Below are 285,721 nucleotides of genomic sequence, written 5' to 3' on the forward strand. Positions count from 1 at the left end.
CTCTACTAAAAATACGAAGAATTAGCTGGGTGTGGTGGCGGGCACCTGTAGTCCCAGCTACTCAGGAGGTTTAGGCAGGACAATCGCTTGAACCCAGGAGGCGGAGGTTGCAGTGAGCCAAGACTGTGCCACTGCACTCCAGCCTGGATGATAAAGCGAGACTCCCTCTCAAAAAAAAAAAAAAAAAAAAGAAAAGAAAAGAAAATTAAGGCTTAGAGAACTTAAAGATCTTGCTCTAGATCATACGGCCAGTAATGGAAATAATTAATTAAAAAAACTAATTTATGTCTTTTTAAAAAAGTTTTAGATTACAGAAAAATTGAGTGGAGAATGGCTGGGCACGGTGGCTCACGTCTGTAGTCCCAGCACTTTGGGAGGCCGAGGCGGGTGGATCATGAGGTCAGGAGATTGAGACCATCCTGGCTAACATGGTGAAACCCTGTCTCTACTAAAAATACAAAAAAAAAAAAAAAAAAAAAAAGCCAGGCATGGTGGCACGTGCATGTAATCCCAGCTACTCGGGAGGCTGAGGCAGGAGAATGGTGTGAACCTGGGAGGCAGAGCTAACAGTGAGCCGAGATCGTGCCCCTGCACTCCAGCCTGGGTGACAGAGCGAGATTCCATCTCAAAAAAAAAAAAAACAACAAAAAACCGACTTGAAAAATTGAGTGGAGAGCACAGGGAATTCCCACATACCCCTTCATCCCCCAACTCCCAATTTCCCCTATTATTAACATCTTGCATTGGTGTAGTACATTTGTTATAATTGATAAGCCAATACTGATATAGTAAAGTCTATAGTTTACATTAGGGTTCACTCTTGATCTTGCACATTCTATGGGTTTTGACAAATGTATAATGACATGTATCCACCATTGTAGTATTATACAGAATAATTTCACTGCTCTAAAACTCCCCCAGGTTCCACCAATTCCCCCTTCCTTCCCCCAAACCTCTGACAACCACTGATCTTCACTGTTTCCATGCATTTTCTAGAATGTCATGTAGTTGGAATCATATGGTATGTAACCTTTTCAGATTGGTTTCTTTCACTTTGCAATGGGCGTTTAAGGTTCCTCCATGTCTTTCTGTGGCTGGATAGCTCATTTCTTTATATAGCTGAATAATATTCCACTGTCTGAATGTACCACAATTGTTTTATCCATCCACCTTTTGAAGGACATCTTGGTTACTTTCTGATTTTAGCAATTGTGAATAACGCTGCTATAAACATTTGTGTGTAGGTTTTTGTGTGGACACAGTTTTCAGCTCATTTGGGTAAATACCAAGTAGTGGGATCACTGAATCATATGGTGGGAGTATGTTTAGGTTTGCATAACTGCCAAATTGTCTTCCAAAGTGGTGTACTATTTTGCATTCCCACCAGCAATGAACTACCTTTTTTTTTTTTTCCACACAGGATTTTATAAATTATAAAGCACTTTTCTCTGTACTGTTCTTGGATCACAGAAAGTCATATTTCTTCAAAAGTAAAGCTACATTATTCTTAGGTATGCTCTGGACTTTTCCGTGTAATTATTACTGCCAAATAAACACTGCCACTTATTCAGAACTATGCCAAACCTTTAACACTCCTTTATATGTTTATCTTATTTATCTTTCATGACAACCTGGAAAGGTGGGTATTATCATCCTCATTTTACATCTAAGGAAACAGACTCAGAAAAGTCAAATATTAATATATTGCTTGAGGCCGGGTGCGGTGGCTCACACCTGTAATATCAGCACGTCGGGAGGCCAGGGCGAGCAGATCACTTGATGTCAGGGGTTCGTGACCAGCCTGGCCAACATGGTGAAACCCCGTCTCTACTAAAAATACAAAAATTAGCCAGTTGTGGTGGCGGGTGCCTGTAATCCCAGCTACTTGGGAGGCTGAGGCAGGAGAATTGCTTGAACCTGGGAGGTGGAGGTTGCAGTAAGTCGAGATCATCATGCCACTGTACTCCAGCCTGGGCGACAGAATGAAACTCAGTCTCAAAAAAAAAAATATATATATATATATATACACACACACACACACACACACATATATATATATATATATATATATATATATAGCTTGAGGTGACAAAAATCTAGGGCTGCCCGTTGCCATATCCTGTTTGTTGCCCTCCACCATATTACATTCCCTTAAAGTGAATTGTCAGGAAAAATTGTGAAAAACTTTGAAGGAGGGGGATAAAAAAAGAAGAGGATTACTGAGTGTCCTCTCTAGTGAACCCTTCTGAGTTATCTCTCCCTTTCATTTTCTTGAGCTATTTTACAACTCTGTAAATGGTAGACAACTAATAATAATGTAGATGACTCTTGTCCATAGAACTGCAAATTATGTGTGTCTGGTGAAGGGCAATTGATTATTGCCCTGTAGATAGACTGCTTTTTGTATCTATTTGTGAATTCATGTCAGCATTCCTTATCTGCCTATACCTGTGTATGTTAATTTGCATTTTCCTTTGAACAGGCTGAAATATCTTATTGGCTTCACTCATTAATTAATGAGTTAAATAAATTCCTTGACAGGTGTTTATTTCATATTTTTTCCTTTTTTTTTTTTTTTTTTTGGAGGCAGAATCTCACTCTGTTGCCCAGGCTGGAGTGCAGTGGCTCAGTCTTGGCTCACTGCAACCTCCGCCTCCCAGGTTCAAGTCGTTCTCGTTCCTCAGCCTCCAGAGTAGCTGAGATTACAGGTATCCATCACCCCACCTAGCTATTTTTTGAGATGGAGTTTCGCTGTGTTGGTCAGGCTGGTCTTGAACTCCTGACCTCAGGTGATCCACGCTCCTCACCTCCCAAAGTGCTGAGATTACAGGCATGAGCCACTGCCCAGCCTATGTGTTTATTTCATATGTGTATGAGAGTCATAATTTTACCCGTAAAACGATCTTTTAGCAGAATGTATTTTGTATGTGTATGTCAATATAAGCAGAAACAAATGTTAGGATGGGCGTGGTGGCTCACACTTCTCTAACCCCAGCACTTTGGGAGGCCCAGGCGGGCAGATCACTTGAGGTCAAGACCAGCCTGGCCAACATAGTGAAACCCCGTCTCTGCTGAAAATACAAAAATCAGCTGTGGTGGCAGGCGCCCGTAAACGTAGCTACTTGGGAGGTTGAGGCAGGAGAATCGCTTGAACCGGGGAGGCAGAGTTTGCAGTGAGCCGAGATCACACCACTGCACTCCAGCCTGAGCGACAGAGTAAGACTCCGTCTCAAACAAAAACAAAAACACACAAATGTTAGTGTTACTTCACTATCACGATTCCTTAGGTGTCCACAGCAGCAGCATATCAAGCAGTAGGAAAATCCCCACCCCTCTGTACTTCCCCTAAACCCACTTGGCTGACTAGTTGCCCTTGAGATTGATGGTTGGGAGAGTCCTTCTCTCAATTCCTTTTCCGATGCTACACCTTCATCACTTCTCATTTCCCTCTGTACATTTTTTGTTCCTTTTCCTGCAAAATTAAGTCTCTGCTCATCAGTGCAATATAAACAAGGTATTATTAGAGGGGGAATATAGGGAATATACAACAGCAGCATGCCTAAGAATTTTACAACTGAATTTGCTTGCAGTATTTCACACAGCTGATTGTATGACAGATTATTACTTTTTTTGTGGATTATTCAGGCTACTGGTTTTCTCTACTGCCAGCTTTAGGCCATATGTAATTTTTCCTACTCTGACTTGGCAGGGGACGCATTAGAAATATATCTTTCTCTGGGTGAGAAGTACCGTCAAAACGTGTTTGGTAGAGCAGAAAGTTGACATTGTTGATCAAACTGTAATTTTGAAAGTTAACGAAATCTCAGAGAAAAAAGAGATTTTAGGCACACACTACTCACTCCCTTTATTTGACAAATGTGGAAATTGAGCTCCAAATAATCTAAATGACTTAGCCACAGTAACACAGCTGGCTGCTGGCCTTGCTGGAAATAGGGCTGTATCTTCCTCATTCCCAGTTCAATTATCCTTCCATTACACATAGTATTTAAATGACCTTGGCCTTCAAGAACTCTAATTAGCACAGTAGTTAAGAAATAACTATAGCATGCATTATTCTACTGAACTTTTGTGATCTTATGAAATCATGCAGTTTATAAAAGCTTATTATTTTACTCATTTGAAGGAAACACCAAGGGCAAGGTCAAAAAGAGCAAATTTGCATGTAAATTACAATTCGCAAAAATATATTTTAAGTTAATGCCAGATCTACTATTCTCACTCACTGGACTAGGTCAGATGGCAGCTACACATTCCATTTTCCCCCATGTGTAAAAGCCCTCTCGGTTTTCCTCTTGGCTCCCTGAAGTTTTGCAGGGGTGGGCTAATGAATGCGGAACACGTATTTGTTTGCCTACTTAATTCAATAGTTAATGACTAAAAGAAGAGTCAATTATTAAGAGCGCTGCATTTAATATCTCTTATTTGCATTCCAATTATTTTTTAAAATAAAAGGAAGTTTGAAAGGAGAAGTAAATAAGAGCCTGGCCTCATTTTTAGAAAACCATAAGCCTGGACCATCTCTTGGACTTTCAAATATGATAAAGTGAAACAGATATCGCTTAATGCAGCCCTCTGGATCCAAACAGTCCCATTTACAAAAAAGGCACATATAATTTGAAATGGTGAGTGAAAAACAGGGTAACATAATATGTAGCAAGGACCTGAAAGATGTGTGACTCTCTCATATCAGATTATGAGGCTACTATCCACTGTCTGGGGGATCTGAAATTTAAGGTTCTCCCATCTCTCACTCCCATCCCCATATTTACACACTTCAGTGTCAACCACACAAGGTAATCTACACGCTTACCAGTTTCCCATCTAACGAAGTGTGAAAACAGAAAGCCCTGCTTCTGTTACAGGTATCTAATGTGATTTTCTGACATCAGGTGTCACAAATTTCTTTCCCCTCCTCCCTAACTCACTGAGCAATCTGGAGCCCCTTGGGGGATGGTGCTGAGTGAAAATCCAGTTAATGTAGCCAATAAACTCAATAGTAAAGCCTTGGCCTCCTGATTTTTCACTTAAAGGAGTAATGGGTTGTTTAATTAGATAATATCTATTCCTGTGTTGAAACAACTTGAGCTACTCTAAATTCTAGGTATATGGAAGGTGATGGATGACTTAAATGTTACCCAAACACATTTACGCCATTTGCCACAAAAGCAGCCTAGAGTAAAAGGAACTCAGTATCCTACTTGCAGACTCATGCAAGGGATGCCTTGTGTCATTAGGAAGTGAGCCACACACCGGGCAGCCGTGCTGTTCACGAGGGCAGGCCTGTGCCCCAACCGGTAGGTGGGTGGCCATTCCCTGCTGTTGACATATGGTGTCCCATCATTAGCCAGATGGCAGAAACACTGCAAAGGGCCTAAGCACACATGAATAATCTAACCTGGCCATGGGAGGCGATCAGAAGAGGCTGGGTGAGGATCAAGACAAGTAGTGCGTAGCCATGGAGGCTGAAAGGGGGAGTTTAAAGTGTTAAAGATGGGCCTGGGGTCAGCACGGATGACCTTTCCTCATCAGCACCACCTCAACTAACCCCAACCGCTACGCATGCGCTGGAAGACAATTCTAACATCACACAATTCCTTCTGTGCCCAAAGGAAATATCAGAGGTTTAGGAGAAAACAACTTGTTGTAAGTAAAACATAGAATATTTTCTGAGATAGTCTCATGGAACTAACTAAACTAACTACTTCTCTCAAGATGTTTTTTCAACAGGGAAGATTTGTTCAGAGTCAGAGTTGATTATATGATGCTTGACCAGCCCTCGAGGGTTCAGAGAGTCTCTAATACCTTTGAAATTGTGTAAAAAACAGTATGTGTAGGATATAGCGTTAATTTTTCTGGGGAGAGGCTACATCGCTCGTCAAAAATCTTCAAAGGATTTGTCACTCCCCCAAAATATTTTGCAGCTGCTGGTCTAGAGATTCAGGGAACCCAGCCTTTCTGATTATGGCAGAAAAGATCCTGAAAGGTCATTACATGAAGTAGACCAGCTAATCATGGCCTTGTATTATGCCTGGACTTTGGGTACTCACATTGCCTCTCAGCTTATCCAGGGTACAAGGCCTGTCCTGTCCCAGAGACAACTAGTCAAAGCATCTCATGTCCCTTGGACCAGCTCTGACCACAGTTCTTACCCAGCATCAGCCCTGTATGCCAGCACCCTAGAGCACAGCCCTTTAACCAGCTACACTCAGAGTGAAAGCAAATGAACCACTGATGGAAGGACACAAGCAGATCCCCAAGCATGGCAGGTAGTGACATAATTGGTGACTTCTATTCCCACTAAGAGGGACAAAGAAAAAACACTGTGTAGGAAATAGACATTTGAGTTTTAAGCAACATTTTGCACTGGCCAGCTGCATGACATTGGGTAATTCACCTTCACGCAAATTTATTCCAGTTTCCCAATCTGTAGTATAGGGAAGCTGGGCTAGATTCCTTAGGCCTCCCTGGCTGAGGAGTCGACAGGCTGTGTCTGAACTCTGGTGTGTCCCTGTCTACAGAAAGGTATTTGGAGACAACTGGTCTCTTCTTAGGAGCCAGTTAATTTTTCTATCTTAAACACCAAGTTATATGTTTTAGAGGAGTATTTAGTTTTGCAGTCGATAGAAGTATGAGCAAATAAGCACACTCAAGAGGAAAAACAGCATCAATAATTCAGGGACAGGTTAATATGCTAATTAGGGCGGAAAACTAAAGATTAAATATTTCTGAGTACAACGGGCACCTGATCTGTGGTTTCCGGTGTGAATTGTTCACAAATCTCCCTTCCCATTGCCAACCTCCTGTTCTGCTCTTAGCAGATGGGTTATATTCAGATTCTCGGCCCATCAGCATACAGTCTCTAAAGTGTCTGAATTGTTGCTTTGGCATATTAGTGTTCTTACTCAGGTCTCCTGATCTTTTAAATCCAGGATCAGAGGAGGCACCTGAATCCTTCTCATCTCCTTTCTTTCCCTGGATGTCTCACCTGTGAGTGTCCAGTCCATCCTTATCCCACTTTCTCTTCCTGGACTCTCCAATCTTACCTTCTCCACAGGCCTTTTCTTTCGTTTTCTCCTTTCAAATCTTCTCAAATTTTCCCCATCTTAAAAACTAAACCTGTTTTCTCTGCTTTATTTGCTTTTTAGTCAACTATTAATCTTTTTCTTTCCTCTAGCCCCCAAACACTTCGAGTAAGTAACTTACACCTACTCTTTTTACTTTCTTTGCCTTCTCCCTACCTCTGCAGTTTGGATGTTGATAAACTGTCCTGGAACTATTCTCTCAAAGACAGAGGATTTTCGGTGTCCCCAAGTCTTTGTGTCTTGCATTTACTATTATTGCAGGACAAGGACAGAGCTCTCTCTGTTGCAACTCCAGCACCAAACATTGCCTGTGAGTTACAAGCAGTTCAGCAAATCTTTGTTGAATGCTGACTCTGTTGTCTTTCCTTTCAAAAACTTCTTGTCCATCCATCCTTCTGCATGCCCTGTGCCTCATCCTAGTCCAAGCACCCTTTGTCACACCTCATATCCCTGTTAGCACTATTCTGGCTTGTTTCTTCAATTCCAATTCATCCTGCAGAGTATCATTTCATTTACATCTTCCTTGGGACTCACCCATGACTTCATTGACTATTGCTGCAAGCTCAGTCTTCTGAGTTAGTATTTTTAAAATGTAATTAATTAACTGCTTTATTATTATATTGATTAATTATAGATGCACAAGGTAAAACTGAAGAAAAAGGTATCAGAGAAAGAGAAGTCTTTCTCTCATCCCATTCTACCAGTTTTCTTTCCCATAAGCCATCACTGATAGCAGTTTCTTGTCCCTCCTTGCAGAGACTTTCTGTGCTAGACAATTGCTTCCTGATGGGACTCTGGCTCACCATCGTGCCTGGGGCCCTGTCTTGAATCCTAGCCAGTTGGGCTAGGGTTTTGTTTACCTCCTGGGCATTCTCCCATTGTGGGCTGTGCCCTACATCCCCCAGGCACTGATTTATGATTTGCTTCAACTTGCATAGTCTGAAACGAACCTTGCTCTTTTTTTTTTTTTCTTTTTTTTTTTTTGAGACGGAGTCTCGCTTTATCGCCCAGGCTGGAGTGCAGTGGCGTGATCTCGGCTCACTGCAAGCTCCGCCTCCAGGGTTCACGCCATTCTCCTGCCTCAGCCTCCAGAGTTGCGGGGACTACCGGCGCCCGCCACTATGCCCGGCTAATTTTTTTGTATTTTTTAGTAGAGACGGGGTTTCACCGTGTTCGCCAGGATGGTCTTGATCTCCTGACCTCGTGATCCGCCCGCCTCGGCCTCCCAAAGTGCTGGGATTACAGGCGTGAGCCACCGCGCCCGGCGGATCCTTGCTCTTAGAAGAGTTATCTGGGACTCCAGCGGCTGTGACCAGACCTGCAGGTAACACTCCCCTGTGGGTATTATGAGGTATTCCAACACTGTTCACCCTCACCGGGGTGAACTTCCTTTCCGGTCAGTCCTTTATCCCGACCGCACTAATTCTGGCTTCACTCTCTCTGCAGCAACCAGAAATCGAAGAAAGTCCTAACTGGTTTGACTTCTGAACTGTGGTGGGTTGTGCTACCTGCTGACCTGATTTGCCAACAGATAGAATGAGATGACCATGCTCCTTTGCTTCTGCACTATTGCTTCATTGTCCAGCCTTATTTCCTACGTCCAGGTAGGACCTCTCTTTAAATGTCGCACGGGCAGGATTTGAGAAATAACTTGGGGCTTTAGACAGCTAATGTTTAAACGCTGTGTATGTGAATAGTGACAGCATCTGGGTATGGGAAGCTTAACGCCATTGTAGCCAGAGGGCATTTTCTGCTAAATCTGGAGAGAACAACCACTCTGGGAGCCTCTGACTAGCCCCTAATGACAGCCTTAGGTTCAGAAAATATCCCTGTAATGATATCAAGAGTCTTAAAAACGGCCTCTGGGGAACATGAAAATTACTGTTTTAGTTTGATGCAAAGTACCTTAAATACAAATAGGAAGACTTTTTTGTTCTTTTAAAGTCCACCTAATGAACAACAGGCCTGAAGAGGTACTTAAAATATTGATTTAGAGGTACATTTTGATCAGTTGAACTGCAATATAATCAGCAATCGAAAGATGACACATCCATGAGAGAGATGACCCCAGTCCAGGGTCTCTCCAAGTGTCAGCCACGGATAACAGTCTTGCAAGATGAGATTGGCCAAGTATATAGGAAAAAACTGCAGTGAATCATCTTTCCTTCTTCCATGTTCACAATGTAAATAAGCATATCAAGGATTCAGAGAATTCTGATAGTAAAACAACTTCTAAACTTTTAAATTAACCCTTTGTCTCCCAAACTTATTTGGCAAAAAAAATCTTTTATGCATAGTGCCTATTAGCAGCCTAAGGAACTAAGGTTCAGAGGCACACACACTGGATAATGCTGCTTCAGTTTATTCACGCAAGTTAAATGATTTATGGTCATGCAACGCATAATGATGTTTTGGTCAGTGACAGACTATATGGAATGATGGTCCCATAAGGTGATAATACCAAATTTTTACTGTACTTTTTCTATATTTAGATATGTTTAGATAACCAAATGCATACTTATCACAGTGTTACAATTGCCTATAGTATTCAGTATAGTAACATACTGTACAGGCTAGCTGCAATAGGCTATACCATACATAGCCCAGGTGCGTAATAGGATATACCATTTAGGTTTGTGTAAGTATACTCTATGATGTTCACACAACAAGAAAGTCACCTGAAATGTATTTGTCAGAATATATCCCCATTGTTAAGGGAGGCATGACTGTATTAATAAACAAATAACTGGTTCCTCGAAATTCACATATTCATCATATTACAAACCAATAATGCAATATCCCTATGTTACAAACCAATAACATAATATGATGAACTGGTGAAACATTTAGGCAAACCAGTCTCAGGAAAGCTATTTTTTAGTATTATCTGTTATCTAACATTTACATTCGCATTTTTTACAAGCCAGGTATTTATTTATTTATTTATTTATTTATTTTTTTGAGACGGAGTCTCGCTCTGCCGCCCAGGCTGGAGTGCAGTGGCGGGATCTCAGCTCACTGCAAGCTCCGCCTCCCGGGTTCACGCCATTCTCCGGCCTCAGCCTCCCGAGTAGCTGGGACTACAGGCGCCCGCCACCTCGCCCGGCTAGTTTTTTGTATTTCTTAATAGAGACGGGGTTTCACTGTGTTAGCCAGGATGGTCTCGATCTCCTGACCTCGTGATCCGCCCGTCTCGGCCTCCCAAAGTGCTGGGATTACAGGCTTGAGCCACCGCGCCCGGCCACAAGCCAGGTATTTAAAAGTCTATTTCTTTTTTTTTTTTTTTTGAGAAGGAGTCTTGCTCTGGTGCCAGGTTGGAGTGCAGTAGCACGATCTTGGCTCACTGCGACCTCTGCTTCCCGAGTTCAAGCAATTCTCCTGCCTCAGCCTCCCGAGTAGCTGGGACTACAGGCACACACCACCATGTCCAGCTAATTTTTCATATCTTAGTAGAGACAGGGTTTCACCGTGTTAGCCAGGATGGTCTTGATCTCCTGACCTTGTGAATCCGCCTGCCTGGCCTCCCAAAGTGCTAGGATTACAGGTGTGAGCCACCGCACCTGGCCTAAAAATCTTTCTTTATAAGTTAAAGTCTTATTAGCTGATGCCTTTTGGTCCTTATTTTCTACTGAATTCACCTGGAAGCCTCTTTCAAACCTCTGGCAGGAATCAGAAGTTTTGCTACTACTCAGTGATTTTTTTTTTCCTTACAACTTATTTAAGGAGATCTCAACCTCCTTAAGCCAAAATATTCTTTTATTATTATTATTTTTATTTCAATAGGCTTTTGGGGAACAGGTGGTGTCTGGTTACCTGAATAAGTTCTTTAGTGGTGATCTCTGAGATTCTGGTGCACCCATCACCTGAGCAGTGTACACTGGACCCAACGTGCAGTCCTTTCTCCCTCACTCCTTCCCTCCCTTTCCCCCAAGTCCCCAGAGTCCATGTATCATTCTGGTTTTTCTTGTTTTAGACAGAGTCTCACTCCATCGCCCAGGCTGGAGTGCAGGCGCACAATCTCAGCTTACTGCAACCTCCGTCTCCCATTTCAAGTGATTCTCGTGCCTCAGGCTCCCCAGAAGCTGGGACTCAGGCGATCTCCCACTTCGGCCTCCCAGTGTGCTGGGATTATGGGCCTGAACCACCATGCCCGGCCGTTGTATTATTCTTATCCCTTTGCGTCTTCATAGCTTGGCTCCCACTTATAAGTGAGAACATATGATGTTTGGTTTTGCATTTTTGAGTTACCAAAATATTCTCTTCATTACAATCAGCTTCTAATCCACAGTGGTCCAAACCAAATTTTCCTCAGGTTTTTTCAAAATCCTATTATCACTCATAAGTTCTAGTCAGAATGTTGTCTCTCCATTATACAATTGGTTATATTATTTCATATAATTTCTTTAAAAGCATTGATTTAAAAACAAAAATCACACATAAATGAAAATTGACATTTCATAAGACCATGTATATGTATTTATGAAGATAGAACAAGGACTAAAGTATAGATTATTGATTTATGACAGACTGCTCCCCTATTGTCATTCAGAGAATGGTCAAGAAGCCAGCTTCTCTGAGAATCCTATCTTGAGGCATAGATTCTGCAGTTTCTTTATTCCGCAGGAACTGCTATAGAAAGGAGTACTTAAATAAAGTCTCCCTGGTCTAGGAGCCAGAACTCCACTTTAATCTGGGAGAAAACAGGGAAATAAAGTGGCCAGAGGCTAGAAGCTACTGCTTCTTTGCTCCAAGAGAAGGAAGCATGAGCCTCTAGGAGGGGGTTGAGGTTTTTTGTTGGGGAGTTTGGGGCACAGAGTGTAAAAAAACTGGGTCTGGACAATAGTTAGCTATGAAGTATTTAAAAATGTAAAGGGGCTGCGTGCAGAGGCTTATGCCTGTAATCCCAGTACTTTGGGAGGCCGAGGCTGGTGGATCACCTGAGGTCAGGAATTTAAGACCAGCCTGACCAATATGGTGAAACCCTGTCTCTACTAAAATGCAAAAATTAGCTGGGCGTGGTGGTATGCACCTGTAGTCCCAACTACTTGGGAGGCCGAGATAGGAGAATTGCTTGAACCTGGGAGGCAGAGGTTGCAGTGAGCTGGGATTGCACCACTGCACTCCAGCAAGGGCGACAGAGCAAGACCCCGTCCCATAAAAAATAAATAAATAAATAAATAAATAAATAAATAAATAAAATGTAAAGGGGCCAGGCACAGTGGCTCATTCCTGTAATCCCAGCGTTTTGGGGAGGCTGAGGTGGGTGGATCAGCTGAGGTCAGGGGTTTGAAACCAGCCTGGCTAATGTGTTGAACCTGCATCTCTACTAAAAAAAAAAAAAATTAACTAGGCATGGTGGCGGGCTCCTGTAGTCCCAACTACTCGGGAGGCTGAGGCGGGAGAATCCCTTGAACATGGGAGGCGGAGGTTACAGCGAGACTCCATCTAAAAAAAAAGAAAAAAAAGTAGAAGAAAGTAAAGGCAGACATATTCTTTTCAGACTTACGGTCAGTTCTAGAATGAGAACCGAGGCAGGAATGAAGACACAAACCAACACTCCTCCAAAAATATGTAAGCATCACATTAAATTATAGTTGGTGTGAGCACAGCTTAAGAAAATACTTGAAGGCAGGTGACTGGACTTATGTATGACTAACTCCCTTTTAAGAAAACCAAGGGTCTCAGCAAGTACAGTAGTTCCCAGAGTTTTTGATTTCAGAGATAAATACATTAAAATAATTGGTAACTGACTTCAGTAACCTCTTTTTGTTATTTTTTGAAAAAGGATACTTAAAAAACACTACAATTTATTGTTACCATTGTTTTAGTTTTTTTTTTTCACTAGAAAAAAAAAATAGTAAAGGCACAGCCTCACAATTATATACAATTCTTGAAATTAAGTACATTCAGGTTTATGAAAAACTCAGGACATTGTCCTATTTTTTTTCCTCCTTTTATCAGGGTCATTTTTTCATCAACTAGCTGATTCACATAGAAAAATCCTGAAACACATATTATTTATCTTCAGAGAAATTCATGTTGATGTTATTAGTCACATCAAATATCTCAGCCAGACAACATCATTTGTTGAATCTTCTAGGCAGTAGATTTTTTAAAAAGGGCCTGATTCCTGCCCTTAATAGAAAAAGGGTACTGTTTTCAGAAAAAGTAAACAAGGTATTAAACAAAAGAGAGATGTCCATCTTCTTGAAGAAACAGTGAAGAAGCAAGACAGCAAGGGGAAATGGCTTGTTGAGTTTCTTGAATATTTAGAAATAATCAAGATCATTTTCAAGGGTCAGGTACTCTCCCCCATTTTAAGAAAAAACTCCTTCATTCAGGGAAATCATTTGAAACTTTAAAGATGTATGAACAATTACCCCATAAATTTATACAAACAAAAAAGGACATATCAACAAGTGGCAAACCTGTTAAACACATGGTCTATTATGCAATACTTAATTGATTACTAATAGTAATTGTGCACTCATTATATACAAAGTACTCCTCTCAATTCTGAGGTATGGGGAGAGAGCTGCAAAAAATAGGTCCCTATTTCATGGAATTTACAGTTTAGTAATTTGTAGATGGGTAAACAAACCACAATGACTAGGTCAATCTGACAGAGGCACTGATCATTTGTTAAAAAGCAAATCGTGAGCTCATATTCAATCCATTTTCTTTAAAGAAGAATTTGTGGTCTTTTAAAAAAAATATTTATGCTTCCTATGATGCATCATAGAGACTCTGTCTGAAGTAAATTTGCAGTCAGCCAGGAGACGTCCCAAATCATGTCTTGGCTGCCGATCACACAGACTACCACCTGGTTTCAGCTGAAGATTCTTTTAATTGGATTTTTTTCTGTGTTTCTGTTTTTCACTGGAGTTTGTTTTTCTCTGTTCCTCTCCCTCGAGGAAAGTGGATATTTGGTTACTTTTTTGTGATGAAAGTATACTTTCGTTTATTATTATTGTCATTATTGTTATGAATGTTGAAGCCTGGCTTTTTACAAGCCTGGAAGGCTGCGGCGAATGGCATGTCAGAGGGGAGGTTTGCGGGAGGATACCAGCAGGTGGCGCGTGTCTCCTCCGAGCAGATTAGAATGCTTTGCTCAGGGCCAATAATCTCGTAGGAATTAAGGGCGACTATCTGTGCAGTCAATTCAAGTGACACAGATCATGCCATACTTAAGTGCCGAGTCCGTGAAGTCACCAGTTTCAGCCTGTTGCCTAGGCCATCACACTTCTGCATTACCACTTAAAAGACCAGCTCCCCTACTCCAAGGGTTGCATTGCTTTCGTGCTTGACACCCCGCCTCCCCCCCACCCCCACCCCCGACTCATTTTCCCCAAACCAAGTCGCTCATAGCTGACAATCAAGCCTTAAGAATAGAGCAAAAATAAAGGCCCTGGAAAGTTGGACATGAAGCTTTAACTTCAGGAAAGGAATGGTACTTTATTAGTCTTCCAGCTGGTCTTGCCCTTAGGGTGTCAGATGTTCTCTGTCGCCCCTGGTGTGCTAGCATCGGCCTGGGTGCCACTGGGTGGCTGATGGCAGAATGTGAATTCACTTGCAAGCGGACATGTTCGTTTCCATGCCCCAAAGCGGGAAGAAGAAGGGCACAAGGACACTTCGATGGTTCTTTCAGCTCAGACTCGAGCTGTGACTGGTTTGCTGGTTGGGGTCACTGGCTTTCTAGCCTCTCCTGGCACCACCCAATTTCGGGGAGCCAGCTCATCTTTCCCCTATGACAATGTCTTCTGTCCTCCATAAACACTGCCCTCATTTTGAGTTTTTCTTTCCTATATCTGTAGCTTTCTTCTACCGCTTAGCAAACACTCTGTCCCACTCGTATTCGTCCCTTGCCGCTGGCGTCTGGTCCAGGGGTACACTGTGAAGGAGGGCAACCCTAGATTCTGAGGGCCACTAGCTCGAATCTAGCGCCCCTCTAACTGCAGGGGTGACCTTAGATACATTTCTTAACTTCCTCTGTAGACTGAGGGGAACCATTTTTGCCCTCCTGGGGTCCCTGGATTAATGAGATAACTTACGTAGGCTCCCTAAACCAGCGCCTGGTTCATCGTAAGCGCCCAAATGCCGGGGGCATCCGCAGGGATGACCCCATAGTGAAACTGCCTCTTGGAGATCTCTGGGTTAAACAGCCAGAATAACTCGCAGAATTGAGAGAACCCTCTCCTTTCCCAAACCTCGCTGTACTTCAAATCCCATTCATTGCCGCTAGCCGTTTTATCCGTGTTCTCAGATCACCCCCCGCTACCCCGGCAACCTCCAGTCCCCTAAAGCCTCCTGGGCGGCAAAAGGACGCCCAGAGAGAGGTTCGGCGCCTGAGTTGCCCCAGAGCAGGCGTCCAGCCCCGCCCTGTACCCCGATTGCGGGGCGGATCGCGGCAGGGCGGCGGAGGCCGGCGGAATAGGCGCGGAGGAAGGCTCGGGCGGGACAGACTGCGTGGGGGAAGGAGGAGGAGAGAGCAGACGGCGGAGGAGGGCAGAGCCGCCGGGAGGAGGGCGCAGGGGCGGGAGGAGACACATGCGCGCTGCCGCCGCCGCCGCCGCCGCAGTCCTTAGCTTCCCGGGGACAGGAAACCTTCAAGACCGAGCTACCACGGCCGCCTCCCCGCCCGCCCCCATTCTACGCGCCTGCCCACACCCTCCTCCCCTCCTTCCAGCGCCTTTCGGTGGAGCACTGCGGCACTCAGCCCGAGCTGCCGTTTTCCCCTCGCGGGGAACGCTGTGACCCCCCCGCAGGAGCGGCGGGGCGGGGTGGGGGGGCCCGGGAGAAGATGGCGACGCCGGGAAGCGAACCCCAACCTTTCGTCCCGGCCCTTTCGGTAGCTACTCTGCACCCACTTCATCATCCCCACCACCATCACCACCACCACCACCACCACCACCATCAGCACCACGGAGGAACCGGCGCCCCCGGCGGGGCGGGCGGTGGCGGCGGCGGCAGCGGGGGCTTTAACCTGCCCTTGAACCGGGGTCTGGAGCGCGCGCTTGAGGAGGCGGCCAACTCCGGGGGGTTAAACCTGAGCGCCAGGAAATTGAAGGAATTTCCCCGTACCGCAGCCCCCGGGCACGACCTCTCGGACACGGTGCAGGCAGGTGAGTGAGGGCCGAGGGGGCGGGCAGGGGTGTGGGTGCTGTCTGGGTGTCTGTCGTGCGTTCCCTAACGCGGTGGACAGTCGGAGATCTTGTCTTGCTTGGGGAGGGGGGGTTCCATCGGCCCGTTGTCTCCCGAAGAAGGGACTCGCGTGGGCGCGGAAGAAGCGGGCCCTGGAGAGGGTATGGGGGCCCTGCCTCGTCCGGCGGTGCAGTGCCAGGAGGGCAGGGGTGCGCCGGGCCTCTGCGCCTACGAGCCAGGGGTCTCCGGCTCTCCACCCTGTGGCTGTTGCGCCGGGGAAGCAGCCACGGGGCTGGGACTTGCAGGCGCGCCGCGTGCGCGCAGTGTAAGTGGGAGGTTTCAGGCGGCCGCGTCGGCTTCCTGGGCCCCGCGCAGGGCTGGGAACTCGAGCGCGGACAGCGGCGTCGGCGCCTCCAAGCAGTTCAAGCCGTCTTTGCACCAAGGCGTCGCCCATCCTGGTGGGGAAACCTAGACAAAGGTGGCACGCCCTCGGCCGAGCCAGGGGCATCGGCGCAGTGCCGCGAGCCCCCTCGGCGACATCGCCGAGCGATCAGGTAACTCGGTGCCTCCTGAGAGGTGCCCAGGCTTCCTCTTCCTGCGCCTGTGCGGGAAAAGAGCCGCCGGGCTTGTAGTGAATCCGAATCAGCTGCCGCTTCGGAAGCGATCGGCTCTCTTCCTTCCGTGCCTTTCGCTCACCGCCCACACAGTTTGGGTCCTACCACCGAGGGTACGTGGTTCTCAGTTACCCAATCTTTGTGGGGGCCCCGGGAAAGGAAGGCATGGCATATTAAAAGCAAAGTAATTAACGTGAGCCTGTTTTCCTGTGTGAGCCCGGCAAGTTGTAACTCGCGCCAATAAGCAGCATAACTTTTTCAAGTTACGTCATGTGTTACATACTTCTAAAACGTCTGCTTTCTCTTTGGTAGTTGGAGTTCCAGGAGCGGGATCTATAAACAGGAAGGAGGGTGGTGGAATGGGATTGGGGCCTTAGGGTCTATACAGAACTGACTTGATTTCCGACCATCCGGTTCCACTCCCTGGGGGAGGGTTTGTGTCATAGCAAGCGCCCAACATTTCCCAGGGCAGTGGGTGCTCCGTTTTGGAGCCGCTGCCCAGACCTCTTGGCTGTCATCGCCTCATGGCCTGGGATCAGACCCCCTTGGATGGGTTGACTCTCAGCACTGGAGCACCCAGTTTAATCTTGTAGTGGGAAGGGAGCAGGCGGTGGGTTTTTGGAGGCTAGGTTTCCAGTGTCTTTTCCCCCCTTTAATTCAGTAAACATTAATCTAGAGCTTTAATCAATATTAAGATAGAGTTCTGAGTTCACTGGAGGCAAAGATGGCTCTCCAGGGTCGTTAAACTTTGTAATTTGGATTTAGGGATAGTCAGGAATCGGCAAAAAAGAGGGAATTTCCAAAGTTGAGCTGTCAACAGCTGGGGAGTCTCTTTCAATAAGACATCTTAGTTACATCTTCTCAAGTGGAAGTTATTCCAAGAATTGCCTGAATCATTAACTTAAAAAAATACATTAACTTTTACTTCCTTTCTGCCATAGAGTGTACCGTGACCTAGCTATGCAATGGTTGGATTTATCTGCAGAAAATAGAGCTGGCATGACCAATAATAATAAGTTTGTGTAGTTCAGTAAGGGAGTTTCATAGTTGTTCTACTTCAGTTATGCTAAGGATTATTTACAAAGGTAGGTGAACTTGATGTGTCTGCTGTGTAGACCAGTGCTTTTAAAAGCAGGGACCACATCTTTCAGCTAAGACCTTGCCATGTGAAGTGGATGCTGAAAAGCGTTCTTGTTCTCCTCTTGGCTTGTTTATGACAAGCTTAAGTTGTGAGTTTTGCAGGTTTTTATTTATGAGCTCACTTGCACATGTTTTATGCTCAGGAAAATCTAGCTGGTTAAAATTCAGAGGCTTTATGTTAATTTCTCATCCAAAAATACAATATTATTTGGGGGAAGAGGAGTGGAGGGATATAACCTATGTTTATAGAAACTTAAGTCAACCCCATCAGAAAAGTATTCATTGTAGCTAGTTATTTTTTTTTATTTTTTTATTTTTATTTATTTATTTATTTATTTTTTTTGAGACAGAGTCTCGCTCTGCCGCCCAGGCTGGAGTGCAGTGGCGTGATCTTGGCTCACTGCAAGCTCCGCCTCCCGGGTTCACGCCATTCTCCTGCCTCAGCCTCCCGAGTAGCTGGGACTACAGGCGCCCGCCACCTCGCCCGGCTAGTTTTTTTGTATTTTTTTAGTAGAGATGGGGTTTCACCATGTCAGCCAGGATGGTCTCGATCTCCTGACCTCGTGATCCGCCCATCTCGGCCTCCCAAAGTGCTGGGATTACAGGCTTGAGCCACCGCGCCCGGCCTGTAGCTAGTTATTTTACATGAAATTAGAATACCCAAATGTATTAAATATTTGCTTCTGCAAAACGTCTTTACCTCAGGTCAAAAGCTAGGTGTAAACCACAGGTATTCTTTGTTCTAAAGATATATTTAATTGAGCACCGTTTCTTATTTGAAAGACCAAAAAGCAAAGAGTTAAAGTTACCTCCAGTGTACACAGTGTTGACACAGCCTACATGTAAGAGTTCTCGTGGAGTTGAAAGTTTGAGTAGTAACATTTAAAATAAAGATAGTGGTTTCTCCTTGACTCATATTTACTTTAAGAATGTCTCTTAAAATTAGAATGGCATATGAAGATCCTTAAAGGCCTAAGAGGCAAATTGCATTTTTTTCCCATACATTTTCTAAGTCAGGGAGTGGTGGAGCAAGCTTTTTCTCACTGTTTTGTTGTATAATACAGGCCATTTGGTTTACACCTTGTAAAAAGTCAGGCTTCTGGCAGCCACCTGTGCAGAACTGCACTCCTGGGCAATGTGGCCTATCTGAACAGGGTGCATAGGCTACATACATAAACAAAAACGTAGAATAGATGTCTAAGCTGTCACTCAAGTGCATATACTTTATTGATAGGAAAAAAATCCAAGCTCTCATTTTGAGCCTATTAATTTACTTCTATTTGAATCAAAATAAGTTTTGTTGTCAGCGTCTAGTCTTTTAATAGTTAAAACGGGGAAAGACTGATCCACGAAGTGCAGTGACACAGGTGTCACTGATGGAAAGGGACAAAACAGAAGAGCCACTATCAGCACTGGGTGCGCCTCTGTATACGTTACCTGCGTGATCTTAGTCCCCACTAGGAGCCCAGTCATACCCTCATTTACACATGGGAAGATTGAGATGGAGACAAGTCAGGTAGTATGCTGCAGATTATACCTCTACTGAGATGGTCAGCCAGTGACTGGAACCCTGATGGCCTCACGTTAATTCATGTTCTTGACCATATTCTCATCAAGCAGAGGGAAGGGGTTGAGAGGTAGAATGTGGGAGGCTTCCTGGAAATTCATTCAACCAGCATTGATTCCACCAGAATGTATGGAGCCCTACTAAGTGCTGGCCATTGATCTAGGCACTGGGGACACAACAGTGTGCAAAAAGAGAATTCCCAGTATCCCTTCTCGTGGAGTTCATTCTAGTTGGAGAATGGGGAGATACACGAATAAATTGATTTTGCAGGGTAAGTAGGATGAGTTATAGGATGGATATAATATCTTTGTTTTATAAATACAGAGATTGCTTTGTATCAACTTGAGGTGGCTTGTAGCAAGAGCATAAATGATGACTAGTAATACATATAATCTGAAGCATTCAATTGGGCCAAAGAAAAAGAAGTACACAAATTTGCACATGAGTAAAGCAAACTTTTTGGTGCTGATTTATTAAGTAGTGTCATTTTGGATGAAGAAGTTCAAAAGGATATTTTGTACAATTGAAAGTGAATTGAAAAGAGGAGTAAGAAAAGAAAGTGTCTGCCTCAGGATGATTGCAGGAGGTTCTAGACAATGAAAAAGAAGCCCTTAGACTTGACATGCAGGACACCTGTTGTAAGTTAGTCTTGTTAAGGAGAGGCGGGAATATTTCATTGCTAGTATCATTTTGAGTTGGCTCTAAGCAAGAAAGACTGGGCCCGGCACTGTGGCTCACACCTGTAATCCTAGGACTTTGGGAGGCCTAGGTGGAAGGACTACTTGACCCCAGGAGTTTGAGACCAGTCTGGGCAACATAGTGAGACCCTGTCTCTACAAAAAATAAAAAGTTAGGCCTGGCGTGCTGGCTCACACCTGTAATTCCTGCACTTTGGGAGGCCGAGGTGGGTGGATTACCTGAGGTCAGGAGTTTGAGACCAGCCTGACCAACATGGTAAAACCTCGTCTCTACTGAAAATACAAAAATTAGCCAGGCATGGTGGCGCATGCCTGTAATCTCAGCTACTCAGGAGGCTGAGGCGGGAGAATTGCTTGAACCCGGGAGGCGGAGGTTGCAGTGAGCTGAGGTCGTACCACTGCATGCCATCCTGGGCAACAGAGGGAGACTCCGTCTCAAAAAATGAATAAATAAGTAAATAAATTAAAAAATTAGCTGGGTGTGGTGGTGCATGCCTGTAGTTCCAGCTATGTGGACGGCTGAGGTGGGAAGCCCATAGGTTGAGGCTACAGTGAAAGCCATGATCGCACCACTGCACTCCAGCCTAAGCGACAGAGTGAGACCCTACCTTAAAAAACAAACAAACAAAAAACAAAGACTATATGGGAAACAAAGAGCTTACTCAGGGAAGAATATTGAAGTGCACCATTAAAAATACCCATTTATGTGTGAGGGCAGAGTTCTGTAGGAGATGCAAAGTATAAGACAATACAGGAATCCGTAAGATGCTAAGTAACAGTTCCAGGAAGCTGCTGAGGCCCAAGGCAGGTCAAGATGAGGTGCCAAGTAGCACTGATGGACGTCGTGTGTAGAATTCAGAGGAAAAGGTCATTTTCATGAGGATGCTTAGGAAAGGCTTTGATAGCAGAGGTGGGATTTGGATCAGGTTTCCTAGGATGGATAGGATTTAGATAGAAGTGCCCATGAATATTCTGTGACTGGAAGGATGGTTCCAATATGTGGAGTAAGAACCTGACAGTTGGCTGGGTGTGGTGACTCACGCCTGTAATCCCAGCATTTTGGGAGGCTGAGGCGGGTGGATCACTTGAGGCCAGGAGTTCAAGACTGGCCTGGCCGACACGATGAAACCGTGTGTCTACAAAAAAAAAAAAAAAAAAAAAAAAAAAAAAAAAAAAAAAAAAAAGAGCTGGGTGCCTATAATCCCAGTTACTCGGGAGGCTGAGGCATGAGAATTGCTTGAACCTGGGAGGTGGAGGTTGCAGTGAGCTGAGGTCGTGCCATTGCACTCCAGCCTGGGCGACAAAACGAGACTCTGTCTCAAACAAACAATCAAATGAACCTAGCAGTCTGAGATTCTGTGAATAAAAGAAACACAGAGGACATTTAAGCCTGTCTTTCTGGTCATATTCTTCTACCCTACTCCTACCTTATAATGGAGTTAAGACTACAGGGCTCTTATGACCCATTAATTGAGGACTCTGGAAATGGCTGCAGCCTAGGATTTGTCAGCCTGTGGGAATAACACCGTAGCTGTGTGTGAACTGGCTCTCTCAACTGTCTGTACAGATTCAAAGGATCTTCTCTGAGATTTGTGGGTGGGTTTATCTCTTGAAGGCTGACTTCCACACCCTATTCCCATCCTATAGCAGTGGAGTCCTTGGGGTGTTAGCACTCTTTAGTCGTTGGAATTCACAGAAGACCTGATAATGAAATCTAGTCATTTTCAACAACTTAACTTTTATTTCATAATTTGGCCATCAATATGTTTCATTATAAATATAATAAAATTTTTGAAATCACATGTTTCCTTAAAATGTATAGTTATATACATTTTATAGTTATATCTAGTTTTTAATTATCGTTCTGCTATTGAATTAAATTTGGTAGTTTTTAACATATCTCTCTTTTTGTGGTAGTTACTATCAGATAAATGCCTTTATTTATTATATGTATTCTAAATATTCTTCCATTCATAAACTATGATTCATAACCTTTTCTGTCCTATTACTATCATTTTTTCTTCCCGGTTAAGGTATAGATACATTCCAACATCAAATAAAAGCTTTTAGAACATCTCAGACAATACCTGTAGTGGTTCTGAATCACGTAGGTGGACTCTTCCACATGTCTGTGGTATATGCCAAAAACAGTCTCCGCAAACCTACATGCTATTCTCATTGCTTGCATTACAGGCTGCTTTCTTGAAAAGGCAAGGACATGCTAATCATGCTTCTAGAATAATAGCATACAATTATAGGCCAGGGAACCTCTGGGAATTTTTGGTCTGTGCCAGTTTATAAAGGAACAGCCCAAGGTTTGACCTTCGTCACTGAAATGACTCTCCTGGAGAGTTTGTCAGTCACTGAGACATCTGATTTGATTTTTGGTGGGTGTTTGATATTAGGCCACAAATTAGCACACCCTGTCATTTAAAAATTTTTATTTAAATTATTGACTAAGACTTGTGTGTGTTTGTGTTACTGTAATGAACTGAAATTTCCTATGGCATGGCATAATAATTCTTTGGAATAAACATTTAAAGGGTAGACGCCTTTTGAAATCCATGTTGACGTCGATCAATTCAGAAGTCAAATTCCTTTTGCCCATGCTGTCCATCTGGTATATGTACATAGACTTTTTCTGTTATATTGTTGAACTTCATCATTGCTTTTTAAACATAAGCTGTTTCCCTCTTTTGTGTATACATTTCTGTTGCCCCATCTCCCTCTCTCTCTCTCTCTCTCTCTCTATCTATCTCTATCTCTATATCTATATATGTCTATCTATCTATGTATATCTATCTAAGGACTTTTCATATTTCAGCTGGGCAGCATTTACTTACTCTTAACGTCTGCCCGTAATTTCCCTTCAGGTGTGGTATTGCATGTGCTTTTTCAAAGCCTTGGTAATGTAAATGGCAGAAATGCCATTATTAACTCCATATAAGGTGGTTAAGGGTTTGTCAGTCAGGCCACGGGTAACTGGAATTTTTGTCTAAGCCTCAGAAAAACCTGTTTGTGAAGCTACTTTTCAGAATTTCTTGGGCTTTTTGGAAAACTTCTGTCTTGGATATTGGCCTGAGCTTAGATATGGCAATTCCACCAGTTTATGAACTATTTCAGTGATTGTGTGAGTTGTTAGAATTAAGAGAATTTGGTGTTAATTGCAGTGATTATTTCAACTTACAAGATTATAATCTATTATAAACACATTAAGGATGTAAGGCACAAAACCCAACTATTTTTCCATAGTGAATAATCTTTTTTAATGCCCAACTCATAGGAAGCCTAGCTTCTGTTATTGCTACTAGTCTTTTGTTGCATGAAAGTTTTTTTTGCATCAGAATTTTGCCATGATTTTTCAGATAGTAAGAAAAGAAAAAAAGTAAAGAAAGTTCAGGATTCCAAGTAAGACTTAATTTAGGAAAATCAGGCATTCTAACATAGACTCAAACATGAAATATGCCTGTGTTATTCTTCATCCTAATTTAAGGGTTTAGTGATACTGCTTCCATATTCTGCAGCAAGAAATAGTACATTTGGAAACCATCTCCTCCCATAAAGTAATTCAAAAATAAAGCGAGGTTGTTTACATGAATAGAAAGTTGACGAACTGTGCAAATTTGGCTTCCCTTGCTTATTCCAGCCATGCAATAGAAGAGAAATGCTTTTATAGTCAGGTTTCTGTTCATTGTTTTTCCTGACCGTATGCTCCTTCAGTGGCCATAAAGGAGGATATAGCTGCGGGAAAAAAAGAACAATATGTTTGATTTGCATAACAGAAATACTTCCTATTTTCCTTGGGAAGAAATTATTGCTTCTGTGTTAATATGATGCTGATACCAAGGCAGCTCAACTGACTGCACCTGAAATTCTTATGGAACATTTTGAAGTCATCAGGGGCAGGTTATTTGATTTTGGGATCTTCCTAGATGTTTACTTTTCTTCCTTCTGCTGTTTGCTTCTTTCCCTCAGTCCCTCTGCTGGGGGTGGGAACCTAACACGGGTGTGGGATGAAACCGGGCAGGAGCCTCCAGCTCAGTGTCTTGAATTTCCTCTCCACTCTTCTCGCCAAATGGGCAGAAAGCAGCGCACATCTTAGTGTTTCTAATCTTCTGGCTTCCCATGTGGACTTGCTTTTGACAGCTGACCCCTGCAGTGTGGTGTGTATAGCTTTGGCACACGATGTGTTCCTCTGTTATTCTTCCCTATTTTTGATGTTTATGCCATACAGCGTGAGGAGTAGCATCAATATTTCTGATCTGGTTCAGTCAGCTTAGCTCTGATTTAACTCACTTTATCTCTGCAGGCAACGGTGGCAATTGAAAGACAGCACCATCAACGCACTGCCTGGCTTGCCCTTCCTCTAGATGGCCTTCATTTTGCTTTTCCGAGTTATTTACCTCGTGTCCCTTCTCCTCCCCATTCTGTAGGATTCTACTGACCCCACTCTTATTTCATCTGGGCCCCAAGCGTGCTGGAAACAAACAGGCTCCCTATCAGCCCATTCTTGCAGATCTCAGCACTGAGTCATACAGGACCTGAAGCCGTCTTTGCATTATTTCCTTATGGCATTTTTTGTTTTATTGCCTTCCTCTGATGCTTTCCCTATGTTTAACCTTTTTGCTCCTTCACTGGCCTGTGAGATTTAGCTAGACAGGACTTTTCCTAATTTTTGTATGCCTTCCATGCCCAGTACAGAAAATGCTAGAAAAACATTGATGGATTGCTCCCTTTCCTCTTTCCTACACTTGGTCTCTGCATTTTTCATCCATCATCTTGGATCTACCCTGAAGCTATCCGCTACTTGTGCGTAGTTGGCTGATCTGCTCAGATTTTCCTGTGAGACCTGATTTTTCTCACACAGCATCTTTTTACTTCTCAGCGTCATCCACTGTATTAGCCTGCTAGGGGCGCCATGACAAAATTCCTCAGACTGGGTGGCTTAGACACAGAAATTAATTTTCCCATAGTTCTGGAGGCTGGAAGTCCAAGATCAAAGTGTTGGCAGGTTTGATTCTCCTGAGGCCTCTCTCTTGGCTTACAGGTGGAGGTTGTCTTCCTGGGACTTCACAGGCCATTCCTTTTTATGCACAAATCCTTGTTGTCCCTTCGTGAGCCCAAATTTCCTCTTCTTATAGGGACATCAGCCAGATTGGATTGGGACCCTCCCATAGGACCTCATGTAATCTTTATTACTTCTTTAAAGACTTTGTCTCTAAATACAGTCACATTCTGAGGTGCTAGGGTTTAGTGCTTCCATTACTTTTGGGGGTCATAATTCAGCCCATAAGAGCCACCGACTCACCCCTGCTGTAGGTGGTAGCTGCAGTTCCTACCCCAGCCTGTGTAAACTGATCTTGGACTTGTGTGAGGCTGCCCTCAATGCTGCTCTTGCAGGAGGCTCAGGACAGGTCTGTTTGTTGGAATCTGGCCTGTCCTTGGAATCTAGCCCTGCACTTGCTACCTGTGCCTGTGCCCATGATGAGAGTCCTGGTAATGCTCCTGAGCCCTCGAATGTGCTGTAAAACCGGGAATGAGCCACATGTACACTTACAAATGGATGACTCTGGCTCCTCTGGACCCGTCCTCCATCTCTCATAGATTTAGAATCTTTTTGGTAGTTGGTGGGTCCCTAGAGTCACACTTTTTCTTAGCTAAGGTGGGGTCACTTCTCACCAACATTGGCAAGTGTTTGATAAGCAATGTTACATCTAAAATCCAATGAGTTATAATGAATTCTGAGGGAGATGGGCAAGTGTTTTATAATATCAAATATCACTTGAAATTAGCAAATGAAAAACTAATCAACATCTTTTGAGCACTTATTGTGTAAGAAGCATAGCCAAAAATATAAAGGCATAGTTCCACCTAGTTTGAATTGGATGAGGATTCAATAAATTTTGTATTTGAAAATCCCTTACACTTATAGTACTCTGATTAACAAGTATTATTTCACTAAAGCCTTTCAGCCCTTAGCTAAATGGACTTTCCTCCTTTTTCTTTTTTTTTAAGTACAGCTGAGTGATTAAAAATGGGGTTTCCTGAGCTTCAAAGACCTGGGTTCAAATCTTGGCCTTCTTATAAACTGTGTCACTTTGGCCAGGTGACTTAAACCCTATGCATCGGTTTCCTCACCTGTCAAATGGGGATAATAATAGCATTTGTACCTAGTAGAGTTTTATGAGGATATTGGTTATAATAACAACAGTTAACATTAGCAAACAGTTATTCTATGTCAGGTATCGCTCCAAGTGCTTTATATGAAAATGTTTGTATGAAATGTATGTAATAGATGTTTCACCTCATTTAATGCTTGCTACATGGTCTGTTTTAACCAGAATAGGGGCTCAATAACTCCAAGCAATGCCTTTCTATTGCAACCTGAAGAGGGAGATTAGAAATGTAGAAACCATCCATTCATCTCTCTCCCTTGACACCAAGGCCCAGAGAGTATAATCATTTGGCCAAGGGTACACAGCATGGCAGTAGGTGCCAAAGCCAGGGCAAAGTCTTCCAGCCTCACATCAAGGGGTTGTTTTTGTGGAGCCAGGATGTCACATTGGGATGAAGGGAAGGCCTTCCCTCATCCATAGGGTTCTCAGGTCAAACCCACCCAAACCAGCCAGGTTGTGGGCCTCCCAAAGAACAAATGCTGTGACACCTTTAATAACAGATGGTCCAAAGCTGGGGAGAATAAGATCAAGTTAACGCTAGTTACAAATGAGACGTGTTAGTGTAAGATTTGACTGTGGTGTGGGGGACGTGCACGGGCCTCTTGTCAATTGGATTCCACATACTAAAGGAGCGTGCTAAGCAGCCCCTGACTCACAAATGGGGGCCGTCAGCCTTTCCTAGCAAGGCTTTGTTTCACAACTTGGCATGCATTTTCCTATAAAAACAAGGTAGTAACCTGTGATTTGGTTCTCCCGCCAACCCACGAAGGCCTGTTTAACCCTAGCAGACATGGGCCTTCCTATTAATGGTGGTTTCTTATTGTTTCTTTGGAAAAAGGCAACCCCAGTTCCAACGTGAAATCCCGAATCTGGAGAACTTGGCATCAGGCTGTGAGTAAGGCCTCTGCCTCTTGAAAATAATTCTCTCCCCTCTGGCCATTCTGGCCAGGGGTCGGCGGTTCCCCACCCCTCTCCCAGACCGCTTGGTCAGGGAGGGCAGCGGCTGGGCAACAAGGACTGGCGTAAGTCAGGGATCCACTTGGACCTCAGGAAGGCCACCGGGCCAGGGAGGAGTGGGCCCAGGAGCCATCCACCTGAGGGAGGTGTACAGGAATTTAGACACTTCTCTATTTAATTTTTACATTTCTTCTATATTATCTCCCCAACTTACTAATTTTGGAATTGGAGGCAAGTTAGTGAACTTTTCTGAACATCAGGTTTGTAATTTGTTAGAAGCGAAAATGCTCTTTATCCCGTGGGTGGTTGTCTTGATTCACGGGGTAATGGATGGTACGGGAGCAGGGCTCAGGGCTGGCGAAGAGTGAGTGACTAGTAGAAAACCTGTCACTTTCTGTCTGGAATTTCCATGGGGCTGTGTGACATAGTCTTCTTCAGTCAAGTAAATAATTGGAAGCTGTCAGCCTACCATTAGCATAGAGGCTAAAGCACAAACTGTGGCTGGGTCCTTGTCCCTGCTGTGCCAGGACATGGCTACTACTTCGCTTCCCTGAGTCTTGGTTTCCTCGTCATAAAATGGGGATAATAATTATAGAATTATTGTGAGGAACAAATGAATACATATATCAAGTGCTTAGATCCATGCCTGGCACTGATTTTGCCATTATGATTATTCTATATCTTTAGAAAAGAGATTCAATGTTATAAGGCACAGAAAGACTAAATTCCTAGAAATACTGTGACATTAATAAAATAACTTCAATATCCAGCAAGCTTAGGTGTACATGTTTTCAGTGTGTGTGCATGTTATTGATATCCTTTTGGCAGTCGTGGGAGGATGGTAGCGTGGGTGGTATTCATTATTCCATATTGCATGGGGGGAAACTGAGGCTGGATGGTGAAATGACTTTCCTTGGGTTATGCTGCTAGTCAGCAGTTGAGACAAGCCCACATCTGGGTTTTCATGCTGTTTTTATTCCTCAATTCAATGGCATTCTTAGGTTTCATTTAATTGCTACTGGGGCCGGGCGCAGTGGCTCACGCCTGTAATCCTAGCAATTTGGGAGGCCAAGGTGGGTAAATCACTTGAGGTCAGGAGTTCGAGACCAGCCTGGTCAACATGGTGAAATCCCGTCTCTACTAAAAATGTAAAAATTAACCTGGCGTGGTGGCAGGTGCCTGTAATCCCAGCTACTCGGGAGGCTGAGGCAGGAGAATCGCTTGAACCCAGAGGCAGAGGTTGCAGTGAGCTGAGATCACACCATTGCACTCCAGCGTGAGTGATAGAATGAGACTCTGTCTCCAAAATAATAGTAATAATAATAATAATAATAATAATTTCTACTGGGCCAGAGGAGCTTTGAGGGGACTGAGCCTGGCAGAGAAGAGTGCGTTCGGGATTCTCACAGTAGGGAATGGGGAACCTGCTCCTGTACCGCATTATGTATTCGGGTGAAGGGTGCTGGGACCAGCTCTTGTTTTGGCCTCCAGATTGGAGGGGTGAGGAAGTGGTGGCTGGGGCCTCAGAGGAAGGCCTGGGGTGCCTGTCTTCAGTCTCTACGGAAGTCTTGTCATTGATTTAGAAGCTCTTCCAAGTTAAAAAACAAGCAAACAAACAAAAAACCATTGACAGTCTCTTCATGTTCTTGGCAAAAAACACTTTGTGAATAATTTTATGTTCTTGACGTGCTCTGAAGATGAATAGCAAACACTTCTACCAGAAGTGAGGACGTGGCTACCAGGAGGCTGAGCTTTAGGAATAAATATCTAGTAGATTCAGTTGTTATCTTTTTGCCCCTCACTCTTTTACTGGCATCCAGCATTTATTTTGAACTTCAGTCAGAAGTTATTTCACTAAGAACCTTGTGATAGCTTCAACATCTCCCTGAGGATACTGATATGGTAACTCGGAAGGGGGAATAATGTTTGTCAAGGCAGACTCACGTCTGGGTTTAGGGTCTTCTGGAATGTTCCTCGTTCAGTTCTCAGAACACCCTTGTGAGGCTGGGAGGATCATTGTTACTGAGAAGGGGACTTACCATAAGTTAGGCAGTCAGAGTATATTTGTAAGCCAGTAAAGACGGAGCCGAAATTGGAACCCGAACAGTTGTTGAAGAAGTGCAGGATCCTCCTCTATTTTAGTGTCACTGAATATTTAGAGCTGGAGACGAGACCAGAGAAGGAGATTCTGCAGATGAGAATCAAGCCTACGGCATTTCTACAGATGGTCCTTGGGGTGACACAGAGATTTGGGAGTTCATGCCCGAGTAGGATCCAGATTCCTGACTAATGTGATTTCTCCCACTGATCCGAAAGTGAGCTCAGAGATCCCAAGTGTATGCATGGGGAGTTCCAGCCCGGATCCTCACTTGTTTGTGATGACCAGCTATCAGCTCCATTTCTAAGAATTGTGTTTTAAAGCAAGTCACAATTCCTAGTTTTAAAAATTCTTCAAGGTGTCTGTTATTAAAAATTGTAGATACACATTTGGGTTTTCAGCTTTGGTATAAACTTTTCTTGTTAGACTTTGTAACACATGACCTAATTGAACAGTTTACTGATATTTTCTGTAAAGAGTTTACTGATATTTACTTTCCCTCCAATGAGAAATGAATGAATTTCATCGAGTGCAAGACCAAGTTTACTTTCTAGAACATTACCTATAGAATACAATGTTTACATTCCAAAGACTGCTTTATTATGTAATAAGAATCATCAATTTGACATATGAAAATATGTTTTATTTTGTAATGAAGATCTTTCTATACATTAATTACATCTACAATTTTATAGATTAAATAGGACAGCGCAAGATTATGGCTAAAAAACAGATTTTTTTTGAGTGTATGCAATAAAATCCAACTTAAAGGAATCTGTGCAATTGAGGGCAAATAGATCTCTCTTTGTGCAGTTCCCTGGGAGGGGACGATGATAATCTCTGCATGCAATTTTTAGGCAATTTTGTGTGTGTGTGTGTGTTTTTTTTCCTGGTGTTTTAGAAAGCCTAGATAAGTCCAAGTTAATTTTAGTTGTAGCAGTCATTCCATTGGTTGTAGGCTTGTAATTAACTCTTAGCTGTGGTTTCAGATATTTACAATGAATACTTCCTTGTATCTATACAGTACTGTAAAAGGTGCTATGCTGTAACTTTGTAAGTACAAATGTGCCTAAATCTGATAGATTTTAAACAGTTCAGTTGGCAGCTGTGAAGGCTTGCTTCTGCCTCTTCCTCCCCTGCACAGGCTGAGTCCTTGGAATCAGTATGTTAATGAAGACTTGGTATCTCAGGATGAAATTCGCACCATGGGAGTTCTGAGATAATGTGTCCTGATAGAGCGCCTAATGCTCTCCTCTTAGGAGGGCGAGTGACAAAGACAGTATAACTCAGCTGAGTGCTTTCATCATCAGGCAGCCTTGGTCTTTCTCAAGTGGTTCCATAGTTTCCATGTGCGTGCTTTCTTGTGTTTCTGTGTCTCAGACCCCTTCTCTCCTTGGGCAGTCTGTCTGTTATCTTTTTTTTTTTTTTTTTTTTTTTTTTGAGACGGAGTCTGGCTCTGTCGCCCGGGCTGGAGTGCAGTGGCCGGATCTCAGCTCACTGCAAGCTCCGCCTCCCGGGTTTACGCCATTCTCCTGCCTCAGCCTCCCGAGTAGCTGGGACTACAGGCGCCCGCCACCTCGCCCGGCTAGTTTTTTGTATTTTTTAGTAGAGACGGGGTTTCACCGTGCTAGCCAGGATGGTCTCGATCTCCTGACCTCGTGATCCGCCCGTCTCGGCCTCCCAAAGTGCTGGGATTACAGGCTTGAGCCACCGCGCCCGGCCTGTCTGTTATCTTTTAATACTGCATGGTAGATTGGATTGGATGAGCCCCATCACCTTTGGATAAAAAAAGGCTTTTGGACGTAAGTCTGTGCAACACTCTTTTCTTTAAAGAACGTAATAGATCCCTGGGAACATCACAAGAGGTGCTCTCAGAGGGTGCTTATAAGTGGCACCATCCTAAATCCAGGTTTACCAGGGACAGCCTGGGTTTATAACTCTTAATAGCACCCTCTTTTAGCACAGCATGATTTAGATATGTTCTATGGTCACCCCATGCACATGGGATGTGGTGGATGACACCTTTTAAGAATAAAGCGAAATGGAGACAAGTGAAGTGACTTACCTACCCGTGTCCAGTTGTGTCAGATTGAATCCAGAATTGGTCCAGCTTGTCCTGGTCATTTCACCAGCTACCCATACTGCCATCCTTTGAAGGAATTACAATGCTTGGCTGGTTTCTCTTTTTAACTTTCATGCCAAGAAACCCTCTCAGTAAAGTCTTTGGCATTTCTTGTTCATTTTAGCTGGTAAAATACAGCATTAATTTAAAAATGATAAAATACTGCATACATAGAAAGGAGTCCATACCCTATGCAGACGTGATTTAAATAATGATGATAAAACAGGCATAGTGACAGAAGCATATAGAAAGGTGATCGCCTGGGAAGGGGTGCAGAGAAGAAGGAAACATTCTGTGTCTTAGAATGGTGAGAACATAGGTGTATGCATTTGTCAGAACTCAGTGAACTCTGCACTTGGGTGCATTTTACTGTATGTAAATCATACCTTGATACAGTAGACTAAAAATTTACCTATGTACCCACTATCCAACTTAAAAAGAAGAACATTTCCAATACCTTTTTGGCTTTCTGCCTGGTGCGGATTCCTGACTGACAAGCTGTATTAAAACACAGAGTAACTGAGGCTTGATTGCTAAATCAATGCCTCCTATTAGAACACTGATATTTCTATTTTAGTGGACGTTCTTTAATCTTTATTTTCCTTATTCCGAAACATCTTGTTAACCCTCTTTACATAGTCTTACTCATAAACTCTTCTAATTCTGTATTTAACAAATGGCATTTCATTTTAGTGATAGAAAAAAACTGTTGCTGAACCAAGTTTTCTGGGATCACTGGGACGATGTTGGCTAATGGAGTCCAAAGTTGAAAGCATTTGTTGTGCACCTACTGGATGTCAGACACTTTGCAGACATGATCTTATTTCTCCTCTGAGCCTAATAATAGGTATCATTTCCCTTAAATTTCCTTATGTGCAGAATTGAGGCCTATAGATGTTAAGAAGCTTGCCTAAGATCCTCATGCAAAAGTAATTAGGAGAATTAGGAGTCAGGGTTTGAGCCTCAGTGATCTAAGTACATTGTTAATGTAGAGAACTGCCCTTTGCTGGGGAAAGTGAAGCACTTGGCTGGCTCCCCTGGTTGTATCCTGTAGCACCGGGACCATGTGGCGTATCACTTCCAAATTTCCTAAATCACCATGATCCTGCATACTCACTGCCCAGATCCCCTCCTGTGGCTCTCTCCTGCCTGCCCACTGAGGCTCGGCTGCCTAGCAGCAGATCCACAGGGCCTCTGGTATCTGGCGCCACCCTGCTTATCCTGCCGGGTTTTCCTCTCTCCCCCTTCAAGGGCCTGTGTGGCTCCAGCTGCCTTTTCCATTAGTGTTCCCATATGTTCCAGGTTAAGGCCTCCGCTTTGCCTTCGATTGTACCTTTTCTGCCTTCATGGCACTTGCCAAATAAAATAAACAAAACAACAACAGACCCCAGCTTTCCAGTCCCTGTCAAGCAGTCATCTCAAAATTTTAATTCCTGCCTCTTCTAGGATGTCCCAAATGCCAGCCTCCCTCTCTGCAACTCTGCTCATCTTTTCATCTAAAACAGAATTTGTAATGATTGAGTTAGTTGGTCCTTAATTGTTCTTTAATTTCATGTCTTTTTTCTCTCGTAAGAATGATAATAGCTTCATTTATTGAGTCAGATATTGTGTTCTCCACTTTATGTGGCTTCCCTCAGCTAATTCCTAGAGCAATCTTAGGAGGTAAGTACACATTTTCTTCCCATCTGACAGATTGGAAAATTGAGGCTCAGAGAGAAAGGCCTGAGATCACATGGCTACTAAGCAACAAGACTGGGATTTGGTTTGACTTGAGTTTGACTGCTCTTTGCTGACTCCTTGCAAGTGCCTTGAGGAGAGTAGAAAAGAAAGGAAACTGACATTCACTGTGCTTTTGCTATGGCTTGGCACTGAGATGGTTTAGCTTATTATCTCACAGGGTCCTTATCGTGTGCTAAGAATCAGATCTCCAAAAAACTGAGAATTAGATCTCTAAAAAGTGGAGGCTCTGTGTACATAATTTGTTCAAGGTCACAGTGCTGATTAGTGGAGAGAGAAAAATTAAACCAGGTCTTTCTGCCGCTAGAGATGCTCCACTGTGTGCATGAGGAACACTTTATTTCTTTTTCTTATTCTCTGCAGGGCCTAGCATAGAGGTGGATATTAGTGAAACTTTTCAATTAGTTATAGGTTATTAAAAAGCAACAAAAAAGTTCCTTTTATTCTGTTAGAAGCATGAACATATCACACATATTCCAGTAGGGAAGAGGAGAAACCATAAATAAAGAATGTTGGATTTTTAGAAGAGACAATGTAAAAGCAAAGGTGAGGTGAGACAGATACATGAACAGAATGGCAGTCACAGAATTTCTTATCTTTTGAGAGATTTACTTGAGGGATTATACCTTTACTGTAGTAGAGGAGTGTCTAAAATTAAAAGACAGGAGAAGATGACATAGTATTCCCATTCACATTTTTAAATTGCTGTGTGGTTAGCTGTCTCCAGTCAGGTAGCTTCACTGCTCCTTTCTTTAACTGCCTTTCTCAGGCATAGAAGTAAAAAGAAGTAAAAGGTAATGGCCAGTTGCCCTGGGCCCTTCCACTGGTGGATTTGCAGAGCACTGAAATTCACCCTAGAGCTTACCCTTCAATGTAACTAAGTATTAAAAAACTCAAACCTATAAAAAAGGAACTCCTTTGTGTTCCAACAATTGTTACAATAGGTTAGACTTTTGGTGATCAAAACACATCTCCATTAACTGCTCCAGCATCTCCTGCATCTCAGCTGTTTGTGGGAGTCATCCAGCAGGAGGGAGGATGGGTCTGCATCAAATGCAGTTCCTGGGCCTTGGAATATGTCCTCCACTTTTGTTTCATCAGCAGAGTGTTTGCATTGAGTGTGCTGTGTGCCAAGAGAACAGTTGTCAGTGGTATTCGCAGTGATGCACATTGGCATGAGTGCCAGAGATTCAAGTGGCGACGAGCACCAACTCTGCCTTCCACCCGTTGCTTTTTGTGCTCCCAGAAACTGGAGAAACGCTAGCTTTGCACACCGGGTTTTCTCGAAGTGGGCTAGGCGTATCGTTTCCAAGGGCTATGGAGCTTCCTGGAATTGTGTGTGCAATGAACACGCTCCCAGAATGATGAAATGCCAAACTGCTCAAGTCACCATGCCTTTGTTCACTGGCTCCCATGCCTTTCTTGCTGTGACCATCCATGAGGTTTAGAACCATCACAGCTGTTTAGGTAATGGTCTTGGAGTCCAACAGATCAAGGTCAAATTCTGGCTCTGTCACTTAGCAGTTGGGTGACTTTAGGCAATTCATGCACCTCTCTGAACTTCTTATTTCTCATCTGTAAAGTAAGTGAGAGTAATAACACTTACGGAGTTGCTGTGATGCTGTGATGACTAAAATAACAGATTCTAAGTATGTGGCACTTGGGGGGTGTGTGTGTGAGAGAGAGAGAGAGAAAGAGCGGGAGGGAGGGGGAGAGAGAGAGAGAGAGAGAGAGAGAGAGAGAGAGAAAGAGAGAGGCAGGCAGGCAGTAGCTGTTTTTTTGAACTGTGATGCCCACAGAGGGGGAGCTATTTTTGGAGGGAAAGGGGTCTTCTCACTGCTCCCAGTTCTCATCCATGCTGGGGATGTGCATCTGTCTCTGTCACTACTCTGGGAACATATCTCTTGTCAGATACAGCTGTCTTTCTGTTGTTCCCTTGGTCTGCCAGCACAGGGCTGAGGCCACTCCCTGTACTCCTCTTCCTCCTTGTACCCCCATTGCAGGCCGTGCCTGGGGACTCCCTGACCCTGCTGTCCTTCCCAGCCTGGAGCTTGCTGCTCTTTATGGGGAGGACTTTGATTCTCTTTGTCAGGCTGCCTGAGAAACAGGCGTAGGGGGTCTGAAGTTAGAATCCCCAGACCAAATATGTTTATCATCTTATTTGAGCCATCCTGAGACTTACTGCAACACAGCTTTAAGCTCGGTGACTTTAATTTGGACCACAGCCTATTATACATATGGCGTGGTGTCAGCTTTTAGTAAAAGATAAAATAGGTGAGTGAAAAGAAAGATACATAGAGGCCAGCTGGAGAACAGAGTGATCTAAAAGCAAATTCTGCATAGCAATGTGAATACTTCAGAGTGGACGGGGGTATAGTTTCAAAGAAGCTACTTATAACGACTGTTTTCATTATATTGACTGAATTAAAAAAAAAAAAAAACCTCAACAAAATCTCCCTAACTTGTGCAGTCACGTGGAAGATAGAATAAGAGGGTAGTGCACAATCGTGGGCAAAAGGAGGTAAGCAAACATTGCAAAGACGTTAAAAAGCTTTTTTTAAAGTTCTATATTCACAGCCACATTTTGTAAACTTAAGAGGTGCTGTATTATTTTTTTCATTCATTCATCCATCCAGCAAATATTTATTATCTAGTGTGAGTAGCTTGCCCATGAGCCCATCCCTTTCCACGGCCTGTTACTGTATGTGACAAGGATAGCAGCGTGCAGAGTAGCTTGTAACCACGTTGTCCGGGTGAACTACTCCTCCATCTACTAGCCCAGTGACCTTGGGTAAGTTCCATCACCTCTCTATGCTCTAGTTTCCTCATTTGTAAAAGAGAAATGATAATAGCACCTGTCACAGAGGGCTTTGGGGAATTGAAAGTGCAAGGAGTGCAGAGCAATGCCTGACATCTGAGAGACACTCAATACATTTTAACTCTTACTTGTTTTCTGACTTATTCGTTTGTTTCTTTATTGTCACTCTCCCTTTCCATCATTAAATGCTGAGAGAAACCTTGTTTTCTCTTTTGTCGTGTAACTACTATCCTTGGTTCCTAGGACAGTGTCTGCCCATGGTAGCAGCTTAGTAAATATTTGAGCTGAGTAAGTGAATAAATGGCTAGATGAATGAATGGAATGCATGAAGGCCAGACTCTATGCTGGGTGCCTCCTAGACAGGAGTGAACAAAACTTGGTGCCTGCTGGATATATACCCAAAGGAAAGGAAATCAGTACAGCAAAGAGGTATCTGCACCCCCATGTTTGTTGCAGCACTGTTGACAGTAGCCGAGATTTGAAAGCAACCTAAGTGTCCATCAACAGATGAATGGATAAAGAAAATGTGGTACATATGCACAATGGAGTACTATTCAGCCCTAAAAAAGAATGAGATCTTGTCATTTGCAACCATATAGATAGAACTGGACATCATTATATTAAGTGAAATAAGCCAGGCTCAAAAAGACAGACTTCACATGTTCTCACTTATTTGTAGGAGCTAAAAATTAAAACAGTTGAACTCATGGACATAGACATAGAGAGTAGAATGTTGGTTACCAGAGGCTGGGAAATGGAGGGATGGGAAGGAGGTAGGGATGGTTAATAGGTATGAAAAATAGTTAGAATGAATGAATAAGATCTAGTATCTGACAGCACAACAGGATGACTATACTCAATAGTAATAATAATTATATATATGTGTGTATATATATATGTATATTTTTGAGATGGAGTCTTACCTCTGTTGCCCAGGCTGGAATGCCAGTGGCATGATCTCAGCTTACCACAACCTCTGCTTGCCTGGTTCAAGCAATTCTCTCACCTCAGCCTCCCAGATAGCTGTGATTACAGGCACACACTACCATGCCCAGCTAATTTTTGTATTTTTAGTAGAGACGGGGTTTCACCATGTTAGCCAGGCTGGTCTCGAACTCCTGACCTCAGGTAATCCACCTGCCTCGGCCTCCCAAAGTGCTGTGATTACAGGCGTGAGCCACCGTGCCCGGCCATATAGTTAATAATAATTTAATTGTACATGTTAAAGTAACCAAAAGAGTAAAATTGGATTTTTGTAACACAAAGGATAAATGCTTGAGGTGATGGATATTTATTTACCCTGATATGATTATTGCATGTCTGTATCAAAATATCTCATGTACCCATAAATAAATATATATATACCTACTATGTGCCCACAAAAATTAAAAAATTAACATTAAAAAATACAAAACAAGCGGTGCTGCCTGCATTTTAGAGCTTCCAGCTAGTCAAGTGAAGGAGAAACCTAGAGATCTGTAATGACCAAAGGTGCTAAGTATCAATGCAAGGGAAGAATGGGGACACCATGCTGGATGGCATCAAGGAAGAAGCGCCATTTTCCAACTATGTTGGGTGGTGGACTGATAAACAAGACCACTTTTTTTCTTTATCCATTTGAAGACTTAAAATAATTATTTGTAGATCCTCTTTCCCCACTTTTTAAAGCATTTCCTTCTAAATTATTCCCTCTTCAAACATATAAACTATTATATGCATGTTCTAAAATTTCTAAAAGGAAGGTAAACACATTTTAATCATTTAAAAGGTTTTTTTAAAAAAGTCAACACATGTAACTTAAAAATGATTATGAAGCACTTGTTTATTTTTGGTTGCCTGGAATTTATTTGTGTGTAGGGTTTTTTTTTTTTTTTTTTTTTCCCTTTTTTTTTGTGTGTAGGGTTTTTTTTTTTTTTTTTTTTTCCCTTCATTTTGGTGTATGGGCTATTTATTGCTTTTTCTTAATCTTTTCCTTGTCTGTCTGGATGAAATCAGACAGCAGAATCCTTTTTGGCAGTGGTAATAATAAATATTCTGTTTAGTCTTTGGATGAGGTTTACATGAAATATCTATAAGTACATTCTGGAATATTGGAATAAAAGTTTCCAATCCTTTTAGTCAATGGATAGTGGGATAGATGAAAAGTTCAAACCAAAATATACCTGCTGGACAAGAACCATCATCTTTTAATAGGTAGAAATCCTCCTGAGGGTCCAGTCTTCCTTTCATTCCTGTTCTACATTGTCAATGACTCTGACCATAGGAGCAGGGAACTTCTGGATAGGAGGCAGTGCTGCTGGTCCCCTCTATCATCGCCAGCACAAAGGATCTTATTATTATTATTATTTTTAGGAGTGGAGTTTAAGCTCAGCTGGGCACCCCAAACATTGATGGAGGTAGCCTATCGTATGGCTTAGAGTCACAGAACCACAAGACGCGTGTGTGATGATCTAAATAAAGAGCTCTTCTCGCAACCTGGTGGCTCTGGCGACAGAACTGGGCGTGGGAGGGCTTTCTCATTCATGTGTTGTGAACACAAATGATTCTCTAAGTTGAAGGACACATTGCTCTGCAACATAACTGAAAAAAGCTGTACATGAATGTGTGTGTGTGTGTGTGTGTGTGTGTTGTGGTGGGGAGTAGTCTCATTCCTACTTGCAAAAATCCTCCGGAAGGGGTTTTCAAAGCATTGCACAGAGCTGTTGCTTGTCAGCTTCTTGTGCTGACTAGATGTCAGCAACACTTCCTCAACTTTGGACAATGCCTTGAAAACAGAGATCAGTGTGCTCGTGGGATGGATTTAAATGGAACTGAATGATAGAGAAACCATTGCCGAATTTATAGTTAGGTAAGTCATGTTTTCTTTCTCTCTCTCTCTAAATTTTTCCTGAAATGCGTATATGAAGCTCTTTTTGGCTGAAATGAGAGAGTGAAGCAGGCTCCTGAGTCCTTGAGTGAAGAGGATCCATTGAGAAGTTCAGAGGGACAGAGAATGAGCATGAGTAACGGCAGCACAGGATTGGCAGGAGTGATATCAAATAGTACATCATCTCAGAGTGACCTACTATTCGACTTTGGAATGCATTTTTATTTTTGGCAGTGGATTTACCTCCCTGTGTCCTGCCTGGACAAACGTTGGAATTAGTCAGCATTCCTTAAGCACATGCTGATTATGACCAAAGAAAGTGGCAGGCTTGAGGCCTGCTGGCGACCAGGAGAAAGCCAGCTGGATTAGACATTTGCTCTGAGCCTTGTGTTCATGTAACTTATGGGGCAGCCTTCTAAGCCAGAGAAACAAGAAACTCAAAGGCACTTTCAGCAAGGTTCTCATGCACGGCAGCGTATTTTAATACTCGTGCTCCCTTTAGGCAGGCCCTAAATAAGAATGTCTTGTTCTAATTTTTTTCCATAGACTTAAGGTTGTTGGGGGAAAACTTGTTAGAATTCCCAAGTGAAACCATTTAAATGCCTTGGCTTCTGATAACTGGGAGTCCTGAGTGAAGTTGTCAGTTGCTGCTGAACTCAGCAGAAATAATTGCGCTCTCTATGCGGATGATCTGTGTATATTTTGAGACCATTCTGAGACCGACGAAGGCTATCGCAGCATGTTCACATTGCTATTGTTGATTAGAGCTCTGAGCTTTACACATTGTCTCCTTTGATGTCATTTGGAACATTGGAGAGCCATGCTTCTTTCCTTTCAATATTCTCAACTTGGCCCAGCCATGATTAGAGGCTTCCTTCTGAGGTTCAGTAGAATTTTGTATTTACCCTTTATCATTATTCACCTTACTGTATTGCACTTCTCTGTTTACAGTCTCCAGCATTGCGTTACAGTGCTAGGACGATGTTGGCATTTGTATTAGTTTTTCATTACTTCATAAGAAATTGCCCCAAATTTGGTGGCTTAAAATAATGCACATTTATTATTGCACAGTTTCTACAGGTCAGGAGTCCAGACACAGTTTGGCTGGATTCTCTGCCCTAGGTCTCACAAGGCTGTAGTCAAGGAATTGGCTGAGGCTTCTCATCTGAAGCTTGGAGTCCTTTTCCAGGCTCTCGAGGTTGTTGGCAGGATTCAGTCCCTTGTGACTGTGGAACTCATGGTGGCCTTTTTTTCCTCCAGGCCAGCAGGAAAAAAAGGTCTCTGATTTGAGGGTGGGCCCCAGTCCTTCTTTTCTTTTAATTTAATTTAATTTAATTTAATTATTATTTTTTGAGACAGAGTTTCATTCTTGTTGCCCAGGCTGAGTGTAGTGGTGCCATCTTGACTCACTGCAACCTCCACCTTCAGAGTTCAAATGATCCTCCCACCTCAGACTCCCAAGTAGCTGGAATTACAAGCATACGCCACCATGCCCGGCTGATTTTTGTATTTTTTTGTATTTTTTTTTTTTTTTGGAGACAGTCTCCCTCTGTCGCCCAGGCTGGAGTGTAGTGACGCCATCTCGGCTCACTGCAAGCTCCGCCTCCCGGGTTTATGCCATTCTCCTGCCTCAGCCTCCCGAGTAGCTGGGACTACAGGCGCCCGCCACTACGCCCAGCTAATTTTTTGTATTTTTTAGTAGAGACGGGGTTTCACTGTGTTAGCCAGGATGGTCTTGATCTCATGACCTCGTGATCTGCCTGCCTCGGCCTCCCAGAGTGCTGGGATTATAGGCGTGAGCCACCGCGCCCGGCCTAATTTTTATATTTTTTTAGTAGAGACGGGGTTTCATCATGTTGGCCAGGCTGGTCTTGAACTCCTGACCTCAAGTGATCCACCTGCCTCGGCCTCGCAAAGTGCTGGGATTACAGGTGTGAGCCACTGCACCTGGCCCCCAGTTCTTCTTTTAAAAGCATCACCTAATTAGGTCAGGCCCACTCAGGACCACTCAAAGTCAGTTGATTAACCTTAATTATATTTGCAAAATCCCTTTGCCATTTAAGATGACACGATAATTGGAGTGGTATCCCATTATATTCACAGGTCCCACCTATACTCAAAGGGTGGAGGGTTATACAGGATGGATATAGTGTTGAAAGAAGGAATGAATGAAATGAATGAATTCTGATAGCTGGAAGCACCGGCAACTAGCTTTTTTTTTGTAGCATGAGTGAGAGAAGGTATTGAGTTTCTTATTGCAAAATGCTTCTTGGTAACTATAAGACATAAGCAGACAAGAAACAGCAAGAAAGGAAGGAAGGAGAAAAGAGAAGGAGAAGGAAATCATTATTTTGGGACTGATTTTCAGTGGTGGTTTCAAGGCATTCTCCCCACCCTCCGGTCTACTGTTATTTACAATTGCTAGAGAACAAGAGCTGGGAGCCTTTCCTTGGTTCTGCTCCTGTGGCATAGCCATGGGGGATGTGGAAGGGCAGTGGTGCCCAATAAAGGGAATCTCCATCAGCTTTGGTTTTAGTTTCCAGAGATTGAGCCTCTGCCTTAGGCTGAGAGAAAAACTTAGTGTCTTTATTTGCTGCCTAATAATCACAGGCACATGTGGCACCTCCTCCCCCATCCCTGCCCCTCCTCATCCAACAGTGAGATGCATTAGGTGTGGAAAGGAAGCCTTCATTTTAAATCTCCTGGCTGTGGTTAGCTTTAAAAATCAAATGGAACTGTGGCCGTCTGTGTTTAATTTGGAAGAGCAGAAAGGATGCGTGCTTTGTGGCGCCTGCATAGTGAAAGCCTCCATGACTTAATACCACTGCCCAGCCTTAGAAGCTTCCCATGCAGACAATGGCCCTGCTTCCCCATCCGTTCTTGGGCTTGGGTGCCACCTTATATAAACATTGCTGCTTTTAGTGCATCACAGAAGCAAAAGGATGACACATTAATAGCAGCTGGAGGATCTCATTAAAATTCGGAGGAAAATATGAAGGCTGGAGCCTGGTAATGTACAGACAGTAAGTCTTTGTCTTGTCTATTTAACAAATGCATGCATTCTAAGTGCCTTGCTGGATTTTAAGAACCAGCATTTCAGCCAGAAGTACCATGTTCTTCTCCTTAAGAGTAACCTATTTCTGTTTTTCAATTCCCTTATCCCTTCTAAAAATAATATGCTGGTCTTTTGGACTCCCTTGAGAACTGAAACAGCTTAGCGACTGGGGCAGTCCCTGAGAGCTGGTACAGAAACAACTGTTGCTAGCTTGGATTTGGAGACGTTTGAATTATGCAGTCAGATGCTTACATTGTGGGAGGGGGATGTACAGGGTGTGTGGCCTTCGTGCCAGAAAGGACAGGGAAGCACGCCCTGGGGGGCCTTCCTGGGGTTGAGGGGAGAGGCATTCTCTTACCTTTATTTATGTTGTTCACTGGTACAGCCAGACTGCAACCTCTCAACTCTTCAGAGAAGACCTAAGGCTGACAAAATTCACTCCCTCATGAAGAACACTGGACTGTTTCTCTCTGGTGTGTAGGTGGTGGGAGTGAAGTAGAGGGGCTCGCTGTGTGCAGGGAAAGGGCTGCCTTCTCAAGAATTTGTATGTAGCCCTTGGACTAAAACCAAACTATTCCAAAGGAATGCTTCTTTTGGAACCCTGGTCCAGTCCCTCGTTCAAGCAGGAGTGCCCTTACTCTGCTTGACTGTGGATGGCATCTGATTATGTGCAGAAGGTTGCACCGGATTGCCACCTGACGTGGACCCACAGAACACAGTTTAACCCTGGCTCTGTCAGCAAACATCAGTGTTTATTTTTCCAACTCTTCAGAGAGATATGAATCATTATGAAAAGTGTACCATCTCAGAACTCCATGGAACAAGCTGCCAATAGAAGATAGGTTGAAATTATTGTGTCTTTTTGCCTACAGTTACTTTTTCTTTCTTGGAATTTCTTTTCTTTTCTTTTCTTTTTAGCCATATATGCCAAATTTGCAGCTGGTGGCAAAAAAGAAAAGATTATTTTCCCTACATTAATGACTTCTTCAGCTGACTTGAGGAATAGGGTCACCAGGTCCTTTTTCGGAGTTTAACACTCAGTCTGATAATATGAATAACACCTCAATAATCACAACAAGAGCGGGTAATCTTCAGTATCTTTCCTGAATTACCTTTTGGCTTTTCGCCACCTTGTGTGTACGTTTCAGAGTTTGTCTTGCTGTAAAATCATGGGAAGGCATCCGATTACTTTGTTCTTGATGTACCTGAGTAATGTGAACATCTGAATAATTGAACAAAAGTCTTGTTTGAACAAAAATCTTGTTTCAGAAGCATCTGTCAAATTGTTAGTCATCTGACAATTTAAAATGTCAAAGCATGAGTTGGCTGATCTTAACCTTAGCCTGTAACATTGTTAATTTCATGGAGCTTCAGAGTAACTTGAGAAGGCTTGCAGTCTGTACCTGAAAAAGCCAGGTTTAGAAAGTGGCTCATGAAGAAGTAAAACCTCTCAGTCAAGTGGAATGTGCAAGGGAACCCCTAGGAGCATTTTGGCATGAACATTTATTTTGAGTTTTCTAGCCCAAGACCCCTTTATAACATTTGTTCCTCTCCCAGGTCCTCCTACTACTGCCTCTAATTTTTAAATAAGTTCTGTTAAACTCATTTTTGGATAATAAGCTAGCTCTGAGAAAGCTTGGTAGAACTATTTTCAATGAAGGAGTTCTAAAATTGATCGTATCTCTTGTCACCAAATTATAGCCTGACTGTTGCCTGTATCTGAAATTCTAAGAGAGCGAAGAGAGTTATTTGACTTTTTCTTGTAGGGCCTTTCTCTCGTTACTTCCTTGCTAGAATCCTATGTGCGATAATGAGGGAATGAAATTATCCAAAGGGTAATTGGCAGTATGCATCTTACCCAGCAGTGCAGTTGAAACGACTGCAGCAAAACTGCAGGGAAACAAAGGAACCCATGTTTTCTTGTAATGCTACCGTTTGGGGGTCATGCACGCTGCTTTCTGCTCCAACAGCCTTAACATGGGAACTGGGGACACTTTCTTTTTGACCTTGAACAAATCTTTAAGACTTGCAAGCCACCAGTTGATTCACCTTTTGTAGTAGGGCTTGTATGGTAAACTCTTTTGTGAGAACAAAAAGAAAGTTCCTTCCCTTTTTACCATTCTTGTTCTGTAGATTAATTAGCAAAGATGAAGTGGAGAAACCTGTCACTTGCAAGACATTTCTGACATGGAGTGGACCAAGTGGAAATGCTTAAATGTGTTGCAGGGATATCAAAGGGACTGAGCTTTTGGAACAAAGAGAAACACAGCCCAAAGGGAAATTGGTACAAATTATACAATTTTCAGTGCTGGGTTGGTTCTAATACAGTTCTAGGAAAAGGGGCTTATGCACAAAGGCCGAGCTCTTGTCTCTGTTGTTCTTCAAATCCAAAATGTCATTAAAATACTAGTAGTGGTTGTAGTTGTATTTCAATAACATTTTGGATTTGAAGTGTGTAGCTAGAACTTACTCTTTGTTAATGGATGTATCACTGGGTGAGCTTCTAGACTGCCTCATCAATGGATCTAGCATTACCTTGGTTAATGAAATAAGGTAAAACACAGTCCCTGTGTACCAGAAAGCAGGTTCATGTGTCCAATGCACCGTGTCATTTGGAACTTTGCAGGTGTGGTTTTCCTTTGCTCCTTCAATCTCCTTATTTCTTTCATTGCCTGGGTGAAGCCTCTGCAGGAGGAGAGCTTTTGCCTCCTCTCTCTCACCTCAGCCCCCTAGACCTCTGTGTGCAGTTGCAGGATGGTGTTGACTGAGCCTGGAGCAGTCTTAGGAAAAGACTTCAAGTGAGGCTAGGTGGGAAGGCCCGGGACAGAAATAAATTCAAAACAACAACCAAAGAACTGATAGGTAGAATAAAGGAAGTGGGACAGAAAAGATTCAAAGGTGGGAATTGAAAGAGAGAGGTACAGTAAGAATAGCTAGCGTCCAGTGAACATGTACAGTGGACCATGCTGGACCATGCATGGTTCCAAGCACATTCAATTTATTACTTCATCTCAGGCTCACAAGAACTCTATAAGGCAAAGGTGTGACATTCTCATTCCCGTGTTAGATGTGAGGAATCTGGAGCACAAATGTGTAAGTAATTTTTCAGTTGAGAAGTGGACCTATCAGGGGTTGAACCCAAGCAGTTTGACTCCAGTTAATGTCCTTCGCCCCTTTATATTGAACTGAGAAAAGGCGGGACAAAAGTCACAACAAAGGTGGCTTTGGCCTTCAGAATATTCCACCTACCGCCATTAATATTCCACCTCCTCAAGCCCACATGCTCCTGTTTTTTTTTCCCCCCCATTCCATAATTAATCATCCTTGCGATAAAAAAGAATTTTTGAAAATTAATTTAGGAAAATTAAGTCTTTGGGAGACTGAGACAGGTGGATCACTTGAGGTCAGGAGTTTTAGACCACCCTGGCCAATATGGTGAAACCCTGCCTGTACTAAAAATTCAAAAATTAGCCGGGCGTGGTTGCGGGTGCCTGTAATTCCAGCTACTTGGGAGGCTGAGGCAAGAGAATTGCTTGAACCCGAGAGGCAGAGCTGGCAGTGAGCCGAAATCATGCCACAGCACTCCAGTCTGGGCGACAGAGAGAAACTCCATCTCAAAAAAAAAAAATAAATAAATAAAAAAAAATAAATAAATAAAAGAAAAGAAAAGAAAATGAAGGTCATAACTGAAATCTACTCATTTCATGATCTTGACAGTCTAAAAAACCTGATTGCTATTGCAGTAGGACTGTTTAAAGAAGGAAGGATAAAAATATACTTTAAAAAATCTGAGCATATCGAAAGACACAAAGGACCTTTGTTACCAGTCACTTCTACCAATGGAAGAACAACTGTTGCTCTCATCTTTTTTTTTCATCATTTCATCTCCCCAGTGGCTGAGATCGATAAGAGATGCTCCACGGTTGCTTTTGAGTTCCTTTGGATGTGTTAATGAAGAGGTAAACATAATGTTTTTTTTTTTTTTTTTTTTTTGACACAGGGTCTCATTCTGTTGCTCCCGGCTGGAGTGCAGTGACACAATCTTAGCTCACTGCAGCCTCGACCTCCCAGGCTCAGGTGATCCTTCCACCTCAGCCTCCTCAGTAGCTGGGACCACAGGCATGCACCACCATGCCCAGCTTTTTAAAAATTTTTTTTGTGTTTTTAGTAGAGACGGGGTCTCACCATGTTGCCTAGGCTGGTCTCGAACTTCTCAGATCAAGCCATCTGCTTGCCTTGGCCTCCCAAAGTGCTGGGATTAAAGGTGTGCACCACCGTGCCCAGCCACATACTGCTTTTGATGGAGCTAAACAGTTAACTGCTACCAAGCTCTTCACAGAGGTTACTGGGCTCAGGAATAAAAGGCGTCTACTCCAAATCTGGTAGCACCTTACACCACAAAGACTTCCTCTCTCAGTAAGAAAACAAACGGCAGTTCTACATATAGTCGAGGGTGGAGGCAGGAAAAGAATACATTTCTGAAAAATGTGTTCCCAAGAAATCCATGTTAATGCCAGAGACCATCCAGTTTTTATATATTGCAATCTCAAGAAATATTCTGCCACAGATTCTCTAAGGACTGATCATAACACACAAAACCTTTTTATCTTTTGTAAGTTTGTCAGTTCTAACATTAAATGCTTAATTTTGACAGTTATCAAGACAAGTCGATTCCAGCTTTCCTTTTTTAAAGTTTCAGGTGAAATTTGCTATAATCTCATGCCCATCTTCAGGCATTGCTGAAAGTACTAATATTCTGTTTGCTTTTGAGTGCTAAAGAAATATAGCCCATGAGATTACTGGCCAAACTGAAAAGAATGAGGCTCATTGTACCAAAATGTCTTTCTTGATAAATTAAGTCAATGATCTATTTCCTGCACTAGAGGTCTTGACTGGGTATGTCACAGTGTAATTTTGTTCTCCTTCTGAGGCACACCTATTCTCCTGCTCTTTAACTTGGAAAGCTCCTAACTCAGAAACCACTCTGTGAACATATGGCTCCAAAGATAGCTTCAGATTCCTGGCTGCCTATGCTAATGTCAGTACTCACCTCTGGACAGGATATCTAATTTTTAGATTCTAGGCAATTGAAAGTAACTAACCTCTCTAGGTTTTTCTTCTGTTGCATAGAGTAAATGTTATCAATGTGATTTAATCTGAGTAGATTACTGCAAAGTTTTGAACATAATCATTTATTTGTGTTTGTGTTATTTGCTATTGTTTCAACTGAGGAATTTTTCTTTTCTTTCTTTTTTTTTTTTTTTTGAGATGGAGTGTCACTCTGTCTCCCAGGCTGGAGTGCAGTGGCGCAGTCTCCACTCACTGCAACCTCTGCCTCTCAGGTTCAAACAATTCTCCTGCCTCAGCCTCCCAAGTAGCTGGGATTATAGGCGTGAGCTACTGCGCCCAGCCAAGGAATTTTGCTTTCTTTAGTTACCTAGATTTTGAACTCCTTGAGGTCAGCAAACTTACTTTTCACGTGTTTTTCCTTCTTACAGAATAATATTTTCTCGATATGTTTTAGAGGTGATATTTTATAGGCAGTGGTTAAAAACTGAAAACTTTAACTGCTTTAAACTCTGAAATTCTAGGCAATGGGATTTGTACTCAAAGACATAGGAAAATTATGACACTTTAATTATAGTCTTGTTCAGTTCACCACTGAGGTGGTCCTAATTTTAGTCCATGGTGGCTTTCTCCCAGGAAATCTAAAGTACTTTACACATACAGTGTCATTGTTTCTCATAGCATGCAACCTTACCCCAGTGTTTTCACATGTGATTTGAGAGCTCGCTACCCAAATTATGGTCCATGCACCAGCAGCACTGGCATCACCTGGGAGCTGGTGGGACATGCAGGCTCTCAGGCCTCACCCAAGACCTCATGAATTAGAGTCTGTATTTTAACAAGATTTCGGGTGATCTGTGTGCACATTACAATTTGAAGAGATAAGGCACCAAAGTTAACTATTTTTCCTGTTATCACATGACAAGTAGATCTCTAGGCCTGAGTCTGGGTTGCGTAGCTTGTGATGCTGATGTTGCAAAGATGCAGGCGCCTTCTTTTCCCTTGATGATGCAGAGTCCCCTCAGCTCCTGTCGGAGCCTGTGATGGTCTCTGCACTCCGTGTTTTTCTTCTTAGGCTCTTTATCTGTACCTGCGTTGCTTTTGTCCCTTAAGGTTTTGTCCCTTTGATTTCCTCTTAAGTGCTCTGAACTTAATCATTTTTTTGTTTCTTAATTTTAACATGGCCATTTCAGTCTGATGACAGTTTTATAATCAAAACCCACATGGAATCTGTTAATAATGTTTTCTAAAGCAGCAGTTGTTACGAAAAAAAAAAAAGTGGATCTTCCTGAGATGAGGCTATATGTAAAATAGGGATGGAATTTGTATGCCAATTGGGAACTGATGGAGAAGTGTATTTTGGTCTGCCATAGAAGTTCCTTCTTCAAACTACTTTTGCACAACTAAGCAATGAAAGAGCAGAGAATTCTCAACGTGCTTCACTACTGGAAAGTAAAGGGAAATTTATGGGGTAATAGTGACATTGAGAAGTAGTTCTTTAAAGAACTGCATTTTTCATAGGTAACTGGAAACATTTCCAACTTTGAAAATGAACAGATGTCTTTTTCTCTCATGTTTCATAAGGCTTTAGAAATGAGTAGGAACAATTTGGTAGAATTTCTTACCTATATTTCAAAACATTTTGAGTCTGCTTGTTAAGATGTTTTAAAAGCATTAGGTCCTTACAATTCTGCTACTCAGAAGAATGCATTTCTATACCTGCACCAACTTTGTAGAAATTAGTGTGATCTGAAACTAGTTGTTCTGAATGTGCTTTACGTAAATATGTGTGGCTCACTCAAGTAATTTTCATTCTTTAGATTACATCTCTCGATCTTTTTGGATGTAACTGGATTTGCTGGAGTTAAGAATGAACATTGTCATTCCTCCTGCCCACCCCCGCCTTCCTCAGCTATTGATGTAATAAATGTAATTACGGTACTAAGAAATCCTTTCCAGCTGAAGGAACAAACCACAAAGACTGTGCTTTAAGTCTTTGTAATTTTTTTTTCCTTTTAAAATCTAAGCCATGTATTCAGATTTGGGCGTGATTTTTGCAGGTGTCTATTTTTAGAGTTTTCCCTGTTTTGTAATTTCCCAGTTCTCAGTCATGAGTATTGGGGAAAAATGCACATTAAAATTGGTTTTTACTTTTGTTTTACTTTAAAATTTGTTTTGAGTTTTATAACCTTAAAAGCCCCATGCATTCTTTTCACAGCTTCCAACCCCAAGAACATGGCAATGGAACATGTTTATTGCCAGTCTAGCATCTAGAAAAAGTTAATGCCTGGATGACACAAAGTAAATGATTGTAAAAAGAAAGAGAGAGAAGAAGAAATGATGACAGGCAGGGGGAAGGATCAGCGGGTCTGACCACAGAGGTGGCGCATTTTCCTGAATTTAGCAAGATAGTTGTTGCCCAGGAACGTCTCAAGAGGGCCACATGTGGGGTCAGAGGTTGCCTGTCACATGTGGTTGGCAGCCAAAAACAGTCACAGCAAGGCTGAGGGGAGCGTTATTCATTTCTTCATTCGGTTAGGTTTTTGTTTTTGTTTTTTGAGACAGGGTCTCCCTCTGTCATTCAGGCTGGAGTGCCGTGGTGCAATCTTAGCTCACTGCAGCTTCCACTTCCCCAGGCTCAAGGGATCCTCCTACCTCAGCCACCTGAAAAGCTGAGACTATAGGCACGGGCCACCAACGTCCAGCTGATTTTTGTATTTTTAGTAGAGATGGGGTTTTGCCATGTTGCCCAGGCTGGTCCCAAACTCCTGAGCTCAAAGCAATCCGCTGGCCTCAGCCTCTCAAAAGTGCTGGGATTACAGGCATGAGCCACCATGCCCAGCTTCAGTTAATGTTTACTGAGTTCCCTCCCTGGGTTAAGGAATGATACTGTAGCTTTAACAGTGAGGGTTAGGGGCCAGGATCAGGTCCTGGGATGTGTGGCTGTATTTTTCTAGCATGAGCAGCTTTCTCTGGCATTGGTTCTTTCCAAGCAGGAAAGTTTATTAGACTTTTGCACAGATGTGGTTCATTTCACCCAGGATTTTGACTTAGTTTTAGCAGCAGAGACAGTGAATCTCACTGGGTCTTAATCAGGAAAAGAAGTTGGCCGTTCAGTGACCTCAGGAGTGGCTTCTGGCTTAGACCCTGGAGATGCTGTGTGGTTTGCTAAGGATCAACTAGCTCATGACAAATACGAGAAGAGACTTAGTAAATCTGGACCTTTTTTACCAATCCAAGTTGCTTGAGTTGTAAATGATCTAAAAATAGCACCCTATAGACACTACTTGTTCAGGGTGAAATCTCTTACTTCCATTAGCCCTGATTCTAGAGAAGAGTGGAGAGATGGCCTTAGGTGCCCTCTTTGTCTTTGACTGTATATGTGGCACACTTTCTTCAGCCAATGGAATGACATACATTGTATGCGATCTGCAAGAGCCTGAAAAGTTGCATTACAAATAGAGTGTGCAAACAATAGTACTGATTAAGTGAAAAATGTTGAGGCCTGGGAACTGATTTTTGGCACTGACAAATTAAGGCAGATTAGACAGCCTTTCAGGACACTTTTGATAACGCTACGTGTGTGTGAAAGAAGAAAGTATCAGAAAAAACTTTAATAGAGTTTCTTACTAAGAGTACTCTTAGAGTACTGGAACATAATTGTGGATGCCTAAGAGGAAGTGTTTGAGTCAGAAAAAATTCAATTGTCCTGAATCGATGAACAAGTCTCTTTTTAGTAAATGCTTCTTTTAATAGTCATGATTAGTTAGGACTTAGAGACAAATTACAGAGTAGCTTATTGTTATTGCTGTTGTTTTATAATAAACTTTTGGAGATGAACTTCATTAAATGCCCCTGCTCTGGTTTTGTTGGTGAAAAGCTGAAATAAATCTGTTCTTAACATCTGTGGTGATATAGACTTGAAATTATAATCTTAGCATGAGTTAGAGGAGCTGTGAGAAACAGTGAAAATTCATATATCACTTTTTATTATACACAGTGTATGAAATTAATAATCTCTGCATTCTCCTCCCAATTGCTGAAATTATTCTTACTGTTTCCATTTTATTGTGGTACCACAGAGTATATAAGGGATGCTGGGGCTAAGACTATTAGCATTATGGGAATATTTAAATATAATTTAATATGAGAAAAATCAGAGGAATGTTCAAACTCTAGGCTGTATTTCTCTCCCTAATGAGTAAATCCCATCATATATCTCTGACAGAATTGTAAAAACACCGAGTTATTTGATCTTTCCTGACTGACTTATCTTGGAGTCATTTATATTTACAACATGCTGTGCACCAAAGCATGAAAAGCAGAAGCATACAGTTTTGCTCTCATCTGAAGTCATAAAATATTTTCTATTTACATAGTAAATCTGGGATAGATTATACTAGAAAACCTCTACAAACCTGAGATACTGAAAGTGGTAGCCATTTTCAGAGACAAATAAGTAACCTATTAGCCTAATTAGATGTCTTTGCTACTTACATGATAAATACGGCATAACTTCCCTTGTTTACTCTTTTAAATTTCCCTATAGATGTTCTTACTTTCTTTTTATATGTTTAAGATCTTAGTAGCATTTCATCCCCTCCTCCAGCTTTTTATGGTATAAAATGTTAAACGTGGAAAACTTGAAGAATTTATGTAGCACATCTGTATATCTACTACCTAAATTGATTAACATGGTGCTATATTTAGTTTCTCTCTCTCTCTCTCTCTCTTTTTTTTTTTTTGAGACAGTCATCTCGCTCTGTCACCCAGGCTGGAGTGCAGTGGCGCCATCTCAGCTCACTGCAACCCCCGCCTCCTGGGTTCAAGTGATTCTCCTGCCTTAGCCTCCCAAGTAGCTGGGATTACAGGCGCCAGCCACCACATCCAGCTAATTTTTTTGTATATTTAGTAGAGACGCGGTTTCGCTATGTTGGCCAGGCTGGTCTTGAACTCCTGATCTCAGGTGATCTGCCTGCCTCGGCCTCCCAAAGTGTTGGGATTATAGGTGTGAGCCACTGGGCCCGGCCTGCTTTTGCTTTATCTAGTTGTGTGTGCATATATGTGTGTATGTGTGAAGGTATGTGGATATGTATATATATATGTTTTTTGCTGAACAGTTTGAGGTTAATTGGGGTAAGCAGATGTCATGATGCTTACCCTCTACATTCTTTTTTTTTTTTTTCCTTAAGGCAGGGTCTCACTGCGTCACCCAGGCTGGAGGGCAGTGGTGCAGTCATAGCTCACTGCAGCCTCAAACTAATGGGCTCAATTAATCCTCCCACCTCAGCCTCCCAAGTAGCTGGAACTACAGGCACATGCCACCACACCTGGCTAATTTTTATTTTATTTTTATGGAGACAAGTCTTACCATGTTGCCCAGGCTGGTCTCAGACTCAAGTGATCCTCCTGCCTTAGCCTCCCAAGTGTTCAGATTATAGGCATGAGCCACTGTGCCTGGCCTAAGTTCTTGAACATCTGTCTCCTAATAATAAGGGCATTCTCCTATATAAAGATGCTAACATTTCAAAATATGAAAAATTAACGATAATTTTCTCATTATATATGGTATGCAGTCCATATTTAAATTTATTCAGTTGTCTCCAAATTGTCTTTTATGGCTATTTATTTTTTTCCCTAAATTCAGAGATACACAGTGTGCATGCATTGCAATTCGTGTTATAGTCCTAAACTCTTTTATGTTTAATTTAGCATCTAGAACACTTCTCTCACTTTTTTTTTTTTTTTTTGAGATGGAGTTTTGCTCTTGTTACTCAGGCTGGAGTGCAATGGTGTTGTGTTGGCTCCTCTGCCTCCTGGGTTCCATTCTCCTGTCTCAGCCTTATGACTAGCTGGGATTACTGGTGCCCACCACCACGCCTGGCTAATTTTTGTATTTTTAGTAGAGACAGGGTTTTACCATGTTGGTCAGGCTGGTCTGGAACTCCTGACCTCAGGTGATCCACTGGCCTTGGTCTCCCAAAGTGCTGGGATTACAGGTATGAGCCACTATGTCCGGAATTTTTTTTTTGACATTGACTTTAGAAAGAGACCAGGCCACTTGCCTTGGAGGACATCCCACATGGAGGATGTGCCTGATTGTTTCCTGTTGAGGACATTCAGTTTCGCTCATTCATGATTTCCTGTAAACTGGAAGTTAGGCCAGAAGTTTGGAGTTTATTAGTTCAATTAATCTTTTTTGGAAAGGTGAGGTAGAGGAGACTAAGAAAAAGTCATTGTCATCTTTGCAGAGTGATTTTCCTTAAAACTCTGTCCTCTGTGATATTGAGAAAGTCACAATATTGGAAGGTGATACTTGTCAACTTCTGATTAGAGTCCCTTCCTTATTTAAAAAGACATGAACTAGAAGTTGACTGGGTTTCCTGTCCTCCCCCCTTCACGCCATCTCTTTCTATCTCCTCTTCTTTGTTCTTCCATGGCCATGAGTATGTGCCACTAATAGGACATTTTCTTACAATGTGGCAATTTCCTTGTATATGTTTATGTCTAGCCCACCATTCTGTGAGCTGCTGACCACAGGGAGGTGTTGCTTTTTCTGTGATTTCTTGAAACCCAGTATAATTCAGTGTTATCACAGGCCAATTTATTAACATTTAAAACTCTCTTCTTGGCCAGGCATGGCGGCTCACCTGTCATCTCAGCACTTTGGGAGGCTAAGGCAGGAGGATCACTTGAGCTCAGGAGTTTGAGGCTGCAGTGAGCCATGATTGCAGCACTACACTCCAGCCTGGGTGACAGAGCAAGACCCTATCTCAAAAATAAAATAAAATAAAATAAAATAAAATAAAATAAAATAAAATAAAATAATAAATAAATAAAAGTCTCATCTTAAACTTAATGGGGAAAGGAATTTTCTGAATCTACAACTGAATTGTCTGTGCTTGGCCAGCAGGTGTTTTCTCAAACGGTGAGTGGATTCACCTTCTCGGTCTTCCCTAGTTGAGCTACTTTCACTCCTTTCTGGTCTTCATATATTCCCAAATGAAGTGAGAAGATAGGTCTGTATATCAATGACTATCCTTTTTTTTTTTAATCTTTTGGATTTCCCTTTTAGGAGCTGTGATGTGTCTTCTCTAAACTTAATTTTTCATTGCTTATGGCTTTTTTTTTTTTTTTTCCCCCGTGTAAGTGCTCTGCGAGCCATACACCTGTGGAAATATAGGGACTCTCCTTCACTTACAAAAAGCTCAGAATATCGATTAGACAAAGTCCCTTCCTGCCTGGACATTCAGATTGGCCCTGTGGACTGAAACTGTCAAGCAAGTATACTGTTTTGTGTGCCCTGCAACTTGGCCTAAACTTTGCTATAAATGGCAAAGTTACTGAATTGCCTTGGCTCCATACCAAATGCTGGAAATAATTTTAGGATATAAAAACACATCTTTCATACGAAAGCATTTCTTTTAGGGTCCCTTGATGAGCATGTATGTGTGTTACTCATTTTCCTAATGAATTAGTTCCTTTCTTCAATTGTAAGGATAAACCTTCATTAATATCTCATTCGTTGGAATGAAAATGATTCCAATAACATTTTTATGACTTCAATGTGATTCCTTTCTGAAAAAGCATAATGGAATGGCTCCTTTAACCACATTTGAAGAAAAAAGAAATATTATTCTGAATAGGCACTTCATAAACAGGAAAGGCAGTTTTCAGCATTTACTTTAGGTATCATTTATTCAGTGGGAGCTTGAGGGTAACCCCCAGGTTCCTGCAGGCAATGAAGACAAAAGTCATGATTTTAGAGAGCTCTCGGTTTAGCAAAACCAAATTAGATTAGAATTCTTAGACCAGAAAACCATCAGATCAAGCCTCTTGCCTTTAGGCAAATAAGATATTAACCCCTGTTGACAGACAAGAATATTTGAAACCAATAACGATGTTTTGAACAAAAGAAGAAGAAGGGCATGGAGCCTGGGTTTTCATCTTTTATTGCATTCTTCCTACTGTAATTATAGTTTTATTTTTCAATTCATTGGATTCGAGAGGAGCTCATTTATCTTATTTGCAACCTAAGTATTAGCCATGGAGTCATTCTTGAACTTTGCCGTGGACTTGGGTGAAAAATGTTTCTGGTTTTCAAGGCTTCCCTAGTATCATATGGTATTGGAATGAAAAATAGAGTATTATTTTAAAACTGTCAGAAGAGGCAGAACTTCTCATCCAGCAACACGTTCTGTAGCTCAAGTCCTCATTTTGAACATAGTATTGCAATGCGGAGCCCCTACCGTCTTTCCACTGGAAGGAACAGTTGGGTAGCTTTTTAAAGTACGTCACCTCGTGGAGGACCCCGTTAATGAGGAATCATGGTCTCCTGACTTTGGATTGATCATTTTTGTTCAAAACAGGACTATTCCTGAGTCAGAGTCAGCCACAGCTTGTAGGCAGCAATTTTCAGGAGACAACATCCCAAGTTAACTGCCTATGGCCCCCGAAAATGTACGGCCTGTGTTAGTGCCCCAGTGAAATATGCCACTGTGGCATTCCTGACCTTTTAGCTCCTGGATTTCTCCTTTCCAACCCATAATAGGCAAGGGCAAGTAAGGGAACTAACAATTATATGATCATTTCCTCTGTCCCACACATGGTGCTAAGTCCTTTACAGAAAACAAGGTTTCCTCCACTGGTTCTCTATGGCCATTATTAGAGAATCCTGGAGTCACTGATCTGGAAAAACCTGTTTAATTCCTTGGTCTCAATTTCTTATCTGTAAAATGAGATTGAATTGGTAAAATATGTGAAGCACTTAAAAAGTATGTTTTAAATGGTACTTAGTGTTATCCACTTCATTTACATTTCTGCTAGCTCTGTCATGCCTAATCACTCATTTGATCGTGTCATCCTCTTCCCGGTCTCTGTTCTTTAAACTGAAGAATGTTTGGTGATTCCTGGCTGCTTATGGGCAAAACTCCTCAGTTTGTTGTGCGTTCTGGCCCCGTCTTGCCTCTTTAGACTGATAGATCCCTTCATTCTCGCATTGCTATTAAAAAATCAATATAGACCATGATTTGGGGTTTATGGCTTCTGTAAGTTTGTGTGGTTTCTCTACCTAAAATTCCCTTACCATCTGCCCTCCTGTGTCCCTTCCCTCTACAGTCTCCACTTGTTCAAATCCCTATGTCCCTTCAGGACACAGTCCCAGCCTCTGCCCCATTGTAGCCTTTCTTGCTTCCCTGTAAACTGGGAGTAATATCCTCCTTTGGATTACTAGCTCTGTATTTATAGCTCTTTTGAAACCCTATGGAAGTTTAGTCTTTGAGTCATCAAAAAGTATTAAGCAATCTTCAGTACTTCCATCCACTCAACACCAAAGTTCATCAGTGTATTTTCAAACATTTTTCAACAATACTTGAAATAAAAAAATGTTTTTCCTTAAGAGGTTTTTTTTTTTTCCTTTTTTTTTTTGGTCCGTTTGAGATCTGAGTCCTGAATTGACTAGACAAATTTGGTTTTTCTAGTCAGTGGTTAACTGGAACATGCCATTCTTCAAACATTTCTAGGAATCCCAATACCTAGTAGCTGATTGGGTCATGCTAGAGAATACAAAGGCAGTAATCAGAGTCTACACAGAGAGTCACTGAATTTTAGAACCAGGAGAAATCAAAGTGACTTTAGTGAAACATCACCATGATCTGATGTGATCTGAATAAACCACAGTCTCAAATAGTGAGGCTGTGTTTTGAGTAAATTTGTTCTGTGTGTTGACGAGAGTGGCTGCCTAGTTAACTGGAGGCAGGTCTTTGAGTTTGCAGCATGCTTGTTCATTCCAGCTGCTTGCCAGTAGGCTGGCCCAGGTGGGATCCATCCTTCTAATCTCCAGGCCCTGGTGAGGCTGGTGCTACCACTACATCCATTCCAGGGAGACTCCCAATCTCTATCAGTTTCTTCTGCTCTTCTGAATTCTAAACTCACTCTGATCTGATTTCATTATTTGTCTGTTGTGGTTGCTTTGGTGAAGTTGGACCACAAATAATGATTTCTTTTTTCTTCTTTCCTATGTCCTTTTATCGGGTATCATTTCCTCTATAAAACTAATTTTCAGTTGATAGAGTCTTAGGTCTATAGCCACTGTTGAATGCACCTCATCAGGCCGTCTCCTTGAGCTAGAGAATGTTTGCATCATAGGAGAGATACCAGGTTCCCTGAGAGGTGGGTACCAGGTGCCTGGGAGGTTAAGTAACTTGCCAAGAACAGAGAGCCAGTAAGTATGGATCAAGTATTACATCTTCAAGTGATACAGGATTTGGGATTACCCACTCCATTTATTTATATTGTCATGTAAATAATAATAATTAATAGTAAATAACTAATGGCTAGCCCTCATATAGTATTTACTATGGGACAGGAACAACCTTAAGTGTTTTACATATTTGGTTGACCCACTTAAATCTCACAACAGCCCTCGTGACTGTTATTATTCTCACGGAAGCGCAGAGAGGTTAAGTAACTTGCCCAAGATCAGAGAGCCAGGGAGTGGCATTGTAGGCAGTTAAGCCCAGGCAGTCTGAGTCCAGAAAACAAGTCAAGACATTTATTGTCTTTCCATTTCTTACCTATGTTCTTACTATTTTGCCTAGGTTCCTCTTTTACTCTCAGTGGAAAAAAAAAAAAAAAAATAGAAAGTACATATTTAACAACTGAAGAAAATAAACAGACTGTAGTAAATTTCCAAGCTAATACCAAGTTATATAGAAAATACTATTTGCTGATGAGGTTTGTAAGAACCTTCTAGAACCTTCTAGAACAAGTGTAGAATACTCATTTTCTGCTAAGGGCTGTTGACCCCAAGAAAATTCAATGAAGGGATCTTTGCAAAATAATAAATGATTTTTCTTTGTCTCCCCGCGGAAGCAAAGAGGCTTAGACCTCTGGCCACTGTTGAATGGGCCAAATCAGGCCACCTCCTTGAGCTACACAGAATGTTTGCATTATAGGATAGGTGCCAAGTGCCCTGGAAGGTTGGTGGAGAGAGAGATGACTTCCAGCTGAGATTGTACAGTAGAATTTAATATTTAGAGTTTCTCAATTTGATGGGGCTGAATTAGTTCATATGACTTCATAAGTGACTGCTTTGTTTAATTTTGGTGAATAAAATATCCTGGCTGCAAAATATGAAAAAGAAAGTCACCCTTATTTTCAAAGTGTATGGTTAGTGCTTTCCATATAAAACATATGGCTAAATGAGTTTTTTTTTTTTTTAATCTAGCTCTGAAATGTGAAGACTGTAATAAGATCTAGTAACAAGAGCGTAGTTTAGAAAAACCTGATTGACTCTAGTTTATGTAACTATACAGGCTATATAAAGAAAGTCTCATAAATAGACTTCATCTAAAGAGTACAGCAGCTATAACCTTCTCTAACTTTCAGGCTCTGGGTGTTATAGCTTCTTCTGAGTTTATAGTCTTTATGTAATTATTAATACCATGATCATCATTCCTAGGTTTGCTTTTGCCCTGGTCACTTTAGGTTTAATTTTATTCCATTCCTGGTCATTTATAGTTTTGTTCCGTCATCTCCCCAGACCCCATCAAGAATCCTGTTCTCCCGTGGCAGACTTGAATGAATGTAACCACGGATTCCGTGTTTTCTTTCTTTGGTCAACTTAGAGGATGCATAGGCCCGGTGCCAACTGTTAGAAGAAACCATACCTTTCCTGATGGTGCTGCGTGGCCAGCCTACCCTGGCCATGCCGTAAGTGACTTCCTCTCCGCTGATGTGCAGACCTGCCCTGCATCTCCCCAGGGCGACTGGGTTCTTTTCCAGGTGGTTTCCATATTGCACACTCAGACTGGGTAGGAAAGCAGGCAGGGCACAGTTTTATATGTACATCAGCATTTTCACTTGGTGACGGATATAAGCTAACTTTTGTAGCTCTCCTAGGTTTATTACTGACATCTGTTCCCCCCTGAGCATATCCAGCTGGGGCTGAAGCCACATCTGCCCTTTAAACTTCCATCTACCTTTATGTTTTCAATGTAATTTTAGATTTCATTTGTTTTTCATTGTGAACTCAGAAGAGATGAGTTCCAGCTATGACTCAGTGTGAGTTCCTATGTCATAACTCGACATTTGTGGAGTGCTTGCACCTGACAGGAATAGACTCAAGGAAACAAAAAGAACAGGAAAGGCCTTAGGCACATACTGGTTGTTCTAGATGTGGAGTTCTGCTGGCAACGGCCACAGAGTGAAATCGGCCACATGCAATCCAAAGCACGGCCTCGCATTTGTTTTTGAATATTTTATGTAAGAAAGGGATGTTAAAGGTAGAGGAAGTAATTAAGAATGGCAGCCGTGTCTTTAAAATTAAACATATCGGTCATAACTTGAATGAATACTTAAAAGTGTTTTTAGTTGTAAACAGGCAAAAAGGCTTTTAAATCCAAGTGACCAGTTTTGAGACTTTAAAAAGCAGAAGTTTTTCATACCAGTGCTTCCTATTTTAGTTTCAAAGGAAAGGAGGAGGAGCTGAGGTTTGGATGGTTGTCATGGACAAGGGAGTTGACATGATCAAAAATGTTTTTTTCCCCTGGGAACACATCTTGAGTGCTTATCTCTTCTAATACATAAAAGTGTCGGGCTGGTGAATTTTGAATGTTTCCTGCAGCTCTGAAGAAACACTGTGATCCTAATGAACACTGAGGAAAGCTGGTATTGCGGCCTTGAATATTACCTGCTTCAAGGAGGCAGCATGTTTTGGTACAGTCTGATCATGACTGTAAATCAAAGCATCTTTACTTCTCCAGGGAGATAAAAAAAATTATCTGTTACTTTATAAGGATCTTGTACTTGCAGTATGTCTGTCAGATGTTTCCATTTTTCTGATTGAAGACACTTGGTGCTGCTATGAATAGCAAATTGGAAAATGAGCTTTTTAAAAAGTTTGAATTTTATCTTAGCATTTATCTGGAAGTGAAAGAGAGATCTTGGGACAGAGACATCTTTGTTAGAATGTGAAAGAATGTCAGTGAATTCTAACTTGAAGCTGCATTCAGATGACATGTTAAAGGCATGAATAGACAAAGGGAATGATTTTCAGGAAGTGCCTTCTGGAGACTGTGGGAAAGTCATGGGAAGAGGAGCAACTTGTGATTGGATCAAAGTCACGCAAAGTTACCCAGGTGGTAGATGCTGGTAGTCAGCATGGCTGGGTCCATGGTGATCGACCATTTGCCCAGCATTTTGCCTGCTGAATTTGGGGGAGTGAAGAGGACACTTTCACCACCCCAGGAAGATAGTAACTAGTGCTCCATGTATGTAGCTCAGAGCCTTTGAATTTACAAGTGACCTTTTAAAAAGTTTCCCACCTGATAGGTCTGAATAGACTTCGTATTTATTACTCTAAGTTTAGGTCTAAGAAGATTCCCAAATTGGTTAATACAGTTGATCCTCAATCTTTGAGAATTCTGTGTTTGTGAAATTTGCCTACTTGCTAAATTTGGGGCTTGTATTTCTAAGCCCCAAATCCATACTTGAGGGCTCCTTGTGGTCATTGGTGGATATGTACAGCGCAGCAAAAAAATCTGAGTAGCTCAAGGTACACGTACCCAGCGGAGGTTAAACAAGGCGACACTGCCCTCTTGCCTCAGTTCTCATCCTGTAAACAAGTGTCCTGGATGCAGACAATTCAGTGCCATGTCTTTTGCATTTTTGTGCTTTTTCGTGGTGATTTCACTGTTTAAAATGGCTCCCCAAATATAGGGCTGAAGAGCTGTCCAGTGGGTTTTTTTTTTTTTTTTTTTTTTTTCGGAGTCTCACTTTTGTCGCCTAGGCTGGAGTGCAGTGGCTTCATCTCAGCTCACTGCAACTTCTGCCTCCAGGTTCAAGCAGTTCTCCTGCCTCAGCCTCTCAAGTAACTGGGATTACGGGCATGTGCCACCACGCCCAGCTCATTTTTCTATTTTTAGTAGAGACAGGGTTTCACCATGTCGGCCAGGCTGGTCTTGAACTCCTGACCTCAGGTTATCCACCTCTCTTGGCCTCCCAAAGTGCTGGGATTACAGGCGTGAGCCAGTGTGCCTGGCCCTGTCCAGTGTTTTTAAGCGCAAGAAGGCTGTGATGTACCTTATAGGGAAAAATACATGTGTTAGCTAAGCTTTCTTCAAGCATGGGCTATAGTGCTGTTGGCTGTGAGTTTAGTGTCAATGAACCAACAACTTAGATCAAATAAGGCATTTTTTTTTTTTTAAACAGAAACACACATAAAATGAGGTTATCAGTTGATTGGTCGATGAAAATTTTGTGACTAGAGGCTTGTAGGAACCTAACCCTGTGTTTCCCCTGGAAACTAAGGATTAGTATTTCCTATGGCAGTGTTCAAGGCAACTTCATAGACAGAACTACCATCATGAATAATAAGGATCACTGTGTGGGCTGAGTGTGGTGGCTCACACCTGTAATCCCAGCACTTTGGGAGGCCGAAGCAGGCGGATCACCTGAGGTAAGGAGTTCGAGACTAGCCTGGCCAATATGATGAAATCCCATCTCTACTAAAAATACAAAAATTAGCCAGGCGTGGTGGCGGGCACCCAATAAAATGACAATAGAGTTTAAACTCCATGGTTTCTGAGGCATTTTCTAAGTAAATTGGCATACAGCGTACTCTTTCCTCCAGAAGTTCCAGAAACAACACTATTTCTTTATGTGCAAAATGGCCTCTTTTGAGCAGCCCTGGGGCAGTTTCGTCTGGCCCTCTTGCAGCCGGGGTGCCCCAGTTTAGTGTACAATTGGTATAAAAATAGGCAACACAGGAACTTGCTTGTCTGGGGGGAAAAGACGCTTGCAGATTTATAGAAACTCTTACATTTGTAATGCATGATATTCTGTAGGTTCAAGAGAAAACAATTCAATTTCAAGACAACATTCTACAGGGTAAAAAAATTTAATTTCAATAAACTTAAGGGAAAAAGTTGTCCATCTTTCTATAACTTTTTCTTTTGTAGTTTCACCACTAACAAAAAAAAAAAAAAAAAAAAAAAGAACACAAACAAAATAGCCTTGCTCTGGGTTTTGAGGAAATGGTTTTGCAAGGCTATTTGGTTAGACAATGAATTAAAGAGTCAGAACTTCGGGGATGGGCTTTCGGTAAGGGAAATGCTTAGGCTGCTGCAAAGCCTGGATTCAATTTACACAGGATCCTTGTGAAGTTGTTCTCTGCATCCAGAATCATGGGCAACACTCTGTGGTGTAAAAAACCTGAAGGTAAACACTATCTGATATATATTTTTTGTAATTGTAAAATACACATAGAACTTACCATCTTGACTGTTTTTAAGTGTGCAGTTACATATTCACGTTGTTGCACAGTCTCCAGAGCTCTTTTCATCTTGTAAAACTGAAACTCTGTACCTTGAAAAGACTCCTCGTCTCCCTCTCTCCAGCTCAGCCCCTGGAAACCACCATTCTGTTTTCCATCTCTATGAATTTGACTACCTAGATACCTTATATAAATAGAAGCATAGAGTATTTGTCTTTTTAGTATTGGCTGATTTTACTTAGTATTATATAATGTCCTTTAGGTTCATCCATATTGTAGCAGGTGTCAGCATTTGTTTCCTTCTTAAGGCTGATGAATATTTAATTGTATGTATACACCACATTTTGTTTATCCATTCTTATGTCAATGAACATTTGGATTGCTTCCACCATTTGGCTATTGTGAATAATGCTGCCATGAGCGTGGGTTTGCAAATATCTCTTTGAGACCCTGCTTTCCTTTTTTTTGTTTTGTATACCCAGAAGTAGAATTGCTGGATCAGATGTTAACTTTATTTTTAATTTTTTAAGGATCTGCCATAATGATTTTCATGGCGGTTCCACCATTTTACATTCCTACCCACAGTGCACAGGGGTTCCACTTTCTCCACATTCTTGCCAACATTTGTTATTTTTTTTTTTTTGGTAGCTGACTGATATTTATAACTAAATAATATTGTTGAAGAACTATTACAATGTCAAGAAATTTTGGCCATCGTGATAGTTTTATTATTAAACTTAGTAGTATTTTATTATTAAACTTAGTAGCATTTATTAATAGTAGTTTTATTTCAGAAATGTTTGTATTTTCTTTGTTTCTAGCCCCTCAATTATGTAGGTAGAAACAAATCATATAGAATCAATTTACCTTATGTTACCTTAGAACTGTGGCCACAGCCTAGTAGGTGCTCTATTCATTTTTGTTAAATGAATGAATCAATGACCACGAAGACAGTTCATGTTATTTGTTATGGAGATACGTAATAGGATTGGAAAAGATGTAGGGTAAATGTATTAGCCCTCTCCTGTGTTAACTCTTTAGCCCTTTCAAAAATAAAGATATTTGGCTGGCTGCGGTGGCTCACGCCACCCAGCTAATTTTTGTATTTTAAAAATAGCTTTTTAAAATAGCTTATTTAAAAAATAGCTTTGTTGTATTAAAAAAATAGCACCCAGCTAATTTTTGTATTTTTAGTAGAGACAGGGTTTCACCATGTTGGCCAGGCTGGTCTTGAACTCCTGACCTCAGGTAATCCACCCACCTCGGCCTCCCAAAGTGCGGGGATTACAGGTGTGAACCACCACACGTGGCCAGGCTTTTTAACATAGTGACATAAAGATTTTTTTTCTCACAATGGCTTTATGGTTTGGGAACGGTGGCTTCCTGTCTTTCAGAATCCGATGTTATTTGTTTTTTTGGTGTGTGCCTTGCAGACACCTGCACTTGAAATCTTTCAGGTGTTTTGCAGTCATTTTCTCAGATGGTTGGATTATTTCAAGCCAAGAATAACAGAGTTAGGGTCAAGATTGTGAACCGTATGGTCAGTCCTTCTGAGGAAGTATTTATTTTTATTCATTTTTGTTTGCCTTTCCTAGGGTCACGGTCCTAATTGCTGTTCCCTTTGGCTGCAGTTATGCAAAACTGAATTTACTACTGAGCCTAAGACAGTGTTTTTCAAACTTTTAAAATTATGACACCCAGTAAGAAATATGTTTTACAGTTTTTTACATCCTGACCAGTTTTACACACAGACACACACACACACACACACACACACACACACACACACAGAACCTGAAGTATTTGTTGCAAGTTGCAGATGTTTACAGTTACTGCTGAGGATATGTGTTTCCATTTAAGTTACATAAAATGCTGTTCATTGAATTGATTGTATGACTCCCATGATTTCATCATGAGTTTAACAAACACTGAACACTGGCGTCACAGAACTTTGTCGTTCACGATCTTTAGCGACAGTCAGCTTTTCTGCTCGTGACTGATGGCCTATTGCTATGTGATTCTGTTAGCGCTTTAAAGCAATTTGATTGTCAAAGTCCTGTTAGCTCTGGTTGTATATTCAGTTTTAGCTTTACAGGCAGCTTTTCCCCGGGAAATGGGGCTTGCCGAGCAGGTTCAGTGTTCCATAGAATCGGATCTATACTTTGGGGAACTCAGCAGTATGGGAATCACAAACCAACCCACCCGATCTACTAAAAGGCTCAGGCCCACTGGTCTCCATTGTCACTTAGACTAGCACAATATCGCCTTCCTCATGGATGCTTTGAGGGCAGGGCCGGTTTTGTTTTTCTTTTTATTCCTCAGAGCCCGCAGCATGATGCCTTGTGTGGAGAATACGCATCAGCCTTGGCTCTGGTCCTCTCCTCACTGTCCCTCTTCTTCTCTCTACAGAAAACAGCAAAGTGTATATAGAAAGAGATGTGCAGACTGTGTGGAATGACCTGAGGGGTAACTTGCTTAGAGGGTAGAGAATGTTGTGTGTAAAAACTTATGTTTGAGGCAGATTGCAGGAAAAGATTCTTTAAATGAAGGAAAGATAAGAATATAAATTTTTTAAAAAGTTGTCTTAATGAATAGAGGAGAATGACTAGGCATTATTTCATTGAGCATAGGTACGTAGGTGCTTTTAAAGGGTAAGTGACTGGTCCCCTGAGGTTAGTTCAATGTCCTCTTGTAATCTGAATTTTTTCATCAAATTCTTTTAAATCCAGATGGGGCTCAGCTCCCTCTGAAGTATCGCAAAACCCTAAATGAATAACGTCTTAGGTTAATAAGACTAATTATATTTCCATAGCAATGTTTAAATGGCCTGCTGCCCAATCACCTTCCAAGCCCTGCTCTGTTGGGTTGCTTTTTATCCAGTTATGATCATGTAGGACTGGGCTGCTTTTTGTAGGGGGTTATGGAGTCGCAGTGCCTGGGGTGTTAGGATTATAGGCTGGGCTTGTATCATAGTACCCACGCCGCTGCCTAACTCTTGATATCCAGTCTCTGAGTCGGACTTTGTAGCTGCTTTCTCTTTATTAGGAGAAAAGAGCTTGTTTAATAAACCTAAGAGTTAATAGCTTGTGTTCTGTAGTTGGATTTGTAACCTGAACGTTTTTATGTCTACTGACTTGCGACGTTGTCATATAAATTAAAGATCATAGATCCAGCTATGGTTTAAAGGTGACTTGCAGGACATGGATTTGAAAGATCAGAATTTGAATCTCATCTCTTTCCACTGTAGTCTGGTAACCTTGAGGAAACCACTTAACTTCTCTAAGCCTCAGAGGTGTCAAGTAGATTAAATGCAACTATGTATAGTTGACCCTGAGGAATTTTTGGTTCTGCTTGAATAGAGCTTGGATTTTTGGACATTAGAAGGATCTTTGAAGATGATGTAGCTTCATTGTGTAACTGAAGGCCAGAGAAATTTAAGTGAGTTTCCTGGAATAGTTTATGCCTCTGCTTACTGTGTCATGGTTACCACCCAGAACATGTGCTTCATCGGGGACGGGTCATCCATTCAGGGTGAAGAACATGACTTTTGGGTCAGTCTGCAGTGGATCTAAATCAGCCCCCTGCTGTTTACCGTGTCTGTAGTCTAGGAAAAGCTATTTAACTTCTTGCAGATTTAGCCTATGAAGTTAAATTGGGGATTTAAAAACACTCATAGGGATGTGGTGAGGCTTGACTGAGAAAAATTTATGCGAAGCTCTTAGCACAATGGCTAGTACCCAGAAAGTGCTCAACATTATTCATATTTCCTAATTGAAGGGCATCGATGCTTTAAAGTAAAATGGAGGCTGGGTGCGGTGGCTCATGCCTGTAATCCCTACATTTTGGGAGACCATGTTGGGTGGATCACTTGAGCCCAGGACTTTGGACAAGATTGGGCAACATGGTAAAACCCCATCTCTATAAAAAATCCCCAAATTAGCTGGCTGCGGTGGTGTATGTCTGTAGTCCCAGCTACTGAAGAGGCTGAGGTGGGAGGATGGATTGAGCCCCGAGGTCAGTGCTGCAGTGAGCCATGATGGTGCCACCGTGCTCCAGCATGGGCAACAGAGCAAGACCTGGACAATCAATCAATCAATGTAAATAAATAAATAACTCATTTCTTGTCAAATAAATGGCTGTATCTTTATAATAAGATATCTGCATCCTGTGACTTCATCCTGTAAATAATTTTGTGCCTCTTGCGGTTTCTATGATCTAGGGAGGAGAAGGCTAATTCTTCTTCATTGTATGCATGGAGCAGAGATACGGAGAGCCTCTAGTTTATTTCTTCTTGGCGTGGCCCTGTGTTCTGAGCATGGGTGTGTCTGATCCCTGGGGAGAGCAGAGCCGCACTGTGGATCTGAGGTGCTGGGAAACCGTCCAGTTTCCTCCTCCTGACCCTGACTCAAGTCTTCCCTGAGATCTCCGTCAGCCCCATTCTCTTTCTGTCAGCCGCCCTCCTTACATAACCCAAATGAGTTGTTTCCAAAGCTAGTGTCGCTGAGGTGTTCTGTGTACAACAGAGAAGAATCTTGGGGGGATTCCTATGTGTCACTAAAGCCAGTAATTAAGTGGACAACGGGGGGAGCTAACACTGAATGCACCAATAAATTTCAAGACTACAACTACCCTAGGTAACCGAGTCAATAGTATTAGAAACCATTTCAAGCACTGGTAGTTTTAAACATGCTGTTTAAAAACAATTTTAAATTTACCTTCACCTTTCTAATTGAATACTTTAATATTCAGAGTACTGTGAGAAGAAGTTATGTCTTGTAGAATGCTAATGATGTTTTTGTTTATTTCAAATAATGATGGTATACCATTTAATTTCAGTGACAAACATTATTTTTTGTTGGTTACTACAGTAGTCTCTAACATCGTTTGCCTTTGCTATTGTTAAACTTTTTTTTTTTTGAGATGAGGGTCTCGTTCTGGAGTGCAGGGGACTGATCTTAGCTTACTGCAGCCTCAACCTCCTGGGCTCAAGCAATCCTCCCACTTCAGCCTCCCGAGTAACAGAGACCATAGGCTCATGCCACCATACCTGGCTAATTTTTAATTTTTTCTAGAGATGGGATCTCACTATGTTGCCCAGGCTGGTCTTGAACTCCTGACCTCAAGCCATCCTCCTGCCTTGGCCTTCTAAAGTGTTGACATTACAGGTGTGAGCCACCATGCCCAGCCAAACTTCTTTGGAAATCAGCTTGTTGATTCTTCTGTACCTCCCAGTTGTTTTGGTGCCAGAATTTATTTTTCTCCTTGTATTATAGAATACTTGGGAGGAGTATTGAAAGGATTAGGGGGTAGAGTTGCCAGATATAGCAAATAAAAATGCAAGACCCCCAGTTAAATACGAATTTCATATAAATAACTACTTTTTTTTTGTTTTGCTACATGTATATCCCATGCAATATTTGAGACATATTTATACTAAAAGATTGTTAATTATCTGAATTTCAGATCTAACTGGGCATCCTGTATTTTATCTGGCAACCCTAACTGGAGTGGGGATGGCGAGGAGGGCCTTGGATGTGGCCAGAGGAGAGGACTCAGAGCCTCAGGTGGCTTCTTGTGAGTGACACAGAGGTGGCTGCAGCACAGTAGTCTTGCTTCCTGGGTCTGGGGCCTGTGCCATCTCCCTGTAGCCACTCAGAATAGGACGATGGGGATGGCTCAAGGCCGTGGAATAAGTTAATTCTGAAGGAACACACTGGGCCAGAGTCCTGGAACAGTTTACTTAATGATAGTGTTGTTTTAATTTTCAATTGTTTGCCTTTCTTCCCTATGATATGGAATAAACATGAAATTGTATCTGGAGCGGAGCAGGCAGAACTTAGGTCTTGTTGGTCTTGTTCTGCCCTCAGTTTCTGATGTTCTACAAGGTTTATCCTTTTGTTTCTTTTTTCATTATCCAAGGAATGAGATATGCCAGAAAAATTTGACAGGTATTGATGAATTGCTTTGAACTAGGTGAGCTTAGAGCATAAGTAATTTTAGGTTATTTATCTCATCACAACACTATCTACAGAGTTTTAACCCTTATCATAAGGAACAGACCATGTTGATACCGACATTATCAACATAACAGTACACAAGCTCTTCTATTCCTAATGCTTTGGCGAGAGAAACTGGGGCATGGGAGAATGTTCTCAGCCATATTTTTGATATGGCCTAAGGTATAATGAACAAAAGCTTAGATAGATGAGAAAAATCCGTCTGATTGGTGCCTGGCTAATTGACAGCCAATTATGTCAGGGTGCTAGTTCCTCAAGAAATTGACCCATTAATCCCTTTGTGTGGAGAGGCCAGCCAGCAGGCATCTGCTTTCTTAGCATGCAGCAGTGCTGAAAAGTTTATTGAAATAATCGTCACCTGTCCTTTCTAAATCTTAATTCTTCTGAGTTTAAACATGTTTTCTCTAAGGAAAGTTGGATTGACATGAAATCACACATGTCTGGAATTATCTCTGAGTCCTTTATAAACAGACCAAGACTTGGAAGGGCACACCTTAGGTTACAGAGTGTTTTCCTGGGCTGGGCTCCAAAGCTTCCTGACTATTGAACAATAATGTGTTCTTTCCATGCTACTTTATATATTTATTTTACAGAAGCCTTGTGCCTTTTATCCGTTCATATCCACTTTGAAAACTTACTTGTGGCCTGCCAGAGCAGAGGTACAAAAAATTCTGGATTATTTTCTGTTTAGAGGCCTGAAGATGAGGGCACTCCTCCCCCCTCTCCTCCTCCCCCTCCCCCTCCCCCCTCCTCCTCCTCCCCCTCCCTCTCCCCCCTCCTCCTCCTCCTCCTCCTTCTTCTTCCCATCCTTCCCCTTCCTCCACCTCATTTTTCTTCTTCTTTTTAAAAAATAATCATAAGCATGTGTTTTCTTCTCATGTGCTTGTAAATATTTTTGTTGGGGATTCTTGACTGGGATTTCAAAACATCCTGATAGGGAGAAGTTGGGTATTTCTTCATGAGATAAATTCCTTAAGGAGAGATTTGAATAGTTTTGACCTTTGGGTTTTCTTTTCTCTTTCAGTTTTCTTTCTTAAAAAATGTTACATTTCTGGTTATGAGGTAAAAACAAACCTAAAATTTGTGATAATGTGTGAAATATGTGATTAGAATTCACATTCTAGGTTTAATAATGACAGATTACTTGTGAAAGATAAGATGTCAGAGCTGGAAGACATCTTAGATATTGTCGGGTTCAATATTCTTTTCTCATTAGAGGAAATGGAGACTCAGAGACATGAAGTGACTTCTCCAAGGTCACACAGTGAGTGAGTGATGAAGCTGGGAGTAGGACCTGTTTTGCCTCACTCCAGAGCACAGCTTTCCCCAACTATTGAGGAAAAGCACCCAGGACGATTTAACATTTCAGGTCATTGAAATATCCTTTAAATGCTCAAACTCTAATTTTAACCTGTGTGTGTGTGTGTGTGTGTGTGTAAGTCGTTCTGAAGTACTTAACCTTCTGAAATCTATTTTGACCATGTAGAACACAGTTTGACCTTTGCTCAGTCGCATAAGTCGTTCTGAAGTACTTAACCTTCTCACATCTCTTTTGACCATGTAGAACACAGTTTGACCTTTGCTGAGTCTCATCATTATCAACACCGTTTTGTGAACGTGGGTCATTGTGGTTTTAATTCATGGGTGCCCTTGGGCTACTCGGAGTCCATAGGACTTGCCCTTAGTTACATTAACACCGCATGACAAAACTCATGAGTGCATGGGGAACTTTTTGATATCCTTCCTCATTGTCAGTTGTCACTCTTTGCTGCTTTCAGAGGTGATATTTATAGCATTTCCCTCCTTCTGTCTTGTTCCTACCCATAGGATTTTAACTTACAGAGATGACTGAATAGTGACACAGAGGGGACAAGGCCATTGAAAGAAGTTTTCTTTTTTCTTGTTTTGTTTTGTTTTTTGGGACAGGGTCTCACTGTGTCGGCCAGGCTGGAGTACAGTGGCACGATCTCAGCTCGCTGTAGCCTCTGTCTCCCAGGTTCACGCGGTTCTCCCACCTCGGCCTCCTGAGTAGTTGGAATTACAGGTGTGGGCTACTATGCTTGGCCAATTTTTGTATTTTTAGTAGAGATGAGGTTTCACCATGTTGGCCAGGCTGGTCTCATACTCCTGACCTCAAGTGATCCTCCTGCCTCAGCAGGCGTGCTGGAATTACAGGTGTGAGCCACAGCACCTGGCAGAAAGAAGTTGTGTTTTTTTTAATTACTGACATTTCCTAAGAGAAGAGGGCATTCCATGCCACACAGGGCCAGGAGGAGAAACACTTATTTGGGTGAAGAGGAAGAGACAGGAGTCAGGGGAAAGCCGAGGCCAGAGCCTTTACTGGGTTTCTGTGGAAAAGGCAAGGCAGACAGGACGAATCAGCTTGGGGTTGGCCAGGGACTCGGATGGTCTTTAGTTGTCAGTTCCTGGCCCTGAGAGATTTAGGGCAGGGGAAATGTGGGCTGGGTAGCTGAGAGTTAGATAAGGAGGTGGCTCAGCTAGATCACTAGGGAGATGGAAACTGCTTGGCTGTTAACTTGCCCTGTAATTGATGGATACCAAATAGCCAAATACAGATTCTGAGAAAACGCAGGACACCTTCCCAGGCTTACTTTGCTGCCATTCATTATGTGGTGAACCAAAAAACCTCTTACACAAACCTGTTGGAAGGGGTCTGTTTTGTGAGTATTGTCAAAGAGAGATATCTGGAAGAGACCTTTTTTTTGGTGAGTGGTGAGGTTTAGGGTGAAGTTTTACTTTATTTTGGTGCTTTTCTGTAATTTGGGATTATTGAAAACAAAGACTAGACCTTTTTATAGATAGAAACAAGGCTCTTTTATTTGGAAATACCATGTGCGTAAGTGATGAATAAGTCGATTGAATGAGGACCTTCTTGCCCCCGTGATTCAGTGTTCTTCTCCTTCTCCTTTTTCTCCTCCTCCTCCTCCCCTTCCTCCTCTTCCTTCTTTTTATTTATTTATTTATTTTTTATTATACTTTAAGTTCTAGGGTACATGTGCACAACGTGCAGGTTTGTTACCTATGCATACATGTGCCATGTTGGTGTGCTGCACCCGTTAACTTGTTATTTACATTAGGTATATCCCCTCATGCTATCCCTCCCCCATGAGACAGAGTCTCGCTCTATAGCCCGGACTGGAATGCAATGGTGCAATCTTGCCTCACTGCAACCTCCACCTCCTGGGTTCAAGCGATTCTCCTGCCTCCGCCTCCCGAGTAGCTGGGACCACAGGCACCTGCCACCACACCCAGCTAATCTTTGTATTTTTGATATAGACAGGAGTTCACCATGTTAGTCAGGCTGGTCTCGAACTCCTGACCTCAGGTGACCCACTCCCCTCAGCCTCCCAAAGTGCTGGGATTACCGATGTGAGCCACCGTACCCGACCTTCATTGTCTTTCTGTTAATTGGAAAGGTTCTGTGGCAAAATTCTACCTATGTTTTAAACCAAGCCCAAGTGCCACTTTTGCAGTGATGTCATTCATTGACATGAATGACATCCTTATCATAAGGATTATGATCAAATGGCTTATCAAATGGCTGAAAAAAGAACAGCCATTTTTCACTAGCTCTCCTTCAGCTCAGACTCTGAAGCACTTTGTGTGTGTGTTTCCAGTATAGCACTTACCACTTTGTTTTTTCTTCTCTGTACATTTTCTGTCTTCTACTAGACATATTTCTCTATTATATCATCTTCCCCACGGTGTCAAGTGCTGAACCATGCACTTAGTAGGTGCCCAGATGTAAATATTTGCTGAAGGGCATCTATGTTGGATTATTTGCTATTGCTATTTCCCTGCTGGATTTCAGATTTGTCTTGATAGTTGAGACTGTCTGCTGAGTGAGTCCAGGAATGTAAGAAACTGTAATACATATTAATGTCTCTTAATATCTAAAGTGGTAAAAGGCATTCCATTCGACATGCCCTACTTAACATTTCTGGTACTAATGGTTTAGATGTGGAGTAACTGAGACAGAGAAATGGGACTTAGGATACTCCTAAGGTCATATGATGAAGAGTAGTGAATCAAAAAGACTTTCATCTAATGTTGTCCATAAGTAGGCTGAAGTTATATTTTTATTTGAATGAAAATTCCAAATATCATGGGCTCTATGGATAACAATGAAAGGTAATTAATTAGTGTGGGAGATTGAATAATGACCTCTCCAGAAATGTCCAGGTCACAATCTTTGGAACCTGTAAATATGTTACTTTACCATGACAAAAAGGACTTTGCAGATGTGATTAAGCTAAGGATCTTGAGATGGATGGATTATCTTGGATTTGCCCAGTATGCCCCACATAAGGCACATTCTGAAAGAGAGACAGTTAGAGAAGGGGATGGGATAGGAGCAGGGTTCGGAGTGATGCAGGGATACTGGCCAAGGAATGTGGGCAGCCCTGAAGCTGGAAAAGGTGAGATGTGAGCCTCCCGAGGGAGTGCAGCTCTGCTGTCACTGAGTTTTAGTCTAGTGAGACTCAGTTGGGACTTCTGACCTCCAGAACTGTCAGATAATAAATTTGTGTTGTTCTAGGTCACCAACTTTGTGGTTATTTGTTATAGTGGCCATAGGAACAAATATAACTTGCATTAGAAATGTGTAGTTCCCTTTATTCCTGTTGGGCTATGAGCTGACCTGAAGGAAGAGGAGAGGTACATGTATGGTGCCAGGCTAAGGACAATTCCATTTCTATATGTTCTCCAGTGATCAAAAGAAGACTCTTCATCTACTTTTCACTGACTGAGTCTATTTGAGTACCTCCAGTGTGCACAGCCCTAGACCCTTTTCAGGCTCTGAAAAGATGCTCATGGAAGACACAGCCATTACTTTCCCGGAGCCGAGACCAAAACTCTGTTCATTGATTGATTGATTGATTGATTGACTGATTGAGACGGAGTCTCATTCTATCACCCAGACTGGAGTACAGTGGCGAGATCTCAGCTCACTGCACCCTCTGCCTTCCAGGTTCAAGTGATTCTTGTGCCTCAGCCTCCCCGAGTAGCTGGGATTATAGGAACGCGCCACCACGCCTAGCTAATTTTTGTATTTTTAGTAGAGATGGGGTTTCACCATGTTGATCAGGCTGGTCTTGAATTCCTGACCTCAAGTGATCTGCCCCCGTCAGCCTCCTAAAGTGCTGGGATTACAGGCATGAACCACTGCGCCTGGCTATAACTCTGTTCATTTATATTGTTAGAGTCAAGACATTTTTTGTGAGAAATAGCCAACCCCTACTCACCTCTTTTTCAAATTTCCGGTTACCACACATTCATTTTATAGTATATTTAGCATGTTAAACATTTGTATTGGTTTCATTGAAAGTGTAATATAAAATCTGAGGACCTCAGACATCTTAGGAAGATGATTGTCATTTATCGTCTATTAACCAGGTGAGCAACTTCCTGGCGAGTGAGGACTGCAGCAGGGAAGGGTGGAGACGCAGAGGCACAGTTCCCTTTGTGATGGAGAACTTCAGCTCCTGAGAAGGATCTGCAACGCTTAGTGGGGCTGTTCATCTCTAATATAGTTAATAATTACTGATTCGTATGAAGCAGAACTGAGGGCAGGGAGGGATGTGGGAAGGCCGCAGGATGAGTTTGTAGCCAGAGTTTACAGATGATGAATCACCTTCTGAGCAAAGCAGGAGGCCGGGAGCTGTGGAGGATGCACCTTGACTCTGGGGTGTGACCCAGGAAATCAGGGATTTGTGAAGGCCATCATACGTCACAGATGCCTTTCCAGAGTTACCAGAACTTGGGGTCCAATGGATATTTATTTCTGTTAGTCCAGGTTCAGGTTTGATTCCCAATCCCTTGCACTCACATGAGTCACAGGGCAGAAAAGTGCAGACATGTTCTTGTGTGACCTCCAGATGTGGTGCAGAGACGGAAGATGGTACTGTCATCATTAGAGCTGATTTTCTTTGGAATTAAAGAGAGACATATGCACTGTGTTTCTGTGGCCCATCATAGTTTCCACTGACAGTGCCATGTGTCATTTGGGGTAACATTGACTTGTATTTCCACTCAGTGTGAGGAAAAGACCATAAGACAGAATTGGAGTAATTTCTGGAAAAAAGAAGTAAATGCTTAGTAGAGTGTCATACAGTCTTTTAATAACAAGTATTTGATAAACATACTTTTATTATCCATTCTTCTGCAGGAAAAGAAACCAAGTTAATCTTCCTGAGTTTACAGATTAGAGGGTTTTTAGTATAACCTGTGCCTTTTTCCTTCACCCTGTTTCCTCTTTTACTACTACAGTTAAGAGGGTGAAATTTAGTTGCAAAAGGATACCATTAAAATTGTTACTTTTGCTTGTCTATTGCTAAAAGAGTTAATAATGTGAACTTTTTAACTTGGACTGATTTTGGTATAATGCAGTGGCTTTCTAAAAACAGATTTGTTTTTCATGTAATTGACAATTAACTCCATAAGTTACTTTGCAGAAATTTAAATTTCTCTAGAAATTACTGCAGTACACACTGCAGACATTCTCCTTAAAGAAAATGGACAGAACAAAATTTAATCATCTGTTAGGAACTTGCTTTTCCCTCACTTGTTCATCTCATGAGGGGAAGCGTGTATGATATCATGTAATTGACCTCCCGAACTGTATGGCACCCTTGAGTGAACCACGTTCAAGCAGCCTCTGCCCAGGCATTTTCTTAAGGTCCACAAAGGCTCACTGACTTCAAGTTTAGCTATTTATGTCCTTTAACTTGTTGACACAATTTAAAAGCAGGTCAGCATTTTCTGCACAGAGTGGTCCTAAGCAATGTCTCTTCGGCTGTGCTTGGCCTCTTTGTCACCTGTTCCATATGTGGGCGTGAAGCACAAGGCCCATATGGCTTCACCATTTTGCAATGTTGTTCTGGGACAGAGTTACAGGATTGTTGCCTTGAACAAAGTATCTACAGTCTTCATTCTTAGGGAGTGACAGTTCCACTGCCAAGATGTGGACATCAGTTTTCTTCAAGCTTGTGTACCGCTCATATTCACCGCTGTTCAGTTGCATAATCTCTAAGATTAAAAACTACATTTTGATAATGCTGGCAACGAGGGTACAAGGAAAGAAAGTATCTATTTTTGTAAACATGTAGCTACTGATATTTTTTTTTAGAAGGTGAAAGCTTTATTTAAGGAAGGTCTCATAGAGAGTTTTAAAATTTCAGAATGAAAAAAGGTCTTAAATTTATTAATCAAATAGCAAGCTAATTCATTCAACCAAAAGACTTATTAAACACTCCCTGAGTAAAGGTGTGTGTGTTAGGAAATATGCTTCCTGGGTGAACACAACAGAGGTGTCCCCCACCTAATGATACCCACAGTCTAGGGAGTGACAGGCAATAATTAAGTAATTTAAAAAAATCTATAGCTGTAAACTAAAGCAAACTATGGCAAGTCCATGAAAGAGAGGTTAGAGCCTACAAGGGAGGGGGACCAGATGGAGCCTGGGCTCAGAGGCTGCCAGACACACACAGCTGCCTAAGGGCGGGAAGGGGCCCCACTGGAAGCCTTAAACAAGTGTCTATATAGAAGGAAGGCATGTGAATAAAGAAGAAAAGGTTGAACTTTTTGAGTTGTGACATCCAAGGTGTCCAGGAGCTAGTTTTTCCACTTTCTTTTTCTCCTCTTTGTCATGGCCGGCAGTTGGGCCCTTGTACTGTTCATCAGCTTCACCATCAAAATCAAATGAAAAGAAAGAGAAGGGAATGGAGTGCTCACTTTCTAGACCTTACTTTAAATTCTGTTGAAGATTTATTAATATTTGGGAGAGAGTTTGAAATGATAATCCGAAAGATGTCTCCCTTTGAACATATGTAGAAGTTAATCATTTAGATTAGCTTGCATTTAAACACGTAATTGTATGTGATTGTATACATTTTTTGGCTCACTGTTTTGTGTTCAAAGGCAGATTTCCTAGGGTAGTGCTGATTTATTCTGCTTCTTTTAGGATGTATAATTCACTTTTTTTTTTTTTTAATTTGGGGGAAATTATGGTCACTATAGTTGTATATTTTTTCTTTAAAAACTTGTAACATTTTATTAAGTTATCCACCCAAATCTTCCTCCCAAAAGATAACACTATATCTTTTTCCTATTTTTTTTTTAAATTTCAGTAGGTTTTTGGGGGAATAGGTGTCCTTATAGCTTAGCTTCCACTGAAGAGTGAGAACGTATAATGTTTGGTTTTTCCTTCCTGAGTTACTTCACTTAGAACAATGGTCTCTAGTTCCATTCAGGTTGCTGTGAATGCCATTATTTCATTCCCTTATATGGCTGAGTAGTATTCTGTGATATATATATGTATCACTATTTCTTTATCCACTTTTTGACTGATGGATGTTTGTGCTGATTCCATATTTTTGCAGTTGTCAGTTTGTGTAGCTACAAACATGTGATAACACAATATCTTTTCAGATATGTGTCCATCTGACATGTTCTGCACCACCCACTATATTGCTGGGCATTTAGGTAAGCAGCATTTATAAGAGTGACTGGAGGCAGAGCTTGCAGTGAGCTAAGATTACACCACTGCACTACAGCCTGGGCGACAGAGCAAGGCTCTGTCTCAAAAAAAAAAAAAAAGTGTGACTGGAAATGGCTTAGGAAAAATGATACAGAATGTAATTTATCGAAACAATCACTGATCCTCTTAGCGTGTGTATTCAACAGGTGACTGTGACTCTAAAATGTTATTTGGGAGGGAATTTACAACCAAAGTTAGAAACAGCTCTAGAGGTGCTGGGTTCTAGGGGCCTTCGTTTTTTTTTCATCTCAGTTAATCACACCATGCTTTAGGAAGCTTTAGGATAAGATTCCGGTCCTAGTGTCCCCAGATGGTTTTGCTTCTGAGAACCAGCTTTGCAGCTGTCACATGATGAGATGGATCCCTCATGCAGATCCTCCAAGGGTCTTACTGAACAGCATCAATTTATACTAGTGAGGGTTCGCTGTTCTCAGCCGTGCACTTTGGAGTGAACATTATTTGGGCCTGAGCTATGACAGCTTCCTTCCTCAGCTTCCTTCCTGGGGCTCTCCTGGCTGGGGTATGGACCACTTCTTCTGGACAACAGCAGGGTGGTGTCCAAGCACCATTATACTCTCCTAGTCTAGAGCTGAGATACTTGGTGGTACTATAGCCAATAGCCGTATTTGGCTCAAAAACACTTGAGAGCTGGTAGTGTGACAGAATAATGGAATTGTAAATTGTATTTAGTTTTAATCAAAACTTTAAAATTGATATCCATATATATGATTGGAACAACTCGAATATGTGAGCTTGCCTTTTCATCTCTAAATTTTATGATAAAGGATTTCCAATAAAAATTTGATGTCCAAGTTGAGATATGCTATAAGTGTAAAATACATGCTGTATTTCAAGACTTTGTATTTAAAAATAATAATAGGTTGGGCATGGTGGCTCACGCCTGTAATCCCAGCACTTTGGGAGGCTGAGGTAGACGGATCACAAGGTCAGGAGTCTGAGACCAGCCTGGCCAATATGGCGAAACCCCGTCTCTACTAAAAATATAAAAATTAGCCGGGCATGGTGGCTGGTGCCTGTAGTCCCAGCTACTCAGAAGGCTAAGGCAGGAGACTTGCTTGAACCCAGGAGGCGGAAGTTGCAGTGAGCCGAGATCGCGCCACTGTACTCCAGCTTAGGTGACAGAGTGAGACTCTGTCTCAAAAAAAAAAACAAAAAACAAAAAAAGAAAGAAAGAAAGAAAAAAAAAAAGTCATATAAAATAAGTAATTTTAAAATGTTGATTGTTGAGATGATATTTTTGATGCATTAGGTTAAATAAAATGTATTATTAAAATAATTTGATCTTCTTTAAAGTGTGACTACTATAAAATTTGAAATTGCATAGGTGGCTTACATAATGTTTCTGTTATTGGGCACTGCCCTAGAGCTAACTGAAGAAAAGATCCTAGGGCATCATTTGCCATGGTAGTCAGTATGTGGCTTTCAGTACTAGCAAGTAAAGTAGATACTCTTTCCATACTAAATGTCGCTATCATTAAGAAACAATATGGCAAATCTTGCCGTTAAGGGGACCTCATTTTCTCCCCAGCAAAACAAAACTGGCAGCCTGTTATATAGCTAAAAGGTAGATGAAAATGCGTAAAAGATATCAATGAAAAGGTATTGGTTGATAGGTGTAGCAAGCCACCATGGCACACATTTACCTATGTAACAAACCTGTGCATCCTGCACATGTATCCCAGAACTTAAAATTAAATAAAATTAAATATATATAAAAGAAACTTTATTAGTTATGCAGTGAAATAAAATGGAACAAGCGATACCTTTAAGTTTACTGAATTTTAGAGTTAATACCTTCAATAAAAATGTATATGTTTTGTATACATGGTCGTGAAGGTATGAACGTATTAATGAGCAGAATAATTATGAATAGTTGTTTCCCTTGTGGTTTTAAATATGTATGCAAGAAGTAACTTGACTTGATATAATGCTGTCCTACCTTGCCTATTCTATTATCGGCTCCAAATGCAAATTCATAAAAAGAGCTCACAGCTTTGTTGAATCTCCTGCCTGTTTGGAGATATAGGCTCATATGTCTCAATTTTGAAACACCTCTCTTAGAATGAGGTCAGTTAGACCACTCCAAGGACCATTCTCTTTTCTCTTTTGTATTTTCTGGGGAAAATGTATAGCTAGCATGCTGGGAGTGTTTGTTTTGAATGAGTTTGTTTATGTGTTTTCAAAACAAAATTATGAAAAGGAAATTTCCAACTCCTTATGCATATCTTGCTGGCTAAGCAGATGATCTCTAAAAAACAGATTACAGGATCATTTTGAAAGTAAGAAAGGTACCTCCTTGCTCATCTTTAAGGCTGCATATTTTATTGTTTATACATTGGCTAGTTAGGAGCTGAAATTTAAGAAAGATGGTCATTTTAACCTATTGAAGTCACAGAATGAAATGATGAAGTAATCGTAAGTGTTCTCAGTTTAGCATATGTGTGTGTGTGTGTGTGTGTGTGTGTGTATATATATGCATTGATGAATAATGTGATTTGTTGTAAACAAATGAAAAACTGCAGAAACCTGTAATTTGTACATTATTATTTCAGATCACCATAACAAATATTACCAGGTTTTTAATTTTCTTTAAAAAATGAATTTCTAAAATTGTATTTATACTCTCTGTTCCTTCCCCATCAGCCATCAACACCTCCCTCCCTCCCTCCCTCTCTCTTCCTTAATGATAAACCCTCAGCTTTGCTCAGGGCTCAGCCTCCCGTGTGCTTTTGGTGAGTGGTCTAAGACCTGAGACCTAAAGCATGATTGGCCAGAGCTGTGACTTCTCAGCCTGGTTGTGCATTAGAATCACTCTGGGAGCTTTAAAATCCAGATGCCTGGGCTCTACTCACAGAGATTCTGATTTAATTGGTGTGTTGCAGAACCTGACTTGAGCCATTTGGAAATGGGTTATTGATAGCTTGTAGCTGTAACCACTCAAACATATACAACATAAACAGGGTGACCGCAGAAATTATTCTCTAAGTCTGGTATGTTCCTAAATGTCCTCTAAATTCTTGTCTTCCACTCTTGGGCTTTTGAAGTGGCCTGATCCAAATACCTTCTTTCCAGCATTAAAAACATTAGCAGGTTATTTTGCCTCATCAGCACTTCCTACACTTCCTTAGGTGAGCCAGGCTGCTTTTAATCTCTTGGAGCTGCCTTTGTTAATAGGCCTTTTTTTTTTTTTTAATTGTATATATTGAAAGTATACAACATGATATTTTGATATACATATTCCTAGTGAAGTAATTACTACAATTAAATTAACACATCCATTATTTCATATAGTTACCTTTCTTTTTTGTGGTGAGAGTACCTAAAATCTACTTTCATAGCAAATATGTAGTATATTATGCAATATTATTAATGACAATACTTGTGTGGTACTCTAGATTTTTTCATCCAAGATAACCATCTTCGTATGCTTTGATCTTTATCTCCCCATTTTCCCCACCCCTCCCGATTATGCCTTTTGAGGCAGTGTACTGTGATAGTTAACCATCACTGAATTCTGGGGGCCTTTTGTCTATTCCAGGGAGATGAAACTGTTAGAGAAAGATTAGAAGAAAGAATATGAAAAGGACTTCGAGATGATACAAAATCATAAAGTCACAAATACCTGCCAAACAAATCCGCATACGGAGAAAATAAACAAATGTCAGATTCATAAAATATTAAAAAACCCGAACTGTTCTTAGATGGAAAAGCATGCACAATTAAGGAAGCATTTTTTTTTTAAGTTTTAATAAAATCTGATCTCTAGTGGTAAATACTATTTCCCAATTACACCTAGACTTTTATCATGAATCAGGTTTTCTGGTTGACATTGTTTTTCACTTGAAAATGAATGCTGTGTATTCTCCTTATTTCAATTCCCTTATGTATTTTTGTGTTAACTCCCTCTGCTGGGGAGCGCCAGACTCAGATTAAAGGTATTATGACATTTGAGATGAATAATGACGTAAGAAGGACTTACTCTATTGTATATCACGGTGCAGTATCAAAACATTTTGTCCCATGAGAAGAGGCAGTGACTCAGAAAATCCTGTTGGAATTGTATTATAATGTAGAAAACCATTTCAGAATTACTATCTGACATTTTGGCAGCTGGGACTCTGAGCTCATTCCATGGCCACCCTACCTTATTTATACATTTTGTTAGGAAGATGCTCTTCTTTTTCAGGGCTATCACTGGGTCTTTGTCCTCACTGATGAATTAATTAGGTAGGTAACAATGAATCTGAGTTATTACTGCTGACAATTTAGTCTTATTCTTAAAAACGTTTATTTCGTCACGTGTTAGTCTGTTCTGTGTTGCAATAAAGGGATACTGGAGACTGGGTAGTTTATAAAGAAAAGAGGTTTTATTGGCTCATGGTTCTGCAGGCTGTACAAGCATGGCACCAGCATCTGTTCTGCTGCTTGTGAGGCCTCAGGAACCTTGTAATCAAGGCAGAAGGCTAAGGGGGAGCAGACAAGACACATGGCGAAAGAGGGAGCAAGAGAGAGCAAGGGAGGAGGGGGCATGCTCTTTTAACCAACCAGCTCTTATGTGAACTCATAGAGTAGGAACTCACTTGCTATGGCAAGGACAGCACCAAGCCATTCGTGAGGGATCCGTCCAGTGACCCAAACGCCTCCCACTAGGCCTCACCTCCAACATTGGAGGTCACATTTCAACATGAGGTTTGGAGGGGGAAAAAACCTCCAAACCATATCACGTGGTTAAGTGGCATAAGATGCAACTCTAGCAATTTTTGCTTTTTTGAAACCCAGCTTCAAGCTCCCTTCTATTCCCTCATCAAGATATTCATGATGGATCTGCATTGGGACCTGCTTTCGTCTTGTTTCCCAAGACTAAAAAGGGGTTTCAGCACAAGTGTTTTCATAATGTTTTTGTCCCCAAGATTGGATATTGTTCAGTTGTATTATCTCCCCAAATTTCTGACATGTACAGACGTGCCCAACTGTGCTACTCTGTGTGGATGGTCTTAAAAATGAGTTATCATTATGAATAGTTTGATGGAAAGATTTCCCAGGAAGCAGTATGCTTTGAGTGTTGGGGAAGAGAAGCCACCAGATGTCGTGTAGGCCCTTGTCCCTTTACTGCCTTTCCTCTCTGTGTGTACCCCTGTACCAGGCAGCTCTTGTGGTTATGATTTGTTAACAATTTGAGTAGCTCCCTTATATTTTGCTTGTAGAGTAATTAAACATTGTTTCTTAGAAATGTAAACACGGGACTTAGAATTATGATGCAGTAAGGCATTTGGCAGCTGAACTGTGTACTGGGAAAAGAAAAATATCTTGGAGTGGGTTTAAGTTTCGCAGATAAGAAAAATGGCTTTATTTAGTGAATTGGAACAATACAAGACCTGTGCCCTGAAGTCAGTACTTTCTCTTCCCAGATGAGTTTCCCTGGGCACAAGACCAACTTCTAAAATAAAACTTGAAAGTAAATGGCAAAAACCAGAAACAGCGCCCCGTCAACTAGACTTTTATGCTACGGCGCCATAAAAATAATTTATTTGCTATCAAAATAAGCTTAAACAGAACCTTCGTCTGACAGATGACTTTTCCTCTCCCCTTAACCTGACAGCACCCCCAACCCAGTCCTTGATCATAAGCCTGACAGCACAGTGAGATACAAGTTCCTGGTGGCAGTGGAGGCTGATGTTTATTATTTAGAGTTTCTGAAAATGAAAGTGTAATGTCTTGAGTCACTTACTTCCAAATTCTTCCCAGAGAACTTTAAATAGTATTGTGTTAAAAAAACAGGAGTAAACGATCATTGGTAAAACACACCCCAGAATGAATGTCTTATTTCTGCATGAAGGCAACTGATCTGAAGCATTTTTCTCTATGTGCCTTTTAGAGATGGCATAAGACAGTGCTCAAAACTGTCAGACAGCCTGTGTCAGGTCTGAAGATGTGATTTTGGTTGTTTATACTTGGATGCTTTGGATGGGAATAGCCCTGGAGTCAGCCCTTCATTTCAGGCAGAGGAGCGGAGGAGTGTGAGTTAGACACAACTTTGGATCAGGGGCCAGGAAAACTTGGTTGTCATCCTGGACCAGTTACTGACTCGCTGTGTGGGCAAGTCACTTCATTTGTCTAAATCTCTCCTTTTCCTTTTGTAAAATAAGGATATCGGCACATCTGTGTGGTCCCTTCCAACAGTGTTTTTTAAATTGGTGCCTGAATATCTGAAGCAGGAGATCATCAAGGGTCATGTGAGCTGCACATTCCTATTTGCTCCCCCAGGAAGGCTAAGATACCGGGCCCCTGCCTTGTAACCGTGAACAAGGTTCTGCAGGGGCTCATCTCAACTGCAGGTCCCTTGAAGGCCTCATCACTTTCTTCGCTAGAGGGAATTTGGATGTCATTGGTCCTTGCCTAACCCTTGTCTTTGAAAGATACAGATCCAATCTCTGTGTAGCAGTTAAGTGATCTGACTCAAACATATTTACTCAGAGTCTTCTTAGAGAATGAGAAAACTCTTCTCAGAATTTTTTTTTTTTTTTTTTTTTTTTTTTTTTGAGACGGAGTCTTGCTCTGTCACCCAGGCTGGAGTGCAGTGGCCGGATCTCAGCTCACTGCAAGCTCCGCCTCCCGGGTTTACGCCATTCTCCTGCCTCAGCCTCCCGAGTAGCTGGGACTACAGGCGCCTGCCACCTCGCCCGGCTAAGTTTTTGTATTTTTAGTAGAGACGGGGTTTCACTGTGTTAGCCAGAATGGTCTCGATCTCCTGACCTCGTGATCCGCCCGTCTCGGCCTCCCAAAGTGCTGGGATTACAGGCTTGAGCCACCGCGCCCGGCCTTCTTCTCAGAATTTTTAAGAATGTTCCTGAAGGACAGTAAAAGCTCTCATTCAGGATAGGCCCCAAAAGATTTTTTTTTTCTCATAATAGGGTGCCATTTCCTCATTTTGCTTTTGTTCATTTGTTCATTCATTCAATAAATATTTTTGAGAATTTGCTGAGCACCAGGTATTACTAGATATTAGGACAGTGAGATAAGTAAGATACAGCCCCTATCTTCAATAAGCTGTATACTCTGATAACGATACCCTTAGTGCGTTCTACAAGTTATACAGTTATGTGTCACTTAACGACAGGGATACATTCTGAGAAATGCATCCTTAGGCCATTGCATTGTTGTGTGAACATCATCCAGCGACTTACATAAACCTAGATGGCGTGGCCTACTGCGCACCTAGGGTGTATGCTGTAACCTATTGCTCCTGGTCTACAAACCCACACAGCATGTTACCATACTGCATACTGTAGGCAATTTTCCTCTCCTCCTAACCTGACAGTACCCATTACCTGACAAAAATGGTAAGTATTTGTGTATGTAAGCATATCTAGACATAGAAAAGGTACAGTAAAACTAAGGCATAAAAAGTAAAACTGGTACACCTGTATAGGGCAGCTTCATACTGCATTATGTGGTCCATCATTAGTGGAGACTTTGTTGTGTGAGGCATAACTGTTTATGAAAGTATAGCTACTTTAATTTTAAGTTAACCCTGGTGTGTAGAAAAATTTGTCTTCTGTGCTGTCTTGCACTGAATTTTGCATTGGTATTTTTCCCTCAATAGTGGCTGCAAAAAACTTTATAAATACAGAACCTTCTTCATTTATAGAATTCTTCTGCATTACCTAGAAAATGACGTTGAGAATTGGATGTTACATTACAGTGTATTCCTCCAATGAAGGCTGTCAATGGGCATTTCTTTAAGGCCTAAGTTAAAGATAAAACAGAGCAACTTCCATCACTACAAAACTTAGTGTACTCGGAGGAACTTGTAGAGTTTTTTTGTTTTTTTTTTTTTTTTGTAGCTGTTTTTCTCACTACTTGGATTTTCTTTTTGAGTTTTGCCCCTGGAGGCTCGGAGTTGAATTCTATTAGTAGTCACTTGGAACCTTGCTACTGCTCTGTCTTTCTTCAGTTGTGTTTTCCCCATGTGGGTTTGTTATGGGAAAGCAGTGGAGGGGAATTCCTCTTAGGTTGAAATAACTTTTATGGCAATGGTGCCACCGTTTACAAATATTTTTAGAAAAATCCTGTCAGATTCTTGGGAACTTCAGACTAACTTCATATCTAAAGTTCTTTTTTCTTTTCTTTTCTTTCTTTTTTTTTTTTTGGTTTTTGAGACAGAGTCTTGCTCTGTCACCCAGGCTGGAGTGCAGTGGCACGATCTCAGCTCACTGCAACCTCTGCCTCATGGGTTCAAGTGATTCTCGTGCTTCAGCCTCCCTGAGTAACTGGGACTACAGGTACCCGCCACTACGCCTGGCTAATTTTTGTGTTTTTAGTAGAGATGGGGTTTCACCATGTTGGCCAGGCTGGTCTCGAACTCTTGGCCTCAAGTGATCCACCCGCCTTGGCCTCCCAAAGTGCTGGGACTACAGGTGTGAGGCACCACACCTGGCCTAATGTTCTTATTTAAAAATTTTTCTTCTGATTTCTGTTAGTTGAAGAAGGTAGGTTTAAAGCAGTGATGAAGAATTTTCACGAAATCCACGAAGGAGTGAATTATTCAGTAAAATAGTCTCAAAATGAGGGCCAGAATGCAGGACAGAGGCAAAGAGAGATGGTAGCAGTTTATAAAGAGAAGATACTTCATTACAGAAATCATTGTCAGGGTAATCATATGCTTAGAAAGAAATCACGTATGAAGCTCTGTGTTTGAAATCAGAAGGGAAGGTGAACACTTGGTTGAAGGGGCTGTTGGACTTGCATTACTTTGATTACTACTGTTTCTTTGTTGTTTTTTGGAAGATGGAGTAAATTGTGAGCCGGGTAGATTTCATGTGTTTAGAATTTTAGCTAAAATAACTCCTTATGTTGAAGCATGTCCTCAATTCTATACCCACCGTCTCAGTCCTTGTATTACTACCAGTAACTCATTTCCCAAAATGTAGAATTGCATTTTACATTTTATTTCTTTCAATATTTGGATCAAATACATGCTCAGTGGAAAGGGTACATTTAATTTCCTTTTGGTTCAGCACTAATTTAAATTACGAATGGAGATAATGTAATTCTAGTATCTGTAATTGATTGTTAAAATATTTGGACTCAGTAATACATTTACATGTTTCCAAATTTGGCAAGTATGAAAAGGTATAGAGTCCAAACTGCTTCCCAGGCCTGTCGCCAGCTACCCAGTTCACGTCTCCCCAGGCAACCAGCGTTACCAGTTTCTTGCATATCCTTCTGCGTACTACAAATACAAAAGCATGTTATTCTGTAGCCCCAGCTCCTTGTGAGGCTGAGGTGGGAGGATCACTGGAGCCCAGGAGCTGGAGGGTAGTAGTAGTCAGCTGAGATTGTGCCGCTGAACTCCAGCCTAGGTGACAGTGAGACCCTGTCTCAGAAAAAAAAAAGCATGTTATTTTCTTCCTGTTTTTATGCTAATGAGGACATGCTATGTCCACTGTTCCACGGTGTGTGCATTTATGTTCAATTATTCACCAAAAAAATGAAAAGTATAAAGTAAAATGAAAGTCTGTAGTATTCTCCACTAGAAACAGGTGTGGGGTTCAAGGGAGAGTGTGTTTTAATCATTGCAAAACTTTTGTTTAGGTCAGTAATCAGAACGGGAGCCATGCAGTTCAGAAGGGCCCTGGCTATGATCTGCCACATTTTTCTGAAGCAACGTTGAGTTCTATAACTGAAGTCCATGGGGACTTGCTATTGGCCAAACTATATGTGGACAATTTTGCTTTTCCTGTAGGACATTCCCATGCTTCGCATTTAATTTGAATTTTGGTATGACTGTACTAAGTTAACATAGCTTTTCTCATTTTACAGAGACATTGAGTAAATCATTGACTAAAGATAATTAACTCCTTTATATCACATGCTGAAATGTTTTGGGGGACATATTATTACCTTCCTTGGGTTATGTAAGAGATGTAATCTAATTCAGTGGGTCTGACTGTGTTTAAGCTATTGTTTTGGGTGTCATCGTTGGCTCTTAGAATAGGGACTGGGCCTTAGTCCTTTTCCTTGCTCACACCTGACCTCCTCCCAGAAGACCCTACTTTTCATGTTTTATGCCTTGGAACCAAGATGTTTGGGGTCCCAAAGTAGGGATGTGTATGAGCACATTTTTCGATACTTTCATATTTCTCTCGCTAACATGGGTTCTGCCAGTATCATGTCAATACAGTGAATCAGATGTTTCTCTGCCTGCAAAATGCCTTTTGCCAGCATGTGGAAGGTGTGTTGCAGGTACCACGGTGTATTTTCTGCGTCTGTTCATACATCCATCTTTCCCACTTAGCTGTGAGTGGCCTAAGGGCAGGAATGGTGCCTTAACCCTAGAGTCTGGTAGGAAATGCCATGCACATTTGTCAAAGGAGTGGAAATACAGCTGACTTGCTAGAGCTCAGTTCTGAGTGCAGGGTGCTTGAACGCTATATAATCAAGTTGAGATTTCAGTCTGGGACAGCAGGAAACAATAAAAGGTTATTGAGCAGGAGAGTGACAGGCTTCCATTTGTATCTTAATGAGTTAATTGTAGTGGCCTTAGAAAAGGGGAGAGATTGGGGAAAGGCATTAGTTGGAAAGCTTTGATAAAGTCTAGGTGAGTCAGGAAGGGGTTCTGCATTGCTTGTTTCCCATTGCTCTAACTAGATTTCTTAAAAGAGAATCTTACACCAGACTTTCACAGCGTTTGCAACTGAGTAAATTTCACTTTGTAATACCCTGGATATTATACAATTATATGAAGCGCAGTATAATAAGAGAGTTAGTAGCTTCATTGTAATCAGCCAAAATAATTTTTAAGACAGTTGTTATTTTTTGTATATTATATTATAACAAAAAAGAATAGTCATCAAGTGGGAGGAGGTGTTGTTTTGAGACGTTTGCTTTCATCTCTTAATCCTGCAGACGTTTATCTAGTCCTTTCTCTGTACTCTTAAATGCTAGGGATTTAAAAGATGGATAAGACACAGGCTTATTATGTCTGTGTTCCAGACACTGGACTCCAAACATAAAACAAATATTACATTATTCTTCTTTATGTAATAGAAATGTTTATGTAAGATTGTGTGTAAATCAGTCTCGAATAGACTGAAATAAATGGAATGTGCCAAGAGGAATTGCTATTTAAAGAAGCCTTGTGATAATACATTTGTATAATAAAGCACTTATCCAAATAAGCCCACTAATTTCTATGGTTTTTTTTTTTCCCCCCGAGGCAAGGTATCCTGTATATTCTGTGTTGAATTCCAGTTGGCCAACCACCTGCCTGGTTAATAGAGTATACCATTAACTTAGTGACACTGGAACCCTGCAAAGGAAATAAGACACAATCTATCGTTGTTCAGTTTCCACTATTAAATAGATTTTAATTCACTTCAGCTTGGGTAGGTGTAATTTGCATCTTTCCTAACAGGCAAGCATCTGCAAGTGTATTGCCTGTAGAAGCTCATTAAAAATCAGTGCAAATCCTGACAGTGTCTCTAGAAGCAGGCGTTAACTTGCAGAACCCTTGCAAGTGGTTTGTATTTCCAGTGTCAGTAAAGCTTCCTCACTCTTTTCTGCTTCCATGAAAGTTCAGTCCTAAACTAGTACCACTATTTTAGTACAACTAACACCACTCAAATAATGCTGCTTTTTAAATAAATTCAAGGGGACCTGCTAAGGAACTGAGAACCTGTGACAGGAAAAAAGAACTTCTATTTTTGGGGGCTAGTTTATGTATTGAAAATAATTTTTACTAAGAATTAAAGCTAAGAAAATATACTTGCTAATTCAAACAACCCGACAGCCCTCAGGATTTTCCAGCAACAGTTAGGAGCACTGTGATAAAGCTGGCTTTTCCATTTAGAACATTTTACCTTTTTGCTTCAGCTTCTTTAAAGAGTTTGAAATTAGTAATTTCAGTAGGGCAGCTTTGCTGTTGCGTCGTACTGCTCAGAGCTTAGTGAGCTGAAGCCTTTTGGGAAAATAGCATTTGGGGAGAGACCCGCAGTGTAATAGCTCATCCCACTGGCACATGTCCCAGAGTAAGCTGGGCTGGAAGCTTTTAGTGTAGTTAAAAGATGCCAGTCTGTCATTTGCATGCACTATAATTGGGCAAGTGGTTTCAGGCTGAGCTTTACATTATCCTTCCACTGAGAGCAGCTGGTGATGGGCTGTAGCTTCCATATGAGCTGGGGACCTATCATCTGGTGTGTTTAGTGCAATCCTGCCTCATCTTGGGAGCAATTTTTTATTTAATGATAATAATAATGCACAATCTTGGTGAAAGATAATGCTTGTGGTTATTAGAATGTGTAGACTGAGTAGGGACTTTGGCATAGAGATGGTAATGGTGGGGAAAGACAAATATTTAATAAAAGGATTGTAATGGGGAGAAAGTAATATTTTGCAGGATAAGGAAAGCCACAAATATGATTAATTTAAGAGTCTTAAATAAAACGTCTATAAGATGTTAGATTTTTAGTACCAGTAAGGCAAAGTGGCCAGTCTCTAGCTTCCTTTATAAAGTCTACTCATCCTTGGAGGGTCGCTTTTTGGTGCTTTTTTTGTTTGTTCAGAGTCAACCTCTTCTTCTAGGGATATGTTTAAATCTGTCACCTTTCCTTAGGAATTGTGCCAATCTGATCATTTGTTCCACCACTGCTGCCTCACTCTCTTTTCTTGACTCAAAGAATTTGTGTACCCTATCTCTGTTTTTTATTATTTATTGTTAGAGACAGAGTCTCACTCTGTCACCTAGGCTGGAGTACAATGGTGCAGTTATAGCTCACTGCACCTGGGCTTAATTGATCCTCCTGCCTCAGCCTCCTGAGCAGCTAGAAGTATAGGCACATGCCACCACACCCAGCCAATCTTTCTATTTTTTGTAGAGATGAGGTCTCTATATATTTCCCAGGCTGGTCTTGAACTCCTGGCCTTAAGTGATCCTCCTGCCTCAGCCTCCCAAAGTCCTGGGATTACGGGTGTGAGCCACTGCATCCAGGCTCTGTTTTAAAGTTGCAATAAATTTTCTGCAAGACTGAATTTATATTAGATTATAAAGTTTGTGGACAAAATAGAACACTCCATTATAAAAGCTTCCTTCGTTTGTTTTGTTCTCTGGTGTTTGATTTGACTGATGTGGATTTGAGTAGGGAAGTGTTCCATGCCTTATTAAGGAAAGCACTTTGGGAATCGGCCAGGGCCCACTTAACTTCGTTTCAGAATGGCAGCACTTTGGCAGTCCTCAGTTTCTCTTATTTCCTAACCCATCCCTACTCATTAAGACTGGGCTATTGCATTCCATTTTCAGGGAATGCTCTGTCATTTTTTATTGGTGAGAGAACATGAATGCCTCTTAAAATGGTGGTTTGAGCTTGCTGAGAATTTTAGGGGATCCACAGAGTTGAAAAGTCTTACAGGCTATCAGTGAAGCATGGAGGATTTTTGTTTTAAAAATGTCCTGAGGCCGGGCGCGGTGGCTCAAGCCTGTAATCCCAGCACTTTGGGAGGCCGAGGCGGGCGGATCACGAGGTTAGGAGATCGAGACCATCCTGGCTAACCCGGTGAAACCCCGTCTCTACTAAAAAATACAAAAAAACTAGCCGGGCGCGGTGGCGGGCGCCTGTAGTCCCTGCTACTCTGGAGGCTGAGGCAGGAGAATGGCGTGAACCCGGGAGGCGGAGCTTGCAGTGAGCCGAGATCCGGCCACTGCACTCCAGCCTGGGCGACAGAGCGAGACTCCATCTCAAAAAAAAAAAAAATGTCCTGAGATGAGGGGAAGACTGGGCAGGTGGGATAGGGGAGACTCCTTGCACAGTTAGAATTCAGCTGTTTATACTGGTAACACAATCTACTTTAGTAAGGATGAAGCAAAAAGAAAAGCCATATTAACACCTTGAGAAAATCTCTATATTGTGAGCTTAATCCACCAACTCCAAATATGTTAGCTACTTTTTCAAAATACATTTTAGCCCTTGTTACAATAACATTTACTTGTGGAGTGAAATTTTGTATTAGGCAGATTCACTGTAATCAGTAATCTTCCTTCCATTGAGATTATTCCTGTTAACTTTCTTACTTAAAAACCCTCAGTAGCCTACAGCCTCCGGGTTCTATTTACAGAGACCCTTAACAGTCTATTCAGCCTACTTCCGCCATTATCCCTACCCTAGGCTGAGTGTTAACCATACCTACCTATGTACATTTACAGCTGTGCCATTTTATCTGTTTGGATTCTTAACCCCCTCTCTTGCCCAAGTGCCTAGTGGCGCCCTGTTGGCACGTTGAGGGGTAGCTTAAGTGTTTACTTCTTTCCCAACTCCCTCGGTCCGTGTTGGCAGTGCTCTTTTCCATACTCTTCTAATATCTTCTGCATACTTCTGTACTCCACCTATCTGTTGCCGTGGAACAGGTCACCCCAAAACAGTGGCTTAGAACAATACTATAGACTGTTTGTGTCCCCCTACCCCAGTTCATATGTTGAAATCCTGGCCCCCACGGCGATGGTATTAGGGGATGAGGCCTTTGGGAGGTGATTAGGTCATGAGGGTGGAGCCCACATGAATGGGATGTCTTTATAAAGGAGACCCCAGAGAGCTCCTTTCCCCTTCTACCATGTGAGGGCACAGTGAGAAAACATCTGTGAAACAGAAAGTGGGGTCCTTACCAGACACAGAATCTGCTTGTTCCTTGAACCTGCACTCCTCAGCCTCCAGAACTATGAGAAATAAATGTGTGGGGGTTTTTTTTTTTTTTGGGGGGGGGGGGGATCTTTTTTGTTTGTTTGTTTGTTTTGAGATAGGGTCTCTCTCTGTTGCCTGGGCTGGAGCAAAGTGTCGTGATCTCAGGTAACTGCAACCTCTGCCTCCTGGGCTCAGGTGATTCCCCCACCTCAACCTCCCAAGTAGCTGGGACCACAGGTCTGCGCCACCACACTCAGCTTATTTTTGTATTTTTTGTAGAGAGGGGGTCTCCCCATGTTGCCCAGGTTGGTTTCAAACTCCTGGAATCAAGTGACCGCCCACCTTGGGCCTCCCGAAGTGCTGGGATTACAGGTGTGAGCCATCGTACACAGCCAGATGTTGTTGTTTAAGCCACTCAGACTATGGTATTTTTGTATCTTCCATTGTACTTAATGTATGGGTCTTAATTCAGCAGTATTCTGTGTTATATAAGGAGTTGTGGTGTGAAATCACTTCCTTTATGTTTTTATGTTTCTTTTTAATTAGATTTTAAGCCTGGGAATCTTGGTAATAACATATGCAAAATATGTAATGTTAGACTTGATTTTCATCAGATCAGTTTTAGCATTTTTCTTGTGCAAAGGTGGGTGGTAATGGCTGTTTCCAAAGCAAGTCCTTTGGTTGTATTACACTACTAATGACCATCGGTAGGATAATACAATTTTTGCTGAAATTTTGTTGCTTTTCTACTTTTAAATTAAGGACCAGACAGGAAGGAGGACATACGGTGATATATCAAATACATAACCATTGATATTTTCTTTGTTTTCTTTCACTAACCATCCTTATCAATAGGTTTATGCAAGATTTTTTTAAAAAACAGCAAAATGAAAAGTTTCATAATATCCTGACTTCCTGTTTTATTATAAATGAGATGAACACCAGGTAGTGTTAATTTCCTTTAATTTCTTTACGAGTAGTCCTCAAATTAATGTTTGAGGAATGGTTGGGTGTTTTCAAATGTCTCCTACATCTTTTATTTAGACAGCATAGTGAAATGGAAAGAAATTTGGAATTTGCTGTACTCAAGTTTGCATTTTGGTCCTGTCATTTACTCATAGATGTACTAGGAATAATCTTACTGGTTTTGTAGACCAATTGGAAAGATAGTTGACCAGTGTTTTAGAGTATATGTATATACACAAAATTTGATAGACATGTAATCACATAATGCTTAAGCCCCAAACGTTGTTAAGCCCACACTTTGGTAAATAACATTTGGGGCTTAAGCATCTGTGTGATTCTATGTATGCTGGTATTTGTAAATGTAAAAGTGATACAAGCTAAATTACCCATTTTCCTGGGAACTAAGTACAAAAGAATGGTTCTGTTTCTAACCTTTGGTTTAGAGTATCATAGAGTTTTAAATATGGCCAGATTTTAATTTGACGGATAAAAAAATGAGGCATAGAGAAGTTAAATGAATTATGCAAACTCACTAGAGGCAGAGTTGGGGACGTTGTCCAGTGCTCTGTTGTATCATTATGTCACTGCCTGCCCTACTGTTTTCCTGCTCTTTCCCTCCTCTTCTTCCTCCCTCTCAGCCCTGGTCCACCTACCTTAGTGCGTGCGTGCACGCACACACACGTATGGCAAAGATCAACAAGGATGCTGGGTTCAGGGTCCTTTTCCCACTGGAGTCTGGCAACACTGTGCCTGTCTAGATATGGTTCTTGGTTGTTGGTCACTTAAAACAATGGCGTAGTTTGAAGGGCTGAATAGACTTCCTTCTTTTTAAGCGTTTCTTTTTATTTATACTTTTGGATCCATGTAATTCCTCTGAGTCATCCACATTATTTTCTACTTTTTCTCAGTTTTCATGACCTGTATTACCATTACAGGTGTCTCTGCTATAATTCAATATACATATTCCTGGAAACCTCATGTTCTACAAAATCAAACATTCAGAATAATCTGGCTAATGGGAAAAATTGTTTTGGGGCAGTCTGGCTTATGGGAAATATTAAGTTGGGACCAACCACTGTAAATCGATGCTACTTTGCAAGCACAGAGCTAACAAAAACAGTGAAAACCATCATAAAACAGGAGCACAGTTCAGAAGACATACCACATTCCTACTGTATACAGATACACTTCAGTAAGTATGACTTTAACTCATGAAAATATGTGGGGCTGCTTGATGGAAGGGGATGTAAGGAAGAATATGAGGCTGGTGAGTATTGGGAGACAAGAACAAAACAAACCAAGACCTTTGCATGAGATCATGCAAAGAGAATCATGCACAAGGTACATCTAAGACACAAGGCCAGCTGGGCGCCCTGGTTCACGCCTGTAATCCCAGCATTTTGGGAGGCTGAGGTGGGCAGACCACAAGGTCAGGAGTTCGAGACCTGACCCTTAACAGTCTATTCAGCCTGGCAAATATGGTGAAATCCTGTCTCTACTAAAAGTACAAAAAAATTAGCCAGGCGTGGTGTGGTGGTGCGCACCTGTAGTCTCATGTACTCAGGAGGCTGAGGCAGGAGAATCACTTGAACCTGGGAGGCGGAGGTTGCAGTGAGCCGAGATCATGCCACTGCACTCCAGCCTGGGCGACAGAGCGAGACCCTGTCTCAAAAAAAAAAAAAAAAAAAAAAAAAGACACAAGGCCCAGCAGGCTCAGACCATGACAGGAACAGTTAGAGTGGACTCTGGTACAGTGTGGGGTGCTCTGTTCAGCTGCACTATGAATTTTGCATCCAGCTTCTGTTACTTGGAGATATAAAACAGTAATGTGTGGGGACAAATCGTGGATGAACCAACTCCCGAGTTATGGCATCATCAATCCGCTATGACCGGTCAAATTCACAGTATAGAAACATGTCTTGTAGCTGAACAGAAAACATCCAGCCCTACTAAACATCATGAAATGTACCCATTGGTTTATCCATATAGTAAGTTTTAACATTATTTAAAATATATTGTTCATCCTTAATTTGACAGTGGTCTACCAAGTCTCCCTGAACTCCACAAATTAAATAAAGGTATCTCAGAGGGCCTCTCCCAAGAACTTTAATGCCATGTTCCTAGCAAGCTATAGAAAACATTTGAAAACCCCAAGGGCAAAGTTCCAGGGCTTTCTAGGGGCAAAATCAGTGAGCAGAGTAGTAAACTGATAAAACCAGCACAGAGGCCTCTATGGGGGAAAAAGACACCTTTCTGCAGTTAATAAACAGTACCAAAGAACACTGATTGTCTTCTCAGGGTTCGTAGTCCATAGTCCATTTCTGGTTTTTGTTTTTAAATCTCACCTGTTATTTTTATTTTTAGCTTTTCCATAGTAGTCTGATGGAAATACACTTTATATGTTCTTGTGTGCCAATCAAAAATAAAATAAGCACAATGAATACCTCTAATTGCATAGTCCATGAAAGGCTTGAAAATGATGCAGAGCAGCTGGTTAACACTGCCAATGAGCCATTGGCTGGAGCCCCTTGTAACTCAGCCTTTGATTCTGTCTTCACCAAGCCCCAGCATCCTCAGGGCCCATGGGATGGGTGCTCAGTGGAACTCCAGACTTTGTGGAGGGCTGTGTGGTTCTGTTGCTGGGGAAACTCTGTGTTTCTGAGCCTATGGGAATGGGTCAGAAAGACTGGGAAATGGGGGAGAATAGGAGCAGGAACACAAATGAGGAGCCAGCAATGCAGGTTGGTATTATGTCCCATGTCACTTCCTACGAGTAACTTGATAGATTTGCTTCCTTCATGCCCATAACCTTGAATGGACATGAACCACAATATCCGGGCTACATGAGTAAGAGCCCAAACCAGGTCCACCCTCCAGACAGAGTTAGAAAAGGTAGACATCTCTTGTAGCTGACTGGAGCAGGGGTCTCCCGTGGGGCAGTAATCCAGAAGGTCTTTAAAGAATGAACAGGATTAAAGTAAGTGAAAATGGAAAGCTGAAGGCAGGGAAGGAAAATGAGGCTTAGGGAGAATTCTGGGCAAGGGAAAATTACAGAGTGATTCCTTAGGGCTTGTGAGTCTAACAATTTTGATGTCAATGGACCTCATTCTTGGAACCACAGGGCAACTGATTAACTTGAGTTTTCTTTTTTGCTATATTCTTGCCACACACGCAATGGATGCTCATTGAAAATTGATGATAATGGCCATATGGAAAGTCTCAGAGCTCATCTAGGATTTGGGTCCCTGAGGCATGATCAGTGGGTGGAACAGCAGATGGATGGGGCAGAATATTTTTCTCTTCCTTCCTGCGACAGTTGATTATAAGTTATAAAAATGGGCATTCTCTTTGTGATCTTAGCTTCCAAAATGATGGAAGGTTATCACTATTTATTATTACTACTTCCTCAGCAAACTCAGAGAATCAAAGAGTGATATTGATTATTTAGGTGTAGCAATGGTGGACTTAAGCTCTCACAAATCAGGGTCATCTAAAGATATATGTCTTCTTATTTTAGCCTGACTGGTTATTTAAGAATCCGAGGTACCTTTACCTTTTATTTGAAGTTCCTCAATTTGATAAGAGCCGTACCAAGCAGTCAGTTCTGTTTCTCTTTCAGCTCTCTGCCAAGCTTTTGTGTGGCTTAAGACACTGGGACTGGGAAAAGACTGCAGTGTTTGTTAAATGGAAATTATACTGAGCCTGGAGGATTTGAATGCATGGGGAGAGGTACATTTTGGCTTTCCTTCCTTTGTAAAATGCAGTTAAACTGATATCCAGAACAATGGTGAGAAAACACCAATTAACTTAATGTATGAAAGACAGTAAAATAAACAAGGTGGGCAGTCCTGTTTGTGAGGCATTTTCAAACTCTTTGCTGTGTAAGTGCAGGCTTTGGGGAAGATCTGGTTTTCACTTTGATTTTTGCAGTCCCACACTGGCTTGCTTCTGGTTCTGCCTTCAGGGAGATATGTGCTCCCTAGATCTGGGAATCTTTTTGTCTGGAGACCTCAAGATTGGGATCTGCCCCCTCCCCACCCCTTCCTGTCTGAACTCTATTTTAGATCTGCAGTAAAGACTTGAGGCTTTTTGCAAGCTTTCAACTCTGAAGTATTTTGGAAAACTGTAATTTTGTTTGTTCTCTGCTGTATGCATGTGGTTTCTTAAAACACGAGTGTGATTATTTTCTGCCTCCTTTCCATAGCAGACGTTTCCCTCAAACTACAGGCTCCAAAAGTAGGTTCTCAGTGCACTTGCCGTGCTGTCTCATTGCTTGTTGAGAGTGACTGTCTCTTTACAACGAATCAACTGGTTGCAGTTTTGAGGCTTTTTAGGTGGCTTCCAAACTTGTCCCTCACATGTTCAGCAGCCAGACATGCTGAATGCATTATATATTTCCCAGCAAGCCATGAAGCACTATTGACTTATTAAGAAACTTAGTTTGATGGTAATGAGGCAGGTCTATAAAATAGCACTTTGGGTAGTTTTTACCCATAAAATAGCAATTTGTGGAAGACCGTTAGTATGTAGCATGGACTCTGAAGCTACGGTATTGAGTTTGAATCTCAGCTTTTCTACTTTTTTTCCTAGTAATTTTTATTTATTTTTTTTAACTGTTAAATTCTTAACCTACCTGGAATTTAGTTTGATATAGGGAGTCATATTTGGATCTAGCTGTTGATTCTTTTTAAATAATAATTTTTAGTGATTTTTTTATCATGATAAAATATACATAAGATTTATCATTTTAACCATTTTAATTTGGATATACAAATCAGTGTGGCACGAAATACATTCACGACTTGTCCACTTTTTAGCTATGTTACAGGTCAAATTATTTTACCTTTCTGTGTCTCCATTTCCTCTTCTGCAAGTGGGAATAATACTCCCATTAAGTTGTTATGAGATTAAGACTAAATTCAGGCTGGGCGTGGTGGCTCAAACTTGTAATTCCAGCACTTTGGGAGGCCAGGGCAGGTGGATCACTTGAGGTCGGGAGTTTGAGACCGGCCTGGCCAACATGGTGAAACCCTGTCTCTACTAAAAATACAAAAAATTAGCTGGGTATGGTGGTACATGCCTGTAGTCCCAGCTACTCAGGAGGCTGAGGCAGCAGAATTGTTTGAATCTGGGAGGCGGAGCTTGCAGTGAGCTAAGATTGTGCCACTGTACTCTAGCCTGGGTGACAGAGCGAGAATCTGTCTCAAAAAAAAAAAAAAAAAAAAAAAAGACTTAATTCATAGGAAATACTTGATGTGTACAGGACAAAATAAGTGCTTAATAATAGTTGGTGGCCATGAGGATTTGTGGTACTAGCAATCCCCCATTTGCTAGTTAAGAAGCATTTTTGAGCCTGGTGCCATATCTCTGTCCCATATATATGCCTGTGTGGTCACAGTTATTGCCCGTTGAATCATAGTGGAGACCTCGAGAATTCTTACTGGTAACACCGGATAATTTTTTCATCATTTTTGTGTCCACTTTAGCATGAGACCAGTACACAGTTTGATCTTCAGGGGAGAAAAGGAGATTTTCTCACAGATTTGTATTTCAAATTGTTTGCAAGGCAATTGATAATGAAAAGAGAAAACCTACTTACTCTTCAAGTTCAAAGCATAATGAAAGAGGCTTGAAGAGGGTAGACTTCTGAATATATTCCATGAACAGTATCTCTTTTCAGAGCTTTTGAGAAAACCCTTGTTTTAAAAAAAATGTGAGCAACAGTTGTTATTCATGAATTCTAGATGTGTAAATTGTGTGATCAGAATGAGAGGAAAAAGAGAAGTCTCAAGGGAATAAGCATTTTGTCTACATTTAAGTCTTTTGGAAATGATATGTTTGAAAATAATATACCCGTTAAATATACTTCCTTAAATTGTTTAGATAAACTATTTCTGTTGTAGTTTCTGGTAAATAGTAATATGAAATGGTTTCTATTTCATTGTGAATAACTTCATTCCTTTTTAATTCAGCAGAAAGCTCCAAATAGATCTGTAAAAAAGACTGCAGAAATCCTCTGAAATGAATAAACTATTTCTAGCCTTAAAATTCATGTTTCCACAATGGAATATACTATATTCAGCCACCATCACAAAAAATGTCTTTCTTATCGGTGCTGCCCTAGCTAAATGTGAACTTTAAAAACTGGAAAATCAGGCACTTTGTAGACAGTTCACTCTTTGTTTTATATTTTTGGGCTAAGGAAAAGACATTGCCCAAGAAATTATTTCTGGAAGGAGTCTAACTTCTCAATCAGCATAGTAGTTTAGCCTCCAATATTTTTGTTGTTTTGAGAATTGATAGTGACCCTAAATATAACAAAAGAATATTGATTTCTAAAGCATGGATCATGTTGGTTCCTAAAAAGTGAGTGATCATGTAGCAATTAAATTCCGTCCCTATATTATACACAGTTGGTCAGGCTATCGGCAGAATGCCGTCATCATTATTGAATTGCGTAATAAACACTTGGGGCAGAGTGCTATAGTGGAAATAAAACTACATTTTGGTTTAGGACTTCCTGCCCTAGCCCGTGGCCCATAGAGCCAAGCCTTCACATTTCATGAAGTTGTGAGGGGGAAGAGACAGGCATTGGCCTCATGGTAGCAGCTGCTGGAAGGTTCTTTTCCTAGCTCATTTTCTTTCCTCATTTTTCACGTTTTTCCAGGGTGCCATCACATGTGGTCACTATTTATACGCATCTCCCAAGCCCGCATTTTAGCCAAGACATTTCTCAGGGGCTCCAGACCCACAATCTAGTGGTCAACATACTCTCTACTTGGTTGCTCCATAGATCCCCTAAGTCAAGGCATGAAAGTCTAAACTGATCGTGACAGTCCTCTCCCATCATCACCTCCAAACCTGTTTCTTTTCCTGCATTTCTTTTGAGCAACTAGCACGTTTCCAGTCATTCATCCACATCAGAAACCCCCAGATGCCGCCAGCTCTTCCTTTCTCCTCACTTTCAGTGTTTAATGGAACACTAAGCTCTGCCAATTCTACCTCACAAATGTCTTGCCTGGCCATTCCTCCTTTCTGTGCCACCCATCTTCACCTTATTTCAGGCCTTCCTCATTTCTCACCTGGATCTTTGTAATCATGGCCTCTAGAGCTGGCTTCATGGATCCCTACTGACCATCAGTCCCATGTGCCTCAGCCATAATGCCAGTCACAGTTCTCAAAGAGCTCTTCCCTTCCTCCCTTCCTCATCCAGGCTGTGCCTGGTAATCTGGAGTGAATTTTCCACTCCATCCTGGCAGTCTTCCAAATACTTATCCAGAGACTCGGCTTACAGCTCAATGCCTCTTTGAAGCCTTTCTCAACCTTTGCAGAGTTGAGATCTAACTATTCTGCTAAATGTAAATCTAACTCTTCATACATTTTCTCTTGTTTACCTGTCTCCCCACTCTCCTGTCAGAGTCTGAGTTATTTGAGGTTGTGAATTGAGTCTTATCCATGTCTGTCTCTAATATCTAGCATGGTATGTCTCATTTATAGCAAACATCCATAAATGATTGAGTGAGTGAGCGAACGTGTGGGTGGTTTTTCCCGGGGTGGGAAGGGTTGGGAAGGTACCACGTAGCCAGTGTGAGCCTCCCTTCAGCCTCTATGACTTTCTGATGAGCACGCTTACAGGTAGTGACTTCTCTTGACCCTTACCAGTTAGATACATGCTCTGGGACCAGAGCTGCAGAATGTAAACCAGTAGTTTTAAAAAGTTATTATTCTCTCCGTAAAGGTTGGGTTTTTTATAGGCAAAGGTAACAAGGCTGAACACAACCAAGTGAACCCAGTGAATTATATTTATTTCAGTGAGGTGTCTGTATGCACTGTGGCCATCCCAGAGGCCTTACTTTCAATTCATATCCACTAACTCAAGGGGGCTCTACTGCCACCCAGCACTCACACTGCCTTTCTCTTCTGCAGAGACTTTTGCACAGTCTGTTCACAACTTCATACTTTCTCCTGCACTTAAACCTTTAACATTTCTCTATCCCTGCCTCGCAGCTAACTGGGCTTGCAGGCAATCAGAAAGAGCTTCCCTGTGTACCTGCCACCACATCTTCTCAGTTGTCTGCATTCGCTGGCTAGTCTCCCTTGCTGTGGAGGAATTGTTGATGCGCCTGGGAAGGCCACAACCTCCACTTGAAAGATCTGGTCTCCTCCCACCTTTTTAAGAACATCACTCCATCAGTTGTCCCTTTCTCTTCTGAATCGTCAGTTTTCCCCTGTCCACCAAGCTATTCCCCATCCGCATACAAACATGCTGATTTCTTCCCCTCATACCATGCCTCTCTTCAGCTTCCATCCCATTTATCTGCTCTCTTTTACCTTGACTTGCCTAAACTCATAACTTATTCCTCTTTTTTCAGTCTCTCTTTGCAAAGTTTTTAAAGCTTTTAATTTTGGTAAAATATATACAACATCCAACTTACCATCTCAACCTTTTTTTTTTTTTTTTTTTTTGAGATGAAGTCTCGCTCTGTCACCCAGGCTGGAGTGCAATGGCACGATCTCGGCTCACTGTAACCTCCGCCTCCTGGGTTCAAGTGATTCTTCTGCCTCAGCCTCGCGAGTAGCTGGAATTACAGGCATGTGCCACACACCTGGCTAATTTTTTTTGTATTTTTGTAGAGACGGGGTTTCACCATTTTGGCCAGGCTGGTCTTGAACTCCTGACCTCAAGTGATCCACCGCCTCAGTCTCCCAAAGTGCTGGGATTACAGGCGTGAGCCACTGTGCCCGGCCCATCTCAACCATTCTTAAGTGTGCAATTCGGTCATGTCAGGTACATTCACATTATTGAGCCACCGATCTGCGGAATGTTTTCATCTTGCAAAACTGAAATTCTGTACCCATTAAACATTTAACTCCTCATTTTTCCCTCCTCCAAGCCCCTGGCAACCACCCTTATACCTTCTATTTCTGTGAATTTGATTACTCTGGGTAATCTTCCATTCTCTCCTGAAGCCACCTTCATCAGGCTTTTGCTCCTACATTCCCCCTCCACTGCTTTTCTCAGGGTCACCTGTGGCCTCCACTTGCTGGATCTGACAGTCATTTCTCAACCTTTGGCTGATTTGACCCGGCAGCAGCCATAGGCACAGTGGAGCACTCCCTCCTCCTTGAGACACTGTCTTCACTTGGTTTCCAGGGACCTTGTTGGCCTGTGTTTTCCTCCTTCCTCACAGACCACTCCCTCTTAGTCTTCTTCCTCTTCTTGCCTCTAAAGGTTGGGATGTCCCAGGGCTGAGTGCATGGCCCTCTTCTCTAATCTCCACTCACTCCACTTTAGAGTATTCTTGCCATGCCATTTATACTCTTACAGTTCCCAACATTTGTCCCCGAGCTGCAGCTGTGAACGCTTCCTTACCTGCATATCTAATAGGTGTCTCAGCATTTGCATCTCCAGAGTGACTCTTGACCTGCCCCACAATATCTGCTATAGGCTTCCACATCTGAGGATGGCAACTCCATTCTTCCAATTTCTGAGGCCAAAATTGGGAGTCCTAATTGACTACTCTTTTTCTCTCAAACCTCCATCCAATCAGCAAATACAACCTGAATGTGGCCTGAATGTGCAACCTGAATGTGGCCACTTCTTGTCACTTCCATTCTGCCACTCAGGTCTAACCGCCTTCTTACATTGCTTGGGCTGTCACCTCCTCCCTGGCCACCCTGTCTGCCCTAGATTCCAAACACAAATCTAGCGAGAAGAGCCTATGAAAATGTGAGCCACCCTCTGCTCCAAGCCGTCCAATGGCCAGGAAATGGCAGACTTTTACAATGGCCGAAAGCCCTGTGTGATTGCCTACTCCATGACCTCATTGGCCTCTCTTTCTGATTTCCTCACCCTTGTTCCCTCGCTGGAGTCACACAGCCTTCCCTGGTGTCCCTGCAGTATGCCACCCTGCTGCTACCTTAAGGCTTTTCTGCTCGCTGTCCGCCTGGGGAGAGGCTCAGCCCTCAAGGATCCCGTGCCTTCCTCTCTTCTTTCCGTCAGCTCTGCACTCAGACGTCATCTTGGTTGCGAATTCTTCCCTGGTCACCCTGTTTAAAGTTGCCACGCCTCTCCCGCACTTCCTAGTTCTTTTTTCTTCTTTATTTTTCTTTCTAGCACTTACCACCCTGTAACATGCCATGCATTTTCCTTGTCATTCGTGTTTGTGTCACCCCACTGGAGGGTGAGTTCTGGAGAGCAGGAGTTCTTCGTCAGCGTTCGCTGGGTTCGCCCACTGCTTAGAACTATTGCTGGCGCATAGTAGGTACACAACAAGTATTCCTTGAATGACTGTAGAGAAGAGGCTTTCACAAAACAGAAAAGCGTAATTGCCCACTTCAGCCTCCTAAACTATAGGCTTCATTTGAAATTTCAAGTTCTTGTTTTATCCAAAAGAGAACAAAGCTGAGTTAAACATTGCTCCAAACGATATCTGGTTTCTAAGAAGGACATATAGATGAAATTGTAATTTAGGTTGCTATGGACACGTTAATACATATAAAATATTTATGACAACTATAGTATTTGTATTACATACAAGAAAATTACTTTGAATTTGCAAATCAATTCATATAAAATTTATTTTCTTATGGGACATTAAATATATTACAGTAGCTTTGAATTTTCTGAATTATATTTACTTAAAAATGTCACTGGCAATATCTTTGAGGGTTACTTTTTTTGGATAAAACTTGTGGCAATGATTCCTCCTTTGACTGCTTCAGCAATATGTTAAAACTGGCACGGAACCTTTGAATAGCTTTTGAATTTTTACCTCGTTTGAAATTAAACAGTTACTGATGTAATTAATATCATATGGGATAAATTTTGAATTCTGCATGATTTCTACTTCAAAATGATGCCTATTGCCTTCATTCTACTTTATGTTTGACACAAGTATTTGAAAAACCTGAGTAGTGGTTATCTTGCTTAGTGGAACTATAATTTACTTCACGTAAAAAGGAGGATTCATTTCTTTATCTTGGAAGTCTTTAAAAATATACTGATACATTTCCATCCCAAATTAGCAAGTCTCCTAGAGGGACAATAATTTTATCTTTGCTAACTGAAGATCTTACATGGCCTCATGCCTAAGATTATTTACTACACATAATATTAAAATTTAAAAAAGTTTGATATGCCACTAAAAGACTTTTACATAGGAGAGATCTAATCAATCACGTATGTGAACGTGTTGCGTATACTACAAAACCTCTAGATCCTCTTTACCTTTGCAAGGTGTGTGAGTAGTTTTGGCTTTCCTTATATTTTTATTTGTTATTTATGAAGTATATAATAAAAGAAAATCTAAGAAATTGAGGATTAACAGAATTAATAGACTGTTAACTGAAGTGTAATAGACTGTTTCACGGTATATTTGACTTCAAAAGCTTCCAGCAAAGATAAAAATCCTGGAAAAAAAACTTTCTGGTTTGGTCATTTTTATATAAAAGTCTTTCTTTTTACCAGCAAAGAACATTTCTTTTATGGTTGAGAGTTTCAATATTTATGTAATTAGCAGCTCACAGCAGTGCCTTGTTTCATTCTTGATTCTAATCCTGAAATGATGATAACATACCAGCAAAGCAGCAGCCGTAGAGTCCACGGAGCCTACTTCTCTGCCTTTTTTCTGTCTCCGTGTAGAGAGAAGTCCACTCTCTTCTCTGATCCCAGGGTAGTGTAAATTTGGGCATGCAGAAGGTCAATGTTCCTTAGCATCCTTGGGATTCATTTTCTTTGCATTTCCCAGATTACTCACCTTGCAGCAGTTGTCAGATCCCTTAACTAGTAACTAGTTTTCTTCGAATTATGGTACCACAGAGACTATCTGTGGACTGGCTGGTAAGAGACTGTTACCAGCTGCTCAGCTTTAGTCAGGCAACAAGGTATTTGTTACACTTCAAATACTTAATCATGTGATTTAGCGAAGGGTCATTTGAGCTCTAAAGCCTCACAATGTAAAGTTTCTGAGACCTCTGCCCTCCCTCTCACACCCCAGAGAATCCCTAGTCTCCTGCTTTCCTCTCCTGCTATCTGCATGACTGCTGCTAGCCTGCTCAGCCAGGAAGATGGTCCGCCACAGACCCCTGTTCGCTGCCCAGGGTCTCAGGACCCCTGTCCCGAGCGGAGTCCCAAGCAGTGTTGTACTTGCCAGGAAGCTCTCTGGGCTCTTCTGCACCCTTGGGGAACTGTGTCCCTGCAGTAATCTGTACTCATGTTTATTCCCACACTTCTCTCTAGAATTTAAGTCATGAGCTGTGTGTCTCCCTTTCTGTACTCGGAGAGTGTCAGAGGAGGCCTGGCGTCCTAGTTATATTTCATTTTTCAACTGTCGTTTGCTGAACTCCAGACACTGCTAACTGCTTTGCATGCATCATTTCACTTCTTCTTCCTAATGTTTACAAGGTGCAAATGAACCAAACACATACAACTGGCACTGTGATGAGTGAGGGAATATAGATACATTGATCATTGAATGGAGCTAGAGAGAACTGTTAGGTAAGTTGAGCATTAATTTAGTGGAAAGAGAAACCTTCAAACTAACTTACAGATTTTTCACTTATTGTACAGAACTATTATTTATTTATTTGTGTCTCATGGAACCCAGTAATAGCTATCATAATAATGATAGTGGTTATTCTTAGAGTGCTTCACTCTGTGGCAGGCACTGCTCTAAGAGCTTTATATGTATCATCCCATTCAGTCCTTTCATTAATTCAATGGAGCCAGTACTATTAATGTCCTCATATTACAGATGCAGAGATTGAGGCATAGAGAAATTAAATAATTACTTCCAAGTTCATGCAGCTAAGTGGTGGGACCAGAATTTGAACTGAAGCTGTCTGACCTGAGGACCTGGAACCGGGCTGGGTTTCCAGCAAGAAAGGACAGTGCCCATCTTGGGCTGGGTGGAAACATGACACTGAAGACATGGGCTCTTTGTTCTGGAGAAAATATTAGGGACCTGGTCAGAGCTCACTTACTTTTAGTAATAAATATTCAATTCAATGAATATTTGTTAAGCTTTTACTGTACAACAATGAACAAAGATCCTAATCTTCATGGAGCTTCCATTCTAGGAGGAGAAAAGAGAAAATTCACATCTATCTACATGACTCAATTGCATTGCTATGTTAGAAGGTTATTTATGTGCTAAGATAAAAAGAAAATGTAGAACAGAGGAAGAAGGTTAAGATGGTTACGAAAAAAGTTTTAAGGAGGTGATCAGGGAAGACCTCATGGTTCATATTGGAGAATTGTTGATCACATTTCTGTTGTTTGACCCGACTTCTTTGTTGATCTCTTAAGAGATGCAGGCTGAGATCTTTACTCACTCAAAACTTGTAAGGAACTGCTTAATATTTCTGCCCATTTAACCCTGGAAGCGTGGGGTTGTTTTGTCTGCAGAGACAGGGGTGAGTCAGCCCATGGATTCTGCTTTATTGGCTGGGTAGCACTCCCTTACTGCAGGGCAGTTCTGAATGTGTGCCCCATGGGTGCTGAGTCATGGGGCTGGGTGGGGTGTCTAGAGGAGTGGGAAGTGAAGGTCAGACACCGAGGATGTTGCAGAGCTGAGACAGGAATTTCAGGATGGATAGAAAGATGTAGCTGAGATTCTTCTAGAGAGACCCTTGCCTGCCTAGGTGAAGATAGGGATGGATTGTCCAAAGAGGGCAGATGACCCTAGATCCTACCTCTACCCAAGGACTATCTCCACCAAGGCAGTGGTCCCAGGAAGAGCAGCAAGAGGGTAGAGATAACAGAGCAGCCCCCTCAGTACTGGGAAAACAGCAGGTTCCATGCACTTTTGTGGTGGGCCAGGGCTTTAGATGAATAAGTGACAGATTCACCTCTTACCCAGTTATTGAGACATCATGATGTGTGCTAAGATTCTGAAATTAAATTTCCATGATAACATGTTTATGGTGTCATTTGGTCTTCCTGTGTGGAACTGGTATGGATTTCGACTTTCAAGATGAGATCTTCTCTTCGGACCATAAAACAAGATGTTGCAAATGAGGTTCCCAGCTGTCCTGGTCTGTCGGCACGGCTGCTTGATGGCTCTCATCATGGCTGCTCGATGGCCGTGGTGGCTGATAACTCAGGATGTTGTTGCTGGAGAGCGGGGATCTCGTCCAGATCCTCCTGAGACACCACTTTCCTTTTTCATACAAAAACAACACTGTCCTTCCAATCGTGCTGACTGCACACCAGATTCCATTGACTGTTTTTCTACCCTACCCTGCTTATTTTTATTCATCTGGCTACTTTATTTTAGGGATTTGCAGAGCTTATCTTGGCAGCGGTGACTCTTATTGTTTTATTTCTGGCTGCTCGGCTTTCATGTGAATGCTTCCATTAAGAGGTGGACGTGGGGAGGACGTGGTTCTGGGGTTCCGGTTTGCTGCCTAGGTATGTTGGCACAGATAGAGCTGTGGCGGCCCAGCTCCGCGCTGCAGAGCCAGACCCAGGCTGGGATTCCAGCAGGAAAGGACAATGCCCATCATGGGCTGGATGGAGGATACGTGGCACTAAAGACATGTGCTCTTCTTTCTGGAGAAAATATTAGGGACCTGGCCAGAGATCACTTACTTTTAGTACAGAGCTATAGAATCTTTTTAATGCCTGGTGACCAGGCACCTGAAATGGGTCAGTCATTTTTTTTGTTTGTTTTACAAGCTATACCCATATGAACAACTGATGTTGCCTGTATGCAGTTCTATGAGGCAGAATCAGTAGATTCAAGACAGGACTTTGGTGTCACACAAAACTGGATTAGTTCTTGGCTCTGCCACTGACTAACTCTGTGTCCTTGGGCAAGTTACCTAACCTCTCTGGTCTTTAGTGCCTGCATGTGATTAGGAATCATAACAGCACCTGCCTCACTAGGTTGTGATGAGGATTACATGAGGAAAAAAACCCCCACAAATTTTCTGTGATCATGGACAACTCAAAATATGCAAAGCTCCATATTCCAAGTCAGATTCTTGTTGCTCTGATTGTATCAGAAACTAACTGAGGAGTTCAGAGTAAGAATCTAACCTAGCAATGCTTGATTCCAGATTGGCTAAGATTTTCTTTCCCAAATTAGGTTATTTCTCAGGTACTAGCCTGGTATCCAAACCACACCCTTTCTGGGAACTACCTCTGCTCTTAGGACAGCAACATCTGTGGAGGCTTGGTTTAGGTAGAGAAAGCAGAAATAGGTTGTCATCTGTTCACCTGGCTTTCTCATAGCACAGTGGGAATCAGCCGGACATCTCCAGAATCCTGATGTCCAAGTTTCTGGCTACGAACCCCAGGCTTTAGGATGTTAAAAAAAAAACTCTCCAAATGATTGCAGTGTGCCAGCAAGATTGAGAAACAATACACGCATATTTTGTTTAGGGAAATAGCTCATAAGCCGACTCACTGACACCTCTATACAAGCATATTGATAATAGAATTAGAGCAATAAATAACAAAGACAAACACAAATTCTTTATCAGCATGTATCTCTAGCTTTTAAAAGCTTACTTATCTTTCTGTCACTCAGACCCTACCACCTTTTCACAGCCCCTTGCCCATTTGCCCCCTCTTATTTGGTTGCCGTTGAAGACAAAGATACTAATTCCCTTTTTAACATTTTCCTGTTATCTATGAGTTCTTATTCTTTCTGTCTTTCCTGAGTGGGAGAACCTTGATTACTCACACTTTGATGTATCTGTCATTGTTAGTGGTGCTTCCGGCATGGCTCTGCCCTTTCAAAGGCAGAGTTAGGAGTGCTCATATCTCTCTGTGAACCATGAACGGACTGCCTGCTCATGTCTTTAATTCAACTAAGTCCTAGATTCATTCCTTCCTTTCTCTCTTTTTCTCTCCCCTTTAAAGAGGGACCAGATGTTGTTTTATTTCTTGGTTATCAGGACAGAAAAAATTTTGAACATGTACGTATATCTTTCACTCCCACTATTTGTAAAGGGATTATCTATTCTGGATTGTCAGAGTCAAAACATCTTGATCCAGACTCACTTCCACCTCCCTTCTAGATGTCTTCCCCATGGTGGGTTCTCAGAGACACAAGATGATTTCCACATCAGCCTAAGCAAAGCATCAAAAAGCAAACATGCCCATTTTTTTTGCACCCTCTTCCTCTCTTCTGTTAACAAAGTTGAGGATTAAATGATAACTCAGAGAAAAAGCAAGTCATATATTTGGAAGCCTATTCATCAAAATAGAGTGTTTATGTAAGGTTAATACTCAATCAGCAATTTGAGCCAAGCTTCATGTTGTTACTTCTAGAGTTAAGCCCATCAGCCGACCTATTTTTTTCAGTACTTTCCTTTTTTATCCATGATTTTCATCACTTTCTTACCTTCCGGGCTTATATGAAGACCATGTTGACTTTATCTTGGTTGAATTTCGGACACATAAAAGTGCAGTGAAGATTTAATTGCTGTATCTTCCTGATAATAAAGCTGGTCTTGCTTGGCATTATTCCATGGAGAAAGAGTGGTCTTGTGTGGGGAGCTCTGTCCATCTTTAGCGTTGGGCACATAAGTGACAGAGGCTTTCAGAGCCTTAGTTTTGTCATCTTTAGGTGGGGCTACTGCTGCTACATGCGGTGGTTTAAATGAGATGCCAGATGTGAAGCTCCAGTGTCGGGCATGCTTGAATTGGTCAATGCATGACAAACTTTGCCAACTGTCCTTCATCTACCTTCTCCCAAATGCCTAGCTCTTTATTTGTACCATTTTTAAAGCGCAATTAGGGCATCCTGCCTTATGTTTCATCCTGGTTTGCCTCATCTTACTTTTCAAAATTTAAACTCCTTGAAAGTAGGCCTGAAGTGGTTTCCCATTTCCGTAGATACTCCATCCTTAGTGTACATTGAGGATGCATACCTAATTCAGCATGGAGTGAATGAAACTAAACAAAGAAAAAAGGAAAGCTTTTGTTTTTCTGTTTTGTTTTAACTTGGGCAGTGCTGATCTGGGGAACTGTTTTTGTATAGCCAGTGAAAGTGTCTAAGCTGTGTGTAGATTTTGTAATAGAGTTTCATCCTTGTTAATGTAGAAATTGTAACACAAACCCAAGACAACAGGGGACCCATTGCATAGGTGAACTGTCACTAACTCAGTGGACAGTTGGTCTGCCTGTTTGTCCAGCAATGTAGGCCTGGGCATGGCAGAAGCTCACTGTTACCTTATAACTTTATGAATGTGTAATGTGTAGCCTGGCTCCTTTCAGAAAGGAATCCTAAAAAAGTACATATAGAATAGCATAATTAAAAACAAGAATTAAAAGAGATCAGACACAACTTAAAATAATGGGAAAATGAAGGCTGTATCAGGTAAACCTCCTTTTCCTTTCAGCTAGCAGGACTAATCTCATCCCTTGAGAGGCTCTGACCAGCCCTTAGCACAGCTGCTTCTGGGATGCAGTCAGACAGCCAGGGAAGAAATTACTTGGAAAAAAAAAAGCCAGAGTTTCCTTTTAAACCTGGAGATTATGGAAGAAAAGATAAGAAGGGGGGAGAGCAAATATAATATGCATTGTAAATAGTAATGAAAATACCAGACTGATACGCTAATTCGTGCAGTATTCTAGCACATTTTTAGCAAATGGTTATTAATGATGCCTTTAGTAAGTTTAGCCCAGAATTGAATATTAGCTGAATTTGTAAGTCATTTTGTAACTTATTTGTCTTACCATTACATTTTTCCCAAGTTTGAAAACAGAACACTTTTAAAATTCAGATTATATGATGGAATATATATTCTACAGTGAAATGTCAAATTTATTAACATAATATGTGAATATTTAATTACAGTATTGGTGGGTTTGTATTTTATAACTTCTTGTGATATTTAACTGCTGCTATTAATTATGATGATGAAACAAAATTTCTTGGATTTTGAATATTTTTGACTTAAAATATTTGAATTCAGAATAAATTTGACTTATTCACATAAATCTTAGCTCTGAAAAGAATGTTAGAACTCATCTAGTTTTATATACTTTAATATTACCTATTCAGAAACAAAGGCCTAGAAAATTGAGCAACTTTCTCAAACATTTCAGGTGGTTGTAGATTTAGAACTAGTCTTCTGCTCTCAGGTTAGAGTGGTTTCTATTATTAATTTTATGCCTCGTTGTCCTCTAAAAGGTTCGTAGCTATGTGACAGTATTTCTACAAAAATACTATTTTCTTCTTGCTTAAAGAAACATTAGTGACACTGAAATCACAGAAGCACTCTCATTACCTAAAATAGTTCTTGAAATATTCTACGCGCATATATTCTATATCTTGTTCATTCAATTAGATAGTATAGTTCTAGCAGTTCTCAGGAAAGGTAAAGTTTGGAATGTAAACTGGACCCTCAGTGGAACTTCCTTGGAGTTGAACCTGAAGGAAACAACACATACAAGTTTCCTGGGCAAATTTCCAGCCGTGTAGCACATCAAGTTCACTACGTCTAGTCAAGTGGTTCAAAAAGAAAGAACGCAAAAGACTTCTGGAATTCTTTTCTATTTAGATTCTAAACATTTGTGAAAGGAGGCTTGCTTCAATATTTTCCTTAATTTAATATGAGGAAATTCACAGTTTGCTCTGGCCCCTTAATTCTTTTTAAGTGAAACGAAATTCTTTGTGCAGAGAAAGAATAAGAATGCTGATGGGCGAATGAGACAGAGATATGTATACACACAATTACATATGTTATCATAATGTGTATATATTGGATATCACAATCAAATAAGCAATGCAGTGATATTTCTAAAGACACAGAAGTATCTACAGTGAGAAGTCTTCCTCCCATTCACTCCTGTCTGCCTAGCCAGAGATCCTTTCTCCAGAAACAACCACTTTAAACAGTTTCTTGTGTAGCTTTCCAGACATAATCTACTTATATTTAAATAATTATGTAAATATTCATTAAAACCTGCAAATACTATATGCACTGTCCTGCAACTGTTTTTTGTTTTTTTTGTTTTTTAACATTTAGAATCAATTTTGAAGTTTGTTTTGTATCAGCACATATAGAGCTGCTTCATTCATTTTTGTGGCTGCATAGTATTAGTATTCCATTATGGAATATAATGTTTAATATTACATTCCATCACACAAAATAGAATTAATATTATATTAATATCGATTGATTTAATTTTAGCATATTTATGATGTTTGTTAATGGTATATTAATACTTAACCAGTCCTGTATTTTATTTTCTTTCCATCTTTTGCTCTTTGAAACCATACTAGCCGGGCGTGGTGGCTCACGCCTGTAATCTCAGCACTTTGGGAGGCCAAGGTGGGCAGATCACCTGAGGTCTGGGGTTTAAGACCAGCCTGGTCAACATGGTGAAACCCCCTCTGTACTAAAAATACAAAAATTAGCTGGACATGGTGGTGTATGCCTATAATCCCAGCTACTCAGGAGGCTGAGGCAGGAGAATTTCTTGAACTCAGAAGGCAGAGGCTGTAGTGAGCTGAGATCACACTACTGCACGCCAGCCTGGGCGACAGAATGAGACTCTATCTCAAAAAAAAAAAAAAAAAAGGAAAAAAAAAGGAACCATGCTAAAAAAATAGGTCATTTGCATATGTATAAGAATATCTGTAGATAAGAAAGACTGCTAGGTTAAAGTGTATGTGCAGTTGTAATATTTATAGATATTACCGAAAAATGTCCTTCATTCACATCACCATGGCCTCAATATTACAATGTGTTTATCAGATTTTTTTATATTCACCATTCTAATAGATGAAAAATACTATCCCATGTAGTTGTGATTTGTGTCACTCTAATTTGAGTGTGGTTGATCCTTTTTTCATATGCTTAAGAGCCATTCGTATATCATTTTCTGTGAGCCATCTGTTCATATCTTTTTTTTTTCTTGTTTACGATTTGTCTTATTTCTGTCAACTGTAGAAACTCTTTCTGTGTATAAAAAATTTGCCTATTGGGTTTATGAATTGTAGAACTTTCCATCCTCCCCCATTCCTTGATTGTCATAAATGTTTATGGTGAAGATTTTGATTTAAAAATGCCATACTTTTGTGTGTGTGTTGAATCTGGCACTCTCGCTTTATACTATTCATACAAAGCCTTCCCCATTCTGAGATCGTAAACACAACCCATGCTGTCCTGGTGCTGTTACGGCTTTTCACAGTAGATCTCTCATTCATCTAGATTTTATTGAGATAAAAGGTGCGAGATAGGTAGTCATGTTTTTTTTTTATTTGTTCGTATTAGATGGCTATTCAGTTTTCTCAAACTACTGGCCTTGTGTCTTTTCCCTGTTGATTTGAAATGCCACCTTTATTACATACTTCAGTGGTCCCCAACCTGTTCGGCACCAGGGACCGGTTTTGTGGAAGACAGTTTTTCCCCAGGCCAGAGTGGGGGGTGGTTTCGGGATAACTCAAGTGTATTACTTCATTGTGCACTTTATTTCTGTTATTACTACGTTGTAATATATAATGAAATAATTATATAACTCACCATAATATAGAATCAATGGCAGCCCTGACCTTGTTTTCCTGCTCTAGATGGTCCCATCTGAGGGGGATGAGAGACAGTGACAGATCATCAGGCATTAGATTCTAACAAGGAGCACGCAACCTAGGTCTCTTGCATGCACAGTTCACAGTAGGGTTCGTGCTCCGATGAGAATCAATGCCCGAGATGATCTGACAGGAGGCGGACCTCAGGCGGTAATGTGAGCAGTGGGGAGTGCCTGTAAATACATATGAAGTTTCACCTGCCAGCCTGATGCTCACCTTCTGCTGTGCAGACCTCTACCAGTCAGGTCCATGGCCTTGATTTCCATATGTATGTCTCTTGACTCATTTCCCATCTTAGTAATTCATGCCATTGACCTTCCCATCTATCTACCACATTGCTTTATGATGTGTTTTTAATATTCAGGAGAGCTCATCCTCTCAGGGCTTTTCTTTGTTGAGAAATACTTTACTATTTTCACATTATTTTACCGTGAGATCTTTAGAATCAACTGATGTAATAACCCCACAATTTTTTTAAAATTCTGGAAGTATTTTTTTGTTTAAATTGGAAGTGCCTTAAAATATACAGATATAATTGAGATAATTGTCATCACCTTTTAAAATTTTGCCTTAGTAGCATTTTAAAGTTTTCGTCATATAAATTTTGCATATTCCGGCCGGGCGCGGTGGCTCAAGCCTGTAATCCCAGCACTTTGGGAGGCCGAGACGGGCGGATCACGAGGTCAGGAGATCAAGACCATCCTGGCTAACACGGTGAAACCCTGTCTCTACTAAAAAAATACAAAAAACTAGGCGGGCGAGGTGGTGGGCCCCTGTAGTCCCAGCTACTCGGGAGGCTGAGGCAGGAGAATGGCGTGAACCTGGGAGGCGGAGCTTGCAGTGAGCTGAGATCCGGCCACTGCACTCCAGCCTGGGCCACAGAGCAAGACTCCGTCTCAAATAAATAAATAAATAAATAAATTTTGCATATTCCTTAAGATTTTCTGGGGATTTTGCCCTTTTGCTATTATCATAAATTATATGTCTTCTTTTGTGTCATTTTGCTGGTGTGTGTAAAATATATAAAATATCCCTTAGTAAGGTTGTTTAAAAATAAATGTTGTATTCTACCAAATGCCTTTTACATATCCTTGAAGATGATCATGTACTATTTTACTTTGGTCTGTTTATAAGGTGAATTGTTTTGATAGTATAAGATCTTTGTATTCCCTATGCTCCCATAAAAAAGGATGATTTCATGTCCTTTGCAGGGACATGGATGAAGCTGGAAACCATCATTCTCAAAATTATTCCTTAAAAGTTTGTTGGAATTGTCCCTCTGAAGCTAACTAGTCCTGATTTTGCTTATTTGTGTATTTATTTATTGGAGGGAAGGTGGCTCTTTAACATCTATTTAATCTGTGATATTGACATATTTACATTTTCTGTGTTTTCTTTGGCTAAGGTATGGTTCCTTAAGTATATGTTACATATTTACTGATAATCTTCAGTTACTGTTTGAGTCCCTCCTGATACAGGGTGAGGTTATCTATTATTGTTGAGTTGTTTTCAGAAGTGGTGGTTCTTTCCTTATATTCTATGTTTTATGGAATTTGACAGTCACGTCTCCCATTCATTTTGATATTAAGATATTAAAGACTATTTAGATATGAAGATATTAAGGACTATTGCATAATTTTATCAGTGGGATGGTAATACTGTAGGCCATACTGTATGATTACACTGTTCTGAGGACTATGATTGTTTTCTTTGGTACATTTGCCCAGTGGTATCCAGTTTTACTGCTGATTGTGCTTCATAGAATCAGTTCTTAATAGACACAATTTATCTCAGTCTTATATATTATAAGCTCTCAGTAATTCTAGTGAATAAAATACTTGGTTATTGTCTGTTATGTGTTCATTTGTAAAGAATGTAAAAGACATGTTCCTACAAAAATTAGCCAGGCGTGGTGGTGCGTGCCTGTAGTCCCAGCTACTCGGGAGACTGGGGTGGGAGGATCACCTGAGCCCGGGAGGTTGAGATTGCAGTGAGCTGAAATCGTGCTACTGCAGTCCGGTACAGGCAACCAAGTGAGATCCTGTCTCAAAAAAAAAAAAAAAAGCAAACTTGAATTAATAATTTCGGTAAATATGTATGTGTTCAGATGTGTTAAAGGATAGCATTTTACATACTTGTCTGGTAGAATGAGTTGGAAATAAAATAATTTTTAGATACAGTAAAAAGTTCTTGGCCGGGCGCGGTGGCTCAAGCCTGTAATCCCAGCACTTTGGGAGGCCGAGACGGGCGGATCACGAGGTTAGGAGATCGAGACCATCCTGGCTAACACGGTGAAACCCCGTCTCTACTAAAAAATACAAAAAATGAGCCGGGCGAGGTGGCGGGCGCCTGTAGTCCCAGCTACTCGGGAGGCTGAGGCAGGAGAATGGCGTGAACCCGGGGGGCGGAGCTTGCAGTGAGCTGAGATCCGGCCACTGCACTCCAGCCCGGGCGACAGAGCGAGACTCCGTCTCAAAAAAAAAAAAAACAAAAAAAAACAAAAAAAAACAAAACAAACAAAAAAAAAAGTTCTTTAGAGAGCTAAAAAGTTTTAACAGCATTTTTGCTTCTCCAAATCCCATGTGTTCCAGAATTTGTCAAGGAAATAGAAAAAGGAAATAGAAATCACAATGCTGTAGTAACAGAGGTGCAAAAAAAATGATAATGTTGGTCAAAATGTATAATGTTAAGAAAAACAGTGTTTGTGGTTAACGAAAGTATATTGATTTTGTTCAAATTTTATTGAGAAAATATTCTCTCCTTTTCTCATAGATTTATCTAAAAACAGACTGGTTGAAGTTCCAATGGAATTGTGCCAATTTGTATCACTGGAAATTCTTAATCTGCATCACAACTGTATCAGAGTCATTCCTGAAGCCATCGTTAATCTCCAGATGCTGACTTACCTGAACTTGAGGTAGGTTAAACATAAAAGTTGTAATCAAATTCAATGAAAGAAATAAAAAACTTATGCTTTCATTTCTATCCATTTTTTTTCACTCTTTGCAATTCTTGATTTTTCTTTGATGTAGATCCCACAAAGATGTTTTAAGTAATAACTTTTCTAATAAATTTGTAATGTTGTTAATACTGCTCTTGGTGCAAGACTTCCCTGAATGTCAATATGACAAGGGTTTTTTAAAAAAAATGAGTTATATCATTTATTCTCTTTGTCAACTTGGTATTTGTAAGGTTGTAATTATGTTGTCTTCAAGTATTCATGTAGATTTTGGAGGAGGAAGTATAAAGGAAGTGAAAAAGAGTTTGGTTGTCGGGACAGACAAGGATCAAAAAAAAAAAAAAAGAGAGAAAGCCTGGGTGAGCTTTGGCAATTATTGATAACATTGGGCTTTGCTACCTAGTACTAATTGAGCCCATTCACTTTAAGCCTTCTTAAGAAAGTTGAGGAGCACTGAACAACTCTAGCCAGGTACAAAGTTTGCTATGGGTAGGAAGTATATTTTCAAATGGGTAGGAAGTATATATTGGAGTATGGATCCGAGGATGTTTTAAGGCAAAGATGGAGAATTCATTGAAACTGATGATGGCTGAAGAGGACCATGTGGTATGTTATAAGCAGTGTTTTGTGATGAATTCCTGGTAATGGAAAGGAAAAAGAATATAGAAAGAGGCTGTTAAGCATCTAACTCTTTAAATATTGTTTTCAGTCTAATTTTTAGCTTCATGGTTGTATCTGTTTTCTTCAGCGTACGTGAGTCATTTTGTTTTTGTTCTGTTTTTCTTTGTCCACTTCTGCTACTTTTAATAATACCATGTCTGAGACCTGTTCTCCCGTATTGAATCATGTGCTCTTTGAAGGAATTTGACAAATAGAGAAAATATGAGAAAAAGCTTACCTCTCTGAGGTATTGTATAAAGATATAAGAAAAATGTGTGGCTATCCTCTAAACTTTTTGAAAGCCAGATACTATATATACATACATATATATATACACACACACGCACACATAAAATTATTTTTAAAACTTCCTATAAAATTTATTACGTGAGTATAAATGTATGACATAAAGTAGTATGCCGGGCGCGGTGGCTCACGCCTGTAATCCCAGCACTTTGGGAGGCCAAGGCAGGCAGATCCCTTGAGCCCAGGAGTTCAAGACCAGCCTGGGCAACATGTTGAAACCCCATCTCTACTAAAAAAAAAATACAAAAATAAGCCGGGTGTGCTGGCGTGCGCCCGTAGTCCCAGCTACTCGGGAGGCTGAGGTGAGAGGGTCTGGGAGGTTGAAGCTGCAGTGAGCCATGATTGTGCTACTGCATTCCAGCCTGGGCAACAGAATGAGACTTTATCTCGAAATAAATAAATAAATAAATAAATAAATAAATAAATAAATAAAATAAAATAAAATAAAAATATTAATGAGAATAATCTTTAAAGTAATCAAGAAGCTGGTCCTCTTGTGTTACTCAATTATAAGGCCTTTAATTCCTATTTGATTATTGGGTATAGTTGAAACATGTCTTCTAGGAATTGGACCCTTGAAATTGAGATATTTATCAGTTTGGGAGTGATTTGATGTTGAATGCAATGTAGCTTTTTCCTAAAAGATTTATTAGTATCTGTGAAACAGTGACTGCCACATTTGTTTACTACCAAATACCAGTGTCATCTAATAAAATTGTTTTGAAGTCTTCTCAGATGTTGAGTAGTATCATCCACATGATAGTGTTGTCTGTGTGAGTTCTTCCTGTCCACAGACTAGCACCCCACTCCCAGCCATCCCCAAGCCTGGTAAGCAGGAGGAACTCAGAATATCGTGCCTGTGTGTGATCACGATGTGATGTCTCCTCCACAACAACCAGGGTTAGCCACTGTGGCCTTTTCATGTCTTTTCTGCTCCTCCTGGATATTATTAAGTTAGCACAATAAAATGTGTATTTGTTGGGTATGGCGAAGGGACGCAGTGGACTTCATTGACTTTTGGCCTTTGGGGAGAGACTGCCAATCCCCTCACTTGAAAAGTACGCAGAGACTTAGGATGCTGTAAACACACTGCTTTGTAGAAGAGCTAATCTAGTGTTTTTTTTCTGCAGTAGTTATAAATGGGATAGCACGCCAAAAAAAAAAAAAAAAACACTTATATATCCAAGAAAGAAATATATAATCAATGCAGGACAGTATCATTAATTTTGATGTATGGGGAAGTCGGTGTGAATTTCTTGAAATTAAATAAACTGTAAATTACTTCTGAGCTCACCCTTAAGGTAGACAATATCAAGTATAGTATGATCTGAAAGAGCTTTAACAAATAGGCAAGTTTGTCTGATTTTATAAACAAGTACCCCAAAATACTTTCTTTTCTGTAGCACTTAGAAATTTTCCTCTTATATCTATTAACTGAGAAGAAAGACTTGTTAGATGAAATAGTGCAAAGAAGCTGCTTTTCAAACTTTCACAGATTTTGTCTATCTATACTTAAAATCAACATGATCTCTCTCTATTTAGATTTTTTTCTCCTCTCAATAAATTACATGTAGAAATTACTAATTTTGTATATTCCAAAGTAGGAGAGATGCCATATGAAGCTACTTTGAATTCATGGGAACCATTCAAAATTGATTACACCCTCTGGAGTATATTGTGTATTTCAGCTGAGTAAACAGCCATAAATATTTGATGGTGATGGTGATAGTGATGGTGATGATAATGATGATGACAATGATGGTGGTGGTGGCGGTGGTGGTGATATGTCACTGCCTAACCAGCTTCTTGGCTAATAGGTTGTCTTTAAATGTCAGAAGGCCGCTTGGTGCCAACAACCTCTAGTCCCAAACTAGAGATAAATTTAGTTAGCACATGAAAAAAATCCTTACTGTGAAGTGCAGTTAAAAACACTTACATATTTTTCACATTTTCTCACGTGATAGAAATGTTATGTTTGTGGAAAATATTATTGCTGTTTATGTAGCCTGTGTTTGAAGGATCTGGGCTTTTAATCTTTGCCTCTTGGTGTTCACAACAAAAGGTTATGTTAGTTTAGTATATGTGCCACTGTGTCTTTTCCTGTTGTAAAGTGTCTTAATCCAAGAAATGTGGCCAAGAACAATAAAAATGATTAAGCAAGACTTGTTCCTATAGAGGAACCAACACTTTGAACCTGAATTACACAGGAAAGCCTCACAAAGTTAAAAATCTATTTTAAGATGCTGGAGAGGTTGTTGTTGATGAGCCTCATGAAGAAAATGTACCGTAGGAAAATAAAATAACCCAGACTAGCAAAACTCTTGGCAATAGTAGGAGTGTTGTGAATCTAAGAATAGGGACCTTGGTTAAAAAGTCTCATCTCACGGGTAGCGGCTGCCAGGAAATGAAAGTTCTGTGTAGTATTTGATCATATTGCTTCCAGAACTCTTGGTGAGTGCTTTTACTTTTCTAGGGTGAAATACACCCAGCTAGGCCTGCTATATTCATTAGAAGTCCCAACCTCTCCCCACCTACTAGGAGAGGGTTCTGAAGCATTGCCTGTAAAGAACAGGGCGGTCTCTTGAACAAAATGTTATCACACCATAAAAGGAATCTGTTTTGGCTGCTTTCTCTGCAGCCTGGCATTCTTTTTGGCTGCTGAACAATGTGCAGAAAGAGCCAGCTTCCTGATGGTCCCATAACCAGTATCCCCACATTCCTTTGGGAGTCACACTGAGGAGTCATCTTGGATTGGGTCAAGCGTCTTGCATGCTAGGGTTGCCTTAGAAAACACAGGCTTTGTATTTTTTTTGTTGTACACTAAAAATTAAATTTAACTACATTTCTTCTTACTTGTAGAAGAAATGTCTTCTCTCCCTGCATTGACAATTTTAAAGAAAGTCTCAATTGTAGGATGGTGTTTCTTCTCTCTAAAAAAAATGAAAAAATTGATGGTGTCTTCCTAAACTGAAAAAGAGGAGGAATTTGGTTCCATTCAATACAAATGTGTATCCCACATTCTTTCATGAAGATCTTACCTCATTCAAAGGGAGAATGAGAAAACTTTAGTGTATATATTCAAGTATATTTTCAAGCTGGTCTTTGGTAGTCAGGTTTTGTTTTGTGAAATGACAGCTCAGCAGAAAGACACCAAAAACACAGTGAACTGAACTGGAGTTTGAAAGTGAACTGGCTTAAAATTTGAAAACATTTTTCACGGGATAGCAGAGATGGAAGGGGCCATTGGAGTCATCCAGTGCATGTGCACGGCCAACCATGTGGAGTTTAAACTTTGCCTTTTCTAGTGCTCTTTGGGCATCTGTTATCAAGGTGGAACCTGTAGCCAGTGGTCCCTAAAATTATTAATGTGTTTATAAATTATTGTGCCTGTAAAATTATGTCCGTTGCCATTGGTAGCTGACAGGCTTTATGAAGTGTGACTGCGTGAATGATTGACTGTTTCTTATCAGATTCCATTCCTTTTAGGATAGTTCATACTTGGCATAACTTCCAAAGAGGATTTTCCCATTATTACATATCACCGGATCATAGCTGTTGTTTCAGATCAGTGTGTGTATTGAAAAAAAGAACAGAGCGACACAAAAGGGATATTATGACTTTGATAACTAGAGTACTGTCAGAATTTGTTGGTTTTGTTTTCAGTTCTGTTTCTGATCTTAATAGAGTTGTTAAGATCTTTGTGCAGCAGGTTAGTGCTCTGGAACTGAGGTAAATACCCACTCCTAATTCAATTGTATATATTTTTTTGTTTATATGATTGTCAAAGTTTATTCTGCCAGCCCTAAATGAACAGTTCCAAATTGCATTTATTTGTCTAATGAGACAGATAAAAGCACTCTGAAACATTGCCATTTCATCAATAATCAACTTACTATATATCCTCTAAGAACACTGCACTTTACCAAGTCCTGTAACAAGTACTGTAGAGAAGAAGAGAGAATTTTTTTTTTTTTTAAAGAACATACATGTATGAAAGGTGTGGATTTCAGGGATCATCACCACCACCACATCCTCCCTCCCTCCCTCCCTCCCTCCTCCCTCACTCCACCGCTTCCTTCCTTCCTTCCTTCCTTCCCTTCCTTTACTTCCCTTCCTTCCCTTCCTTCCTTCCTTCCTTCCTTCCTTCCTTCCTTCCTTCCTTTCAAGACAGGGTCTTACTCTGTTGCTTAGGCTAGAGTGCAGTGGTGTGATCACAGCTTACTGCAGCCTCGACCTCCCTGGGCTCAGGTGACCCTTCCATGTCAGCCTCACTAGTAGCTGGGACTACAGACGTGCACCACCATGCCCAGCTAATTTTTGTGTGTGTTTTTTGTTTGTTTACAGTTTTTGTAGAGATGGAATTTTGCTATGTTGTTCAGGCTGATTTCGAACTCCTGAGCTCAAGTAATCTGCCCGCCTTGTCCTCCCAAGGTGTTAGAATTTACAGATGTGAGCCACCATGCCCAGCCACCACTACTTCTTAATAGCTAAATAGGATTTAAGATTTAACCATTACACCATCAAATCTGAGCCCTTCAACAACGCTTAACTTTAGATAGGATATAGGAAAGTGGTTTATCCCTAGGCTACACTATTTCATAATTAATAGAAATGAATGGGGGATATATTTCTTTGACATTTTATAGGTCACTAAGCTCTTTCACCTCTGTTATCTTATTGAACATGATCTCTATTGCATTCCATGCTCCTTAGGACAGTTTCATAATTGTGAAAATAGATATTAGGGATTTTCCAAGGGAATAAAATAAGTATTTAAACAAGGAAGGCCTTTGTATTTTTAAAATTTCTACTGTAGCTATAATTGGTTCTCATTTTTATTTCTAATACTATAAATTTGTGCATTCTTTCTTTTTCTTTATCCACTTTTACAGAAGATGGTGTGTTTTAATAACTTTTTTTAAACTTAGCTTTTGATTTTGGATATTTTGCTCATTGATCTAGTGATTTTTTCTTTTCTTATAGGAGCATTTAAGTCCACAATTTTCCTGTGTGTAGTGCTTTAGCTGACTCCTAAAAGTTTTGCTGTGCAGTGGTTTTTAATCACTCCCAGTCTTTTCTACTTTCCGGTATTACTTCTGTGGCTTGTGAGTGTTAAATTTCTTTTTTATTTTCATTTTTGGTGGGGGGCAGGGTCTTGCTCCATCGCCCAGGCTGGAGTGCAGTGGTGCGATTATGGCTCACCACAGCCTTGACTTTCAAGGCTTAAGCTATCTTCCCACCTTAGCCTCCCCAGTAGCTGGGACTACAGGCATGCACCACCATGCCAACCTAATTTTTAGATTTTTTTATAGAGATGGAGTCTCACTCTGTGGCCTAGGCTGGTCTCAAACTCCTACTACAGGCATGCACCACCATGCCAACCTAATTTTTAGATTTTTTTATAGAGATGGAGTCTCACTCTGTGGCCTAGGCTGGTCTCAAACTCCTGGACACAAGTGATCCACCCACCTCAGACTCCCAAAGTGCTTGGATTACAGGCGTGAGCCACCACACCTGGGCTAAATATTTATAGAACTGTTTTTAAAGTTATCTCTAAAAGTTTACTTTTAATTTACTTATATTGTGTCAGAGAATATTTTCTGTTTGAAATAGATTCATTTAGGTTGGTCAAGTATTGCTATGTATAGTTAATTTTGTAAATATTCCACATATGCTTGAAAACAATGTATGTTTTCTAAGTTTGGTATGCAAGGTTATAGTAAGTACAGCAAATTTAGCATTTTTATTTGGGGCTTCACCTTTCCTCCATCGTAACACATTTTGCATCTGCAGGTCTGCAGGCAGAGATAACCTGGAAAGGTACATTAGACAAGGCGCCTGGTACTCTTTTTGCCTGTTGCAAAATTGTTCACAATTTTTTTCTGATACTCCAAATACTTCAGATTTATTTATTTATCAAGACATGTCGAGTATTGTTCTGTCACCCAGGCTGGAGTGCAATCTTAGCTTATTGCAGCCTCCGCTTCCCGAGTTCAAGCAATTCTTCTGCCTCAGCCTCCCGAGTAGCTGGGATTACAGGCATGCGCCATCACGCCCGGCTAATTTTTGTATTTTTAGTAGAGAAGGGGTTTCACCATGTTGGCCAGGCTGGTCTTGAATTCCGGATCCCAGATGATCCGCCCGCGTCAGCCTCCCAAAGTGCTGGGATTATAACCGTGAACCACTGCGCCCAGCCCAAATACTTCAGATTCTTATCACCACATACAAGAATTGTACACCTTCATGAACTATTTGAACAGGTCTGTAGGTAGCAAAAACCAAAAAGAATGAAAAGAATATCAGCAGTGATATTCAGTGGGGATGGTGAAATGTTTCCTTTCAGATCGTGTGTCCTCAGAACTGGGAGAGCTTGTTTGTGTGTGGGTGGCTGTGGGGGGTGGGGCTGAAGCAGTAGCTAGTGTTTTAGGGCCGTTCATTTACTTTGTTCAATCAATACTTTGAATGGGTGACCTTCACGGAATTTAAGTAAACTGTTATGAGTTGTGGCCCCTCAAGTAAATTAGTCCCAGAACCAGACCGTTGTGACCTCAGTACCAGGAGGAGAGAACAGCCTGGGATTTTCAGCAGAGGCAACCTTTGAACATTTGATCACAGTGCCAAAAACCTGCAAGCAGTTGTTTACAGAGTTCTTAGGACCAGCCTGGAGTCCTTTCATTCCACCTTGCGTGATAAGATCGGTGAAGGAAGTCTCACTTTCTGTATTCCTTAGGAGTCACTAGGTTTTTTAACTTAGATTTTTAGAATCTCGGAAGAAAGTATCTGCTGCCACAGCACTTTTAAAATACATGATCAATGTTCAGGTAGGATGTAGGTGATATCAGCTTGGAGAGAAGTTGACTAGTTATGTTAGACATAAAGTCTTAGGATTTACACACATTTTGTATTTTCTCAGAGCTTAGAACAGGGTCTTGGACAGAGCAGGAACTCAGCAGGTGTAGAAAATAATCAACTTTTCAGTATATGACACGATAGTGCCTTCCTCTGTTGTCTTTGATCACATGCTTTCCTGGTCACTTTTCTACTTCTTCCTGTTTCTTCTCTATTACAGTATCTGGATATTATTTCTCTTCCTGCAACTTACTGCTAGAATGCCCCAAAGCTTTGGTCTTAAATCTTCTCTCCAAGACCTTATGCCTCTTGTGTCTCAAATATATTCTTTATCCCTTTGACTCAGTTGAGCACTGGCCCTCATTTCCCCAGTTCCCTAATATTCAGTTCCTCTTAGATGTCCTAGTGACCTTCAAATTCCAGTATGTGTTAGACTAAGCCCGTTTTCTTCTTTTCCAAATTAGTGTATCTTCGATCCTTGCTTCTGTTCATGCTCCTACTGTTTTTCTCCAGCACCCCAGGTCAAAAATCTCAGAAATGAACTTTGACCCCTTTCCTCGATTCATTTTTACATAAATCAATCATTAACTACTAGTTCAGTATCTCACTGCCCGCTGCTTGGAATTCTGTGCCCTCCTTCCACTGTTTTCCTGGTTTACCTATACTTTTTATTCCAGAGTAAATGAGAAAAGGCTGTGCTGTGTAGAGGGGAGACCACAGTTTCAAACCTGAACACAGAGACACTCACTAGCCAGGCAGCTTAGAATGAATTATTTAAATTCTCTGAATGTCAGTTTTTGTGTCTGAAAAGTGGGAGGTCTTAGTACTTATATTACAAGATGGTTGTGAATATAAATAAAATACTTGTCTTAGCGCCAACACAGTGCCTTGTACACAATAGCCAAGAAATATTTGTTGATTTGTTGAATTAAATTTTGTGGCATGCTGTGTCATCATGCAAATTGCTATACAGGTTAAGAAACATAGTGGCAAAAGAGCTAGTATTTGAGTAAAGTAAGTGGATTCTGTAGTATTGTTGGCAAAGAGTAACCTCTTTGTGTAAAAATATTAGAACACTAAAGAAGAGTCTAGTTATTAGTAGTTTTCAAGTTATGCAATAGAAGCTCTCTGAAGATTCATTTCCTTGGAGGGATGCGTAGGAAAAAAGGATGTACATACACTAATATCCACGCATATTAATCTATATTACACATTCAAACATTTCTTGAAATAAATGGAGAGGAATGCGTCTTCAAATGGTAAATAGCAATATTCAGGCATCTTAATTTTTATTATGAATATTTTTATTACCTTAATGTCCCTGGATAAAAATTGATCTCAATAGACTGTGCTCACCTAAGTCAGTATCAGTATCCCTTTCCTTTTTTATGGGGGAAAGATGTTAAAGTAAAAATACTTATTTTTGGCTAGGCGCCGTGGCTCAGGCCTGTAATTCCAGCACTTTGGGAGGTTGAGGCGGGCAGATCACGAGGTCAGGAGTTTGAGACCAGCCTGACCAACATAGTAAAACCTCATCTCTGCTAAAAGTACAAAAATTAGCCAGGCGTGGTGGTGTGTCCCTGTAATCCCAGCTACTCAGGAGGCTGAGGCAGGAGAATCACTTGAAAATGTATATATTTTCTAGGCTTTGGGAGGTGGTATGGAAGAGAAGCAAAGTAGGAATACCTTCCTGATAGTAGGAAACCAGGGTTGATTCCATCTGGAACATAGTTCTGAAAAGTGGGAGAGTTCTCTCCACTGCCCATGTATTTTTCCTAGTCATTTAGTGACAGTTTCCTGTGTGCCAGGAGCAATAATCTGCACAGTGGTATTTTTCAAGACCCAGAGCTTAGGCGGCTACAAGTCTTAATACTTAAAACCCCACATCTACACTGTCGCCTCTAAAAGTGTTTGAAAATTTAATATTTTTGCTGGTATTAGATAGAGTTCTCTTTGAACATCCAAAGCGTACTTGTTTTGAAAGCTCAATTGATTTTGAGCAATCAATTCCATTTTAAAATAGAGGAAATTTAAAGCAATAGTGTTTAGAGCCCCAAATCGGCCTTGATCTTTTGGAATTGAAAAACTCTTAGAAGAAAGGAGAGAAAATAATTAAGATAAAGCGAGTTATCAAAACTGCCCTTTGAAATCCAACTGTAAACATTGGTAGCTTACATGGGTTGCTGACCGTTGGGGAAATATATATATATAAATATATATATATATATATATAAATATATATATATATATATATATATATATATACACACATACACACACACACACACACACACACACATACATACACACACACACACACATATAAAGGAATATTTTAAGCAGTGGTTTATTTATACTCACGAGGAGATAGGCTGTTATTGTGGGAAACCAGTTCAGTTGCACGAAGCCAAATATGGTGCAGGTATGCACAGGAAAATGCACAGTGAAATAAGTGACGGTTGCAGAAATTTGCCTGAATTCAGACTCACTTTAGACACTTCTTGCTTTTCTTGCAGTTCTCTTTTCTAAAGTTAATTTTTTACCTTCTCAAAACATGGCTTTTATGTGTATGGAGTGTGAAATTGATTGGTATAGCTTTCAAGACTGGTTTCAGATTCAACTGAAATGATGATTCTGTTTTTCTAGTCTGAAAACATTGTAAGTCTTCAAGTGATTGCCACAGTCAGGTTGTAGTTAGCATAATTGCTTTCAAAGTTAGATTTAAACGTAGGCTCCCAGATTTAATGTATATTATTTAATTAAGAGTCTATATAAAATATAAATGTATAAGATAATAATAATAAATCTCTGTCCGAAAAATTAATGTCAAATGTTATTTTTTAGCTTTACATTTAAGCATAAAGATAGTCTCTATTTGATTTTAGCTTTATAGCATCAAATTACAGTTGACCGTGGTCACCAGGCAACTCAAAGCAAAGCTTTTGTTGTTGTTGTTGCTCATTGTCTCCGACATGTAATTAATGATGGTGGGATGTAGGGGGAGGGCAGACAATGAAGGGGAAGCACTCAGTCATTAGGGGAAACAAGGGTGAGACATTTTGCCATGCTGGATTTTTCAGAATGGAACAAGCAGGAGAAAGGAAATGGTTATCTATGGATATTGTTCACTGCTGTGTGCCCCTAAAGACAACAGTCAGGTGTCATATACAAAACAGCAAAAAGTTACTCCTTTAATGAGAAGCTAACAGGGTATTCATAAAAGAGCATAAAAACAAAATTAGGTGAGGTATCCTGTGAAAAGGAAACTTACTAGGCTGAAGTAAAATAATTGCTGTTTACTGTAGATCAAGTGCCAAGCACAGACAATAATATTCAAACCAACAATGACTGGATCCTGGCTAGCTCCCTTCTCTTGCTGAGACTCAGTATTGGGTAAGCCCAGAGTATCCATGCTGTGAAACCTGCCTGGCTTTCTCTGTGACTCTAGATTCAGGCCTGTGTCATTTCCTTAATAGTTCTGTGATGGTTGATGAATTTACATCAATAATTCCATTACTATTTGAAAACAAGTAGTAAACAGAGATTGTGATCCCTGGATATTCATGCTTTTCCAGCGAAATGGCAGGATCCTGGACTTAGGAAGGATGAGAGAAAATGTCATTTATAGGATTATATCTTGTAGTCTTGGTTATCCAGATTGGAATTAGGTACATGGTTTGTTTGGGCCTGAAATTTTATAGCCCAGCCTGGTTCACCCTGGCATGTCTGAGCAATCGTGTTTATTTTTAATTGGTATATGTTTATAATGAGGGTATCATTAAACCATATTTTAAAAGTGGCTGAAATTTTAGCTATTAGTATATACAATAAGTAAAATTAATAAATGAGTCATGCACCACATAATGACATTTCGGTCAACGATGGACCACATATGACAGTGGTATAGATTATAATGGAGTTGAAGAATTCCTGTGGCCTAGTGGCATAGGCATTGTAGCCACATCTTAACATCTGAGTGTAACACATTACCCTTTCTATGTTTAGATGTGTTTAGAGACAAAAATACTTAACACTGTTACAGTTGCCTAGAATATTCAGTACAGTAACCTGTTGTACAGGTTTGTAACCTAGGAGCAATGGGCTATACCATAGAGCCTAGCGATGGAGTAGGCTAGACACCTAGGTTTGTGTAAGTACTCTCTGTGATGGTCACACAATAACACAAGGGCATAATGAAGCATTTTAAAGCAGGTGTCATAGTCATGAAGCAACATGTGACTGTACAACAGAGCTGAGCACACCTATGCTCTTTCTGGTTACCTCCTCACTGCTTTGCCACATTAGTGGCTGGGTGAGGTTTAATTTTTTTATATGGATGTGGTGTTGGGCTAAGCACTTTCACATCTATAATGTTGTGTTAGGTAGGTCTTATCGTCTCTGTTTTATAGCTGAGAAAACCAGAGAGATTAAATGATTTACCTGATTTGTGGTAAATCATCTCTATGGTATTTGAACCCAGGTCTTATAATTTCACAACTGGTGGCCTTTCTTTATTTCTTGCTTAAAAGTTGGCGTAGTCTGGGAGGGGCATTCTCTTGACAGTCTGAAAGGTTTTTATAATTGGTGACTTTTCTGGCCAGGCACGGTGGCTCAAGCCTGTAATCCCTGCCCTTTGGGAGGCCGAGACGGACGGATCACGAGGTCAGGAGATTGAGACCATCCTGGCTAACACGGTGAAACCCCCTCTCTACTAAAAAATACAAAAAACTAGCCGGGTGAGGTGGCGGGCATCTGTAGTCCCGGCTACTCGGGAGGCTGAGGCAGGAGAATGGTGTAAACCCGGGAGGCGGAGCTTGCAGTGAGCTGAGATCTGGCCACTGCACTCCAGCCTGGGCGACAGAGCGAGACTCCGTCTCAAAAAAAAAAAAAAAGACTTTCTGCCACACCAAGCAGTCAATTGAGTAAATTTGTTATATAAATTTTTCTATAAATTATTTTCTAAGTGAAAATAATTTTCTGTATTCTGTTAAGTGAACTCATTCACTGAAAATACAGAGGTATATTCCAGTAGAATTTAAAAATGTAGATATTATGCTCTGTTAATAAAATCACCTGTAAGAACATAGCATGTCTTTATAATCACATATCTTAAGGAAAATAACCTTTTGATAAACCAATAATAAATAATATCAGATACTAAGATTGAGACTCAAACTATGGACATCAATAAGTGCCGTAGTCAAAATACATCAAAATAATACTCTAAAAGTAAAACCAGAAAAAGTGATTTGGTTTGTAAATTCCTTAATTTAGGAGTTAAGTGAGGGATAGTGGTACTTGAAGCCAAGATAAATGTATCCTGCAAATTTAGGCTGCCAAGAATGTTTAGATTATATTGAGCTGCCTTATTTCATCTTGAAATGATGAAATAGACAAATGAATCTAGCAGGAAGTCATTTAACTGAAAAAAATGGAAGATGAAGCATTCACAATAATATGGATCTGGTAAAAGCCCAGTGCCTTCCTTCTCTTTCTCTTTCCTCCCCACCCTGATCTTCAACCCAGACTCTGCAGGGACAGTGACAAGAGACGGGTTTGGGGCAGGGGTGGAGTGCAGACTTGGCTCTGGTGATGTAGCTTGTCAGATACAATATGGCCTTATTTTCAAATGTTCTTTCAGCATAGGGCCTGTTTATAGCACCAAGGCTGCAGAAGACCAGGGGTGTACGATAGTGGATTGTGGCCTGAGGCACTTACTTGCTTGAGAAAAATTGCTGCCAGACGAGTGGTTTCAAAAAGCTGAGACTGCTGCTGTGGTTGCTAGTGGGTAGAGGATTACAGGGAATGCAGCTTTTCCTCTCCTGTCTAAATATTTGCTGGAGAGCAAATGGGTTTTTGTGTGCATGTGTATTTCCTTTTTCTATTGGGGAAATTACAAGTAATATAGGAACATCCTGTGATAAAATAGATGAAGTAGAGGGAGCAGATGGATGAAGTCGAAGAAATGTGCCCCAGGTCTGTGGCATGCTGTATGATGACTAAATTCTTGGCAGGTGAATTGGTAAGTCTACAGATGATTAACTACAGTGTAAACAAGAAATGTATGGAACATGAATTTGAGATAGGCCATTCCATCAGCAGCTTTTAGTGTAAAAAGCATCCATTCCCATCAAAGAGACCATGAATGTTTTCATAAGCCTAAATTTTATTTTATTTTAAGTAAGTACCCACCCTGGAAGATTTCCAGTGAGAATAAACCCATGTAATCTCAAATACTCACACACCTGAATGAGCAGAGCTTTCTTTGTGTTTCTTAAAGTAGTATGATACATGACTCTCCCAATTCCATATCTGCTAATCTGGTTAGATCCCTACACCAACTAGTGAGACAGATAACTCAAACAGTGTAGCACTGAGTTTCCAGGCAAAGAAACGTAAGAAAGATCTGAACTTGTAATTGTTAACTCTGCCAAAAATAGGAACGTAGAACTTTCTTGAAAATACTGATCTTTGTTCTCATTACCCCTCTGCAAAAGGAGGTTTACGTATGGCTTCACATTAACAGACTTGCCTTATTGCCATTTTTCATCTGCTGATCCTCACTTTAGAAAATTGCATATTAACAAATATTTTACAACCACAAATTATATTTCGAATTATTTACTTGCAACCTTTTAATAAACCGAGTTCTTTTTTCCGGAGGAGCCTTTTTCGGAGCTTGAACAAAGTGCTCACAGCAGGGTAACAGGAAGGACCCCCTCCTCCAGCCGAAAGAGTCCCACTGAGCCCCTGCTGGTGAGAGAGAGCCGTGGGAGGGCTGTGAGGCAGAAAGACAGACTGCTGGCCCTAGCTCCTCCCTTCCACCACCCCCAGAGACCAGGAGAGAGTGCCAGTGCGGGCCCATTGCCCTTATTCTCTTGGTCCAATCCTGCTAACCAGGGAAAGTGAAGAGCTGGCTGGTCCGTTGCAAGCCAGGAACCTACCAGGAGGGCTCTCAGTCTCCTCCCTCCTTCTGCTGGACCCTCTTAGAGAAAAATCTGCCTCTTTCTGGAAATAGCTTTTGCCATGGATCTGCACAATGGAGAGAAAATATGACTGTATCTTTTCTTGCTAAAACATAGTTACATGGGTCATTGAGTGCCTAAAGCAGAAGAGAGATCAAGGTGTTGACAAGGCCGTGCCCAGATTAGAAAGGCTCTTTCTACAGCACAGCACCTGCTTTTTTTGAGCCCATCAGGTAGAGATGCCCTTCAGTTAACCAGATTCCTGCCCCCTCAAAAGGGGGGGAGTCAAACTTCTAATGAAAGAGTGACATATATTCAGAAAAGTGCCCAGATCGTAAGTACACATCTCAAAGAATTTTCACAAATAGGAGCACTCATGTAACACATATCCAGGTCACATTTATCATTTTCTAATGATGTTTCTTTCCTGATGATAAAAGCACTTGTAGGAAGTTTGGAAAATACATCAAAGTATAATAACGGAAATAAAACCATCCATTGTACCTGTACCCCAAGATGAGTACTGAGAGTATTTCGGTGTATTTCCATTCTGTCTGTCTCTCCCCCTCATATACACAGATACATGCGTGTCTATAAATACACTCACACAAGAACGCAACTTCTGAAACTTTATGCGTGTGTGCACAAACACACAGCAGTTTTATTAAATAGTTGCACTGAATGACATACAGATTTTTAGATGTTTCACTCTGTGGTCGTTGGCTTCAGCACCAGAAGGGCAGAGAAAGAAAGGGAAACTGAAAACCATCTGTCTTTTTACTTGGTAACAGGAAAAAGGGGCTTTTTGTGGGTGAGGAGATTGAAATAAATGGCTGACATATAAATAAGGATGATTCGTAGATTTTATTTATCCAATATTTTCCATGTCCATGAAGACTAAGCATTGATGATAGAAAGTTCAGAAACTTCTGGGGAGAGACCCTTTTCTTGAAGAGCAGAGACAAGACATCAACTTAGACTTTTTTGGCTCCTCTGTGGAACTGAACCCCTCTGGGCTGCAGTTCCACTTTGCCAGAAAAGCAACTTTCCTTTCTTTTTCTTTTAATTAGCTCTCTTGCAGATACCAAAACAGACTTTAACTGTAGCAACCCTTGTTTTAACAAAAGGAAGCTGAGTCAAAATGTTGGAAATGAGCCTGGTGGTTTTGTGAGTTGCAGCAAAATTATCTTTCCCATCCCTACTGCAGTGGATGAAGTGATGCCTGTGTGGTGCTGGTTGCTTTGGTCCAGCTGAGTTTCCTGCACACATTGTCAGGAGAGGGCAGTTGGCACCAGCTTCCCGTTGCTATTGGTTGTGCAGGATGTGCTCTCCATCTGGCTCCTGGCTGGCCAAGGGCTCAGCTTCTAAGTGACGGTGGGGTGGTGGTGTAGAAGGGGGTGGGGGACTGAGGGAGTGGGGGGGTTCGGGGGGTGGGGGAGAGGGGACTTTAATGGTATTCCTTGTGTTAAAGAAGGTTGTCTCTTTCAGAACTGCCCATACGCTTCTTTAAAACAGAAACAAACAAAAAAACACCATATCTTGTTTTCTTACATACTTGTCATTTGAGTTATTACATATACAGAAAGTATATTGGACTTTTTGTATTTGTAAAATGTCTTCTCAGATCACTCCTTTTTCCTTTCTTGTTAAAAACAGATTCACAGACAGTATGAAGTGGCCTTTCTGTTTACGTGTGTTCTTGTTGTATTGTCTTTGCAGTCGAAATCAGCTGTCCGCCCTGCCTGCCTGCCTGTGTGGTCTGCCTCTCAAAGTCTTAATCGCGAGTAACAACAAACTTGGATCATTACCAGAAGAGATAGGCCAGCTCAAACAGTTAATGGAGTTGGTATGTTACTGATTTTTAAGATGCTCTTTTTTGTTGGTTGACTGATCATAGCCTTTCAAGGTATTCAGAAAAACTTTTCGCGACAGTTGGACAAGGTAGAGCCTCTGTTGCGTGAGGGCAGGTATATGATAAAGACATTAAATGGGGAGAGGAACAGCTTTGAAACTTTGCCGTGACAGACACATTTCCTGGGATTTAAAGGCTTCCTGTAATTTACAGCTCCTGAAGTTTGCAGGATTTGCAGTTTCTGAAGTTTGTGGGCTATCATGTTGTAGTTAGATTTTTTTTTTTCAGCTTGCATATAAATTTGTAAAAAATTGTGGCTAAACTGCCAAAATAATCTACAAATAAGTTAGTAGGCCACACTTCATGCAGGTATAAAATTAAGTCAGAAGACAGAAAGAACAGGGTGCTCTGATTCTGTCGAGATTTTAGAAATCATTGTCCCAAATCGATGTAATGTTAAAATGTGACCGTGTCCCCAGGGATAGAAAAGGAGAACGAGCTGTAGATGAGGAGAGACAGATTATAAATGTGTGTGAAGCTGAGATGCACTGTTCTATTTCAGCTCTTTCACTACTCATTTAATTATTTACCTTTCTTCTAAATTGGGAAAGAATGAATGTTTTCTAAACGTCCATTGAGCTAACATAGGTAAAGGAAGACACAGGAGTTAGCAGTCAGGGCATGGGCTTATTCCATCCTGACCCTGTGTCAGGATGTGATTAAATGATGAAAAGGGCACAGTACCTGTCTTCCCGTAGATTCCAGTCTAGAACATTGATGGTCGATAAGTTTTGTCTTTCGTGCCAGCTCCTCTGGATCCACCTGGAGCACCACGGTACTGGCCTGTGAGGCCCAGATAGAGAATGCTGTGATTGCTTAGTCATGTCTGTAGTGGGATTGGTCCAGGAGAGTGATGGCACCCATGTCACCTACGTGTCAACTTTGACTTTAATATAAAAATTAATAATTGCTATAGAAAGGCATTAGAGCTATAGAAAGTGTCTTTTTCATGGATTATTTGATAGCATTGTCCAAAACTCATTCCAACTAGCTCACACCAAAAGTCAGAGTTGGTTACAGGATGCAGGGGTCCATCAGATCACTTACTATAAAGACATTTGGTCACAGATCACGAGTGACTAGGACAAGACACAGGAATGTTATGAAGGACCGTGGCAGCAGTTCATTTTTCTCCTCAGCTTTTCCTCTTCCGTACAACGGCAGAGGTTGCCCAAGTTTAAATATTCTCCCAGGTAAAGTACCTAGCAAGACACCTACTGGCATCTCTCAGCCCTGGGTTCTAAGTGAGAGGCAGATCTGGCCTGATGTTCTCCCCTGACTTAGTCTGCTGTGCCCAGGACACATGGTCGTGCTGCTCAGATGTGGATGTTGGACTGCCACCAAAGGGGGTAATTCTGAAAGAAGACAGATGTTCATTTGAGCAGACGCTGCCCACCACCCCCCCACCCCATCCCCGAAAGTTTCTATTACAAGAAGCATGTGCACGAGGCAGGGAATGATTGATTAATTCAGTCTTCGGGTTGTGAGAGGTTTGGAAAGGAAGAGCCCTTTGAGAGGCCCCTTAAATAAGGCCCATGTGGGATTTCCTAGGAGGAAAAAATAAGTCAGGGACAGGGACAGGGAAAGCATTCAAGGAGAAGGGACAGCTCGTGCAAAGGCAGTACATCCTAGAAGTCAATGTCGTGCTTGGGAGTGGGAAGCTGTTGAATCCTGCTGAAGTGTAGGTACATAGAATGGGGCTAGGTACGCCATCCTCACACCCACTGCCTTATATTTAGGCCATAGGCAACTCCTTTACAGGGCATTCGAGGCCCTCTGTGGTCAGCCCCCTGCTCACATCTTCTGGTTCATCTCTTGCCACTGACACCTTCACTCTCCAAGTTCCTACCTTCTGGGAATGCACCTTGTTCATTTTCACTTCTGGACTTGTGCACACATCACTCTTCCATCATGGGCTGTTTCTTCTTCCCCACTCCTTTCTTGGTTAGTTCTTAGCCAAGTTAGATGTCACTTCATCCAAAAAGCCTTCCCAGATCCTCCAAGCCTGAGTTAGGTGCTCCTGAGGCAAGCACTCCATTCTTATTACTGAATTTTCATAGCATCACGGTTGTTTCCTTACTTGGCTTTCTCTGTGCTAGCTCCCCCGACACCCTGAAAGCTGCTTACTTGCCGTTGCATCCCAGGTGCCTGGCACCTAATAGGCACCCAGCAGATGTTTGCTGAATGGTACTGTTGAATGGTGGAAGGTGAGCCTGGAAAGATGGCTGGAGGAGATTGTGAAGACCTCAGGTGCTGGGCATGGATGGGGTTGTGGGGGCAGGAAGACTCAATCTTGCTGTCCACATAACTCAGAAGGTGCCATTTTAACTGGTTCTAGGAAACAAAAATTTCCTAGATAAAGCTTTGGATGAAAGTCACGGTCATATGCTGCTTCTTTTTCTTTTAATGCTTCTTTTAGGTATCTGATAGCCACAAAATCCATCATTGCTAAAATTTGGGTTAGGACCTGCAAATACAATATGAATAACAATTTTTTTTTAAACCAGACTTTATTTGTAAGAGCAGTTTTAGGTTCACAGCAAAATTGAGAAGAAGGTACAAAGATGTCCCACATACCCTCTACTCCCACACATGCACAGTCTCCCTGTCATCAACATTCTCCACCAGAGTGGTACGTTTGTTACAATCTGTGATCCTATCCCAACACATCAATGTCACCCAAAGTCCATAGTTTACATTAGTGTTCACTCTTGGTGTTGTACATTCTATCTGTTTGTGTAAATGTAGAATGACATGTGTCTTTCGCTACCCTCCAAATCCTCTGTGTCATCCCTCCCTCCTCCTTAACCCTGGAAACCACTGATCTTTACTGTTTCCATAGTTTTGCCTTTTCCAGAATGTCATCTAGTTGGAACCATACAGTATGGAGCCTTTTCAGATTGGCTTCTTTCACTTAGGAATATGCATTTAAGTTTCCTCCAAGTTTTTCCATGGCTTGACAGGTCATTTTTTTTAGTGCTGAATAATATTCCACTGCCTGCACAGTTTATCTTCTCACCTCCTGAGGGACATCTTGGTGGCTTGCAAGTTTTGCCAATTATGAATAAAGCTGACAAGTTGATTTTTTTTTTTTTTTTTTTCATTATTTGAGTTCCCGTGCAGATGGGTGGCACACGGGTGAGATCAATCTTCTGGAACTTTTTGGCGCTGATATATGCTTCTGTCCCATGAACCTTGAGTGTAAGTGACACCGCATGCCATCCATCCGCTGTGCTCTAGAGCTGTGTCAGCTAGCTCATCTGTTAGCAGGTGGCACATGTGCTGAGCCTGAGGGTCAACCTCATACCAGAGCAGAGCTTTCCCCAAATACCCTTCCTCAGCTGCAGGGCTGACATGTGTAAACAGCCTTGTCTCCAGCATCAGGACACACTGGCTGTTGGATGGCTCTAAGGGATACCCTGTGCTTTTCTTGAGCACCCTGTCCTGGGCCCAGCTCTAACGAGGGCGGCCCTACATCCTAGTTACAGGACTGTCTTTACCTGATTCTTATGTCTTTTCTCCACCAGCAATAACTGTTGAACCCACAAGTTCTAGGATCTTAGAGTGATAGGGGATTGTAAAAGGCATTTAGTCCAAACTCTTGACGTCTTATGAATGAAGAAACCCGAGGCAGAAAGCCAGTGCATGACATATGGAAGGTCACCCCTCTGTAGCTAAATAAGCTGAAACACCCTCACGCAGCACAGTCCTGTGGAAATATAATGTAAGCAGTCAATGTGATTTTAAAAGTACTGGTAGATACATTTACAAAAAAGAAGCAAGTGAAATTGATTGTAATAATATTTATTTAACCTAAAATAACCAAAATATTATTTCTTCGTCACTTGTATAATATAAAAAAATTAATGAGATATTTTGGATGCTTTTTTTCATGCTAAGTCCTTGAAATCTAGTGTGGACGTAACTCTGAAAGCACATCACAGATTGGACTGGCCACATTTCTGGCATTCAGTGGCCACCCTTCTGGATATGGCAGCTCTGTCGCCTGTGCTCTTTCGGCTCTCCTGACCCTGTGTGTGAGCAAGCGTGATCTTTGAGAAAAAAGCATTTACTTACGAAGTTGGTAAAAATTTAATAAGTGGTCATTATTTAACCACAAGGAGGGAGTGGTCTTGCTTAAGGTCACAGTCTAAAAAAAGATTATTTTCCATCCATTCTCACTTATCTTTCATATCTTTTTGCTTAAAATAGTAGTGTTACCATAGGTAACCATATCATATTATTTTAAGCTATGAATCGGGGGAGAAAAAATTCCCTGGAGGGGCAGAAGTAATTCTAGATTTGCCATGGGAGGCTTCTGTTTTGTAGTCACAAATTAACCAGCTTGTTACAAGATTTGGAAGCACTCCGAGCATTCAGAATACTTGAAGCCACCTAGTGCTTCAGCGCTGAGACAGTGTCTCAGCTTATTAGGTTCCAAGCGTTGCTTGTTAACTATTTTAGAAGAAATATTTTTAAATTGTTCACATCAGACTCAGAGAATTCCAAATGGCATTATTATTATTATTATTATTATTATTATTATTATTATTATTTTGAGATGGAGTGTTGCTGTGTCGCCCAGGCTGGAGTGCAGTGGCACGATCTCGGCTCACTGCAGGCTCTGCCTCCCAGGTTCAAGCAATTCTCCTGCCTCAGCCTCCCTAGTAGCTGGGAATACAGGCGCCTGCCACTGCACCTAGCTGACTTTTTGTATTTTTAGTAGAGATGGGGTTTCACTATGTTAGCCAGGCTGCTCTCAAACTCCTGACCTCAAGTGAACCACCCACCTTGGCCTCCCAAAGTATTGGGATTAAGGTGTGTGAGCCACCATGCTGGGCCAGAATTGTGAACTCTCTTTTCTTCTAAGTGTGAGTGAACATTCCAGAGTCAGCAGTCACTTAAAAACAAACAACAAAATAATAAAAAATAGAAAAACTTTAGCCATTTACAAGAAAGCAGTTGTCCTTTCTACTTTGTGAAAGGAATTGGAGTTGGAAAATGATGTCTTATCTTTTTAAATACATTAGAATTACATAAGATTTTTTTTAATGCATTCCCATTCAGTCATTGCCTTGTCCTGCCATTTGAGACCGTGCAGGGAATGTCCCATGAAGAAGCCACAAAGAGACGCTACTGAGATGTCCTTTTCCTGACTCAACAAGAGTGGCCAGATTGTATTTCCACATTGTTGCAGGTGCAGGAAAACTTATGGAATCTTAGCTCCGTGGAGCTGGCCCCTCCAGGGTCATTTCACATGGGAACGATCTGGAACTTTCTGATCTCCTTGGCTGCTCTGAATGACTTCTGTATGCTCTGTTGCCTCACTGCTGTAGCAGTATGAATGTGTTGCTTGGTACATCTATCTGCCTGTGCTTTCTCTAAAGGGAAGAGATAAAGCGTTCACATTACTGCGCATCTGCTATATACCAGGCACTCTGCTAGGTATACATGTATTATTTCATATAGTCTTGAAAATAAGCCAGCAAGGTAGGTATCATGTTTAAATTTTACAAATAAGTTTCAATTTTAGAATTACTTCGCCAAAGCCGCAAGGATATGAAGAGGTAGAGCTGGAGTCAAAACCAGGTTTTTTAATCAGCATCCTCACCACAGTACAGCACTGTCTCTTCATCTAAACTGTAAGCCCCTCATGGAGTGGGGCCGTGATTTTTCTCTTTGGAGTTCCCTGGTTTAACTCCTGGTGGTTTTTCCATTAAAGTTGTGGGAGGAAAATGTTACTAAAAAAAAAAGGTTTGGTACAAATGGTCTCACTAATGTTTTGTTACTGTGGAAGCAAGAGTCAGGGAAGGGGGGGCTGTAGACTTGTGTTGGCTGAATCTCATTTTACTCATTAAAACCTTGTTAACATGTTGAAAACATGGTTCTTTTACTGCTAAACCATGCCTGATGGATGAGGTATATTTGTTAAGAGATGCTGTAGAAATGCCATGTGTTATAATTAACAGGCAGCTGTAAAAACAAACACACTGTTAGAACACAATCAAATAGAGAGCCTTTTATGGGGCATTTGCCAGAGATCTAAGAGTTTTCTCGTTGGTTCCCTGTATATGGTGACATGTTGTGGTCTAGAGATGTTTTTTTTTTTCACGATTCTGTCCTCTCTGAAGTCACACAGTGTGTGAAAATCATGTCTTCTAGCTCTTACCTTCACATAAGAGAACACAATATCACTGATTTAAAACCTGCTTTTCTAATCAAAAACCTCACAAGGCCTGGCTCAAGAAATGACTAGTTGGAAGGTGCATTTCCTGGCCTTGATTGGATATGCTATTTTTAATTCTTTTTTCATGAAATGTTTGGTTGTGTGGAGAGTTTGGATTCAAAGATTGATTACTGAGCAGGTGCTGAGGAAAATCCCTTTTTCATTATTTGCATGGGCAGCGTTCCAGTCTCTGAGGGAGATAACGGCGGAGGCATAAATTCACGTGCTCGCCATGCTGTTTGTCCATTCATGGTCTCTGGAGACGCCTCCTAACCTCTGGTTTCTGTGGGGTGATTGGAAACCCAGGGCTTGCTCAAGTCCCTCTGTGCTTCCATTTCTGCCTTTCTTCTGAAGAGCAGTGGGGTAGGCCGTGTGTTTGTAAATGTAGGAGAATTGTGCAACAGAGTTTTGCTCTGGAAAAAGACACTGGTGTTGAAAGATGATAATTTGTCATCCCAGAGCTTTCTTGAGAAAGTTTCAAGTTTAAATGAACATATTTTCTTTTTAAGACAGCGAGTTCTGGCCAGATGCAGTGGCTCACACCTGTAATCCCAGCACTTTGGGAGGCTGAGGCGGGCAGATCACGAGGTCAGGAGTTCGAGACCAGCCTGACCAGCATGGTAAAACCCCGCCTCTACTGAAAATACAAAAATTAGCTGGGCATGGTGGCGTGCACCTGTAATCCCAGATACTCAAGAGGCTGAGGGAGGAGAATTGCTTGAACCCGGGAGGCGGAGGTTGCAGTGAGCCAAAATTGTGCCACTGCACTCCAGCCTAGGTGACAGAGACTCCATCTCGGGGAAAAAAAAAAAAAAAAAAAAGGACAGTGAGTTCTGACCACAGGCATTGAGGGTTTTTTACTATTAAGAAATCAAAATTGACATTTCCCAGTTAGTTACATATCTATTTTTCAACTAAAATAATTTCATTATCTCTGATATAGCTAATGGACTTTCCTCATGTTGGAGGATAATTAGAATTATTTAATCCTTACCTGTTCTTGTGATAGAGACACAGAAAGGGTAAGACATTTCCCTAAAGTTACACAGTGAGTCATACAAAATGCACTTCCACAACAGGGCATGGCTACATGATAGGAGGCTAATATTAGTAGACTGCAGTTTCTGTCAGAACGTTTGCATTTTTTCAATTAAATAAAGAGCTAGATTCTTGCAAAAATACAGCTCAAGCTGTATGACCATACTAAGGTTTTGAAAACCTAAGTATCAGAGCAAGGTCACTTGTACAAATACCACCTGCAGTTCCAGTGTGTGGTCTGGTCTTACTGGAACAATTCTCTAACCAAGATCGTCTTGACACAGTATCTATGTTTTTTTCTTTCTTTCTTTCTTTTTTCTTTTTGTTTTGAGACAGGGTCTTACTCTGTCACCCAGGTTGGAATGCAGTGCCAGGGTCACAGCTCACTGCAGCCTTGACCTCTCAGGCTCAAGCAATCCTCCCACCGTAGCCTCCCGAGTAGCTGAAACCACAGGTGCATGCCACCATGCCCGACTAACTTTTTAACATCTTTTTGTAGAGTCAGGGTTTCCTTATGTTCTCTAGGCTGGTCTAAAACTCCAGAGCTCAAGCAATCTGCCCACCTTGGCCTTCCAAAGTGTTGAGATTATAGGTATGAAACATCGTGCCTGGCCTATGTTGGTTTTCACTAGATACCATTCCTTAAAAAAATACTTCTGGTCAGCCAGGCATGGTGGCTCACACCTGTAATCCCAGCACTTTGGGAGGCCAAAGCAGGTGGATCATGTGAGGTCAAGAGTTTTAGACCAGCCTGGCCAACATGGTGAAATCCCGTCTCTACTAAAAATACAAAAAATAAAAATAAAAAAATAAAAAAAATTACCCAGGTGTGGTGGCACACACCTGTAATCTCAGCTAGCTGGGAGGCTGAGGTGGAAGAATAGCTTGAACCCAGGAGGTGGAGGTTTGCAGCGAGCCAAGATCATGCCCTCACACTCCAGTCTGGGCAACAGAGCGAGACAATGTCTCAAAAAAAAAAAAAAAAAAAAAAAAAAAAAAGACCAAAAGCGTCTAGTCTTCTTTACAATATTACTTTCTGAAAGTGAGCATAACCTAGTTTAATAATCCCTGAATTTATTCTGCTAATTTAAATCCTTGTTATTTTTGCATTCTGAAGGTCAGTTAGCAACGAGCACTTAGTAACAAAAATATATTAATCTCCAACATGGTTTTAATACTTCTAGAGACTCTTTTTATTGTGATGAGGAGAGAATCTTATTTCTAAAGTTTTTCTTTTGGTTACCTAAAAACATGATGACCGCTGGAAAATCAGTATGTGTTAAGTCACAGTGCAAATTCTCTATTTTGTTTTTTATCTAAATGACAAAGTTGGACTGGCTGGTCTATAAAAAACTTAAGCTTGAATATTTATATTACTATAATTAGATTTGTTTCTGTATCAAAGAGAATAAATTCAGTAAATATTTATAACATGCTCATTCTTTTTGATCTGCCTGCGTGTATGTGGTATTATAGTACTAACTATAGGGTGCTGTGATTTCACTGAAGTTTGGAATCATACTCTAAGACATAGCTTAGGGCTAATAAAAAATTCAGAAGGGATTCATTTGACTGTTTTAATAAGTAACTGAATCTGGAATTTATAACCCCATAAATTCTTACTAATTGCAGAAGTGTGAGGCATTAGTGTTGTTTTTATTTACATTCATTTTCCTAAATTGTATCTTCTTTAAATCAGTCTATAAAATTCATACCTTATCTTAGGCTGAATTTGAACAAAAGTGTTCTAGAGAACAAGGCCATTCTAGAAATACTGCTTTTACATTTTCAAAACGGATATGTTTTATCCCCAAACACCTAGACTATTATCTCCTGTTTCTTCCTCCTTATCCCCCAGCTAATTAAGACAGTGACCCATGGGGTTTTATTTTTGTGATGAATTTATAGCCTCTTTAAAATGTGGCAAGTTTCAATGACTTGTGGGAATAGAGTTTTGCATTATTTTCTACAATATTGATTACACAATAGTGAAATGTTATCTTGCATGCTAAATCTGCTTGGGCATTTTCCCCCCATTATTTTGTCAGGACAGGAAGTAATTGACAACAGTGCAGAGTACTATTAAAATAATTTGACCTTCACCATATAACTTCCAAAATGTGAATGGACAATTGGACTTTGTGTTTTGAATTGTCTACAGATGTCCTGTCTTGTAAGTCAGAAGGAAAAAAACTTGTATTTATCGTTACATGAAGTTTTTTTAAAGTAAATTGAGTGACCATTTTCCCTAGTGCTAACTAAGTTTTCAAATATCGCTAGGGGGAGTTGATTTTTTTTAATAAAGCTATTATGTTAGAAACATACATGGAAAAAAATCACCTTACGTTTAGAGAAACAGCATATTTTGATTTCCTGGCTAACTCAAGCATGACCAGCAAAGAGTAAGGTGAGTATAGTTCACATTAAAAAATGGAATAAGGCTTAGTTTCATCTCATGCTGTGAATAATGTGCTACCTAAATATATCTGTTATCTTTTTGCTTTCCTCTCCTCCCTCCTTATTTATTAAGAGAAAGATTGTTTTAAAAAATTATGTCTTTGAAGCTTCTGGAAATTGTCAGTTTCATATTGAAAATTGGTGATTTCCATAATTTATATAAGGATCTTTCTCGCACTGTCACTCACAAGACTTAAAAAAACTTGTTTTAGATGCCAGTAACATCCATTTTCTCTAGAGATGGAAAATCATTCCTTCTAATTCTTCCCCACAAGCATGCCCACTTCTCCTGCCAACAACATCACCAAAGTGATTCTATCTGGTCATGAGTTCCATAGAAGGATTTGATTTCCTGCATTTCTAGGACTCACCTGTGTGGTATTTGTGTGAGGACTCTTAAAATAGGATGGAATGGCACCTTTTGCTTATTTGTAACTTAGTTAAGGCAAAGAAAGCTTTCATTGAAAGGATTTGATTGTTGGCTCCTGTGACTGAGCAAAGGCCCTAGTAATTGGGAAAAGATGGCATTTCACTGTTCTCTTCTCCCGTGTAGAAATGCATTCAGAAAGGCAGGCTGATTTACTGACTCAGCGAGGGGTTGAGAGTGACTGAACACAATCTCTGGACCTCCTAATTCTGTAATTACTTCCTTCGATGTTTTTGTCTCTGCAGATGTGCTTGTGGAGTTTGTTTCTGTTTTTGTTTTAAACACTAGAAGTGTTGTTCTCAAACTTGTGTGTGACTTTTCTGGGCCAGGAGGGATACAGCAACAGCGGTTGGGGCTGATGCCGCTGAACATGTGGTGGTCTCAGCCCATGTCACCCCACCTCCCCCATCAGACTGCTGTACAGAGAAGCTTGGTGAGGTGTCTGCACTGTGCACACTCAGCCTTTAGAGAGGACAGCTTCATTCCTTTTAGTAGGAGTGATACTGTTCCTCTTCATCGGGTGATATCCATTGAGCATCGTCATGACGAGGACAGGTTGATAGATTACCTGAAGCCTTTTCGATGAGACCAGGTTAGAGGGCAGGGATCAGCCTGTTGTGTACAGCCTGGTCTAAATGTGGAGCCTGGGGCTGTTCACTGGATTGGTCGACGATGAGTTCATCTTATTTGAATGAAAGTGAAACAGACTTCTGAAATGAGGCTTTGCTGCCTTCTATGGTGAAAGGGGAGAGCTTTTGCAGGTTCAAAAGTAAAGTGGGATATTTAAGGCCTTGATCTCACTGGAATCATTTATATCTTTAGTTCTGTGATGCCAAGTGGGACCTGCATGGGATTTAGTGTGTATGTTGGAGCATCCTGGGTCCCAGGGTCCTGGAGAAGGAGCCACAGGATTATGGAGTGTCACCGTAAGTGGATTTTAGAAGTTTGATCCAACATTTATTGATCCCTTACTTAGCACTCTACCTGGCACTGGGAGGATGGAATGAATAAGACTTGGTCCCTCCCACCCAGGAGCTCATAGGCTTAAAGGGGAATATAAACCCATGAGCAAATGACTTACAGTGACACGCTATCTAAAAGACCACACAGGAAGAAGTGGTGTCTCCCTGGGCATTAGATCAGAGTGGGAGAGGTGGGGGAAGCCTCGTGAAAGATTTCACGAAAGAGGTTGAGGCTTGAATTAAGTCTTTAAAAATGTGTCAGTGGGACAAGAGGACAATATTGGGGACTGGCATATCAGGCAGGGAAGGAGCATGAACAAGTTTGGAAATTATGAAATACTGAAAACTGCCAGAAGCAGTAACATTGCTTGAGTGTAGGTTGTGAGGAGGGACATTCAGAGAAATGGTGCTGGAGAAATGGACAGACCTCATCATAGACACTGGCCTTACTGCCCAGTTTGGACTTTATAGTTGTTGAGGAGCCTCCACAAGTGTTTAAACTGGTGAACAGCATGATGGCATTTGCACTGTGGCCGCTCTGTGAAGGATGCATCCAAGGCAGAGACTGATGTATGGAAACCAGTCAGGAGATCATGATAGCACCCAGCTCTAAGAGAGAGCACTGGTCTGACTGTAGGAGTAGCTGGGGGTGGGTGGGGGAGTGAAGAGCCCAGCACAACTCCCAGAGCCAAGAGGAAGAGTGGGATTCAGAGAGATCCTAAGGATATAGAAGATTATAAATGTCAAGGCCTCCATTTCGCATGTATCAAGAGGGGGTTCCAATCAAGGCTTTATTGCGTGCTTGCTTCCTAAAGCAAAGAAGACAAGAATTGCTTGTGAAATGTATGGCAAGGTGGTCAGCTGTAAGGTTTCTAGCCTGTGGTGAAGAACTCCATTTTAGATAAATAGTGCATCCAAAGAGTGCATTAATATCCTAGTTTTTCACTGCAATATGTGAGAGTTTGGTAAAATAAGATGCATTGTAGTCTTCTATTTAGAGGCACGGTGGGACAGTGGCTCAACTGTGAGCTGGTAACTCTGGCACTTGCATGCTTTGGGCGACTGGCTAAACTTTTCTGAGCCCCACTTTTTGATTTGTAAATATTAGGCTAGTAATATTGTCCAGTGGGTTTGTTGTGAGAATTCAGTAAAATCAAAGCATGTCAAAGTGGCAGGCCAGAGGCTGGTGAAGCAGCTGCCGAATGCTACTAATGTCCACCCTTTCTCCGTTTTTCTCTTCTCTGAGGGAGTTTAAAACGTTCAACTTTTTCTTCTCTGTGCTGAGTCTTATTGCCAGGGACCTGGAGATGAATATAAAAGTGTACCTGTGTAGTTTTCCAAATATTTAAATTCCTTAAGGAGATTTCACATGAAATGCTTGATTTCCTGGAAAAAGATGTTTATTATTTCTCTCTCTGCTTTTGATACAGGATGTCAGCTGCAACGAGATCACAGCGTTGCCCCAGCAGATAGGTCAGTTGAAATCTCTACGAGAACTGAATGTCAGAAGAAATTACCTTAAAGTTTTACCACAAGGTAAAAAAGAAAGAGGGAAAATGAAGAAAATGGGAGACTTTCACTATTTTATTTTTGGGGGGATTTACTTTTGTGAAGAGGGTGGATCTTTTCGTGTGTGTGTGTGTGTATGCCTACTACTAATAATTAGGATTTGAATTTCACACGCAGATAACAAAAAAGTGGTGTTCAGGCTGTGATTTTAGTCAAGGGCTACGGTAACAAAATTATTCCCCTAGGTAATGCTGTGGGGCACGGGGGTGGACCTGGGTGTATTAGTTTGCTGGGGCTACTACTGTAACAAAGAACCACAGCTGGGGTGGCTTGAATAACAGAACTTCATCTTCTCACAATTTTGGAGGCTGGATGCCAGGATCAAGGTGCCAGCAGGGTTGGTTCCTTCTGAGGCCTCTCAGCTTGGCTTGTGGGTGACATCTTCTCCTCTCTGGGTCTTCACATCATCTCCCCTCTGTGCATGTCTGTGTCCTCATCTCCTCTTATTACAAGGACACCAAGGATTAGAACTGCCCTCATGACCTCATTTTAACTTAATTACCCTTTTAAAGACCCTGTCTCCAAATACAATCACATTCTGAGGTAATAGAGGTTAGGACTTCAACATATGAATTTTGGAAGGACTCAAGCCAGCCCATCGCAGGGGGTGACGTGAATTGTTTTGGATATGGGTATGTGACGTTTTGGAACGTGAAATTTTGGGGACATGCTTTGTTCTACAGATCCTGTCTGTCAGGATTTCTAGCCTTGGGGATCTGGGAGCACTGGTTGGGAACTCCCAGTGTCTAGAATCTTTTCTGAGGTGAGGGTGCTGCCTCTGCTGGAGTGATACTTGGACTAATGTCTCACTGGTGGTCTCGGTAAGTTTCACCAGTGGTGGATGCAAAACCTCAGCATTGAGACGTGGCTCCCAAGCACCTAACATGAACGCTGAGAACTCAGACAGCCCTGCTTTGCAGCCGTGGGCTTCCGTAGTATGACTGTCCGGTAGTGTGTAGAGTTCAAGGAAGATGTATGTATTTATTCAGAAATTGCGTACCATTTAGAGCATGAAAGCAGCCTCATAGGGGGTAGTGCCTCTGCATTTTGTGTTTCGGTTTGGACCTGGATCAGGAATGAACGGATGAGTCCTGGAATCCTGAATGCTTTCTCCAAAGCATACTCTGGTTTTCAGAGATCACATTGATTTCCATTGTTTTTGTTTAAAGTCTCTAGACTTAGCCGATTTCAAACATGTATTTAAAAATATTTCTCAAAGCAAAACCCTGTAGTATTTGGAAACAGTCAGCATTTGGTTGATCTGACATGAATGGAGCAATTTATGGATGCCTCATTTTAATTATCCTTTCTCTGCATCTTGATCTTTGGCTTGAAATGCTTCATAATAAGGCAAGAGAATGGATCTCATGAAAGGGAAAGAACTTTGGAAAATGTAATGTGCTTTGTAGATGGGAGGTTCGGGTCCGCTTGCCGTCTTTCACCTTCCTCATACTGACTAGCATTTTAGAGAAGCAGAATGAGAAACAGCATTTTTTACTTGAGTGCTTGAGATGACTTGGTTTAAAAATATTGATTGATTTTTCATTTTGTCCTAGTACAGTCTCATTTTTTAGATATACAAACCTTGTATTTGGTTTAAGCAAACACAAAAGGAAAGCTTATTAATAGCAAATTTATATGCATACAACCTTTTATGAGTTAAAGAAAACTTTCACGTAAACTTAAGCTCCCATGTTAATTATTGAGAAAATGTCAGAAATAATTGAACTCTCATTTTCAAAAGGAAAAATTAATGTGATCATTTTGCAAATGCCTGTCATAGTTTGGAAACATGGAAAGAAAGTATATTCACAAAATCTAGATTTTTGTCTCTCACTGGTTCCTCTTTTTTTTTTTTTTTTTTACCTTAAAAGCATTCTTTTCCCTTAAAAAGATCAGTTATTCCATAATTATGTTTTCTCAGTTATGATATTTTAAAAATATACTCAAAGCTAAAACTTCAGTTTACTGAAAAATTTTTAAAAAGAGTAATTTCCTGAGTATCAAGTTCCTTTTTGCTTCACTCTGGAGAACTCTATTGATAAAAGACCATTGAAAATACTTTCAGTTAGTGACTGTGAAGACTTCCCCTATTTACTTATATGTTTTTCCTCTTTGGATACCCTTCCTCGTATGCTTTCAATTTGAGGATGAAAAAAAAAAACCAAAATTGTGGTCTAATTACTCATATCAATTTTGTGGTGGTTTTACTACAACAACTGCAATAGGAAGACGATATTTTATTCTTTCTAGAACTAGAATGAACAGAGGATTAAAATAGCCATTCATTGCCTCTCTTAGCAGTGGGGAGAGAGAGTGGGATTTGTTCTTCTGCTCCACATTTTTTTACTTTTCCTGGACTGGCGCTGCAAAATTATCATTTTCTCCTTCGTTTTATTGTTGTGAAACTGTCTGGTTCTTGTTTTCCTGAACTATGATGGCAATTGTGTTCCAAACTGGAACTAGAAAAGAAATGGTCATTATAAAACCATTACTCAGTTTATTTACCTGTAAGTTTTCTTCTGCTGTGTTCTCCATGAACTTGGCCCTCTAGTCTTAAGAGTCTTCATTTTAAGTGGCAAAGAATTGCTAAAGATCCAGAGTCCAGTTAAAGTTTTCCAGTGATTTGCTAACCTAACTTTAGTTAACCATCTCGGAGGTAGGCTGATATTGCCAGGGGTAACCGCTAGGAGGTGTTCCTCTTATCACGGAATCTTCATGATTCTTAACCATCTTACAAACAAGCTGTGAGGTGAAAGGGGATCTTGCTTTTCCTATCCTTTCACTTTCATGATTCCAGTGTCCTCCAGGACCAGTGTGGCCTGAGGTCAATCCCCCATCCTGCCAGAGGGGAGGCAAGCTGGGTTTGAGCAATGAACTAACTACTCAGGGCAATTTAAAAAATACAGATCCCTTGGCTTCAGGTCCAGGGATCTGTATTCTTTCAAAAACACACTTCCTGAGTTTCTCCTGCACAGCCCACCTATCATGGACCTGAGTTTGGAACCTGCGGCCTTAGATGCTCTTCTGCCTCCCCTCTAGAATTTTAGTTCCATTCCTCGTTTCTTTAAGACAAAGTAATTCACTAAGGTATGAACCAAGGACAGTCCCTTACATTCCCAGAGTGCTTCGGATTCTGAGAGAGGTACTGGTTACTAGAATCTTTTCCTGCTGGAATTTGACATAACGTAACTGAGTAAAGTGAAAACCGAAGAGCAGTGTAGGGGTAGAGGAGACATAGTGTGAATTTTTACTCCAGGTCAGTGCCTTGAGTTACTCTTCTTTGTCTAATTCTTGCCCTTCTTCCACTTTAGAACTCCTTGAGTCCTTAACAGATCCCATAACAAAAGTTCCCAGGCCTCGTTCTGGAGTGAACCCTTCATAGCCGCCCCCACACAGATCTCAGTGGCTTGCCTGCATCGCCCTGGATGTCTGGCATGGCTTAGCCTCTTTGCTCTATGGCATATATTTGACTTTATTCCTAACAGCTGCCAATGTCACTTTGAATGCTTGAAATTACTGAGTGTTTACTGTGCCAGTGGGTGGGGATTTTAAGCTAAATGTAATGTTCTGACTTCTGAGTGGAGCTACAGAAGACTTTTTAAAAGCTGTAGAATAAAGTCTCATCATAACAGAATTATAGGGCCTGTCGGAAAATTCTGAATTGGATAACATTTATTTTTTTAAAATGCGGTTGAAAAACTCATGAATATATTTAGTGTAGCTAGTTCTGGGATAATGCCAGCCCAGATACATTGATTAGATAAGAATATTCTGTAATTAACATATTACTCATGGGCTAGCGAATGCTACTGGGAAACAGTTTGAAGTTAAAACATAAACATGTCCTGTGTGATGTGGCTTGCGTGATTTTTTTTGCTGAAAAAAAAAAGTCTTTTTAAACAATGGATATTGTAAATGTCAAGTGTTTCCAGTTTTTATCAGAACTAACAACAATGTAAAACTTTGGGGCATGCAATGAAAGATTTTCCCTCTTTTGGTAAAATGTTGTGTACACACACCATGTATTCCTAATGTACAACTTGCTTTTGATTATACTCAATTATATTTTTCCTGAGAAGCAGAACATTAATTTTTGAATGATCAGCCATTAATCTGATTGCTTTCTAAGGTTTTTTCTTTCTTTTTTTCTTTTTTCTATTATTTTAGAACTTGTAGATCTTCCCTTGGTAAAGTTTGACTTTTCCTGCAACAAAGTGCTCGTGATTCCAATTTGTTTTAGAGAGATGAAGCAGCTGCAAGTGTTGCTACTTGAGAATAATCCTCTGCAGTCTCCTCCAGCACAGGTGAGGGGTCTTGCAGCAAAGCCAATGCCCCATGGGATGTGCTGTTATAGGGGCCAAGGGAAAATTTCCCCTTCACCCTCTGAAAGTTTGCTGAAAATCACTCATCACTGGCAAGTGGCAGATTAATTGGAGAAAAGGCATGCAAAATTTATTAACATGTACGTGGAAGCTTCCAGAGTGAAGACCCAAAGATACAGGGGAAATTGTCCATTTTTGTGCTTACAAAATGTGGACAGCCATGTAGAAATATGATTGGACAAAAAGAGTATGATCTCACGTTAATAGACTGAGTGAGGAAACCCAGCGGGGCCTGTCTCTCTGGATTCTTCTTGGGCTCTCTGAGGATCATCCCTTCCTTCTGGGTGTGGCGCAGGACCCTCTTTGGAATGGGGGTTCTTGTTGGCCTACTGTCAAACAAGCGAGGTCAGATAATTTCTTTATGGCCAGTTTTTACACAGAAAGGCAGAGGGAAAGTTCAAGTAATATTTTGAGGTTTTAAAGGGGTTCTGGTTTCTATGACCAGCTTTGGGGAAGAGGGATTCAAATTTCTAAGGCTCCCTTCCTTGGGAGAATGGGACCGAGAGGCAGGAGGGCAGGAGAGGTCAGAGAAAAACTTTTGCTTCTGAGGCCTTCATTTTGGGGTATTGTTTTCTGATTCCCAGTGCTATCAATAGTGCTTAAGCAGCTCTCCGAAGGCCAGTTTTCTGATTCTCTGCTGAAGAGAATAATACTGAATAAAACTTCATTATAAACAGTCACAGGTAGCCCTTGAGTGAATGTGAGAAACAATACATTGTCTTCTGCTGCATCAAATCTATTTACCAGCACTTGGCTGACTATGCTAATCACTCCAACTCCAGAATTAAATGTCTTATTATTTATCATTTTATTTGAATTTTTTTCACGGAGTACACTGATTGATTTTTTTTTTTTTTTTTTTGAGACAGAGTCTCGCTCTGTCGCCCAGGCTGGGTGCAGTGGCACGATCTCGGCTCACTGTAGCCTCTGCCTGCCAGGATCAAGCGATTCTCCTGCCTCAGCCTCCTGAGTAGCTGGGACTACAGGCGCCTGCCACCACACCTGGATAATTTTTTTATTTTTAGTAGAGATGAGGTTTCACCATGTTGGCCAGGCTGCTCTTGAATTCCTGACCTCCAGAGATCCGCCCGCCTTGGCCTCCCAAAGTGCTGGGATTACAGGCGTGAGCCACTGCTCCCAGCTATATATTCCTTATTTAAATGTTAGCTGGAAAATGGAATTTAAACATGGTTATTGATTATTTAGAGACAGGTCTCAAGCTCAGATATTAAACTGCATGAGAGAAAAACGAAGTACTATGCTTTCAGATGCTTAACCATGTAAATATTTTGAAGTTTATTTTCTTTTTAAATAATTTAACAGCTTCTTAAATCTACAATTATTTTTAGGCTCTGAATTGTTTTCTACGGGCTCGAAAATAATTGTGCTTTTCTCGTCTTTTGTAATTGGAATTTCACCAGGCTGGTCATCTGACTTTATACTTTTTATACTGTATATACTTGAGTACATTTTTGTTAGACTTTTATAGTTTAATGCAAGAAAAAATGGGAAATTTGCTTAAGCATGGTTTTCTGTTCGAAGTAGAATTTGGAGGGAATGATTCCCAAAATTCTAAGGACGGATTTAGTGTACATGGGTAGGGTGTTACTTGACATGAAATCGGGAAAATTGAAATATACAGAGTAAGGATTTGATACTTACATTTTGTTTTGTCATTGAAAAATGAATATGATTACTATTAATTTCTTCATAGATTTGCACAAAGGGCAAAGTTCACATATTTAAGTATCTGAGCATACAAGCATGCCAGATTAAGACAACTGACTCCCTTTATCTCCACACCATGGAGAGGCCACATTTACACCAGCACGTGGAAGATGGGTGAGTCATGCCCTCATTCAAAGCCCCCGTTTAAAATTTGCCTAGGCCAAGGCCCTCCAGGTAGCTGACTTCAAAAATCTGTTTGTTTTAAGTCACCATGGTGTCTGCAGAGAACAAAGCAAAACAAAACAATTTGCTTTACTCACCTAATTTGTGTTTAAAACAAGAAGTTGGGAAAAAACAAACAAACAAAACCAGGATTTTTCAAAATCAGGAACAAAGCTCTATCAAAAATTACCTTTCTCTATTTGTAATAATTAAAATTGGTACTTTCTATGCCTGTAACAACAAACTGATAATCTTCCCGTATGTGTTTTAGTTTTTTGTTCTAGATCCTTTCACATAGCAAAAATAAAATTTAGTAACTTTTTAAATAGTAAACTAAAATCATCCCTTCAGTTCTAACATCAACTGCCAATATATGTAAAATGCCAATATATATAAAATGAGTTTTACAGCCTAAGATTTAAAGTTGCTACTATTAGCAAGATCGTCTTACTGTAAATTAATTAACATAATTTTGTATATTCCAGGTCAGATGTTTATCAGAGAAAATGAACCATTTAAATGTCACTACACTAATATCAAATGTAGAGGTTTTTGGCTTCACAGTGGCATTTATAATGTGATTGCATTAAAAATTAGGTCTATACACACTGTTTTATTTTTGTATTTTATTCTCATTTTGTCAATTTGCTTATTGTATAAAAATTAAATAATACTAAAAATTTAGCAAACAAAAAAAAAGCAAGAAGTTGAGAAACTATTGGGATATGAAAGCAAAAACTGATGCTATTGAGAATATTTTGGTATATCTCAAATATCATCTACTGTCTCCTAATCAATAATCAGTTCTTCCTGTGTAAGTGGGTATATACTTATAAATAAGATCTAGAATACAAATGTGGATATTTTTTACTTATCAGAATAACTATATTGAGCCCAGACATGGCGTTTTAGCAATTATTAATGTTGAATATGCCTCCACAACAACGTTAAGAAAAAAATGAAGGCTTTATTTTTGGTCTTTTAAAAATACAGTATGTGTAGTTTTTTTTGCCACTTCCTGTTTCAAATGGAAATGTTAGAACCTTTTCACACATCCTAGAGCTTCTTGTGGCATAAATCAAGCCTTGAGCTTCCAAAAAACAACGTTCCCTCACTGATCGCAGTTATAGAAATGCAGGTTCTTTTTAGGAAGCCTTCACTGCAGAAATCTCTTCCTTCACTTTTTGCTACATAAGTAAATGTGAAATTTCTGACTACCTTAATGTTACTTTTATATAATGCTTAAAATATGTATCCACTGTTTTATGTACTTAATCCCTGGATAAAAATTTACAGAATTATTGAAAGTAATCACATTTCATAACCTAAGGGGTAAAAGCAGTTATGTGGTTTGCTAGATTCAGTAAAATAAGAACATTGGTAACTATTTTTAAGAAACACCTTGACATCTAAGAGCAAGCCACTTGATTAGAGCATAAATCCATGAAACCCTGAACACAAAGAATTTTATCTTATACCGTGTTTAGACTGTGCTACCGTCTGATTTTCATTAGGTCCATGTCTTAATATTCTTTAATACTAGACTGATTTGTTGCCTTACAGTAATAATAAAAATTTGCATAGCAAAATTATTATTAGAATATAAATTGATGTATCTTGGTGTGAACTTTGTGATTTTCATCTTTTTTAAATGAATTGAATATTGATGGCATCTATCTCAGCAAGAAGGATTCTGATTCAGGAGTTGGAAGTGACAATGGAGATAAGCGATTATCTGCCACCGAGGTAAAGTTAGTGATCAGATTCTTTTCCTTCTATACTTCTAGACATATTTCCCAGGAGTTCATTGAACTCCTTTCTGTTAAAGGGCATTGATTCATTTGTATGAGAGTATGTGATATTCGTAAAAGCGATTTGAAATCCTCGAAGTGTTATATAAATATTAGCTGTTGTTAGCTTATTCTGCATCTTTATATTTTTGTAAATGCCTCAAGAGTAGAGTCTGTATCTTCCTCTCCTACACATTATCTAAAATATTATTGAGTGCCCAATAAATACTACAAAGTGGCTAAGTAGTATGCAAGTGCTCATGAAGCACTTTTATAAATATGCTTATTTTTCAGTAATAGAGTAATTTAGAAAAACATTGTTATACATATGCATAAATGTTAAGGAATCAACTGTACATTTTATGTTAGTAATTGACCCACAGGAAATGCATTTATGAGTAGCTATAGTTTTTATAACAATGTTTATTTTCCTCAGACTCTTAGATTGTGTTCTGTTCTTAGATCTGTTCAGTTAATTGGATAAAAGTTTGGTTACTTGTAAGCTAACAGGCCTCACACATTAGAACTTCCTACAGTGGTTATAAATAATGCTTTGATAACTGATTTATTATCTCACATGTAGTCTATTAGAGTCCCCAAAATCTAACACTAACGTACCATTAAATGAAGCTTCTTGGCCTCAGAGATCTAGAAAGGAGTGGTAGGAAAAGTATCAGGTGCTCTTCTTTTTTTGAGGGAAGTTACTTTCTGTAGTTACTGAGTTTTGAAACATTATAATACTCTTTAAAATTGCCGTTAATAGGCCAATTACCCCATCAAAGAAACTCACATTTTTTCTATGTATGACTCCAGGAAAAAAACCTTTCTCCAATTCTCCTCAAGTCTTTGAATTTTAATAGGTAGCTAAGGTATTTGAATTTATTTTTTACAAAATGCTGTATATAGCAATGTATTAAAAAGTGGGATTCTTTAAAAATCCTTCTAATGTAGAACATTTTGAAAGGAAGAAGAGTTAGTAGGCAGAGAAGGCCAGTGTCAATAAAAAAAAATAACCCATAGGAAGCACATTAATAGTTTACTGTGTTTCAGTGGGAGAGGGGTACTAAACACATTGCTTTAGTTGCATTTTAGTTCATCCTCTTCAACTCCTAAGTCCTCGCAAATGGACCATTGTTTCAGAAATTACTCACCCTAAGCATATTTTCTGTTAAATTAAACAGACCCTGCTTTTTCTAATTAAACTCATTAATAAAACATTACATAAAGAACTTCATTATCCTTTTGTTCTCACTTAAGCATAAGTAGGATGCTAATATCATTCTAAAAGGAGCCCAAGGATTTATTCGATGCCTTTTAATTAGATGCATATCTTTGGAATTGTGCTAAATTTTTAAGATGAGAGGTGGGTAGAAAGAGAAAGGAATACAGAAAAGATTATATTCAGCAGAATAAAAATGCACACATCTTCCCATTGGCCTTTCTTTGTCTTACATTACAGCCTCCTTTCTTAAGTACACCTCCAAGAAATTTATTTTTTAGAATGATAAGCATTCTGAATTATCTTACATAGCTTCCTATTTTCACTTGGTTTGGCAAAGATTTTACCATCTGTGGTCAGGTGATGTTACTTCCCATTTAGATCACATTTTGGGGTTCAGGGATCACACCTCATTCTTTTTCTTTGGCTGCTGTCATTGATTGATTTAGCGTTTGTCACTGAGAAATTAAAAACATCTTTTTATCAAGATAAACAGGAAAGTGTGGAGCTCTGTGAATATTTGTTGAATGAATGAAATGCATGCCTGATTTCTGCCAGTTTCTAAACAATCTGTACATATGTCCAAAAGTAAACAAGGACAGACTCTGAAAACCATACCTCAAGAATTTAGGAGCAAGCCATAATCTCCTGAAATGTGTTTTATGGAGGTTCCTGATTTTTGAGATTTGGAAAGCTATTCCCTAAGTAGCAACAGTAAAATGGAGACAGAGGAAAATAAACCAGGCTCCATATTTCATTCAGAATCATAGGTTTTCTGAATAAACGTCATCAGCTACTGTGGGAAAGGAAACCCTCAGAGAAAACTAATCCAATTATTAAGCCAAAGCTTTACTCCAAAAATCACACAGAGCAGTTCTTTTTAACTACTACAGTTCTTTAGCACTTTTATATATGTGATGCAGCTTCCTCAGCCTCAAATAGAGAAATAAGACAGGCACCTGTATTAGTTCATTCTTGTGTTGCTATAAAGAAATACCGGAGGGTCGGTAATTTATAAAGAAAAGAGGTTTAGTTGGCTCACAGTTCTTCAGGCTGTACACAGAGCATGTGACCAGAAACTGCTTCTGGCAAGGGCCTCAGAAGTCAGGGTTGAAGGTGAAGGGAGTGCCTCCTGTCACATGGTGACAGCCGGAGCAAGAGAGCAACATGGTTGGGGGAGAGCAATGTGGGAGGTGCCATGCACTGGTTTTTTTTGTTTTTTGTTTTTTGTTTTGGACGGAGTCTTGCTCTCTTGCCAGGCTGGAGTGCAGTGGCGTGATCTCAGCTCACTGCAACCTCTGCCTCCTGAGTTCAAGCGATTCTCCTGCCTCAGCCTCCGGAGTAACTAGGACTAGAGGCATGCGCCACCATGCCCAACTAATTTTTGTATTTTTAGTAGAGATGGGGTTTCACCATGTTGACCAGGTTGGTCTCGATTTCTTGACCTTGTGATCCACTGGCCTCAGCCTCCCAAAGTGCTGGGATTACAGGCATGAGCCACTGCACCTGGCCGGTGCCATGCACTTTTAAACAACCAGATCTCACATGAATGCATAGCAAGAACAGCACAGGCCCTTCCTGAGATATCCACCCCCATGACCCAAACACCTCCCACCAGGCCCTACCACCAGCATTGGGGATTACATTTCAGTGTGAGATTTGGAGGGGACATACATCCAAACCATATACCAGTACCTGACAAGATTTCAGCTTAAAGCAGAAGAGAACACAGAGAAGGCCGTAAGTGTCAGCTCCATTAATTTTCACGATGTGAACACACCCATATAACCAGCTGCCAGTTCAACAAACAGAACTTTACCAGCACCCTAGAAAGCCCCACCCCGACCCCAAGAACAACTTCTATCCTAATTTTAAATACCATGGATTAGTTTTGCATTTTTTTGAACTTAAATAGTGGAATTGACCTTTGTATCTGGCAACTTATATTCAATATGATGTTTGTGAGAATCACAGGATGTTGTTTTATTACATAGCATTCTCCCTATCTACATTGATAACACTTCTCTTGAGTTAAACAGTGCACTGTATCTTTTTAGCCTTCTGACGAAGACACTGTTAGCCTCAATGTGCCAATGTCGAATATCATGGAAGAAGAACAGATCATCAAGGAGGACTCGTGCCACCGCCTTAGCCCCGTTAAAGGTCTGAGAATGGAAATGTGGAGAGAGTGCTTGCTTTTCAGTTTCACATGTTATGTTTAAAATAACCTGTGCACAGATAGGGCAGTGATAATCTTTCTAGAGTATTTCCTATGTAGCAGGCACTGTGTTCATCTGGGAAGCTGATCTCATTTAAAATTTAAAAGTCTAAGATGGATACTCTAATCATCTCCATTTTATAGGTGAGAAAACCAGGGCTCAGGGAGTTTAAGTAACTTGCCATTGGTCACACAGCTGATGTGTGTGTAGTCTACTTACTACAGTGCATAGTAGAACTAGTCTCATTCTGAAGACTTAGATAAAATTCTTTTTTTTTTTCTTTTTGAGACGGAGTCTCGCTCTGTCGCTCAGACTGGAATGCAGTGGCATGATCTTGGCTCACCACAACCTCTGCCTCCTGGGTTCAAGCGGTTCTCCTGCCTCCTGAGTAGCTGGGATTATAGGCACCTGCCACCACGCTCGGCTAATTTTTAAAATCCATTCTTGGAAAGAAAATATTGATGTGATAGATATATTAGTTAGGAAAACTCTAGCTGCTGTAAAATAGAAGATTCCCAAATCTCCGTGGCTCAACACAATCCAAATTAAGTTCAAATGGAGTTAGTGATCGGCAGGCAACTCCCCTCTGAGTGTTGATTTAAGGACCCAAGCTCCTTTCATACCATGACTCCAACATCTTTAACACAGGGCTTCCAAAACTTTCATGTCCATCTGTTTTAAACCAGAAGAGGAGCATGGAGGTTTGCTCATGGGAGTTTTTATGGACTGGACCTGGAAGGAGTGCCCATCACTGACAAGCTAGACTTCATCCCGTGGCCACATCGCACTGCACGTGAGGGTGGGAAATGTAGTTGAGGTGTGTGTTCAAGAAGCTACCTGACTTTGGCCCAGTCAGGTGACCGTGACTCCCTTACCTGTAAATGAGATGATCGGATTAGGTAATATATAAGGTCCGGTGTAGCTTGAAAATTCTGTGGCTCTTTAATAGTCGTCAAATGACCACTACACACTGTATCTTGTGTGCCTTCAAGATCCTTTTAATACGTTTCATATCTTGGTTAGAAGCCCTCATTGGGTAACATTATGGCAATTTTTTTGATTGCCCCCGTTTCCCAATGACTTTTAAGGAAAATACAAACATTTAGTTTTACTCATTTGTGGCAGAGACTATTTCACAATGTATGAATAGTGTAGAACTGGATTAATATACAGACCTTCTCATAAATAGTTGGAATATGCTCTTATGAGTGATAGGAGAGCTGTTTAAGTTCACTCAAACCTTAGTGTTTGCTTTCACTTCTTACACTTAGGTTTTTAAGTTTAGCATTTCTGTTTACCTGAGATTATCATGAGAACCATATGTTGTCTAAAAACATAGCTGTATGCTTTATATACAAATATAACTGCCACTTCATTAATTCATATAAACTTAGTAATATTATGCACCATAGGAGGTGGTATTTTAGGCACATTTTTCAAATAAAAGAATTACATAATTTGTTACCAGTGGGTCTTCCCCCTCTCGTCTAGATGTGGGTATTATATTGGTTCAGAGTGTTAAAGGGTGGCCCAGTATGGTTCTTTTTCATCTTCAGAACAGTTGGAAGAGTTGTGTAGGGTGTTCCTTTTGTGTCCCCACCTCCCCTGGAACACATTCTAGGTGGATGTGCCCCATCTGGGCATGCTATCACCTTTGTGTGGCCCTTCTCGTAGACACGTCCTTGAGATTATTTGCTACTTAAGGACAGGAGTCAGATTTGGCTGATTTTTTAATCCCTAAAATGTTTAGCATAATACCTGCCATTTAGTAGCTGCTCAATATGTGTTGGATTTTAAATATGAAATACATAGTCACATATTACTGAGGGCAAAAAAGCCCTCTTTTATACTTTCTTTTCTCCATTCCTTAAAAAGTAAGAGAAAATCTTATTTTTCTCATAGGGAACTAAGCCCAGAGAGGCCTTGACTTTTTAAGTTCAGTTTGGGGCTTTCTGGGGTTATTTTACTTTTATCTTTTCCTCCCTACAGGGAAGAGAAAACTTGGGTTTTTCATATACCTTCTTCATGGGGAACAGAGAGGACTTGTAGTGACTAGATGATATTTGAAGATCAGCTGTGTTTTGCTCTTCTGTTCAAGAAATCATGCTTTCTGTCTCTCTATATATTTTCCTAACAGGAGAATTTCATCAGGAATTTCAACCGGAGCCTTCCCTTTTGGGTGACAGCACTAACTCAGGAGAAGAAAGAGACCAGTTTACTGATAGAGCAGATGGTCTCCATTCGGAATTTATGAACTATAAGGCAAGATTTTCAGGATCAACTGTGTTTTTTACTCATTTCCTTCTGTTTGGCACCTTACAATTTATGTTCAAGGTTGCCAATCCATCCCCTTCAACGTCCAGCTTGCTGCACCCTCCCTGAAGCCTTCCAAACATCTTAGCGCTCAGCCTGTCTATTTGCCCATGTGAGGAGCTGCTCCCTGCTCTGTGTGCCTCTCCATCTGTCTGTTTATGGATCTGATTTTCTTTCCGCTACTCAGTGCGTCGTACAAATTGGCAAACTCATTAGTGTGACCATTACCATGCAGTAAAAGCTGAAATAGTTTCACATTCTTTTCAACATGTTCTAGGTAAATCCTTTTCTTGGGAGTATATTTATAGTGTAAAGACAAAAGTGGAGACTTTCAAAATTGAGAAATGAATGTCTTTCCTTTTTGGAAAGATCTCTCTGAGGACACTTATTCCTGAACTTTTGTAGGTGCCCTGAGGCATTGAAAGGGCAGGCAAAGTTGCCGAGTTGTCAGGAAAGCCTTCATCTTAGTAGCAACACAGGGAGGAGAGAAAAACTAGCGCTTTACTGAAGCGGATAGTGAAGGTTCCACTTCACAACATGAGTAGGTGCTTGGTATGTTTCTGCCAGCCCTTTTGGTTCAGGTTGTGGTGCCCAAGAATCATACAGATTATTGTTTTTGTAAAATTCGGATTCACTGTGGCTCTGAGGTAACTTCTGAGTTATTATGCTGAAGCCAAGAATGGGATCCCTAAGTACTCATCCTTATTTTCTGAGCATTGTGTCCTGATGGCTGGAACCAGCCTAAATGAACATCTCTGGGCATCACCTTCAAGGAAGTGGAGAGGAAAACAGCTGAATTTTACACCGTAGGAGACCTTGGTGTGCTCAGGACATGTTTATGGCCTCAAGATAAAAATAATGAACCTGGCATATGTTTCTAGATTACAGAAGTTGTATAGAAGGATAAAACACAGAGCCTTAACTCTTTACTCTCTGTATTTAATGTCATTAATCCATACATCCTTGTTTTAAAATAGGTCACACCCATTGCCTTGTTTCTGTCCCTTGTCTCCCTTGACATTGCTTCATTTGAGCCTCATAGTTTCTCACTTTGATTACTTCAGGCACCACCCCACCCACTCCACTTCTTACTCAATGCTGCACCCCCTTTGCATGCATGCATGTGTGTACACACACACACACACACACACTCACTCTATATATTCTGCCACCAAACATTTTTCTAAAGTACAAATATAATGACATTACTCTCAGGCCCCTGATTCTACAAGGCTTCCCCAGCTTAGACCCTATCTCTCAGCTCTGTGGGACGATTCTTCCATGAAAATGTGAAAATTGGAGTGTATCAAGCGTTCTTCTTAAGTTAAGAATCTAAGGTAAAGATGGAAACCCCGAAAATGTGTTAAGAAGATGTCCATATTTAAGTTCTAGAGGAAACAAAGCCGTTAGTAAAAATAAAGCGTATTGTTTCAGAAAAGCAAATTTCCCTGAATTCAGAGATTTCAAGGACTTCATGGAAATGGCTGCTCTACAGAATGGGTCCTGTAGATGGAAACTGGAGGAGCAGATAGGGGTGTGGAAGTCAACTTGGCAAATGCTTTCTGGAAGATACTTCTCTTGGAAAATCAAAAGAAAAATGCTAATGATAAAATAAACAAACATCTACAACAAGTTAAGGAAAAATTGTGCAATGAAAATCAGGCCCATATTAGGCTCGATGTCTGTCAACTTTAAGTCTTTCAACCTGTGCTTGGCCTGGCACAGTGGCTCACACCTGTAATCCCCCACTTTGGGAGGCTGAGGCAGGAGGATCACTTGAGCCCAGGAGTTCAAGACCAGCCTGGGCAACATACTAAGACTCCATCTGTACAAAAAAACAAAAACTAGCTGGATGTGGTGGTGTGTTCCTTGAGTCTCAGCTACTCAGGACGCTGAGGAGGGAAGATCACTTGAGCTTAGCAGAGTGAGTCTTCAGTGAGCCATGATTGCACCACTGCACTCCAACCTGGGTGAAAGAATGAGACCCTTTCTCAAAAAACAGAGTTCTGTGCTTTGCATAATCCTGTTTTCTTTACGGAATAAGCATCTTGGACCTTTGCAACCACAGTCAATTTTCATTATTCACAGCAGTTATATTGTGTGACATCACTGTGCATATTGAATTATCCAATACTGAACCATCACTCATTGGGGAAATAGAGGGCTGCGTTCCTGCAAGCCTCTGGTCACTACATTTTTGTCAACCAATCAACACATAACCTTGATTTGTGTGTATTTCTGTTTAAAGATACCTTATTTAATACATATTGTTTTGATGAACATTGCAACCATACCTTATTTAACATATATTGTTTGATGAACATTACAACCAGCAGCACCGTAACTCATGCCCGAAGGAAGCTTGTCTAACACACGTATTGTCCTCTGTAAGGGACATCACAGCTTCCTTGGGCTTCTGAACATGAGGCAGCACTTCAGCACTATGTTCGGGGCTATTTTAAAGTGAAATCACCAACAAAAAACACAACAGTGTGAAAACATGGCACTAACTAGACTGTGAAAAAGGATACTTATTTGCAGTAAGAGAGCCGAAAGAAGAAGGCAGAGTGTCACCTTGTTCCACCTCATCTGGGAACATACATGTCCTGGGACTCAAATTTTTTACCTCTCTGCAGATGTTTGCAGATGACCTCCAGAGCGGCACGAATACTGGTTCTGGAACTAAAAATGCATGTTAGTGAATAGGCAAACTCACAAATGCAGAATCCACAGATAATGAGGGTCAACTGTATAACCATTTAACTTAGCAAAAGCCACCCAGTAAGCCTGTTTTGCCTAATGAAAAAAGAGACATTTTATACTCTTGGCTACTTATAGTTTTGAAACAAAAAATCAAAAAGAAATACCCATTGTTCCTATGGTTGAAACCCAACAAAACAAAATAAGAACATGTTGTCTTGGTCATTTCTGGTAGTATATTTTACCCATGAATTTTTCTGTCATTTGGAGTGTGGAGAGTAGCACAGTCATTCATGCATTGACTGTATTGTACGTGAAAAGTGTAACCACCATAGAAAAAGTCCAAGTGTGTTCCCAGCCAGAGTCTAGCATTGGGCAGCTAGCCATGTCTTCGAGAAAAGTCTTGTCCTAAAAACACATCTGAAGGACTGGCTAGTCCCGAGTTAGTTAATGATATGCCAGAACCTTGACACCAGTAGTGGTCCTTTTGGCTGGTGTTCTCTCCTAGCCAGGAAAATGTGGCCCTATTCAGGTTGGCTTTCGTTCTAGCCATCAGCTGGGTTAAAGCAGCGTTTCTCTGTGTCAGAGATGAACATGCAAGGAGGCCTGTGGAAGGCTCACAGTGGGACTTGCCTTTCTAAATAGCCAGTGCCACTAGTGCCGCTTTGGGAAAAAGTGGGGTGACGGTGCAGGGAGAACATTCGAGTGAATTCTGGGTGTTGTACACATGAAAACTATTAGATACAATCGGAAGCACTTTTCTGTTAAGAATTTTATACTTTCTCTTTTCCCCACTGCACACATATGCGTGCACACTCACACACACATCCCTGCTGTCACAAACACTAGAGTGCATCTTTACAGGTGACCCACAAGCCCAGTAGAAGGATCTCGCAATACAAGGAGGTGCTAAAAGGGCAACAGGAAATCCGGTGAAGCTTTAAATTTCTGATGATAAGTTAACAGATGCCGTGGTCCTGGGCCACATTTTTTTAAATTAAAGAATGTTTAATTATGGGAAAATACTTACAAAATGTACCACCTTAGCCATTTTTTAAATGTACACGTAGTTCAGAGTGTTTTAACTACATTCATGTTGTGCAGCCTATCTCCAGAACTCTTCTCATCTAGAGAACTGACCCTGTGTACCCTTTCAATAACAAGTCCCTCGTTCCCTCCTGGCAGCCCCTGGCAGCAAGCATTCTACTCTCTGTCTGGATGAATTTGATTACGGTGTACACCTCATATAAGTGTAATCAGTACAGTATTTGTGTTTTTGTGACTGGCTTATTGCATGTAGCATAATGTCCTCAAGGTTTATCTGTGTGTATGGCACGCGTGAGAACTTCGCCCTTTCTAAGTCTGAGTGACATTCTAGTGCATGTACATACCAGATTTTGTTTATCCATCCCTCCATAGATGGCTGTTCGGCTTGTTTCCAGCTTTTGGCTATTGTGAATAACACTGTTATAAACATGGGCTGGGCAGGTTTTGGCTCCTGACTACTGAGGAGTAGCCAGTGGTTTTCAGGAACCCTGTGTGTTTTGTCCACAGGCAAGGACAGAAGACTGTGAAGAGCTGTTACGGATAGAAGAGGATGTACACTGGCAAACCGAGGGCATGTGAGTACCAAGGCCTCGGTTATGGGCCATCATCACTCTAAAATCCACTTTGCAAGCAGACTGGCAGTTCTGTTGTGATAGAATTTTGACCTGCTTTTCTGTGGGCACGCTGATATTCTTACAATATTGATAAGAAGTTGCCAGTTTTTCTCTGTCCGATGCTTTTTGTCATGATATTGGGCAGTACAAACCTCTTCCTTGGCCTTGAGTCTTACTTGTTTTGAGGCTGTGGGTAGTCATGTGATTCAGAGAATTAGCTAGAATTTCTAGATGGGAGGTTCTACTGTCCATACAATTGCCTGAAGAAGCCAACAGCTGGACCTGAAGTGACCTGTAGCTCTGATCTCCTTCTTTACCCCAAGTCATCCCCTTCAAGATCTGAGAACACCATAGACTTCTGGTCCCAAGACTTCCAACTGCCAGGGCTAGCATTTATTCAACATCATGTGCCAGGCATTGTCCTAAATACTTCACAGGCCATAACTCATTTCATCTTTACAACACTCCTAACAGACAAGTTCTGTTCTTGTCCCCCATTTCACAGATGACAAAGCTGAGGCACAGGGATATTGATTATCTTGCCGCAAGGTCACAGAGGGCCAGCATTTGAACCCAAGGAATCTTGTACTAGGCAGATAATCCTTCTACTCTACTGTGGATAAATATTTGTTTAGCAAGATTTACAGGGGAGGGGGTGTGTGATCCCATTAGACAATGAACCGTGTCCAGGGAAATTGAGTTTGGACTATGTGGTATAGAGTATAGTTTTTGTTCCCAGGATTTTTATTTCTATCATCTGGGAGGCAGGTGTGGACTCTCCATCATACCTTGTAGGGTTTTCTTCTTAGTGAGGATTTATCCCATTGTTAAAACTTTTCTCTTTACAGAAAGTTGTTGTCTTACATTCTGTAGCAGGAAGGGCTTGCCGTGATCAAATCTCTCTTGTCCTTTAAAAACATTGGGAAGTTCCTCTCTGGTCACCGTCTGTATTACCAGCTACTCACTGGATACGCTGCTGAGAGCCACGGAGGCCTAACTTGGTTATACAATCAGAGGAGCATAGGGAAAGAGGCAGTTGTTTTAAAACTATATAAAGTTTTGGAAACTCCATTCTCAATCTTACACCTAGTGCTTTCAACCCTGGCTGTAAACCAGGATTATCTGTAGAGCTTTATAAAATCTGAACCCCTAGTCAGACCCACTTGGACGTATAGGGCCTGGCATGGTTTTTAAGCGCCACAAATGATTTTGCTGCATCTAGAGTTTGGACTGAGAACCACTGTCCCACACTGAAACCCTATATGCATTAAAGTAATCAAACTGGTTGAACGGGAGTTGGAAGGCCTAGAAGTAGTACAGACTCGTCCAGCTGATCCCCCTCATGAACCCTCCTAGAACTCAGTAAAGCACAACTGTGAGAGCCTCTCATCTAGGCCATTGCCTGACTGTGCACAGGAGCAGTTAGGGGTGCACAGGCATAAACATCTTATGTGAGCTGCTTTGCAGCAGAGCTGGGCTTCCCCTACTCAGGGGCTCTTCCCACCACGCTCTGGCATCCCACCCCACAAGGTACAAACACATGTTCACCATAGCACTGAATCTGTCAAAATCATTTTTATATGTTACATGGATTTTTGTAAGTTTGCTTTTTAAGAAATTAGATGACATTCATGTTGTATTGATCATTTTCATTCTTTTTTCTTTCTTTTTGAGGCAGAGTCTCGCTCTGTCGCCCAGGCGGGAGTGCAGTGGCACGATCTCGGCTCACTGCAAGCTCCGCCTCCCAGGTTCACGCCATTCTCCTGCCTCAGCCTCCCGAGTAGCTGGGACTACAGGTGCCCGCCACCACGCCCGGCTAATTTTTTGTAATTTTGGTAGAGACAGGGTTTCACCGTGTTAGCCAGGATGGTCTCGATCTCCTGACCTTGTGTTCCACCTGCCTTGGCCTCCCAAAGTGCTGGGATTACAGGTGTGAGCCACCATGCCTGGCCGATCATTTTCATTCTTATGCTTGGTTTCATGTTACAGAATAAGTTCATCCAAAGATCAGGACATGGATATAGCAATGATCGAGCAGCTGAGAGAAGCAGTAGATTTGCTGCAAGATCCCAATGGGTATGTATGTCTCCTCGGTCCAGGTTTCATGTGTAAATAATGCATACTAATGTATTGAGTACATTGAATACATTCCTAAAATACCTACACAAATAATTTTGGCCCAGTCCAGCTACTAACAAAGAAAAGTCATGTTTATTGCCTGTTTTCCCAAGATGCAAAAGTGAAAGAGTCAAACTTCTGGAGAGAGTGAGATCAATTTCCCCTTTCACCACCCTTTATTGAGTTCATTCACCCCTCACGAAATTCAGATGGGAATTTTTGGTATAATTCTTAGAAAACAAAACTATGGTAAAAGTACATATTTCATATTGCTTAAAGTTTAAACCCCTGATTTATAAAAAATATAAAGAAAACGTTTTCCAAAAAGGAAAGAATTGGTATATCAAGTAGTAGTATATTTATCTGGGGTAGTGCCAAATATATGTTAACTGAAGAATATATTTCTAAAGATTTGGGATACAGGATAATTTTTAAATGTGAATTTGCCTTGATCAGTAATAAGCACCACATGCAGTGGATATGTGGATAATATTTTTCTATTTCTTAACTAATGGTAATGGAATTCCCATGGACAAAATATTTTTCAGCTAAACAATAGCAGGTTTCATGTATCGGGTAATAACTTCATGATCTCTAGAGAACTAGAGGACTTGGTAAACTGATGTGGTCTTACAATATGATGAACACGGGAATCACACTGCAGCGATCCCAGCTGGGTTCTGCAAATTTATGAAAAGGGTGGTTAGTGTATCCCAGAATGCTAATGAGAATATACCACCTATGATTTCTGGCCCTGAAAGAATAGTGGTGGATCAGTTTAGTACAGCTGGAAATCCTTTGCAATTGATTTGAAAGACATTTCAATTCTGCAGACATTGATTGAGTGCTTGGAGTGTGGGAAGATCTGCAGTGTGTACCTTGGGGGATGCAAAGATGGACATGACACAGCTCTTGCCTTCTGAGAATTTAAACTAGAATGGATAGAGATTGCCTTGAGCAGTTATTTATAAGTGTAATTGGGCCAGGCGCAGTGGCTCACGCCTGTGATCCTGGCAATTTGGAAGGCCAAAGCAGGCAGATCACTTGAGGCCAGGAGTTTGAGACCAGTCTGGCCAACATGGTGAAACCCTGTCTCTACTAATAATACAGAAATTAGCTGGGCATAGTGGCGCGCACCTGTAATCCCAGCTACTTCAGGAGACTGAAGTAGGAGAATCACTTGAGTCCAGGAGGCAGAGGTTGCAGCGAGCCGAGATCGCACCACCACACTCCAGCCTGGGTGACAGAGTGAAACTGTGTCTCAAAAAAATAATAAACAAACAAACAAACAAATAAATAAATAACTGTAATTGATTCAAGTGCTTCAAGTGGAGGTAAAAATGATAGATTTGAGCTAGTGCCCAACCTCAGGAAAAGGGGAGATGGGTGGACTGGTCTTCCCGAAGGATAGGATAATGGCCTGGACCTTTAATGACTGCCAATTTCGAGAAAAAGAGAACTTCTAGATTGAATGAAAAGCTTGGGTAAAGACATGAAGGTCAGAATGAATGGAGCCAGGTTGGGGAAATCTCAGGCAGAACAGAGGCTCTCCATCCTAGTGTGCTTCAGTATCACTTGTGGAACTTTTTCAGAATAGACACCAGGCACTTCCTTTGGGGACTGGAGTCAGCCAGTGCTTCTGATGTGCAGCCAGGACTGAGAATCACCAGAGACAGTGTAGAATGATGCAGGCAACCGTTTTGGATGCTGTTAAGGAGCTGAGATTTTATTTTATATTTAGAGGGAGGCAGTGATGGTGTTTAAACATGATTATTCATGTTAATTCTCCCTTATATTTGGCTCATGTCATAGGCACCTAATCAAGGTATGTTCAAAGAGCTGAATTCTACATCCTGAGCCAGGGCAGTTAGTGAAAGGATGTGTGTTTATGTGTATGCATTCATGTGTATGGTTGTTCATACATGTAAGTACATGTAGGCATGTGTATGTGTGTATGTATTCATTATAATGAATCAGGAAGTAGGGTGGCTTGTGGAAAGAACAGACTTTGAATTAGCTAGAAACTTTTTAAACATAGCTGCAGCATCAGTTAACTTGGGTAAGTTATATGACTTCTCTGCATCCTGTTTCTTCATCTATAAGATGGGGTGACAAGTACCTACCTTTTAGGGTTATGAGGATTTGAAATAATACATAAACTGCTGGTGGAGAAGTAAATTGACAAAACCATTCCAGAAGTAACTTAGTATGTAACCAAGTCTAGAAACCTATATAAAACTTTGGAGTGAAATCTAAGAACTTATGCTAAGAGACAAGAAGACATGAACAATTTGGGGTAGAGAATGAGGGATAGGTATTTTTAATAGCAAATATCTGGAAAAAGAAATTATCTAACAATTTGGGGATACTTTAAGTATATTATACTCATTGATAAGATGGAATGTGATGTGGCCAATATAATGTTTTTTAAAGTTTCTAGTGATATCATAGAATGCTTTTATGCTTTTTAAAAAGTGTATAACTTTTTTGTAAAAAAGTATGTAAAAATGCACAATGTTTGATCCCAATTATATAGATAGAATTAGGTACCAGTTGTGCAGGAAATTTAGAAAAACTGGAAGGAAATAAGATGGATTTTAAGAAGGAAATAAGATGGAAGGAAATATATTAAGATAGTGGAAGAAAACAGTCTCAACTAACCTTCCAAGTGATACTTGATTCGCATCTTTATGGAGCACTATTTTAAAATATTATGTTGTAAAATTTTGTATGAATTTCATTGTCTTTCTAAAATAATCCACTACTTTGGCTGCTTTAGATCATTGTTATTTATCCTGAAATAATTTTTATAATATGACATCTAATTTTATAATATTTCTGTGAGCCGGTATAATAGTCATGAAGAGCCCTGGTTTTGTTTCTGATATAGAGAGGACACTTCAACATGTCATTTATTTCTGACTGCTTTGGGACTGAATATTAGTAATAAAAAAGTTTACCTCCACATTGGGTTTTTTCTTTTATCTCACATTTCATAGATCCAGGAATTTTTTCTTTTTTAGTTAAGCCATTGATTGTAGGATTAAATTTTAAAAGTTTACCTTTTATGTGTCAGAAAATTTAGTTGGCTATTGCTGTTCTGTCTTTATCTTGGCTTCTTCTCTCAAGGCCTTCTGATTGTTAGTTTGATAGCATTTTCACAGGCCTCTATAATATAAACGCACCCCTGTTTAAGATGACTTTATAACTTTTATATAACTTACAGAAATTCCTGGCTTTATAGGTCTTTAAGAAAAAAAAAACTTCATCTCTTAAAATAGCAGAAATTTAGAAACTATGTGAGACTATTTCAGAAGTAAAAATGCATATCAAATTGCTTGTGATTTTTTTAAGTGAGAGATACAATGTATATCTCCCTATTAAAACCAAATGCCATTGGTACATATACTATAATGTAATACTCTCAGCAATTTGACTTGAATAAAGTTCTAAAATAAAATTGAGTATATGCTATACTACGTCTGAAAATTGTGATTTTATTAGACATTGCTATTATATTACAAACAAGTTGGATTGTATTACCAATAGCAGGTGGAATGTTATATTTTGGCATATGGTGGGAAAATACCAGGCACTTTGAAATTTCTGTCGTAAACTTTTCCTCACTTAACCCTAAAGATAAACATAACTTTTTAGTACATTAAAAATTTGAACTGAATAAGACCAATAGAATTTATTAAAAATAAAAGTTTAATAAATTTACGAATATCTTTTTTTCCTACTGTTTAGATTGAGCACAGATATTACAGAGAGAAGTGTTTTAAACCTATATCCTATGGGATCAGCAGAAGCCTTAGAATTACAAGATTCTGCACTGAAGTATGCTTACCTTTTATAACAAATTATATTTTCTCTTTTTATAATACATTGACATTTTTATGCTTTCAATTTCACTTTATATCTTTTTTTTTTTCTTTCCTTGTTCCCACAGTGGTCAAATACAGCTGGAAACATCTCCAGTGTGTGAGGTAAGGCTGCTGGTGGATTCAGCAGAACTCTGTGCAATATTTTGCCGTGGAATACTGGCCACCACATTCTGTAAAGATTTGTCAGAGAGTGAAACATCTTTATTAATGAGGCCGATATTCAGATTTGTTCAGGACACATTTTTCAACTTGTTTGTACGTTTGCCTCTTTAGTTCTGCTTTTCTACTCTACCTCACCCTCTGTTAAAGATGAGAGTTGGCTATTTCTATTGGATTCTGTAGATTTTTTTACCTCAGATCATCTTGCTGAGTCAAGCGATGGCAACTAAAATACATAGGGAATCTGCCTGTGTGTCGGAACCTGGAGGAGGACTGTTCAATGTAGATTTTAGAGTCAAGAAAAAATCTGGGAATTGGCCAGATGGAAATTAGCTAGAAAACACCTGAAAGACAAGAATAAATGATTTGAGAATGTCGAGGAGGATTAAAAGAATATCATAAAGAGAAACTGGTGGGGATATTTGAAGACAGGTTAAGGATGGGTTCGGTAGAGTTACATGGAGTGAAATGTGGGTGGCTGTAACGAAAGCAGTTTTGACATAAAACTAGAGATGAGCTTAGAATGTCTCAAAGCGAGAATGTTACCCCAGTCAGAGAGAGATAAGTTTGAGCTGGTGATCTGGGAGTGAAACATAGGTTACAACCCATTTCCTGAATGGATTTAGGATGGCTAATTTAGGTACCAAGATTGTGTGCCAACAGTTGATGCCCCACTGAGGTATTTGCACATGTACTGTAGTAAAGCGGTTTCACACGCTTAACTTTGTCTCTGTGTTAAAGAAATAAGGAAAAAGGAAGTGTCACTATAAAAGGAAAAGCCATGTTGCTAGAGAGTGTGGTTTCATTGTTAAGTGCGGTGACTTGGAATTATATTAGGTGTCAGTCCCATCTCAAAGACTGGCTAACTGTGGGGAACTTAATTAACCTCTCTCAACATTCATTACTGTAACTGGGATCATAATACCTATTGTAAAGATCGAATTAGGAATTTTGATTCAGAAAATGTCACATAATATAGAATATCTAAATGTTAGCTATTAGCTTGCTTCTCTATTATTGTTATTGGTGTGGTCTTTAAACAGAATTACTGTACCACCTCTTCCCTGAGTGGAGGCATCATTGAATTACCTGATAGTGGGACATTGGAAGTCTTTTATTTGCAGTCTCCCCGAACCCATTTCATCAGGTTCTTCCTTTGAGGTGATTTTGGTTCTGTGCAGACTTAACTTCTTTTTTAGCTTCTTATCTGGAAACAATTTTTTAAAATTTAATTTTATTTTTTTGTAGAGATTTTATTTTTTTGTAGAGATAAGTTTATTTTTTGTAGAGATAAGATCTCGATTTGTTGCCCAGGTTAGTCTCAAACTGCTGGTTTCAAGCGATCCTTCCTCCTCAGCCTCTCAAAGTGCTGGGATTACAGGTGTGAGCCTGTAATTTGGTGCCACACTATGTCCATCTGTCCCTCTTTGGTGATGTTAATTTGATCACCCAATCAAGATATGACTCCATTTCTCCACCGTGTAATTGCGGTTTTATTTTTTCATTGCAGCTAACAAGCAGTCTGTGATGAGATAGTTCAAGACCATCTTAGCATCCAGCTGTAGACCCACTTTTGACTCTAGTAAAATAGCAGATGGCCACCTGTTTACGTGATTTCAGGAGCACAAGAAAGACACAAAACTTCTAGAATAAAGATATATCCCCTACATTTTTAATACACAATTGGATGGTCATTGCAATAATTTTGTCTTCTAAAATGTATAATTCCTGATTTTTTTTTAAAAAAGGAAGTATTCCTACATGCCAGTCCATGTGCTTTGTGTATTACATAAGTTACCGTTATTTCATTTCTTCAACAAATATTCGTCGATTGCCTCCCATGTCTCAAGCACCACTCTGGACACTGAGAAAGTAGCATTAAAGACACAGAGCTCCTACACTTATGAGTTTAGATTCTAGATAAGGTATAAGTGAAAAGTGGGAGTTATCATACCTGAGTGACGATGCAGGATTTGAAGCTCAAGATCAAGTGACTGGCCAGGTCACTTACATGTAAAAGGCTTGGCCCTGCTTTCCTACTGCAGTATATTGCCTCTTCATGCTGTGGACTAGTGGCAACACTAAGTCTTGTCATGCTTACAAACCTTAGAGGTGCCTGACTGCATCAAACGTTTTCTTCAGAGCAGATCTTGGCAGAAGAAGAGCAGCCATGATACTTATGTGTGCATGAGCAATGCTTCCAATAATGTGAATGGGTATGGAAGGAATAAGGGATGGGTATATACTAAATATAGACTGAGCCCAGTTCATAGTTTTGTCTAGGTCTAGTTTTCATCCCATGTTCTTTTAAATTTATTGTAATTTTTTTTTTTTTTTGAGACAGAGTCTCATTCTTGTTGCCCAGGTTGAATGCAGTGGCACAATCTCAGCTCACTGCAACCTCCACCTACCGGGTTCAAGCAATTCTCCTGCCTCAGCCTCCTGAGTAGCTGGGATTACAGGCACCTGCCACCATGCCCGGCTAATTTTGGTACTTTTAGTAGAGACAGAGTTTCGCCATGTTGGCCAGGCTGGTCTCAAACTCCTGACCTCAGGTGATCCACCCACCTCGGCCTCCCAAAGTGCTGGGATTACAGGCATGAGCCACCGCACCTAGCCTCATCCCATCTTTTAATCTAATAGCAATACATGCACTGATTTACTAACTACACAATTCCAATGGTTATTAGAAATTGCTATTGATATTAAACATTTTGGTGTTTTGGGAAGGAATGTTTAAATGTCACATTTCCTTAATATCAGCCCAAGACTGTTTTATGTAGAGTTTCCTCCCATTTTCCCATCAGCAAAGGTGAACTGTATCTTTGCAGTCAGTTCTAGATTTTCAGAATGGATTTCTACTTACTGATCTCCTCTTTATTTCTCCTGTTGTTTGTCTTTCTCATTACATAGCACAAACATTTAGCATTCTCACTCGAAGTGGGACCCAGCTGTACCTGGTACACAGTGAGTAGTTAGTGAGGATTTCTGGAAGGGAGGGAAGAAGAAAGAGAAAGAGATAGGAAATTAAATGGTAAGGATTAGGCTTTGGTAAGCAAAATTTCAGTGTACTGCTTATTTGATGTACAGGTCTCTGGGTCTTAACTGATAGCTGCAAACACTCCATTGTTTAGGTAAAGTGTATATTATGTTCCTCTAAATTCATTTCCTTGTGCTTGTCTAACTTGAAAATCATCTGACACTTTTCCACATGCTCATAAAGCTTCATGGGTTTTTCCTGAAGTTTAACCATGCTTGCTACCATTATATTATGTGGAAAAGCCTAATACCCTCCTAAAGTAGGAAACTTGACTTCCAAGTCATATATCAATCATTCGGTCAGTTGGGCCAACCCAGGTTTCCCTCTAATGATGAGTCTGTTTGTTCCATCAGCCAGGCCATTAAGCCCATAGGTGTCGAGCTACAGCTCTGCACAGGCTCTGTGCTCAGTGCTGTGAGGGCCTCCCAGCCAGCTACTGCACCCTTGCCTCCAGAGTGAATTTTCTGCTCTAATTGGGCAGATTGTATTACTCCTCTGTACTCACAGAATGTACCAGGTCCAACCTTCCTTAGCACCTTTATTTTATCATGCTACTTACAATGTCTTTGAACTTTCACTCTCATAGTTTTAAAAACATATATACCTGTGTCCATGATTTCAGGAGTCCCTCGAAGACAGAAAACCTCAACAACAACAACAAAAAAGATACTTTTATTCTATCTCCAACTTACAATGTTTTGTGTTATTTTAACATAAGGTTTATTTTTTTTTTCTTTTGGTTGAAGGAGGAGTATTTGGCATAAGGAATTCTCACTCCTTGTTTTCCTTCTGTAGGTCAATTATCTGTCCTTGGCAGACACATTTCTATGATTTTAAAAACGGAGGGGGAATAGCTGGCTCTGATGGAAAAAGGAAGTCACAAGGAAAAGAAAAGAGAGTACTGAATTCACAGGGCCAGTGATAAGGATTATATAGAGCTAAAATATGATCTTTACTTATGATTTGGTTATTTTTATATTCTTCTGTCTCATTCAAGCAGAAAGTAACATCTTTCAGCATAGCCCTATATTGATCCGCCAGTATTTGTTGAGTGCCTGTGCTAGATTCAGCCTTGTTTTTGTGTAAAGGACTGGAAGATGAAGGCTCTGAAGTTGCCTTCACTTTAATTAATTTTTTTTAATTGTGGGAGTAAGAGGATTTAGATGTTGAAAAATTTACAGAAGAAATAAGATGGTCTGCAGTCCTGAGCTTGTTTTAGGTGCTCAGGGACACTGGGGAAGGGGTAGAGTTTAAGGAGAGGAAAGTAAACTTAGACTTTGGGCATTTTGGGGTTTGGCCCTGTAGCCAGGAGCTATGTTGAGCAAGACAACGTGGCTATGGGGAATCAGCTCTCTGTGAGCCACACGGAAAGGGGAGGCCGGGATTATGAAGCGGTTTGTAATTGGTGGCACATCACGTGATCTGACTTTAAACATACTTTACGTGACTGTCCACATCAAGTGTGGGTGGCACTGTCATCCATGCAGGAAGAATTGTAAATTGCATGGCTCATACATAAATAATATCGAACGGGGAAGGGTCTGGGAGATGATAGGGCAAACTAGAGGAAAGAAATTGCTTATAGAAAGAATCAAACCTGAAGTTACTTGTTAGCAACTCTAACAAAGCCATTTAATTGAATAGGGACATTAGTGACATTTTATTCTAAAAATATGGTTTCCTCTTAGATTTGTGTCAAAGGTGGGAAGGTTTGTAAATAGCACTCCTCAACAATGAATAGGAACAGGCATCTTAAATGTACAATAATTTGGTGGCATATATGAAGGTGTTTATATAAGCTAACACCCAATTTTTTATCAGGGAGGATCAGGGGGTTCTTGACTACCTTATAAAGAAGGCAGATCTGGGTAAGAAACTAGAGTGCGTCCCTTGTGGGCCACTTGTTTCTATGTGTCCCTTTCATGCTGGTTTTGCAAGATTTTGCTCTCAGCCACTGTTCCTCAACTTCTACACTATCTCTCTGGACCATCTGGTCACCTTGTGGACTCAGGCACCCCATATATAATAATGACTTCGAAACCTGTAGCTCATGCCTCAAGTTCCCCCCTGTACCCCAGCAGTCAGATTTTATCTCCATGCCCCACAAATTTCTCTTTCTCTACATAGCTAAGCTGATAACTATCAACTTCTTCTTAAACTGCTCCTGTGTTCTCCGTGGTATTCAGTGATGCTACCATCTACCCAGTCATTCCTGCTGGAAATCAGGATGTCATCTTGACTTTTCTCCACGACCAGTTATAAATCCTGCACATTTTATGACAGAAAAAAAATTTTGTAATTTTTTCTCTTAACCAGTAGTTGCCAAAGTAATCTGATGTTGAACTGACAACATGAGATTTGCCCAGTTAATTTGGGGTCCAGACGTGTATTTATTGAATGCTCCCAATGTGATTCTGCATATTTAGGAAGTACTACCTTGAGCCATTTCTAAAAACCATAATTAAAATGAGGATGGGAACCAGCAGGCAGCTTGGTCACCTAGCAAGGTAAGCTGACATCCACAGATATTTTGGAGTGAACTCCTTGCTCTGGGAAATTCTTTATCTTAGTTTGTATAATACTTTAGATGTATTTTTCTATGAATACAGCTGCATGTTTTCAGAACATATGAGTATGGTCTACCTAGCTACTGAACACACTAATTCAACAGATATACATTGTGTACCCATGGACTGGGGACATGATGGCAGTAAGAAAGATGCAGTTTTTGCCTAAACAGTCTCACAGTCTAATGGAACATACCATGCTTTTTTCTTCTTTTTTAAGGTGCAAAGTGATCTAACATTACAGAGTAATGGGAGCCAGTATTCTCCAAATGAGGTAAGTTTCTTGAAGATTCATGGAAGGTGAGGTGTTTCTTGATGGCTGGATTGGAATATCTTTTACAGAAATATATAATCTAAGACTTGTGATTAATTAATTGAGTCTTTGGGGGAATCTGTCTAACTCTCATTGGCTATCATAGCTTTATCTGGTCCTATTCATAATTAAGTATTTATTTTTATGAGATATGTTTTTAAAAACCAAATGTGGGAACATCTTTACAAGAAAACAGAATGAAGATCACTTAAATAGGCAACATTTAGAATGTCTTGTTCTCCATAAATGATTCAGTGTGTGATTCAGTATTACTGAGTTCAGTATTATCTGTTTCCTCATCAGATGTGCCCTCTTTTGGATATAAGTGGATATATGTGTGTGTGTGTGTGCATGCACCCATGCACACACCTGTGCAAGAGGATTGCCAGTGTCACATAATTGTAAAATGTTCTTAAAATGGGCAAAACAAACTGAGTGGGTCACTCTAAAACAACATTCTGTTGATTATGCCACTTAACATCTTTACAAGGTGATTTTTTTTTTAGCCAGGACTTCATCACACAGCAGCAAATGTGAAAAGGGAGTAGTTTTGTTACAATCCTTGAACATAGAAAACCATACGTAGTTCTTCTTCTGTTTTCTTCTTTTGTTCTTTTATTTTTTTCCTAATTTCCTTTCCTTCCAACACCACAGATTAGAGAGAACTCCCCTGCAGTCTCTCCTACCACAAACAGCACAGCTCCATTTGGCCTGAAGCCTCGATCAGGTAAATGAAAACCTCAGCCCATTCTTACACTAAATAACTCATTGCTTTCTCTTGAGCCTTTTAAGTGTATGCATTATCAGTGTGCACATCCTTGTCAGTTCTGCTGAGCTGAAATCCTGGCATCTACAGCTAGGGGAGGCCAGAGTTTGTAGCTTTGTTTTCAGTGAATCAGCTAAGTCTGTGTTATCAGTAGTGGATCACCTACCTTCGTTTGAATCAGAGCAAAGAAAGAGAAGGTGGGAGCATGTAAGCGGGGACGAAATACTCTATTGATTTTTTTTTACCTAAGGAAGATAAAATAGCTGCCCTTTGGCCCCAGTGGTTCCTGGTGCTCGGCTGAGTTAAGGGGCAGCCTGCCTCTGGAAAAGTGACTCCTTTCTGAGACATCCTCATTTGCTTTCTGAGTCTGGTAGGTTCTGTGTGTTTACTCACATAACAGAGTGGTCATTTCAAGGCTTGCATGAGTGGTCAGGAGTTACTTTTTAAAAAGTCTTTTGAGAAAGCATTCTGCTTATATTACCAATTTTATTTTAATTTGTTATGAGTTTATTCACAAAAGTAAATTATAGCAATGTACAAAATAATGGTTGCTTTTGAAAAGAAAGCACTCTGTATAGAAAAATTTGATTCTTCTGATTTCTCCATTTATTTGAAGTTCTGTTGCTAATCTTCCTTCTTTTAGGTCTTTCTTTGTTTTAATATTTTTGACTCTTTGGTATTTAGTCTACACTTATTACTCATGTTTTTAAGCAAGTGCTAATGAAGAATTCAGACACTTTTAAGAGCTGGTAGAGAACTCAGATGTTCTTGAATTCTCCAGCAAAGCATTTTGACAACAGTAGAGGTTATACATGTGTATATTTTGCAAAAAGGCACCCATAGGAAAAATAAAGGTGATTCTTTAATAAAGGAAGTGCTTTTCATTCTTGGGGCAGGTTGATTGATGGGTGACAATTGGCCAGGTGTAATGGTTTCCTGGCAGTTTGAATGGGCCGTAGGAAAAAAGCCATTTGAGAAAGTGCTTGAGTGTGACAAGGGTTAGTGAGTGTTTTATGGAGAGCCAAATTTTACATGAAATAAAACTCAAATGGCTGGTCTTCTCATGTTTGGAACTAAGCAAATGTGATCAGTTCTGGGCTGAGGCCCTTGGCTGGGTTTTCATTTCCATGGTCTCAGGTGTGTCCTGGGAGGAATGGAGGTAAGTCCAGGCACACCGCATCTGTGCCTTCAGTGACAACCCACCAGGGACTTACTTTACACACTGAGGACCTCCTGTTGAGCTGCAGACTGTCTCCTAAGCCTCACAGTCAGTTTTACACAATTGAAAAGTATGGTATAATTGAGCGAATCAAAGTTGAATGGATCTTCACAGAATAATATTCTGTTGAATGTATAACTTGCAATTGTAGAATTATTTTGGTGACGTTTTTATTCTTTTTATAGAGTCCAAACTGAACTTATTACAGTTAGGGTTTACGTTGTACTGGGGCTGTTAAACCATTTCACATTCTTTGTAGCAGTGAAAAATAAATGGAGCTTTTATTTGAATAGGAGAAAATGAAGTTAATTTCCTCTCCAAGCTTCCAGCCTTTCTATAATGCTGACTAACCAATGTGGAAATTGTTCTTGTTGTTGAAAGCTCTATGGAGTCTGGTTGCTGTAAATAATGCTATTTATCTTCAGGATCATCAAGTGACATGTTGGAACTTTATAAAAGTTGCATTATGTATGGAGATTTTTTTCATTTGATTTAACAATTTTAAAATATTATAGTATATATGCTTAAATGTATTTTTCACATTTTCTGGAAAGTAATATATACAGTAATCTTAACTGGAAAGCATATAGTTTTAAAAGATAGAAACCATTTTTGATTGAGTAGCTTTAGAATGCTTAAAGCCAGTTAATTTTTATTTTGAAAGTGTGTGGATTTATGTGATTTCTGTGTTATACATAAAAACGGACTGCTTAAATTAGCAAGTTGAAATAAGAACTTAGAGTAGGCTGACAGTTTCTTTCATTTCTTTCTGCGTCTTCCTCCCAAACGAAGACAACTGCACATACCCAAATATTTATGTCTAGAACTATATCCATTTATTTTACTGACCCTGCCTTATGACTGAATAAAAAATAATATAGATATTTCCTAAATATGAAATTGCCATATGGATATTTAGTGCAAAAGTAAGAGTTGCTATCATTTCATAAGTGACCAACTCAGAAGTTCTTGAAATTGATTGATCTCTGTTGGTTAATTGGATTTGTTGTTAAATAGACTGTACTAGTCTCCAACATTTTTTGTCTTTTGTTTTTTAACTGAGCAATATTGAAAACAGTATTGAGAGGTATGTCCAGGATTGAGAAAAGAATTAGCTAGATTCAGCTATCTATAAAGCATGCCAATAGACCTACAGATGTCTTTAAAAAGAAATTTGACATTGCTTTGGAGAAAAAAAATCACTAATGGTAAATGATGATTCTATAATAGTTTTATTTATAAATAATAGATATATTTACACATATTAAGTTTTATTCTATGTCACCAATATTTTTGTGTGTGAATCGCATTTTGTTAGTTTTTTAGAAAGTCTTTGAGAAAGGTATCTGGCAGGTCTTTTGCCTTTTTATCTACCTAACCTTTGGGTACTCTTTCTTTCCTCTGACCTGATTCATTAGTACTCTAAGTCTGTGGGCTTGCAGAACTGTTAAGATTAACAATGTGAACTGCATGCAAAGTGTATGATTGATGGGTACTAACACTCAGTTTTTATCATTCTTTTTATTCCATGCACCATCTTTCATTCTTCTCCTATATTGTGCATTTGAAATTAAACCCCATATAAATGAAATCCACTCTTCATTTCCATGCAAACCCTATGCCATTTGTGAAATGCTGCTGCCCCTTTGGTTTTTCCTGGTCCTTGTGCAACTGTACGCGGACTGGCTCTCTGGCTCCCCTGCAGACCCAGCCCTCATTCTTCCTCCTATCTCCTTCAACACACTTACACAGGCACAGACATGGGACAGCTCTAGCTACAGTGTTCCATCTGAAGGAGACAGTGACAATGGTAGGTGGCTTTGTACCTATTCTCCAATGTTCTCATTAATAAGCCAATGCGTATACTGAACATTCATCTCTGTGCAGCTGAAGATAGAGTATATTCACCTGCATGCTTGGTACGAGAAATAATGTATAAGCCTGGAAAGTAAAGTCCAGAAAAGTGCATGTGGATTGTTCTCTAGCAGTTTGTCAAACTCCAGTTTAATTAACTTGACTATTCTGGATTTGGGGAAGGCATTATAATTCTTTCTTCTCTACCCTTTTCTGCTTGGGTTTTCTGGTTTGTTTGCTCGTTTACAAAGATTTGGGGTTTGCACATTTGGATTTATCTTTGCTTGTTCCTGCATCTGAACTAAATGGTTTTAGAGTTTGATATTTTATTATTTATGCTTACCGTGTAACCTAAGGTAATTAAAATGTAGCATGGCTGATCCTAGAGTATTGCATTGAAAATAATGTTAATGTGGAGAAATTTCTAAAAATGAAGATAAATCATTTGCCTTCTTTTTTCCAAATTATTGGCATGTTTTGACTTTTGATACCTTCTTGAGTATAAGTTCATCTTTTTGACATTCAAGGATAGTAACTTGGCCTAAGAATCAAATGTGTAAATAAAAAATCGAGGATACTCAGTTAGTATTCATGTGGATATCTTTTAATTTTAAATCTTATGTAGCCTAAGAGATTACAATAAAATATAATTATTTAGATCTACACGCCACATATGTCTTCATCTCCATTCTAGTCTAATTTCATTCTAGTTTTTGAAATCTTCAAATTTTAAACATTTTACTTCAGAATACACAGTGATTGCAGTCAATTTAAATGAAACAGAGAATGTGGTTTATAGGGAAGAGTAGTGAGGTACAGGGTATAGCCACAATGCAGACATAATGGGAAGATACGTTTTCTGATAATATTTCTCTTTTCATCTAAGTATGTTATATGTAATACCTAGAAATATATATATTTAAGACACTTGCTGTGATTTCTGGTTAAAATTCAACCAAAAATGCTTCTACAATTTCCTTATGGAGAAGGACAATGTACACTTTGGTAGAGTAGTTATAAAAGGAATTTAATATTTCATAGATTTCTAAATGTTTAAACTGAAAATAAATAGGATTAAAAAACAAGAGTTATGAAACAAATGGCTCTGCTTATACCATCCAGTTTTAAATTTTGGAAGTTGAAGAGGGCTAAATGGAAACTTTCTTGATAAACTTTTTCTTTCTTAAGGTTTTTTTCTAATGGAGGGGAGGCATTCTTGTTTTTCAGAAAGTATAGCTATTTATGGGCCTAATGTTGTTTAAAGGAAATAAAGCCTAAAATGAAAGATTTATGTGTGGTTTGGTATTTCCTTAGGAATGATATCTGAAACCAAAGGACTTTTTTTTTTTTTTTTTTTTTTAAAGCTGGGAAACAATTAGACTTCTTATGTAGCAGTAGAATTACTATCTTTATAGATGAACAGGCTAAAACCAGAAAGGTGAAGTGAGCCGCCTGGATCACACTGTGGGGTTGAAGTGGAGGTGAAGCCACACCAGGGTTCCTAACTCTGGAATCATCTCTGCTGCATCTACATTCAGGCTGCCTTCATTTGATTAAAAATCCTTAAATTTCCATAGAAAATAATCATTGTGGAAATCTTTCTAAAAATAAAATAACCTTGCAATAGTTATTAAATTATTTTTTCTATGAGTAAGAATTCCAGGAATTCACATGCAGCTGTTATGCTGTACCACAATAATAATAAAGCCATCGTTTTCAATACTCATGGTTCAGTCGATCATGTCAGATGTTTGAAGATTGTCATTTTTTCCTATTTGCAATTTGTCTCTATTATGCCCTGGGCAACAGAAAATTTTCTGTACAGCAATAGTCTTTACAAATATTCGTTTAGCTTCCCAGATCTGACTTTTATGTTTATCTTCATTCTCTTTGTTCTTAACTTTGACCTGTGATTGGAATACATTTTCTAATGGTTTTTTCTTTTTTTTTTTTAGTTAAAGAAGCTGCACTGTATGTTCACAAGTCTGTGAGCTAATGTTGGGAAAGGAACACAGACTATTTTTTATGTTGTTCTTACTGGTTCCTCTTAAGCAGAAGATCCTACTCAGGGGCCTCTCTTGGCATTTCAAAGCTGATTACATCAGTTTTGTTTCCTCATATTTTCTCCATTATTCAATATTGGCTGCTATCTTTGTAAATAACCTTTATAAATAAACATCATCTTATTACCAGCTCAACCTAACGTAATCTAACTTGACTTTTATTTATACTTTTTAGTTATTATTTTTGGTAAAGTTGTCCTTTTTTTACCTTGCTCACTGTCTTGCTTTATATAAACTTATCCTTTTATTTAAATTCTTTCAAATATTTTATTCCCATTCTATCTCATTTTAAAGTCCCCATTTCTCTAAAACTTATTCTTCAAACAGATTTTTTTAAATTGGCAACCTGGGTAGAAGGTCCTTGGGAGTTTGAGTTCTCAAAGTCCTCAAAGTTCTGCCGCATGAGGTGGATGAAGGAGGATGTGGAAGTTTGTCTGTGGGGTTGTCCGGGTCCCCCCCTGGAGCTGGATGGGACGGCTGTAACCTCTGTTTTTAACCTGATGGTTTAACTTCTTCTTTTCCCCCTGCTCTGTGTCCTCTTACTGAATCTTTCCTCTTCACTTCACTTTGGAGTTAAAAACCATTTCTATCTTCTTGGGGGTAATTTTTGCTCTTTCATTTGCAGTGAATTTGTAGGTGCTACTTTATACGTATTGAAAATTAATCTTTAAGTTATAACCAGAGAATGGATGAATGGACCAGTTTACATTAGTCTCTGAGGTAACCATGTATCTTGTACCACTTTGCAGATATTTTCCTTAATTTTTTACAGTAATCTTGCACTTATAGGTATTTTTCTCATTAGAAAAATGAAGAAACTGAGGATATAAGAGGCATTTTAGTGGCTCTCAACTCTGGTTTTATATTAGAATCACCTGGGCATTTTGTAAAACTATAACCACTTAGGCCATGCCATAGTCAGAAATGCTCATTTATTTGGTGTAGCATTGAGTCTAAGCACTGGTCATTTGTTTTACTTGTTTTTATGTGATGTTATGTAGTGTTCAAGTAAGGTTGAAAGTCACTAGGTTAAGTAAATTGTCTAAGACCATAGAGAAGAAATGTGAGCATTTTGAGGACACAGAATGTGTCCAGTTCAATTTTAGGCACCAGAAGGGAATGAATGAATCAGCTAGTGAGAGTTCTGATTCACAGTAGCCTGGATCTAAAGCTGGTGATATTTTTTCAAAGCCAAGATACTGCTGCCTTTGAGTTTGTCTATCTTAAACATCATGTCCAGTTCAGGTTCTTAACTTCCAAGGAGAAGTTGAGAGCTAAATTTTAAAACTTCATGTTTCCACAGAGAAGGAATCTCCTCTCATTGAGTTAAATTTAGGTATAAATGTTTTTATATGAAGAGTGCATTTCATGCAATAATTAAATGAGAAAGTGCATTTGGGTAATTTTTAGAGCACAGGGCTTTCTTTGTTTGCTTAACTCAAAGATGTTCTCACAGCAAGTACGTAAATGGTTTCTTGTACACATCCTTAAATATCTGCTGAGTGCCTATTATGTGCTACGCACGATGCTCATCACTATGGATGCAGCTCTGAAAGAGATAGCCAAAATCTGTCTGCTTTCATGTAACATTTATTTCAGAGTCTAATGCATTCAGACCTGGAAACTAAGTTTAGGAGATTATTCATAAGAGGAAAAACTCAGGTGACTGATTATCAGGATAGAATAATCTTTGCAAGGACGTTCTCCAAATAGACTGAGCTTTAAATGAGGGAGTGTTTGAAACACTTGTTTCATTCACTCATTCAACAAACTCATTCTGCTCCACTCACTGCTTTGTGGGGCAGGAGTAGAGGGTACAAGTTGGAAACAGACATAAACGTTTACAGATCCATAATGGAGCGAAATATCACTCTATTGTAAGACAGAAAGTGGTGAGTGCCATGGGAGAGACACAGATAAAAGAATTTTATATGCTCACAGAAGATAGAGATTACTCCCAGCTCAGAGATGAGGATGGGGAAAAGAGTGAAGGAAAAGGCAGAAAATAATGGAAAGATCAGTGGAATTTGACCTATATCTATGAGGATGAATTTGATATTCTACATAAGCATTTCATTATACCCTGCAGATTCCATGCTTAATCTCTTCTGCTAAATAAATTACGTATATTTGCAAATCTTTTCTGTTCTTTAAATGTTATTTATGCTGGATGCAGTGGCTCATGCCTGAATTCCCAGGACTTTGGGAGGCTGAGGCAGGTGGGTCACTTGAGGTCAGGAGTTCAAGACCAGCCTGGTCAACATGGTGAAACCCTGTCTCTACTAAAAATACAAAATTTAGCCAGGCATGGTAGCGGGCACCTGTAATCCCAGCTATTTAGGGGGCTGAGGCAGGAGAATCGCTTGAACCTGTGAGGCAGAGTTTGCAGCGAGCCAAGTTCATGCCACTGTACTCCAGCCTAGGCAACAGAGTGAGACTCCATCTCAAAACAAAATAAAAATAAATGTTGTTTATACAGCATACAGTAAATTAAACTATAGGCTTAATTTAAGCAGAACTTATTTTTTTCCTTCATCTTAAATTGCCTACCTTGGCCAGGTGCCATGGCTCACACCTGTAATCGCAGCACTTTGGGAGTCTGAGGCAGGTAGGTCACTTGAGTCCAGGAGTTCCAGACCAGCCTGGGCAACATGGCAAAACCCCACCTCTACTAAAAGTACAAAACTTAGCCAGGCATGGTGGTGTAGGCCTGTGGTCCCTGCTACTCAGGAGACTGAGATGGGAGAATCACGTGAGCCAGGTGGTTGAGGTTGCAGTGAGCTGAGATCGTACTACTGCACTCCAGCCTGGGCAACAGAGTGAGACTGTGTCCCTCCACCCACCCCCCCACCCCCCAAAACCAATCACCACCTCTTCATCTCTTTCAACACACTCATAACACACACTCACTCTGCTCTCTCACCCATCTTTTTTCTTATTTACACTTCAACAGTCACAGGAGCATTTGACTTGAAAAGATTTGCTCATAGTGGGGGCTGCTTCTTAATATTGTCTCATGGCCTCAAATTAAACTTTTATTCCTCTGGATTAAGTAAGGGAGCTCTTGAAATTTAGTGATATGAAATTAAGGAAAAGCAGAATAATTCTTTTGTAGATCAATTTCCTGAAGCCTGGACCCAGACTGGTCACTGGATTTATTATTTAAATAGGACTTGAAAGAAAAGAAAAAACTGTAGGTAATTTAATCAGAGGTACTTTAATGGTTCCAGTAAAGCCATTCTGTTGTAACAAACCCAGCAAAATAAGCAAGCACTTTTGTACTTGGTAGATTTATTATGAGCCTAAAGAGATTGCCTTAAGCTCTCTTATATGTCAGAGTAATGAATACATTTAGAAAACTAATAGTGATATAGTCATTATTTCTGATAATTTTGTGTATATTTGAAGTGTTCATTTTAAAAAATACAGTTCAATTGGTTTTTAAAACACTTTAGATTGCTTAACATTCATAGAGCAAATGCCCACGCATGCGTGCTACATTTTTAAGCTACAAAGGAATGCAAAATCTAAAAATGATGCCAGGAAAGTAAAACCCAGACACCATCTCGTTATCCTGGTATCTCACATAGGGCTCTAATAAGGCAATGTGGTGTTGAACAAAAGCTCATGGTTCATTTCACTTCCTGATAGTTTCATATTCAGATTGAAATCTGCCAATAAAAACATATTGAAAATATTAGATAAGATTACTCCCCAGAAAAAAGGCAAAGGAAAATAACAGCTCCAAAGAAAACATTTGATTTGTTCAAACGGTGTTGAGGCGCCCCTTGCTGGCATATATATGTATTATCCAACTCTATCTGCATTTCTTGACCTTTTTTTTGGTAAATTTGGTGGTGCAAAGTAGTTCTAGATTTTACATTTTTGTATATTTCTGTTTTGGTTTTGCTTGAAATGGTGTAAAATGTGATGCATTCTCCAGTTTCTTCCATGCGTCCTAATTTGTCAGAGTTTTCCTCAGTTCCCTTTTCTCTGTGAACTTGTCATCTTTCCCTGCCTGGTCACTCTGTCCTTTTACTGACCTTGGCTTTACTTTTTAGACAATTGGTTCTACGTCCTGTGAGGTTTGGGTTTTGTGGGACTTGGTGGCAGTCCTCCTGTGACTGCCTGCGGTGTCCTTTGCCTGTGACTTCCCTCAGTGGCTTCCAGCAGAGGCCCCAGGCCACAAGCTGACTCCTCTCTGAGATTCCAGAAGGCGACAGGCCTTGTGTACCTTAAATCATCCTCTTTCTCCATTAACTCTAAGTCGACGATTTAAGATATGTCAACTTTCTCATCTTCCACAGAGCATCAGAATGCGAATTCAAGCATGTTAGAACTAATTTAGAAAGAAAATACTGAGATGTGAGAAAGAGAATGCATGTTCAAAGGCACAAATGGAAATTAAAATATTGTAGTTAGGCGAGCACAGTACTTTTGGTTACACCGAGTGGACTCAAGTCTTTGTATCCAAACTATTCCATTTGTAAATCATATTTAATTTCTAGGAATCTGAAATATTGAAATAGTTTCTAAAGTGGTCCATAGGAAATGTGTGTCAAGGTAGAATAAAAATTACACGTTCTTTCTTATTCAGCATCGTTTAAATGATCATGATTGAAACTTCTGCAATTGCAGTACGCCATGCAGCCTTCTATGTGGTGTGGATTTCTAACATTGGAGTTCTCTGCCCAGAATTTTCTGAGAGACTTTCCCTCCCTACCTCAATCTGAAAGTCTATGGGATGGGGGAACCAAGGCTCTGAACAGCTCTTTCTTCCGTCTTATGTGCGAGGATAAAAATCTCTAGGAAGAAAAAAATTCAAGTTTAAATCTGCCCTGGGCTTTGTATCATTAAAAAATTAATTAAAACTCTTGCTGTAGTCATTCTCCAATACATAGAACATGATTTACCTTCTTGATCGGTCTCTACAAGATGTTTTCCTTCAGAGGGAAGGGCATGTGTTTGCTCAGCCCATTTCAGAGGGAGCATCGCTGTTACTGTTCTTGGAGGTTGTAACTTCAAGAACCTGAAGCCAACGATGAGCTCTTCAGCTACTTCTAATCTTGACAGGCTTCCTAAAAGGAGTCCTTGCTCGTCTCCAAAGAGCTGACTTTTTCGATCGTCTGTCAGTGACAGTCTAGAAGGCAGAATTTTTCCACCGCACCCTCAAATATGTAATCATCACTTAGTTCTTAACTTAGGCTTATGAAAAACTTGATGCCAACAAAAACATTAACTTGTGCTTTTTTAAATACATACAACAGTTCTAGAACCTTATTGGAAATAAATTGTCTGAATTTAATGAAAGGATTGAGTGTAAATAAAAACTTAGAATGAAAACAGTGGGAAGATGAGTGAAGTAGGACATCTGTCAGACCAGTGACTTGGAACGGTCCCAATGACCCAGACCTTACCCTGGGTTCAGTTTATTATCACCGAAAAATACAGCTTGTTAGTCCACTCAACCTAGTATAATTTAAAATATAGTCTCTTTTAAAATACTTGAGCCAGGCTTTTCTTGTGGATTTGGAATTTCTTTGTTTCTTTGAGTGGTAAATGAATTATTTTGGATAAATTAAAATACTGTTTGATTTTAATATGAATGGCCCTGTGTGACAAGGGACTACATGAAGGCATTTTTCCCTTTCTATTATAGTGTTTCTAAGACCTCAGAGAAATTTGGAATCTATAGACCCACAGTTTACAATCCGGAGGAAAATGGAGCAGATGAGAGAAGAGAAAGAGCTGGTGGAACAACTTCGTGAGGTACCCAAGAAATGTTATGTAACTAAAGGAGAATTTTCAGAATTTAAGCAAGATTCTATATTTTTAAGAAACAGACTTTGAAACATTGCAAGCATTCCTAATTTCAAATCTAGCCAGGTCATTGACTGCTGGATGTTGGGCAAGCCACTTACCCATGCTGAGTCTGTTTCTTTATGTACTAAAAAAATGGTTTGGCTAGGCACATTGTCTCATGCCTGTTATTGCAGAACTTTGGGAGGTGGAGGCAGCCTAATCACTTAAGTCCAGGAGTTCGAGACCAGTATGGGCAACATGGTGAACCCCATCTCTACTAAAAATACAAAAATTAGCTGGGCGTGGTGGCGTATGCCTGTAATCCCAGCTACTTGGGAGGCTGAGGTGAGAGGATCTGTTGAGCCCAGAAATGGGAGGCTGCAATGATTTATGATTATACCACTTCAGTTCAGCCTGGGTGACCACAGTGAGACCTTGTCTCTTAGAGAAAAAAAACATGGTTCTAATTGATCTTAGTGGAGTTTTGTGAGGAATATATGAGATAGTAATAAATAAAAAATAATACATACATATAAATGCTGGCACTATTTCAATTCAGGCATAGTTTAATGCCCTGTCATTTATTTACTTAATAATATTAAATTTGTGTGTGTGTGTGTGTGTGTGTGTGTGTGTGTGTGTGTATTTTTTTGAGGCAAAGTCTCACTCTGTCACCCGGCTGGAGTGCAGTCGCATGATCTCAGCTCACTGCAACCTGTGCTTTCTGGGCTCAAGTGATCCTCCCACCTCAGCCTCCTGAGTAATTGAGATTACAGGTGTGCACCACCACACTCAGCTAATTTTTTGTATTTTTAGTAGAAAAGTGTTGGGATTACAGGCATAAGCCACCACACCCAGCCCAATTTTTAATTTTTAAGGGACAGGGCCTCTGTCTGTTGCCCAGACTAGAGTGCAATGGTATGATCATAGCTCACTGCAGCCTTGAACTTTTGGGCTGAAGTGATCCTCTGGCCTCAGCCTCCCAAGTAGCTTGGCATAAATTATAGGCACATGCCACTGTGCCCAGCAATATTACATTAATTTTAAAATGTTTGTAGTTATCCTCACTTTGTACCCCAAACCGACCAGAGATTTTAACTCAGTTCTCTAATAGTCAAATCATTTGAGTTTCTACCAAAGAGGAAGTCTTGTGCTGGGTGTCACTGAAGCTTAAACTTGGAGATGGCGGGGACCATGGCTGTCTTATTCCTTGTCGTATTTCTTAGTTCCCAGTGGGCACTCTGTAGGTATTTGTCTACCTGCATGGTCTTTTTGTCAGGTTAGGAAGATCATACCTAAATATATGGAAGGTTAAATAACAGTATAGGAGTCAATCACCAAGGAAGAAAACATCGGTATTAGCTATTAAAGACAGCACATTATGAATTGCTGCATGAGTTTTTAATGTTCAAAAAGAAGTGTCATAACTATGAACTAAAAGAGTCTAAGAAAGCTTCTTGACTAATAGTAGAACAACCATTCAATGCTGCAATCCCGTGGCTGGGTATATACCCAGAGAAAAATAAATTGTTCTACCAAAAAGACACCTGCACTCATATGTCCATCACAGCACTATTCACAGAAACAAAGACTTGGGATCAACCCAGGCTCCCATCAACAGTGGATTGGATAAAGAAAATGTGGTACATATACACCATGCAATACTACACAGCCATAAAAAAGAACGAAATCATGTCCTTTGCAGCAACATGGATGCAACTGGAGGCCACTATTCTAAGCAAATTAATACAGAAACGGAAAACCAAATACGACGTTCTCATTTATAAGGGGGAGTTAAACACTGGATTTCCACGGACACAAAGATGGAAACAACAAACTCTGGGAATTCCAAAAGGGGAGAGACGGGGGGTGAGGGTTGAAAAACTACCTATTGGGTACTATGTTCACTGCTTAGGTGACAGGATTATTAGAAGCCTAAACCTCAATATCACACAATACACCCATGTAACAAACCTGCACATGTACCCCCTGAATCTAAAATAAATTTTTTCAAAAAAGAAAGAGAGATTCTTGGAGGAGATAGATTCGATGTTAAATCTTCTTTCGTTAGCAAGTATGTATTGACTGTCACTGTCTGCCGGGCTGTATTCTAGGTAATGGATGTAGGAGAGAACAAAAAGCTCGCTGCTGTTCTAAAGCTTATAATCTGTTGGGGAGAGATAGTAAATAAGACGGAAACAAATACACAGTTTCAGAGAGCGATGAGTTCTACAAATGAGCAGTGAGCCCTAGAAACAAAATTCAGATTAAATTGCATTAGGATAGGTCAGCCTCTTTGTTAGAGCAGATGATACTTTTTATATGGTTTAGCAAAGAATCAGGAGGAAGTAATTTTAAAAAGAAAACAAAAAAACTCTTACCACCACTTTAAGCCACTGTGGTGATTCAGCAAACACAAAGGGAAAGTCAAACCTCTGTCATTTGCCAGGACTGTCTGGATGTAATGTAAACTGGGAAGGTGAACTTTATAAAATCTATGCAAAGAAGATCAGAAGCTGAGATATGCCCCGTAGGGAGTGATATCTTACAATTTTATCTTAAGCATGGGTCATAGTGATCATTTATGGCTTAATTGAGTGATATAAAATTAGAGCCTGAAAGAGTACCTAAAAAAATTGTCCACACACAGGACACTTCTGAAAGAAATTTATATAACACTATTGCATGCACTGTTTTCAAGTTTTCATTTATTAAAATCACCAAATCAAGTCATCGTTTCATAGGCTGTTATCCAGAACAATGAGAACACTTGGACACAGGAAGGCGAACATCATACACTGGGGCCTGTCGTGGAGTGGGGGGAGTGGGTAGGGATAGCATTAGGAGATATACCTAATGTAAATGATGAGTTAATGGGTACAGCACACCAACATGGCACATGTATACATATGTAACAAACCTGCAGGTTGTGCGCATGTACCCTACAACTTAAAGTATAATAAAAAAAAAAAAAGGAGTTTTTGTCGCAAAAGCCCTAGTTAAGTTTTGAAAATTGATTTGTCTACTTCTGCTTCGAAGAGGATGGAGTAGGCATACTTTTCCCTATTTTTCCTACTAAGTACACCTAAAACCCCTAGACATAAATGAAACAAACATAAGAACATTCTGGAAGGTAAAGAAAAGACAGACTGATTAGGGTCCTTGAGACTTGAGGGATGCCATCGTGGTGAGCTCCAGGGGACTTTCTTTTTGCCTCATGTATCCAGACTTGGAGCTGAAGTCGCTGAGAACCCAGAAAAAGTAATGGGCACAGACTTTAGAAAAACAACAATAAAAGCTGACTTTCTCTAACCAAATAACCAGGAAAGGGACAGCCCAGCAAGACAGAAAAGTTTTAGACCATAAGTGCGCTACTGCAGCTGAACACCACAGGAAATACTGTGGTCCCCCATCACCCACACCAGCAAGGGCTGAGTCAAATGAGACTTCTCCCCTTGCTGGGGTGGTGTCAGAGAAGACCAAGCCAGGAGCCAGAAATTTCATCCCCACTGGTCAGTAAGGAAGCTCATCTGCTCCCAGAGTTTCAGTGGAGACCACATGGGAATCCTGGATTCCCACATCCACTGAGCAGTAAGGAGGCACCTTCCCCTACCCCTACTCCCTGGCCAATTGACACCCAGTGGGAAACCCAGATGCCTACATTCACCTGGCAGTAACAAGGTGGTGGCAGCCACCTTCCCCTGCTAGAGCAGTGTCAAAAAAAAAAAAAAAAGCCAGCTAAAACATTTAAATAGGATCCAGAGTCTCATAATACAAAAACATCCAGGTTTCCATTGCAAATCCCTCATCATTCCAAGGACGAGGAAGATCTCAAACTGTAAGAAAAAAAGACAATCTACAGATGACATCACTAACACAACAGAGATGTTAGAATTATTTGACAGATATTTTTAAACCAGCCATGATGAAAATGCTTCAGTGAACAACGATGCACATGGTCAAAGGAAAGGAAAAGAATACCCCAGCAGAGAACTAGAAAATCTCCGCAAAGAAATAGAAGACATAAAGAAAAACCAAATGGAAATTGAGAGCTAAAAAATACATTATTGAAAATAAGCCCAGTGGATGGGCTCCATAGCAGAATGGAGATGATAAAGGAAAGAACTGGAATGAAACTAGAAGAGAGAACAATAGAAATCATCTAATCTGAACGAGAGAGAGAAAACAGATTGAAAAATCAGTGGACGGAGAGCCTCAGGACCTGTGGAAGTATAATAAATGATCCAGCATTCATGTCATGGGAGGCCCAGACCCAGAAGGAAAGGAGAATAGGAGCAAGGTAGAAGAGGAACTTTGGGGTGGGAAGGAAGGGGATGTGTCTATAATTTTTTTTTCTTTTTTTGAGACGAGTCTTGCTTTATCATCCAGGCTGGAGTGCAGTGGCGCAATCTCGGCTCACTGCAACCTCTGCCTCCTGGGTTCAAGCGATTCTCCTGCCTCAGCCTCCCGAGTAGCTGAGAGGATGTGTCAATAAAAGGGCAACATGAGGGATCCTTGTGCTGGTGGGCATGTTTGTGCATCTTGACTTTGTCAATGTCAATATTCTGGTTATTTTGAAAGTTGTTACCATTGAAGGAAATTGGGCAAAGGGTACATGGAACCTCTCTGTATTAGTTCTTACAATTGCATATGAATCTAGAATTATCTCAAAAACCAAAAGTTAAATTTTTTAAAAGAACAAAAATTGATTTATCAATTAAAAATAGTCCAAGAGAAAAGAAAAGCATTTCTTTCTTTGCTTTTCTTTCTTTTTTTTTTTGAGATGGGATCTCACTCTGTCAACCAGGTTGGAGTGCCAAGGCATGATCTTGGCTCACTGCAGCCTCCACCTCCTGGACTCAAGACATCCTCCCACCTCAGTCCCCCAAGTAGCTGGGACCACAGGTGCGCGTAATCCCGCCCAGCTAATTTTCTGTATTTTTGGTAGAGACAGGGTCTCGCCATGCTGTCCAGGCTGGTCTCAAACTCCTGAGCTCAGGGATCCGCCCACCTCGGCCTCTCAAAGTGTTGGGGTTAACAGGCGTGAGCCACCACGCCTTGCCTAAGAGAAAAGCATTTCTTTTTTTTTTTTTCTGTTGTCCAAGCTGGAGTGCAGTGGCGTGATCTCATCTCACTGCAACCTCCGCCTCCCAGGTTCAAGTGATTCTCCTGCCTCAGCCTCCCAAGTAGCTGTGATTACAGGCACCTGCCACCACGCCTGGCTAATTCTTGTATTTTTAGTAGAGACAGGGTTTCACCATGTTGGCCAGGCTGGTCTTGAACTCCTGACCTCAGGTGATCTGCCCTCCCAAAGTGCTGGGATTACAGGCACTTTGGCCACTGGGCCTGTAATCCCTGCATGGGGCAGAAGAGGGATTAAGAAATGTTTTTCTCTGGCCAGGCGCAGTGGCTGGCAGAGAAAAACATTTCTTAATCCCTCTTCTGCCCCATGCAGACTGCCTGAACTAGTCAGATTTGGTTTTTATTTATCACACTCAAAAAGTGATTCCATTATTCCATTCATTCCGTTTATTAAAAATTTTACACTCACCTAAATTTGTTTTTATTAAGAGGGATTTTGATACTGTTTGGAAACAGTTAAATAATGTCATTGTTTTCTAGGCATTGTTATCCTAATTTCCCATAATGAAATTAGTGCCTCAGTTCATAAATACCCATAAATGTATTTTACCCACAGTTACCTCAGTGTTCATAGCAACTGACTTCCTTCTGATTTCCCCAACAGAGCATTGAGATGAGATTGAAGGTCAGTCTACATGAAGACCTGGGGGCAGCACTCATGGATGGTGTTGTCCTCTGCCATCTGGTCAACCACATCCGCCCACGGTCGGTTGCAAGCATCCATGTCCCGTCACCAGCGGTTGTAAGTAACACCAAAGGGAAACTAACTGACGTAAAACAGACTTTTAGGGGTCACTGTTGTTGGTTTAGGATGTCAATGGTGTCAGTAGGACCTTGCTCAAATCTTTTCCGTTGGGCCCCAAACCATTATAAGGCAGAAAAGGAATGAACGAATGGCTCTGAATGAAGCAACATTTTCACTGTAAAATGAGAGACTATTTTAAAATAAATATATAAATGACAGAAACATAATTTTATTTCAATATCAAGCAAATCACTTTAAATAACTTATTGGGCAGGCATGGTGGCTCACGCCTGTAAACCCAGCACTTTGGGAGGCCAAGGTAGGTGGATCACTTGCGCTCAGGAGTTGTATTTTTTTGTAAAGATGGGGTTCTGCCTCTGGAAAAAAATAGAAAACCACACAATACAAAAATATGAAAAATACAAAAATTAGCTGGATATGGTGGCACACACCTGTGGTCCCAGCAACTTGGGAGGCTGAGGTGGGAGGATTGCTTGAGCCTAGGAGTTCAAGGCTGTAGTGAGCCATGATTGTGCCACTGCAATCCAGCCTGGAGACAGAGCGAGACCCGGTCTCAAAAGAAAAAGAAAAGAAAAGAAAGAAAAAGAAATTACTGATTGACTGATCAAGGTGCTAACTTTAAGACTATAGGAACATAAAAATTTCTTTTTCCCAAGGGGTTATTTAAACAGTGACAAGTCTTTCAGAAAGCTTCTTTTAGTTGGTAACTTCCCTTCTAAATTGAATCTTTTTCCTCTATTCATCATTGAGGATTTTAGGATAGCACTGAAAAGATGTGAGTTCTATGAAAAATATTATGAATAACCTGTCAAGGGGTTGGTTAGCAGTCATGACTTCAACAATTTCTTGATCAGTCCCTGCACTCAAGGACTCATTGGTGATGCTGGGGACATAGTGGGGAGGGGAACATGAATGAGACTCCTTAATGCTGTTACAATTTAGCAGCAAAGTGTTCAAAACATACCATGTAAAAAAGTATAGTATATATGTGAAATGTGCCTGTTACCCACCCCACACCTCAGAGGCCAAGGTTAATACAATTGTGAGAAGCTTTTGGTTAAGTCCTGAACATCCACCATTTTCAGTACTGTTTACCGTGACATTGCCTCTATATTCATGGCTTTGGTGGGAAGGAGGTTAATTGGTCTGGTGAATTTAAACCCTTTATATAGAAATATATTTGTTGATGGGGAAGGTGATGTTTATGGTGTACTTTAAGCGAACTAAAACAGGTTACACAACAGTATGATCCCATAAAAACTATATATACGTGTGTATGTGCATATATATAAACACTATAAACATACACATATATACATATGTATGCAGAAAATTTTGCATACATATGCATCAGCGTATATACATGATATACATACATCTATATATACACATAGGCATATATGTATATCTATGTATGCATATATGAACACAATGTCTGGAAGAATATAATCTAAAATATTAACAGTTTTTAATCTAAGATGGATGTTTCTGGGTGATATTTTGTTTTCTTCTATTTGCTTATGTGTTATTTTCTTTTTCTCCAATAAACATGTATTGCTTGTGCCATTTAGAAAGTTTAAAATTTACCATGTTATTAAAATGGTTTCTCTTTTAATAATACATTATTTCTGTATCTTTGCATTTATAGCCCAAACTTAGCATGGCCAAATGCAGAAGAAATGTGGAGAACTTTTTGGAAGCATGCCGAAAATTAGGAGTACCAGAGGTAAGATCAAACTTACTTCCTATCACTGTGTTCTAGTAAAAATTTTATTTAATATATGAGTTTGCACCATTGAATCGATGCAAAGCTTTGTACTTGCTTTTTTGTCTCAACCTTTCTTGAGAACTAATATTGAATAAATTATATAAACTTTTAATCTAAATTACTCTATTGCACTGAAATTAAAATGACTAGGCAATATGTTCAATTCTGAGGAAAAAGTAAAATAATGTAAGATTTTGAAGTAAGTGTGAAATTTCAGACTTGAAAAAAAATGTTTAATCCGCTTGATTCTCTTAAGGACAGAAGTTGCTGAGGCTGCAAGAGAATCTTCTCTCAGGTTTCATAGAGTAGAAATTTGGAGCCGATGGTTTTCTTATCCCAGGCTGTTGAGCAAAGACCTACTGATTGTTGATTATCATTCCCTGTAGCTGTATTTTCCATATGTGGATTAAAAAAATCAACATTGGAAATATTATGGTTATTGTTATTAGCACTAATCATTATCATTAATGATAGCAGTGTTTGTGTGTTGCTTTACAGTTTGTTAACTATTTGCATTTAATTTTTGCCTTCAGTTTGCTTTGAGCCCAATAGGCAGTTCAATTACATGTAGTTTGCTACTTTTTCTCTCTCCAACCTCAGACCCAGCCTCAGCCTCAGGCAGATGGCTGGGGGCTTTTAAAGACTTTGCTTTTAGTAACATAAACTGATTTCTTAGGCAGACATGAAGCAATCCACTCAGAATATGGAGTAGCCTTATAAATTGAGAAGTTTATCCTCATTGTGATAAACAGAAATTGATAGAAGTTTATTTCTTATGATTTCTTCTTTCTTAATATCCCAGGGATAAAGCAATTTTAAAAATACACAAGATACTGTTTTTGAGTATATAAAGAATTATATTTCAATATAATTCTACTCAGTGATAGGAATTACTGAGATTGACAAAGGCTTTTTTCCCTTTCCCTTTCTCCATCATTCCTTCCTTTTTTTATCCTTTCTTCCTTTCTTTCAGCTTGGTGGGATTCAGAGGTGGGGGATAGTGGTAGGCTTCTCATCGTATTTGAGGAAGAGCATTATTTAAAACATCTCTAAGTCAGAGCTATATCAATACAAGGAAGCTTACAAATTTATTTTATAAAGAGTGTGAATTTTATATAATGGACTGTCTTTGTGATCTATTCCGCTTTCAGCAATGTTATAATCTGCGTGTCTATTGTGTGTGTACATTTTAATATTGCCTATACATTTCTTGGCTTTGAATATATATGTGAACGCACTTACATACCTTTTCTAATGATTCGATTCTGTCATGGGCTAGTAAGATTTCCCATGTGTGAATCAAAACTCTCAGGGCAAGCTTCAGATGATAAATTATTCGTGTCTGTGCTAGAAAGCACTTCATCGGTGCTTTAGGTCATTAGGTTATGACCTAACTCCCTGTGGTTTTCAAAACTCATCAATGTTTTTTTGGCTTACAGTAATATAAAATAAAATGGAATTACCCTTAACCAATTGTTGTGAGTAAAGATTGGTAATTAAGATTTCCTTTTAAAGTGGAGAATAGGAAATTAAATTACCATAAAAATCCAGAGCAAAATTTATCATCATTTCTCAAGATGCCCCTGGCACTAATGTACAATTTATAACTCCCAAGAAGGTTCAAATCCAGGCAGTAAATGATCTTTTTCTGGCAGTGTCCCATTTAACTATGTTTAGTATCATTTAGCATATTTTTGGAATTATTTTTAAGGCTTGAGGTGATTTTCTTTTTCTTTTTTTTTTTTTTTTTTTTGAGACAGAGTCTCACTCTGTTGCCTGGCCAGGCTGGAGTGCAGTGGCACGATCTCGGCTCACTGCAACCTCCACTTCCTGGGTTCAAGCGATTCTCCTGCCCCCGCCTCCTGGCTAGCTGGGATTACAGTTGTGCACTACCACGCCCGGCTATAGTTTTGTATTTTTAGTAGAGACAGAGTTTTACCATGTTGGCCAGGCTGTTCGCGAACTCCCAACCTCAGGTGATCCGCCTTTCTCAGCCTCCCAAAGTGCTAGGATTACAGGTATGGGCCACCGCACCTGGCCAAGGTGATTTTCAAGTTTGCTGTGTGTGTGTGTACACATATGTATCTATCCTGATGGATAATCCAATAGCATTTTACTGGTGACTAGAATTTAAATTCACTGCTACTAGACAAAAAGTGTATTAACAGTTGAACTTGTTTAATGAGAATGTTAAAGTAAGTAAAGAATATTTAGTGACAAATCAGAAATTCCTACTGCAAGGCAATTGGCATTTTCCTGTATACTCAAAACAACATGTTTTCATCTCATAGAGTACGTGAAATGTTTTTACCTTAGGAATACAACACTAAGTTGAGGGACCAAATGACTTCCCCACCCCACCTTAGATATTTATACTTCCTTCACTACCTAGGAGGGATGATGTCTGAGTGTGTATGTGGCACAGTACAATTGATGATTTACACTAAAAAGATAATTATATCACAAGACCACTTGCAGAAATTCTCCATCTACAATTAGACATTTTAAAAGACATTTTTAAAGACCTAAAAAAAAAGAGGACCTATATCATTACTTTTTCTTATTGCATCAAGCTTAGTATTTGAGAAATAAAATACTCATTGATTTCCTAGTAGTCATACCTCCCTCTAATTTGCCAGCTTTTTCTACTTCTCCATCTATAACTTATCTAACCACACACAAGCCACGGAGATCTTGAGTTCTGCATTTTAGAAGCTAAATATCTAATTGACGATGATAAATCATCCTGTAGATACTGAAAAGTCACAGCTGTGTTCTTAAGTCTAAAATTTGTTGTCCTAGGTAATAGAATCACAGTTTGAAACTACAAACCAAAGTCAGGGTCAGCAGTTTGTATAATTTTTTCACGTTCCTGTAGATGGAATACAGTAGCTGAGCAGATTTAGTTAAACTATTACATGTAAAGTAAGAAAATGGGATGGAAAGAATAATAAATGATTTTCTTTAGAAGTCCCCATAAATACAGTCCCAGGCATTTGCCCCAGGGTGGGTCACGGTTCATGACACACGTCTCTGTGCTTCCGCAGCTGGAATCACTCTGTAGTTTCTCTAATATCCAGGAAATGTGTCTATGCAGGTTAGGCAGTATACTACCTAAATTCACCGAAGAAATCGTAAAGGTTAATGGGTCAGACTGTCCCTCCATGACATTTTAAAAAATGTATTGTGATTTTTTAAGACGGGGCCTCACTATGTTACTCAAGCTGGTCTCGAACTCCTAGGCTCAAGACACCCTCCCGCCTTTGCCTCCCAAAATGTTGGGATTACGGACATGAGCCACTGCGCCCAGCCCTTGGTGGTATTTTAAGCCCACTTTTTACAACAGGGTAGAAGACAGTAGTTCTGGTGTGGCTGATTTCGTAAATGCAACTTTTTCACATTGGCTACATTCAGGATTATAAGCAGCATTACGTACCATCCCACATCTCTTTGTGGTGTTGATGCTTAGTGGTCAGACTCTGCAGCTGTCTTCGACCTCTAATGCAAGCATCAACTTGGTCTTGAAGACAGGCCTTGGTGGGCTTCCAAATTCTTGGGGATATATTTTCTGCATCACCTAAGAATCTGACTCCAATTAGGCCTTGACCCCCTGAGGCTTTTAATGGACACACTGGGGCTTCCTTTGACTTTTCTGAGTGCTCTTGGAGATTCCTGACCTCTAACCTCTATGTAGCAGATTGGCTACATGTTCGTCGTTGGTACAGTTCATGGTTGACTGTTGGAGGTTTTCAAATGGATCCAAATTTAGGGATATTTTAGGGCTCTTATTAATATTCTCTCAGGTTGAGAGAAATCTAATTTATGAAGCATCAAAATATTAGGAAACAGAGATGTATTTGGTTCACCAGGGAAATTTTTCTACTCAATGTTACATAGGTAACTTTGATCTCAAACTTCTGTAAGGCTTGAGGTCCTTAATTTAACAGACTTGCCCTCTTTAGATGAGGGGAGTTAGAATAGAAATGTACTCTGTTGTGTAAATGTTCAGCCCTTCATCTTCTTTACTGTTTCCAGAGAAATGATAGAGAAGATTAAAGGCAGCAACTCAGCTGACAGTGGTAGACTCCTTGACAGCTTAGGGCTCCTTCCTGCCTATCTGGGCAGCTCAGAGTGCTGGAGGAAGCAGAAAGTTTTCATTCCACATGCACAAGGGCAGGTCACTTGGCATCCTTGAGCTTCTGCATCAGCCAAAGGGAGTTTTAAAACCCTAAAATACATTCAGATGCTAATGATGATTGTGTCAATGTAAGTGGAATTATGGCTGAGTTTTCCTTATCTTTTGTAACTTTCATATTTGCATTTTTTGTGTTAAAGGTTTTATATATGAAAGTTGTAATAGTGTTCCCACTTTACACCTGTTGTGAGGGTTTAGGAAATTACACGTACCACTGATTGAAGTTTTTTGTTTTTGAAAGGCAATCTATATATGGAAGCTACTATTTTTTTGTTTTAATCTTAAGAATAAGAGAAATGGGTCCCTTATCTTCTCTGAGCCTTATACCTCTTTTTCTTCCCCAAGTCAATGACTTTAGTGTTAATTTAAATCATAACTACGCTTTGTGGAAGGATGAGATTCTTATTAATAGATTTATTTTAATTTTCCATTTATGTTGGTTAATTCTAAGGGTGAATAATCAGACAGGTTTATTGTTTTATTAACATCAACTTTTAAATTCATAATTTATTGAAAACAGCCAATCTGGCTCTTTTCTAGCTATAAAGGATGCAACTGATTTCCAAGCTATTCCTATTTAACTTTCTCTAAGTCCATAAAACTGGCAATTAGTTGTCATATGTTTGGAGAAGACTGGAAATCCTTCCCCACCTCTCTCCTCTCCCTGCCAAGTTATACCTCATTGCTGAATTATGGCTTTAAATATTGCAGAATGACCATGAACATTCTTGTATTAAGATATTTTAGATTAAAAAATACTTTGTAAGCATATTGACTTTCTATATTAAAATTATATTAGTAAAGTAAATACATTCCAAAGTTTTAAATAAAACTTCTGCCTAGATATGTTTAGTTCTTAGACTTTAGACTGTAGTACACCCTGAACTGCCTGATCTATCAACATTTCTCTTTGTGTCCATAGTATTTGGGGAACCTGGTCCAGTAGTAATCTCGGTCACACACACTGGTTGTGTGCAACCTAAGTGAATTTCTTAACCTTTGGTGATTGTGATTTTTGTTCACTATAATGGGCACTAGCATCCACACTTGCCTCTGGGGACTCTTAGTGAATTAACTGTGTTTTATAAATGCCTTGCAGTGATTACAAATGCTCTGTAAATACATGGTGAAATTTTGCCTCTTTAAATTTCCTTTCTTTTTAGCATTTTCCAATTTTAATTTTCATAAAGAAAGAAAGTATAATCTCTACGTCACTCTCAGTAAGGCTAAATTTTGGAAAGCACAAAGGGCAGAACGTCCCAGGTCAGAAATTAGGAATTTCAGCCCCGGTTTGCTTCATGGCCCCATTTTAAGGGCTGAATGTGACTGTTGGCTGTGTGACATAGGGTTGAATCAGAGAGCAGTTCTCAGATGGCCACAGCAGCTCACACTCCACACATTCATCATGGTGCTTCCGATTTTTGCCTACCTGACAGTCTTAGATCCATTCCTTTTTCTTTAGAGATTGTGATTTAATTTAAATTAACCACTCTAGGCTGTCACTCTAGGTCTCACCCACTTTAATTAAGCCCAGAGTCTGTGGCATCATGAAATTTTTTCCTGTATGAGAAGAATGGTCTGTGTTGCCTGCCCCCGTGAGGAGTGTACTACTGAAAACTGCAAAGTTGGTCTGACTCTAGTTGTCTGATGGTGCTGCCGGAGAGCAGACCAGACATGCTCCTTAGGGTTCTGGGAAATGGATTGAAATACTTGCTGAGGACAGAATCGTCTGCTTTTACCATGAAAATACTAGTTTTGTGAAAATCACATTTCAGTTTGCATATCAGCTTTCTGTCTTATGACTGCTTTGCTTGGATTTCCCTGGTCAAGCTCAACATTGCAATAGAAAATTCTTATTGCAATAGAAAACTTTTCTTAGATGTTTCCTCATCTATTAATCCATGAGCAGCATCTGTCTCCCAGTGAAATCCAATTTATGTGTAGCTGTTTTCATTCTTGGGAGAACTCTAACAGTGATAGCTTGATTTCTCCAGATCCACTGAGAAAAGATGCAGTATCTGAATACATATAACATGATTTATTCATCTTAAAAATATTTTGTTAAGAGTATCTCTAACTTCATTAATAAAAGACAATTAGAATGTTTTTAATCTTATTCAACCAACCTAATTTTGTAGTATTCCTACTTAACTGAGGGTATCGAGCTAACTTCAGACACAAGTGAGGCAAAACTTCTAACTTACAAACATCTTTGGGCTGCTCCATGATGTATAGCGCTTAGCAGTGAGGCCAAAATAGAGGACAAAAGTGTAGCAACGTATGTAAAATATACGTACCATTTGTCTTAAATGCCTCACCTAATTTGCAACTAAAACTGCATTTATGAAATAGATCACACGTATTTTCAATCTTTGTTTAATTTGGAAACAAAACCACAGCTTTTCTTTCTTGCTAATGTATCAATTAGAATTCCTGTTCATTTTAAACTGTGGTCATTTCTGGTTCAGGAATTTAGCGTATGAGACAATTGTTTGCTTTCTGACAGCAACAGGCTGCTGAAAGTCAGTGCAGAAAACTGAGCCTCTTAGTTTGCAGTTAGCTGAGAAATAGGTGTTCTGCTTCCTTACATGGTGACTGTTGAGTAGATAAAACACAGAGGTCTACTCCCCCTGCCCCAATAAACCTGTTCAGTAGTGAAGCAGTTTACATAATAACTCCATGTGGGGGTGTACTTTTACTCTGTACTCTCACTACACATCCAAGAAGCCCTTCCTAGACTTTTGGTTAATGTGTTGTTGCAAAAATATGAAATGTAATGTACTTTCTGACACATGTAGGGACGTACTTAGAACTAGCATTCCCCAGAGTTTATCAACAAGCATAAAATGAAAAAAAAAAATTAAATGTGTGTGTTAACTTTCAGAGAGAACTACTTTATATCCAAGTCTACGTAGACCAGGGTAAAAGATGCACTAAGAGAATGAAGAGGAAGGGTGGGGATTACATTGTAAACTTTATAGTTTTTCCTTTAGTAAGGTTAAGTTTAAATGTCCTAAATGAAAATCTCTTATTTTTATGCCACTGGTGAGCACATGATCCCTTGACTATTAAAACTGTGTGAGTGGGGCAGAATGATGTGTAAATTGCAGAATATGCCGTTCCTCTGGGGCCAGATTGTGGGTGAAGGATTTCTTTGACCCATTGGCACAAAATAGGTATTCTACTATTTTCCTATTATAATGGATTTAAAAATCTTTGATGATGAAAGGGTCTTACCTGCTTGAAATAAGGGGTTACTCCTGCCATTTGCTAGTAACCAAAAATGTGTGCTTCTTTCTAGCTGTTCCTCCGTGTATTTTTAATTGTATGCACTGTCTCTTTCTGTTCTAATGGCTGCCCTCGGAATAGGCTGACCTCTGCTCTCCGTATGACATCCTGCAGTTGGATTTTCGTCACATTCGAAAGACTGTTGACACTCTGCTGGCACTCGGGGAGAAAGCCCCACCACCAACTTCTGCCCTCCGCTCCAGGGACCTTATAGGCTTCTGTCTTGTCCATATTCTCTTTATAGTGCTGGTCTATATCACTTACCACTGGAATGCTCTGTCCGCATAACGTCTGCACGTGCATCCAAACGCTGTTCTCTGTCGCCCTCAACCTTTGCAGGGTCCTTCCTCCCTCTGAGCCTTTGCCTTGCAAACTTCCATCCCTATCATGTCTTCAGTAATCTCTCGAGTTTTGAAGCTGAACGTTACCAAATCAGATTTTCCAGAAGCACAAACTTTGTAGAATACAGTTTAGTATAATTCCTCTCACTTACTGAAAAACAATGACGACTGCAAAGTGTATGCACACCGCATGCTTCCTCATTCAGATAGTGCCAGCAGCAGTGCCACGCAGTTCCTCCTCTCTCTCCCGGTGAGCTGCTGCCCTGGGCAGAGGGGAGGAGGACTCCAGACGGGAGTGTTGAGGACAGGGATTTAGCATATGGAAGTCTTTCCTCTGGGTCAGTATTGAACTAGAATTCTAATTCAGGTCTAGACAGTTGAGCTGTATAGGGGCCACTTGCAAGGCAGACAGAAAACTAACATTTTGGCCCAACTCGATCTATACAAAGCTTTAACAATACCGCTATTGTCCAAGTTGGAGATACTATCTGGACATCTACAAGCACACACACTGTCTTGATGGCCATTCGATTGGATTCCTCCTAATTTCCTAAAAAAGGAGCCGCGAAGGGCACTGGGCAGTGTTGCCACCAACTTCCACCCTGGCCAGCCCCTCTGGCCAGAAGGGCCCACTCCGGGGAAGGTGGTGTCGTTGCTGTTAGAGCCTCATGTGGAGGAGCCGCTTAAACACCAGTTTTTACTGCTTAACTCCTTGTTAGGTCGTCTCTTGAGGCTCTTAGAAAAGCATTTTCCAGAGAGATTTCTATTTTTGAACAATGGAACGGATCATTGCTTTTTTGCCACCTCACATAATAACTGCCGGTCCAGAATGTGACAGATTCGACTCTATTCATTTTCAAATAAAGCCATGAGCCGTGGAACATTCTTGGTCCTGGGGCTTGGGTTATGATGGCAGGAGTCAAGAAGAAGATTACTCTCATGTTAGAAAAAGGTAGTTTCTCTGATTATTTGAAATGTTCATTTAGCCTTGATTTTCACTGACATTTGACTAGCAAACTGCTTTATTTTTAAGTCAGCTCAAAGGATTACATAGTAACTATATCTGCATTTGGAGCAATGTGATCAGTTTGCATTTAAAAGGAAAAAAAGAATTTTATCTTAGCCAGAATGTCCCTGGATTCAGGGGTATCTTTGTATAATATGAGAGGGCCTTGTTCCAAGGTCAAGGCAGCCTCCTTATTTTACATGCTGTTTGCCAAATCCTGTTTCTTAGCTTGGGGAGATGATGGACTTCGCTTCCTCAAGATAAATTTCTAGTTTATTAAGATGCAAACAGCCCTCACAGATGGCTACTAAGAAGAAAATCTTATTTTTCTGAACATTTTCATGAATCCAGGGGACTTGAAAATGTGGAAGACCCACATAGTTAGAAGAATATATTTATAAAGATTCCTTGCTACTAAGTCAGATCAGATTTGCTAACAGGAAACATTCTTTACATGACAATATCTTGAGTTATGTGAGTTTTTTTTCCTGCCGACTTTGTGTTGATTGGTGAAATACAGGGTATGTGGAAGTTATCTAATTAACCTCAGTTGTATATGAACAACCCACAGATGTACTGAATTACTTTTGGTGCTATCTTGTACTCTTCAATCTGTAACACAATAAAATCCCTTTGTACAATGTCTAATGAGCACCCTGAGCCATAAATTGCCTAATAAACACATTTTGGGTGATTATTCCAAGCTTTTATCAGCCCATTGATACCTGTATTCATGAGCTCTTAGCATTCCCATCCAGCTTTGCAGTGCATTGAGGCTTCTCTTTAATGGTCACCACTGTGGTGGTTTTTCCCTTCTTTCTGGGGAGAGAATGGGGGAAAAAAAAGAGAAAACTTACTGGGTTGTGACCTTAAAATAATATCAATAAAAACTGAGTCGGACACTCATGTAAGAGTAGATTTAATTTTCAGTGTTGACAGTTCAATTAAAACATGTTAAAGACAAATTAAAAGATGTTTATATTTTAATTCTGGCATCCAAAGTATTCTTTGCACACACTTTGATTTTTTTGTGTCATTAATTTGTCTGTACTCTAATGCGCTGCACTTCTTGGGATTTATTGGATGATATTTTTTCATTAGTAATATGGTAACTAGCAGAACACAATTAATTTAGTCCTTTAGGCAAAAATTTGAATGAACTGTTCTGTCCATTGCCAAGCCATTAATTTCTAATCAGAATATTAAGCTTCTCTGTGGTTTTTCTCCAAGGTACCCGTGCAGCAGCCCATATGCTAACTGGATGCCTGCAGATGCCTGCCCTTGCAGCTTGACTGGGGATACCTGGCTGACCTCCTTAGAGTCTGAGAAGTAGGGATGTCACTGAATGGTTTATTGTGCTTCCTAAATCTCCTCCTCACAAGAAAGACCATTTTTTCAGTATTCCCTTCCAATGTCAGATAAAAGGAGCCAAGTATCTATTTACATTTTGTTTTTGGAATAGCCAGTTGTATTCTCTTCCTCCAGTTTCTCCAACTGGTGGCAACTCTCCACTCAGTGTCAGAATTTCCAAAATGTGTGACACCTAATTTCTAATCATCTTTTCTATTTGTGGATTTCTGGTTTGTTACTTTTAGGGGGAGACACGTATGAAATGGGGCTGGTGGGAAGGGGCCCTGCAAGAACTACAATGTATGGCAATTGAGTATAAATTTCATCAATGAGAGAGATAAATAAAGGCACTTGATAGCCCGCTGCTATTCGTTTGTAAGAAATTAAAACTAGTGCGTGGTGAGCTGGGTTCTCTCTCGAAACCCATGTAGATGCCTGATTGAGTCATAAGGACAAAGGGTTTTTTTTGCCTTTGCCTATGGGGAAAAAGTAGGGATGGTATTTTAAAATTTTAGGAAACTGAAAGTTGTTTTGGATTAGGTGACAAATACTTTAATATGATTTTATTTCGGAAGACAATTTTTAAAAATTAGGCTTCATATTTCAAAATTAGTTCTCAATAAACAATCAATTTGGTATATAGAATGTGCCCTTTTTTTCTTCTTTAAGATGGTCAGAGTCTAGTTTCCTGGCTTTTGACTGCAACTTTGTTCATTTTTGTGTTCATTCATTCGTTTCATAAATACTGAATGAGCAATCTCTGCAAGGCCCTGGGGATAAAAACGTCACCGGGACACATGACCAGGTCCTCAAAAAGCTTACAGTCTATACCAGGAGTCTCCAAGCTTGTTTTGTAAAGGGCCTAGAGGAAACATTTTAGGCTTCTTGGGCCATGCAGATTCTGTTGGGATTACCCAGTTCTGCTTGTGTACCATAAATGAAGCCATAGACAATACATCAAAAATGAGTGTGGCTGTGTGCCAATAAAACTTTATTTACAAAAACTGGCTGCAGGCTGGATTAGCCCGCAGGCCATAGTTTGCCAACCCTTGATCTAGTGGGTCCTTAGACAAGTAAAGAGGAATTCAGGTGATAAGGACCTGTGGTGGAGCAGGTACAGGATTCTGGAAAAGAGAACTGACCCTGATGGGGAATAGGGCACCATGAACACATCCTGGGATGGTGGTGTTTCCGCCGAGACTTAGTGAAGTTGTAGGAATAGCCAGGTGGAGTGGGCAGGGGAGAGGGACTAGGGTTGAGGCATATGTGTGTGTAGAGAATGAAGTTTTCTAGGGAGAGGATGGACTAGACGGTAGCATGGTTGCAAAGTAAATAATCCAGGGAGGAGCAACAAGAAATCTCTGTAAGATGTTGGATGGTCTCCATTTCACACTGAAGAAACTGATGCAGGAACTTAAAGCTCTCATACATTAAAGTAACGCACAGATAGTTTTAAGGCTCAAACAATGTAGTGCCCGGACTTTAAGAAGCAGCCTGAACAAAATGAAATATGCTGGTGGGATGATGCCATTTTAGGCTAGTGGCTGGCTTAGAAGTAAGTGTGTATTTCTTTGGGATCATAAGAAACTGTAGAAGGAGGAGAGCCACCAGGTGTTTTCTGCCAGAATAAGATGAGCTGAGTGGCAGAGCTAACCCTGACACTGAATTGAGGATTTGCTGGTCCCACCTGACATTGAAGTTGATGGGACTTGCCATCAAAACACTCCAGGGGCCATGAGACCTCTTCCTATATCATGACCACAGACCTAACATATTCACCCATTAAGTAAGGGATTTATGGGAAGAGGCATAGTGTTATGGAAAGAGCCCTGGCTCTAAGATACATGTGGTTCAAACCCTGGTTCCAGGACTTACCAGCTGTTTAATGTCAAAAAGTTACTTGAAGTCTGTCTCTGTCTTAGTTTTCTCATCTGTGAAATGGAGATATTAATGTCTGTCTTGCAGGGTTATCATAAAGAAATCACCAATGCAAATCTGTAGTGTTGGTGCCAGTCATGTAGGAGGTAGCCCAGAAGGTTTTAAAAGTTAGCATTTAGTCTTTATGGCTTGTTGTCTTTTCCATCTTCTTTTGCTGTGGCTCAGAAGGGTGGATGAGGGGATATGGGTGAACCTAATAGATTCTACCATTGGAGAAGTAACTTGAAGCATGAGTTCTTCAAAGACGGTCAGAAGCATTATTTTTATGCAGGAGACTACTTCATGACTCTGCTTGGTACTTTAAAAAGAAACTCAACAGAAAAAGCCCATGGGCAAACTAAGAGTCTGCAGTCATGTTCTCAACAAAAATCTCTGGGATCCTATAACAGTGCAACTTAAATTCATTTCAAGTCAATATAAAGGTACAGCTGTCTCTGCTGTAAGTCCATTATGAAAAAGGGGCCGGCTGGAAGGGCCACTTTACCTGCCTGATCCTTAGAGGGCCCTTCTCTTCTGAGTCATTCCTCATCCAGCTGTAAACCTACCATGATTCCTTCCTAATTCCAGCTTCTGTGCACACTTCAAGGATCCCCCACTCTGTGGGAGATGCAGTGTCCTGGCTGGTGTGATGGCAATGGCCCTGACCCCTTCTTGGGACGCCTCCTGGTTGGAAGCCTCCCCTTGGCCATCCTTCCAGCCAGCACCTCAAGGTGTAATTCCCACCAGAGTCTTCATTCCAATCCTGTGATAGAATAAGCAGAACGGCCTTGCTTGTATAAGGTTTCTGTTTTCCTGTGCAAGTCTTCTTACATCCCTCCAACCTCAGCAAAGTAATCTGAGGGCACTTCTGGGCTTCCTCAGGAGATCTGAAAAGAGGCAGGAAGAATTCAAGGGGTACCTTTTTATGTCTTCTGTTTACTCCTCATCACTAGCCATACAAGCAGGAGGGAGGATCTTGGACTCTGCACCTGGCTTGGAATGTGGAGACCGGGAAGGCGAGAAACAGTGCTTGAAAAAACAAGGGCCTGGGAAAGAGGGTGCCCTTCACCTAACGCAGTCTGTGAAGTGTCCAAGTGTCCTATTGGCAGGAGGCTGGGGCCTCGATACCTCTCCATCCCTGTTTCTGTGGAGCCCCCAGCCTTTCCCTCACATGGCCTTCAGCTCAGGACCCTGCAGGCCACTGGAGCCACTGCTCATCAGGCACTGGGGTCAGTCCCTCATTGGAGGACACATGCCACTGTCTTTTCAGGATGCAGGATAGGACATCTTGCTCCATATAAGCTGTGTTGTTCACAGAAATTAGGCTCTATGGAAATACTAGTGCTAGAATTCAGGCACATTCTAGACTACACATAACTAAACGCCGAGGTTGAAAAGCAAAATGTCTTGCTGCATTGCCTGAAGCAAATCCCTCATTCAACAATTTCTATTCACATTCCTTGCCCAGTGGTCTATTAATTTCTTAGTTTTCTTAGTGTTTTTGCTGCTGATTTGTTGAGCTTATGTGTCATATGAAACGCTTTGTAATTTTTTTTTTTTTTGAGATGGGACAAGGCTCTATTGCCCAGGCTGGAGTGCAGTGGCACACTCATAGCTCACTACAGCCTCAAATTCCTGGGCTCAAATGATCCTCCCACCTCAGCCTCCCAAGTAGCTGGGACCACAGGTGCACACCACCGTGCCCAGCTGATTTTCTTTGTTTTGAAGAAATGAGGGTCTCACTATGTTGACCAGGTTAGTCTTGAACTCTTGGCCTCAAGTGATCTTCCAGCCTCAGCCTCCCAAAGTACTTAGATTACAGGCATGAGCCACTATGCACATTGTTTCCTTTGTAATTTGATGCAAACACTTTTTTTTAAAGTGTTACTTATCTTCTCATTAATCGGGTTTGTTTTTTTTAACACATGGAAACTTTAAATATTTAGGTAATCAATTGTTTTGCTCTTTTCCTTTGTGACTTTTTCATAATGCTTTTTTTAGCTTAGAAAATCCTTCCCCATCCATTTATCAGAGAAAAAGTACTAAATATTCACCTTTATGTTATTGGGAGGGGTGTTGTAGATTTTTTTTTTTTTAACATCCAACTCTTTATTTAATTTCAAATTGATTTTAACATATGGAATGAAGTGAAGACTTATTTTCCCCAAGTAATACCTGGCACCAGGAGCTTAACTGTACTTAGCAGCCATTTACAATTTCCTGCAAAGCCAGATGTCGACTTGGGTGCTGTCAGAGCCAATAGAATGAGGAAGACATGTCTTTGCCCTTGTGGAACCTGCCTTAACAATGAAATGCCAGATTCAAGTGATTTCACAAGCCCATGGCAGATGGTCCCAGGGGAGGCTGGACACTGTCATCTGGCCACAGACATCCCTTACCATGTCACAAAAGGAGGCACCATCGTTAACAGCCTGGCTAACAGCTCGCAACTCAGTCAGAACTCCCCCATCCTTTCTCAGGTTGATACTTGTCTAATAAATTGTCAGGCAGCATGAACTTGCATGCTCACCTGATATGCCATTGACAAGATAATCCTAGTTTGATACACAGCAGTGACATGAAATCACGGTTAAAGTTATTGTTTAAAGAATCAACTGTCTTCTGTTGACATGGGGCCATCTGTTAAGGCCTAGGTTAAAGTCTGAGGTTCTCTGAATTTGCTACAAGGTAGGGAAGTAAGATGGTGAGAGAGTAAGACCCACTGACATTTGAGACAGTGGAACAAGTTATTGGAGATGTCATGGCATATCCTTTGAAAGTCTTTAAAGCCCAGCGTGCCTGTGTCTGTGGTAATTTTTGGAGAGTTGTGCATTGAGGCAGCAAGAAGATCTGGTTCCTCAAGCAAGTGTCACGTGAAAGGAAGCCCTTCCTTGCAGAGCACACCAATTGGCTTCCTGCTGAACAGTGACTCCATCACCTAGGGCTGGATGCAGATCCCACTGAAATTCTCCTTCGAAACAGCACCACTCGGCCTTAAAGAGAAGGAAATCCCGTCATTTGCAACAACATAGATGAACCTAGAGGATATTATGCTAAGTAAAATAAGCCAGGCACGGAAGGACAAATACTGCATGACCTCACTAATATGTGGAATCTAAAAAAGTTGAATTCACAAAAGCAGAGAGTAGAATGGTGGTTACCAGGGGTTGGGATGGGAAGATATTGGTCAAAGGATACAAAATGGTGACTATAGTTCATCATAATGTATTTTGTACTTGAAAATTGAGAACAGACTCGATTTTAAGTGTTCTTACCAAAAAAATAAGTATCTGAGATAATGAATATGATAATTAGCTTGACTTAGCCATTCTACAATGTATACTTTCATCAAAATATCATGTTGGACACCATAAATAAATACAATTTTTTTTTTTTTTTTTTACCTGTCAAAGAAAAGAAAAAAGAAAAAACAAACATTGGGCTGTGGAAAACACACTGTCCTCAAGTAGATAAGAGAATATTTGCCGTGGTGCCTTTTCCCAGCCAAGGAGACACACCCTGGAAGAAGTTCCCTTGAAAGATATCAGACCAGGGTGAAATAACAATGTGGAAAATTACTTCATTGTGTTATTCTGTAAACTGGTTTGTGGAGCATGAAAGGTTCTACACACAAGAAGTGATTCACGCTTATTGTTTTTCTTAAATAGTATGTCCTGGACATTTCCCAAGAGCTCATTTCCCAAGAGCTTTTGCAACATGGGAGAGTAGCAGGACATTTGTGCTTTTGACAGTTTTATGAAAGAGTCTTGAAAGGGAGGCTATTGAGGACTGTAGTTATAATTACCAATTTATAAAGACTGTTCATAAACCACGAAGAAAGGCTGCCAGTCCACCCACTTGCCTGCGTTCCAGAGGTCACAGGAAGTAAAATGAACTAAATGAAAGTCTATGGTCAGTATAACAATGTGTGGTCGGTACAAATGAATATTTGAGTGCCTTTAAAATGTGTCAGGGGCTATTTGCAAGTTTGCTTTATAAGAATAGAAGCTATTATATTCTTGATGTGTGCTCTCTGACTCCAGCTCAAGTTATTTAGTGTAAAGCTTTCTTAAATATTTAGATCTGCAGACTTCATGGTGATTAGGAGCCTTTTTGAAACAATCCGCATGTGTGAAAAATCATTATTTTCTCTGCAAACGTAGAAAAGGTCTTTGCAGTGGGTTGAAAGCAAAGGAAGGAACTTGGCTTAGGTGATCAAACAGGCATACTACAGAGTGTTCAACCTAACTTTCGTCAATGATGTAGCAGGATTTTATGATGAGAGTACTATCATCTAAAAATTGATGTTTTATTCTTTTTCCTTTTAGGAAAAGCTATGTCTACCCCACCACATCCTTGAAGAAAAAGGCCTGGTCAAAGTGGGCATTACCATTCAAGCATTACTAGACATCACCGTAACGAAGGCTCTGTTCACATGAAACTACCCCTTCTCCACTGGGGGCTCAGACTCTGCTCTCATCCAGGATCCTGAACTCTGCTCCAGGCACCTGTTTAACCCTCTCTCCCACCCACTGCCTGTCACTTCACTGACTCCAGTTACATTGAAACAATTTTCAGTCTAAGGGAGGATTTTCTACCTTTCAGAGCCGACCTCCGACTTTAAGACTTGACAGGTATTTATCTTGAAACCAGAGAGGGAGCTGGAGAAAAAAAAAAACTGAGCAGCACATCAATGCCTTTTCCACCCTCCTTCATCCTTTCCACACTCACCAACTGCCATTACCAAAATGCCAAGCACAACCGTTTTGCAGGAAGATGCATTCGTTTTATTAAAACCAAACTCATCATGTATTTAGTCGGGGGTGGGGGGAGGGGGGAACAATCAGGTTTTTCACCACCAAATTTTTCAAGAAGTTTCTTGAGACCATTGCCTTTTAAAAAACTATTTTCGACATACAAAATATTTATATAAATATTATTTATTAGTGAGTTGTTATTCATCCTTTGGATGCAAATTGTAAATTAGGAAACTATTTTATTACTGCTTTTTTGTGGTTAAACACTTTATTTTAATATTATAAATATTGAGTTATTTTCTATCCTCTTTGGTGTGCGGTAGTTTAGGTCTCAGTAATCATGTTTCTGGTGTATATGATTCCAAAAAAAAAAAAAAAAAAAAAGCAAAAAACAGGTGCTTTTGGGACACAACTTTTCTGGGGAGGCAGTATTGACACTTTGGTTTGTGGAACGTCGGTCTTATTTATATTTCTGCATTCCATCCAGTTTCCTACATTCCAGCAGCCCTCTGTCCCCCAATATAACAAACTGACTAAAATCAAGAGAGCACCCCAAAGTTATTTGTAAATAGCTGTGATGGAAAAAAAAAGACATATTAAACTTGAAGATAAAATGTGAACAATTATTTTTTGGATTCATACTTCTTTTGCTATGCACAAAACATTCACGTTTTAACACAAAGAAATAATAAGTGTTAGCGTCATCTGTCTTGAAGTATACTTTTGCACTGTAACTTGGGTTACATTAAAGAGAGCTTTGCACCAAAGGTAGATAATGAAGAAATGGTATAGGAAAGTGGAGATGACGAAAAGTTGATTGTTGAACCAAAAAGGATTTGAAGGGAAGCTTCGACTGTGTATCCGAAATTACTTAAGGCACATAGGACCTGAATCAGGAAACCAGCACTTCTTACAACTGCCAGTTTTAAAAGAGGAAATGATTCTGAGATGTGCTTATGTTATTTTAATTTGGTGGTTGGTGGTTTTCCAAGTAGTCTGTAAAATCCTGCAAGATTCACAGTCTCTGGTGTGAAACCTCAGAAGTGAGACATTGTGAACCTGTGGGCAGTACCACCAAGGCAGGCTAAGGGGAGGGTGCAGTAAGTGGAGTTTGTGAGGCTGAGTGGCTGAGGAGGGAGCAAGTGCAACAAAATAGGGCTAGAGAAGAACCAGCCAAGGAATGGAACCCATGCTGCTCTCAGAGATTCGCAGACGGCTTCACGGAACACGGCAGCCTTCTGCAGGCAGTTCCACGCATGCGCACTCACGCTGCAATCACAGCTGTCCCAGGAATTAACCTTTCTAAGTCTTGCGAATGCTGACTGCACTTTCACCTCCTTGAAAAGCCATTAGAAGTTTTTAGAGCAGCAGCAGGCACAGTTTGTAAGACAAATGTAGAGGGGGACGCAAGAGAAAAGGCACCACCAGGAGGAGGATTCAGTGTGCAGTCAGCACAGACCAACATCAACCAAGACAACGGCTGCCCTCCGCTCTTGGGAAGATGGGGGGAGATTTCTGAAAACAGAAATTTGGATTGGCAGCTAGCAGTTATTTCCTATCAGATGTACTGTGCACTTTAACCTAACTTAAAATGTATTTTAATATTTTTCTGTACTGCACAAATACCTGTTTTGTCAAATAGCATAATGATGTAAAGAAACATTTTGGACAAAGAGTGTATACAATTTAAGCAACATTCAAAAGTTGACTATATAAGTAGGAATTTAGCCTGCTGCACCTTCACGGGCATTCAGAATGCACGGTCCTGAAATATTTTTTTACGTGTATATATGGTGGCATGAAGCTCTGTAATCATTGTTTCGAGAGACTTTTTTTTTTCAAAATTAAAGTATTTCTTTTGATATTAATTTTTATTATTTTCTTGAAGTTGGCTGTGTAATGTAAATGGCTTCAGTCTTCTGTAAAATTGCTTTTTTTTCTTTTAAATGCAGTTCGTGTATGGCTAAGACGTCTTCAAGATCCTTGTACACTGTTTATATGTGCAATAAAATGCATGGCCAGCTGACAGTACCATCAGTGGACAGAATGTATATAGTGCAAATATCCTTCCTTTATTATTTAACAGCCATTAAAACTTCAGATTTGTACAAACCACTTTGTGATTGACTTACCCATCAAAAAGGTTGACCCTAGTCTCACACACACACACACACATATGGTGTCACTGCTAAAAGAGATTGTAGCAATCATGTAATGTATATATATGTATCTGTGCACATATGTATGTTATATGTATGTGTGTGTGTATGGAGAAAGAATATATAGTAATGCATCATGTGACAATCTGATAAATGTGTCATTAGGTGATTTCATCATTGTGCAAACATCATAGAGTATATTTACACACTTAGTAGTATAGCCCACCACACACCTAGGCTATGTGGCCTGTTGCTCCCAGGACACAAACCTGCTCAGCATGATACTATACTGAATAATGTAGGCTGTTGTAACACAATGGTTAGTATTTGTGTATCTAAACATAGTTAAGCATAGGAAAGGTACAGTAAAAATATGGTATTATATAATCTTAGGAGACCACTGTTGTATATTTAGTTCATCATTGACCAAAGTGTTGTTATGTGATACATGACTGTATATTCATGTATAGCTATCAGAAGAATGACTCCAGCTATCTGTCGACACACACACACACACCCCTCACGATACTCTTTTTTTTCCTCCTAAACTAAAACTTATAGCATAACATAACAGGAGTAGCAAATTTGCTATGATGGATTTGGGGTTCAGGTGACGCCTACCTGTTTTTTGGGCATATTTGAGAACACTTAAGATTCCTTGACCCATGTTGTAAAAACCACAGAATTTGGGCCTCCCTCCTCAACTGTGATATCTGACACCCAGAGAATGAAGTGGTAGCCTCAATTACACCACTAGATCTGGGCCAGTCTTGTTTTCCCTATATGGCTAGCCTACCTTGGGTAGAGAGCAGCTGCCTTGAGAAATTCAAGTGAAAATAGTAACAGATCATTTCCATGTTCTCACCCCACCCCACATAAAATATACACAGACCGGATACCGCTAGCCTGAGCAGGGCCTTCAGGGAGCAGTGTCAGGGCCGTTGCATTTAAGATCCTCCTTCATTGAGTTAGGACACTCTACACATAGCTCATGGTGTTTTCCTTTGAGGTGCTGCAACTGTGCCAAATCCCAAAATCTTAGTTGTCCTCCTACATATTGCAGAAGTCCAGCTCTTCACAGACACTTTCCATCTTAAACTTGCTGGAACAACAGGGAGATGTGTAATTTATTGAGTAGCTACTGTGGGTCAAGTGTTATATCTCAACTGCGTGCCCCATTAGAACAAGGCTGCTTGTCTGTTTTGTTCTTTGCTGATTCGCCAATGCCTAGAACAGTGCAGCAGTGTCTACTGAAGAGGTGAATTAAACTTTATATACATTAACTCAAAAACTTACATAACCCTGTAAGAAAGAGATTTGTAGTGGACACCATGGGACTGTCCACTTAACACCACATACTCCTAGGAGTAGGAACTACTCCTGCCTCATATACCACAAGGGTTTGTGGCCCACACATAGCGCTGCCCACCTGGCAGAGGCTCAGCTAGGTCAGGTCTGTACCCTCACTGCACAGAAGGTCTTCCCAGCAGAGTTGATTCAGTTGAAGTTCCTAAAGTAAAAAAAAATTCCTGGGCAATTATTGGAATGTTTAAACCTAGAAAAGCAAGCACATTCACATGCTAAAACCTGATCAACTGAGTCTATCTGGACTAGTTTGAATGCTAAGACATATCAAGGCCAAACCACAAAGCAGGATAAAAGGGATTTACTGAAGAAGCAGCCTCTACTTTCAATGCCATTTCTCTCCTTGAATTTAATTCACTATTACTATATTGTTGTTTTATTTTGGAATTTTATCCCTGTTTATCAAAGTGATGCGTGCTTAATATAGAAACTTTGGCAGGTCTGAAAGAAGTTGGGGAAAATTGTCCAGAATCCCACCTTATAGGGAATGATTAAAGCTTTGAGATATTTTCTTTGAGACATCTTATATATTTTTACATACTACAACTTTACATATTGACCTTTTTTCTTGTTCATATTAGATTTTATAAATTCCCTGCACCACCCCCGCCCCCAAAACCCCCACTGGGCAGTATTGTTTACTATAGGCAAAGGTGGAGTTCCCTGGAAAGGCACTGACAGAATATTTTAGAGGCTTCCTTTACAAGTATACAGACCTAAAACAAAGACATGGGCCCTTAGGTCTTTGAGGGGCACTGGGAGCCAGCAGTGGAGTGAGGAGGTACTGCAGGAAAGAGACGATGGCCAGTAGAGGGTGTATTCCTAAAGCAGCTCCACAGGGAGTGACTGAAGCTCCGCCCTGCAGAAAGCTCTGGGAAGTGGCACAGAGTGTCTCATACCACAGAGGTATCCCAGCCAAGCTCCCAAGAGAGAACTGACGTATTTACACACACACACACAGAAAACTTCCCTCAACAACATGCCTAGAAATGTGTAATAAGATAAACACATACTTATTTTAATGTTTTATCATAAGAAAATTAGGGAACTTTCTACAGTCTCTAAAGAGGGAGCTAAAACTGCAGGTAAAGACAATTCTAAAAGCAAGGACAGATTACCTATGGGGGAAAAAAGTACGGCAGCAGATCTCTCAGCAGTACAATCAGAAGCCAATCAATGATGATCTGTCTAAAGTGCTGAGAGAGGCCGGGAGTGGTGGCTCACACCTATACTCCCAGCACTTTGGGAGGCCAAGGCAAGTGGATCACTAAAGGTCAGGAGTTTGAGACTAGCCTGGCCAAGATGGTGAAACCCTGTCTCTACTAAAAATACAAAAATTAGCCGGGTGTGGTGGCGTGCACCTGTAATCTCAGCTACTTGGGAGGCTGAGGAAAGAGAATCACTTGAACCCTGCAGCAGGGGTTGCAGTGAGCTGAGATTGTGCCACTGCACTCAAGCCTGGGTGATACAGTGAGACTCAGTCTCAAAAGGAAAGAGAGAAAAGAAAGAAAAAGAAAGAACAGAAAGAGAAAAAGGAAAAGAAAAAAGAAAGAAGAAGAAAGAGAGAAAAAGAAAAAAGAAAGAAGAAGAAAGAGAGAAAAAGAAAAGAAAGAAGAAAGAAAAAGAAGAAGGAAGGAAGGAAAAAAAAGAAAGGAAAGAAAAGAGAGGGAGGGAGGGAGGAAGGAAGGAGAAAGAAAGAAGAAAGAAGGAAAAGAAAAAAGGGAAGAAAGAAAAGGAAAGGAAGGAAGGAAAAAAGAAAAGAAAGAAGGAAAGAAAGAAGAGAGAGAGGTAGGGAGGAAGGGACAGAGGGAGGGAGGAAGGAAGGAAGGAAGGGGAAAGGAAGAAAGAAGGAAAGAAAGAAAAAGGAAGGAAGGAAGGGAAAGAAAGAAGAAATGAAGAAAGAAGAGAGAGAAAGAGAAAGAGAAAGAAAGAAAAAAGAAAGAAGGAAGGAAGGAGAAAAGGAAAGAAGAGAGAGGGAGGGAGGAAGGAAGGAAAGAAAAAGGGAAGAAAAGGAAAGAAGGAAGGAAAAGGAAGGAAGAAAGGAAGGAAGGAAAGAAAGAACTGAGAGAAAATTACTTAATATTTTGAGACAAAAAATTCACTATCAACACACTTTCACTGAATGATGTATTTCAGGGTGAAGGTCTAACCCCACCCACCCCCCAAAAAAATCAGTGGCCAAAAGATAAACATGTAATTATGTGGGCATATACAAACAAACATTGGCTGTACGTTAATGATATTAATGTCTAATTTAGGGTAGGGGTTGCTGAAAAGCAAAACAAAACAAAAATAGAAAGAAAATGCTGGCCAGGCTGAAAACCATGGCGCGAGAACTGCGTGATGAATGCACAGGCTTCAGTAGCCAATTCAATCAACTGGAAGAAAGGGCATCAGTGATTGAAGATCAAATGAATGAAATGAAGGGAGAAGAGAAATTTAGAGAAAAAAGAGTAAAAAGAAAGGAACAAAGCCTCCAAGAAATATGAGATTTTGTGAAAAGACCAAATCTACGTCTGATTGGTGTACCTGAAAGTGACGGGGAGAATGGAACCAAGCTGGAAAACACTCTGCAGGATATCATCCAGGAGAACTTCCCCAACCTATCAGGTTGATCTCTCAGGATGCCTATTAGGATGATCACTGATGTGTTCCTGTCCTTTTCAGTCGGTCACTAAGCCCTGCGGATCCTCCCTCAGAAATATCTCTCAGCCCCAGCATCTCCTCTTCCTCCCTGCTACCTTAGTGCCTGCCCTCTTCGGCTCACCCTGGGTAAGTAGTCAATGACTCATTTGTCACCTTGTCTCCCTCCTCTTCTTTCTCCCTTCTCTGCTGTTACAATAATATTTAGAAAAAGCAAGTCTTGGCCGGGCGCTGTGGCTCACGCCTGTAACCCCAGCACTTCGGGAGGCCAAGGTGGGCGGATCACAAGGTCAGGAGATCGAGACCATCCTGGTTAACAGGGTGAAACCCCGTCTCTACTAAAAATACAGAAAATTAGCAGGGCGTGGTGGCGGGTGCCTGTAGTCCCAGCTACTGGGGAGACTGAGGCAGGAGAATGGCGTAAACCCGGGAGGCGGAGCTTGCAGTGAGTCGAGATGGCTCCACTGCACTCCAGCCTGGGCGACAGAGCAAGACACGGAAGGAAGGAAGGAAGGAAGGAAGGAAGGAAGGAAGGAAGGAAGGAAGGAAGGAAGGAAGGGAGGGAGGGAGGGAGGGAGGGAGGGAGGGAGTGGGGTGGAGGGAGGGAGGGAGGGAGGGAGGGAGGGAGGGAGGTAGGTCACACAATTGATTTTGGTGGAAGGAAGGAAGGAAGGAGGGAGGGAGGTCACACAATTGATTTTGGTGCCATGCTTGCCCTTCCCAGACTCTGCCTGTTCTACTGCTAACACCGTCTGCTGCAGCCACTCCAGTCTCCTCTTTCCAGGTGCTCCCATGTCCTTGTTCCCTGTGCTATGCCTGCTGCTTGGAATACCCACTCACCTCTTCTTGACTTCATGAAGTGCTACCTAGACTTCAAGACAATGTCTCCTTTTTGGTGAGTTTTTTTCCCATCCCCTCCGGATTGTTTCTTCCACCTTGGTACCCCTGAAAAAATAATCTGTGTCTGCATTTTAATGTTCATTTCTCAATAAACCTCCTTTCTCAAGCTCATATTAGACAAATACTAATTTCAATGGGGAAAGAGCATGAAAAGACTCCACAAGAGTTCATTTTTTTAAATAGGAATCTAAATAAGGGAAGTCATGGATGTAAGTGATGAAGAAAACTAAATACAGTACCCAATGCTTATCAAAGGGTGTGATGGCTGATTTTAGGTGTTAACTTGACTGGATTAAGGGAGGCCCAGATACCTGGTGAGGCATAAGTTCTGGGTGTGTCTGTGAGGGTGTTTCCAGGAGGAGACTGGCATTTGGGTCAGTGAACTGAGTAAATAAAACCTGCCCTCACCAGTGAGGGTGGGCACCACCCAATCGACCGAGGGCTCAGATAGAACAGAAAGGCAGAGGAAAGGTGAATTCTCTGTTTCTCCTGAAGCTGGGGCACCCGCTTCTCCTGTTCTCCAGAACTCCAAGTTCTCCAGCCCTCTGCTAGAACTAGGATAGAAGGAGACCCAACATAACATCCTTTTACACACAGAAGTAAAAGAGAGAAAATGACAATAGGACCTACATTACAATTGGACCCCAAGACTTGCACCTGCAGTCCCCCAGGTTCCCAGTCTCCGGCGTCAGACTGAGAGTGACACCATTGGCTCCCCTGTTTCTCAGACCTTCAGACTTGGATTGAACCACACTACCAGCTCCTCTGGTTCTCCAGCTCTCAGATGGCATATTGTGGAACTCCTCAGCCTCCACCGTCACACGAGCCAATCTCTCTAACAAATCCCCTGTCATCCATCTCTCTCTCTATATATATATACATCCTATTGATCTTGTTTCTCTGGAGAACCCTGAGTAATACAAGTGGCTACTACCTAATTGGCACTGTTCAGGAGGTGTACAGGTAGCCATGCCTATAACTCTTACAACAACCCTGTGAGATAGCATCTACAATCATCCCCATCACACAGGGAGGCCAGTTGTTCAAGATGTCATGAATACTAAGTGGCATAGTTGGGATTCAACTCCTGGAGTTTGTCTTGGAGCCCACACTTTTAACGATGATGCGGTAACCTCTTGCTCTATTTACCAAGTCACTGACCAAATATCTAATAACTCAAAAAAGATGAGTAAATAGCTCAAGGCTTTATTTGGGTTATTTCATTTGATCCTCTATGACCTTGGGATGTAGGTCCTACTGTCATTATCTCTCTTTTACTTATGTGTGTAAAATGATGTTATGGTTATAGCAGAGGTCCCAAAATAATGGGCGCTCTGTTCCACCACCTTCCAAAACAAGGTGCTCGTTCATCGCAAAGAGGGTGCAAATCCCACTTCTGTCCAACAGGCTCTATGAAAAATACAAGAAGAGGTGAGGAGGCCAGATACTTTCAGAGAAAGATGTTGGAATGCTGTGCATTTGCTCACCTTCCCCTCCCCTGGGAATGAGGAGGGCAGAAGAGGAGAGGTAGGCAAATGCACAGCCTGTGGGGTGGCAGGGCAAAGAGACCAGGCGGGAGGACAGGTTTCTCCAGATGTGGGCCCTGCAAGAGGGAGCGGCTACCTAAGGCTGCTTTGAACTGTACTGGAGAGCACTTTTTTTTATTTTAATTTTTTTCAGTTGGAGTCTTACTCTGTTGCTCAGGCTGGTGCAATCTCAGCTCACTGCAACCTCTGCCTCCCGGGTTCGAGTGATTCTCCTGCCTCAGCCTCCCCAGTAGCTGGGATTACAGGCGTTCACCCCCATGCCCAGCTAATTTTTTGTATTTTTAGCGGAGACGGGATTTCACAGTGTGGCCAGGCTGGTCTCGAACTCCTGACCTCAAGTGATCCACCTGCCTTGGCCTCCCAAACTGCTGGGATTACAGGTGTGAACCACGGTGCCCGGCCTGGAGAGCACTTCTTGAGGGCTGGATGAGAACGACTGTGACTGCGGCAGAAAGGTTGAGGGAGGATTCAAATGGTGACAAAGCCCTTAGCCTGGTCTTTTTGCCATGATCCAGGTCAGAATGACTACATAAGTCTGGAATATTTGCAGGATTGTCTTAGAATTCATGCTTGAAAATCAATCATTCCAACATCTGGGATATCCTCTCTGCTTTATGTAGCATAATATGGGCTGGAATATTTTATTTTTATTTTTGAGACAGGGTCTTCTTCTGTTACCTAGGCTGGAGTGCAGTTGTGCAGTTGTGGCTCACTGCAGCCTTGACCTCCTGGGCTCAAGCAATCCTCCCACCTCAACCTCCTAGGTAGCTGGGACTATAGGCACACGCCACCATACCCAGCTAATTTTTTTTTTCTATTTTTTGTAGAGACAATGTCTCACTGTTACCCTGGCTGGTCTCAAACTCCTGTTTAAGCAACCCTCCTGCCTCAGTCTCCCAAAGTGCTGGGATTGCAGTTGTGAGCCACTGAGCCCGGAGTGTTTTACATTTAAAGCAGGGCATGTTCTGTAGTCTGTCAGGCCTTATTTGAATATAACTAAGAAAATGGGTGATTATTCATCCTAGAAAACTTTTTAAGCGTGCATGGTATATTTATTGTGCTTCTCCTAAAAGAAACACTGGGTGGCAGTGTTTTCACTCAAATGTGTTCAGAAGAGACCCAAAAGGAAACGGCTTTCCTCTTTCAGGAATATGAATCCCATTGAACCAGTAATGACCAATAAGGCAATCTGCCTTCAATCAACCACCTGAACAGCCTAGGGTCAATATTACAACTCTAAATGCAGGGTTTAAATGCACACACACACACACACACAATCATACACCCCAAAACCAGAATGCCCGAAATAATATCTGGGATAAATTGGAAAAAAAAAAAGTCTCTTGCCTTACCCACTTCCCAGCCCCATGCCTCATTTTTAGGGATGTTTCAATTTTTCCAATAAGCCCAATAAGATGAAAATGTTACTTTATTTGGCTAACTGAGTATACCATTATCATCCAAAAAAGAAAGTGCTAGGACTTGATATTTGCTTTCCGTACTATCACCAGAAAGTGAAGCTCATTAAGTGCCGTTAGAGACAGAGGCTGCCACCTGGTGCCAAAGAGACACAAATAAAATTGAAAATTCACTGGTCATGGATTGGAGTCCCAAGGTTGAGCCAAATACAAGAGTATAGATTCCTTTAATTAAAAAGAAAAAAAAATCTCTGATGACCAAAGACATTTTCTTTTGAACTAGCAGGGCTATGAAAGGATGAGAAATTTACAAACTATGTTCTCTCCTTGAGGAAAATATTTTATTTCTATAGCCAACCATTCTTGGTACTGGCAGAGTAGAAACTAATAGCGCAATAGATATTCTGTGTGTTGGTGCTCACAATGTTGTCTCCGCTTACTCAGAAAGTTGTGGTTTAAAAAGTAAGTTTAAAAAGAAATTTGGGAGGTGCATTTGCCACACACGCCCGTAATATATGACTTTTAATTTATAATCGTATACATTAGCATCCCAATATGCTATGTATATTATAAGACATGCACAAAAATAGAAATTTTAACATGAGAGGATGAAATAAAAGTAAATATAAACAGAAGCTCTAATCCGGTCCATTGGATGGTCTTACACACTCCTGAAGGACGGCATGGGTCACTTTGAAGTTCAGTGGCCCTAATGCATCTAGTCACTAACATCTGGATAAGATGACAGAGATTTCATATGGGTATCTTGTCTTGCTACACAGCTCTGGGAGTTAGTGTAGGAGTTTTTGTTTGTTTACTCTGCTTTCCAATGAGGAATTGGCCTTTGAAAGATGCAATGAGCTTCCTGAAGTACCTTTGGGAGGCAGGACCTTACAAGGGTTTCTTCTCCTGAAAGTCTCGTTATTCACACAGTAAGCTATGTTAATTCTATTTTTTTTTTAAATTCCAATGTGTTTTTGAACCAGAACTTAAGTTCTCAGAAATACAAACAAAGTAAGAAGCATGAAGATGTGTTTCTGGACCTTGGCACAGATGAGTGTAAGCACTGTTCTTTTCGATTTTCAACACTTATTAAATAAACATTAGTGTTTAAAATTAATATTTTACAACTGAAAATATACATGAATAACTTTTTCTGTAAAAATGATATCATCCACCAGAAATAAAGCTTTTCTGGCTGTTATTCTCAACTCTGGTGCCCTCCTCTTCTTTCCCAGAAGTAACTCATTATTTCCATTCAGACCTTTTCCCATGAAATGTATTTGTACCTATAGCAAAATACATGTTGTTTTGATGGCTTGTGAAAATGTAAACAGTGTCAAATTATGTGCATTTTTCACCAACTTACTTTTATTCTTAAATGTTTGGGATTGTTTTCATATTTATTACAAACAAGCCTGCAATGCACGCCTTTATACAGGCCTCCTTTTGTATATCTTCCTCCACAAAGCTGCTGGGAAATAATTTGGAAGCACCATTTACAGAAAGGCCCATGTTTTCCTCGCTGATTTGAGACATTGCCATTAACATACACTAAATTTCTGTGTGGGTCTGTGGCAGGACTTTTCTGATGGATTGAACTCTTCTGAGTCCAAACCCGTTTTAATGATCACAGCCTTATAATCTGTCTTGACAACTGGCAGAGCAATTTGTTCTCTCTCAAGCTGTCTTGGCATATTCTTCCATATAAATTTTATAATTAGCTTGTCAAGTTCCATGAACAACTTTGAGATTTTGATTAAGATTATAACGCATTTGTAGATTAATCTGGGGTACGTTTGTAGCCTTACAATATTGAGAGTTTTCTTCCATGAATATGATACTGCTTTCCATTTGTTTAAGACTTGCTTTATTTACTAGAGGTCTTATACAATTCTCGTTTGCGTTCTTTCTAGGTAGTTTTTTGTTGCTGCTGTGAATAGGATCATTTTAAAATAATTTTTGTTAAACATAGACTTATAGAAAAATTCCTAATTTTGAGATATTTATATTGTTTCTAGCCACTTTACAAAACTCTTACTGGTTCTAACACTTAGTCCTCCATCTCGACTGTAGTGGATGCTTCTTATGTCACGGTCACCTGTGCTGCTGTGGCCATTGCTGCATCTTTACTTGCCCCTTCCCCTCCCCCCGGCAACCTCTGCCAATGTCTTCTTAGCTACTGCTGTTGCCATCTCCGTCACTGGAACACCAACAGTGACATTTCGTTTCTTCATCCGAACCCCCAATTCTTCAGATTATTGGAGACTAGGCTTCAAAAATGGAAGCTTAAAAAAAAATCTGGCTGTTTTAATTTTATAGTGGCTTTCATTTCAGAAGGTTGATAAAACAATGTAATCTGTTACACACTATATATACCCAGTGTGCCTAAAGACAAGACAACCTTGAACATGAGAGGATCTACATTTTTCTTTTTCTTTTTCTTTTCTTTCTTTTTTTTTTTTTTTTTGAGATGGAGTCTCACTCTGTCGCCCAGGTTGGAGTGCAGTGGCACGATCTCAGCTTACTGCAACCTCTGCCTCCTGGGTTCAAGTGATTCTTCTGCCTCAGCTTCCTGAGTAGTTGGGATTACAGGCACCTGCCACCATGCCAGGCTAATTTTTGTATTGTTAGTAGAGATGGGGTTTCACCATGTTGGCCAGGTTGGTCTCAAACTCCTGACCTTGTGATCTGCCTACCTCGGCCTCCCAAAGTGCTGGGATTACAGGTGCGAGCCACAGCACCTGGTCTGGATCTGCATTTTTCTAATGATAACATCCAAAAGTTTGGCTAATTCAAATACATTTATACATTTTAAAATATATAACTCATGCCTACTTGTCACAGTTTTTATATGTATACTTTAAAAATACTTGAGAGATGTCAGCTTGGAAATATTAAATATTCTGTTGTAAGATTTTATGACATGGTTTTATCTTAACTCATTTGCATCGTTAATATCAGTAACATCACTACAGCCATTTTTTTGGTGGGGGGAGGGGGATAGAGTCTCACTTCGTTGCCCAGGCTGGAGTGCAGTGGTGCGATCCCGGCTCACTGCAACCTCTGCCTCCCGGGTTCAAACGATTCTCCTGCCTCAGTCTCCCGAGTAGCTGGGATTACAGGCGCCTGCCACCACACCTGGCTAATTTTTGTATTTTTAGTAGAGATGGGGTTTTGCCATGTTGGCCACGCGGGTCTCGAACTCCTGACCTCAAATGATCCACCCACCTCGGCCTGCCAAAGTGCTGGGATAACAGATGTGAGCCACCGTGCCCAGCCTACAGCCACTTTTTGCAGCAACTTTTCACATCACCTTCACTTCTAAGTGGTTTGAGATACAATATTACTTGAATTGATAAATGATGCAGCCACTGGAAATTGTATTCCCCAAGATAAGTATTGTTTGTAATAACATCAGGGTTTTTACATTCTTCATGCAGTAGTATATTTATGATCTTCACAGCGTAACTACTTAATATACTTTTAATGTAAACTTTATTGAACTATAACACATATTAAAAAGTTTATAAATCTTACATGCATGGCCTGATGAATTTTCAGTGAACATGCTCACGTAGCAAGCAACTGGATGAAGAAAGATAGCATCCATAGTACTCTCTCCTGCCATGCTCCAATTGCCTCTCCCTCAGAATGCCCTCCCCCAGCCCCCTCCATTGCCTTGCTATGTGTAACACCTCCTGACTTCAATATGAATCAATTATGCCTGGCCTAGAATCTGATATAAAATGGCACCAAGTTATTTATATAGCACATAATTTGGTGTCAGGATTCTTTCACTTCAGATTATGGCTGAGACCCCATCCATGTTACTGCATCCAGTTACAGTGTTCATTTTATTCATGTAGAATATTCCATCGTATGAATATGCTCCAATTGTACTAATTCTGTTATAGATGGACATTCAGGTTATTTCTAGATTTTGGCTATCATGAATGGTGTTGCTCTAAATATTCTCATATAATCATAATGTTCCTGTTAAGTACAGAAACATGCATTTAAAGGTTATAGGAGACGTGCTAAGTAGGGTCTGAAGCCTCACCAGACCTTAGCAGTTTACTAAGGTTGAGCTAGACTTTAGCGGACCCTGCCAGTGTGCACCTTATTAGCGGTATAATTCAGGTCGCCATGTATCCTTATCAACATGTGGGATTTTCCATTATCTGAACTTTAGCCGTTCAGGTAGGTGTGTAGTTTCATTTCATTGTAGTTTTTATTCATACTTCCCCAGTCTTATTAAGCACATTTTCATGCATTCATTAGCCATATTTGTCCTATTTTGTTAAGTACAAAATTTTTTTTTGCCAAATTTTGTGTTTTTAAGAATTTGTGAGAGTTCTTCATGCATTCTAGATACAAGTTATTTGTCAGATATATGTATTGCAAGCATCTGCATCTACTTTGTGGCTTGTCCTTTCACTCTTGATGGTGGTAGTTTTACAGTATTACGTTTCTTCAAGAACATAATCTTCACAAGGGTGTTACATTGAACATAACCCAGGAAATGTCAGATTCCTTTACCTCCTTTTATACCTGATTGTCAGGTGACTTCTAGAAACACCCTAAACAAGCATTGGGAGTTAATGTTTAGGTTATTTATTATTAATTAGGTCACTGAGATGGAACCTTACAATGTAAGAGACATTGAGATTGAACTGTAATTGGGGAAACTTATGTTACATTTAGGCATTGATAAGGACTCATCCCTCCCCAGGCCAGCATTTGCAGCACAAAAAAGCAAGCTCAAATGTATTGGTTTATTATCCTCAACAGTCATTTCTGTGTTTTAACTAAAGGTCTTTCTCTTTACCAACCTTAGCTATTTTGTCAGCAATTACTTAATGAATATTTAAATGTTTTGCATTTACCATGCAAAAAAGCAAAGCAACTATTTTCTTACAATGATAAACTAACTTAGCTAAGTTACGGTCCCCTGTTATTCAAATACTAATCTAGGTGTTGCTATGAAGGAATTTTGCAGATACAATTGAAGTCCCTAATCAACTGACTTTAAAGAGGAAGAGACAATCCAATGGACCTCACTTAATCCGAAGGCCTTAAAAGCAAGACTGAGGCCTCACCAGGAGAGAAGAAATTCCTCCTATGGACAACAGCTTGAGCCCATGTGCAGAGTCCATCCTGCTTCTGCCTGTCCCTTCCTGACTGCTGCTCTATGGATTTTGGACTTGCTTAGCCAGCCCTCATAATCAGGTATGCCGATTCCTCATTTTTTTTTTTTTAAATCATAATGTATATATTTCCTACTAGTTTTGTTTCTCTGGTGTAAACCTCAATTTCAAATGATCTTAGGGACAATACAATTGTTTTTCTTCACAAATAAATCATCGGCATGTAAAATGTTTATGAATGATCTTCCTTATTAGAAGACACAAGACTGTTTAGATGACAATCATTTTGTGTATAGCTCACTCTAGGGCTCAGCCTTGACTACTGATATTTAAATAATACTAATTTTATAACTTTAAGAACCTAATGTCATTTTCTTCAATTATCATAATATGCATTCCTATTGAATGTTTAAAATTTATTTTTTGACAGAAAAAATATATATTTTTAAAGCAGCCAGGCTTTACTGGCTTCTATCATGTTTTACTGGCTTTTATCACACTTCAAAAAGTTTGTCTAATAAGTTCTTAAAGAAAAACAATTTGGTATTTACAGAGACATTACTTTTCTTGGTGAGCTCACCAAGTTAAATCTCTGCTTGCGACTACGGGAAAATATTCATGTTTACAGTAACATGAAATTAATGTTTCCTTGTTTAGCCAGTTTCAGATTGAATCTTATTTAATTCTTGAGAGCCTCAATACACCCAAAAACCAATGTTCACAAATATATTAGGCTCAATAGGTAAGAAAAGATAATCTGTCTTCTAATATCCCACAAATAGCTGTGTAATGATGGGGAATTCATTTAACCTTTCTGAGCCTACCTCCTTATTCTGTAGCTAACAGTTATGAAATACCCACTAGAAATCAAGCACTTGCTAGACACTAGAGATACAACAATGAACATGACAAAGACAGTCCATGTTTTCAGAGGCTTAAAGTCTGGAAAGGTGAGGAGTCTGGGCTAAATTACTTTTTTTTTTTTTTTTGAGACGGAGTCTCACTCTGTCGCCCAGGCTGGAGTGCGGTGGCACCATCTCGGCTCACTGCAAGCTCCGCCTCCCGGGTTCACGCCATTCTCCTGCCTCAGCCTCCCGAGTAGCCGGGACTACAGGCGCCCGCAACCATGCCTAATTTTTTTTCATATTTTTAGTAGAGACAGGGTTTCACCGTGTTCACCAGGATGGTCTCGATCTCCTGACCTCACGATCCGCCTGCCTTGGCCTCCCAAAGTGCTGGGATTACAGGCGTGAGCCACCGCACCCGGCTGGGCTAAATTACTTTTAAGTCTTTCTGTTCTGGAGTTACTATTCTATACTTCAAATAGGATTACATTCATATTCTATGACCTGGGATTAATACAAGAATTTCCAAACGACACTCACAAAGCTATAGAGCATTAAAGATTTCCTATGTGAACACTTGTAAAATAACTTTTAACATCAGAAGTAGGTTTTATATCTTTATTCAGAGGAGATTCAACTATAGAATAAAGCCCTTTTAGCATTACAAAATCCAATGATTTTGAACTTTTTTTTTTTTTGCTCAGCAATACAGTTGCATTTTGCTTTTATAATCCTGAAGAGATTCTCTTATTTGGAGTTTTTTATGCATTCAGGTATTTAGCATGATGTCTGATGTGGTCAGTAATAAAGGTTGCAATGAAGTAGTAGCTATGATCATAACCCTAGAAGACAAAGAGATGATAAGACATTTATCTACCATTCAGAAACATCAATATTAGGAACATTAAATATATCTCTAAGATCACTTAATTTGCTTACAAATAGTCATAACATTAAGGAAGTATGAGGAAGGTTTAAAATTAAATCAAGGTTATCATATTTGTACTTTAACATTTTCACTGTACATTAAAAGAGCAGCAAAAATATGAAGGAAAACTAAACACTCTGCCTAGCTTCTAAATATAGCCTAACTTCTAAATGCTGCCATTAATATGTAAAGAGAGGAAGTAACACATTAATTAAATATGCAGAGTAGACATGTCATATCAACACTGTAGAGTACATTAAATATGTAGAGTAGACACTATCATATCAACCAAGATGAAAAGAATCAGGATTTAGAGACCTTAGAAACATGGGCAAGACATTTCAATTCACAAATGCAGCACATCAATAAGTCAGTGACTATTAAAATACAAAATAAGCACACAAACAATATAGAAAAAGAACACAAAAATGCCCAAATGTTCTATCACTGTTGGGAAGTCAAACATCAGCCATCATAAATCATGTTAAGAATTCCTCCTACACAGTAAATGCATGTCATATCTTTATTTGAGGAGAAAGGAATAATTCATTAAGTGCTGACATCCCTTAGCAATATATCAAATTAGGTAAAAAGTCAGTAAACCTTTAGAAAACTACATGAAACTGAGAAAAATGTAATGTGCTAAGCAGTTAAGTTGAAAGAGATTTCTATCTATCCAGTCATTTAAAACCATTGTTGTAGGTAAATGGAGACATAATCCCTTTCTGGTGACTCTGACACCTCTTCTGAGTATAAGATAAAAAATAGTCTTCCAAAAAAAAAATAATAAAGTATTAAGGTGGTAAGAATTTTCACTTTTTTTTTTGTTGCTGTTGTTCAACTTTTAAGTTCAGGGGTACATGTGCTGGATATGCAGTTACATAAGTAAATGTGTGCCATGGTGGTTTGCTGCTCAGATCAAGCCATCACCTAGGTATTAAGCTGAGCATCTATTAGCTATTCTTCCTGATGCTCTCCCCAACTCCCACCGCCCTTTGGCAGGCCCCAGTGTGTGTTGTTGCCCTCCATATATCCATGTGTTCTCATCATTCAGCTCACACTTATAAGTGAGGGCATCTAGTGTTTGTTTTTTTGTTTGTTTGTTTGTTTTGAGATGGAGTCTTGCTGGAGTGCATGATCTTGGCTCACTGCAACCTCCACATCCCGGGTTTAAATGATTCTGCTGCCTCAGCCTCCTGAGTAGCTGGGACTACAGGTGTATGCCACCATGCCCAGCTAATTTTTTTTTGTATTTTTAGTAGAGACGGGGTTTCACCATCTTGGCCAGGATGGTCTCGATCTTCTGATCCCGTGATCCGCCTACCTCAGCCTCCCAAAGTGCTGGGATTATAGGCGTGAGCCACCACGCCCGGCCTGGTATTTGGTTTTCTATTCCTGCATTAGTTTGTTGAGGATAATGGCTTCCAACTCCATCCATGTCCCTGCAAAGGACATGATCTCATTCCTTTTTATGGCCACATAGTATTCCATGGTGTATATGTACCACATTTTCTTTATCCAGTCTATCGTTGATGGGTGTTTGGGTTGATTCCATGTCTTTGCTATCGAATAGTATTGAATAGTACTGCAGTGAACATACGTGTGCATGTATCTTTATAACAGAATGATTTATATTCCTTTGGGTAGATTCCTAGTAATAGGATTGCTGGGTCAAATGGCATTTCTGCCTCCAGGTCTAAGGAATCACCACACTATCTTCTACAATGGTTAAACTAATTTACACTCCAGGTGGGAAGAACTTTCTAAGGGTATCAAACACCAGATAATTTATCTCTATCTACAATTAAAATACAAGGTTGAATATACTGAAAGAAATGAAAGTCTAACAAAGATTTTTTTTTCCCCAGTTTTGAACTAGTGAATGGTCACTGATGGGAAAAAATGGGAATTTTTCTAAGCACCTAAGAAATAAAAATAGAGCTAATAAAAATATCACTGATGCTTCAGAGAACAAGGCAAATCCTCAAGGTTTTGATGAATCAGTAAATGTTCTCAATCTCTCCCTTCCAGAGAGGTATTAAATGTTTATCTTGGGAACAGCAGTTAATAAAAAGTTCTAGTTTAAGATCAAGGTAACTTAAGTCTTCTAAAGCAATCTGTCTTCTATCATGGAAGTAAATGTGACAGGAATGTTGTCAAAATTAAAGCTGAGCCTCGTAATTACTTGGTGTCATGTCTCTCAATGATTAGACTAGTCCCAGCTGGCTAGTTAAATTTAGAGCTAAATTACAGTTTCCTATATAAAAAAGAAATGTAAAGAAAAGCATTTTCCATCCATATAATTCTTGAATTGTTAAGAAGTTAAACAGGCCTGGAGTTTTAGGTCACAAAACCTGTAAAATGTACGAAGTATTATCTGCCATTTTTCATAGATCAAAAGATGGATCTGACAGAAAATGGGTACAGATGCAGGGAAACAGATACTTCAAAAGACATAAGACATGTGTGACCAAGTTCCAATGTGACTGAGTATGCCATATTTTTATCCTTAGTTTCTTGTGTGTTAAGAGCCATCAGACACATATGAATAGCCATCATTATTATTAGAGAAGTCCCAAGGTAAACCCAGGAATATATTGCAAGACAAGACATCTAAAATCCAAAACAAATGACCATAAGCTCCATAATGATAAAGGTTCACCTATATGAGAAAGAAGAAGATGCCTGCCATTGAGGGCTCAAGAATTTTAAAAAATATCAACAAAAAGGCAATAGAACACATTTGAACTATTGGTATCCTGCTGAAGTTATACAATTTGAGCTAACTGTATCATCCCTGACTAGGGATTCTGTTTATCAGTCTTATTAAATGGGGATGGCTTCTTTAATTAAATTATTTGACGCATGAGTTGGTATGATATGTTAAGCAGCTTGTGCAAATGCCTATGTTTAGTGACACTTGAAGGGGCCTTTTCTCCTCTACCTCACACTTTAAATGGAAAATCCTTGGTAGCAAAACTCTGACTCCTGGAGTATAAAAATAAATGAGCACATTTCATTCTTTCATTCTTCACTCAACTCTCAAAAAGGAAGCAGTGCTCCAGCAGCTATGATGGATGTTTATCCTAACAGGCAGTGTTTTCTTATATATTTTCCAGACCCAATTAGAAAAGCTTGGATAAGAATCCCCAGGTTATTAAATCTCTTCAGTGTATAAGGAGGAAGACTTTGCACTGTATTCATTTAACAAGTATTGAGTGTCTCTGTGCTAGATAACTATGCTAAATGAGCATTGGATACAGAGATGAATGAAAGAGCTCTACATTTCTGGGATTCTCTGCCATGTTCTTACTCTTCTCCAACAGGCCGATGCAGAGGCTAAAACAGCCTCTCAATCTTCAAAAAGGTCCTGAGCCTTAAGGAGGTAGTATAGCCTCTCCTTCTATTTCACAAAAAGAGAATACTGTTTCTGGAAACTTCTTCATAGTGTAACTCCAGTAACTAAAGATAAGACATGCTAGGCCCTTCTTTTTCAGACTAAGATTTGATCTTTGTACACTAGATATCAGAATTCTGTTATCTAGTATTTTTTTTTTAAATTTAGATTGCCTGAAGCCAAAATCGAAAAAGAAAAAATTATATAAACAGCCAAATAAGTATCTATGGTCACACAGCTAGCAAGTGTGGAACCAGGACTGGAACTAAGGCTATTTGACTGCAAATACTGTCCTGCTGTCATTTATCAAGTCATTTTCAGGCAGCATGATGTGCTCCTGAGGAGCAAAGGAATGGAACTAGAGAAATAATTCCAACAACCAAATAAGTTATCCCCAAATAAGTATCCCCAATAATAATAACCAAATAGCATCCCCAATGCACTAACCCCTCCCTCTAAAATTTTTTTTTGACATTCGACAGAGTATAAATGTAATTTGTGAGCATTTAACACCATTAAAAAGAGGTAAAGGAATGAAATTGGGTAAATCATGTGCATGATTGTAATTACTTTCTTTCTTCTCAGATCATTTATTTATATATATCCCCTATTATTTTCAGCTTACTTTTCACAGCTTCTATCCCACAAGAAAATACAGTTATACAATACTTGTAATCAAATGATAAAGTAGGTGATAAAACTCTCGGACCCAAGGTAATCTTGGGTCAAAGCTGGTGAGAAAATCTGAAAGTAGACTCTCTGGAGCCACTACTTAGGCATGTTCATTCAGTTGTTGATTCAATTACAACGAATCTAAAGGAAATCTGCTTCAAGCTGTGTAGTTCACTCTTAACCTGATCATGCTGGAAGTAAAGTGAATAGCAAACTGCACCTGAATTCAAGATTGTGACTCTGGTGCTTTGAATACTTTCTTACTTTTTAGAAGAATTGAATGGTTCGTCTTAACTACTCATTAAGTATAGCCAACTATGTGTTCCAGTTGCTTGGGATACAGGCATTTTAGAAACAAATAAGTTGACTTATTTTTCCCTCCAAGAATGTCATCATGTTCTAACTCTGCTGTTTTTATAACAAACTTGAGAGATTTTCAGACTTTGTTGGCAGGCAGAAACATTGTAGAAACAACAGAAATTTTGGGCACAGTCTTTGGGGAAGCAAATTAGGTATCCAACACGGGTACTGCCAAGAAATTAAGGTCATTTGGAAAAAACATGGTTTGGTATGCACTTATAGCTATAGTTACTGCAGTTAAACGTATTACTATATTTATAGTCAAATTCGTATTTGGATTTCTCAAGGCTGGTTGTTGACCTAAAATTTAATTGTGATGGTAAATGTTCAAATAAATCTGAAACAAAGTTCTATTACTCAAGGATGGACACTAAGAGACAACAAGATATATATAATGTATTAGTTTTTGACATTTTCTCACACTATATATATATATATATATATTTATTTATTTCACATGTGCAAAATATCTCTGTAAACAGGAAGACTGCTCAGATGCACAATTTCTCCTTGTGCTAGCTCTAATTCCATTCCTTTGCTCCTCAGGAGCACATCATGCTGCCTGAAAATGGCTTGATAAATGACAGGAGGACAGTATTTGCAGTCAAATAGCCTTAGTTCCAGTCCTGGTTCCACCACTTTACTAGCTATGTGACTTTAGATAAGCAGGTTACTTCTCTGGGCCTGTCTCCTCATTTGTAAAACATATGGACAGGAAAGAAATGATATCTCATTTGGTGGTGTAAGAATTAACAATGAGTTAATGCTGTGAAAGCATTTTACAAACTGTAATGTACCACATTACACAGTGATCTAGATTTATTTGAACATTTACCATCATAATTATATTTTAGATCAATGTGCCTGACACATTATCCTTAAACATGGATAAAATTTTATTTAAAAATCATGATCATGTATAATTTTCAGTGCTCATTTTTCACTCTAAAATATTTTAAATTATATTCTGAAGCTTATGAATTTTTCTTAAAAATAAAAGCAGAATTTCCTTAATTAGGACTATAGTAGCAAATATAGAATTAGGTGAGTAGTGGACGATCAAAAATATTTTAGTTAAAAAAAACTTGCAAGCCCATTGGGATCAGCAATTATTCTTAAACTAGAAATATCAAGTAGCACAACGTATAGATTAGTATGCAAGTCAAATAATATAAAGCACATGTGTGATAAATAATACTTAACTTCTGAGACTAAAATATGTAGTAATGTAGACTAAAATAAGGAGTAATAGGGGTAGATGTTTGTCCTTTACTACTACTGCAGCAAAGGTATCTGTGTAAAGAAAGATGTATGCGCTAATGTTGAAGATTAATAATCATTCAAGCATTAAACATCTTGTTATTTACTGGTTTGATGGAAAACAATATTTTTCACTGCCAAAAGCTTTCCTATTTCTATCAAATTTAGTGTTAGATATAATTAATTTTATAGGCAGGCTTTCACTTCAAGTGTCTGAATATAATTAAAAATTTACTAGAAGTAGCATTTTATATTCTAAAATAAAGTTAAGAAAATACCACAGAATCCTAATTTTTCATAGTTACATTATCTAGATCAAGCTAAAGTTTCCTAATACTTGCCTCTTGTAATCGAAAAACAACGGGGATTTTCTTTTCTGTACAGGCAGCTATGAAGTTTTCAGGGAGTAACTGTCCATCTAAAAGAAACTGGTCATCTTTTCCTTGATCAATTAGTATGTCCAGCTGAGATCCTGGATAGGATTTCACAAGATAGGTAGCATCATATGCCTGTAAAAAGAGAAGTAACATTGAAAAATAAATTCAAAGATATTCTTCATGAAATACTATACTAGTATCAAACAGAAATTTAAAGTTATTTAAGCTCTTAGGCCGATTAAATCAGAAATATGCTTTTAAGTTGGTTCCAAACCTGACTTGCCAGGCTTTTATTTACAAGGTCTTTGGAATTCTATTTTCTAATAATAGTCTCTTCCCTACTTTCAAGCAGTCCTAGACTAGTGGCAAGAATCCCATACCTCAGGCATTCTTCACAAAATGGCCTTTTTCCTTCTAAACCTTTAATATTCTTAATCTCCTCTTGACTCCAGTAAGAACATGATTTTTTTCTTCATAACTCCTTCCACAAATTGGAAATTAGAAGCTTCTTCTAACTCCATGATCTTTTTCCAAATATTCTCTATTTCAGATAATCTTTTTTTTTTTAATGTCCCTTCTTTATGGCTCTAATTCCAGACATAAATACATTCAGCCTTCTTTTTTGCTGTTGAACAGCACCAAACCTCTGCTATCTACATAAGCTTTCGGAAAGACCTAGTATGAATAATCTGAATCATATCAACGTCATCTCAAATTTATTATCTGAGGAGCTGCCACTAGTTACAATTTTATGTTTTATCATCCACCTTGAAATATTCTTAATTATTCATATATATTCATTAACCACAACTTTTATACATTGACCAAGACAAATGATCATGAAAAGATTTGTCCTCTAAGTATCCTGCTTTTGAAGACTCTATTTCCTTTCATCTTAAAAGAGTGGGGTCTGACTTGTTCTAAATTCTATGATTTCATAATTCTACATGGTTTCCTGATTTCAATCGTAAATTAAATAATACCTTAAACACAACGTAATTAAGACAGTAAAATGTACTGTCACTTGGAGAAAAGTACATTATCTAGATTCCTTTTTAGGTCACCTGTACCTCTACCTCTCACCTTCTCCCTCCAGTTAGTTGGTCTTTTACCCAGTTCTTCTGTTAGACCATAAGCCCCTGGTAGATGTGAAAGGGTCACCATTTTCGTGACAAAACAGCTCAGAACTTAGCATAGACTTTGCACCTGATGAAGACTCAAAACACTGATGTATATACAATGTCATTTCTCAAAGAACCTAATCCTAAATCATTTCTAGCATTCTTCAAATGTAATAAAAATTCAAGCCTAAACAAAACTGTAATCTAGTTACTAAAGGATGAACCCTTTATTTAGTTAGAATTTCAGTAATCATCCTTAAATAAAATTTGTTAGAATTTCAGTAATCATCCTTAAATAAAATAAGGGTTCATGTAGGAATGAACCCTGAACACAGAACTATACTTTAAATACTTTAAGACAAACAAGTTGTATTTTTTTTATCCATTCCAGTATTTTCTGCTTATTAACAATGCACATGATGATGAGTTCATTTGCAAAGTATTCAAACTCTTGGTGGAATTTGTAAATGGCCCATTTCTGCATAAGAGTAAAATGGTTCTCAGGTAAAAGGGTCATTTTTATTTCCACTTGAAAGCACCTGTTTGCACGCTTGAAAAAGTAATCTTGCTGTGAGAATATTCACATAAATGACATAACAAAGTATCTATTTTTAAAGACTCTTATGTCTGGAATTTAAAATTGAGATCTGAAATGCTGAATTTTGAAAAAAAAATACACAAAGTAATTTAAAAAGCCAGGCTTCTTTGCTTCTATTACACAACTGAGCATAAAATTAGTAAGAGGCAAGTCCAAATTTAGTAACACAGGTTGAACATCCCTAATCCAAAAATCCAAAATCAGAAATGCTCCAAAATCTGAAACGTTTTGAGTATCTACATGATGCTTAAAGCTCACGCTCCAAGGAAATACTCATTGTAGCATTTTGAATTTTTAGATTAGGGATGCTCAACCTGTAATATGTGGTATTTTTTTGGTTATGTTAATTTAGAAGTTATGTTAATTGAGAAATAAAAATATAAATTAACCATTAGTAGAAAAAAAATATAGCCCCAGAATATCTGCCATGATTCAATACAATTAGAAAGTAGGGTTTTTTGTTGACATATATATATACATATATATATCTTTTGCTAAGTTGTCTCAGCTTTAGAGCCCTAACTTGAGCAGGGTAGAAATATAACGTCTGTGATATGTCCAGCCTTTTAAACAAACTTGAAACTTAATGAGTATTAAGACAGCCATTCAGTACCTACCTTCCATTTACTTTGATCTGTTCCCAAATATCCACTAAAGGCTTTTTTGCCCCAGGGACAGAGTACAGGGTTGCAAATTGGAGCAAATGCTGACACAGACTTCAGAAACAAAAGAAATTTAAAAACAAGTTATATTTTGCTAAATTAAATATGAATAGATATTTGCAACTTACTTAAAAATATAGAATTTACTTGCAATTTGCTTAAAAATTCTGACTTGCCACGAAAACCCTGTGAACAATTTTCCTTTTGATATATTGCTGGCTTAGATTGCAGGCCTTTCCATAATACATCTTTTGTGTATTCTATTAAGAGAGCTAATAAATATAGTTGCTAAAATAATGCAAAACAATACATTGTAATTTAATTAAGATACAAACAGAAGTCTATGTTCAGTGTTTCTGCTTTTTTAGCACTGAAAATTAATCTATAGTAATATAAAACAGTTCATGCTTACCTTAGTGAACATGTTACTAAATCTGACACATGATTTCTCTTAAACAGTATCAACAAAGCAGTGAGCAATGCCTTTCAATATGACAGAATTTTTAATACACCTCTGTGTTCTATACAATGTTCTTTTTCACTGGATGAGATGCAGAGATGGGATCTCTCAACTTCAGAGTACTCATCAATGTAAATGTTTAGTGGTATCTACTAGCTTTTTTAAAGGACAAAAAAATCAACTAAGTTTGCTTTTCTACCTCAGACATGATAAATAGACTGCCTTAAAAATGGAAATAAAAATGCTTACTTAGAAAGTCCACTGTCATGCCATGAATTAGTAAAACTTCATAATAAAGCGTACCAAAAACAAAATATTTGATGCCACAGCAAGAAACTGCTATGAGAAATATTTTCATTTCTCAGTAGCACACCTAAAATAATCAAGAAGTTCTTCCTAAGAGGAGGAAATGAATTAAACCAATCTTAAGGGCATGAATAGCCCTGCAAATTTAAAGGCAGAAGAAATTTTAAGATGCTAGTTGCTTTAACAGTTCCTTATTCAACTCTTGTAACATGCTGTTCTGCACAGTATGACACACTACATATGGTAGTTAATTCAAATTTGACTCTGGGAAAGGCTGAGAGTGATGTTTTTTAATCAAGCTGCATTTCAATTTTCATTAGAGGCATTAAGAACAGAATTCTTAAGTTTCTACAAATCATATCATTTACCTCAGAAAATCAAAGTCAACTTTACAAAGATATTCCTGGTAAGAATATAAATGATAGATCCTGCCACTGTAACATTAATCAGTAATAATAACCTTTAGGGGAAAAAAGTGTGTTCCAAACTACAGTTGGAATAAAAACAATTAAAGGAGAAGCTACATTTTATAATACTTTTAGTAGGCCAAAAAGAAGGCACTCTTGCTGAATTCCTATGCTTCTGATTCTGTAGCTTATACTCTATGGTCAAATTAAATACCCACCCATCAAACACCGCAAAGTTCTCAACACTAGGAAGTTTAGTTCCAATACTAACAATATTATAATTTTACTCTTTGAAGGTTCCTAATATTCAAGAGAAATATTTATCACTAGAAGTTTAGATAACCTTACTTTGTATTTTCCAGGATTTTTCAAAGCACAGATCAGAGCTCCATGGCCTCCCATGGAGTGGCCAAAAACAGACATCCTTTGGGGATCCACTGGAAAATTGGCATTTATGAGTTGGGGAAGCTAGAAAAAATATAATGGTGTGACAAAAGATATCAAAGAAAATAAGTTCAGACATTTTCAAAGTTATATAAAATAATTACACAATCAATATTGCCAAATCATAATCTTACAATGGTTTGAACTACCAACAATGAAAATAAAACAAAACTAAATCCTCAGGAGGACCATGGTTACTAATATATCTCTGGGAAATATATTGTACAGATTTCTTAGAAAACACTTTAGGAAGGTGAAGCAGAAAGAACCTTTAAAATGTTCTTAAGTTTTGACCTAGTAATTTCACTTTTTGGAATATATTCTCAGGAAAAGTCCTTAGGGAGATATTCACAAAGATAATCAATGCAGTCATATTTATTAGGGTAAAAATAGATACAAAACCATAAATATCCTATAAGAGGAAAAAGTAAATTATGGCATATGACAGAATATTATGCAATTATTAAAATTAGAACACTGGAAAATATTTTTAGATATAACTTAAAAAAAGAACAAAATAAAGTTTAGAATTATGTGAAAACTAGTCATAGAAACAGTCTGGAATATATCAAAACATAAGTGTTTTGGGGGCGTAACAGAATTATGGGTAATTAAAAACTTACATTATTGTTCCTAAGTTTTTATGGTATACATATTAACAATGAAGATCATATAAAATTTAGAAAATGCATAAACAGCATACAAATATTATTAATAGAAGTAACGCTTTACCACTTATGTTTTCTAACTAAGCCTTGGCTTATCACTATAAAATACATCCAAATGAACCGGCTGCCAGGCAAATTAAAGGTTTTTTTCATACACCATTTTCTTGGTTATTCTGGGTAGTATAAACAGGTCTCAATATATAATGATTAAATCCTTTAATTGTACTTACTGTTAATTTAAATTGCAGTAAATAGGACTATAGTACTAGTAAACTTTGGAATTCTTACTAATAACTTTTATACCCTAGTTTAAAATCCTCAGGATTGTAAGGACTCTGTGTTCAAAATCAAACTCTTGGCAGTCATCAGTTAATAATTACAATACAAATTAAATTACCTCCTCCGTGACATAAGAGTACATTCTGTAGTTGGTTTTCCAAAGATCTTCAGTAGCATCAACATAAAATCCAGCACCAGTGCCAAAGTCCCAGCTCTCATCTTCTCCTTTAATATTGCAGCCACCTATTACAAGAAACAATCTTGTGGTTTCATCTGCTCTGTAGTAATGGCCCATGTTTAATAACACATTTTTGGATCAAGCTGCAAGTCCATTTGCATGGGAACTGTTCACCAAATGTTGTGAGCTCTCTGCCTTTTGGAGTACATGATAGGATTATACTTCCTGCTCCTCTTGCTCTTGAATGGGACCATGTGACTCGTTCTGGCCAATGAGGTAAGAAATGACCTTCCAAGCTGGAGTATTCAGCTGCCAAGGTAAGGCAAACTAACTTTCTTTGTTGATGAAGTTTCTTTCTTATGTACTTTGAACATATGCTTCCTTACTCTGGTTTACCTGTCAAAAGGACTGATACCTTCTTTTTATCTTTCAGACATGTGTTGTGATCCCTTCCCTGATGACCCTCTCTCACTACCAGCACTTTTTAAATTCTCTTTACAAAGGAGTGGGGAGGGAGATGCTTGTGCTCAACTCACTATCTTGAACTGAAAATCGCTTTGTTAATGGACTCATTCCATCACATTTCCCTATCTATCCAACCTCCACTGGAATTTTCTTATGTTTCTTTTTAACTTGTTACATTTTATTTTATATACTTGCATGTGGTTAAAAAACAACCATTGGGATTTTGAATAGAATTACAGTAACACGTAATTTGAAGACATGACCTTGTCTTAAGATTCATTTTATCCATCTAGAAACACAGCATTTTCCCATTTATTAAAGTCTTCATTTATGATAACAAAATTTTACAGTTTCCTTTTTATATATCTTTCTATTTTTCAAGTTTATTCCTTGGTATTTTATATTTTTGATGCTATTTTGAATTAAATCTGTTATTATATTTCTAACCAGATACACCTTGTTTTTGTATAATATAGCCTGTGAAAGGAAATATAGTACTTGCCAGGCCAGCCATATAACTTCCCTAGTTTTACTGCCATTTAAATTCTATTTCCTGAAACTTCTAGAGTCATAAAACAAGTTTTAACTGTCTGATGCATTGAGTTCTCACATATTTGATACTTTCATTTCTCTAATGTAAATATTCAAATCATTTATACTAAAACTAATACTTGTTTAACTGTATGGTTGATGTTAATAGAGATGAAAAAAGATGTAATTATCATTTAACAAGACATTATACCTCTGGAATAGAAAAATAATTTCCTCTGCATTACACATTAGTATTTTGACAGTAGTACCAGTATGACATATGAATTGAGTTGCTTAATCTCTGCTTTGAAGTATCTTAATCTGTACAATGGGAGTAGCAAAACTATCCTCTTTCATAAGAGCCATGTCATGAGTAAAACTTGAGGAAAATGTATAACATGGTATTTTGGAGTCATGATGCCACTTGAAAGGTTAATAGAGATAACAGCAAAAATATAAAACAAATTGTATAATGTATATATCATACCACTTATAACACTCTTAAAGATTTAGATTTTTATAAAGGATATCTGGACCACAAACACTTACGAGGGCTGGTATCTGGAGCAATGACAACAAGACCATGTTCTGAAGCAGCTTGATGATAACCAGATTTTGATATAAAATTTTGTTCTGTGCAAGTTAAACCTGAAGATAAAAAATATTGTTATTGGGCACACATGGACATAAAGATGTGTACCATTAGCATTGGGGACTATTAGAGCAGGGGGAGAGGGAGACAGACAAGGGCTGAAAAACTACCAATTAAGTACTATGTTCACTACTTGGGTGATGGAATCATTCAGCAAACCTCCATGTCACGCAATACGCTCATATATCAAACCTGCACGTGTACCCCCTTAATCTAAAATAAAAGTTGAAATTATTAAAAATAAATTATCTCATGCTATATTGTGAATGGTTTATAAGCTTTAAACTTTTTATAATGCAGGAAAACAAGCTCACTTGATATCATTAAAAACATTTTTTTGCTTTAGAAATAATTTTGAGTAAGACACTAAAATTCACTTTTTTACAAAATTTGTAATAGTATTAACCTAAGAACTGTGTTAGCTTAAGTGATCCCATAACTGTCCTTTTAAAATCACTTATTGGCCGGGCACGGTGGCTCACGCCTGTAAGCGCAGCACTTTGGGAGGCTGAGGTAGGTGGATCACGAGGTCAGGGGATCGAGACCATCCTGGCTAACACAGTGAAACCGCATCTCTACTAAAAATACAAAAAAATTAGCCAGGTGTGGTGGCGGACACCTGTAGTCCTAGCTACTTGGGAAGCTGAGGCAGAAGAATGGAGTCAACCCGGAGGCGGAGCTTGCAGTGAGCCGAGATCATGCCATTGCACTCCAGCCTGGGCAACAGAGCAAGACTCCATCTCAAAATAAATAAATAAATAAAAAATAAATAAACCACTTACTAAAGTTTCAATTACTAAAATCCTTTGGACCAGCAGTGTTTGGGAATTCAGAAATTTTCAAACTGTAGATTGACAATATGGTGCATATGCCCAATATTAAAACAACCCCAGTGAAGTGTTATCAAATATGCTAATTAAACATCACACTATTCCTGCACCAAAACATAAATATTCACAGTAAATAAGCAAATATGATGGTCCTCATAATACAATTTTTTTTTTTATATACAGATAGTTCTCAGCAACAAAATTTAGCTTGATCATCTTTGTATTCTTCACTGAACTAAAAAGAGAGTAATGGTGACCATATGCCATCCTTAAATTGAGTTTTAGCCTCAGTTTTTAGAAGTTTCTGTTATTTTTCCTAGCTCTATGCTTTTCAGTCATAAGATAGAGGAGATGACTTAATTCTTTTACTATAGGTATCTAATACTACAATGATATGAGAATGGTGAGGAATGAACTAGCCATCGATTTTATTGATCATTTCACCAGTTGAGAGAGATTTGGTTTGTTTATACTTTTTGGCTATTATAATAGTGTGCTATGAACATTCATGTGCAAGTTTTTGTGTGGACATGTTTTCAATTCTATTGGGTACACAGCTAGTAAAGGGCTGTTTCAATGGTCACCTTCACTTGAGAAAGATACAAATCACTACACACGAACTATCTTTTAAGATTTCAGTTTGGCTGTTTTGATTTCAGCTAATTTCTTTATTTTAGCAATATAATAATTGTGTAATCTTTCTGTCATTGTTTTCCTTAGACTTACTGGGAAGTAAACTTTCTGAAATTCTTTTGTCACCATTTCTCATGTGCACTGGTCAGGCAATCTTACCTTTACTCAGAAAATCAAGCCTTAATTTCCAAGGTCTATCTTCAGCATCTCACTAAGGAAACTGTCCTGTCATTTGATGTAAACAAACAAAAATTCTGTATTTTATACTTGTAAAGCTCAGATATGTCTTGCTAGATTCAATTTTAGTTAGAACTTAGAGCCCTATTATTAGAGTACCTATGACACAATGCCTCAGTGCTTCTGATCTGGTTATTATTTAGCCAAGAGATATGACTATACTAGCCCTCATCAGAAACAAAATGCAAAAACAACAGGAGAAAAAACTAAATACAGCTCTGGACTGTGAGTCAGAAAACTTGTTCAACTCCATATTACTGTGTGACCCTGGACAATATTTAGCTTCTCTGGGCTTCATTTTCTTTCTAGGGATTACATGATTTCTAAGATCATTGTTAGCTATACAATATTACGTTTTCTAAGACAATTAAATAACTAATTTTGTTGCTCTTGCTTTTGGCAATACCTAATGCTCTTCTAGCAATCAGTGCTCTTCAATCACAGAAATGTTTTCTTGAGTTAAAGTCAGAGATGTACTTAATCTTTACCCTTTAAGATGAAATATTTATTATCATTTTCAAAGACTGGTATTTGGGACTTGTCCTTGATGAAACACACATGAGGGAGGATTTGTTAAATCAAAGTTACAGGAACCAATTTGAAGGAAACAAAATTAAAATAGTACTCTGTGACACAATTTAGTTGCTAGGATTCTCTCCTCATAATGTTTGCTTCTAAAGATGAAGTACCAACGTTTTGTGAAAGAAAAGTTAGCATAGAGGTTTCAAAACTGCAGGTGTCAAAATCTTACTCTTCACAATCTATTCTACAGTATTTAATAGGAAACACTGATTAAGAGAATCAGTGGGTTCTTTTGTGACTTTCCAGGTTGTCAGAGAAGCTCTATGGAGTCCAATTAAAATATTTTAGAGAACATTGTATGAAGTTATTTGACTTCTTACAATAGCTGGTTTCTACTTAGAGTATCTTGGTGTCCTGATTTCACCTAATACTGTTCTAATGGACTAGTAAAGTCTCTATAAACTCCAGAAATGCTTGGGTAGGTACAAATTAAGTAAATAAGTTGTCTAAGCCCTTGCTATCTGAGTACAGAACTTTACATTACCTGCTAAATTTCTTGGTCTATTGGAAAAAGTGTAATAAGTGAAATAAGTGTAATTCAGTAGGTTGGAAATTATTCTGAGGATAAAGTAACAGAGTAGACTACAACAGGCCCTTAAAGTCTTTCATAAATAGCTCAAAAAGCCTACCAAGTCAAAATAAAAGGGTAAGGTAAGCCAGTTAAAAAGAAAATAGAAACGACTCTATAAAACTCAAATGCATAATACTTACCCGAGAGCCAATACAGTGCAGGGCACTTTTCAGTTTCTGCCTTTGGTGGTAAGTAGACAGCAAATTTCATTTTGCAGTTCAGTTCAACACTAGTTTTAACAGAAACAACGACAAAATATTAATGCTCCTCATTAATCAATACAGAAACAAAATAATTTTGTACTATATAAAAAGTAAGATATATAGTAAAGGTCCAAAATAAGTTATTTAATGTTCAAAATAAGTGGTTCCACCAACATTTAAGGAATATACTTGTCCTTTAAAGAAAGAATGTGGTCAATTGAGCATACTGATCTAAACCAACCTGAGCCCATACTTTGGATGGCACTGTCATTTTGGGCAAAATAAGTGAAAAAATAAATGTAATTCATTGTGGCACTTATTAAAAAATAGTTTGTTTCTAAAGAAATGTACAAAATAACAAATCATCTTTTATAAAAAAATGAATTCTTGAGATCTTACATATTTGTTCATGTGCACTAAAAATGCAACACATCCTTAATTCCCTCTTTCATCACTAATATTTTATCACAATCTAGAAAAGACAATTTTGATGAAAACCACAGGCATTTTTCCAGTAAACAGTAATTTATGCAACAATGATCCCTCATGGCTTTATTTAAAACATCATATAAATGGAAGTAAACTCTTACTACTTCAGAGTAAACACCTATCTTTTTAATCAAAGTTATATATACTAAACAGTTTAAAGTAAACTGTAACTATAAATAGTAAATACTTCCACAAACTTTGTTATGAAAAACTAGTTTTTCCCTGCCCCAACCTTCTCATTTGCTGTATTCCAGAGATAATTAATTTACCTCTTTTAGCTGATTTTTCTGGTATTTATGTCTCTATCTAAATAACATGACTTTATTACTGCTTCTAGATTTTTCAGTTTTTAGTTATTATCTATTGACTTCCCATTAGAGAAGGATTTTAGTTAACTTTTACCTCCCTATCTTTGCTCTCTGCAAGCCCCTACATTTCTCCTTCCACTTTCCTATCATATATAATTTTGGTTAATCAATATTAAGAAGTTACAAATGCTATTCAGAGATGAGCCATGTAGTATATTAGAATTCCTTTCCTTTTTCTTTCATTTTTTTTTTTTTGTTTTCATTGAGTTAGTAATTCTCTCCTTTTTGTTACTGGTTGTCTTTCCTTGTTAGGAATAGACTCCCACAAAGGCTCCATCATGAGAAGTTTTCTGTATGCTCCCTTCCATTCCCTGCATATTGGTGATTTTCTTTTTCCACATTATTCTAAGCAACTTTTCTCGTTGATGACTGATGGCACAAAAAAAATTCTGACAGCTGTTTTTAGGTTTTCAACTTTTGTTAGGGAAGTTGAAACATTTACTTTCATGGATTACCATATCAAATCCATATTCAAAGCAGGGATGTTATCAATACGCAAAATCAAGAGACAGCATAATCTTGTTACAGGATAGTTGGTGCCTTACGACCTTTCTTGCACACTTAAAAATTTGTTAAGAGGGTATATTTCATGTTAAGTGTTGTTATTACAATAACATTTTTAAAAGAAGACCTTTCTCAGGCAGTTGTGGAATAAATCAGGTCTAAAGTATGTTCAACAGTGGTATGATTAACACTTATGTAAAAGAAAAAAAAAACAAAAAACAGGATTATCAAGTAATCTGAAACCTCTGTCCCTATCATGTCATTAAGATGCTGCTTAATTACCAAAAGAATACAATCTCATGCACAGAGATTGGTGTGGTCACTCTATATGTATTACTAATTCAATACCAAACTCCCCCAATCCTGATCGGTTTCATAAATTTCCTCTCTAATAGAGTCAGTTCTATCAATTTCATCTACATTAAAAATATTTCTTCAGACCAGTACTGCCAAACAGAACTTTCTACAGTGATATTAATAAAAATGTTCTATTTATGTATTGTCCAGTACAACAGCTTCTAGTCATGTGACTACTGAGCACCTGAAATGTGGCTAGTGGGACTGAAGTTTTATTAATTAGCTAATTTGATGTAAATGGCTGCATGTAATTGCTGGCTACCATATCTCCAACTTTTGACCTGCTGCTTTCTAGCTGCTGCCTTAATATGGCCCCACTCATCTGGAAATTCTTTCTCTTCTGATCTGTTTTCTTGGATTTTATGTCTTCAGCTATCTTGCTTTAGTCCCTCATTTTGGTGAAGCATATTATTCAGTAGGTTCCAAATTGCACGGGAAATACACTTTGAGACCTTTCATAGATGAAAACATCTTCATTCTACTTTCACTTAACTGACAACATGATTGGACACAGAAGTTAGCCTTCAGAATCCTGAAAGCACTGCTGCTCTGCCTTCTTGCTTCTAGTAATACCGTTGAGCTGACCTAAACCTTTGAAGATTCTTAATCTACTTTCTCTTTATCTCAATGTTTGAGAATTTTCTTTGTTCCCAACGCTCTAAAACTTTACAGTGTTGTTGGTGTAGATCTATTTTCATCCACTGTACTAGACAACTTTTAAAATCTGGCAACTTCAGTTCTGGGAATTCTTGAATTATTTCTTTATTATTTATATCTATACCTCTATTTCTGTTCTATTTTCCAAAATTCCTAATTTTTAATGTTGGATTTTTGAACTAGTCCTCTAATTTTCTTGTCCTTTCTGATTTATTGCTTTTATCTTATTTCACTTTCTAGAATGTTCAACTAACCCTTCTATTGAGTTTTGTCATTTCTACTATCAAAATTTAAATGTCTGGGCTTTTTTGTACTTGAGGATTTATTTATTTTTTTTTTTTTTTGAGACAGAGGTTCGCTCTTGTTGCCCAGGCTGGAGTGCAGTGGTGCCATCTCAGCTCACTGCAACCTTTGCCTCCCAGATTCAAGTAATTCTCCTGCCTCAGCCTCCTGAGTAGCTGGGATTACAGGTGTGCATCACCATGCCTGGCTAATTTTTGTTTTTGTTTTTGTTTTTGTTTTTTTTAGTAGAGACAGGGTTTCACCATGTTGGCCAGGCTGGTCTCGAACTCCTGACCTCAGGTGATCTGCCTGCCTCGGCCTCCCAAAGTGTTGGGATTATAGGCATGAGCCACCACACCTGGTCATGTACTTGAATATTTTTAATAGCATCCTATAAAGTCAGAGGCCAATATCTTTTATGTCTTTTATATGAAGAACAGTTCATATCAAATTAAAGACTTTATACAAATGTCTAGTGATCTTTAGCTGCCCACTGCTATTTAAGAGTGAAACACTAAAAATCTAGTTGAAAGCACTGTGCCTACAAGTGGAGTCGTCAACCATTGCTTTACTGTAAGGTCTGGTTAGATTACTTTGTTGGCAAATCTCAGTATCTTGAAATCTCTTCCTTTGGGCTACTCAAACTCCCCACAAGGAAATTCTTCTAAAGGATATAAGACTAACTCCCCAAATTTTGAAAGCTAGTGGAAGAAACTCAGTGTGCAAACTTTTACTTAATCTATTTGCAGTATCATAACTCCCACTAATTGTGTCTGATATTCCCCAATACAAACAGTTTACTGTCTCTAGAGAACATACCTCCAATCTTTCTCCAGAGTTAGGAAGAGGCAGTGCAGAAAACTGGGACACTCTCAGATCTATCTCCTTTTAAAAACAGACTTTCAATTAATCTTCCTTTTTCTAAGCTCAACTTGTATCCTTATTTTCAGGTGTCCCTGGTGCCTCCAATTACTATGGCTTTATATAAATTGTGTCATTTCAAAGCTTTTTCTTGCTGATGTTTAGAATTTAGCTTTCTAGGTTTTACTGTCAGGTACTACCTCTCCATTTGTATTCCTGCTTCTAAAATGTTATCCTTAGCTCCTGTCTCCTGCTTCTTTATGCCTTTATAGGTATATGTATGCATGTATGAGTGCTTCATCTCTTTACTTAATGCCATGTTAGTCAGAGTTTTGGAGGCAGCAGAAGCAAATGCATGTGTTTAGTGTGCCATCTTCCTCAAAAAGTCCAGGTATTTTTCCTACACTTAGAAATCCTCAAAGAAAATGTTTTCAGAATTTTTACTGGCAACATAAACATTTTCATAAAGTTTCAGAAAAGCATCAAGTCAAAGCTTGAAGATACTTCTCTATTAAGGCTCTACCTCACACAATCATATCCACAGCTAATTAAGTCTGGTAACATTGTCAAACTGATAACCACAGAAAGAGAGCAAGCAAGTTTAAAAGTAAAATGAGGTACTATGATATCTAGATAAAGATTTGTTTTAAAATAGAACAAAATAATCCAACAGAATGAGAGGTTATCTAAAATTATATCTTCTTAATAGTTACCTGTCATGTTCAAAAACTTTCTGCAATCCCCCAAAGCACTTGTTGCTGGAAATCTGCTTCAATGCCATTCTTCTCCTATTAGTAAAGAGTAATCTCATTAATTTCCAGAGAATTAGTTCCTGAAAAACTTGAGATAAAACTAACTGCCTTCAGATAAATTATGTGAACATACAACTATTTTCTACTTAGAATTTTTTTTCACATTTTTCTCCAGTAAATAATATTAAGAAACTGATTAACTCTTATACATGCATTTACACGTGTTACTCACTTTTAAAAGCTTTCATACTTTGGTATATCATTACTAATTTATTAACAAGTTTTTTTGTTGTGGTGGACTGCCCCAAATTCTTTTTAAAAGAGGCAGAAAATACATAAGTTAAGTTACCAATTAATTACCTTAGTTTAGAAGGTTAAAAATTGTTAATAGTCTGCCTATCAACTGCAACAAAGTAGTCAAGGAATTGGTGTGACTGATTATAGTTGATTTTAAAATGGAAGAAAGATGAAGTGATAATGATTTTGGTAATAATAATATATAACATTACTGAACACTTACGGTGTGATACACATTTTTCTAGATATTAAACCAGATCCAATTACTCATCCCACGAATTTTTAAGAGAAAGTGATATGAAACTTTAAGATCAACATTTATTTCTCCTTTTAAAACAAACCAGTAATATGTAAGTCTGTTAACTTCTTTTCTGTCCAACAAATCTTTTAAATTTTTCATGTAAAAATAATTTTAAACTTACATGTAAAATGACATATTTTATTGCTTTTAATGATAAATATAAGAAAAAAGTTGGAAAACTCATCTTTATCATAAATGCCTATTAAGCAAAGGGAAACCACACTGATCCTGACATGTACCTCTCAAAGAAAGATTCCCTTCCTATTCCTAGAAGCACTGTATTAGAATATAAGGCAGTAAGTCCTACATATTGAAGAAAAAGCTTTAGATATCAGGAATAGGTATTACCACTCTGGCGATCTTCTCAGTGAAATGCACTACTACATGCCAGTCAGCTGGAGTTTTAGGATTACTCATTCAAAGATATATATCAATAATCTTAAAAAGCTAATTCGGGAAATGTCTTTATAAAATACTTTAAAAAATTAGTTTCAATCTTATCTTTAATGTCTTCAATAAACCCAAATAGTTTTATTTGGAAGATTGGGATTTGAACCCAGGAAGTCTGACATCAGAGGCCCTACTCTTAACCGCTATGCTGTCCTGACTCTCTAGAAGTTCTTTAAATACTCTTTTTTTCTTTTAAAGACACTGTAGGATAACTGATTCTATAGAATTATGATATTACAATTGTACACAAAGAAATTACCATTTGCTCAGTTTTATGCTTTTAATCTATAAAAGATTAATTCTTAAATAATAAACTCCCATGAGATGCTACTGAAAATTAACTTTAGCTACTGTTAACAATCCTATCTCAAATAATGAACTTACAGAGATACACATGAATTTTAATATATTAATACATACATATAAGACTAACAAATAAAATGTATTTGCTCCATTATTCCACAAGGAAACCAGATTTACTTAAACTTAGAAAGGACTATATCCACTTTGCAAAAGATGGTACACTGAGCATGTATCTGGTACATAGGAGTCTATATCTTTGCTATTCGCCTATTTTAATAAACCTTAAGTTGTCAGTTTTCTCTGCTCTTAAAATTCAAAACCAAATGCTTTTCATTTGGCCAGAAGAAACAAGGTTAAAACACTTTTTAAAAGTTGGTAGAATATTTTTTTTTTTTTTTTTTTTTGAGACGGAGTCTTGCTCTGTCGCCCAGGCTGGAGTGCAGTGGCCGGATCTCAGCTCACTGCAAGCTCCGCCTCCCGGGTTCACGCCATTCTCCCGCCTCAGCCTCCCAAGTAGCTGGGACCACAGGCGCCCGCCACCTCGCCCGGCTAATTTTTTGTATTTTTTAGTAGAGACGGGGTTTCACCGTGTTAGCCAGCATGGTCTCGATCTCCTGACCTCGTGATCCGCCCATCTCGGCCTCCCAAAGTGCTGGGATTACAGGCTTGAGCCACCGCGCCCGGCCGGTAGAATATTTTTTAAAAAGCAAAGCTTTTAAAGTATTTTTTTCTACCCACCCAGTTTAGAAACTACCTTTAATTACAAATCAAAAAAATATGTCAGGCTTAAAAAGAAATATGACTTAAACTAAGAACTAGATATGAAATACTGTGATGTACTATAATATCTGATATGTTATAATGGGTGGTTATATTTTTCAATAGAATTTTTCTAAGTGAAAAATAGCATGTTTTAAAACAAGCTATTAGTGGTATTTTCATTCAATGTTCAAAGTAACATATAAACAATAAAACAAGTTTACCTGTCCAACTGCTGATTGCTTTTTGCTTGTACCAAATGGTAAACGATTCTGAAAAAAAGACCAATGGTTTACAAATGGGATACACTTTTCACAGGAAAGATTATACAGAGCTTATATGTACACAAGCATTCTCAATAAATATTTTCTTCTTTTGAGGTAGGTGACTGTACACCCTGATGGGATACCACATCACCACTTAATCTAATTACCTTAATTTCCCATAACCTAATTATTTGCCACAGGCCACCTTAATACCTATTTTGCCATAAGGCTTGGTGGTACTTGGTCAAAACCATCTGTTGAAGTAAAAGTACTATGAAAGTTTTTTATCTATTTAAATCAGTAAACAAAGTTTTCAAGTGTAATTTTGAAGGATGAGATGTAGCCAACTGCTGAGTGAAGAAAACAAGAGTCGGGGCTAGGTAAGCAGAGGAAGATGGATCTATCTGGCTTAGTTGTAAGTCGAACTTGTAACATGGGAATAAAAAAGGAGGGAAGAGATGAGGACTGAAGGACTACTAGGGTGACTGGAAAGGATGTGTAAGGAAACTGGGCTTATGAACGATTAAATGACTGATATTCAGTAAGAAAAATTTACATGGAAACTCACATAGTATATATCATGTCACTTGTCTGATAGGTTTCATTTAGGCTCTAGAACAAATATATATTTAGGTTATAGAACAGATTTTGTGGGAGAAATAGGGTGACAGAGTAGGGTGGAATACCAAAAAACCAAACAACACCCTTCCTCCTTCCCCCCCAAATAACAAACAACAACGAAAACAGAAAAACAATTTCACAGTGCCAGTGGGAGTTACATAATTTTTCCCAAATGTTAGTGAACATCAACATTCTTTGGAGAAGAAAGGGTCTCTCAGTGCATAATACATCCATTCCCCTAAAGGCCAAACCTTATTGTTCTTCCCTTTATTTTTCATTTTTATTTTTTGGACACAAGGTCTTAGCTATGTGGCCCAGGTTGTAGTACAGTTGCATAATCATGACTCAGTGTAACCTAGAACTCCGAGCTTCAAGTGTGATCTCCTACCTCAGTCTCCTGAGCAGCTAGGATTACAGGTGCACACCACACTGGAATACTTTTTTTTTTTCCCGGTACAGACAGGGCTCTCTACTTATTGAAGTTAAATGTCATCCACCTCCAGAAATCTGAGTTCTATTTTTATCCTTCTTCCCTGTGTCTCAAGTTTTCCATATATCTCTACATGTGTTTTTCGTTCCCATTCTCTGATTCCTTGGATTTCGATGTTTCTTCATTTCCAGGGTGTCCTAGTCCACTGGCTCTTAACATCCTAGACAAGTGTTCCCAAAACCAACGAACTACAGTTCCAATAACTGGCTGTTGACCACCACTGTGCTGTTCAAACCCTCTTCTAAGTGAAAACTCAGGATCTGGCTTCTTCCCTTTCACTGTCTCCTCCCACCTCCCTTTTCTTCACTCTCTTTCCCTAAACCCCATTCCCTAAATTTCAACTACATTTTCTGCATGAAATAATCTAAATCTGCATCTCTGCAACCAATCTTTCTCAAGCATTAGTACCCATAATGAAATTTCTTGCTGGACCTTTCTACCAAGACATGTGACCAGCTATTAAAACTTATCACGCCTAAAATTAAGCTTCTACGTCTCACCTTCAAACCATTCTTTTCATTGCCTCCCTTTTCCAGACTCATGCCTATCTTGCCTAATCCACATTTGAGATGCCTCAAAGTTACCTTCTTTTTGAATTCCCACTGCCATCATCCTAATTATATATAAGAAATTAAACTTAGCCTCTCCCTTTCTTTCGAAAACATCCCACTACGATCAATCCTACATGAAAGCCTAGGGTTTTAATCCACTTAATTTACTGGTCAACAGATCCCTACAAACAGCTCATCTGCAGCCTAATATGGCCTACATGGAATTGTTAGTCATTTTTATTTAGTATTTTTAAAACTGTGATAAAAACACATACATAAAATTTACTATCTTAACCATTCCTAAGTGTGTATTTCAGTAGTGCTGAGTATCCATTAGTCATATGTGAAAACACAGTTCGCCAGCTCACAATAATTAGCAGATGAGAACTGCCTGACCACCCCCTGGCTGCTGCAGGTGGAGACTGCTAATCCCCTTCGCTGTTAGGCCAGTAGCTGAGAACCAGAAAGTCACTGAAATGGAAGACCATGTTAATTGTACACTTTTCTTCAAGTTTAATGCCATTAAAATGTCAAAATTAAAACCATGCAGGATCACTGAAAAAATGTAAGAATGAATAAAACTCCATATAAACTTTAGTCACATTCCACCTGTGTGTAAGCAGAGTCTTTTTTTTTTTTTTTCCAGAGAGGGTCAAACTCTGTGGCCCAGATTGGAGTGCAGTGGCCTGATCTCAGCTCACTGCAATCATCTCGGCCCTCGAGCTCAGGTGATCCCCCTGCCTCAGCCTCCAGGGTAGCTGGGACCACAGGTGGCACCACCATGCCCGGGTAATTTTTTGTAGAGGAGGTTTTGCCATGTTGCCTAGGCTGGGTCTCTTTTCCTTCATAAAAATTCACATGGCTTGCCCACGTAAGGATTTCCATTAAACTCTGGGGAAAAAAATTTTTTTTTTAAATATGGCATCTACAAACGCCAAACACCAATGGCTCTAAATATGGTCTATAATTTGGTCCCACATTATTTTTTGGTCTCACTCCCTATTATGTTAGTTAAACTCAACTATGCATAATTCTGGGATGGCCTGGATGTTGCTATCGCGTGGCTTTACTCAATGCCACGGTACAATGGTTTCAAAGCAGGTTCTGGGGCCAGACGCTCCAGGTTCAAAGTCTGACTTCACCACTTATTACTACATGACACTGGACAAGCTAATCTATATGCCTCATTTGCCCATCTGCAAAATGGGGATACAGTAATACATATTTGATAGGGCTGCTCTGGGAATGAGTTAATTCACGTAGTGCTTAGAACGCTGCTTCTACCACACACACAAACATGAGCTATTATTTTTCCTGCAACCTGAATGCCCTCCTTCCAGGTGCGCTCAATCCCATTTCCCTGATGACCCCATCAGAAATGACTTCCAGTCCCCCACAGCGCTCTGAGAGCATTTTACTACCCGAACAGATTTCGCCAAACTCCGAAGACACGGGTTCCCCTCGGCACCATGAGGTGAGTGCTCCTGACCGCGCCACTGGGTCGTGCCCCGACGTGGACGCTGCCTAGAGCAGCAGGTCCACATTCCCCTGAACCAGGCGCCGGTGGGCGGTAGGAACGCGCTGAGGCCCGCTCCCTCCTTAAAATGCGTACACATCTACTTCACATGTTCGCGCGGTGGCTGCAGATCTAGGGAAGTCTTTGTGAACAGGAAAAAGCTGTACAAACGTAGCGGGCAGTAGGTAAACGGGAGCTTCCCCCGGGATGTGGCACGCCCGAGCGCCCCGAGTTACACTAGGTTGGAGGCTCAGAGAAGAAAAAGGGATTAGGCGCAAGGCTTCGCGTCACGGGATAAGGTCCCTGGCCTCCTGTCATGGATGGTGGCGCTCAGGGCCCAGGGTCGCCGTCTCTGCGCTCGTGCCTGCGGATATCTGCACCGCAGGCCTCAGCGTCCGCCCCGATCAGGCCTAGCCGTGCCGCCGCCGCAGCTGCAGAAGCAGGAGGGCTGACAATGTCCAGGCCTCTACCCGGACCCAGTCTTACCTCCCGCGGCGGAGCGACCAGAAGAAGCGGCCCGAAGTAAAAGGCGGGGCTCAAGATGGCCGCCGGGGCCTCGCCTCAGCCCCGCCCACATGATGCCCCGCCCCTCCGGTCCCGCTCACTCTCAATTTTAACTCTGAGAACCCGCCCTTCTCCAGTCCAGTCCGCACGGCCCCGCCGCCTTTGCACTTTGCACTTCCCGGCAGCCTCCGCGTGGGCGTTCCCTCCAACTCCTGTCTTCGCCCCCGTTTCCGCTCTTTGTGGTTACTAGGACCAACGAGGGGGGCGTTTAAGATTAGTCCCTGTCACCATGTCTGGGACCCGTCTGCTGTGCGTGCTCAGACTCTTCCCAGAGCCAGCAGCAAGAACCCGAGGCATTAATAAACTTGAGGTCTAGCTTCACTTGACTCGTGCAGAGGGTTTCCGTGTCACTTATGTAGAAACTAGGGCCTAATTTCAACTCTCCCAACTCCTCTGTCCCAAGACTATCCAAGTCACCTACTTGGTAGCTGGAGATAAACAAGAATCCTTTGAAATCTACAGTGGCTGACACACAGCGGGAGCTCCATCAGTTTCCGGTTTACCCCTCACTTCCCTCAATAAAAATTAAGTTGAACTAAGATTTGCTAGTTGTTAATTGACAGCAAATCTTTCCTTTTGGTCTCTCTGATTTAAGCAAACTGTTGAGTGTACTTTGCCTCTTGAGAAATTAAATCTGACTACAACAGAGCTAAGTATTTTTCAGCAACGGTTAGACTGACATTGTAAATACACAATCTGATAGCTGGGGCTGGCCTCAAGGGCCTGCAACCTGTGCTATTACCCGGGCCCCCAGAACAGAAGGACACTACATTTTCTCTCAATAAGTGTTGAACCGAGGCCCCACATTTGTGTTTGGAATTGGGCTCCACAAATTGTGTAGCTATGGGAGCTGACTTAAGTGTGGATGAGCTGCCACACAGGAGATTACCTGCCAGAATCTATTGTGTGGCTCAGGCCCATTTTGCTATAGTGATCTTTGGACTAAATTAACCTGTGGACTGAACCTGTGGATCAATTGGAACTCAGACTGAAAATAAGGTTTTCAGTCAAAATAATGTTTTTATTTTGAGAAAGCATTGAAGTAAATTGTTTTAAACTTTCTTTTTACTATTTTTAAATATAAATAATTGAAAAGGGGATTTTCTTCAGTTTCAAAACTGAAACAGAATAAATGAATACCTAAGTTTACAAGTTCTTTATAACTGATGTTTGAACAAAGAGAAATAATTAATTAAATGATAAATTCACCTAATAAGTGGGCTGCTGTGAGGTGCAGACTAGCCAAAGAACTGCAAGTGTGAAGTTCTTTTCTAAAGGGTTCTTGTGTTAATGCAGTGTGAGAATAATCAGAACTAAAATTTATTTTACCAGCATAAATAAAATGTTAATAGATCCACAAAAGTCGATTTCTTAAAAATATTAAGAATATATGTAATTATTATTATTATTTGGACATGGAAGCAAAGAAGGCTGAAATCAGAAATTAAGGTTGACATTTTAAAAAATAACACTACCAGTAAAAATGGATGAATATTAAGTACACAAAGAAATAGTCCAAAAATTATGTGTAAATGTGTGACTGAGAGGATTTAGGACTCTTGGTTTGAACTAAAATGAGTAGGAATATAATCTTAAGGAGGCAATAAAAGGGATGCAATGAAAATGAGAAAAAGTCAAATATACTTGAAGCTTGTAAGAAAAGAGATTGTTTTAGTCAGTTCCAGCTTAACAGAAATTTATTCCTCACCATTCTAAAAGTCTGGGACGTCCAAGATCAAGGTACTGATGAATTCTGTTCCTGCTGAGAGCCCTTTTCCTCATTTGCAGAGGAATACCTTCTTGATGTAGTCTCAGTTGGTGGGTGGGGTGAGGAGAGCTCTGGTTCCTTCATCTTATTATAAGGCCACCAGTTCCATTCACATGGACTCCACCATCATGGTGTAATTATCTCCCAAAGTCTCCATCTCCAAATATCATCATATTAAGGATTTAGGGTTCAATATTTGAATTCTGGGGGACACAAACATTCAATCCATAGCAGAGATGGTTTTGGAGAGTCTAGAAAAGGTACCATACATATGAAGTAATATAATCTCTTGGGTATCAAATATGCTACTTGAGAAGTGTCCTTGTAGCTTTTCCACAGAGTGGTACAGGGTTTCTCAACCTTGGCACTATTGACATTTGGGGCCAGATGATTCTTTGTTGTGGAGGCCTATCCTGTGCATTGTAGGATGTTTAGTAACATCTCTGACCTCCACTAGCTAGATGCCGGTATCACCCCTAACAAGCTTAGGTACCCAAAACGTCTCTAGACATTGCCAAATGTCCATGGAAGGAGGGGTTGGGGGACAGGAGGGTTGCAAAATTGCCCCTAGTTAAGAACCACTGGCCTAAACATTTTTCAAAATTATCTTTATTTTGATTCTATTCTTATCTAGTGACATTTTGGAAAAGAATAGCCTCCATTGTTATTTAATAAATCAGAACTTAGGTTAAAAATGCTTTAGTCTCGGGTGAGTGTAGCTGAGATGATACATTTTCCCGAAGACTTACCACCTCTGAGTATAATATTCACCTTACAAAATTGAGTTTCTGAATGTGTACTCTGAGGACCGCACCTTGGCTCATGGGAACTGAACCAAGTACCGAAAATTTGTGTCCCTATGCCACTGTTTCATCTTGTAGCCCTATGCCACAGTTCCATCTGGACTTTGTTATCTCAGTTCTAACTGCAGAGTGCAATACAACAAGTACAAACAAGCCTTTCAGGCTCATGCTCATATTGACAAATGTCCAAATTTCACATATTTCAATTTTATTTATTTATTTATTTATTTATTTATTTATTTATTTATTTAAGATAGGGTCTTGCGGTGTCACCCAGGCTGGAGTACAATGTTGCATTCATAGCTCACTATAACCTCAAACTCCTGGCTTAAGTTATCCTGCTGCCTCAGCCTCCTGAGTAGCTGGCACTACAGGCGTGTGCTAGCACGCCCAACTAATTTTTGTATTTTTAGTAGAAATGAGGTCTTGCTATGTTGCCCAGATTGGTCTTGAACTCTTGAGCTCAAGTGATCCTCCCGCTTCAGCCTCCCAAAGGGCTGGGATTATAGGCATGAGCCACTGCACCCAGCTGCATCTGGCCTCAATTCTGTCAACTTTTTTTTTTATTCTTAAATCCTAAAAGCTATATTTCTTTTTCACCACACATTCAAAAAAATCAAGAGTTAATGTGTGATTGCACAGAGCTAGACCTTTGTGTTAGCCATTATTGTTAATTTTGTTAGTATGCGAACTAAAACTATAGATTTTTTCCTATTCAAAGTGACTCCTATTCTTTTATCACCTTTTGCTCAATTACAGTACTCTTACAGTTTCTTAACATCCTACGTATTTGTTGATCCACAGTTTGTCAGTTTATTCATAATTTTCAAAGTTCCATTGGTAGCTTATTAGAACCAAAATGAACTCTGACCGTCTGTTAATCATTGGCACATATGAAAACTGACAAAAGGCCAGTTCACGAACTTTTGGTTAATACACATAAATCTCCTTTGGTGTAAGGTTAGTATTTTGCTAGTGAGACTATCTATGCTTTCATGATCCTTTTCTCAATAATGCCAACTGTTTCTTTAGGTCATTTCTAAAATGCCTCCTAGTCACTTACACATTCCCCAGCATACCTTAAACATGCTTCTCTAATTACTTGTAAACATGGAGAGTGAAGTAAAATGAACAATTTCATAGACAATAAGGCAACTAAAAAGCTCTGAGATTACCATTATAACCATGGCTGGGATTTTGCTAAAGGAAACTAAGAATTTAGAAGAAAATTGGAGTTTTATGTATCCTCCAAAAGTCAGTCGCTCTAGATATTATATCATTATCTTTTTAGGCTGAGAACTAGGACAACTTCCTTGGTTATAAAGAATCAGCTGTTAGGTAGAAATCCCCTGCAGATATGCCATCTTGGCCTTACTGCAAGGACTATTATATCCACAAGTCACCCCAAATTTCCCTCTCTCTTTGCCTCCCTACATGAAAACAATTTAGAAATTCCATTTTCTTTGTCCCATATCTTCCCTCCCACTCTCGCTCTCTCAATAGACAGATAGATGGATCTATCTATCTATCTATCTATCTATCTATCTATCTATCTACCTACCTACCTACAGTCATGAGTTGCTTTATGCAGGGATATGTTCTGAGAAATGCATTGATAGGTGGTTCTGTCATTATGGGACTATCACAGGGTATACTTACACAAACCTAGATGGTATAGCCTACTGCCCATCTAGGCTATATGGTATAGCCTGTGCTCCTAGGCTATAAACCTGTACAGCATGTTACTGTACTAAATACTGTTGGCAACTGTTACACAATGGTGTTTGTGTATCTAAACACAGCTAAATACAGAAAAGGTACAGTAAAAATGCAGTATTATAATCTTATGGGACCACTATAGTGTATATAATAAGTTATTGAACAAAACATTGTAATGCAGCACATGGCTGCATCTGTACACACACATGCTCAAAATATTACTGTTAAGAAACACTTGCTATATGCTAGGCACTATAAATGAAGATGACATCACTACCAAGTTATCCCTCCAGGTTCATGATCTGTAGCTCCCTCATAATTCCATCCTATGCTGAAGTTGTGTTGAGCTACTTCCCTCCTAATCATAATCTAAACACCCCATACTCTTATACCATCATGATTTGCACATGCTGTTCCTTTTGCCTATCCCACAACACACCGGTCACCATGCACAATTTACCTTACAAACTTACATGCTTTTCATTTCCCAGCTCAAATGCACATTCCCCAGGGAAACTTTTTGAACTGCTTAGATAAAGCTAAGCACTCTTCAGTGCACCTTTAGCCCTTATGTAGCCACACCTCTATTGTGGCACCTGAGATTGCATTGCAATCTTGAATATAAGGAAGTTTCTGAAAGGCAGGAGCTGAGTCATATTCTAGCTCTAATACTTGCAAATCGTAGGCACACAAGTGGCTTTAGAATTTGTGAAAGGTTACTATGGTCTGGGTATTTGTGTCTCTCCAAAATTCCTATGTGGAAATTTCATCTCTAATGTGTTGGTGTTAAGAGATGGGGCCTTTTAGAAGTGATAAAGTGATGATGGTGGATCCCTCATGAATGGGATAAACACCCTTATAAAAGAAGGCCTTAACCAACACTGAATCTGCTGATGCCTTGATCTGAGACTTTCTAACATCCAGAACTGTGAGCAGTAAATTTCCGTTGTTTATAAATTATCTAGTCTAAGGTATTTTGGTATAGCAGCCCAATATAACTAAGACAAAGGTTTAAAAATTATCATGTTTTCAGGATTGAAATAAATTTATTTATTGTTTATAGAATGCAGAAGTAAATTTTTATTTTCTTTCCATAAAAGAACATAAAGGAAACAAAAGCTTAGCATAAAACAGTGATGCTATCCATTTGTTAAATGGTTAACATTTTGACAGATTATGAAATCAACATTTTAAAATATCCCTTTGGAGTTATTCAACAAAGCTGGACGCAAACATTATTGTTTAAATTGCTAACATTATTCTCTTGTACTTTTCCCCCTAATTGCAAATTTGTTTTTAAATTTCTTAGTTTGATTTTCTCACAGACACATGTACTCAGTCTATTCATAGAAACATTTTCCTTGGGTTTGCATACTAATTTATTTCATAACCTAAAATAAAATTGTTTTACAGTCTTGAAATAAAGCAATTTGCCCTTTTAGTTTAGGGATTAAATACTGCTTTAAATATTAAATCATAAAACAGATATTTTTTAGAGGGAAGTGATGTTCTAGTTACCTACTGCTTTGTAACTAGCCACACCAGAGCTCAGTGGCTTAAAGTGGTAATTTATTATTATCTCTCATGGGTCCAGGGGCTGACAGACTTAGCTGGTGCATCTCATTTGGGGTTCTTCATCCAGTTGCAGTCAGATGGTTGCAGGTTGGGTTGCTGATAGATTCTTCAGTTCCCTATCTGCTTCTTGCGCTGGAATGGCGGGAACAACTGGAGGCTGCTGGAGCATCTTCTCTCTACCTGGCTAGCTTGGGTTTCCTCACAGCATGGTAGTCTCAGGGTAGTTTGACTTCCTACATTAGGTCTGGCTTCCCCCTGTCAAGCATTGCAAGAAGCCCAGGCAGAAGCTGCAACACTTCTTATGACATAGTGGGTAGGGAAAACTCTATTTTTCCTCTACTCTCACACCACAGCAATTGTTAACACAGAAGAAGTCTTCTGTGACCAAATGTGTGGGTTTTGTTCCCCACACACCAAGCAGCAGACGCCAGCAGACACTAACAACATGGCAGCTTTAGGGCAGTCAGATTTTTTACATGGTGACCCAGGACTCTAAAGGCAAGTGTCTCAAGAGAGAGGCAGAAACTGTGTGGCTTTTTCTGACTTAGTGATGGAAGTCCACACAGTGTGGCCTGTTGGTCACGGTAGTCACAAACTACCTAGAATTCAGGAGAGGAGACTGGATGAGAGAAGTGTCAAAGAATCTGTGGACACATTTTCAAAACCACCACACTTACTTGGACATTTAGACCATTATAGTTTTGTTTATTACAACAGCACAGCAGTGAGTATAAGTGATATGGTTTGGTTCTGTGTCCCCATCCAAATCTAATGTCGAATTGTAATCCTCAGTGTTGGAGGAGGGCCCTGGTGGGAGGTGACTGGATCATGGGGACAGACGTCCCCCTTGCTGTTCTTGTGATAGTGAGTTCTCACTAGTTGTTTAAAAGTATGTAACACTTCCCCCTTTTCTCTCTCTCTCTCTCTCTCTCTCTCTCTCTCTCTCTCTCCCTCTCTCTCCTGCTTTGCCATGTGAAGATGTGCCTGCTTCCCCTTCCTTCATGACTATAAGTTTCTTAAGGCCTCACCAGCCATGCTTCCTGCACAGTCTGCAGAACCGTGAATCAATTAAACCTCTTTTCTTTGTAAATTACCCAGTCTCAGGTAGCTCTTTATAGCAGTATGAGACCAAACTAATTCAATGTGTGTATCTTTGTATATACCTTTGTGCACACAGCAAGTATTCTTGCAAGGTATATTTCCTAGAAAGAGAATTGCTGCTGCACAGGGATTGGACATAGTCTTAGAAGTGGAATTACTAAGTCAAAATATATTCTCCTTCTTAAGCTTCCCAACACAAATTGCCAAAATATCAGCTAGAACGCTTACGCCACTTAACATCCCTGCCCACATGTCCTGTTCTCTTTTTATGCTCCCTTCATTCGGCAATGTTCTTCAACAGTGGGACACTTCACTTTATTTTTATTTATTTATTTATTTATTTATTTATTTTTGAGATGGAGTCTCACTCTTTCGCCCAGGCTGGAGTTCAGTGGTGTGATCTTGGCTCACTGCAACCTCTGCCTCCTGAGTTCAAGCAATTCTCCTGCCTCAGCCACCCAAGTAGGTGAGACTACAGGTGTGTGCCACCATGCCCAGCTAATTTTTGTGTTTTTAGTAGAGACAGGGTTTCACCATATTGTCCAGGCTGGTCTCGAACTCCTGACCTCGTAATCCACCTGCCTCAGCCTTCCTAAGTGCTGGGATTACAGGCATGAGCCACCGTGCCTGGCTTCATATATATATATATGTGTGTGTGTGTGTGTGTGTGTGTGTGTGTGTGTGTATATATATATATATATATTTTTTTTTTTTTTTTTGAGACAGTTTCACTCTTGTCACCCAGGCTGGAGTGCAATGCCGTTATCTTGGCTCACTGCAGCCTCTGCCTCCTGGGTTCAAGTGATTCTCCTGCCTCAGTCTCCCAAGTAGCTGGGATTACAGGCACCCACTACCATACCCAACTAATTTTTGTATTTTTAGTAGAGATGGGGTTTCACCATGTTAGCTGGTCTTGAACTCCTGACCTCAGGTGATCCACCCACCTCAGCCTCCCAAAGTGTTGGTATTACAGGCATGAGCCACTGCACCCGGCTCGCTTCACATTTTGTGGTGGGAAACCTGAAGCACATTTTGCTACAAAGTCCCAGTAGGAACTCAGAAATCACAAAGAAGTCTTTAACGCTAGTTATAATTCTCTAATGGGATATTTTGATGAATGCATTATCTTTGATGTGCACAATATATTAAAGATAATAGAAAATTCTACACCTAGACTTCACTACCTGCCATTATCTCCCTGCCTTCAGTACAGTTGCGCGTACAGAATGACGCTATGGCGTTATTTTCTTATATAGACAGTTAAGATTTAAAAAATGTAACACTTGAAATAGTTGTACATAATATTTATAAAGTAGTTCAGTGACTGGTTACAAAGTCTCCTATAAGTATTTCTCTTAGCACTAACAGTCTAGATAAAAGTTTGTTTTTCCTGATAAATGAGCATACTTCTGTCCATCAGTTAGAACTATGAATTGTACTTTATTCTTTGTCCTGGTTTTTAGGATGCTCAGAATCAAGTTTTACCCATTACCGTAGCATTACAGTATTTACTTTAATTACAATGTTTAAATAAAGGTTTTCTTTTCTCCTCTTTTACTTCTCATTTCTCTCTTTCACTTCTCATTTCTCTCTTTCTGGGGATATGTTTGGCTCTTACTGCAATTAATTGTCCTTCAATCATTTTTAGAAGATGGAGCAGGAGGGTCAAATTATAAATTAATTGATAAAAGTTATGTCTTTAATTTGTAATACAGGTGATTTAGGGGCTAGGCTGAATATGTAGTAGTTTTTGTGTATGACCTAGAAGCAGTTTAAAAATTCGAGTGTGGGTTATTTTGCTGTTTACTTTTTGTGCTTGACAGAGTAATCAAAAGCTTATTTTAGGTTTAATCTACTTTTGTTTTTATAAACTATGTTTAATAAAACATCTAATGGCTTATTTTATAGTACAGAGCTAACTATAGAAGAGTTTTTGCACCTTTTAACATTTTGCATTGATAAAATATGACTCTAGGTTGACACCTTGAGATAATCTATGCCTCTGATTCTCTGTTTTTGAGACATGATTGTATTTGAGATCTTATTTTTTTATTTTTGTTTTTATGTGTTAGTTTGAAAATGTGACATGGGAGGCTGCTCCAATTTCCAAATATCATGGGAAAGTAGAATTTACATTTCATAGTTACATATGCATTTATTTTGCTACTGATTTAATTTTGTATCTCTTCTACAAATATTTTATGAACTATGTAAGATCAGTTCTGACTTTCACTCACTAAACTCAAAAATACTTTCTCAATAGCTATTGATAGTGGTACTTCCTAATCCTGAATCTCAGAAGGCTGATGGGGAGATGCAGTCCTATCTTAAACATATAACAGAGACCTCTTTTCTTTTCTTTTCTTTTCCTTTTTCTTTTTCTTCTCCTTCCTTCCTTCTTCTCCTTCCTTCCTTCCTTCCTTCCTTCCTTCCTTCCTTCCTTCCTTCCTTCCTTCTTTCTTTCTTTCTTTTCTTTCTTTCTTTTCTTTTTCTTTCTTTCTTTCTTTCTTTTCTTTTCTTTCTTTCTCTGCTTCTAATTATACTTCAAGTTCTACCGTGGCCTGGGTTTGTTAACATAGAGTGCTGCTATCATGGTGGTTGCTCACCATCAACCCATCATCTACGGTCGTGTTTCTCTGTCCTCTCCTCCTCGGTCCCCAGCCCCTGGCAGACAATTTGTGTGATGTTCCCCACGTGTGTCCATGTGTTCTCATTGTTCATGCGGTAAGGAACATGTAGTGTGTTTAGTTTTTCTGTTCCTGTGTTAGTTTGCAAGGTGACACCGGCTGTCCATGTCCCTACAAAGGACATGAACTCATCCTTTTTTATGGTTTCATAGTATTCCATGGTGTATATGTGCCACATTTTCTTTATCCAGTCTATCACTGATAGGCATTTGGGTTGGTTCCAAGTCTTTGCTATTGTGAATAATGCTGCAATAAACATACATGTGCATGTGTCTTTATAGTAGAATGATTTATAAACCTATGGGTATATACCCAGTGATGGGATTGCTGGGTCAAATGGTGTTTTTGGTTCTAGATCCTTGAGGAATTGCCACACTGTCTTCCACAATGGTTGAACTAATTTAAACTCCCACCAACAGTGTAAAAGCATTCCTATTTCTCCACATCCTCTCCAGCATCTGTTGTTTCCTGACTCTTGAATGATCGCCATTCTAACTGGCATGAGATAGTATCTCATTGTGGTTTTGATTTGCATTTCTCTAATGACCAGTGATGATGAGCTTTTTTTCATATGTTTGTTGGCTGCATAAATGTCTTCTTTTGAGAACTGTCTGCTAGTAAATGGCAGAGCTGGGATTTGCTTCTGTTAGTTGAAATTCTGAGTTTGTGTGCTTAACTGCCATTCCATACTGCTGATAATAATAATCTTCATCAATAATAATCATGATGAAGGTACTGATCCTATACACTATTTTTCTTATCAAAGCATTCTAGACTGAACAAATTAATTTCCCCTAGTCACAGCTAATGAAACAACAAGGAACTAATTTTAAAAATATAAAAAATTAGGTGCAAGAATATGGCTTTATTTTTTGCCACTGGGCAAAGTAAATTCATTCATTGTATCTCTGGATTTCTAGTTATACTATTATCCATTTATTTATTCTTTCACCCACAAATAATCATTGCTTGCTTACCATACGCATAGTGCTTTTCTAGATACTGGAAATAAAGAAATAGACAAGTCAAAGTCTCTGCTTTCATAGGGCTTACTTTTTCTTTTTTTCTTTTCTTTTGAGACAGGGTCTCACCATTGCCTAGTCTGGAGTGCAGTGGTGCAACCAGAGCTCACTGCAACCTTGACCTCCTGGGCTCAAATGATCCTCCCATCTCAGCCTCCTACGTAGCTGGGACTACAGGCACTTGCCACCATGCCTGGCTAATTTTTTTTTTTTTTTGTAGAGATGGGGTCTTGCTATGTTGCCAGGGCTGGTCTTGAACTACTGGATTCAAATGATCCTCCTGCCTTGGCCTCCTGAAGTACTAGGATTATAGGTGTGAATGACAGCCCAAGCTTACTTTTTCTAAAAGCATGGGAAAATACCATTATTTCTCAGTAAAACAAAATTTTATATATATATTAACTCAGTTAACAGCATCAAATATCTTTGCATAAAGTTAATTTTGTCTTTACAGTTTATAAACTGATTCACAAGGAGATACATGACCTTAGTCAAGGCACTGGTACAGCTAGAAATAAAGCTTAAGGTTAGATTGCTATGAAGCCAGGTGATCTGGCTCCAGCTCAAATACTAGATAAACCTAATTCCTTGGAGCAGAACAAAGCTTGCAAAAAAGCAATATTTGTCCCGCAAAATGGAACCTGATTACTGTTTATAAATGTTAACAGCTTTTAGCCCACACTAGTTGTACTTGAGAAGACACAGACAAAATGTCTCAATAATTATTAAATTCTGACCTTTTCCAGTCCACCTCCTACTAAAGTAATTCATGTAATCTGGAAGTCAGCAATGTTGCAGAAACCCTCTAGAAGCATTAAGCTGTGAATAAGAGACAGGATTAAAGAGCCAGATCTAAAAGTGCTTTCATTGAAATCAATAAGGTCCTTCTAATCACAATTCATATGTAGTAGCCATAACACTCCCCCAACGTATGCATTAAATTTGACTACATTAGCAACAGCAACAACAGCAGAAACAACATTTCTGCATAAGGGAAAGACACAATAAGTAAAATAAAAAAGGAAAAAACAGAAAAAGATAATAAACTCATAGCATAAATTAAAATTTAACTTCCCTTAGAAATAAAGAGCTCCTAGACATCAAGCAGAAAAAGATCTAGAAATAACCCCATAGAAAAATGGCAAACAACATGGACCTTCACAGGAAAATGAATGCAAGTGAGCCTTCAAGGTATGAAAATATGCTCCACTTCACTTATCATAAGAAATACAAATTAAAACCACATTGAGATACCATTTTCTACCTATTAGGCAAAATTTGAAAAGTTGACAACACACTGTTGGCAAGGCCATGGAGAAGCAAATTCTTTCACACACTGTTGATGGAAGCACAAGGTAGAAAAAAACACCACAGAAGTCAAATTACGATATTTGTCAAAATTAAAAATGCATTAATATCTGGACCCAGTACTAATGGAATTTTTCGAACAGATATGACTTCAAATGTATTAAATATTATACCTCCAAGGTTATTCATTGCAACATTGTTTATAACACCAAAACAAGAAAAATAACCTGAATATCTGTCAATAAAGGCCCATTTAAATATACTAGGGTACATTACAAAATGGGATTCTATACAGCCTTATATAAGAATGAGGTAGTTCTGTGTATAGAAATATGGATCAATCTCTAGTTTAAAAAATGTGAGGTATGGATCAAGTATAGATATATGCAGTATGCTACTTTTTATATATAAAATGGAAATAAAAGGTATTTGTGTTAGTGGATGCTGGAAGGATATACAAAATCTAATAAAAAGGGCTACCTATAAACATACTATAGGGAATGGACATGAGGGAACAGGAAGCAATAAGATTCTCAATTTTATTGGTTTTAGTTTTGAAACTTATAATGTTTTTTAAAAGTTCTGCTCATTCATAGCTGAATTAAAGACTATGTCTAAAGAAAAATGTGGCCTTGTGCTGTTAAGAATATGTGCCACAGAGCTGTCCATTTGATTTTTTACTTTAGATGAAAATGAACATTGTATCACACCCATTATCTTTTGTCTTTAATTTAGAATAACCATTCTTTGTAGTCCAGCTTTTTATTCTCTCAGAAGAAAATAAGTGATCGATTCAGGAAATGGATGCTATCAGCTATCAAAGAAGGATATATATTTACTTTTAGCTATATTCTTTTGTCAACTTCTAAGTCTTTTATTTCCCTGACTCTTGAAACTTTTGTGAATGAATTGTTCTCCCAAATGTTAGGTTAGCAAAAGAGCATGTAAGTACTGAGAAATATGTATTTTCTGAAAAATAATTGACAAATGAGCTGTTGAGAAAAATGCTTGTTGTGTGCATAGGAAAAAAATGCTGGTTTGTGTACATAGAGGAAAAATGCTGGTTTGTGTGCATAGACCATTTACTCCTCTCAGTTCTACACCTGGCATTGTGAGCCCACGTTATAATAGAGACTTGTATAAGAGAAACAAGCAAAATGAGCAAAGTCTGGCTAAGCATGAGCATGAAAGGAAAGACTTGGGTCACCAGCTAGAAACATTAAATGAGGGAAAAAAAAAGATGTCCACATCGTCAATAAAATACCTAAGAATAAGCTGCATCATAAAGTTGAGAAATCAGTAAAAGGAAAAAATATAAAACACAAAACATTACTGAAGCTATTCTCCTGGGAAGAAAAACAGATAATTTAAAAAATGCAAATTCCTTCTAAATTGATTTACAAGTTTTGCGTAATCCTCATCAAAATTCCAAGGGTATTTTTGTGGAAATTGGCAGAATGAGTCAAGATTCATCTGGAAGAATAAGAATTGAAAATTTACCACCATTAAAAAAAAAAAGCCAAAAAACAAAAATGAAAAATGAAAAATAATTGATAGCTAGGTACTAGGACAAATAGAGATAAGGCAAATGTAGTAATACATAATTGAGGGTCCATGTGATGCACAGAGGGTGTTTAGTGTACAGTTCTTTCAGTTGTTTTTGATATTTGCAAATCCTCAAAATGAAACAGGAAAAAAAGTGTGCCACAGTTCCCTATTCTTATTACATCAAGTTGAAATGCCTCTGCCTGGCCTTTAAAGAAAGATTATAGTTGTGCCACACCTGTCCAACCTTATTTTCTGCTGCTCCCTATCAGGCCATCTGCTGTAACCAAGCTATTTCCCTCATTATCCCTCCCTCCTGCTATGCTCATTTTCTCTTCACACGTTTGCTCTTATTGTTTCTCCTGCCTAAGGTGCCCTCATATTCCCTCCTCACCCATCCCACTCTTGCTAGTCCACACTGACTGCCTGTTATAATTCCATGGAAACTCGATAGATCCTGCCTCACATTGTTCATTCTGGTCTACTAGTCTGTTCTCACATCATTGTAAACCCGTTATGATGCTTGTGTCACTTAGCATGTAGCATAATATTGAGCAGCAGATGACCAATAATTTCTAGTTGGCTGGTTAATTATTAATAACCATTGTTATGCGTTTATCATCCAAAGTACCACCAGGATGGCTATAAAGTAGAAAGGAGAGTTTTATTGGTCATATCAGTTTGCGTGCTGGGAAGAGACAGTCCCTGGTGTGAGAAGATGCGCTCTCTCAGAAGTGGGAAGGAAGAGGTTGCTTTTACTTCCCATGAGTCTGTGCTACACAATAGAATCATACATACTGAGTAGGTTTGGGGAAAATCTGTACATATTTACAAGGGGAGTAAAGTGCATGCACAATGGGTAAACATATGTAACATACAGTCCATGTTTGCCTTGGGGCAAGGTTTTAGTATTAAAATGGGGTGGAATTTGGCTCTTTACATCAAAAGATGTACTAGAGGATACAAAACCAATTTGTGTGCAGTCTCTATAAGCTGGCCGAGACTGGCTTGGGCTTTGCAGTTGCTTATCAGGAAATGGTGTTTCTAAGGCCAGTCCTCTGTCCAATCAGAACTGTAGTGTTCTGGGTTGTGAATCAGAGTTGGGGAGGGTCTGACATTTTGCCTGATAGCTCCTATTGTTAGGGAGTTTAGCAAGTGTTTTTGTTTTTGTTTTTGTTTTGGTAGTTGTGGGAATTTAGGAAGTTGCATGCTGACTGAGTCCTGACCCTTCGGCTTGTAGGTAACTTTTGTTTCTTTAAACTTAGGGTCCATTTTAGTTGATAAAGGGGCATCTATTTTGGTCTCTGAGATCATAAACTCAATTTTTGAATGAATCCGTTTCTTTTATACTGCGTAGTAGCACAGTGCCTACCATGGTTATGGTGTCTGCCCCCATGGAAGGTTTTCAGTAACTTTTGGATAAAATTGTTTTTGCTCTCTCTGCCTTCTCTATTTGAATACCCGGTTGTCTACACATTATGTCTACTGAATAGGCCAGGTTTTCAGTTGCCATATGCTACACAGAAATAACAAGCCACACATTCACTAGGAACTTTGTGAAAGTTAAAAGTTGGAAGCACTTTTCCCACTTGTGTCTAGAAGGGATGCTTGCCTGTGGCTATTCTGAAATGAAGTTTAGATTTTGTATTAGTTTTCTATTGCTAATGTAACAAATTATTTATGGCAGTGGCTGCTGCCATCATGCTGGCTGCAGCAGGGAAGCACGGCTGGGGCTGCATACTCCATGGAGCCGGTGGGAGCCCTGCCCCTTCTGAGTTGGGGAGGGAGCTCTCTGTGCTGCTGCAGCCTCCCAAACCGCAGCTGCAGACCCAGGCCTCCTGCTCTACCGAGCAAATAGGAGGCCCCGCCAGGAGGGCATGGCTACAGCCGCCCAGGAGCCCTGCCCCTTCTGAGTTGGGAGGGCGTGTGCGCATGGGTGCAGCTGCGACTGCCCTCCCAGGCGCAGGACCCGGGCATCTCTGCAGCCTGGACCCTCGGGAGCCCCAGGAAGGACTCACCCCCCGGGTCCTTGCAGGCTCGGGGGTGTCTGCTCCCACCGCCTGGCTTCTCTCCACTCCCACCTGCTCTGATCTCAGAGCCGGGTTGGGGCCAAACCCCAGGGCCACGAATGGCTGTGGGAGGCAGACAGAGTACTGGGTGGAAGAGGGCAGATCCCCAGTGAGGCCCCACTTCAGGCCAGGGAGGGCCGGAAGATTGCCGTCCTGGCTGCCAATCCCTGCAGGGCTGGGGTTGGGTCTCATGGTGCCTCTTCTGGGCTGCCCATGGCCGCCCATGGACCAATCAGTGCTCACTTCCTCCTCTATGAGGTCGATAAAAGCCCTGGGCCCAGCCAGAGCAGGGCCGAAGATGGGCAGACAACTAAGAGAGCGGAGGATGGAGAGATGAGGAAGGCGACCAGCAGCTGCAGGGAGGAGCATCCTCTCCACTGAGAGCTGCAGATAATGGGAGGGCCAGAGAGGAGCTACCCTCTCTGCTGAGAGCTTCAGAGACCTGCAGAGACGTTGGAATGACTTGCCTGAGGAGAAGAGCCACCCTCTCCAGGGCCTCCTCTCTGCTAAGAGCTGAACGTTTGACTGGACGACCTGCCTACAGAGAAGAGTTACCCACTCCTCTGAACTGTTCTAACACCAAATAAAACTCTTCGTCTTCAACCTTCACTTGTCTGCATACCTCTTCTTCCAGGACATGGGACAAGAACTTGGGCAAAGGTGCTGTGGTCACAGTTCCAGCCAGAAAAAGTGACACCCCAGTGATCCTGTAACATCACAACTTAGTGGCTTAAAACAACACAAATGTCGTGTTTTACAGTTCCAGAGGTTAGACATCTGAAATGAGTCCTTAGGCTAAAATCAAGGTGCTGGAGGAGCTGCATTCATTCTGGAGGCCCTGAAGTGGCCACTTATGTTTCACATTCTGGAACATTTGGGAAGCCAAGTGTGGCTGCTCACAGCTCAGGAGTTACAGAAAAGCTCAGAGAGATGAGGGTTGGGCAGGTTATGTAGGAATTTCTCAGGCATTTACTCTGCATAAGATGAGGAGCCATTGGAGGCTTTTGAGCAGAAGATTGCTTTTTGTAAAGGTCACTCTGGCTGTTGTGATGTGAACAGATTTTCTGGGTGGGGTAAGAACAGAAGCCAGGGGACCAGGAAGGGAGCTACTCAGTCATTTATGTGAGAGTTGATGGTGGTTTTGGTGTGGGGTGAGGGGTGATGGATATATTTTGAAGACCAAGCCAACAGGACTTCCTGATGGAGAAGATATCAAATGTATTGAGAGAGATAGACACACAGGCAGAGAGAGAAGAGAAGAGAGGAGAAGAGAAGAGAGGAGAAGAGAAGAGAAGAGAAAAGAGAAGAGAAGAGAAGAGAAAGAAGAGAGAACCTAAAAGAGAAAAACATTTGAATTCTTTCTTTGAACTTCTGGAGTGAAGGAAGGAGTATGGAGGATGGAGTGACTTATATCAAACTGTTGATGTGAAGTAGAAGAGAGTGAACAGCTGTAAAAGGGACCCTCCCATTTGGCTGTGAGCTGTTGTATATTTGAATAGTTTACAGTGACAATATGTTTTTATGTTATTTGTATATCTTCTGAAAAAGTTACAGGCAAGACTGACAACTTTTGCAAAGGACACATTTTGTTTCATTTAGGCAATGTGTGCAGTTTTACCATGAGCTTTGTCAGAGATGCAGATTAATTCAGACAAATATTTAGTATCTACAATTGGCAAGGAGAATGCCATGTGCCATGGAACCATCTGATAAATATAGGATTATAAAGAAAAATGCAATCAAGAATGAAAAAATTAAATTTGTTATTGACTCAGGAGATTGAGATGTAAATGTAATTGAAGTTAATAGATTATAATTATAGATCATTGTGCATTTTTTAGAAGGAAGAAAAGTTTACTGATTGAAATGAAAATAGTGATCAAACCATAAAAAGGGCTTGAAGAGAGAGAGGTACGGGCTGCTATTTTTTTCTCTAGCAGTCCAATAATGCTGTATTATTTGGTGAACTCAGTATAGACGTCAACATTTTTCACATTGATGTGGGAGTAGAACTAATTAGGCTGAATATGGTTCTATAGATTCTTTTTCTTAGGATATCAAGCCTTTCTTTGCCCCAGAGTCTTTTCTAGTATTGAATACAATTTTTGAAACTTCACATATGTAAAAATAAACTGAATGCCTTTTTGAAATTAAGATTTTGCTAAGTCTATGAGCACATGCATACAAAAATGCCTTAGGGTTGTTTAGAGGACTAAATGGAATAATTTCAGGAAAGAGCTTTGTACGCCTTAAAGTGCTACACCAACAGAAGGCATTATTGTTTTTATTCTTGCTCATCTAGTTTTGAAGAGTTTTGAGAGGTTCTGGACAAGTGGATTTTCTAGATCAGTGTAAAGTACCCATTTGAGTACTGTTTTTTTAAAAAACAATAATTTGAATGGACACATTCCTACTGTGTAGTCTAAACTCCCATTGAATGTTCTTTAATCTTGTGGCTCCTTTATTCTTTCTCATTCTTGGGTAGTGAAAGTCAGTGTCTTCACTTTATTTTTCATAGATCCACAATCCCCTATCCAAGACTCTTGGGGCTATATATGTTTATGAATTCAGATTGTTCTGATTGTAGGAAGGTATTCTGAACCCCAAACCATGCTTTCCTCATAAGATCTCCAGCAGGATCTTGAACGTCTCCCAGGAATCATATACTTTCGTATTTCTGAATGGAAACGTAAATAATTACATCAAGTGGGATAATTAAAATTATGCATATTTTCCTATCAGCTCAGGGCAGGTTTTGTCAAAATTACTTTAGGTCAGATCAGGTTTTGCTACCAAATCAGTTAGTCAATATTTTTTAGTTTTCAGAACTTTTTGGCTTTGGAGTTGAGGATAAAGGATTTTTGGAATTGAGGTTAAAAGATTGTGTGCCTGTTGTATAATAGTTTTTAGAGGGCATCACACAACAAGTTCTCCCCTCTCCAATTCATCCTTTTTATTACCAAACAATTTCAACATTGTTGTATTCTCTACTCCTGCTCCCATTGCTTTAGAAAAGGCCCTGGCCTGTACATTTGCAACTGTTGATACCTTCACCATCAATTCCTTTACATTTACAGTATACTTTCCATGGTCCTAGTTATCAAAGGTACAAATCTGATTACATGTTTTTGTTTTGTTTTGTTTTTGTTTTTGTTTTTTTTACTATTTTGTTTAATGGCTTATATTGACCACAGGAGAGATTCCTAACATGAAAGTTTGCAATTTAGAATTGTCTTTGATCTAGCCCCTACCTGTACAGTTCTACCTTATCTTCTGCTGTTCCCTTCTCTCTCTCCTTCACTCTCAATGTAAGACTTTAGATTCACTGAACATCTTCACTTTTTCAGCCTCTGGACTTACCTGTTACTTAATGCTTTTTCCCTCATGTCAGCTAAATGAATTTGTATTTGTTGTTCCTGATACAACTCCAAGACCTCTTCACCTACAAAAGATTCTCGGACCTGTTGAAGTAGAATTCATCATTCTCTTTTGTTCTTTTTTTGGGTTACCTATGTGTTTTATATATATATACATATATATATACACACACACATTTATGTATATGTGTATATACACACACATATATGCATGTGTATGTATCTACACATATATATATACACACACATATATAAATTTATGCCCATGTAGTATAGCATTGATCACACTTCTGCAGATTTGTACTTTTGCAGATTTTATTTACCTGTTTGTATTTCCAAGAAGGCTGTGGGCTTCCTGAAGGCAGGGACCATGCCTTTGCCATTGCTATCTCTGTAATTCTCAGCATTCTGCTCAGTACCTGGGTGTATTTTAAATTAACATCAGTTGAAGGAATGAATAACTGGGATGCAATTCTACCTTTAGGTCCATGCTTCCCGAAAAGTGGTCCAAGGACTAACTGTTGCAGAAACACTAAGGTCTTAAAAAAAAAAAAAAAAAAAAAAATTCAGATTCCTGGGGCCAATTCTAGATAGAATCCAAATAGAATCTCTGGGAAGGGGGCTCTGAAATCTGCATTTTAAACCAGTTCTCCAGGGATTCTGAAGATTGAGAATTTAGCTTTGGGGACCTTTGAAGAATGTGAGATTTGTTGCCAAAAATGAAACTGTTAGGCCTAAGATGCTTTTCTTCCACTTCCCCACCCTACTTTGTAGTTTTACTGCCTACACCTTGACCATGGTGGTCACTTACCTCAGCTGTTCTTTATTTCCTGTTTCATCTCCATTTTCCAATCTTATTTTCTAATTTATTTTGCAATGACAAACAATACAACAGTAATTAATAGCACTTCATCACCCTATCCTCACAACAACTCCAGGGCACATGGAACTTCAAGTTTGTAAGTTGCAGGCAACATACTGTTGCTTATTATACCCATAGGCTCTGCTTCTATTAATGCCCTTGAGCCTTGGAGCAGAGCCTATGGAGGTATTAAGGACAGACTTGAGTCTGTGGGTCTTGATGAAAACTACTTTGGCTACTCAGAAGCTCTTTTCACTCATTTCTCTATATAGCTCTGTTCTGGAAGGCTGAGATTGCTTGATAGCTGATGCCCAGCCAGTGTCAGCCAGTGTATAAAACTTTCCACTTAGAAGGGGATTATTCTGCTCAGGGATGGCTTAACTGGGATGGAATGCAGCCTCCTTCTGCTCAAGCAGACAGGACTGATAATCTATTATATCATCAAAGGACAGATTTGAAAAGGAAATGTAACTTCTTCATTCTTCCTTTTTATTACTACTCTAAATAATGACCCTGGAAATTTGTTTTTCCAAATGAAATAAGTTTGAGCCTGACTTCCTCTTTGTCTCCAAAGGTCAATGGAAGGTCCCATTGTGGTCACTGTTGCCAAGGGCCTCACACCGTTACTTTACAAAAATCTGAAGGTTGTAGTCCAGAAGCCTTGAGGTACTCATGTAGTGGGAGGCTGGGAGGCTCACTGTCTGTGTGTCAGGCTCAGGCCTGGAGCTCTTTTGCCAGGGGATCTGATTTTCTGTCCTCTGCCGTTCACTGACAGCCTGGTAGAGGCCTTACAAACCTTCAGGGTCCCAAATGGGGGTGAGTGCAGTGCTTTCTCATTTGTCAAAGTTCTTAGCTTGTACTTTTCCTAGTCTCAGGATAACCTTGGGGTCAGGCTATCACCCCCAACTTCAGTTAAAGCATTAGTCTCCATATCCTTTTGATATGCCACAACCCCAGCAAGACTGAAAGACCTGTTTACCTGGCCCCTTGTGGGAAGGAGCCCGTAGACCTTTAGAAACAGGTGCAGGCAGGGAAAGGAGACACCTCCCATTTTACACCCATACTTGCAAAAGGGCCCAAAACAGTGATTGATTTTTTTTAAGTTAAACTTGCTTCTTTATTGCAGGAATTCCCAGAAGTTTTGCCTTAAAATATATTGTGAATCTTCTAGAAAAATTATAAAGTACATTTCCTATTTTTTCCTAGTTTTATTGAGATATAATTGACAAATAAAAATTGTATGTATTCAAGATGAATGATGAGATGATTTGCTCTACGTATGTATTGTGTAATGATCACCACAATCAAATTAGTTAACACGCCAGTCACCGCACATAATTACTGTGTATGTGTGTGGGGGGGATGGTGAGAACACTTAAGATCTACTCTCTAAGCAGTAGTGAGATCTGCATATAAGTGAGATCATACAGCATTTGTCTTTGTTGATTGTGTTTTCCTTTGATAACTCACCTTATTATAAGAACACCAAGGGAGAAACAAGATGGGGATAGATTCATTTGAGAACCTTGCCAGACCTCACATTGTAGTTTTGCTTCAGGCGTGTTAGCTCTAGAGGTCTCTTTGTTCTCATTTTGGCCCTCCTTTCTGTTGGTTATAGTCAGGAAGGCCCCACTGAGAGGCAGTTACTTCTTTTTCCTCTAGCTAGTCATGTTAATAACCATTACATATTAAGTTCTATTATAGGTCAGACTGTTCGAGAAACTCTTCATAAACTACCTCTAATTTTTGCAACTCCACAAGGCATTATTACCCCATTTAGCAGATGTACCTCATAGAGTTTAAGTAATTTTCTTACATAGCCAGTAAATTAAATAGAGAATTTGAAGAAATGTCTATGTAACTCCTAAGGCTGTGCTCTTTCAAATATCCTTCTAAATCTTTTAGAATTAGATTGCAAATACAACCTCATGTAATATCCTTTCTGTGAACTTCGTCTTTGTAATATTCTCTAAAAGTAAAGTACCCAAGCTCTATTGCATAATTTTTTCTTATTGTTTTGAACCTAAAGGATATGAAATAACTAATTATCATTGTACTACAAGGGAAAATATTTTATTCCTTTATTTTTATTAACGTCCAATTCCCTAATTTATTCTTAGAGTTTTGGTTTGTAGGGAATTAAATCCATGGTCTTCTCAGGCATAATCTGGCCCTCCAGGGGGCGGCAGACACAGGGGTCATCCTATGTTTTTGTCCTCATGGTTATGAATTATAACATTGGTGGATCCAAGGGTTGTAGGAGTCTGTTGCCCCAATGACATAAATGTTTCAGCTACTAAATGATTTTCTCCTCCACTGGGGCTTGGCAGATTTTTCTAGAGTGTTCAATTTTCATTACATTATAACGGCTGTTTTGATCATGGTGCACTGTGATTGCTTGTTGAGGTCATCAAATCACAATTCCCAGGGCAAGCCCTGAAAAAGCATCATTGAGATTGGTTCACCTCCCATTGTTTTCCCAGGGTTTCAGATTCAAGCTTGTGTGTGTGTGTGTGTGTGTGTGTGTCTGTGTGTGTGTCTGTGTGTGTGGGTGTGTTTTGCAACAACTATTTTGCAGATAACCCCATAAAAGAAAATTGGCTGACTCACTTCTTGGTTATATTCTTTAAAGTGTCAACCTGTGGATAGAACATTGGAAATAACTATATTAGAAGGAAAAAATGTAAAGTAGGTAAAGGGAGTGCTAGTTGAAAGAGGTGGCTACCCTTGCCAGAAGAGTAAGTCAATAGATTTTCTCTCTTTTCAGATGAAGTATTGATTAGCATTCAGACCCAGTGATGGATATAACCTAGCCCTCTGCGTGAAAACTCTTCTTCTGTCAAGAGCTTCATCTGGGGGAATATTCTGCATAGCCCACCACAGCTGATTGGATTGGGAAAGGCAACTGGCCATATCTGGTCAGTAGACTATAAGGGGAGCTTGGAACAAAGTCTCTGCCCATGTAGGGAGAACACGGACTGACCTAAACAGCTCTCTCTTAGAAATCTACATAAGTCAGTATAGAGAAGTTCATGTAATTAGTGGCAGCTGTAGAAGATGAAAGTCCATGAGGTAGAGAGGTCATGGTGGACCGTAAGTGAGCACAGGCTATATGTAAGAAGAAACCAAATGGAAACCAGCTGGCAGAGGCAAGATGAGTGTATCGGGGGGAACCCCACTCCCAATGTTTATCGTGGGTTCTTTTCTGTTTCCTAGGCGTCTCGGCTGGCTTGAGAAATAAAGGGAAAGAATATAAGAGAGAGAAATTTTAAAGCTGGGTGTCCGGGGGAGACATCACATGTCGGCAGGTTCCGTGATGCCCCCTGAGCCGTAAAACCAGCAAGTTTTTATTAGCAATTTTCAAAAGGGGAGGGAGTGCACGAATAGGGTGTGGGTCACAGAGATCACATACTTCACAAGGTAATAAAATATTACAAAGCAAGTGGAGGCAGGGCGAGATCACAGGACCACAGGATGGGGCGGAATTAAAATTGCTAATGAAGTTTCGGGCACTCATTTTCACTGATAACATCTTATCAGGAGACAGGGTTTGAGAGCAGACAACCTGTCTGACCAAAATTTATTAGGCGGGAATTTTCTCGTCCTAATAAGCCTGGGAGCGCTACAGGAGGCCAGGGCTTATTTCATCCCTTTGGCTTCGACCATAGAAAATGGACGCCTCCAAGGGGTCCGTTTATAGACCTACCCTCAGGGCGCATTCTCTTTCTCAGGGATGTTCCTTGCTGAGAAAAAGAATTCAGCGATATTTCTCCTATTTGCTTTTGAAAGAAGAGAAATATGGCTGTGTTCTGCCTGGCTCACCAGAGCAGTCAGGCTCCAAGTCTTATCTCCCTTGTTCTCTGAAGATTGCTGTTATCCTGTTCTTTTTTCAAGGTGCCCAAATTTCATATTGTTCAAACACACATGCTCTACAAACAATTTGTGCAGTTAACGCAATCATCACAGAGTCCTGAGGCGACATACATCCTCCTCAGCTTACGAAGAAGATGACAGGATTAAGAGATTAAAGACAGGCATAGGAAATCACAAGAGTATTGACTGGGGAAGTGATAAGTGTCCATGGAATCTTCACAATTTATGTTCAGAGATTACAGTAAAGACAGACGTAAGAAATTATAAAAGTATTAATTTGGGGAACTAATAAATATCCATGAAATCTTCACAATTTATGTTCTTCTGCCACAGCTTCAGCCGGTCCCTCCATTTGGGGTCCCTGACTTCCCGCAACATAAGTGAAAGAGACCGAGTGAAACAGGTTGAGAGAGAGTAGCTGAGTCCTGTGGATGATTGAGGCCTTTGATGAAAATGGAGGAACTTGTGCCTGCATCCCTCTGGTAGCCTTTGATTTAGTCTGTACTGGGTTATGTGTCTCTGAGCTTCTGTGAGGCCTATTTGACATTGATTCAAAACAATGATTCCTATTTTGTCATTTCCATGTGTGTTCTGACAATAAGATCCATGTTCTCCCAAGGAACTTGGAGATTTTTCAATCTGCCTGATTTGTATTAATATCTATAACATTTATTTTAAATAGTATTTTTTTCCAGTCAAAATTTATTATTTTATTGATTAGCATAGGAAGTAGAAAGGGCATGTAAGAAATTCATTTTTGAGCATTCTTCTACAAATATAAAGGACATAGAGTTTATACATTCTTCCTTTCATTTAGGAGGAAGTTAATATTAGATGCATTCTCTGTGCAAGGTGAGCTAAGAGAAAAGACAGCAATCAATATATTATGATTCTATCTTACCAAATCAAGAATTTCCTTTAGAGAATTAACCATGTTGCTGATCACCACTTCTCAACACTTATACTTATGGGTTGAAATTATGTTTATTCAGCAAAGTCTAATTTACCCTGCATTTTGTAAGTTGGAGGCTTTAGAAGGAACTATATCCTTCCCAAAGTTAAAGCTCTGCTAAGCTTCACTCTTTAGTCTAAGGCCAGGCAGTCACAGGCATAATGCAGCCACGATAGAGATGTGCTTTCATTCTTTTAGGGTAGGGAGGAAATAGAGCAACTGGCTGAGAATACAGATGTTGATTCAGAACCCAGCTCTATTACTTACTATGTGTGAGCTTGGGTAGGTTAATCTCTAGTTTCCTTATGTAGAAAATGGAGGTGATGATAATATCCACTGCGTAGTGTTGGCATTGTAAGGATATACTAAAATATCTAACATAATACTTGACATTTACTAAGGGCTCAAATAAATAGATGTGATGGTAGTAGCAGTGTAGTAGTATATGTTGTTGTGGTTGTTGTAGTTTGGTAATTATTGTTGCTGTTGTTGGATGGTAGTGTCCAGAGATTAGCTAACTATGTAGTCCAGGCTCAAATCTGACCGAGAGTCTGTTTTTGTAAATAAAGTTTTATTGGAACATAGTTACATTCACTCATTTGCTTATTGTCTATGGCTGTTTTCATACTACACCAGAACCTAAAACATGTACTATTTGACTCCTTATAGAAAATATTTTCTGATCTTTAGCACAGTGGAAATAAGAAACAGTAAAAGTTTATCATTCACATAGTCATGCTTGAATTCTGACTCTTCTCCTTAGCTTGGTGGAATTGGTCAAATTTACCTTTGAGACTCAGTTTCCTCTGTGGTTACAATGATACATAAATAGACATGTTTTAGTGATTAAATGTGTGAAATTAGCACAAAATTGTTGCTCAATAAGTATCAACTTCAGTATCTTCCTTTGACATTCCTTCTGGTTTCCTTGTTGTAGTAAAATAAATAAGTTGGATATTTCTTTATTTAATCTCGCTGTTTCAAAAAATGTGAAAACATTGCTGGTTTATGCTTTATGTATACATAATTGCCTACTACAAGTGGCTAGCTGTACTTTGCTCAAATTCTTAGAACTAAGTAGGACCACTTAAAGCTATTAGCAAAAGAAGCTGGTATTTAAGTCAAATAAAAAAAATTCTCATCTAAGTCAGAAATAGTTATTTTGTCTTTCAAAGTTATTAAAGCAAATTTCTCAAACCTGAATGTTATATAAATGCACTAGTAGTTTCAATATTGTATTTATTATGCTTCATATAAATTGAAGTAACTTGATACTTCATATAAATTGAAGTAATTTGAACATCATGACAGTGATAATAATTCTAAGTTTGACAAGAGTTTTTTCTTTTTGAGTGGTTCCAATATGTTTTCAGACTTAGTCAGGTCTATCTGGTGGAGAGGAGCCGGACCAAAAATGAGTCATAGCTTCCACATTCTATTTTAGAGAAGTGTAGGAATAATTAATCATAGTCAAGTCCTCTGGTGATTATATTAGAAGAATAAATGTAGTGTTACATTTCCATGCAAATCACTCTTCTTGTTCTTCAGTCTTGGAAATGTCTAGTTGCCTCAATTTTGTCATAATTGTAATCACTTGTGAATAACTAACATTTCCTATTTTTCTGCTAATTTGGAAAAAAAACCCCACCATCTTGTCTCTAGAAATTAAAGGCTAATAAATATATCCCCTTTTTAGAGTATCAGAGAGACACATCATTACATGTATACATGCTGAACACATTTGTTTTGATATTTACCATCATTTATTTTTTCATTTCCTTTTTTCTTCTTTTTAAAAATTCTTCTTGGATTGCTTGTGTATGTTGACTAATTCCCATCCTTTAGATATTCTTCTTTATATGCCCCATTGTGATCCTAGGTCTTAGAATGCAGAACTTTAACAATGGAGCCTGGAGATAGTGATATTGAACATTCTATCTAATTTTCATTTTTTCCTCATAAAACTAATTTTAAAATTCTATATTCTTAACACTTTTGCCGTTGACTCACACAATTTTGCTTTCACCAGCATCCAAAGTGGCTGAAACATCAGCATCAGGTGGTGGCAATGCTTTAAGGGACATCTTATCATATGCAGCGTGGCATCTCTACGTAGGCGTGTTAAGTTATCCTACATTACTTAGGCTAATTTGTGACAAAGTTGGTAGACTCAATGAAATAAACAAACATTTTGCAAAGAGGTAGAAAGATCTCCCCACCCAGTATCTTATTCAAGTTTTTTAAAAGAGTAATTCCATCCCCAGACTTCCCACACTTAGTGGTCTTCCATATAACATACACATAGCAGACTCTCATAGCAAACCTGTTAAGAGAATAAATAAGTTTGCAGCACTACTTGCTCAACCCAATTTGAGTATAGTGTTTGCTTATATGACACACTGAACACACAGTTAAATGAACTTTTACTTCTTCCCTCTCTAATGCTGTTGGCTCCTTCAGGTCATCTCCTGCATAAATAACCTGCACCTGAGTCTCAACTCTGCTCTTAGGGTCACCCCGACTAAGACAAGATTATCTGAATAATGGCATATTACTTTTCAATATCTGAAATAAGTGTAAGACAGGAAGTACAAATTGTGTGCTGTTTTCTAGAAGACAGAATAAGTACTTTTTTTAAGATCTCATAATCTCAATTATAAATGAAAACTTAAGTGACCTTGGCATACTGTCAACATAAATCTAGCTTTTAAAAAGGAAATCTTCTCTGCACCATGACTTCTAAATCTATTTGGGCTTTTAAATTTTAACCCTTCAGGGAAATTGAACTCAAATAGTAGAAACACTTGTTCTTCAGGAAGCCTGAGGGTTATTAAACAGGCCAATCCAAAATATTGTAGTCGTTATAAAACTGTGTGGAAGAGTGAGGAAAATGCCAATGTACAAACATTTATGTTGGTACTTGCCTCCTGGTCTCTTATCTTAGAAACTTCTTAGACATTTCGAAATTTATCTCATAAGATTCCCATATAAAAGATAAAGTTGTCATTTATTTGAAATTCATCTAGAGAATTTAAGAAAATGTGAGGATTGTGCATTCCAGATTATCCTTCGCACCTGAAGCTGTGCCTTGGTTCAACAAGGCCTTGTCTGGACTCTCTAGTGTTCAGATAAGCATAGACATAGAAGAGACTCCTCGCTGAGATCATTGACCCTAAGTCCTTTATTATATGCTTCAAGGAGGAAAAGCTCAGATTTGTCCAAGGTCAGACAACAGCAGCAGGCTGGAACTCGGTTTTCTGTTTGTCTTCTGCTGTGATTGGGCCACGTGAAGAAAGGTTCCAATTGGGTATGAAGACTTCCCATAAAACATTGGCTGAGATGGACATACTGGTGTTAATATCAAAAAAGAAGGTCAGAGTTGGGCCGGGCATGGTGGCTCATGCCTGTAATTGCAGCACTTTGGGAAGCTGAGGTGAGTGGATCACGAGGTCAGGAGTTCAAGACCAGCCTGACCAACACAGTGAAACCCCATGTCTACTAAAAATATAAAAATTAGCCGGGCATGGTTGTGCGTGCCTGTAATCCCAGCTACTAACGAGGCTGAGGCAGGAGAATTGCTTGAACCCAGGAGGCGGAGGTTACAGTGAGGTGAGATCACGCCATTGCATCTAGCCTGGATGACAGAGTGAGACTCCACCTCAAAAAAAAAAAAATAAAATAAAATAAAATAAAATAAATAAAAATAAGGTCAGAGTTAAGATTGGTGTGTAAACTATTAAGGAAAAATTTTTTAAAAAAGTAAAACATTTGTTTTAGCAAGCCACATGCCAAAATAATCAGAAATTCACAAAGAAGTCTTGTCTCATTGCATATTTGCTGGAACAAATACATCATTAATGTTCTCAGTTTAGAATGAAATCTTCAAAGTCTTGAATGTTTCTTTCAAAATCATCATTACTATTGTGGATTAAATTCAATATGAAGTTATAACACTTCATATAAGTTATGAAGTGTTTGAAGGTACTTTGTTATTGTTGTTGTTGTTGGTCATTTGAGGGATACCAAGAAAATATTTCTCATCCCCAAATTTTCTTCTCACTTGTCTCCTTCATGCTTAACATTTTTCCTTTGATTTCTGCCTTTTGGGTTTTCATCATGGTGGGCTGCTGAAGAGATGTCAATGACACACAGTAGCATATCAACTTCAGTTACTTAGTAGTAGTCTTCCAGAGAGTTGACACTCAAGGGAATGGCACATGGGATGGAAAAGTTTTTATGTCAGTCATAAGAAAGAGCACCAAAGAAGGGAGAGCTGCATTAAGGTGAGGACAAAGCAGCAGTAAACTTTTTGAAAAAGAGAAACACCAAGAGAGTAGCAGAAGCTGCTGAATTATAATATTGCCTATCCCACAGTTTTGGCTAGAATTTGCTCTGATGGCTAATGATTTACAGAGGCTTTGGAGTTTTTCCTTTCTAATAACACCCTGATTACATTTACATGGTGTTTTACAAGTTACTGAGCACAGCCATAGGCATGATCTTGTCTAAGCGACTCTGTCAGTTAGCCAGGATGAGTACCAGCAGCTCCATTTCACAGACAGTGAAGTGAAGGCCCAGAGTTGTTAAGAGACTGGTTCCAACTCACATACGCAGCGAATGGAGAAGCCAACATGGGAACTCTCCTATTGTGGTTTTGACAGGTGATGTTTCCCCTGCACTGTGTGAGGTTGGGAAAAGATTTTATGCTTTGGAGTCAGATGACCCAGGCTTAAACTTGCCAATTTTCTTGCCAGCAGTGTGACTTTGAATATGTTACTAACTGCTCTGAATCTCAGTTTCCTTCATTTGTAAAAAAAGAAAAATAATTCTACCTTGTGAGACTGTTGTGAAAATTCCATTTGGTAACGAAGCAAAGCAACCAGCTTAACGCCTGGCACACAATAGGCACTCAATATACTTTCCCTGCAGTTAAAGATGAAATGATGAATGAGGGTAACTGTTAAATGACACCATGCCTCCTTGGTTTACTTTAATTCCCAAAATGATCTCCTGTGAAAGAGAGAGAGTGTGTGTGTATGTCAATGCATCTGTGCATATGCACACCTGTGTGCATGTCTTGGTGTACACCACGAGCACCTGTGCACATCTCTTAGGGCACTGAAGTTGTTCTCTATGTTCCTAGGCTTTGTGGAACCAGACATAGTGATCAAACATGGAGCATATTTCTACTGCAGATAACTAGAAACTGGATAATGGCGATAAAGCTAATCCAACTGGATGGGTCCTAGCTCTGTGACATGGCTGACTTCCAGAAGCACAGGCTTTTTTGTTCTCAAATATCAGGATGATACCTGGAGTTCTGAGTCTGATGACCTGGAAGATTTGGGGTAATTCCCTTTAGAAGACACAGCTATGGACTCACACCAAATTGCATTCATTTTTGAGTATACTTTATTTACAGTTATCCTTTCTTGAAAAACTTTTAGCATTACCTTGATTAAAATAAGTTCATAAAATAATCTTCACTGTATTTGTTACATATGGCACAGAATAATTTAGCACTTTGTAAATATGTCTCATTGACGTGTCTCATTGATGCACAAATGGGAGAAGCACCCTTTTCTAAAAGCAGTACAGTGACTTAGTTCAATTTGGCTATGGGAGCACTTTAAAAAATTACCATGAGATGGCGCTGTAGCCAAGTAGATGAAGTATGCTTTACACTGAGTTTTCCCTAATTATGGCAGTTAATTGCTTTTTTTTTGAATATAGAGGAATCTATCATTCAACTTAAAGTGGAGCAAGGTTTGTTACTCCGTTTTGATA

General features: G+C 39.8%; 2 protein-coding genes across 10 annotated transcripts; one reads left to right on the top strand and one right to left on the bottom strand.

Moving 5' to 3' along the window:
- Nucleotides 1–15,653: 15,653 nt before the first annotated feature.
- Nucleotides 15,654–214,149, top strand: LRCH1 (leucine rich repeats and calponin homology domain containing 1). Of its 7 annotated transcripts, XR_002518353.1 has the most exons (21): nt 15,654–16,225; nt 115,985–116,129; nt 132,671–132,797; nt 145,404–145,509; nt 149,713–149,849; nt 151,642–151,769; nt 153,500–153,563; nt 156,884–156,989; nt 159,183–159,307; nt 163,613–163,680; nt 165,709–165,795; nt 169,588–169,677; nt 169,790–169,826; nt 175,711–175,764; nt 176,458–176,530; nt 179,494–179,598; nt 187,365–187,474; nt 193,254–193,391; nt 195,064–195,141; nt 211,609–211,914; nt 213,990–214,149. XR_002518353.1 is itself a non-coding variant. In XM_009191913.4 (20 exons), the coding sequence occupies exons 1-20, from the start codon at nt 15,904–15,906 to the stop codon at nt 211,717–211,719; spliced, it is 2,211 nt and encodes a 736-aa protein (XP_009190177.2). In that variant the 5' UTR covers nt 15,654–15,903; the 3' UTR covers nt 211,720–214,145. The 7 variants fall into 7 exon arrangements, 6 of the variants coding, with proteins under 6 accessions (XP_009190177.2, XP_017806721.1, XP_017806724.1 ...); XM_009191913.4 differs by having other exon boundaries at nt 211,609–214,145; XM_017951232.1 differs by lacking the exons at nt 211,609–211,914; nt 213,990–214,149 and adding an exon at nt 202,748–205,000.
- Nucleotides 214,150–228,668: 14,519 nt separating this feature from the next.
- Nucleotides 228,669–255,774, bottom strand: ESD (esterase D). Of its 3 annotated transcripts, none has more exons than XM_031655842.1 (10): nt 255,695–255,774; nt 251,490–251,537; nt 249,117–249,191; nt 244,823–244,911; nt 241,727–241,825; nt 240,122–240,246; nt 238,961–239,080; nt 237,395–237,493; nt 235,023–235,190; nt 228,669–228,906 (listed from the first exon to the last, which is right to left on the bottom strand). In XM_031655842.1, the coding sequence occupies exons 3-10, from the start codon at nt 249,182–249,184 to the stop codon at nt 228,826–228,828; spliced, it is 849 nt and encodes a 282-aa protein (XP_031511702.1). In that variant the 5' UTR covers nt 249,185–249,191; nt 251,490–251,537; nt 255,695–255,774; the 3' UTR covers nt 228,669–228,825. The 3 variants fall into 3 exon arrangements, with proteins under 3 accessions (XP_031511702.1, XP_003913901.1, XP_009190178.1); XM_003913852.3 differs by lacking the exon at nt 255,695–255,774 and adding an exon at nt 255,196–255,379; XM_009191914.4 differs by lacking the exon at nt 255,695–255,774 and adding an exon at nt 252,100–253,795.
- Nucleotides 255,775–285,721: the final 29,947 nt, after the last annotated feature.

The sequence above is a fragment of the Papio anubis genome, chromosome 15 (assembly GCF_008728515.1).
Source record: "Papio anubis isolate 15944 chromosome 15, Panubis1.0, whole genome shotgun sequence".
NCBI classification, from domain to species: domain Eukaryota; kingdom Metazoa; phylum Chordata; class Mammalia; order Primates; family Cercopithecidae; genus Papio; species Papio anubis.

What these genes read in the sequence shown, in the direction of transcription:
- LRCH1 (XM_017951232.1), top strand. Translation starts at nt 15,904, where the DNA reads ATGGCGACGCCGGGAAGCGAACCCCAACCTTTCGTCCCGGCCCTTTCG. An exon ending in AAACATCTCCAGTGTGTGAG is followed by an intron (nt 169,827 to 175,710) that starts GTAAGGCTGCTG and finishes TTCTTTTTTAAG; the next exon opens with GTGCAAAGTGATCTAACATT. An exon ending in TGGTGGAACAACTTCGTGAG is followed by an intron (nt 187,475 to 193,253) that starts GTACCCAAGAAA and finishes TTTCCCCAACAG; the next exon opens with AGCATTGAGATGAGATTGAA.
- ESD (XM_009191914.4), bottom strand. An exon ending in TGCACTGTATTGGCTCTCGG is followed by an intron (nt 241,826 to 244,822) that starts GTAAGTATTATG and finishes TTTTATCTTCAG; the next exon opens with GTTTAACTTGCACAGAACAA. An exon ending in TTGTTTTTCGATTACAAGAG is followed by an intron (nt 228,907 to 235,022) that starts GCAAGTATTAGG and finishes TTTGTCTTCTAG; the next exon opens with GGTTATGATCATAGCTACTA.